This window comes from Xiphophorus couchianus, chromosome 2, assembly GCF_001444195.1.
Source record: "Xiphophorus couchianus chromosome 2, X_couchianus-1.0, whole genome shotgun sequence".
Classification (NCBI taxonomy): domain Eukaryota; kingdom Metazoa; phylum Chordata; class Actinopteri; order Cyprinodontiformes; family Poeciliidae; genus Xiphophorus; species Xiphophorus couchianus.
This window is the reverse complement of record NC_040229.1, coordinates 27710552-27952069: the sequence shown is the minus strand read 5'-3', so window position 1 is coordinate 27952069 and position 241518 is coordinate 27710552. Positions and strand designations below refer to the sequence as shown.

At 39.9% G+C, this 241518-nt stretch overlaps 5 protein-coding genes and 1 long non-coding RNA gene across 13 annotated transcripts; 3 read left to right on the top strand and 3 right to left on the bottom strand.

Annotated features, from left to right (window-relative positions):
* The first annotated feature begins 14438 nt into the window (after positions 1-14438).
* Positions 14439-45075, top strand: LOC114150675 (ethanolamine kinase 1). 3 transcript variants are annotated; one of them, XM_028027278.1, is made up of 8 exons: positions 14477-14926; positions 18265-18527; positions 19775-19927; positions 27395-27543; positions 27881-27964; positions 29951-30111; positions 35115-35188; positions 43642-45075. In XM_028027278.1, the coding sequence occupies exons 1-8, from the start codon at positions 14786-14788 to the stop codon at positions 43721-43723; spliced, it is 1107 nt and encodes a 368-aa protein (XP_027883079.1). In that variant the 5' UTR covers positions 14477-14785; the 3' UTR covers positions 43724-45075. The 3 variants fall into 3 exon arrangements, with proteins under 3 accessions (XP_027883086.1, XP_027883070.1, XP_027883079.1); XM_028027285.1 differs by lacking the exons at positions 35115-35188; positions 43642-45075 and adding an exon at positions 30220-30786 and having other exon boundaries at positions 14439-14926; positions 18322-18527; XM_028027269.1 differs by lacking the exons at positions 35115-35188; positions 43642-45075 and adding an exon at positions 30220-30786 and having other exon boundaries at positions 14451-14926.
* A 10208-nt stretch (positions 45076-55283) lies between these two features.
* On the bottom strand, positions 55284-200662 carry LOC114150585 (transcription factor SOX-6-like). 3 transcript variants are annotated; one of them, XM_028027109.1, is made up of 16 exons: positions 200139-200660; positions 178815-178885; positions 151244-151472; positions 147182-147392; positions 121742-121831; positions 112751-112923; positions 109006-109074; positions 94088-94208; positions 92176-92255; positions 80158-80304; positions 78407-78584; positions 76646-76842; positions 65923-66031; positions 64983-65153; positions 62236-62449; positions 55284-59062 (listed from the first exon to the last, which is right to left on the bottom strand). In XM_028027109.1, exons 3-16 carry the CDS (start codon positions 151469-151471, stop codon positions 58720-58722), a joined length of 2331 nt encoding a protein of 776 aa, XP_027882910.1. In that variant the 5' UTR covers position 151472; positions 178815-178885; positions 200139-200660; the 3' UTR covers positions 55284-58719. The 3 variants fall into 3 exon arrangements, with proteins under 3 accessions (XP_027882910.1, XP_027882888.1, XP_027882898.1); XM_028027087.1 differs by having other exon boundaries at positions 80158-80307; positions 200139-200659; XM_028027097.1 differs by lacking the exon at positions 178815-178885 and having other exon boundaries at positions 58720-59062; positions 80158-80307; positions 200139-200662.
* LOC114150841 (uncharacterized) lies at positions 126414-128324 on the bottom strand. The gene is made up of 2 exons (XR_003596844.1): positions 128025-128324; positions 126414-127016 (listed from the first exon to the last, which is right to left on the bottom strand). It is a non-coding gene; the product is annotated as an uncharacterized LOC114150841 (long non-coding RNA).
* plex9.2 (PML-like exon 9.2) lies at positions 198195-214553 on the top strand. Of its 4 annotated transcripts, XM_028027353.1 has the most exons (3): positions 209549-209583; positions 209690-209841; positions 211385-214553. In XM_028027353.1, exons 2-3 carry the CDS (start codon positions 209808-209810, stop codon positions 212014-212016), a joined length of 666 nt encoding a protein of 221 aa, XP_027883154.1. In that variant the 5' UTR covers positions 209549-209583; positions 209690-209807; the 3' UTR covers positions 212017-214553. The 4 variants fall into 4 exon arrangements, with proteins under 4 accessions (XP_027883155.1, XP_027883147.1, XP_027883138.1 ...); XM_028027354.1 differs by lacking the exons at positions 209549-209583; positions 209690-209841 and adding an exon at positions 198195-198417; XM_028027346.1 differs by having other exon boundaries at positions 209418-209841.
* mpi (mannose phosphate isomerase) lies at positions 214544-222712 on the bottom strand. Its single transcript, XM_028027256.1, has 8 exons — positions 222642-222712; positions 221337-221464; positions 220078-220278; positions 219610-219751; positions 219338-219517; positions 217797-217970; positions 217002-217210; positions 214544-216108 (listed from the first exon to the last, which is right to left on the bottom strand). Exons 1-8 carry the CDS (start codon positions 222655-222657, stop codon positions 215890-215892), a joined length of 1269 nt encoding a protein of 422 aa, XP_027883057.1. The 5' UTR covers positions 222658-222712; the 3' UTR covers positions 214544-215889.
* A 1173-nt stretch (positions 222713-223885) lies between these two features.
* Positions 223886-239373, top strand: scamp2 (secretory carrier membrane protein 2). The gene is made up of 9 exons (XM_028027308.1): positions 223886-224059; positions 228455-228529; positions 229124-229210; positions 232059-232170; positions 232944-233072; positions 233852-234011; positions 234536-234637; positions 236676-236796; positions 238240-239373. Exons 1-9 carry the CDS (start codon positions 224003-224005, stop codon positions 238387-238389), a joined length of 993 nt encoding a protein of 330 aa, XP_027883109.1. The 5' UTR covers positions 223886-224002; the 3' UTR covers positions 238390-239373.
* Positions 239374-241518: the final 2145 nt, after the last annotated feature.

The window sequence follows — 241518 nt, the reverse complement described above, 5'->3', positions numbered from 1 at the left end:
AGTAGATTTTAAAAAACAGCAGGCAGGTCACAGTCCTGCAAAAGGTAAAATAGGGTAAAAAAAAAAAAAAGAAAGAAAAAGTGGATTTGTAGTTATTATTATTTACTTTTGCAGAATAAAGTTCAAATATTGAGAATATAGTGGGTGTGGTGATGTAAAGGCCCATTAAACAACATTTTAAATTCAGACTAAAACTGAAGATTAAACGGGGGATTTTATGCCTCCTAGAACAGGTTGGGATATGTCTGTTGAGTTACACAAATTAAATTTATGACATTTGTTTTGCACAAAATATTTTTTAGATTATGTCAATTTTGTCTGCTGACTTCTGCCTATTTTCAGAATGAGCTGTTTAGGGCCTTGTTGCTTTAAATCCAAATAAGCTGCTACTGGCCACACCGCCTGACTCAACCTTTAATCTCACACTTGAAAATGGCTGTAAACAGATGTATAATAATACAACTGTTCATCTTTGAAAAGCAGAGGTAGAATCTCTTGCACAATCAACACAAATGCAGCACGTGGTTTCTGGATGGTAAGCCAACAGCAAAACACTTGTCTTTTTCAGCAGCCATTGTACAGTGAGTGCATGCAGCCGAGCTCAGGTTGGGTTGATGGGTAATAATCCTTTATTAGTCCCACAAGTGAGAAATTCAACATTGCAGCCAATACTCCGCAAATTTTAGTACTGGTCCAATTTGAAATTAGTTTCCACTTTTGTTTTTATTAGCTTACTTTGTGTTGTTATTGTGATTTTGTGATGCTGCCGACTGTGGGCTCTCGTTGCCGAGTAACTTTAAAAATCAACCCATAAAAGGCTCGATACGCTATTACTTCCGTAAACAATGCGCTGCTTTGTGACGTGAACGTTCTACTTCTGCGCATGCGGGTCGCTATCGGACGTAAACCATTCACACAGAAGTCTCGTTGCGGTGGGATTTTAATTCAGTAAGTATGAACGAACACACACACACACACACACACACACACACACACACACACACACACATAATAATAATAAATTCAGAAAAGAAAATCAGAATTGCGCATAAAGACCTGCTAAGTGAACGACAAAGTGAAGCCGCATCAGTTCCATTTCCCTCTCTGCTCCTTGCATGTTGATAACTTTCGGGTTGCTTTGTTGTAAAGGTATCAGGTGAATAAAAAGTTCTGCGCCCAACTCGAAGAGATATTGAACTGTGGAACAAGCTGAACCATCCAGCCTCCTCTCAACAAATTCATTTAAAAAAAAAAAGAAAGGAAAAAAAAACTTCTTTAAACTCACGAATGGCCTTGGACGTGATGCAGAAAGCAGCAGCAGCAAAGAGGCTATGTGGAAAACCTCGCGCTTTGTGTTGTCATCTCTTTGATTCTGTTTCTTCTCCATAAGGCTTCCTCTCCTCGGAGAGACAATTGAGGGTCCTCTTGCTTTTTTTTTTCTCACCTCAGGGCATAAGCTGAGCTTGGACTTGTTACACTCCCAACCTCGTATCGAGACAATTCAAATGCTCCGCGCGCGCGTGTGTGCGAGCGAGAGGAGAGGAGAGGAGAGCGCGCGCGTGCGAGTTGTCCAGCTGTACACGTGGGACCACGTTCAGTTCAGAGGCTTTTGTGATAGAATATGCTCCTGCCTCGCTTTGTTGAGAACCAATGAAATATGTATTGACGCAGAGGAGGACTAAACAGACAGCCTAAAAACACAGGTTCCTTTGATATTGTTTCGCCTTGACCATGACCACGAGGACCAAGGATTGCAGCTTTTGAGTTTCTCTCGGTTTTTGCGCTCCTGAACTTTCACTTTCCTCCCTTTCCGTCGTCTTTTGCACACATTGTACGTATCCGTCGTGGACCTCCTCCACGAGTGAAAAGGGCCAAAGTTACAAGGTGGCGACTGAATGGGGAAGAGAAAACAAACACCAACGAGGCTATAGCTGGTTTTTATTTTTACTTTACAGGAAGAAAAAAAAACCTCGGAGAATATCAACACAAGCCCTCTTGATAAAACGGATCAAATTAATTACTCGTGCATGAATAGGCATCGCCCTCTCCTCCGCCCCTAGAGTCAAACTTTCTGTCATCTTCTCAGCCTGGAAGAGTATATCAGAGACATTTTGTGGAAGAAAAGCATCTTAAGAGTTGGAATGCAGGAAGACACTTCTCCCTTTAAATCTCCCGGGGTTTGAATATTTTATGTGTCACATCTTCTTTGCCTTTTTTCTGGCCACTGTCTTGCTGTTTTTAATTGAGAGGGCTGAAAAATGACAGAAACTTTAGCACTTTGAAACGGCTTTCAGAATCATTTTTTTGTGTGAAACTCAGATTTGTGTGAAGAAAAGTTCCTTTGGCTGACAGGCCAAAAGTGACGCAACGTCCCGTTTCCATTGATTCCCGTTCTGACCTCCGTTTGGTCAGTTTACAGAATTCTGATCCGGGATCAAACCAAACTGATTCTGGGAGACCGTACAAAAGAATATTTGTCAAAATCAACTAAATGGCACAATTTTTTTTTTGGCCACAAGCTTTGCACTTTTAGAAAGCATCCATATAAATGTTCAAACTGGCCTCAAATTATATTTATGTCCGGACTTTAACTGGGCCATTCTGATAAATGAATATGAATTGATATGAAATATTTCATAGTAAGTCTGGCTGTTTGTTTAAACATATTTTACAGCCATCATTGATTGTGCTATCATTTTATAGCACAATCAAGTAACTGTTCAGTTATAAAAATGCTGCATATCTATCAAACACAACTTAAAAGAAGTTTGACTTTGTAATTTAATACCTTGAAATTGGACGTCTGTCTTTTTAAGAAACTCCTGCTCTTTTTGAAACTCTGCCTTCAGGCAGTCATCACAACAATGCTCCTCTATTAACCCTTTAACAAAGTTTTTTATTCCTTTGCACTGAGAAGGAGCTCATATAATGCACTCAGCAGTTCCACTAGGTGTTTGCTAATTGGTGCTGGCTAGTCTGAAGGAGCTGAGTGTGGGAGTCGCAAGTTAGAGCTGGTCTGTGAGGCAGAAACTTAGAAACTGCAGCTCAGAGGAGGAGCTGCATCTCGAAGGTGAGGGAATCAAGGCAACACTCAAGGTATGTTTTTGATGAGGGAATAACATTATAACATGACGTAAAGCTCAAAAAAGGATTTTTTTCCCTTTAATAATGCCCTGTAGACCCAATATAAAAAAGCCTGTATGTGTTGGGTATAGTTTTTATGAAAGGAAATATCTTTGTTAGTTTGCTACATTTAGCCAATTCTGGTTGCCTCTTGACTCGGAGATTAAAAATCAATGATCGCATTGGCCTCATATTAATCCTTATGCTTGTAATGATCTCATATTTTATGTGATGTTTAGCTTGTTTGCTAGGTGTTGATTTTGTTTTTTTTTTTAGCTACCAGCACTTTCAGATCTCATGGGTCTTTCCTGCTTAAATAGTAAACATACATTTTAAAAAGCCTTGCAATCAGAAAACCCAGAAATTCTGACCTGTTGGGAAAGAAAAAAACATAGATATAGTGTTCTGTCTGTTTTGTTTACCAGCTCACATTTTCCTACCTTATTTTTATTTCTCGTGATCATCTTTCTCTGAGTTAGGTACTTCACGCAACTCCAGACGGGCAGGCTTCACTAGTCATGTTTCTCCACATTCCACTGGTTATGAGGGTGCTTGTTCATATTGAATGGGAAAAAACCAGCGGTGTTGCTTTTTTTCTCCTTTATTTTAAATTCAGGAACTTAGAGTTGTTCAAATAGAAGCACTCAGAGCACAAAAAGACAACAAGCGTTTTGTTTCCACTCAACGTTACGACATTTTAAACCCAAACGCTCGACGTACTCGTATGTCTCATACTTGTCACGAGTTGTGATGTTTTTCTGTCCTCAACCAATGGACAGTTGTGTGACGCCAATAGCGTCACCCGAACCGTACAGTTGTCCTATCGTCCTACAAGAGGGACTAGGAATGGTGCACAAACAAACACACAAACATTTTAATTGAATAATTTTGGGTTTTAATTTGCTTAAATTAAAAGCCAAACAAATAACACAAAATATTCTTAACCCAACATCTAAAATAAAGCAAGTTGTTATTTTAACAGCAAACTATCAACTTAGCCTGTACGCAATCTACAGTTTTTAACATTTTTATTGCAACAACTTGCTTTTTTTCCCCTCAAATGAATTTTAAAATCTTATGCCCACAACACTAGTAAAATAATACAATTCACATATACACACACATTTCTCTCGCTGGTCCCATTGGCTTCCTTTCACACGTCGTCTTCATTAAGGTATTCCATTCCACCCCGGCCCCATTACCAGCCAAATACATTTAAACACACGGTCACACACACACACAGCGAAATTCCACTTTCCTCTCGCTGTCTAAGCATCTCAGAGGATTTGAGGGCAGATTGTTTCTCCTGCAGACGACCGAGCGGCTGAATTTTATTTATTATTTTTGTAGAGCTGCCCATAACTTTCAGCCAGTAGCGAACCGCCGGGCCGCGTGTGCAAACTGTCGGTGTCCGCAGTTATGACGGAACGCATCGTGTTACGGCCCAGCATCCATCGCCTTTGGGTTTTAAACGTCTGACAAGACCTAAGTGTGTTTGACACCGGTTTGGACTGGCAGCACTTTTGTCTAGTCTCTACGGTGTTTATATTTTGAGTGACATGTTAAGTCTGTTTTGTTTTTTTTCTTTTTAACTTTTTTGTAACTGCGGGAGAAAAGAAAGCGACAATTTCCAAAATGTTGACCGTGTGCTAAGTGAGTTTTTTATTTTTTTATTCCCTCCCTTTGGATTTTAGTTGCTTTCCCGAAGTGGCGAAGATTGCCTGTCGCCACTGGGCATTCTCGACTCGAAACACTGATTGGTTATCACTTCATGACAAATTATATACAGCGATGTTAATTAAGATTAATTAACCTTTAATTTCCTGTCTCATTTTTGGAAACGAGTAAATATTTAAAAGAGAAACAAATTTAACAACAAATATGTGGAAAGTTGAGTTTATTTTCACAAGCAACAGCCAAGCCTGATTACTGCCAGATCAGTACGAACAAGGAACTTAAATAATATGACAAGTTTTTTGTATTTCAGTGTTTATTGAACATTATAAATTACAAATAAATGGTAAACGTTCAAAAGACTGGGTAGTAGTATAAAGCTATTAAGTTCCTGAATTGTTTTAAGAATAAATTGTTGTCATGTCCCTTTTGTTATCCAAGGAAGACATAATTTTTAATGAGCAGTGATTGGAAAAAGAAGCTTTAGTAGTGAGGACGACATTTAAAGCGCCACGTTAATTATTGACAAAGAGGCTCTTATTTTGAAGAAAGAAAGGAAGTAGTTCTTTGGTTGCCATGTTGCATGAACAGAATCTGCTGGCTAACATAAACTGGAAGAGGTTCCCTCCAGCTTTAAGCTGTCTGTCTGTCTGACAGTGACAGACAAGATACAAACGATTTTGAAATACTGAGGTTACCACAACTAGCAAACTGCTACCTGCTAACATCGATAGATTCTGTCTGTAGCATACTATAAGCTATCTAACAGCTATTTTGTGTATCTTGGCTGCATTTAAATGTAATTCAGAATTTGAAAAGACTGGCCAAATCTGAAATCGACAATTCTACATTGGAAAGAAATCATTTAAACAATGTTTGAAGCTTAAGAAAACTTACAAGTGTATTCACACCAGGTCCGTTTAGTTCGCTTTAATCAAACTCTGATGTGGACCAAAATGGTTAACTCTGGTCTGCCTAAAAACCTAGATCTCGATTTGGGTGAAGTGAACTCTGGGCGGTTCAAATGCCAACCAGACTGGAGACTGGACCATTAGGAGAAATCCTACAAATGGTAAAATTTTATGCCACTCCATTGTTGTTTACATTTTGTTAAGAGAAAAATTGCACTTGGTGTCTTTTAGAAGTTTTTGTGTCATTTCCTTGCCACGGCGCTGCCACAGGTGGGGAGGTAAGCAGGATTTTCAATTGGTTTGGTTCATTTGACGAAGTGCAGTGTGAAAGCGAACCACACCAGCTGAAAATGTAACAAATGTTGCAACTTTTCCAATCAAACTGACACTACGGGACTATTAGTAAATCAGTTTGTGATTTGTCAAATATTTACCAGTTTTACCTGAAGATACTGCTAAAATCTCACGGGACTATTAGGCATAAAAACATCCTTAGTTTCATTCGGGAAAGCACATAAAGGATCATTTTTAATGTTGTTTTTTACTATTTGGACTACCTTAAAATACAACATCTTAAAATTGCAATGCACAAACAAAATGATCAATTAATTACAATTAATTTGTTTGTTTGTTTTTAAATCAGTTTGTGATTTGTCAAATATTTACCAGTTTTACCTGAAGATACTGCTAAAATCTCACCTCATTCTTATGAACATGTGTTGAATGTATTGTTACTAAGCTGTTAAAAGTTTTTTCCTATAGGTGAAAATGTCCATCTAACCAAAAGTAAAAAAAAACAAAAAAACAAGAAAAATAACCCCTGCATTTCTATTTCCTTTCTCTGTAACGTCCCAACATTCCCATCACGTCCCAAATCAGATAACATTTCCACTCAGTACTCAGCGCCTTTCATCTAGTCAATTTAACTTCAAATATGTCTTTATGTGGCTTCCTTTTCTGTTTGCGTCTCCCCTGCCCTGTGAAACACCTCCGAAGGATTTCATTTACCAGAGCAGAAGAAGAAATGCTTGCCCTCTCCGCTGGCTGCCAGGCGGAAAGCGCTGCTCAGCTCTGCTCACCCGTAAGTGTGGCAACATTACCATCTCCGCTTCAATTGCTCTCTGACACAGAGTGAGGTGGGTGTCGGGGTAAAGGGAGGATGTCTGCGCCCTAACAGCCCAACTGGGGAATTACTCAAACATGCTGTACAGTGAAATTGCCGTCCTCTATCCTAATAGGTTGCCGCGTTGCAGAGCTTTAAAACAAGATCCACTATCATTACTCGTTTAATTCCTTCTACTGGAGCGCGCTGCTTCGGATTTCGTCTTGACTTTCTCGTCGGCTGATCAAACAAAGCCCATTGAGCGTGAACAGGTACGGCGAATGTGTGGATGTTAACAAGACGGGGCACTTGACAGATGTTTTTTCAAATACAGCACAACGCCCACCCCCCTTCATCAAAAGAAACCCAACAGCAGCTCTGAGGGCAGAGCTGTGTGATTTTTCACTAGATGAAAGTGAATATGTAATTAACATGCTGTAATTGCTGGCAGTCTCGCTTTTTATTCCAAGATAAAGTGATGCGGCGCTCGCTCTAAAGCCAAGGTCAAGGGCCCAGCCTCCTGTTATACATATTTAATGGACAAAGACAAAATGTGACGGTGTGGCTTACGTCTTTACATGAAGCTGGATAGTATAATCCTCTTGCTAGTGGTTCAATAAATTACTGGCAAGTGCTGGTCAAAATGCATTATTCATCATTTTTCTATGCATCATCGTGGCTATTTAAGGCTGCTTTAAATCTGTAGAATAGCCGTTAACCAGAACAAAACCTACGTTGAGATAAAATGACCACCTTGTGTTTATAGAATAGAATAGAATAGAATTACTTTATTAATCCCAGCAGGGAAATTATTTCGCAATTACAGCAGCATAGAGACAAGACACACAACAACCACCACTGAGCTTGTTTTGAGCTTGTTTTAGTTTTTACTCAGTATTCAAAAACGCTGTTGAGAATTCTGAGTTAATATAAGTTACAACTACATTTAATTTCCCCTTCGGCACCAACAACCTATTATCTGTCTTCCACAGTTTTTTTAAAAAAAAAACAGTGATGGCAGTGATCTGTCGTCTGTCACTTGGTGCAAAACACCCCATACTTTTTAAACTTAATACAAAGAGTACATTGTGAAAGCAACTAAATCAATAAAAAAAAAGTTCCTATCAGAGCATCATGGCTTGGCTTGAAAACCATCATCAGTGCATCTCGCTCCGCTCCAAAGATATGAAGGCTTTGGAGCTTAGGGGCCCTTTTTGTTACTAAAAACACCAGCACCTCTAACAGCTTCTGTGTTGGATTTAATCTGGGACAAGGGAGTAGTTTAATTGGCCAGCCTAAAAACAATCAGTTACAGTATAATGGCAGTTTACTAGTTTGTATTTGTGAACAAACAGAGCTCAAACTAAGAGATTAAACTCATAGCATCAGATTGTTGCTATGGTAACTAAACAAAATGAATATTGTTCTTTGAACTTTTACATAGTAAACTTGCCAGATCCTTAAAATCTTACAAAGTGTTAAACAATTTACATTATTTTAATTTATGTATGCTGAAACCATCAAATCAAATTTAGCAGCATTGATAATCAATAAACAAATGTTACATTTATGTATTTGTGGTCTGTGTTTATGGCCCCTGAAGCCCCGGGGGCCTGATGGAGCTGCTGACTGAATTTGGATTAAACAGAAGTGCAAATAATTAATATTCATTTTAATTGTATTTTTTGAATTTGTTATTTTTAAGACTAGTTGTGGGTTTAAATAGCGTTTCACTGGTGATGTTTTCCAGTGACATACAATTACCCAGTAATATTTTTATATTTCCTGTCTACTTAACATCTTTTAACACAAAAACATGGTGGACCACCTCGGCGCCCCGACCAGCGGGCTTAGCAAGTCTCCTGAGGGAAACCCTGAAATTACATCAAAGTGCAGCAGAAGAAATTAAGTACAATACTTATTCCATTGGAAAGTGTCCCATCCACTCAGCTGATCTCTTGGTGACGATTAATTGCAGATACAAAGTATTTTCGAGGCTCTTGTAAATCAGCAGCACTTAGTCCCCCCAACCACTCGCCTCCTTTTGCCGAAGGCCGACGCCTGATTCCTACATGTCACCCTCTCTGCGTAATGAAGAGACGGCGGGCGTCACGTCTGTCCTCGGCTGTCCACGTCAGACGTGAGTTAGTGTTAAATGGACTAACTGCTGGCTTTGTCACCGGAGGCCCCGCCGGTGTCTCAAGCCCAGTGATTACTGCCGACCCAAACAAAAATGACGTTTGTCTGACAATAAAATTGGACACTAACCTGTCTGAAAGCTGTCTCTTATTTGCCTAGAACAAACGTTTGGCTTCGGGGAAACTGTTTGACACACTTTTCCCCTTGAATAAAGAGAGAAGGCGAAGTCATCCGTTGGCTCACGGTAATGGCCTCTCATTGTTGGCCGGTGAGGATGTGGCGCTATTCATACCGGTGGATGATTGAAAAGAAAATTGAATCTCTTTTGATGTGATAAATGTGTCTATTACTGCATTTGCACACAAAATGTCTGTGGAAATTATAGTGGGGAGGCATGGCTCAGAGGGAAAAATACATAGGGAAGGCATATTGGCTAGATTTTGATTGGAGCTGAAATATAAATATACTGTACTGGTAGTAAAATGAGTCCAAGCTCCCTGATTTTTTTTTTTCCACAGGAACTTCACAAATGAAAGGCCTTGAGAGCCTCAATTGTAAGACTATATAAAAAGGTTAAATGTCTACAAAGCGCTGCTGTCTCTCTTCTCCACGAAATGCTGTTTGATAAAGGACACCAACAGCTGTCTGCCATGCAATGAGAGACATTTAGCTGTTGTTTACTTTTTTTATTATTATTATTATTAATAATAATAATTTCAAGAACTCCTAAAGGACAAGAAAAGGACGAGAGTGGGGAAAAAAGGAGACGTGGTTTATAAAGAATTTCAAAGTGAAGGACAGAGTCGTTTAGATTTCACAGGCAGGTGACCAAGTACTCAGTACAGAGGAGTATTATGGCTGCACTATGAAAATGAAAAAAGTGAAATTGTGATATTACGAGAATAAAACTGTACAAGAAAAAAGCATTCTCTAAGTATTACAAGAGTAAAGTCATAGTACTACCATAGTCATAAAATTATGACTGTATTCTCACAATATTTATTTTATTCTTACATTATTACAACTTTATTTTTGTATTATTTCAACTGTATCCTCATAGCACTGTGAGTTCATTCGTTCATATTTCGATTTTATTGTCAGACGAGTTTATTCTTCTAATATATATACATATTTTTATTCTTAATATAACCGTAATGCTGCATCATAATATAGAGTAAAATTTCATTGGATTTCTCTCTGTGTGAACCGTCTGAACATTGGTTTTCATCTGTTAGTGATTTATTTGGACCATAAGCTTTTCTTCAGAGAAAGATTACATAACTAATACCTTCAGCGAACAAAACCAAAAACACCAAGGCGTGCCGTGTCTATAGAGAGTATTCACCCCCTGGGACTTTTTGCTGCTTTCACAAATCGATCATTATTAACAAAATGAGAAAAGAAAAACTACTTAAAAGTCTTGAGGTTTTCTGAAGGCCCTGATCTGAACTCTCCTAACAATTCGTGGTTTGTGCCATGAAGGTGACCGATTCTAATAAACTAGCAGAGAAGCCATCCAAAATGTCAATCCTGCACATCTAATTCTTGTTTCCAAAATTCTTTGACGACGTATGCCGTTTAGTCAATTCATTGGAAAAATTGGTTTCAAGGTTTAAGAAAAATAATTTTAAAAAAAGGAATATGGCATATATGGTCTTGATGAGTGGACGTCAGCATTTCTATCACGTATTGTTCCTTAAAGAGGCTTTGTTATTGTTTTTTAAAAATGTAAAATTGTTTTTTAAAGGAAATTTTTTGAAGGAAGTAATTGGAAGTAGTTTTCCTTGGATTGTTACACTTTCAATCAAATTATTTCGATCTTATTTGGTTTAACAGCTACTTAAATGCCAAGGTCATTTTCAGAGTTCAGGCTCTCTGTATTTGCTCATAGTAGTTCTCTATTGAACCTACAGAGGCAAAGCTCAGAAAACAAAACAAGCATCACATCATATTAAAACTCATCTCCTTGCAATAGATTAAAAAGAATGTTTTCATTTCATAATTCTTTAACATTGATGGTATGGAAATAATTAAAAACTTCTTTTTTTCTTCCATGTCAGTTTTCAATGCTAAAGCGCCGTTTGTTCCTTATTTGTGGCACAAAAACCTCATTAATCATCCAGTATTGTGTTTTGTGTATTTCTTTGATTGGAATTCCAAGTATCAATGATGCAATTAAAATTCCCTACCTTTTAATTTATCAAGTCTCTCTGCTAGAGATCTTGTGAAAGATGCACTTTGTTCTCTTTCATGTTCATGGTGTTGCTCTGGAACATCTGCAATAATCACTGGGAAGTATAGATTCGCTGTGGTAAGAATCCCACTCACTTCAATCACCCTCTCATTTTTGTAGCGCAGTACCTTTTGTCTATTTTCTTATAACTGTTGTTTTTAGGTTGTCAAAGTGCTAATACCCACGTAGACAGCGATGAAGGTGTCCATCTGAATGAGGTCAGGGTCATGAAGCAGTTAAAATGGCCAAAAACACACAGCTTGCAGCTACATGTAGGAGCTCCTCGGTGACAGAAAGGTCTCGCTTCACGCCTCTAACAAAAATGGCTGTGTCCATAATGTCTGTGCTTTCATCGACAGCCAATGAAAAAGCTAGATAGCTGCACATTTCTTCGGCCAGCGGTGTGGCTAAATTTCCGGCTATTTGCTCAACTTGGTCCGCGATGTCAATGGTCTGCCTTTTAGTTCTGCTGCAGTTTTTAGTTTTTCTTGGAGGCTAAATGTTGCGTACTTAGCTCCATGTTTGGTTTCAAAATGCTGACGTATGTTGTATTAACTGTCCCAGAGCACAAACCACCTACTGGTTTTTCACCTGGAAGTACAAGCAGATATTCGTTTCCCCATTGTTCATGAAACAATCTTCGTTGTGCATCGATTTTTCTTTTCCTGGATATGTTGAGGTTAGCTTGACGATGTCTCAGTTTTATTCATTGGGAAAATCAAAAATCGGCTTGAGGTGAAGCTGTTGCACTCTAGTGGCGAGAAGCCATGATGTCTTGTAATAATTGAAATGCACTATGGCAGATGTAGTTTACGGTCAATTCGTGCTTTAAACCTATTTTTAGTCAATCATGGTCCTACCAAACTGTGGGGTGGGGGCACATAAAGTGAGGTAGACGGGTCACATGTGGCTTACTGTACCCGTCATCTGTTCCCCATAATTCCTCCATTCAGCTGTGTTTGAGGAGACGCATTCACAGCAAATAACACACACACACACACACACCAAATCAAACCCTCCATTCTGACCCTTACATTTTTAATCAGCACACTCATCTCTCTTTTTAATACTCAACAACTTTGATGATGATACGACCTTTGATGGCAAGTGAATTTTATTTGGGTCTGGAAGCCTGCAAAGCATACGGCTCGAGACGATCAGCGCGTTCGTGACTTCTAGGCAATTACTGTAATGATGCAAAGTGGTAAACACTGGGCCAGCATGTAAATAATTTAACAGGCTGAAAACATGCTGCTCCAGTGTTTACCAAAATCCGTTTCAGCGCTTACAGACTGAACACGTTAGAACCTTTCATGGCATTGAGCTAAAAGGAGAGGTCATGCTTGAATTGCTTGATTGTATGATATTTAAATGTGACGGACAATAGCTCCAGCTTTTCTTTGAACTCTTCGCTCAGGCCAGGACAGCCAAACGTAATGCATCTGAAAAATGTTTAGAGAGCGAAAGTCTTTTAATTGGCCAGACTTTTCGTGTGTTTATAGACTTGTTTTAAATGGAGCTCGGTAAAATAAACTGTAAACAGAGTTTCTCATTGTTGGTGAAATTTTGGAATCAAGTGGCGTTACAAAGTGTCCATCAACGTTGTAGGAAAATCTCATGAGCCTTCATGAGAAAGGAAAAAACTTAATTCAGTTTCACAAACTTACTGTAGGATTTTCTCTAAATTAAGGCACAGAGGTAAAACATTTGTAGACTGATCTTAATGATTTATTTTTAAAAAATCTTTAGTTTTACATTAAATGTTTTTTATGCTCCACATTAACTCCGTAGGAAAAGGATTCTTAGCCCTTAAACTTTCCCACATGCCGTCACAAAGTCTGTAAGTTCAACAATAATATATAGGGTATTTTTAATTTTTTTACATTGAAGGCTTAATGTACATTTATATTGAATCCCTTTTATTCTGGTAATCTTACATAAAATCCAATTCAACTGTTGGCCTTCGGAGTTCATCTAGTTAAATGGAGTCCATCTGTGTGTATGTAAGTCCCAGTTTGTCCTGTAACGGCCTCAGGAGTTTGTAAGAGAAAATCAGTGAACAAAGCCTGGCCATTGCCTTCCACTTGATTCTCATTTCCCATCACCGGTCCTTGTGGGATTTCTCCCATTGAGCTGGATTTCTTGAGTAAAATTTAAACTGGGCCAATCAGCAAACAAAAGGAGAAGTAGTGAACTACGACGTCAATTTTCTGCGCTGTTTTAGAATTGTCACCGGGACGTAGTTTCAGCAACGGCAGCGGAGGAAGTGAACAAAACCGTTCAGTTCGTGCTGGCCACACTTCCAAATATTGAGCAGGTAAAGTCGAAGCAAGAACGAAGCAACTCTCATCAACACCCGCCTTGTTCGGCTCAGCGTATCTCTGTTTGCAGTGGGGGTTCATTGCTAACAGCACACGCAATTTCTGGAAATATTAGATTTGGGTAAAATCAGATCCAGTGGTTTAAAACTTCAACAGAGTCCACGCTCCAGGAAGCAGTCGATTCTTAATAGTGTTTGGTCCAAACCCTCTGGCCGAAGCAAAGCGTAGAACAAGAGGTGGTGTTTTTTACGTGGCTAGCTTACATGTCACAGCATGGTATCAGAATCAACTTTATTGGCCACGATTTCTTAGAAAAACAAGGAATTTAACTTTGGTTACAAATGTTTACAGCAGAATAGCGTGTGCATGTATGAGTATCTATATCAGCTTTTGTACAAAGAAGAAGAAAACAAAGGCACTTTGTGGAAGTGCAATGTGATTTCGTTTGTTTCGCAGCAGAGTAGTTGGGCTCAAACCAAATCAGGATCTTTGTTCACGCCCCGTGTTCATTCAACCCATCTGAGCTTACGCTGTTTCGCACAGGAGTATCTGCAAACAACATTTTACCTCTGTATGTTCCACGAATCACAGCACGCCCTGATTCATGCCCTGAAAATGTAGTTCGACAAATTCTTGGCTGATCCGAAGATGAACACTAAGGCATGACACGTTTTTCTGATTTTTCTTCGTATCTCTTTTAAACTATGTATTTGCTTCTTTAAGTTTATGTTCTATTTTATGTTGGTCTAACAAAAAAAAAATCAAACACAAAATACACAAACAAATGGAAAATAAGTGTGTCTTGTGATGAGAGAATATGTTAAATAAATTAAAGGGTATGACTACTTTTGCAAAGCACTTTCAATATTTCTTTTTTTCTTTCTTCCATCGATTACTATAATTTACGGGCTAAAGTTACTTTTTTCCTATTAAATTCCGGCTGCAACCTGCTGGTTCCTGCTGCTGAACTTGACCCCATTGGTAGTTAATAAGTAAGCTCCCACAGAATGGCTGAAGATGCCCACAGGAGCGTTGGCCTCTGCTGCTGGGTCACACAAATGATCTGTTTCACCGACTTCCAAGTGCCACAGATGGCTCCTCTGAACCGAGTAGAGGAGTTAAATGCGGAGTTCATTTAATGCAAACTGGAACAAAATCGAAAGCTATATCCAAAGTGGCTCAGGCAAACTTTTAAGCAGACGCCGTATCTGGACACATTCCAGCTGGTGACAGGGCAAAAGTTCTGAAGAAGTTACTGACGGGATTGTTTTCTCTGTCTGAAATGGACCCGGAACACGGAGGTTCTGGGGATCAGCTCCGCCATCTGGACGTTGCCGTTGATGAGCGTGAACCCCGGAGAGGAATCTTGGACCTTCTGAGCAAACTCCGTCCTGAGTGGAAGACACAGCACATTCAGATGAAGGTACGCCACTGGCCATATGGACTGATTTTAGTCTGTTTCCACTGGTCTCATGTGTGATTGTTGAGGTCAATCTTTTACTTTTTAACTCCAAGCTCAGGCACAGCTGACAGGAAGTGATGTAATTCTCCCTGACTTTGTTTACAACATTCAGATGGCCATATCTTGTTCTATGTGTTTGACAATGTTTGAAAACTTAGCATTCACGCTTTCAGACTCTAGAAATAACACAAAATGCCTCCGGGAAGACTTGTTTCCTGTTTTGTCGTGGCCATTTACAAATGTCTCGGTTGGGTTTTTTTGTGTATATTTGTACCTTTTTATTATATCATTTTGCATTCAAAGTGTTTTGAAATCAAATCACATGTCTGGTGGCAAAATCTTGTCTTTAAATTGACAAAAGCCTTAACTTTCCCTGACACCTTGTCAGAAATCACCGTTCAGAAAAAAGTCTGGAGAAAATCCAAGGTAACTGGACAACAAAGGCAGAATTTAGAAAGTTTTTGTGTGTGTGTGTGTGTGCGTTTTCAAAGCATCTATTGAGGACAAGAGAACCTCATTCTGGTCCCATGTGCAAACACAAGGTCCAATCTTTCAGAGAAATAGGGTTTATGTTTGTTAGGTGACTGCACATCGACTGTGTGACCTCTCAAACTACACCGGGTCCTGGAAAGTACACAGAGGAGTAGATGCTTCCCTCCAAAGCTCAGATCACACAAGTCACTTTAATGATGTATTGTACTCGTCCGGGTAAGGTCAGATGGTTCCTGCTGTCACACCTGTGCTTTGGCATGGGCTGTGTACAGTCTGTCACAGGTGCTTTTTCAATTGGCTTCCTCTTTAGTCGCTATTTTCCTGTTCAATAATCTTGTTTATCATCTGAAAGAGAAGGAAGACTTTTAACACAATGCTGTAGATCAACTTCAGATTCAATGATTTACACACTCCTTAAAGGATAGTTACAAAAATGCTATAAACGAATCAAGAAATGTGGGGGAAAAAAGCAATATTAAATAAGAACATTTTTACTTTCATTAGCTTGATACAAATGCACAAAGATTTAGACAATTACTTTCGGGGCGTAAATCGTATTTATCCATCCACTTATGATTCGTTGCAAATCTTTGTCGACATTCCACAAATGTCGACAAAACTATTTTCCAATTGCAGTGTTAGTAAGAAATTAAATTAAAATCATACATGAATAAGCTATAACTCAGCCATGGCATTAGCGCTCATTATCTATCATCCGTCAGAGGAGACGTCGGCGTCTTATTCAGACGTTGGAGCAACAAGTCGCTTGTACATGGGAGCGACTATGTTTTGGGGTATTTGTAGGCGTTGGTTATACAAAAGCTATAGACTAGCTTTTTTATAACCCTAACCCTATGGATTCAACACATTGGAGTGTTGAACACACAACTTTTTATGAACTGTTTTACATCCACAAACTCTGGAGGAACCAGTTGTACATTGTCCAAAAACCCCCCAAAACAAGCCGTCATCCTCCTATTACTTCCTATTGTCCCTTTGTCGTTTTCGCCAATAGTCAGTTTTTTTCTCGGGGTACTTTAGAATAGCATGCCCATTGTCTCTTAAGGGCACCACCTAAACATATTGCATCGCGTCAGTATGTTAATTGACCCGCTGCATCTCCCGACTTAGACGAGCTCATCATAGTTGCCTTACAGTTGATTGCGAATTGTTCCAGAGAAAGCTAAAGATCACAGCTCGAAGACAGCCGGTGTGTCTGAGTTCAAGGTCCAATTGTGGCCCTCAAATGCGCCCTTCTTTTCCCAGATTTGAAGGGCAGGTTTCACGCATCCTTCGTAGCCTACTGTTTCCCAAGATTCATTGTGGGATTAGGAGACGGGAGATAGAGTGGGCTAATTTTGGTTTACAGTTTTAAATGTAGGTGCACTAAAATTTAAGCTACAGTTTTACCAGTTTGTGTTGAGTGTCATCCCGGTTGCTAGGTGAAAGAGCATATGTCAAGGGCAGGAATAACTCAAATGGCTAGACTGTCCGGTCTTCTTGGTGGAAGAAGGACCTGGCCTACGTCGGCTGGGTAGGCAGGGTCATTCAAAGTATGTGACCCCTGAATTTGGAATCCCTACTCTCATCTTTAACTGTGGGCATACAATACCATCACACCTCATATTCTTGCTTCAAGCCTAAGGTCAGGGTTATAACCCTCCCTCATGTACAAAAACGCATATGGACTCAACAATCAAACTCTCCTGACTCTCTTAGCCACCCAACAAGGCAGATCTGTCCAACAGTCAGTTAAATTTCACACGGCTACTTCTCAGTGTGGTGTTTTGATCCTCCTCTCCAAATGTATTCTCATAATTATTTGACAAGTATCAATTTCAGTGAATCTGATGAAACAGAAGACAGTAGACTCAAGTCTGGCAGACAAAGAAAGCACAATTACAAATGTCAAAACCAGCCCTCCCTCCATTCACCATAAATAATAGATCCGATGTCAGGGTAGCCATGTTTGTTCAGTCTACCTAGATGAGAAACTGTGTCGTGTTCGTGTCCCTTTGGAGGCTCAGAAACACTTCAGGGACCGTGGTACAGAATGAGAATCTGCTGAATGACAATAAGGAGGCAAACAGTGGTCAATGTGGTATCTTTGTGTACACAAACAGGGCAGGACAGACTGTCCTGGACCACCACCGTGCTGTGAAGAGGACACCTGTGTGCATTCCTCTGCTTGCCTTTTTTTTACAAGTTTGGTTTAAACTTACTAATGTCTCTTTGCTAGAAAGTTGCATTTCTCACTAGGCTTGGAAACAAATTTGTTGCTTTCTCAATGTTTGTCTAGTTTTGTGTACAATGTTTCATTTGTATCTGTAGTTATTCTGGGTTAGTAGCCATATCATTTTAAATTATTTATGTTTCACATGACTTTCTTTTTACCTTTCCAGGGGGTCTTTTTGTGGGCTCTAGTGTCCCTTATATGACAGTAGGCTGACAGGAAACAGGGAAGGAGAGGGGGGAAGACATGCGGCAAATATCGCCGGGTCCGGGAGTCGAACCCGCAACGGCCGCGTCAAGGACTCAAGGCCTTAAAATATGGGTCATGCTAACCACTACGCCACCACAGCACGCCCACATGACTTTCTTTTTAACTTTTATAAATAGTTTTCTTAAAGGAGTCATACTAAAGTGTGACTTGTTGGTTAAAGTTCAAATTTAAGATTACAGCAGCATTGTGTAACCAAAAATAATGCAATGAATGAATTCAAACAATTGTTGACTGACCATTAATATCAGTTCTTTTAGATGCACAGATTTAAACAGTCAATTTCCTGAACCTTGTTGCCCCGCAGAAATTTACAGAAGGCATTACCAACCAGCTGATTGGCTGCTACGTGGGCTCTCTCCAGGAGCCCGGTTGTGTTCTGGTGCGACTTTACGGCAGAATGACGGAGCTCTACGTGAATCGCGATCGAGAGGTGGAGATGTTCCAGGTCTTCAATGCGCATGGCTGCGGGCCCGAGATATACTGCAGCTTCCAGAACGGCATCTGTTACGAGTTTGTCCGAGGAAATGTGCTGGAAGACGAGCTGCTGCGACAGCCGTCCATCTACAGGTTTTTGCTCTCACCCAGCAAAATCAGTCACTCTGCAGCTATACTCTCCACACAGATTATTTAAAAGAAAACAGGGTATCTCCTGGTTTTAGCAAGTCAAATTTAAGATTTTTTAAGACCTTTTTAATGCAAGTTTGAATTCAATTTAAGACTGAAAAATATAAATATAGGGGATGATTGGTGGATCCTGCCGGCTTGTCTGGGTTGGCAACAGAAGTGAGCCAATGGCAAAGACAAACACTGTCCAGCCAGCTGGTGATACATTTGTACATACCCACGATAGACACAAAAACAAGCTAGCAGTTAGCTACTGACCACCTCAAGTAAAAGGCTCTGACTCTAAGCAGCATCTGCATCCACATTCTTGACACACAGTTATTTAAAAGAAAGCAGCGTATCTGCAAGTTTCAACAAGTCAAATTTAAGACGTTTAATGCTAGCTTGAAAGAAATTTAAGACAAAAAGAGACATTTCCAGACACCCTGGAAACTGTTATTGTTTTCATATAAAAGATATTGGGCATTTTCAAAAAGATGAAATTATGAAAATAATGTATTGATACAGAGAAAACTCAAACGTTTGGCTAACAGAAAAGTCCTGCAAAAAAACAAAAGCATGGAAGATTAAGTAGTCCTGCCACGACAAAATTTAAGACCTGTGATTGACGTATTCAAGACCAACCTTAGACTTTTTAAATAGTTTTAAGACAATTTAAGGCCTTCTTTTTAAGCACACAAATTTAAGACTTTTAAGTCTTTTTTAATATAGAAAATAAACATTTGCAAAAAGATGAAATCACAAAATGAAGCTGTGCTCCTGAGGGACTTTTTGCTGGTTTTGCAGCTCACTTACTTGTCATGGTGAGCAATGTTGTTTATTCCTGGCTCGTTTTATTCATTATGTCCATTACAGGCTGACACCATTACTAACAGCACAACACAGTAGGCAGGAACTGAGCCAGGGAAGGCCGAACAGCCAGGGCCACAATAGACATCCGTTCCTGGTGCTTACCCAGAAAACCTTGCGTCCTCCCAGCTAAGATGGCTCAAGAACAAAAAACCAAGTGGATGAAAGGTCACATATGAATGGAGGCCCATTATTTTAAAAAGAAGAACAAGATAAGAATGCTAAATGGAAAGGGAGTTGTGTTTCTGCTCCGATAATGCTTGTTTGTGCAATAACAGCACTGGCCAGGGTCATCTGAGAAAATGTTTCTCTTTTTTTTAATCTTTTTCTTTTCTCTGCAGATTGATTGCAGCCGAGATGGGAAAAATCCACTCGATCCAGCCAAAACGTGGCCAGACGACAGAGCCTCAGCTCTGGGCGAAGATGTCTCATTTTCTGACTCTGGTGAAGAGCAGCATCACCAGGAATCCAGCTGAGCAGGCGTGCACTAAAAGGTAAAGAGTGAGCCGCGTAAAAATGACCCTGAACATAAAAAAAAACCCCATCATGAACATTGATATTCAAATTACTGTAGAAGAGTGGCTGTAGAATCTATCAAAACAAACTGTACAACATGTCAGGTGAGGTCATCCCTTGGAGCTACAAAGAAAGTTCACCAAGGTTGTACATTTCTAGACATATTAAAAACGGTTCGGTTTTTATCAGACAGGTGACTTGCCTTGAGAGCAAAACTGAAATTCCTTCAAAATGAAATACAGAGATAGAAAACGTTCCTGGTGTGGATTCATCTTTGTTTGGTTTCTCTGTGAATCACAACTGTTCAGTCAGGTGTGAAAACACCCTTATACCTTTTCACACCTGTTAGTCCGGTAGACTCGGTTCGATTGGGAACCAAAGTTGTAATATCTATTACATTTTCAGCTGGTGCAGTTCGGTTTCACGCTGCGCTGTTTCAAACGAATCAAACCCTTTGAAAAACCCGTTACCCTCCTCACCTGTGGTGGCGCTGCACCAAGGAAACAACATGAAAACCTTTGAAGAAGACACTGAACTTGAAGAAGACACAACTTCCATCTTCACAAAAACAAAAATGGTGTGGCGTCAGACTTTAGTGGTGGTAGGATTTCTCTTTTGTCTTTGGTAAAAGACCATGAGCCATTTCTCAAGCTAGCGCTGTATTTACCCAGAATGCTCTGCGCTGTAGTTCATTTCCTGCTTTTCAACCTAGCCTGGTACAAACCAGCCCCTAGTTCTACGCCTTGCACAGGGTCTATAATCTCTGCTATTGTGAAACGATTGCTTCCTGGACTTACGTCACCATTACCCAATTGTGTTCGTTGTTGTGAGGTACGCACCACAACAATGCTCCAGTTTGACGCTATGAAGCTTACCTGAAGTTGCCTGCATTGTAAGCAACTATCCTCCATTGCGAAAAGAATAAATGCCAAGTCGAATAAGACTGCTGTTATTGCTAAATCAATATTTGGAAGCATGACCAATATGGACTGAATATCTTCGTTCACTTCCTCCGCTGCCATTGTTAAAACTACAGGCAGACTACAATTCTAAAGCAACGCAGAAAATCCACTTCATCGTTCACGACGCCTCCTTCTGTTCGCTGATTGGCCCGGTTGAACGGAAGAAAGCCCAGACTGTCCGTGAAGCAAGATTTGAATGAAACTCAATTGTCTAGGAAAGCAATGGCCAGGCTAACTTCAACCAAACCGAGACTTGGGTTTCTAGGCAGACCACAGCTCGTTTTTTTTGTTCTTAATCAGAGTTTGATTGCGCATTCACACCTCCCCAAACAAACCGGACTTTCTAGGCAAACAAACTAGAGTTTGATTCGATCGGACTAAACAGGGCTGGTGTGTTTTAAGCAACAGCCTGCCTCAGTCGTTGATTCTTTCCAATCATTTCTTTGATAAAAACCAGTCTCAGCTTTTATCTTTAAGGAGTACTCTGTTCCTTCATCACATTCTCGCATATTCAGACCTGCTAACAGGTTTCCAATCAACAGTTGTCGGGGGAAAGTTTTTCCCCCTTTTTTCTGTCCTCCGGTTTTTCATTTTGCTGAGCCAAAATTGGTCAAACAGCTGAAGCGGGGGAGTGGCTCGTAATGGCAGTGGCTTTGCATTATCTCTGACAGAGGTCATGGAAGGCCCTCCAGACACTACAAAGAAACAGACCCATGAGCTTCCTGCTAAGCTCTCCCTTATCGGTCAAACGTTCAACCTTGTTTGTGTTTTCAGCGAGGGGGCCAGAAGTCCATGCAAACAAACACTGGGAGCGCATGGCTCTTCTTAGAAAGTGGGTAAGGTAGTTTACCCTAGTCTGGTAGTGGTAATACAACCGTTGAGCTGTTCAACTACAATATTTTATAATGTTATATTATATTTTATAGTATTTTATTGCTGATAATTTAAGGAAAAACCAACTCAATTAAGTTTGTAGCTGTAGTTTTCAGTCTCTTTTCAATCTACTAACCCTAAAAAAACACATGCAGTAAAGTTCCATCAGAGACTTGAGAATTCAGATTTGCAAACACTAAATCTATGACAGAATGTAAGCACTTTGCTTGTGCAGGGATTTTGGACCGTTGGCTGTTCAGAAACGATTGCCTCCAGGAGGCGCGGACTTTGTTGACGTTTTAAATTTTACACAACCGCTAACGTTTGGCCATGACGTCTGTAATGCGCCATTTCAATGAAGCCGGAAATTGCGTGAGCTCTAAACAACCTTGGGGGCGGGGAGTGGGGTCACAACATCTTCGACAATCTTCGACTCAATATTTGGCCAACACGAACTGAACAACTTTGTTCACTTCCTCCGCTGCTGTTGCTAAAACTACAGGAAGACTATAATTCTAAAACAGCTCAGAAAATCTACATCATTGTTCACAACTTCTTCCTCTGTTCGCTGATTTGTCCCGGTTGAAATTAAACCAGAGAAATCCATGTCAATGGGAGAAATCCCAGACGGAGCACTGAAGGGAGATGATAATTGCGTAGGAAGTGCAATGACCACGCTGAGGTAAAACAGGCTCTGGATGTGCAAAGCTGACAGAGACAAACCTCCAAGATCCACTAAAACAGCGGCGCCCCAGAAAGTTTACTTGGGGATACCAGTAAACCAGGCCAGTAAAACGTTTAGGAGAGCACAGCTAAAAATGATGGGATTATTGATTTATACATTAGGCTTTACATTTATGTCTTGATTGAAAAGAAATTTACTCTATGGCTTTCTATAACCAAAATTAGTCCAAGATTGTGGTGGCCCAAAGTTTGTCTTTGGGGCACCTCTGCTGTAATCACAGCAAATTGTGACCCTAAGTTTTTTATTTTTTTTACTCTTAATTAATCGGAGTTTGATTGCGCATTCACTTTGCAGGACTCTATTGCATAAAATCACAATATATTGCGTAGACTGGTCGCAATAAATCAATTAACCGCATAATAAATGAAAACAAACTCACTAATTTTCATTTGCATGATTTGTTCAGCAAACTTATTGTGACAGGCCTAATAATGCATTCATGTTTGAGGTTGTCATGTGGCAAAATATGAAAAAGTTTGAGGTTTGGATTCTAGTAGAGAGTTTTGGTCAACTTGAGTTTATCTAATACTTATTTAGTTTCCTCCAATTAAACACTGTTATGTTTTTCTCCAGTTTCTTTTCTGTCTGTTGCAGATCTTCAAACCAAATTCAATTGATTGAACGTCCTACAGAAAGGGTAGGGTCATGTGAGAGAGTATAAGCTGCACCGCACGTCGAGGCCCAATAGATGGTGCTGTGTCGTGACACATTTCTATGACTTCACGCAGTTGAAGCGCCGCTCGCCAGCAGAGACACTCGAACGATCTGAAGACGATGAATGATGAGGACGTAAACCCGAGGACAGTTGGGGAGGGAATTACAGCAAAAAAAGAACATTTAAGAAAATGAGATATTATTTATATACTGTAGGATCGTTTGCATTTAAAACCAGAGCGCGCCTGTTTGGATAATTACTGGCCTCTTCAGAGACGAAGATACGAGACAGAGGCCGAAACACAGCGAGGGAGATTGGGGGAAGAAAAAAAAAGGTTCTTAAAATTTGCATCAGAGAAACTTTTGGTACTCGAGAGTGTATCCAAGTGCAGATATGAATGTGGTCTTCAGATGAGTCGGTAAAAGGCAGAGGGAGCTGCAGGAAGAGGCTGCACCTGCAGAGGAGGTCTTCAGCTCTCAAGCCACCCGCTGTGTGAAGAGGGGGAGGAAGAGGAGGAGGAAGAGAGAGAAAGAGGCTGCAGCAGCTGCATGGTTCCGAGAGAGAAAGAAAGAGAGAGCAAAGAAAGAAAAGCGATGGAAAGCATGAGTGCAACCTCTTTCTCTCCCAAAAGGGCCCCCCTGCTGGGTCGCCCATTTGTGCTCCTGTACTCCTCATGGAAACCGCAAAAAAAAAGAAGAAGAGAGAAAAAATTAACAAAAAATCCGCAGTTCATGGCTCCTGTTTGAAATCGTATGTAAATAAGGCCCAGCCATAATGAAGCGCCAGAGGAGGAAATTCCACTAATTACTTTACAGAGGCTTGACAGGGAGCAGGAGGCGAACGCACTCGACGCGCTCGGCGTTTCATGAGCAGAGAAAAGGAGAGGAAAAAGATCTGATGGCAAGGCGTCAGGTCTCGCCCATTTAAAAAGTCGACGAGGGTCTTTTCATTTTGGTTTTTTTCCCCAATCCGACCGTTCGTGGGCGCTCCCGCGACAAAAAAAAAAAAAGTCACGTTGGTTTTGGGGGATGAGTTGAAAAGGAATCAGTGGTGATTCACTATTCAATTCATATTAGAGAGGATATGGATGAATTGTGCATGTTGCTCTGGGGCAGGGGGGAGAGAGACTGTTCTCACAAAGTCAAATTTTATAGGCAAGTAAATGTGATTAAGCACTCGATTCTGAACTTGGAGCTAATAAAAAGGAAGAACATTTTGATTAGTTTAGAGTCAGCTTTGAATAAAAGTATCTCTTGAAGTGTTTTGCAGCCTTTGGAGGAATTAAAACTGATATCAGGTTGATATAGTCAAAGCTGCAGTAGGCCTAACTTATTTTATATACTATATATATATATATATATATATATATATATATATATATATATATATGTCCTTTTTTACATATTTGTTAAAATTAATGATGTCATGACAGTTTGATATGAGACAGATAATCTGTCAATAGATCGATCTCTTGAACCTACTATACTTCCTGAGATACTGTTGCTCTCTGAAAAAATGAACGGCTCCCGACCAAAAACAACCAATCAGGGCCAGGAGCTGGATCTTAGTGCTGTCAATCTTCACTTACTCGCTGCTCAATGTGCTAATGGTGCAAATGCAACTTATCCACCATCATTGGTGGCTATGCTAACTAGCCTTAGCATCCACAAGCGGCTATGCTAGCTGCAGCATAGCACAGGGTGATTGACAACGCTAAGACCCGCCTCCTGGCTCTTATTGGTTGTTTCTAGTTAGGGCTGGGAGCAGCCGAGGAGGCCGACTGCTTTTCTTTTCACGGATTGTCTGATTCCATATTGTCGCGACATGATGACAGTTTCATCATGTCGTGCTGCTTTAAGTAAAACGAACAAACTAACAAAATCTGAAGTTGATAAAAATGGTAATTAAAGGGGAAAAACTGTAACTGAAACAATATTGTTTGTTTATAAAAACTACTAGCCTACAAGTGGACTGATGTGAAATCGTTTTTTTTTCTTTCCCGCAAATTACGACTCTAGCGTAAACCTGGTGGCACTCGAGCTCGTCCGCAAAAATGGCAACGGCAACAAAGTTGGGAGAAAACACCAGTCAGTTGGTTGTTCTGCCATAATTGAAAACCTTTTCTAAAAACGGTGTCTTCTGTTGAGTATACATTACCCCTGTGAATGTATACATATAATCACAATACAGTACTTTGACCTTTTTGAATTCTGCACCTAAAAATGCAGTATGAATAAACAAACGACAATAACTCATAGAAACTTAACTGAAACTAAACAATACTTAGCTAATACGAACTAACAAAAACTAGCAAATACGCCCTAAAATCTAACCGGATGAGTCGGACATAAAGTCATAACCAAATAAAACTGAACTATAACCCTGATCTGAACACAATATCGCTCTGACATTTCCTTCATCTCTGTCTAACAGGACGACTTATTTAGTATGTGTAGGTGGATTTGTATATAAAAAAAAGCAGAACCTCAGTGTCAGCATCATAAACAAAGTGAGGCTCTTTTCGCTTTTATTGCGTTCCTCGCAGGCCGCACTAAATCACGTCCGTAAGTGTGTATAATACCGCAAGAGTCTGTTTGTCCCCCTTTGGATAAATAGGTAGTGTTTAAATAACACTGCTAGGAGCTCCGTCTTGTCCAGGCAGACAGAGGGACGGCAAGGAAAATGAAAAAGGATCGGCTTGTGACGCTTTAAGAAGCTGCAGTGATCAACAGACGGGGAAGAAGACGGGATGTTTGACCTCTCGCCGAGTCGTGCTGGTTTACAAACACGTTGTTGAAGTGAAGAGTCGGAGACGTCAGGGCTGTGGTCCGATTTTCCGCCAGTTCCTCACCTCTGGGTTTAACGCCATTCCACAAATTCTTCCTAGAATTATCACCAGAGATATACTGTTCGCAATCTTCATATATCCAGTTTTTATTACAGATTTTAGCCGTTTTGTTTGTCTTTTGGAACTAAAAACGTGTGAACCAAACATGGTGAAGCTGCTTTAATTTTTTATGCTACAGCAATTTGGAACAAACTTCCAGAAAACTACAAAACTGCTGAAACATCGACTTCAGTTAAATCAAGGCTCCAAACCCACCTGTTTAGATCATTCATCACAAGCAGATGGATGAATCACATCTGCCTGTGATGTTGCATTGATCAATGTTTTTGAAATACATTTGCTTGATGATTTTAGATTTATGACCTGAACCCGACCCGAAATTTAGGCCGGGTTCAGGTCAAGCAGTAAAATCTTAATTAAAATATTCTGTCAAGTTTACTTTGGACTCTGGCCTATCATTGAAGTTAATTAGTTGGGTGGGATCATTATGCATATTGGCTTATTTGCTTGATGATTTTGATGATCACATTTGACAAACCGGAAGGTTTGTTGCTTCTGTCATAATTGGTGATGTTTTTAAGGTGTAAAGCATTTTGAACTGCCTCTGACTTGTGTAGAAGAAATAAGAACTTTTATATTTGGGTATTTCTTCCGCCTTAAATCATATTTTTCGGATTATAAGCCGCTACATTTTTTCCACGCTTTGAACCAAGCGGCTTACAGCCCGGTGCGGCTTTTCTGTGGATTTTTCTTCAACCACCAGGGGGCGCTTTAGCAGGAAGTGAATCATTGGAAATCAAAGAAGAAAGCGCTGATTTTCATTTAGGACAAGCACATGCTAGCAGCAGGCAGGACGGAGAAATGTTCTCACATCCTACTCAAACCTCAGGGGAACAAAATGTAACATTTTACCAAAAATAATAAGTTACCTCAGCTTTCTTTTAAAGAAAAAAAATAAATATATATATATATATATACTGTATGTATATATATGTATATATATATATATATATATATATAAAAGCATTAGATGTTTTTACTATGTTTAACAATTATCTTAATTGAATTACTTCAATAAACTGAATTAATTTTTAAGCTAATTGTGTATGTATATTGGGTTGTGCTGTAGAGGCGCCGGTGTTAAGCACAACCCACATAAGGAGGCCTTAGTCCTCGGCGCGGCCGTCACAGGTTCGATTCCGGGCCTGGCGACCTTTGCCGCATGTCTTCCCCTTCTCTCATTACCCACTTTCCTGTTGATTAACTATCAAATAAAAGCCACTAGAGCCAATAAAACCTTTTTTTTTAAAATTGTGTATGTTTATCATATTTTCATAGATCATGTGATTTATCCGGTTATAGCTCCTTGCCTCTTCGAGACGTGCCGAGCTACGAGGTTCTGTTGGAGGAGATGGAGTCGCTGAAGAGACATCTCTCCCAGACGGACTCGCCCACCGTCCTCTGCCACAACGACCTTCTCACAAAAAACATCATCTACAACTGTCAAGAAGGTGAGGAGACCCTCAGATGAGATAGCATGAGAAATTATACGTTTGTTGATTGTATGTTACTAACCCTTCCAGCATCAAAAATCACAAAAAAACCTCAACAAAACATCAAATCAAATGGAATTTATCCTCTACAACCACATTTTTGTAGCAATTTTTCTAGTTTTTCATTCGTCACACAATGTCTGCAAAGCTACTCGAAGTGCCTCCGGAGAGACGTACTGCTACTTTGACCCCTTTGCTTTGAGTAAAATACCACAGAGGTTGTCGGCTGTTAGTCCACATGGTTGAGCTGTTTGTCAGGTTGTCACGGTAACCCTTTCCTCTCCCCCCCCATCAGGGTCGGTGAAATTCATCGACTACGAGTATGCTGACTACAACTACCAGGCCTTTGACATCGGGAATCACTTCAACGAGTTTGCTGGTAGGTCTGAGTGGGTTTTTCCACACATTAGCACAATAACTGCACTCTGTGATTCACGCAGCGAACAACTCGCATGTACAGAATGTAACGTGTGAAATCATTTCCCGTCTGTTTCTGTCGGGGTTTTTTAGGAAACAGGTGGATTCAGTACGACTTTCAGTTTCTCTATTAGCCCCCTGAGATGTTCACCTTTCAGATTCTTTATTTGTGATGGTCAGAATGCATTTATTTTATTCTGTGTATTTTATACATGTTCATATAATAAAGCGTAGTCCAACCATTAAAAAAATGATTTTGGGTTGAAAGTTATAACCAGGTGGAAGGAAAACTGGCCAAAAATGTTTAAATGTGGGCTTGGTTCTGTGGCGAATGCTGAGATAGAATGTTAAAAAGTAAACTCGTAGAAGAATTTAGGTATTTCTTTTTATATATTTAAATATTTAATATTCTTTATTCGAGACTCTTCTCTGGTTGTAAGGCGCAGAGAGAACTGGAGCTCCTCTCCTGTCTCATCCAGTGCTGGCTACTAAATTTTCCTTTCAAAACACAGAAACGCTCTGAAAAACACAAAGAGTCACGTTGTGGAAACTAAAGGAGCATCATCCAATCATCCTAAACCTTCAGGCTCTACTGTAACAACAGATTAGTATCACCTTTTAATTTGAGTTAACTAGACAAAGAACTGAAAGCAAAATTATATCCTGCACTATAAGCGCTGCTAAGCAAACATTAAACGGTGAGGACATTCCCTTTTGCTTAAGTGTGTGAATTAGAATAAAGTAAAAACTGAGATGAAGGTTGACATTATGATGATGAAAATGTCATATTTTGGTATCAGCAGAAATAACTTTTAGCCTATTTGTTATGTCAGGCTGTACACTTCTGTTTACATTTTGTTGTGTGTTTATACCATGAAACCAGAGTATTTTTTCTCAAGATTATTATCCTGCAAACATCAACACATGCCTATTTTCAGTCACAGAGTAATTTATATGGAAACTCTTGTCTCACTTAAGTCATCCACTTTTTTTAATCCAGACAGTGGCACGCCCAGAATATTTTCACCCTGGTGCCCAGACCAGGGCAGTAACGTGCTACGTTTTGGGGAAATTGTAGTCGGCGATTTTACAGAAGAGCCAATCGATTCGACACGTTAAACTTTTAATGAACTGTGTGATGCTGTGGGAGCTCTGGATGGAGCCAGCTGCACATTGTCAGAAAAAAACAACAAAAACAAACCATCATCTTCCTACTTCCCACTTCCTGTCGCCTTCTTTGTCGTTTTTGCCAGTAGCAACATCTGGCTGTTGATCACGTGACTCATGTGATGTGAAAAGCCACGTCATCGTAGCACAAAAACTTTTTCTTGAAATTGCCGCATTTCCATTAAGTGAATTTATTTCGTAATTTTAATTGAATTTTTAATAGAATTTTATTTTGTTATGTTTAATGAAAAAGGCTACACCTAATATAGCCATTACATTTAGGTTTATTAACCTTGGCCAATGGGTGACTATGGTTAAAAAAATGTCACTTATTTCACATATATATATATATATACTGTATATATACTGTATATATATATATATAATCCCTTTTCCCCCACTAGGGGTCGCCACTGAATCCAGATACACTGCATCTACAGAAACGTGAGGAAAAGATTAAAGTATTTTTTGCAACATCTGTTCCCAGATTGCTCTCTGAATTGGACAACTTCTTTCAAACTGTTTGCTAAGTACAAATAGATAATCATTGCCTGTATGGTGACTTTATGTACGATGAATTATTTAAAGAATATATCCAGTTGTCTTCCACACATAATATGTGAAGTAAATGTCATTTTTAACCTATTTCAAAGTAAACGGGCTCCGTTGGAAGTCTGAAAACCTTCTAATTAAGCTGACAGTAACTTCAGCTTGTCGTGTGTGTGTGTGTGTGTGTGTGTGTGTGTGTGTGTGTGTGTGTGTGTGTGTGTTGTGTCCAAAGGTGTGACTGACGTCGACTACAGCCTGTACCCGAGCCAGGAGCTGCAGAGGGACTGGCTGACCGCCTACCTGGAGAGCTACAAGCGCAGCACGGGCCTCAACGTCACGGTTACGGACGAAGAAGTCACGAAGCTCTACGTTGAAGTCTGCAAATTCTCTCTTGTAAGTCAGAATTATAGCACAAGCTAAGCACGTTGTGAGACACGTTGGAGAAATTTTAAAAGTCATCTTCTGTTTTTTTTTTTTAAGTTTTCCTTTCCTTCTGTTTAGTTTATAGTTCTGGGCAAATTCACACAAAGAAGAGGAGGGGAAAAAAAAAAACACTCACATTATGAGATTAGTGCTCTCATTTCAGCAGCATCCAGATGTGCGCAGACCTCCGAGATGACGGAGAGGGCATCACCTCACCGCCGCATTCTGATAATTTACTTTTCCAGCAACAACCCCCCCGTTTCTCTCCCCCCCCAAACCTCCTAAAAGCAAAACCAAACCATCCTGTTTAAGCCACCGCCGCTCAAAACTATGATGGACTCCGTCCGAGTTGATTAGAAGCCACCGCAGGGGGAAAAATGAAAGGCGGCAGCCAAAATTATTTTTCTTATGACCACAATTTTCGTTCTTTGGTGGCTCAAGTGGTGCTGAGCTATCTGTCTGAAAGTGCTTCCACAGCTCCAACACAATATGCAGAATTGTCCAAGCAATTTAGAGAGAGAGAGAAGGGGGGGCGGGGGGTGAATTTCTCTTTAAATAGCCCAGAAGTGATGAGAAAGCATATTACTTTTTAAAATAACCCATGCTTTGGCCAAAAAATAAAAAAACAGAGAGGGAGAAATTAGAAGAAAAAAAAAGCAGGGAGTGGGGGGCTGAGGGGCTGAGGGGGTGAAATACGGCCTGGAATGGAGTGGGAGAAGTGATAACGTCTTGTTGATTGAATTCAGATTTTCGGTGACAGACCAAAGAGGTTTTTTTTTTGTCTGACTGGGGAGATTAGAGAAAAATTGTTCACTGACACGTAACAAGCCAAGTTTCCAACTGCACTCGTTTCGACGCTCCGTGTGTCAGGAATGACTGATGCCAAGCCTGCTGCATTAAAACGGGGAACCTCGGCGACGAGACGATAGCCCTGTTTTATGTTGTAAGTGTTGGCTTTGATTAATATGTAGCAAAGATGAAGTAGCTTTAGGTTATGTAATGTGTAGGGAAGAGATCCATCCAGTGTCATTCTCACTTCTCTCCACTCATGGAGTATTTGAACCATAAATTTCAAAAGAAATATTCACTGGCTTCTCAATTATGAAATTTAGGGAAGTAATTACGATTTCAGTATTTTTAAATGTTTTTATTTAACTGTTACTGATTTTTTTGTTTGTTTGTTTGAACAAGCTATTATTGTGTCTAAATTATGAATGAACAGCTTCACATTATAGTTCTTTAATATACTCTTTCTTTACTCGGAGGCTTCACTTTGGAGGATTACGATGTTTAGCACAATGTATACAGCAAATATAATATTAATGTAACTAATTATATGACATTGCCATGCAAACCAGAATTATTCATAGTCTTGAAAAGGCTGGAAATTGCTTTCATTGTTTTCCAGGTCTTGATAAGTATGAAAAAAAACAAAGAATGAGCATTGAAAGATTTTTTGACTTCTTTTCTTTCCATCTGCTAAAAAACCCCCAAAATAAATAAATGTGATCACCTTTTACATTTTAACATTTTGATGTAAATTAAACTTTACCTTTGGTTTGCTACATCACACCGTTATTTTTTATTTTATTTGATACTTCAGTATTTTGATTTTGCATATACTGACTGACTGCACACTAAAATAAAGCAAAAAATAATTTCATAGCCTGTTCAATCAACTCCCAGTTCTGTTAGTTAGGTTGAACTGGACTTAGGTAAAAAATATTTTTGAAAATATAATAAAAGTAGCAAAATTAAGAAACTGCACCTTAAAGACTGCATTTATCTCCTGGAGTGATAGAGTTTGATGAAAACAAAAAACAAAAACAGCTAAATGACCTGATACCGTGCTCTGGAAATTGGAACCTAATTTTAGCATCTTTGTGTTTCGAGACTTTTGAACCCGAAGTGTTTCAGAGCTGGTTCAGCGTCAAAGTTTTGTTCTCAAATGTCCAAAATGCTGTAAAAACTGAGGAAGATTATGCAATGAATGGAACAACAAGTCTATGTTGTCTATGTTTTTAATAAACATGCAAAACAAGTGTAAAAATAAATGACATCAATCTGTGTTCAGCCCCTTTTGCTCTGACACCCCTAAATAAAACCAAGACAACTGTTTTTTTTTTTTAGATTATTTGTTAAAAGAAAAAAAAGAAAGTAAACCTCAATCCACAATGATGCTCTATTTTGTGTTCGTCCCTGAAAATCTGGATAAAAACACATTTATTTAAATCAAATGAAAATTACAACATGTGAAAATTCAAGGGGTGTGAATACTTTTGCAAGTCACTTTATGTGAGTAAGTAAAGTCAGTAACATGTACACAATATGCAGCACCTATCAAAAGTCACAAACATGGAAACAAAAACATACAAAATGTAGCAGAATTCTGGTCTTTTTTTAAATTATTATTTTTTTTTTTTCAAACCGTTTAGCTCTGTTAGTTTTACCTCATTTGACAAATAGACTAAAATGCCAAAGCTGCGACACTGGCTGGGAAAAAAAAATAAAAAATCAAGCTGAACTGCATTGATTCAGCAGCAAAGCCTCAGCTGATAATATCATCCAGTGGGAGAAGCTGTGTGGCCGATTGCCAAAGATGTAAAAGGAGCGAAGCTTCCCGCGTTCACCTCCAGCGAAGACGCAGCAGGGCCCTCGCAGCTCGTCCTCTTCCTCTGCAGGGATCCCCTCCCCTGACCCCCCGCCCTTCGTCTGCCGCTCCTGTGTCGTCGCAGCTCGGGCCCGCCGCTCCGTGGTGTCGCTCTTTCCTCACGTCTCCGTCGTCCTTTTTTTTCTTCTTTTCTTCCCTCTCTCTCTCTCTCTCTCTCCTCCGACTCCCCTCGGCTCGGCGTTAGATTAACGCTCCTCCTAATGAAGAGCAGTTACTAATCATAGTGGAAGCGCGCGCTCAATCTTTCCCTCCCCAACTAAGGACGGAGATTAGAGATGAAAATCTGCCAGGTTTGGCGGGGCTGTGGGGGAAGCCAAGGGAAACCACACAATGCTCCACAAGCATTTCATTCCACCCTTTATTTGATTATCAAATAAAAATGTGATTATATCATTGGGCCGCAGAACAGAGGCCCCCGTCTGGATCTTATTAGGACGTGCCATTAGTGGCCTTACCATGAAGATTTACAATAAGGGTGGAGAACAACAGAAATTTATGGAGGCATGGAAGTCCGCAAGCCTAAGTGAGCAAGGCCATTAAGGAGGGAACTATTCAATACAGAGGGTTTGTCATTCTGACTGAGCGGCGCGCAACTGGCATGCAGCGGCAGCAGTTTTGGAAGCGGTTACAACCCGACAACTGGAGGTCACACAGTGTGTTTTTACAGCCCTTGCAGCATGGCACGAGGAGCTGTAACCAAACATTAAACTACAGCGCTGCAAAAATAAGCTTCAGTTTCACACTCTCTACTTCCTCAAAGCGAGTTCAGAGTCTTCCGCGTACGTTTTTTTTCCCTCCCTCGCGGTTGTTTAAGAAAAGATGCACATGTCTTGACGCCCACGTTGGCTCCCACCTATCGGAGGCGGCGGGATCCCGAGGAAGGGAGCCCTTGCAACCAAATGGGATCCATTTTTTTATTTTTTTTTAATCATCTTTTCCTTGAAGACGATTTGAATCTCCACAGAGAATCTGTAGACCCGTCGTATGTTATTGTTTACATCCGGAAATTTCACGTATGTGCACATTGCTGGTGGTCAGAAAGATTATTCTTTCCGTAGCGTCTCTGGTAGAACAATTCCATTAACCAAAGGAAACCTGGAGATGTAGGTATTATTAATTTATCGCCACAGGAAAGGGAAAGCAACGCAGACAAACAGTTGAGCAACAGCTCAGAACCACTCATATTGTTCTATGTTTTCACTCTGTATGTTGGCTACGCCATACACAGACCCGTTGCCATAGCAACTGATTGACAACTGCTCCGCTGGTGGGTAAATGCCAACATTTCGCACAGAAAAAGCAGAACATTCAATCGGTTACAGTATTGTGTTTTCAGGCTTGACGTTTATTTTGTGATTATTAGTAATTGATCGTCTCAACACAGCAGTGGTTGATTTGCGAATTTAAACACCTTCTCTGCTCATGATCTGTCGGAGAGTCGGTGTCTGGAACGCAACTGAAACATACCAAATTCTGCAGCACATCTACATGTTAAGGTTGTCAAAGTCAAGCTAGCGTAACAGACATACTTCCCTCTCCTTCACTACTTTTTTTTAAAGACTTTTCCTGATCTTATGATCTAGTTATTGTGGTGTTGACAGTTAAACGATGCGTACATTTAAGATGTAGTGCATTATGTTGACAACTCAACAGCTAAAACCAAAGCTAGTCACTGTTGGTAAACAGTTTTTTTGCCCTCCAGCAGGAAGATGGAAGGATCTTGCGCTTATCAATAAGGTATCTATTAGATCAGCATAGCCTTGTATAAGATTGTCACTCTATGAATATTTTGAATGACAGTAAGATAGTTTTATGGCGTAAGCGTTTCCAAAAGAGTTGAAAACAAGCAGGACCTAATTTATTTAATTTAATACAAGAACAGCAGAACAAAATAATACAATATGGTTATTATTATTACAGTTATAATAATGTGTTAATTGTTTTTATGACATGTTTTTAATAAGCAAAATACATGAAGACCTGCTTAGCTCTGCTGTAAATGTCCTTTACTTGTATAGGTCTTTTTCTAGTCCAGAGGACTTCTCTCAGTCATTCCCACTCTGATGGTGGTGAGCTACATTGTAGCCACAGCTGCTGCAGAATCTGCAGAATTTCAATACCAGCAACCCACCAGTTACAGGACAATTTCCATTGACAGTCTTTGTAGTTATTTAGTGAAGAATCGAGATAGAGCCACGAAAACGTTAGCGAGGCCTAAGCCTAACCAACCTTTGTTCGGTTAATAATTTTTACCGAGATGATTTGTGTTTTCCACAAATTGTTTCTCTTTCTCTTCCACCAGGCATCCAACTTCTTCTGGGGTCTTTGGGCCATCCTGCAGTCCCGATTCTCCTCTATCGACTTTGACTTCCAAAGGTTTGTACACATGGCGACGGGTCCTCACCGCTGAGGTCGCTGTAACAGAAACTCAACACAGCGATGATATCCTTCATTAACTGAAAGCATATTTCTTTTTCTCACTCTTGCGTAAAAGCAGAATGATATCCACATCTCCTCTTCTTGTCACTTCTCCTTGTAGACAAAATATTTACTTGGGGGAATTCTCTGCTTCTCGTCACTGTTGCGCCACACATCACGATAGGATGCAAGCCAAAGCTTTCATTAAGACTTTCAAAGGATGCCAGAGGTTAATTTCTTTTATTTTTAAATTTACAACAGCGTGCATTAGGGTTATTTATCTTAAACGAGTCCAGGAGACATTCCTCATCGCCTGACAGTAAAGTTCAGGAGGGCACGACGCTTCCCTCCACACCCCCACCTTCCACCCTGATGACTCGCTTTCCTCTGTGCCCCGCACCGGCAACAGTTGTGATCATGATCCTAATCACTATTGACATAAGGCACCCTCCCCTCTGTGTGGCTTTCTCTGGCCGCTTGCTAGATCAGCAACGGGGGCCCCCGCCACATTTCGATATGGGCCTCGGAGGAAATGTGATCCAGAGGGGCGCTGGGGCACAGAGGCGCTATTGTTTCCGTGCTGTCGACCCAGCCTCGCTATACGTCTTGCGTAGCCGTCTGCTACTTTAAGCCGCTGGCTGAGGTTGTCCTAAAGTGCATGTGGAGGGTTGGGTTACGTTTCTTTAACTGGAGGGGTTAAACTAAAATGAGCTCTAAGAGCAACGGTAACGACAGGGAACCAAGTCTGATCTTTGAAAGCGGGCAACTCCGCTAACCTCTGCCATCCCTTAATACATGCTCACAACCATTCAAATTCTTTGTGTCTGCTCAAAGTCATAATTCTTTATTTTAACAGGCTCAACAAAAAGAAACATTGACAGCCAGGGTTCTGCCGCCTCTCTGTTCTTTGTTTTCATTAGAAAAGAAACAATAAAATGAAAAACTCTGGGACAAAGAGCAACTGTTGTACTTGTAGCTAACAGATTTATTAGCTAAATGCAACACTTGCTCTGCATTTCTATTTCTATTTTGAAATGGCCCTCTTCATTTAAACGTGAACTTATGGGCGACTGCTCAGAGATGGTGAGCATGTTGCCAAAACAAATAAATAAATGTGAACTGACCAGCAGCAACATGCTAGCAGTTAGCTTTCAAGCTAATGTAGTTAATACCAAAAGTTAGATCTTAGTATAACCTCACACTCCACATTAGGTAAACAAAAAGGGCTCTGTCAGCACAATTAGACAGACGGGACACACCACCATGCACACACACACCTAGGGAGAGTTTAGAGAGACCAATTTACCTAACAGTCACGTTTTTTGGACTGTGGGAGGAAGCTGGAGAGAACCCACCATGCACAGGGAGAACATGCAAACTCCATGCAGAAAGACTGGGAATAAGGAATAAGGAAACCCAGGACCTTCTTGCTGCAAGGCAACAACTCTACTAACTGCGCCACTGTGCAGGCCTCAGTCTTTTACTGAAGGTTAAATAGACAGAAATAGAAAAAAAAACATGCACCGTTCAACAGCTATGTAGGCGCACAGGTTCATAGCATCTAAAACAGGGGTGTCAAACTCCAGTCTTCAAGGGCAACTGCAACTTTTAGATGAGCCTCTGCTGCACCACCTGAACAGAATAATTAGGTCATTAAGGCTCTGGAGAACTGATCTACACAAGGAGGAGGTCATTAAGTCATTTCATTCCAGTGTTTTGTACCACATCTAAAAACTGCAGGACAGCGGCCCTCGAGGACTGGAGTCTGACACCCCTGATCTAAAGTCAACCTGTCTCACTGCTGGAAAAAAAGTTATGGGTTTAAAAACTGAACTATGTAAAGTTTCCACAAATCCCCCCCAAAAATTTGACTAAAAGCAACCAAGAAAACGAGGCGATAAATGCATTTAGGGTCATTTTCAAATGAAACTTGTTCAGATTTAATCGGTTTCATTTCACTGCTAGCGTGTAGTAAACAACTTCCTTTAAGGAGAGACCTAAAAATAGACTTGAGCTCAGAGCGAGTAGAAGTTATTTTCGATGAATTAGAATATTTTTGAAAAGTTAATTCATTTCAACAGCTCACTTCACTGAGTGAAATGCGCTATGTAGATTAACTCCACACAGACTGTTGCTTTCAAGCTTTTATTTCTATTAATTACGACAACTTTCTGCTTTCAGCCGCCGAAAACTTGACATTTAAGATTAGATTACAGCAAACCAATAAAAACATTTTGATACAGAAACCTGGCTTTGATGAAAGGTATGGTTAATACCTGCTTAAGAGTTTTGACTTTTAAAAAGTCATTTTGGATCTGACAAAGGAGCCTCGTCACGCACATGCTAATTTATTAAATGTGCGCGTGCGCAGGCGTGTATTCGTGTGCGTAAGAAACTTTCCTCCCAGCTCTCTATCCCCATGAGTCAAATCTTTGCCGACTTCCCAACGAGTGACAGGCGTCACACAGGCCTTGTGCTCTAACCAGGTCCAGATGTGGATGTGACAATGGAGAGCCACAAGGGGAATGCGAACCCGCCCTCCTCCTACCGTCCTTATTTACTTTCCTCTCATGATTTTTATTCATGTGTTGAAAGTGTGTCTGCGAGTCGGCGGTTTCGATTTGTGGACGTCCTGGCAGGCCCAGCTGTTATTTGACAAAGACATTATTATGAGGAAATGAACAAGGAGGAGGCCCACTGTTTGGAGAAGTCGGGCTGCAAAATTGAAGGAATTGTGCACAAAAGCACATTGTGAAAGGGAATACCTGCGCTTCATGCAGGGGCTGACTCTTCCCCCGCCCCCACCTTTCTGCTACATAGAAAAATGTCTCAGTTTCATCTTTGATGATGATAAACACTGAGCACTCGAGTTTCACCTGTCGACCTTAATATAGTTAAGGATGACTGAAATCGTATGTGAAAACAGCTGGTCTTAAAGAAGTAGGTTCCAGTGTATCAGTGTATTAGAAATCAGTGTTCATGATGAAAATGATTAATGGGGAAGTACTTTGTATTTTCTAGGCACATACTGACATTTTATAGCACAATCAAGTAGCTGTTAATCATACATATACTATATATATATATATATATATTAAATATAGCTTGAAAAAAATTTGACTTCATAATTTAGCGCCTTGAATCTTGACTTTTGTCTCTTTAAGAAACTCCTACTCTCTCTGAAACTCCGCCTTCAGGAAGTCGTCACATTCAACTCCTTCAGACTAGGGGCAGCATTACAAAAAACAACTTTTTTGAGCTTTACATCATGTTATAAAGTTATTTCCTCATCAAATCCTACCTGGAGTGTTTAATTGATTCTTTCATGCATGCTTGAGGAATCCTTTAATCTAGCATGGCAATCATCCAGCTGTGCGAAACGAATGGGCGCGCCTAGCTCTGCCTTCGAGGACGAAGCTCCTCCTCTGAGCCCTCATTTGCGACTCCCCCACTCGGTTCCTTCAGACTAGCCAGCAGCAATTAGCAAACACCTGGTGGAACTGCACATCTGCTGAGCTCATTATAGGAGCTAGTTCTCAGTGAAGCTCTGGTAAAGACCTCGTTAAAGGGTTAATAGAAGAACGATGTTGTGATGACTTCCTGAAGGTGGAGTTTCAGAAAGGGCAGGAGTTTTTAAAGAGACAGAAGCCCAATTTCAAGGCATTAAATTACGAAGTCAAATTTCTTTTAAGTCATACAGCATTTTTATAACAGCTGAAGGTAACATAGTTTCTTGATTGTTCTATTAAATGGCACCATGTGCCTGGAAAACACATAATACCGCCTCTTTACAGCACATACCAATAATGACACCTCAGACCTGCCACACTAGACAAAGTCAACATGCTGACAGTAACCGGATAGTGCTTTGCGAGACAAGGCTCACTTTGACTAAAGTTGTTGTGGTGTTTTAATATCATGAGGTCTCATTGCACTCCAACACCTTGGTTGTTGCGTTTGTGTCTGAGCGAGAGAACTGTCAGTCATCTCGCGGGAGCCCGCCGCTCTCAACGGATTAAGCCTGTCCAGAAAAAAATGCCTTTGAAACCTCGCCAAACCAGAATGAGGGAAGTGAAAATTGCCTGCTGAGTTTTGCCAGGATAATACCAAAAAAAAATTGTTCTTCCTCCCAGTATTGTGGGCACATATTCGGCTGCACCAAAAGCATGTGTCTTTGTCATAATCTTGGTGTTGAAGGGTCTCCGATTGGAGTGGCAGGAACTACAAGGAGGAAATAATTCCACTAGCAGAAGACAACAGAAGACTCACTCTGAAACAATAATTAGAGATTGCTGTTTTACATAGAAAATGCAAGAAGGGCAGCAGAGTGATGGCACACAAGTATCTGAAAAGCATGTGTCTGAATTATCTTTTTTGTCTCACTAAAGCGGTAAGAGCGAGAAAACCGATTCGGCATTGAGGAGTTCAGTGAAAGCACTAATTAAAGGACCAACTCCTCTCCGCGCCTCCATTTTCTTTCGCTTTTCAAACTTCGCTTCATTTCAAAGGGGTATAGTATAATGGCCAAGGGCAACAGTGTACTCAGACATCAGATTTATCGAGACGCTCAAACACAGTGAGGTAGGAGCGAGCACTAAACCACTTTCATCATCACCGTTAAGCTGTCCTCTGAAGCTTTCAGACTCAGTACTTAATCCAACAAAGACCCGATGCGGTTTTATGATTCGCAACTTCTGCGAACAAAGACACCGTGCCGACCACGGGCTAGAAAACTCCCGCGTGAACTTTTTGTAAAACACACAATAAAGGACAACATTATTGTACATTACCTTGCAACTCACTTGGTAGATAACACTTTGCTTTTAGGGTTCATCCTTGCCTGTGTCTATCCGTGGTGACGGGTAAACAACATCTAGGCTGTAGGAACAAACAGTCTGAACATCACAAACAGAACAGAGACCTCGATCTTTATTCTTAAGAAAAGTATTTCATTTTTCTGTGTAGACAAAGCAGCTCATTTTCCCTTTAGATAAATACGCCTGGAGGCGTGTTTCTGAATTTCTGACATCACAATAACCTTTGAGTTTCTGGTTAACACAGTAGCTGCGTTTCCATTCACCAGATGACTGCGACATTTGCTTAACGGAAACACGCCACTTTAAAAAAAAACTCGTTTGTCAAAATGTTTTGGTGGTGGCGTTAGGTGGGTTTTCGGATGTATTGGTTTATTTCATAAAATTGCAAAAGAAGCACTTTTTTTCGTGCCACACAAATAAGGTGATCGGCAATCGGACGGACGATGCCACTAGCACAAACCACGAAGAAGATGACAGGAAGTAGTTGGAGGATCACGGTACGGCGTGGTTTTTCAACAACTTTTTGCATAAGTCAAATGGACAAACTTATTCATGGGTGATTTTAATTTCATTTCTTAATTCATGGAAACACCGCAATTTCACACCGAAATTGTGCTTTTTGTCGGCAATGTTGTGTGCATGTTTGTAATGGAAACGCAGCGAGTGTTAAAAATGGTTTTAGTATTTCCTCAGGCATTTTATAAAAAAGTCTTATATTACTAAACTAGACCTTGCCAAACATAGTCAAGAGATACTGTAAATGCAAAACCCAAGAAGGACACACATAACAAAAGTGGAAGGAGGGGGTGGCAGAAAATAAAAATAAAGGAAAAGACATTCATGACGTCCTACCTTTACTTCACAAAGCAACAATAGCATCCTTTAGTCTGTTTTTCTGATTAGAACAACAAATCTCTTCAACATCTGATGTGTTGAAAGGCACTGAATAAGAGTTTTAAAGAGGAGATTGAAATTAGGAAAAAAAAAATTCCCATCACAGCTAAAACAGTACGGAGTTGCAATGTCTTATTTTTGATTTTAGTATATAGATCCAATCTCTATACATGAGATTATCAGGCGACGTGTTAAATTGTTAATGGGTTCATCCACCTGCAGGAAAGGAAATCCATCCCACTTCCTTCTGACTTCATTACAACTACTCCAACTATTGTTCTTTCAGGATGAGATTTTTATTCCTTACTATTATCTATACTCAAGATTCTTATTTTGAAGTATGTGAGGAAGTAGTTCCTATGTTGTTTGGTTAGCATTAGCACTGAAGCTGTCCCACCACCGCCACTATGAGCAGCCACTTGGTTACCAAATAAAACGATTCAATCACAGAGTGGAAGACAAGATGCTCATTTTTAGAACTTTCTAACTAGCTAACATTTAGCAGCTAACATCTGTTGATATCATTTCGTTTAAAGCTGACCTAGTTAGCCACTTTCTAACTAGCTAACATTTAGCAGCTAACATCTGTTGATATCATTTCGTTTAAAGCTTACTTAGTTAGCCACTTTCTAACTAGCTAACATTTAGCAGCTAACATCTGTTGATATCATTTCGTTTAAAGCTTACTTAGTTAGCCACTTTCTAACTAGCTAACATTTAGCAGCTAACATCTGTTGATATCATTTCGTTTAAAGCTGACCTAGTTAGCCACTTTCTAACTAGCTAACATTTAGCAGCTAACATCTGTTGATATCATTTCGTTTAAAGCTGACCTAGTTAGCCACTTTCTAACTAGCTAACATTTAGCAGCTAACATCTGTTGATATCATTTTGTTTAAAGCTGACCTAGTTAGCCACTTTCTAACTAGCTAACATTTAGCAGCTAACATCTGTTGATATCATTTCGTTTAAAGCTGACCTAGTTAGCCACTTTCTAACTAGCTAACATTTAGCAGCTAACATCTGTTGATATCATTTCGTTTAAAGCTGACCTAGTTAGCCACTTTCTAACTAGCTAACATTTAGCAGCTAACATCTGTTGATATCATTTTGTTTAAAGCTGACCTAGTTAGCCACTTTCTAACTAGCTAACATTTAGCAGCTAACATCTGTTGATATCATTTCGTTTAAAGCTGACCTAGTTAGCCACTTTCTAACTAGCTAACATTTAGCAGCTAACATCTAATAACATCACTTAATTTAAAGCTGATCTTTTTTTGAGTTTTGACCCCAAACTTAAGGTCATTTGGCGCTGACTTTCAGCTAAACTAGAAGAAGCTACTCTGAATACTTGCTGCTTAATTAACACTTTTAATGTAGTTTAACAGCTATTCTTTTTCTTCCAAAAGTGTGACTTCACCTGAGAAGCATGTCATTATTGGATCATTTCAGGCTGTTGACGCCGTTCTCACAACAACCATATTCCTCAAAACACGTTTAAATCGAGAGATATTTGAACACGCAGATGATAATAAAATTTATTTAGCACCCAAATTTGTGGGATTATTGTTACTGGAATTTCTGACTGCTCCAAACCCTGATTTCAATAGAAATACGCCCACATGACACTGATACACTCAAGGTAAGTAACAGATACACAAGCTGAGTCTGGGCTTAATTACTGTACCTTTATGTCAGTGCTTTGATGAAATATTGTAACTATTTAAACATAATTTATTCCTGTGTGGAACTGAGCTTTGATTTAAGATTTACACTTCAAAACACTTCTGGAAAGTAAAAACTATTGCTAACAGAACAATTTTATTTAATTGTGTTAAAACTGAGCATTGAGGAACATTGAGGTTCAAAACAATACGTGACTTTGTTTCAACGGGAATAAAGTCACATAAAAACAAAGAAGAGATGTGGAAGACAATTTAATAAATACTTATTCCAAACGTTCTTTAGTTAAATGATCATATTTTTCAGTTTATTACTCATGGTCTCTAGTTTTAGGGAAAAGTGAATGATACTTATATGTAAGTATATGTAAGGCAATTTGCCCCTCACCAAACTTTTTTATAGCGTTTATGCGTCAAACTGAGAATTGTTATATAATCTATTAAAATACGCTGTAACTGGTCAAATAATATAAATATGTCTTTTCCCTTTGTAGTCTATTTTCATTGTATGTATTTTCTTCCTTTTACGTCCTTTTGAAGTTTGGATTTCTCCGTTGTGATGAAATGACAGAGATAATGTAAGAAATAACCAAAACAAAAATAAAGTCACAGTTTAGTAGTTTAGCAACAACGCTGTTCAAAGAGCTTTGAATTAAAAAAATCACTTTATGAAACAAGCATTTTGTCAAATGTCACAATTAAAATCATCTGGCGAGTTATATATTGATAATATATCAATCGGTATACTATATAATATAAAGGCAGCTCTAAACAGGTGGGTTTTCAGCCTAAATTTAAAGGAAGTCAGTGTTTCAGCAGTTTTGCGGTTTTCTGGAAGTTTGTTCCAGATTAATGGAGCATAGAAGGTGAGCGAGGTAGAACTGGGTCGATGTGCTCAATAAAAACAACGCAGATGCAAAAAAATGTTGAAACTGGTTAAAGATGTATTTCGAGTGTCATTCAAACCCAATCCAGTCACAATTTGTTTTCTACTTCCTGCTCTCTGTTTTGTCCCCAGGTACGCCATCGCTCGACTCAGCTACTACTTTGAGAAGAAAGAAGAATACTTCGAATTGACGCTGAGCCAGTTAACCAACTAGACTATTGAATTAAACCTCGAAGCGACCTCCCTCATCCGCTGTCATTTTTATCTTTCATTTAATTTTTTACAGGCTACGACACTCAAAAAAGCCGTTTCTGAAACGTAAACGTAAGGAGCCAGCCTGTAAAAGTGTTTCCTTTTGTTTGTTATTTCAGTCCATGGGGAGATTTAATGTGTTTTGCTATCGCCGTGATTTATTGAATATTTATTTTACCACAGTCACTATGCCGATAAGCCTGTTTGGCAAATTGAAACAAAGCTCATGCCAGAAAAGCATTAATTGTTCCCACAGCCAAGTTGCATGAAGCCACAAAAACTGAGCCTGATCATAAAAGCCATAAGAGGGTTATTTGTGGGCTTATTGAGCGTGTACCACAGTCCTGATGGAAAACAAGTTTTCATGTCAGCTTAGTCAAAGTTGGAAGTTATTGGGAAATCTTTCCGTTTCCTCAGAGCACACTGTAAAGCAGCTGTCGGCACCTTTTCCAGAGTTTCCCAGCTGTAGGTAGCGCAGCACTTCCTTTGAAATGAGTAGAGCATTGTTAAAGCGTTCAAATTGTCTTAACTCGCAGCTTAACAAACTGCTAATTTACCAGAAGGTAAACAAATCGGATACGAACTGAGCGCTTGAAATTCTTGTGAAACACCGAACGACACGGCAGCACAAGTCATTTGAGGTAGTTGCATCTTTGACGGTTTTTTATTTTATGTTTTATAGCCACTTCGAGAAGAGAAAGTCGCCGTGGTTGAGCTGATTCCTGTTTGCTGACAAGTTGGTATTCACACCACGAAAACTATAGCTTTCAAGAACTAGATTGATGCTACAATTATAGTCTTTTTTTTTTCTGTGTCAGAAAATGCTTATCATTATGTCTAGTGCCAGAAAATTAGCCCTAAAACATTGTTTTTATTGTTATGCTGTTATGACTCGCTCTGCATTTAGAAAAAACTGGGCAGCAGAGCATGAACCGGCTTGAGTCGTGAGTCATTCGGATAAATCACAGTTGATTTAAATCACAGTTGATTTATCCGAATGTCTCACATTCTCCATTTATTACAGAGAGCAACTTAGGGAGGATTCAAATATATTTATGCTAGGAAAAGTAATTAAAGAAAAAGTTAGCTAAAGTTGCAGAAATCTGTGTGTACTGCTTGCAAATTACATTTTTTTTTGTATTGTTTTCTTTCTCTGGTTTATGTTTTTGCTAGAAATACAATGTGATGCTAAAGTAACCAACTGCGTTCTAAAAGTTGATCATCCCTGTTTAAATGTCTTGGTTTTATTATTTTGTTTCAAAACGTTTTCCACCTGTAGCGTGATCTTTATTTAGAACGATGCAATTTTAAAAATAAGCCTCAGGATTTTATTTTTTCTAAAGGGTAATTTGGTACCATCCGCCTTCGGGAGGCTCCTGTCAGCTTGTCATCTGGACTTGGTTATATTTGGAACATCAATTTGCTTAACGGAAATACTTTTCGATAACAGGTTTTGGTGCTAGGTTGAGGTTTTATTTCTTTATTTTTTGGCCATATTCATATCTGCTAATTTCGCAAAACTGCAACGGAAACACTTTTTTTTCCCGCACAAGTCACAGGACTAGACGTTGCCACTGGCGCAAACCACGGAGAAGAAGCTAACAGGAAGTGGTTGGAGGAGGATCGCGAGTAATTTTAATTATGTTTCTTATTTAATGGAAGCATGTTGGATTTTATGCGACATTGGAGGAATAAAGACAAAGATCACGTTTGTAATGGAAATGCAGCTACTGTGAACTTCGTTTTCACCTCTTCCACAGGAACTTGACTGTTTTGGGTTAAGATTAGTTTGCATTTACAATTGCTCATATGTTCATCCACAAGGAAAACACGAAGAAACCTCTGGTAGTCTTCAAACCGGGGTCATCCTCTCTCAAACTAACAGATATTGTGGTTAGATAACTACAAGTTAAACATAATAACATAAGTAAACATAAATGAGCAACGTGATTAATAGGCTCAACACAGCCCACTTAGAGTTTCTTCCTCTGTTAATTTATGGCCCCAAGAGCTTCAGAAATGAAAAGCTGTGTTTTTGCCTGTGTTGAAAAGAGGCTTCCAGTGATCAAAGGTGCTGCAGTCGTATCTCATGTGGTTGGTGTGGCCACCGCAGCCACAGATCCTCCCCCAGGCAGAAACGACGGGGACACGTTCACAGGTGAAGCATGACCTTGTCTGCTATTAACGTTTTAGACACTTTATTTTTCCAGGAGTGGAAATGTTTACATTTAAGTAATGATTTAATTTACAGAGCACGACCTGACATTTATGGAGAAAGAGGTCGGCGCGTGATAAAGGGTACAAAACGTTGGAAAATTATACTAAAAACAAACCCGTGAAGCACTCTGGAGCTCCGTCCTAATAGAAAATGGAAACATGAGTAACATAATCGAAAAATATGTAAACAGGAGTGTTTAAGACATATCTAACATATCTTTTTTTATATATATATCTTTAAACCATTTAAATGCAGAGCTGTACTTACTATTACTTATTTGTTAAATGTGGCAGTAATCAGAGTACATCATAAACTCTGTAAAACTCCATTCAGCTTATTTATGTAGCACCAAATCACAAAAAAGGTCAAAATACATTACAAGGCAAGCAGATCAAACTGACATATACGTATTTAGCTAGTTCAGTCCCAGACAGATCAAATTTAAGCTACTCCAGCTATCTATGATGCAGTGCAGTGAAGACCAGTTTAGTATACAAACTAGTCAAAACGGGGAAGCCTCAGCCAATCGGATTAAATTGCTAACATCGAGTATGCATGTGGTAAAAGTAGCTGCGTTTCCATTGCAGATGTGCACAAAACTTGGTCAAGATTCCACGAAGGGTCGAAATCAACAACAACACAATTTCTCAATTGGAATGTTTCCAGGAAGCACCAAGTCATCGCTCATCCTTCACATGGTCAGACTGAGATCCCTCATTCATCCCTGCAGCTGATTGGCCATTGAACCCCTATTCTGCTTCACGAAGACCTCTACGTACCATTCTTAAAATCTTGAGTCATTGTAGCCAGTGACTCCGCAGACAGATGCTGACTTCTGCATGCTTGTGTTCATGAGCTGTCCCCCAACAGACCTACACTCACCTCAATTAAGGCCACTGAGCAAAGTGAAGATGATTTTCTGAGGTTTAAAACAAGCATTGGAATGGGGATGATGGGGATTTCAGGGACCGTTTGTGGCATTGGAGTTGGTGCCAGAAAGGCTAGGTCTGAGTAACAAACTGCTGATCTGATGGGATTTTCACCACAGTCATCTCTAGTTTACAGAGAAGGGTCCAAAATATTGAAAATACCCAATCAGCTGCTGTTGGGCATCAAGAAGAAGACAAACAGTGGCTTGATGACCATTACAATCAAGAATACAATCTCTGGATACACGACAGGCCAAACCCTGAAGCAGACGGGCTACAGCAGCAGAATACCTCACTGGTTGCCATTAGCAGTCGGAAGCAAATTGGGAAAAACGTAATCCGCCTGAGTCTGCATCTCAGCTGCAGTATTCTGATGACGGGGCAAGAATTTGACAGAAAACACACCAAAGCATGGATCCGTCCTGCTTTGTATCAACAGCTTAGGGTGGTGGTAGTGGTGTAAAGGTGTAGGGGGATTTCCTTAGCACCCTTTGGCCCAGTTATGCCTGAAACTTTCAAAAACTCCAGGACTACAATATGATCAGAGGAAGCTGAGTCATAGCTGCTGAGTGTTGACTAGTGAACAGTTCCTTCGAACGGTGGGAATAGTCAGAACTGTTCCTTGGGTTTTTTAAATGACTTTACTTGGTAATGGACGATGCTCTGCTTTCAGGTCAGCAGCTATTGTTATTTTTATTTAATTCAAAAAATTTTAATAAATAAATACAATTATAGAAATGGATTAATTATTTTTAACAATGCAGAAAATTATTATATTTTTGTTTGTATTAAAAGCAACTAAAGCCTATTTTCCTTTAATTGTGCTTCTAAATCACAAATAGCCTTAAATGTTATTAATGCACAAAACACTTGAGAACAACTTCTTTGTTTTATTATTTCTTTGAGTTTGACATTATAGGAAAGCTTAGAATCTGTAAATAACTCAAAATGCCAAAGTAGACCAGTTCATGGCTTTCTCATTTCTTTAGAATGAACAAAGAAAACAACAATACGTGAGTTAAGAGACCGATATTTTTATTTCGGCTTGCATCATATATATATATATATATATATATATATATATATATATATATATATATATATATATATATATATAGTGTAACGATAGTGTAACGATTCTGTGTTTTAGTTCTGGGGTTCATACGGTTATTTGTATTTGCTATAAGTTGCAATGTGATCCTTTTTGTTATATGTAGTGTTATGGGCTTCCCCTGTCTGACTCTGCTGGCTCCCTCTCACATGTGATAGGCCCGTCATGTGGGCGGGGGATCGGTGGAGCCGGAGTACCAGGACCGGAAGTGGGGGAGAGTTCAGGGGAGAGTTAGCAGTGAAGCTAACAGTTGAGTTTGCCCGTTTGTTAGAGGCGTGAGCTGCAGCCTCAGAAATAGCAGCTTGTACTTATTTCTAATAAACCCTGTTGGCGGGACTACATCTGCAGTGTTGGCGTCATTACAATATATATATATATATATATATATATATATATATATATATATATATATATATATTGACCTGGACGGAACAGTTTGTCTTTCTGACCCGTTGGCCTTTTAGTTGGTCTTTGAGGAAATAACGTCTTCATGTTTTAGCTGAACAACAATTCATTTCCATGTAAAGCAAAACGAAGCACGCGCCACTTTCCAACGCGAACGTGACGGCCTCTCCTTCTTCCGGGCTGGACTGTTTCTTCTTGTGAACGAAGCACAAAGGGGGAATGGGCATTGTTGAATTCTTAGAAAGAATCATGATGGGTCAAATGAAGCGACAACCGGGAACAATGACGTTCTTTACCCTCTCATGGTCACGCACAGTTTCCACTCATCAAGGCTGCCGCCGTGTCTTTGAGTCAAACAATCCAGCTGCTTTTCATCCTGGCATTTTTCGTTTAACATATAATATTTAATTAGCAGGACTAATGCGCTTACAAAGACCCAAGGACTTTGCCTGAAAAAAAGAGAAAATTGTCCTTTGTCCGTCGCCTATTTTGTCGAGAAAGTGCTGTAGATTTTTTATTTTTTTTCATTTCTAATTGCATTATAAAATAAGTATATGCCGCTATGCAGCGCTTCAAAGACAAGGAAACCCAGAAAATGTCAAAGCAATTTCCTTCATTTTTCTTTTTTTTTCTTCCCCAACACAATCTTTTTTTATTCAGGTAATTTTGATGAGCTGTTTGAATATTGTTGAATAGCTCCCCAAGGATGCTGACCCTTTGGTATGTGAATAAAACCTGTTGCAGGTTTGCCATTGTCCGCTCGGTAAAAATGAAAACACCAACCTATATTAAAGGTGAGTGTTTGCTTTATGTAAAGACAAATTTTGATTTTTATGCCTGTAACAAAAATAAATAAATTACAATTATTACCAGAAAGGTTTTTGTGAAACAAGCTAAAATGATTTTCTTAATCACTTCATGTTTGACAAACCCATTAGTGCGGCTAGAACCTGATTTAATGTGTTTTTCCTCATTAATTTGCAGATTGTTCTACATTTACCTGTAGATCAATGTGTAGATTGATGTGCAAAGAAAAACTCTTCCCAAAATCAACAAACTTGCAGACAAACCCGAGCATGCTCTACAACAACAGCGTCTTCAGTCAGAGGTTCATTTGGAGTTGCCGTGATGCAGACCTCTACAGGAGATCCTTCAGCACAACCTACGACTATTGGAAGAAACTTCGATGATATGAATCACAACAACATTTAGCAATTTCAAATTGAGTATTTTAAAATGTGAATTTGACCTGAATTTGAAGTTAAGTCAAATATTACAGGGGAATAAAATCTGGCAACACGTATGTTTTTCTTATATTTCCATACGACCTGGAAGATAATTTAAATCCCTGACATGTTAAAAGTGATGCTCATTCAGTGACTGTCACTTTCTTACTTTTAGATCAGTTTCCAGAATTTCTTGCATTTTCTCCAATAAATCATAAAAGCAACATTTATCACTTTTGAATTTTCTATATCCTATCCTGTCTATATCCTTTGAGGGGCCAATATAATGTGTTTTCTAGCTTCACAGAATCATTTTAAAAAACAAATGTCCAGTAACTGTTACCTTCAATTGTTATAAAATTGGTATATATATATATATATATATATATATATATATATATATATATATACAATATGTATGCATATTATTATAAAATATGACTTAAAAGAGATTTGATTTGGTAATATGGCACCTTGAAATTGGGTTTCTGTCTCTTTAAGAAACTTCTGCTCTTTCTGAAACTCCGCCTTCAGGAAGAAATCACAACATTGGTCCTTTGAATTTTTTTTTTAACATTATTAAAGAGTTTCACTGAGAAGTAGCTCTTACAATAATGTGCAGTCCCACATTGTTGTGGAACTGCTAATTGCTGCTGGCTAGTCTGAAGGAGCTCAGTGGGGGAGTAGTGGGGAGGAAGCTTGGAAAGTTGTAGCTCCAAGGAGGAGCTTTGTCCTCGAAGGCAGAGCTAGGTCCACCCAGGCATTTTGCACACTTGAATGGTTGCCATGGAGATGAAATGATTTCTCAAACAGGCATTAAAGAATCAAAGCAACAATGAGGGAATAAAATCAGAACATGGTGTACGGTTCAAAACAGTAGATTTTACATAATGCTGCCCCTTTAATCCATGGGCAGCGTGAGCGCTCACCTGCTTGGCTTCATGTTTCTCGCATCAAATAAAACAGGAGTGACGTAACGGTGACAACAATGACATTGGTGGCACCACGCTGCAGTGTGGCTGAAGCACAGAGTGATGGAGGATTCTAGCCAACTTTTTACCTTCACTGTCAGCCGAACAGAGACAAAGTGTGAGGCCAATTAAACTCATCTGGACTGACGAGCATGAATGCTGAAGCACCACAAACCCAAAGTAGTCCGCACCATGGCCGCTCCGCTTTGATGCCCCTTCAACACATCTGAAGAAGAGGGGCATGAAGGGAGCCGTCTTTTGTGTTTACAATTTACAATTCTCTTGATCTACACGGCCGACTGCTAAGGAGAGGTAAACGAAGAGAGAAAAGAAAGGATGTGGTTCCCCCTCGCTCTTCAGTGTGGATTTTAAGAATCAAAACGTGGGTTTTTGCCTCGAGGCCCCCGTCCAGCCGGCTTTCATGAAGAAAGGTGTCATTATACCTCATCATCCCCACACATGGCAGAGCCACGAGAAAGGAAGGTAAATTCAAAGTGTGTATAATCACTGAGCTGAAAGAAATATTTACCATCACAGGCTGGCCAGGTAATTATTGTGATTATTAATATTTGCCCCATTTTTTGTCAATGTCAGAGCTCCTCAGAGTTTATCAGGGAGATTTCTGAAAACTCAACTGATTCACAATAATGGAGAAACCTCTACATGTTGGAAACTGGAAAGAATTACTTCAACATTTGTTATATTTTCACCTGGAACGGTTTGCCTTCACACTGCACTCTGTCAAACACACGAAACTAATAGAAAAACCTGTTCCCACTTTCGCCTGTGGGGGCGCCGCACCCAGAACCACTGAAGGAAACGAAAACTTCAGAAGACATAAGCGTAACTTCCTCCTTCGCAAAAGTGGCGTCAGATTTTAGCGGCTGCAGGATTTTTTTTAAGTCTCTGGTAAAAGACGAGTCGTTTCTTAGACTTTTGTTTGCATTTACCCAGAGTGGACCTTACCACAGGGGCCGCTTTTCATTGGCTGATGCCCATTCTACGTGGTCACGTGCGTGACTGTCTCACAAACACACTTAGCTTCCTGTTAGCTAAGTACAGCATAATGTTAGAACTGATACAACTTCTACACCTTGAAGCCTGTCTGCTACACAGTCTTACGTTAGCTAAACAGATCAATATGCAATGTGTCTGTATCTGACATACACTAAAGATTTTATTTTAGCAGAAAAGGCTTTGGACTAAACTGTTACTCATGTTAGCCACGTTAGCACCAAGTACAGTGTATCAGGCCTTGGCACACTCAAACATCTGCCAACAAACCACAGGAATCACCCAGTGGTTTCAAAAGTAACCTACAAAACGATGAATGCCCGACTTACCCAGCCTTGCAAGAACAATAGGCATCAGTGATCTTGTCCGCAGCTATATTGATGTAGAGGGTGTGTGGATCTGCCGTTTTCCTCATCGAGCGAAAGCATTTTGCTGTGACGTGCTCAATGTTGGAGGCATTGCGTGGCTCAAACACCTTGATCTCATCCAAAAAAGATGACATGAACGTCTTAGTTTAGAAATGATGCACTAATCGAGTCAGAAATACACTGCAGAGAATCAGCCGAAGTGGAAGACGCCATGTTTACATAGAAACAACGCGCCGCGAGGCGAGGCTTTGTTTGAGAGACTTGTGGCCACCAGGTCGGTTGTGGGCAGAGCTTGGTAAGGTCCATGCCCTGCGCTGTAGTCTGCTTCCTACCTTTGGAGCCTTTTCCGGTCCACTTGGATCCACATACACATTCGAACCGCACCAGAGTTCACTTCACCCAAACCGAGACCCAAGTTTGGAAGCGGACCAGAGGCGAGTCACGCGTCCCCAAACGAACCGGAGTTCGATTAAAGTGGACTGAACAGAGCTGGTTTGGATGCAGTCTGAAGTGTTATAAAAGAGCTGCACTGTTTTTTTCCTTAAAGCAGGTTAAATATAGCACAGATGCACCCAGACTCGCACTAGTCAGGTGTGAGTTGAAGAAACCAGGGTGCAAAAGGCAACATGGGAACACAAGCAGGTTTCCAGCTAGAAATAGCATCCCAGTGACTGTTTTCCAAGGTAAGCCTAGTATAACTCCCTTTCCTTTAGTCTAATGTTCCTCTTTCACTGACCAGAAACACGCAACTTTTTTTTTTTTAGCAAGTTCGTTAAATCTTTATACGTACTTTGAGTGTTTTACGTCCCAAACCAACCTAAGAATTGGGTAAAAATAAACTGCGTGAAACTTTTTTTTGTTTCTGTGTTGCCTGTTTTTACACCCAGGCAGAACATAGACAAACCCCAGTGTTGAATATTATAAACCATGTTTTCCTTTTTTTAACTTTCTTTGTTAGCTCATTGCCCCCCCCAACTCCCCCTCGCCCCTCCTTTATTAACATAATCAGTCACAGACGACGGATATACAGAGGCTTTAAAAAGTTCAAAACCAGTTAAATTGACCCTTAAGCCATTCCTATGAGTTAAACTTCTTTTAACAACATGCCAAAAAAAGTGCTCTAGTGACAAGACTGTTCAGTATGGTGCTGATTTCCATTTCAGCCACTTCACACTTGGCTCCGGTGGAGAGCTGGAGGTCACGGTCCGATGGAGCCAACAAAACCACATCATCTGCAAAAAAAGGGAGAAAAAGAAAGTGGAACCCGAACCGGAGGCCACTAAAACGGATCCCCTCAACACTTTTGCTGCGCCTCAAAATTCTGTCCGTAAAGATCATGAACAGAATCGGCGACAAAGGGACGACCTTTGGCAGAGTCCAACTCTCAGCAGAACCGGGTCCGACTCACTGCTGGCAGAGTGGAGCCGGGAGCTTCAGACTGATCACCACGGTGACCGTTTGATAAATGAAACAAAAGGTTTTCATTTAAACCGGATGCTGCAAATAACCAATTAGAGGAACAATAAAGGGAAAAACTTGCTCAAAACACTTCATGGTTTAATTTCCTGTTTCAAAATAAAAGATTTCCCTGCTAGTTTTATTTAGCACTAATTCACAAAACAAGTTATCCCAGCTTTAAAAACAAAAATGTTCTTTCAATTATGGCAAGACATGTTTGCTATAAATTGTTCAGAAAAAGTGTTGAAAATGGCAAAATTATATGTAAAAATACTTTAAAAAGAGAATTTATTTGGGTTTATTTAAAATGCTCCATCAATAAGATCATAAACTATCAATAATTATTACTGCGAATGTTCCACGTGGAAGAAAATGGAAAATTTCTGATCTCTGGTCAACAAACAAAAAAGCAAAATAAAATATATCAACCTAAAATATCAGCAACTCCTGCCATGAATTTTAAATATCAGCCACAGAAAATCCTGCATGTGGCAACATCAGACAAAATATGAACAATTGTGCATGTCTGTGTTTTTTTTTCTTTTTTTTTTAAGAAACAGGTACCTTCAGTTTAGGTAAAAAAAGAAAAATACATAACCCGTTATTTTATTTTTTTGTTGTAAAAGCTGGGAACTTGTCACTGAAGAGTCAACCATTTCTCACAAGATCTTTATTTTTCTAACTTATTGCTGTGAACAGTAAACAGTTCTGTGGTTTTCAGCGCTATGGCAACTTTTATTATTTTAACTTTGCCATAAAACAAAGAAAAGGAGCATGGAGATGAAACAAAAATTAGACACAGCTTGACATTGTTAAGCATTTAAAAATGTTTGTGTTTTTTATACTATTGACCTTATGGCTTTTTTTTAAATGGGAAATTACTTAGTTTTTCCAACTTTTTTCACTTTATTTTGAAAACATTTCATAGTTTTTTTTCTGTTTATCTGATTCGACGATGCAAAGACAATAAAACTACGCATTCGTTTTGTTTCTCACCAGGACTTTTAATAACTCGGTTGATTTAAAGTGACTTTCTTTTAAGTTAAATAAAAAAGTTTTTTTCCCCATAAAGTTAAGAAAGTTGGAACAAGAGCAGGCGTAGGTTTCCGTGACGATGCCTTTGCTGCATACCAAAGTTTATCATGTTACAAACTACATTGTCAAGTATTGAAGTGTTTAAACCTTTCCATCAACACACACACACACACACACAATCTGTCAACTTGCAAAAAGTTTAAGAAAATGAAAAGGAAATGTAAATTATGATGACTTTGTTAATGAGATGAACATGGCAACGGTACAAGAATGATTTCAAACACTCCTCCCAACTCAGTTATGGCACACACACACACACACACACCCAACCTTATACAAAGGAGTGCAACAAACTTGTCGGCGCCCCTCGAAGGGTGACGCTGCAGTTGATTTGGGAATTACAATTAGATTTATTATGTGGTCGCATGTGGCTGAGTTCTCCGTTTGTGTCGCTGGATTGGCTGCAGCGAGCGCCGGCGCCGTGGCGTTTACACCGCAGCTCAGTCAGAGTGTGTAGCGTTACCTCACTCGCGCACACACAGCAGAACAATAGGCCACATTTACTGTAATGGGCCACCAAAAATATAAAGGCTGAGGGGAACAGTCAGGCTTTGGGAACAGAAAGCCTTGTGTTGGAAATTATTAGATCCTTGGAAGAAGAAAAAAAAAAAGCGAGCTCCATTTAGCGCAATGGAAATAGACATTTGTAAAGAACTACCTGTCCCACTGCTTTCACACACACACCCACACACACACACACACACAGCAAATAACACTTCAACGTTAATCTGAAGTCTTTTCTTTTTTTATTCATATATATTTTTGTTTTCAGATTGTCTCTCTCACCAAGTTGTACTGACACTTTTTAGAGCCAAAGCAGGCTAATAAATACAATGAAATGTTAAAACGCACAATTGAAATTTCAAATACAATACTCATCACAAAAAAAAAAAAGAAGAAAAAAACAAAAATAAAAATGTGTGTGACCGTGAAAACGCGTGCTCTGCCTCCGCAGGTCACGACTAACAAGAGCATGAGGTTACTTTTTTTTCTTTCTTGTTTTTCAAAAGAGACCGGAGGCGGCGTGGCCCGTTCAGAGCTGCGAGAAACAAAGTTCGCTTAAATAAATGAAACAATAATAATCACTTTTAAAAATGCATTGAAAGAAATGGCAATTTTAATGGAGCCTGGCAACACCGAGGCCCCCCTCAAAAAAAAACTGATTTTATTTGACTAATTTGTAATGTTTTAAATCAAACAATAACTTCACATTAGTCAATAAAAAATAAAAAAACAGGAAAAGTACATCAGAATTAATATCCAGTGCTTAATATGTGTATGATGCTAACAGAAATGTAACAGGAGCTAAAGACAATGTTCAGTCCTAATAAATACAGATGGAAATAGTTGCAAGGAGAAATTTTGTCATGAAGCAGAAAATTAAAAAAATGTTTAAAAAGCACCCAGGGTACCAGATTTTTTAAATAAAAAAAAAGATTTGACATATGAGTGAGCACAAATGTTTTTTCCCCTCAGCATCATTATGCATCAAATGGTGAAGCTCTAATTTTCAACTATGCGAAAATACAACAGGTCATCTTTTTAAAACAACCGACCTGTTTAGTTTTGCCTTTAAATGTGCGAGTTTTCAGATAATTTTCACATTATTCTAAGAGGAAGATTATAGTAAACAAGCTAGGAGGCATTTTAGGACAAATTGAAAACACAAAACCCACAATAATCACATCTCTGAAGCGGCTCTCCCACCTTTCGTCTGAATCTGAGTAAGAAGAGCTTCAGACGTCCTTCCAGGACTCAGCAATTCTTAAAGGGGCAGGTCATGATTTTTGAAGTGAGGTTCTGTTGAAAGGCGACCCAAAAATGTTTTGGATAAATCCAGATTAGTTGAACCAGAAAGTTGAACCTAAAGTCTAGTCCGAGAGGAGACTGAAAAATATGAACTTTTACTGTCTTAAAACAAAAACAATCTTAAAAACAGTTCATGTCAATTTACAGATAAACTAAACTGTAATTACGTTTCCACTGGATGCATATTTACAGTGATTACTTGAAGCTCGGAGGCGGAGGGAAGAACAATATTCGTTTCCTAAGAGAAACGTATAACGCACGCGTGTGTCACAGAAACTAACTCATTGCAAACTATATTTAATGTTAATATTTTGGTAAAATAGCTCTCACTCAAACTGCTAAAACACCTTTAATTTTTCGGAGTATGAATATCACATCAGACAGCGACTTTGAGCAGGACCGTTTCACATGTTCCACTCTTTCTATATGTTTCACACAGGAACATAATCAGTAGCGCACGACCTCCGACCTCTTTTTTTCCCCCATTTAAACATCCGTCATCTACTTTCTTAAAAAAAACGAAACAGTGCAGTTTATGATAGAGATGCACCTTGATGCAGATTTTCTTTTTTTTATTATTTATAAACGTTCAGATGTATAATTTGATTTTTTAAAAATTAGATAATATTGTAATGTATAGTCTCAAGATAATTGTAAATCAGCTACTAAAATCCTTATGGATGAATTTATAGAGCAATAGTTTGTAAAATAACATTTGGCTACATTGTAAGACGTTTTGAGACCTGACTTAAAACCATAAGAGTCCGTTTTATGTTCGGCTCTCGGACAAGCTGGAACGTTCTGCCTCAAACTCCAACTAATCTGGATTTACAGTAAATAAGAGTCACGTAATTCAGGTAAAATGTCAAGTGTTTCCAAGGATTTACCAAAACATCACTTCAGAAATGATTAATTTAAGGTGTAAAAAATAAATACATTTTTAAAAACAAAGCTAAAAAGTACCTCTGTCGTTAGCCTGATTTAAAGGGCCGGTCATAAGTGCTGATGCAGCACTACGCTAAGCTTCGAGCGAACTGCTTTGGCGTGAAGGAACTAAGAGCAACGTGGTTCATGAAAGCACCAGTGCAGCTGGAAATAAAATGAGCTACTCTGCTACGATGTGTCTGGAAGTGAAGCGGCTTCGACACGATGCGATGCGTTCGTGTGACTCAGGGGGGGGAAAGCGTGACGAAGACGTGTCCTCCCTGAGCTCTGACTGCGACTGGATCAGGAGGGGAACCAGCATTTTACTTAATAACAAACAAACAAAAGAAAAAAGAACAATGTATCACACCAGATAGAAAAAACGTGATTGTATAAGACTTTTTTTTTCTTCGTTTTTTTTGCAGCATTGGAAATTAAGACTACAACATCCAGGGACAATGTGAATGTTTGGCACATCTGAAGAAAACTGTACAATGTATGGGTTTTTCCTTCCTTAATAATAATAATAATAATAATAATAATAATAATAATAATAATAATAAGGGATTTAACTCCCTATATTTCAATGACAGTCTGAAAAATCCTATCTATGGAACAGATTAAAGTCCTACTTTTATGGAAACAAAGAAAAAAAAAACGACATTCACAAGCTGGCACATCATACCTGAGCTGGGATATTTCTTAAAAAAAAAAAAAAAACTAACAGTAATGCAATATAAGCAGTTTGTAAGGGGGCGGGGGAAAGGCTTAGCACTATGTTGAAAGTAAGGTAAGACTAAGAAGGTAACACAAATCAGAATTTATATGAAAAACTTTCGAAATTTCAAGTTCCGACAGTCCAGAGTTTGTCCAGGCAGTGAGGCCTGTCAGAGATCGATGGAACAGAAAACCAAACGGGGTCACGAAAAGTCAAATACGTCATAATAGTCAAACTAACACACTCTTTTACACATTTAAGACCAAATAGCTGTCAAAGAGCATTTTGTGATGCGTGAAAAAAAAAACAAAAACATGCATGCTCTCTACAAACCACACCGCGTTGTGATGCGTTTGCTGCTCATCTGTTCATTGTCTCGCTCGCTCTCTCGCTCTCTCTCCTCTTGCTCCTTTAACGATTGTCGGAGTGTAGGAAACTGCAGCTCCATGTCAGCTCAAAGTCTGAATGATTGTTGAGGTCGTGTTCGTGGGACACCTTCTCCCTCCTCGGCCCGTTTCTCTTCAACGGGGCGCCTGTCAAGACACTGTTCTACAAGTCTTCCAGCTCTTGCCTGGGCATGCTCGGTGAAAAGTCTTCCCGGATGACCTCCGCCATGAACTTTGTTCCCAGAGTTCGTCTCTCTGGACGTAAAGGGAGTCGTTGTTTTTTGTCACGTTTTTGTTTTACTCGTCACCCCGCCCCCAGATCGTGGTCAGTTGGCGCTGACCACTTCCCGCGTCTCGTGTTCGCTGCTATAGTCCGATTTGGGCTCGTCCTCAAAGTCCTCGTACATGTCCATGTCGTCGTCTCCGTTTGCGGGGTCACCGGGGAGATCCATGGCGCCGACGCCCGTACCGTTGCTGCCGCCGCCGGGCTCGGACTTCACCCCGTACGTGCTCTGGATGACGGGGATGTTGGGCTCGGGGCTGGCTGACGTGCTCGAGCAGTCCGAGGTCAGGTGCGGGGAGGGCGTCGCCGTTGTCGCCATGGTGATAGCGCCAGGGTAAACTCCAACGCCTCCTGAGCTGTTGCCCAGAGAAATCTGGGGTTGAGGCCTGAGGTTTGAAAAAATGAAAATAAAGGGAGAGAAAGACGACCCATGTTAAATTCTGGCGAACTACAACGCACAACTTCAAGCACATACAGTATCTCCCCATTGTGGATTCTACGTGAGATTTAAATCAAGACTACAATAAAAATCTGTATGTATCCAGGTCAAAAACACATACATCCTATTTCAGTTCAAAACTAGCATCTTTACAGAGTTCTTGAATCATTTCTATTAAACAGAATGAGATTCACTCAATGGCTTCACGAAGTTCACTTCTGGAGGTTCCCCACTGTAAACTAATGAACTAAACTTGTTTATAATTGCCATAGCAACCTTTCACAGACAGAGACATTTACTCCTCTAGGGCCAGCTGTCTTTCCTACTTAACTTTTTGCTAACAAACAGCCCTTCCTACAGTACAACTCGTCAGCCTTTATCAACGTAAGTCACCATTTGAGACATAAATTGTTTTCGAATGTTAAAATTACACCCTAAAAGTGAAAGAGAACATGTGTTTTGCTTTCATTTGTTTAGTTTTTTTTGTGCTTGTTTTGCTGTAACTGTAAGCGCAGTAATCTGGTCACTCACAGATTTTGGCTACATCAGCTAAAAATGGACTGGAACAATATACATTTGGGGAGTTATAACAAAGAGAAAATGTAATTTGTCTGCACTGAAGAACTGAATGACTAGAGTTATTTTATTTATTTGTATCTTTTGTTCCATGTGTTGGTACATAAAAGCTGAAACCAGCATGCTAACAGGCTAGCCAAACAGAACATACAGTAGTTGCTGCTCTAACATTTCCTAACATTTTGGCAGGGCTCTTGCTAACCTCTCTGGGGTACATGTATTCTCGTAAACTGAATGCAAATCACAGTCAATTATGACAGGAGAAGGTGAGTTTACTGTTCTTTAGAAAGAGTAATTCAAAACCCAGATGGATATAAAACTTTAACATGAAGAAGTTAATGGTAGTTTTAGAGGAAATTGGGATGTTTTTCTAAAAATTCTTGAATGTGAACCTGCTGTTGGGATTAAAAGAAAAGAAAAACACACTTGAGTGTGAAGCTTGTCTTCTGGACCAGTGTGCCGCTAGCACGGAGCGCTAGCTGTAAGTGGAAGGATGAGCTAGTTAGCCTGCAGGCATACAAGTGGGATGAGGGTAAACATTGTTTAAACAGGCCCCCAAACGCACCACATGAAGCGGGAAAGTCGTTTCTCACCCAACATGCCTTTGCCCGCCCTCGTTGCCACATTAAGACGCCGCTGGTTTAGCTGTGTGGACTGTGCCATGAGTTAGCGGCGCGGCTCTAACTGAAAGTCCAGGCCTCGGTGGAGCCTGAGCGTTTTTTCATATACATTACTTGACCACACACACAGAAAATGTGGCACTCAGCCTGTGACGTCTGCCCCGCTCTCTTTCCCCTCTCAAACATCTGCTTACATTTCATATTCCACTCTGTCTGTCTGTCTCTGGTTTCGCTGCCCGCAAGCACCCGCCATTGTCCTGATTTAATAAATGACAAGCTATTAAAAATCGCTCCCGATTAAAGCCGCGGCCTCTGGTAGATCCATCTCAAGCTCAGACCACTCAGATGGCTTTAAACACGTCCGCGACTGGTTCCCATTAAAGACAATGCCACTGTTCCCCCTCCTACCCCCCTACCTTTCTGGTCTGACTATTCTCTTAAAAATATAATGTTCTTAAGCAAATGCCTGAATTATTTCGCAGATGGAGCCACAGTGGGCTCCAGACCTTCCATCAGGGCTCCAAGTGCAGCACACATGAGAGAATAAAGCCTCAAATAAAGTAATCAGTTGTCATCGACACATTTTGTGGAATAGCACAAAAACTGATCTGAGGAAAGAGAAAATATTCTATTTGTTGATCATTCATTTTTGCCTTCTTGTATTACAATAACAAAAATAAAATTAAACACCTTGAGATGGCAACATTTTGCACATAAAAAACATAATCAAAACAATAACATACAAAAATAACCAAAGTGCATAACATAAAGTATTTTGCCTAAAATAAATACTCAAAGTTTAGGGTTAGAATACTAATGTTTTAAAAAATTAAATCCTTCTTTTTTAAAATAAAAAAATCTGGATTTAAGTCTTCACAGGCTGCATGGAGTATAGAGGAACATGATGCTGCCCCTCCCCTGCTTGTTTCTGCACACTCCTGATTTTTCACTTTCCCGTCATCAGAGACAAAATTGTCTGTCAGGGGAAAAATGTAACGATGCGAAAACTAATGGAAAATCACACATCGCTCATTAGAACGGTAACAGTAGTTAGCATGCTAGCAACGACGTTTAATGTAAAGGAGCAGAAAGCAGGCAGCATGACAAACAAAAACAAAAACTTAAGCATTTTGAAAGTAAATTTCAGTTGAAACATAGTAAATAGTTTATATCTGCCCTGCAATAGACTCTTTATGCCTTCATTTAATATAAAACACAGATCAGTTGGTCCACAGGCTGAAGCTAGAGGCTAGCCTGAAAAAGAGCCAAGATCAAACGACACTTCTGCCATCTTAAAATAATTCTAATCAAAAATGTCGTAGGTTTTGTAAATGCTATTAATAATGTCACATTGGAATTGAAATGCTTCTAATCTCTCTTTGGAAGTTAAAAGTCTGCCGCTCTCCGGCTAGCCTTTAGCTTCAGCTTCCTGGACTGGACAATTAGCCTGCGCTACTAAACGAAGGCTACACGAGAGTTAGAATTTCTAAAAGAAACTCTCTCTCCAAAGTCTCCAAACTATCACTTAAAAAGTTAAAAACATTTGATGACATTTAAAATATTACGATTATTCAATAATAATAATAATTTTAGAAGCAGTACGAATAAATTTCAGTCAAATGAAATTATGTTACAACATTTGTAATTTTAGCTAAGGTTGTTGCACTGACAATCTCAGACCACACTTTTTATTTACAGTAAATATGTGCAGCATTTTGTTACTCTAAGATCTTAACAGACCAGCGTTTTGAGCTACTTTTAGTATGGCGAGTGCTTTATAAATAAAACTGATTGATCGAATAGATCCCTGAAATGGGATTTTCTCGTCATTTTTGCGATTACGAGCACAAGAGAGGAATGACGTGTCGACCGCAGTGGAGAAACGGGCTCAGAAAGCCCAGAGTGAAACCACAGCCACACTCACCCCACAAAGAACTGCCTCATCTCCTGACGCCGCGAGCGCATCAGCTGCTTGTACTCCCCGATGCGCAGCTTCTTGCCGTCGATGATGCAGGTCCTCTTGGGCCGCGGCTTGTACTTGTAGTTGGGATATTTCTCCAGGTGGATCTTGCTGAGGCGGGCCTGCTCCTCATAGTACGGCTGCTTCTCCTGATTGGTCATGGCTTTCCAGCGAGAACCTGAAACAGAGCGTTGGAATTTTGGTCTTTTCTTTCTTGCAACGACAACTTGAAACATGCAATTTATGTAGAAATCAACCATATAAGAGAGTGAAAGAATAACACATTTAAAAACATGTATATTTGTAATCTATACTTCGGCTTTCCTGTTGTTTTTTTTTTTTTTTATATAAGAACAAAACAAATCTTGAACATTTTGGACTTTTGAAACTTAAACATTTCCACAAATTTTTCTACTAGTCGAACATTTGTTAGAAAGAAGCATAGAAATTTTGAGATTAATGTTTGAAATTTTTAGAAAAAAATGAAACGTGGAAATTTCTGAGTTTGAAGAGGAAAACATGCGAGAAAAAACGTAGAAGTTTTGCGATTGATCTCAGAAATTGTCTAGAAAAAAACTTCAAAATTTCTGAGTTTTTTTCTTGCAAGTTTTCCACTTTTGAAGCTCATACATTTCCTTGTTTTTCTAAAAAAAAATTATGCCTCAAAATGTCTTAGTTTTTTGGCAGAAATGTACTCTTCCTTGTTTTCTACCTAGAATAGTCCTAATACTTCGTCATATTAACCTGACAACCACCATCAGGTATTAGAGGCTGTTTAATACCTGGAGTGGATTCCTGTCTGCTCCCTCTTCGCCCAGGAAGAATGATACATTGTGTACTTCTACTGTTTCCTGGTAAAGAGGACCTTCCGAACAAGTGGACGAGGCCATTACGGCGAGAAGGCAGCACATCTGTGAAGCACTTTGCTTATACACACTCAGCCTCGCTTGTCTGTTTATCGAGTTTCATCACAAACTTTCCTTGTACTTTTGTGACACAGGAAACACAGGGGAGTTTGTCTCGAGCCTGCCACCCACCTTCTCCCCAAAAAGCCCAGCTGTGTTTTTGTGTTGGAAGGACATGCTCTGTATACGTACGGTCGTATACACGTACACAATTTCCTTTTTTTTCTCTCTCTCTCGGAGTCTTGTTACACAAGCATAATAACGGCCGACAGGACTTATTCCCAGTTTTCTTCACTGAAATAATGACGCCTGTTAATCAAAACCAAGTCAACACCGCAGAACCTCTGGAGGAAAAAAAAGCGGTCCGTTCACTCAGGAGCAGCATTTACGTTCTGCTGGCTCCCGACCCTGCGTTGGTCATCGGCGGTCTTAGGAATGCTTCGAGGAACAGCCGTTACGCTCAGCGCGGCGTGAATGGATATCTGTGTGGAGGAGGTCAGAATCCACAAGGATTTCAACTGAATGCATCCATCACACGAGTCAAGGTGGCACAGTGGAGCTCTGTGTGTGCCGCGTTCCTGGCCTGAAAAACACATTAGTGCCTCTCATAATCTGCAGCTTGTTGGTAAGGAACCCTGTGAACTGTGAAATACAGAGGGAGGGTAAGTTAATGAGAGCGGCGGGGAAAAAAAGGAGACAAGTTACTTTATCTTGGGATGGGAGGGAGGATATCTTGGGTTGAGTTAGCAGAAAAGTTGTTCCTAGGAATTAAACCTGTGTTGTTGTTTTTATTTTATTTTATTCCGTTTTGCAAAGCTATGACCTGCTAGAATGAAGCATCTTTAGACAGTCTTTAAAGCAAACAAAACAATGGCCGATCTCACATGTATTTAGCATTCTACGTTAGTAATTAGCATAATTAGCATAAACAGCTAGCGTTACAAAAATAGTGCTTATTGTTTGGAACAACGCCCAGACAATGTATACTGATAATGTGCGTCAGCCGAGTAGAACACCGACAATTATGTCATCTGTCGCTTATGTAGCTGCGTTTCCATTACAGATGTGCGCAAATCTTTGTCAGTATTCCATTAAAGTTGAAAAAATACAATGTCGCAATTACGGTGTTTCCGTCAAATAAGAAACAATTAATAGCACAATTCAATTAGTTTGTTCACGCAACAAGTCATTAAAGAACAAGGCGAGCCACAACTTCCCGTCGTCTTATTCTTCCTCGTCCTAGTGCCAAAACTTATCAACAAACAATAGTGTCTGTCGAAATTGACGTCCATCCATCCATTTTCTAACACCCTTGTCCCTAGTGGGGTCGGGAGCTGCTGGTGCTTATATCCAGCGAACGTTTCGGGCGAGAAGCGGGGGTCACCTTGGACAGGTCACCAGTCTGTCGCAGGGCAACACAGAGACAGACAGGACAAACCGAAATTGACGTGTTCCCATTAAATACATTTATTTTCAAAATGATCAAATTGAGTAAATACACAGACAATGACAGCGATGCATCTGTTTAGGGCAGGAAATAACTACTGAACTAATAAACCATTTTTATTTTGTTTGACGTTAAGGTCTCATTGGTAGACCGTTGCCTTTTCCAATCTGGAATTGGGCATTGCTTGACACTGTGCCGCCTTCCTTGATGCATTCCTTAACCGTTTGTTTAAGGAAACGCGTTTGAAACTTTGACACTGGTTTTAGCTGTTGCTGTGGAGGAGTTCATACTTTAGTTCGCCAGCAAACTTGAGTGTAATAAACATTCTTTGTCCAAAGTGGAGAAGTCAAGATTCTCACCCAGGATCTTGCTAATGTTGGAGTTGTGCATGTCGGGGAAAGTCTGCAGGATCTTCCTCCTTTCGTCTTTAGCCCAAACCATGAAGGCGTTCATGGGCCTCTTGATGTGGGGCTCGCTGCTGTTCCTGCCTCGTGCCTCTCTGAACACTCGTGCCTCTGTGATATTATTCCCTAAGAGATGACAAACAAAGACATTTGCTTTATACTTGTTAAGATTCATTTCCCAACTTTCCATCAGAAAAAAACAAAGTCTGACAAAGAACTTAACCCTGTGCTTGTTGGGTTGAGGAGTACAACAAAAGTCTAGTGAGGTGTTTCTGGGATGCCCTGCACTTCTTGACATGAACGCTGCACGCTGTAGTCGGTTTGCTCCTGACTGATACTATCTCAGTCCCCAGGCTCCTGTGTTTATCCTCTGCCTCTAAACTAAATCATGATGAGTACTCCTCAGCTTCTCATCTTGTGTAAACACTGGTGCTTTATGAGAAACAGGTGGGTTGAGGTCAGAGTGATCCAAGGCAATATCCAAGGAGAATATTTTATGCTGCGTGGAATGCTTGGAACATTAGGTACTCAGATGTCATTTCTCATCATTTCTAGGCATCATTAAGGCCGGACTGCCTTAAGCTCCGTCCGGCTTTGGTTTTGCACACTGAAGACAAATAGCACACTTTAACAGCTAATATCATCTAAATGTTTCAAAGACACCAGACACCGGCGTACTTCACTGAGGTCCTGGAGCCAACTAAACTGGAGTAGGTTACCTATATCTGTACCAACACTTGTTGATCTACGTTTGAAACATCTGTCAATGATTTTGAGTTGCCTGGATTATTACAAATCTCATCAGAAAAAAGAGAGAAAAAAAACAGATAACATGCAGCAAAGAAAGGAAAAGTTTGGTTCAAAAGTGGAGTGGAGGTCCAACTGAGGCACCCACCATCCAGATCCTCTGGTCTTGTCAGGTCGATGACTCGATGGACCATCTTCCCTGTGTCCTCCCCAAGCTTCCCCAGATGCTGGCTGAGAGTCTCGTAGTGAAGCCGCTCCTGCAACAAAGGAAAACCTGTATAAACTTCAGGGCTTCCCCCAATGTATTATGAGCCTGGCGGGCTGCCAGGCTTTATTTGCCACCCCACCAGGTTAAGCCTTGTTTGTTTATTTTAAATAGGGTTTTTTATAACGTGACGTCACATGCGCAAGATTCCGACCTCCAGCGTTCTGTTGGAAGGTAAAAAGCTGCTCATAGACGATGACTATCATTGGTTTCAGCTTAAGGAACGCTGTGCTTTGCAATTACGTGTCAACTAATTGTCAACACTATGACAGCTAGATAACAAGGTTCAAGAGTACCACATTTCACAGGTCATAAAAAAAATTATTGAATAAAAATAGAGAGGGAGAGGAAAGTAGGTTAGTTATGCTTGCTTGACTTTGACAACCTTTACTTGTAGATTTGCTGCAGAATTCAGTGTGTTTCAGTTCAGTAAAAAAACGGTGACCCACACATCAACTCTAACAGATCATCAGTAGAGCAGGTGGTTGAATTAGTTAATCAACCACCTCTGTGTTCAGACTATCACTTGCTAACAATCGCAAAGTAGACATCCAGCCTGAAGACATAACACTGCAACGGACTAAATGTTCCGTTCTTTGTGAGGGAAATGTTTGATAGGTTTTGGTGCTAAATCCTGACAAATTAGTGTGGCTGTTGTCAGTCAGTTTCCATGGCAATCGGTTTGTGTGTAGCGTAGTGAGAAAAAAAGAATAGCAGTGGTTTTGAATTGTTCACCAATGATTTCCCTGCACTGCACTAAATTAATAACACCTAAATCTCCAGGTTTCATTTCGTTAACATTCCATTCAAATCATTTTGATCTATATGGCTCATATCTCTTTCCCCCAGGAATCTGTGTGTGAAAAATCAATGTATATTTTGAGACGAGATGGATTAAGAGATAGCTTTTTTCTGTATGTACTCGAGTCTCTTAAGTATCTGGTGGTGGACACGGTTCATCTGATACCCATGCATATATGTACAGATCTGCTTAGCTTCACACACACCCTGCAGAGGAGAGAGAACCCCCAGCACAGATGACGACAGAGGAGCCACCTGCTCTCACAGCGCGTGCAGCTGCATTGCTTACTAAGCTGCAGTTGACTGAACTTTCTTCTAGGGTTTATTTGTAGAATTTAAAGATGTGATGATACGTCCAGATGATGCCAAACAATTGGTGCGTGGGGCTTGGGGGGAAATATATATTTTTTAAAACTAACATTTTGTGAAAACGCAGAATTTGAAGAAAATACGATCAAATGCAGTCAAGGTTATTGAAAAGTGGAATAAAATAGCACATTAGGTTTGCCCCAATAGCTCAGAAGTAAATCCCAACTATCCAGTTCAAAGCTAACGGTTAGCCAGTTGCAGTATCCTCACAATGCTTACAAAATGTATTTTGTATTTCAGAAAGGTTAATATATCATATATTTTTCCTTTGTAGGGAGCCGTTTATATAGAAAATGCATTTGTGGGTGGAGCAGCAGAGTATATAAAGGTTGTACCCATGAAAACTTATCAAGTCGAATTACCAAGTCGACCTGCTTGGTCACACACTGCTGTGAGATGGCATCACATCCTTTGACTAGCCTTTATCACGCCTTTGGTTGCATCCAGACCCGTCATGTTTAGTCCTTTTAGTTTGGGGATGTGTGAATGCGCAGTCAAGCTCCGATGCAGACTGCAAAAGCGAACCCTGGCCTGCCTACAGACTTGCGTCTCCGTTCGGTTGAAGTGAACTCTGGTGCGGTTCGAATGTATATGTAAACGCTTGGCGGACCAGAGACCGCTCCAAAAGCAGCAAGCGGACTAAAGCGCAGGGCATTCAATACAACCTAAACAAACGTGTAAGACTAGAACTAGAGGGAGAAATGGCTTGTGATCTTTTGCCAAAGACAAAAGACAAATCCTGCAAAGGCTAAAATCTGATGCCACTCCACTTTTGTTCACATTCTGTTAATAAGGAAGTTGCGTTAAGTGTCTCTTTCAAAGGTTTTTGGGTTGTTTTGTTCAGCTGCTCATGCTACAGCGCCACCACAGGGGCTCAACAAGTTTTTCTAAATGTTTAGTCCATTTGACAGAGTGCAGTGTGTCAGTGAACTTCACCAGCTGAAAATGTAACTAATGTTGCAACTTTGGTCCCCAATTTGAATAGAGTCTACCAAACTATCAAAAATACTTAGTCGTGATATTGTGGCCAAATCACTTTGAAATATGTCTATGAAAAATAATTGAGCAACAGCATAGGATATATTATCAAGGAGAATTGTTATAGGAAAAGAAAAACATTGAGCAAAAGCAAATTTCTTTTGTGTTCAGTTTAGAAAATATTTAAAATATTGTTCAGAAGATCTTGTGGCAAAATATCTTGTTAGCACCTCCCAGCTCTGCACCTTGTCTACAGCCAATCACCTACTTGGCTGTAGACTAAATAGCTGATATTCAAAAATCATCAAACATCAGCCTAAATCATCGTCTGGTTGATGCATTAGCTTGAGGCCCGACTAATCCTTTGTGTTCTTCATCTTCCCATTATCGCATGCTTGCTCTAATTTGGCAAATCTTCCTGCCACTCCACTTTTATAGGCAATCTCTGAGCGGCTCGTCTTCGGTTGCCTCTTGGCTAAAATTATCGCAAAGTGCGTCCGAACACATCAAACCCCTTCACACAGCTACCGCACATCCTACACTCTTCCCTTCTTTTCCCTTTCTTCTTCTCTCTTCTTCTCTCCCCTTGCCTCTCTCCTCCCTCCCTCTTAGCTCCTGTTCTTTTTCTGGTGACAGAGGCATTTTGTTTGACGCAAAGAATGGTTGCCGGGTGAAGTCATGCCGCGGTAGCTGCTGGCAGAGTTGGTGGAACTTAGGGCCCACCAAATGTGTGCGTGTGTGTGTGTGTGTGTGTGTGTGTGTTTATAGATGAGGAGTTGGTGCAGGCCAATGTCAGCACTACAGCAGGGCTGTAATCAGGCCTACCACAGAACATGTGCCTGGGCAGTGCCACGCTCACCGCAGGAAGCAACCTCCTAACAAAGGACTAAAGAAAAGAGAAAAAGAGAGGGAGGGAGCGACGGAGTGAGATAAAGTAAGGAATGGAAAACCAGCTTAAAGAAGAATAATAGCCACTCAAGTCCCGAGTGCCTCCCGAGAACCTCCCGTTCAGGCTCATGCCTTGCCAAAGGACGGCCTGTGGAAGGCCGCATCGGCTGATGCCTCTTTCTGAAGATGTGGCGAGAGAAATCTTGGCAATCCGTCCGTAAGGGCTGGATGTCAAATGTTCTATAGTTCGCAATGTTTAAACAGGTTAAACAGTTTGGAAAGATGACTCTGCGGCAAACAGGAGGAAACCAACGGAAAAGTCAGAGAAAAAAGAAGTTGGGGTTTTGCTAAATGGACCAAGACATCATCAGCAGAGTTTGGGAAGATTCAACGGGATAGATTAACGACAGGCCCCCGGGTCGACGATTCTTTAGATATTCCCTTTGCGGTCGCTCTCCTTTTTCGGTCTTCTTTAAAGTCCCTTTGTGGCAAATGCAGTAAGGATCTGTCTTCCCTTTGTTTAGCTGAGATTTAAATAGTTTTGGCCGGCGCGTTTGCTGGTTTCTGACTGGATTGTTGCCCTTTTTTTGGAGTACGGTAATAGATGTCTCTCATTATAGTACGTGTATACACAGAAACGAAAGAGGAAAGTGGTCGAGAAGAAGTGCAAGACTCGCTTTGAAAATGTTAATCTGTTAAAAAAAAAAGACAAATACCAGCAGCTGATGCGGCCGTCTCAACTCTTCACTGAGTCTCTGTGTAATTCTAAATTTAAGAGTGGCTCGACGCTTTTTGTTCTGCTCGGTTTCTTCTCTTTTTGTCGTTTTGCATCCCGCCACCGTTGCCAAGGCAACGCTCCAAACTTTGCAGTGTTTTTTTTCCCCTTCTTCTTCTTTTAATTCATACTGTATTGAGCTCATTACCACAGTTACAACTTGCTTTCTGCCAGCACAGCCTCCCTCCAGCTGACCCACAACCGTTTACTGTCTCCTCCAGGACCAATCAAGTTTTGGCAACCTCCTAAGGCCCCCCCTTTCTTTTCTTTCTCCATTTTCCTTCTTCAGATTTTCTTCAGCTGACAGAGTTGTCAGTCAATCCTACTCCGTCTTTTTCACCTCCCTTTATTCTCTCTTTTTTCCCCACAACTTCTCCAATTCAAGGCCCTTTGTTCCCACCTACCCGCCCCTCGAGGTCAATTTTCCTAATAAGAAAACACTCAAAAGGCTATTTGAAGGTTCCACTTTCATTTTTTTTAAATATATTGCTTCAGCATATATCATTCAGACATCATTTGAAGAAAAATTATGGTTGTTACCCTTTTTAATCAGGACTCCTAGTTTCATTGGGCATGCTTCCTAAAAAAGAAGAACCAAGTCTCTTGTTCTCCTCGGTCTAGACCTTTCCTGCTCAACAGTGCGAGTGTACTGACCAACGCTAACATTGGACAAACAAAAGACTTTCTGTGGAATGGGCCATATTAAATTAAAGAGCCCAAAATTTATGCTTCCTGTATACTGCAAAATTTGTACATATATTGCGATCGGTCCTTGAAAAGCCGACGTAAAGGGAATTTGAAAGTAACTTTAATGGCCGTAAATGAAACACTGGAGGTGGAACAACATCTACGCTCTGTTGGCAGTGAAATTTCTCTTAATATGGCAAACAGTTATAGTAAAAAAAAAAAAGAACACCCTCTGTTAACTGTGTGATTTTTATGTATCTTGACACCCCTAGTCTTTACAAGGTCATAAAATCAAATTTCAATTAAAAAAACAAACCTGAATGGAAAAATCCACCCAATGCACTGAAGTGCAGACGTGGGAGTAAATGTAGGAACATTATTTAAACGACTGCTGATCAAGTGAACTCATTTAATTCATAATAAGAAGGACTTTTGGCAGTTTTTCCTAATTTGGGTCATTAAGTAATGTGGTAGCATTAGCAAAACTCTTATAGAAGCAATTATCTGCAGCCCAAATTCTGAAAGGGTTAAAATGACATTTAGAAACAATTCAAAGTCCAAAATTCAATCGTGAAAAAGATCACTCACAGGAGGAAAATATTTGAGACAATTGTCAATCTTCCCTGAAGCTATTACTACAATACATTTACCTAAGAGATCAGTCTTAGACTCTTCAGGCATGGTAAACGTCAAAGTACAGTACATTCACAAGTGTGGTTTGTTAAAAAAAGAGTTGCCAGGAGAAAAAAAAGAAAATTTTTAGGTGCACCTAACTTTGATTAATTAAACCATGAACTGCTCTACATAGCAAAGTACCTCAACAAGGATGTCCAGCTCCACTCCTCAAGAGTCAACATCCTACAAGGTTTGTACGTCTCTGCTCCAACTCCTCTCATCAATCCTACAGAGGCCTGGTAACTGATTCAGGTGAGACCTGTTGCCATGGTATCGACCTTCCACACCACTCAGGTCTTCTGGTTTTAGCTTACTCTGCATCCCCAGAACCAGAACCAAACATGGGGTATCAGCATTCAGCTTCTATGCTCCACTAATCTGGAACAAACTTCCAGAAAACAGCAAAACTGCCGAAACACCGATTTCCTTTAAATCGAGGATGAAAAGACGCCTGTTTAGAATCACCTTTGGTAATAAGAACTGGAACATTTATCAAAATATTTGACGTATATTTGAAGGCTTTTCGTGATGGCGTTTGATCGAATGTAATGTTTATCGCTTGTCTCATAATTAGCTACTGCATTATGTTTTTACTTTGAACTGCCTTGTTGCTAAAAGCATTGAAGCAAAATTCCAATGAACCATATTTATGAGATTATCAGTCGAGCTGTGAGCGAGAAAACAGATGCATTTATGTCCTTTCTCAACCGATTTACAAATTTAAACCACTTTTGCTTTTGGATCCAGTCTGCTGGTGTTCAGCCAGATACACATCATACCAAGAACACCAATTCATTACGCAGGACCGACTGTGCACTGATTCCCCCGCATGCCTCTTTGTTCTTATGTTGTAACGTGACAAACGACCGCGTCCAGTTTGTCATCACGTAACAAGCGAGCAGTTTAAACGCTTCAGTCTTTCAGATGCTTAACAGGGCTTATTGAGTGCTTTGTGACTGTTGAGATAAAAATGAGCACGCACGCTCTTTTTCTTTCTCTTTTGCATATACGTGTGTGCACCCACACAGTCAAGCACAGCGACTATTTCTGTGAGCTCTGGCAGCCGCAGGCCAGCTGGAAGCAACGTAAGCGTAAGGTGATACTCAACAATGCCACTAACTGGCCGGGCCTGTAGTCTGCACACCAGCTATAATGACATTAACATGGCCAAGGCCAGCGCAGAGCCAGGACACACACACACACACACGCACACACACACACAGATAGAGGGCTCGGATCACTTTTTACGTCTCAGAGAAATGCCTATGGGACTAAAATACACACACAACAAAACAAACACAAACGCCGTCCGGCGACTCGGGTTTGAGCCGAGTCAGCTGGAGCAATGAATAGCTCAGCGCTCAACGCCGAAGGTATCGGTTTCAGCTTCTGCCCCTTTTCCTCAATAAAACCCAAATCCACTGTCAGTGCGGCCTCATAAAACAAAAGGACCGAGCCTTAAAATATTCAAGGGGAGTCGGAAACTTATTCTGCGAACAGACAGCAAAGGGAGGTCCAAGGTAAAGAGAGAATGGCGCTCTTCTTGCCTCCCGAAGGTGGAAGCGTTGAGTCACACTCTTGGGTCTCTCCGGCAAGTTCCATCCATGAATTGTTTAAGACAGAGCGAAGTCTTTGGGGAGTTTGGGGGAAAAAGGAGAAGAAGAAGAAAAACATTGACACCAACAGAATTGTTTGTCCAATTTTTTTTGTTTTGTTTTTGTCAAGAGTTGATGCATTTACATTTGAGAAGAAAAACGGCCCGAGTGCCTGTTGTTAGGTGCCGAACAACAACATGACAACAAGCGCCGACGGAAACAATCACTAAAACTTTCCCAGTGAGCTTTTTATTTGTAGGCGGGCAGCTGTAAACTAAATAACTGCATTGCTTTGGTTTTTGTTTCCTATAAAGTTGGAAAATGTCGAGTTTCAACGACTTGCAGCGGTCCTCGCCCACCTTAACGTGTGACTGTTTCTGACTTTTACTGTAAGCAAAAAAAAGAAAAAAGAGAGAAAAGAAATCGCTTTGATGCACAAACTCATCTCCGTGGTACTTTCTGCTGGACCTGCAGCAGACAAGTCACATTAAACTTTTATAAGGAATTTATCTGCAGCTGTTATATAATTTATACTTATGAGTTTTTCAGTGTTTACTGGTATAATGACTCATAAAGAAAAACCCACTCGGGAGCAAAAGTTGTGTATGGCGCTGGATTTTCCTCTTCTTCTTCACCAGATTTCGGATGTTTTTCTTCATAAAGATGAAGATTCAAAAACAGCCCATCCTTAGAGCGCACCAATCATGACCTACTTGGGGGTTGAAGAGGGTTCAAAGTCTCCACCCCTAAAATATTTATGACTTCCTCTCCTCCCCTTTTATCTGCTTGGTTTTGAGCAACATGGGATCAATTGCACAGGAGAGTCAGTGTAATCGCCTTATCCCCCCTTGTTTTTTTTCCCCCCTGGAATGTCTGATCCTAAGAATCCATGATTGGCTGATCAGACTGATTGAAGATCAGGAATGTAAATGTAAATTTCTCCTGTGGATATGAGATCTCAGTACAAAGACTCTAGCTTGGTCACCCCGAAGGACAGAAATGAGCAGAAGACACGGAAGAGAAATGTCTCTGGTGACCGAACTGGACGATTGGTATAATTTTGCTCTTGAATATTTGCAGGCCTGTGAGAAATTCAACAACTGTATGTTTCCTGATCAGCAAACATATCATACGTAAGCATGAGCAGGTCCTGCAAATAACAACACTTTGAAATATGAATATATCTCATGTACCTGTTTACATCTGTCACTGCCATGATTTTTACTGACTTAATGCGTGAACAAGCATGAAAACACAAGATTTCTTAGTCAATGGAAACACTGCAATTGCGAACTTGTTCTCTTTCACCATTGGCAGGATACCGACTTGCTCACACTTGAAACAGAAACGCAGAGAGTGCCTCTGTGCCAGTTGATAAACCCTAAATTGACTCAAAACTGGGAGGCCAAAATCATTATTAGCTGGTAAAAACTGGAGATCGGTATATTGCTACAATATTCTGATTTGAACATCTCTAGAGGAGGAGAATTTGTCTCTGAAACACGCCCTGTAGTTGGTCCAAAATGCCCCAACCAGGCCGAACACCCACAGACAGACACACAAATGAACACAGGCTAATGTTAACATGATCTATCAAAAACCGAGGGGGAAAAAAAAGCCCCACTCACATAGTCAGGGCAAGCTCACAAATATACACACACTAACACGCCAAAACCATCACTTGTCATTGGCCCAGCTGCTCTCGCTTCAAAGCTCTTGGCTTCTGGGTGGCCGGAGAGACGAGAGGAGAAAAAGAGAAGTTCTTAAGAGCAGCAGCAGCCCGAGCCAAATGACACCAAATATCATCCATGAATATTCCTCAGACCGAGGCACTGTCTGAGGAGAAACCCCGCACACTCAGCCAAGGTAATACAAAAGAAAAATGCGCCACAGGAATGAATCGGCTTCAGAACCACGGAGGTGCGTGTCGCCGTTTCTCTAAGAAAGTGTATATTTTGGGGCAACAGAGACAGAAACCAATGCTTTAGGGGGAGAAATGGAGAATCCTTTCAGCAGGTCGAAGCTGGTACATTAGTATTATGTGTAATGTCTTTTAAACTGGCCAAAAATGCTTCCTAACACTTGGTAACATATGGCTCTCTGCACACTGGCTTGGGCTGAGAAAGGCCGCATGCAACTTGATTTTTGGGTGACTGTTCCAGAGACGTTTGGTGTTTTACCTTGGGCTGGATTAAAAAGACTGGGTTCATCAGGTTTCTTCATTACTTGATGGTACAGTATAGATAGTAGTAGATAGCTGTAGCATAGATATGTCTAAGATGTGCTAACAACTGGACGTCATATCCAGGACTGGATCCCAGTTACGTCCCAGTTACATGACTGCAATGTTTACAGTTATGGTCAATGACTGCCAACATTGCATTGTTGCTGATTCCAAATGGATTGGCCTAAACATTTCAGAAAACTGTGGATTTAATGGGATTTTCCTCAACATTCTCACAGGTTTACAGAACATTGTCTGAAACAAGAAACTGTCCAGTCAGCAGTAGTTTTGTGAGCAAAAATACCTTCTTAATTTTAAAGATCAGACTGTTTACAGCAGGGCAACAGCAGCTCAAATTTAGTAGCTACTCATAACAACCATACCATGCAGAATACCATCAATGAATGAAAGACATATCATACCTAGAACCTTGGGTGTTACTCTGCTAAGAACAGGAACTTGAGGCTACAATTCACACAGGCTCAACAAAACTGAACAACAGCAAATTGGGAAAACGTCGCCTTGTCTCAACACCTAATTTCAGTTGTGACTTTTATAGGTCAAAGCCATAACTTTATGTTACTAAGGGATGGCATCCTGCCTTGAATAAAGGGTTCAGACTGGTGGTGTTGGCATAATCCAGTGGGAGATAGCTTCTTCTTACACTTTTGGATGATTGGTAACAACTAAAAGTGGCTGAAAGCGACTAAGGTTTAATGACAGAGCAGTCATATTGTAATGGGAAGTTTATAGGGTCGATTCCAGTCACCTGTCGACATGCCCATTGGCAAGCAATTTAACCCCAAATTGCCTAATGACCTTATTATTGGTTTATATGTATGTGCGAGTTTGAGTGTGAATGGGTGGAAGTTGGTTTAGTGTAAAGTACTTTTACTAGTCAGTATGACTGGAAAGGCACTGTGTACACTTATTCCATTTACCATTTACAACATTTAGGAATGTATATGCAGGAATACCACAGTCTACCACAGTAATATAGATGACCATGACCTACTATACACATAATCTGATGGCTCACAACACTCACATCATCTCAAACATTGTCATGTTTCTTGAACATGACAATGTCTCTTTAAAAACTTTCTGAAACTTCAAGAAGTCATCACAACATGGCTCCTCTATTAACCCTTTAACATTTTACCAGCATTGCACTGAGAAGTAGCTCCTATAATGAGCTCAGATGTGCAATTCCACCAGGTGTTTGCTAATTGCTGCCAGCTAGTCTGAAGGGGCTGAGTGGGAGGGCTGCTCTGTATTTCAAAAGCTCAGAAGCTTGGAAATTGGAGCTCAGAGGAGGAGCTGTGCCTCTTAGGCGGGGCTAGGTCCACCCAGACGTTTTGTCCAGCTTAATGGTTGCCATGGGAGATTAAAGGATTTCTCAAACATGCATGAAAGAGCCAAAGCAACACTCCAGGTATGTTTTTGATGAGGGAATAACATAACATGATGTACAGTTAAAAAATGTTGATTTTGCATAATACTGCTCCTTTAAGGTTTGGTATTATTGAACAGATTACACCTTACTGACTCCTATAAAACCCATTGGTGAAAAGAGTGGGCACGTCCTAACTTGTACACACACGTCCCTCTAACCTTGTTGCTGTTGTTGAGGTTCATGCTGCTGAGTGCGGACAGCTTGGCCTCCAGACTCTGGTGGCCCGGCTGCTGCTGCTGATGGAGGAGCTGCTCCCTCTGGATCTGCTCCCTCATGCTCCGCGCCTCCTGGATGGCTTTCATAACCGCGTCTTGGTCCCCAAACAACGCTGTCGAGCTAAGGCTGGACAAGATGTCTGCACACGGACACAGTAGAAGGAGGAGAACGGTTGAAAGCTTGAACAGCGACACACTTGATTTGCGCACAAGAACGTTACATAAAATTGCATCTTCAGATTCTAAATCACAAAATTCAGTTTACAAAAGAAAAGTAGAAAAGTGGAATTGGGATGTTAGATAACTGGTAGAAAATGTCCTTCTTGTCTTGTCACAGAGCCTGGTTTGACCTTCACAGCAGAAACACAATCTCACCAAGTATTTTTGGTCTAGTTTCTAGTGCAAATATCTCTCTACACTTGAAATAAGACTAAACTAACTTATTAGGAACTTTCCAGCACCGTACAAGACTGTTCTATGTGAGTAACTCCTTAGTATTGATGAAAAAGTTCCAGTTCCACTGACAGATATTTTCCACTTATAACATGGGGGAAATGTCTTGTTTAAAGTGAAATAATCTGCTTGTGGAGTTAGCAGATTATTACTTATTCAGTAATGTTAAGGAATTGTATATCTTGCTGAAAAGTTACTTCTAAGTCCCTTTTGACTTCTTTCAAATGTACAAAGATGTTTGCTCTTGAAACCAGAAATACTGGGGGGTTCAACGTTGATTTCAAAATTGTGGACAACCTAATTTTTTTATTAATTAGTTTAGGTAAAGTAGAGAATATTTTAACACTTAAATACCCAAGATCAGATTTTTGGACTCGCATCACGGCCCGCACGTGTTGTTTTCCGGTTTCCGGAACTGAGGCGTACCTCCCTCCCTCCCTCTTTGCTTGTTTGTGCGCCACACTCCTCACTTTTGAAGCCCCACACGCGCACTTGAGGAATTAAAAGAAGTAAAAATAAATAAATAAAAGAAAAGGATGTAAAGTTTCCGTTTCCCTCCTCGTTTAATTAGCACACGCGTAAAGGAGGCACCGTACGCTTGGGTGGCCGCTAAAAACGGGCGAAAAATAACTTTTGCAGAGAACACAAGCGTCTCGTCCTCAAAGCCACAATAGAGAAGCCGGTGAAATTGTTTTCTGAGGTGGAGGGTGAGGAGTGGGGAGCAGGGGGAGTGGTATAATGAGAGGCTTTAGATTGGCCTTAATAACAGATAGCAGAGGTAGGGGCATAAAAGGTCTAGCGCGGGCAGACAATAATGCGAGGAAGCTCTTAAAAACCAAATAACGTGTGCTGGGTTTCACTGCTTCCGCTGCCAGGTTTTCATTGGGGCTAAATACAGGGCTTTGGACTCCTGTAAAACACAAACACTCACTCAGATTTTACACACACACACGCAGAGGTCTCCTGGTGGGGTTGAGGTGTCTGCAGTTGTTCGGGCACACGCGGCGCAGCACAGTGTGTCTGTGGGTGGCAGGGAGGAGCGAAGCGTCTGGCTGCGTGATGTTTTTGTTTTTCCATTTAAAGGGACTCTTCTTTTTTTTTCTCACAAGGTAGCGAGGACGTGTGTGTTGGAGGGGGGGCCGGATGTACGACGTAGACGTGGGGAAGCACGTTTTTACACACGACGTGACTTTGGGCTGAGAGCAGCAGGTTCAACGGGGTTCGGTCCGGCGGGGTGTTTCTGCCACCTACCCAGGGAGGCGTTTCGGCCCATGCTGGGGATGGGGCTCGGGATGCGACCCTTGCCCAGGCCACCTGGGCTGGTCTTGTTTCCGGGCAGCAGGCTCTGCGTGGGCGACGTCGGAGAGCGATACGGCTCGGTCATCTTCGGTCTGGCGGAGAGGTTCAATGGCTGTGTGGATCCTTCTTCCTGTCCGGAAAAGAGAGGAGATGTCAGGGGTGTAAACACGCGATCTGCTCAACAGACCCGCTGGGACTTGATATGCGATTCATGTGACAAGATGAGATTTTAGAAATGTTCCACAGAAAACTGAAGGCATAAAGGCCAGATATTTTTGTATATTCCTGTTTGCACTTTCTGACTAGGGATTGCACCGATCCACTTTTTTCACTTCTGATACCGATATCTTTCATTTAAAATTGGCCAAAATAACTAAAATAAAGTCACGATAATACAAAATTAAAGTAAAAATAATACAAGAATATAGTCAAAATATTACGACTTTATTTTGATAATATTACGACATCACTGACATTTTACAACTTTATTCTCATAGGCCGTTATTCTCGTATTATTCTGGCTTCATTCTCGTACAACTTTGTTCTTGTAATACTGACTTTTTAATGTTATAATATGACTTTATTTTCTTTTCTTTTTTTTCAACTTTATTCTCGTACGCCTTTATTCTTGTAATCTTATTACTTTATTTTCATGATTTTAGTTTTTTAATTTTAGATTTTTCTCTTAGCATGGCTGTAATACTCCAGCAGAGGGTAGCTGTTTTCTTCTTAATAAACTAAGTCTTGAAACTAACTTTAGTATTTACTCCAGTAGTCCGTGACAGAAAGATCTGTTGGATGGTCTGAGACATTGTTTCAAAAACAAGCCAAAAAAACAAACAAAAAAAAAAGACAGAATTATTCTGTACAGAACTATGTCAACACAGAACAAATCAATTCTTGTAACTATACATTAGCAAAAAAACAAAAACACACGTGCCCACCATCGGTGTCTGTGTTTATATTTTCGGTTTGGCTGCGAACGCGTTGCAAACACGGATCCAATATGCAGCCGACAAAGTGTTGAGGAAAGGAGTTTAGGATGAGCCATGTCGTGGAAAAACAGCGAGGGGGTTTAATGTGGGTGGGGGGTATTGCATGCACAGTAAAGGTTACAGAGGGTGGGGCACTGCACCACTGTTTGAGTGCGGCCAGCTCTGACGCCGGCCTATTGTGACGCCGGCTGCAGCTGTGCCCCGCAAACACATGTGGTTTCCATTACCGCCTGGTTGTTGAGTAAAGATGAGGCGCACGCTCTCTCCAGTGAAGAGGTCTGGGCTCCTGCCAAACAGCAGCCAGCGCCAGTGTCCTGTGTGCGTGCGTGGGCGTGTGTGTGCGTGTGTGTCAGAGCGCAACTTTTAAATAAGCTGCCACTAATTGAGGGTGAAGAGCACTGGGCCGTGCACAGATCATCGTTTCAACATCTTCCAAATTTCCAGCCTCTCACTTTTTTATTTTATTTTTTTACTTTGCGCTAATCGTCAAGACTTAAGTGTTTTCCCATAGCGCACATTCACTCTTTCCTTTTGTGTTATTACGTTGCCTGTTGCGCGCATTAAGACGCCGTTTTTAACTCTGCGTTTATTAATTACAGGGGAACAAGTATGAACCGCTGGCTCGGTCGGTCCGTCTTCTAATAATCGTACACGACTCCGGCTCATACGTCTCTCCCGATCGTTAACGCAATTGGATTTTTCACGCACCTTAATCTGAGTCACGGGGCTGGACGCTCGCTTCTCGCTCTTGAGGTTGGAGGGTGAAAGCGGACCGGAGGAGTTGGGAGCCTGCGGGAGGGGCGCCATCTTGGCTCCCGGCGAGATCTGCATGCTTGCCAGCTGTGCGGCGTACAGCTGCTGCAAAAAGAGGAAAAACCAGAAAAACCAACAGCTTATTAACATTGTTCGCCAGCAGCTCGTCAGTGGCTTTCCTCTTTCATCCTTTCTTCTACTTCCATATACACACACACATGCACACACACACACACCCCCACACGCACCCTTGGTCCTATTTTTTGTAGCATATCTTTGGTCCTTTCTGGAGGTTTTTTGTTTTGCACCACAGTGGATCCACTTATGCATGCTTACCGCTACAATGCCATGCAAAAGCATTTATGCACTCCAAACTTTTTCATTTCTTTTAACCACCAGCTTCATTCCACCTTATTGGGGTTTTTATGTGATTTATGCAACACAAAGTTGTGTATACTTGTAGCCTGGGTGTTGCCTTCATACACAATTTCGCTGGTTTCTCATCGCCCTCCAGTGACCTGTCTGTAATTTCCCCCATTGACTTGGATTCTTCTGGTAAAATTTCAACCGGTCCAATCAATGAACAAAAGGAGAAGTTGTGTACGATGATTTTCTGAGCTGTTTTAGAATTGCAGTCTGTTTTAGCATTGGCAGTGGAGGAAGTGAACAAAGCCGTTCAGTTAATGTCGGCCAGGCTTCCAAAACATTGAATTAACATCAACGTCCATCTGGTTCAGCTCAGCACTTTGGAGTGGAGGATGGTTGTTTACAGTGTAGGTATTTTCCGGTAAGCCTCATATCGTCCAACTGGCTTATTGTTAACGTCACAGTCAAACATTAGCAATTGGCTAATGGTTAAAACTTAAGACTCCATGCCTCTGTTGAAGGCATCCATTAGCTAGAGCTAACAACCAATAGCGGGCTCATTAACTCATTAAGTCTAGCTAACTGTTAGCTCTATTTAGAACAGTTTCTCAGTAGCCGAGGGTCCAAACCCTCTGTACGAAATGAAGTGTATAACAAGGGGCTGGTTTGTGCTTGTAAAGTGAAACAGTTCCATCTTTCCCTTGTCAGCAGAATATATGGGTTCATTTCTTCACTTCAAGTATTTAGATAAGAGCAGTCACAGTTAGTTTTTGCCAAACCCCAGTTACATCTTTTGCAAATTTTCCCACAAAAAAACCTGAAAACTGAACAATAAAAAAGTAAAAGCCTTGGAACACATTAGCCTTTGGTTTGGACAATCTAAAAGAAAAAGGAGAAGGAAGAGAAGAAGAAAGAAAAATAGAGCTGACTTTCCATCCAAGGTACTTAGCAAAAATCAAAGAGCCAAATACTCGGCCCACCGTCCAGGGTCTTCTAAATCAAAGCTTGCTGGCCAGACAAACCGCTGCCCGAAACCACTGTCAACTCCTGTCTGAACGCATTGGAGTGTGAGTGCCGGAGTATCAAAGAGCCTCTCCTCAAGAAAACCACCCAGACGTGGCTGGCCTTCACTAGATTCCCCTCACTTATTCCTTTTTCTGCTTTCCTCTCCCCTCTGCGTTACTCTCACCTCATCTATACTCTCCCCTCCTTTTCCTCTAAATATCTGTTTAAAATCCACCCAGTTCCCTTTTGATGTCCCCCTCTGCCTCTCTCCACTTGTCTTCTGACTCTCAGTTTTTGTCCGGAAATAATTTTTTATATCGTCTTCCCCAGATCTCCATCGTTGGTTAGTTTTTATTTTTACTGTCTGGCCCTCTATAACCTCGACTGGCCCCCGGTGTTGTGAGATCTGATTTCCCTGCAGTCAAAACTGCGTGGCCTCACAGGAACCGAGATCCAAGAGCAAAAGAAAGCAAAAAAAAACAACATTCGAACGAAGACGGAGAGCGAAGGACGGAGGGTCTCGCGCGGCAGACACTCAGGACCACCGTCACTACGCCGCCAAGGCACAAAGCTCAGCGGTCGGGACAAGAGAAGCTGGCTGGCTGCCTTTCCACTTTTCTCCGAGCGATATTAAACACAAACAGAAGGGGCCTCACTGCTGAAACAAAGCCCTGATGTCACGCTGCTTATTTTCCTTGGAAGCTACCAGAAGCACACGGGCCAGCGCCTCGGCGATACGAGATCCCCCTTTCCAATGGTTGGCGGTGAGGCCTCGCGCGTCAATCAAGCCGACCGCAGAGTTACTTACGCCGGTGCCTGATACCCTTACAGCCATAAAGGGAGCAGAGGGGCTCGGCACAGACACCTGAATCTTTTGGGGGTAGAGCACACATTTGGGAATCCCCCCCCACACACAAACCCCTTTGTCTGCACATACGCATGCCTTCTGCGTATTTTCTCCACCCTACACCATTGTGCTTGAAGCAGCGGTTCTGTCAACAACCAAAGGACAGACGTCTTGAATGAACAACAAGGCTCACGATAAAAGCTTTACTTTTTTTTCTTCCAAGACGTTCAGCAATTGATTGTTGACTTGCTAATGTGCAGCGTAAACAACCCAAACTGAAGCTCTTGCTGCACAATCAACCCCAAGGGAAGACAATGAAGCCATTTCCTAAATTACAAATTGACGAAGAGGGTCTTAAACTGCGCTCTGTCTGTCCAAACTACCTGACTAGCCTTTGGAACAAAGTGCTTATTTCACTAAAATGTCTCATTGTTGACCCTCCTCCATTATCTGTTCATGTTTCGCTTACTTTAGTGCAAGTATATTGAAAAAAAAGGTGAAGTCTGACAGCAACCGTTTTCTCTTGTCAGAACAGAGCGGAAGATCCCTTTAGCTGGCCTCTTTCAGTATCAAGCTGCTGCTGTTCTCTGGAGAACACAAAACAAATGAGGTTTTGTCTTTTTTAGGTTTACAAGGAAGAAACTGACTGACTGTCAACTCACTCAGAAAAGAGTGGATAGATATTAATTGAGTAGATTGATTTTCCGCTTAAAGACTTAAGAGATGTGAAACATTAGATTTCTGAAATGTATGAGCTAATGTTAATATTGATTTTCTCAGCATTTTTCGACATCATTATTAATTTTTTTGCATTAATAAACATGGTTATTTTTATTTTTAAACACTACATAAACATTTGTTTATACATTTATATTGAATTAAAAGCCCCAGTAGTGTGCCCTTGCTCCGAAAAGTAAGCCACTGACCCTCCCAGCTAAAATCCTCTGGGTCTGCTAACAACTCTGCCGCCACCACGTTAAACAACGTCACCAGCGAAGGACGAAGCCCTTTAGACCAGACCAGTATGTGATCAGTATGTGCAGGAAGTGACCTCGTGGGACAAAATGGTCTTTCTCGCCTTTTTTCTGCCGTGGCCCCAGACGCCGGACGAGAAAATGACCGAGCACAGACACAGAGGGAGATGTCATATGATTTCAACAAGTATGTCTGCTAAGCAACTGTATTTCCCTCACATTAACCGTGCACAAAGGGGGCCTTTCTTCGGCAGAAATCCACTGTTTGTGAAGGGGTCCTGCTTTGAGGCTTCAGAAACAATTGGGCAGAACAAGTTCCCACGGCAGCAGCACAAGATTCGCGCGTTCAAAAAACTGTTGCTTCAGGTCGCGGCCGGTCAAGCTCTGCATGCGCAGCTTTGGTCGAATATCTCAAAAAACAGTCGTTCGAATTAGTTTTTTAGTAAAAAAAAAAAGAGAGAAAAATTTTATATACAAAGCTATAGCTTTTAAACTTTTCTTGTCATAGTAAAGAAATGAGCAATCTAGCCGATTCACAATTAATGCCTTGAAATAGCATTGGACAATAATTCAATTCATTTATCGTATTTTCCGGACTATAAGTCACACTTTTTTAATAGTCAGGTCCGGCTTGTGTAAAATAACGGTTTGGTCTACTGACAAAACTTTTTGGGCTTCGAGCTAATATTATTCTGCTTTCTATCTAAATTTCATTTATTAACTGTCTAATCTCTTTAGTGATTTCACACATTCAGCTGAATTTACTAATGAACATTAAACAAGCATCCAGAATCACTTCTAGAAACCCGGCTCGGTCTCGCTCGGCCACCCAGACACTCGGAGGTAGGAACTGTTTACCAGGAACTTTTGGAGGGAGTTTTATTAATCAGTATTAAAATAAATGTTACATCGTTTACGTACTGGTGTACAAATAAATACTACCACAGCTCAACATTTCCAGATTTTTTATTTTTCTCCAGAAACTTGGTGGTGCTGCCGGTATGGTTAATGCTTCACTTAGACATGACTGTCAGGCTTTGCTTAAATTTGTGAAGGTCGCACATTGGACTCCTCTTTAAAGTGGTTATAGTGCAGCTTAACAGAGTGAGTAGCCAGAGCCGATCACAAGTTTGTGGCTAGAACATTAAAAAACAGTAAAAGCTGCCTTCATAAACTATTTATTAGCAGTTCTGACAGTGTGTATCTCATTAAATAAGAGGCACACTTTGTACTGTACAATTCCTAATTGTGAACATATTCCTTTAAGAGTTCGAACGCGTAAAAAGGAACGAAACACGTTTTTATCGGCTCGTTTTGCTGACAGTAGTTATCGGCACAACAATTAGCAAATCCTACTGGTGTTCCGACTCGCGTCGAGAACGCGCTCTGTTTGGGTCGCTCCCAAATCTGATCTCTGACTTCCGAGACGAACCGAGCAGAGCATAGAAACCACAACAGGTTAAAGGACTTGGAGAAATGAGAATTATGTCCAACCGGTTCACAATGAGACTGGGAATTGGAAACACACTGATCTACAGAACCAAACTCGTTAACCAAGCCGTGAACCACGCCTTATGAAGTAGGAAGTGGCACGCTGCTTTAAAAGGCTAATGAAGAGGTTCCCCAAATGGAAATGAGGGGCTTTCTAGTCAACACAGCTTAATGACTTGAGCAAGATCTCAGTTTTCTCAAAGTGACTGTCGTGTTAACAAACAGCAGCTTGTGCAAGTCCCAACCGACAGCCCGACTCAAGGGTTGCATGAAAACCGTCCTTTTGGTAGCAAATAAAAAAAAGGAGTTCATTAATGTATGCAAATGCACACAGTGCGCCATATGTCTCCCTTCTCCTACAACACACAGTCGCTGTTTTAGAAACATTCTCTCTTTTTTTGATGCATTTTTACTGATTGCACCATTGCATTTGGCCTCGCACCACGTTTTCACAGGAGTGAGCAGCATGTTAACAGGGAATCGGTGTTACAACGTTTTCTGACACTGGCACGCCTCTGTAACTAAAACTTCCAATGATAGTCACGGTGAAAAGAAAGTACACCCGTCGTAAAATTCTAAGGTTTTTCTACATTTTAGGACGTAATTAAAATGGTCCTTTCTGTACCTGGTTCTAGAATTGTTGACATCCAACCCCAAGAAGGGATGCAACGGATTTCATGTTTTAATCATTAAACAAAGACAAGGCAAATTTAGGGACGCTGTGTGTGGAAAGACTAACTGCAACCTCTCTGCTTTCACAGAATTTATGAGGGCAACAGAGCGTAATTCAACAATGACCTGACGACGGCAACTGTTTTTGTTGCCATCTCAGAATTTCTTTTCTCAGAAATGGAAAACATTTCAATAATGTAATAATAATAATAATACAGCTGCCAATCCTACCAGAAGATGATGTTTCTGAAAAATCAAACCTTGTAAAAACTCAAGAGAAAAAACTCAAATCTCTAGAGGCCTTTCAACCACCAAGCACAGTGATGGACGGTTGATGATTTGGGCTCGTCTGGGCACTTTGCAGTCAACGAGCTGATTGCAAACGCCTCACTATAACAAAGTCTTAGGGTGTCAAATGTGAGGTGATCCATGAAACGGCTGAAGCCTGTTCGACACTGAGACAATCACAGGGAAACTGACACGGGGGGAGATACAAAAAGGTCAGGGATCGAACCCCAGATGAGGAATAAAAGTCTTTAAAAATGGGATGGCCACATTGCCACTACGCCGCACATCGCCACCATCAGTTTTATTAGGTTCTGATACATAAACACTAGAACTGATAATTGAAAAAGCAAGAATAAAAATAAAGTAGCACCTTAAATATGAGCTTTAGAGAGAAATAAATTCTGATTTTGAGAAAAAAAGGGAAGAATACTGAGATTAAAGTCATAATTCTGTCAGAAATAAAGTCAGAAATGTTATAACCACAGCATGATGTACAAATGTTATTCTCTATATTTTTCAATTTGTTGTAAAGTAAAAAAACAAAACATTTCTGTCATGATGAACAAGTACAGGCTTATTGTCAAAGTCTTATCATGATCACTTTTAGCAAAAGCGTTACTGTATAAACGATGTCCAAACACGCTGGAAGCCACTGCCTGCTTCTCTCTCCCTCTCCCTGTGTGTTACTCCCTCTTACACACACACGCAAAATCCCCCAACAATCACCGTTTATTCCATCCTCAACTCTTCCCCGCGCTCCTCGCCTTTCTTCCTTTTTTCCCGGTTTCTGCCGACGGCCTGATGAGAAGCTTCCTCTCTCATTCAGGTTCCTCGCCGCCTCTCGTCCTCCGCAAGCGTCTTGAATGTGAGCGACATTTGCGCCTCTGACATCACGCGCCCTCTTTACCTCTCGCGCGCCGTGCGGCTCCCTTTGATCGTTTCAAAGCCAGGAGTGGGAGGCAGGAGGGCTCCGACACCCCCGCGGCGAAGCGCGGCGCTTTGCTAAGTCAATAGCGGCTAATGAGTTCTCCGATAAACGAGAACCACAATGCAAATTGAATAAAGTGAGATAAGGATGACATCTAAAAAGCCATGCTACGGTAATGAGTGACATGATGAAGCTGTATTGTTGGTGAGTGAAATAAAAAAAGCCTTTTTCTTAAGGGTTTTTGTCCTTCCTGGGTAGGTAGAGCAGGAAGGGTGGTGGGCTTGTTTTGTCAAGATCTCAACCGCCTTCAGAGAGCAGATCTGTGTTTTTTTCTTCTTCTATTCCCTATTTTCCATTTTGCATAATCTTTTAGCTTTGCAAACATGTTGTATGATAACTATTAGGGATAAGTGCTATTTTCAAACCGCAGGTGTCAGGGAGCCATTAAATAAATGTGATGAATTGCCGGGGCCAGGTGTTGTGCTGGTGGGGAGGAATTCCTCCGTCATTCATCATAACGGCTTTTGTCTGATACAGTTGACAGGCAGCGAATAAGGAGGCTAACCTGTTAGCGTCAGTCCACCCAGCTCTATCTTCAAACGCCGTGTCATGCTATTTTAAAGAGCTACTGGAACGCCATTAAGCGTCAAAAGAAAACACGAGGGAAGCTGGAACGTACGCCAATCAACGCATGCTGGGTGCCCTCCAGCTCCCGATTGTACTTTCCACTTAAAAGAAAAAAAAAAAGTTTCTAAGTACTTCAGGAACATATCGAGCAGAGCACAGGCGACCAAGCTAGCATATTGTACAGAGAACAGAGTGGTGTTGCATTCTTAAGCTTCCTTTGGTCAACCTGTTAACCATGCTGTCGTTATGAATGTTAATCTTCAAATAAATCCCACGGTCCTCTTTCATAATTATATCCAACACTATGAAATCTTGGCTCTTGAGTTGAACAATAGCCTGGGCCTTCAAGTGTCATGCTATGCAGACGATGGGATTGTGTTCTCGCTGAGTTAGGAATACAGACACAGTTTCATTAGCCCCCGTTGATAAAGATGTGGAAAATGCATTCAGATGTATTCCTCCTATCGCTTGACTTCACAATAGAAAAAATAAAATCCTCCCTTTAATTTGAGTATATTGCTTCATATACCGTATTTTTCGGACTATAAGCCGCTACTTTTCTCCCACACTTTGAACCATGTGGCTTACAGCCGGGTGCGGCTTCTCTGTGGATTTTTCTTCAGCCACCAGGGGGTGCTTTAGCAGGAAGTGAATCATTGGAAGTCAAAATTGGAAATCAAAGAAGAAAGCGCTGATTTTCATTTAGAACAAGCACATGCTAGCAGCAGGCAGGACGGAGAAATTTCTTCAAATCTATACCCCCTCATCATGGAAACGACATGAAGAAGTTCATATGATGCTACTTTTAAGTTGAGGCTGGCAGGACAGATCGATATCTGCTGCTGGATTCGGAGTGAACAAATCCGTGGTTCGGCGTTGGAGACGCATGACTGCGTCCTTAATAGCAGATTTATTTAGAACTTCTGCTGTCCTTGTGGAAAACAGAGAGCGGCGGAGATACCAGCGGCTTATATATGTACATTTCCATTGTTTTTAGAAAACTTTGTGGGTGCGGCTTATAGTGAGGTGCGCTCTGTAATGCCGAAAATACGGTATACAGGTGAAGTCAGATGTTTACACACACCGCATAAAAAATATTAAGTTTTATTTCTCACTGTCTGATATTACCGTAAGCAACATTTCTCATGTTTTAGGTCAATTAAACTTACCACAATTATTTATATTTTAAAGAACGAATGTTGGAGATTTATTTAATAATGCCTTCAAAATCAGACGTTTCCTCAGTATTTGGTTGCCTTGCCTTTGAACTATACGAGCTTCTGACAATAGTTTGCTGGAGTTGTTGCCCATTTCACCTAACAGACCTGGAGTAAATGAGGTTTAACAAATCAGGTTTGATTTAATAAATCAGGTTTATGCGCCGCTTCGCTGGCTCACACCTTTACAGATCTGAGGTCAGGGCTTTGTGATGGCCACACCAAAACACAGACTTTGTTATTCAAAGTTCTCTTCCTGATAACTTGGCTGATATTTTTTGACTTTCCAATCATGTCAAACCTGAAAGCAGAGCACCTTAAAGTACATCCACAGGCGAGCTGCCATTTAACTCAAAAGTGTCAGTTAACCTATCAGGGGTTTCCAAAGCCGTGACATCATCATCTGGGCTTTTCCTCGTTGTTTAAAGAGACAGTCACCATGCTTTATGTAAACATTTTATGTTGAAGACCTTCATAAACAAATCTCTGGCATATTCTTTCGCTCAATACTGTCAAATTTAGCAAATGGAAATACTCTTGGCAATTCTTTTTTTTTTTTTAATAAAAGCAACAGAGAATGTATTATGTTAAAAAAAAGCCATAATTTGAGAAATGGGTGTGTAGGTTGGGTACAGAAATACTGGCTAAAGCACACTCTGTCAATGTTGCAAAAATGGCTCATAAATGAGGTAAGTGAGGGCAAAAGTATTTGTTTCTGTAAAGAATACGAAATATCATAACTGGTTTGGGCCTCTGTGTTGGAGGACTATTCATAATATAAGCCTTCAAAAATAAAATTACTGGGAATAAAGGACCAGATGGACACTAACTGACAGTTATACAGAAGCAATATTGAAAAAAAAGCCACATTTACTCTTGGTAATTCTAACGGAGCTCAAACAAGAGACGTTTGCTCCGATTTAACTTCAGACCGTGAGAGAACCAAGTGTATTCAGTGTAAGTAAACGTCTGGTTTCAACTGTATATATGTGGAGTTTGCAGCTTTTTGGCAACAATGATGAATATGGGGAAAGCACCTAAGTCCCACTGTCACATATGGTGGAGGATGATGTGTTGAAGAGTGTGTGTGTGAAAGACAGGTTCTTTAAAACTTTAAAACAGTAAACAGACACTCAGTCGCCATCGGGCGTTTTAACAGTATAACAATCCAAATCAACACAGAAATGGTTTCGCCAGAAACAAACTCAACCTCCTGCTTCTCCATCTCGGCGTCCAGCGGAGTGAGCTGAGCAGAAGGAAGCATAATGGAAACCCAGGGCTCTAGCTCATCCACAGAGAGCCTGCATTTATTTGCACCATACTGTACCCTTCCATCTTGCATCAGCTTTTTTACATTTTGCGGTGTGAAATTATTCTATCTACTGTTGTACAAGATGTTGTTAAATTTAATTTATTTTGTGCCGTTCTACACATCCTTTCCAACAACATTGTCCCTGAAGGCAACACAAAGTTTTTCTCTAAACCACAGAACACAAGGTCTTTGGTGCCGTGCCCTCTTCACCTCAGGACAAGGGTAACATGAACCTGAGTTTTATTTAGTTTATTCTCTTCCAGTCCTTCCTATCCAAAATATTGTTTAACAGCTGGTTTGAGGTCATTGCTGAAGGTTGAAACAATACAAAAACACAACCTTTAAACTTAGTTTTCCAAAACTGTACTTCACATAGATGATGAATAAGGTGTCAGGATTGGAAGAAGTTCAGTCGTGTGTATAACACCAATTCTATGTCGTCTGCACAAAAGATTTTAAACAAACATATACCACAGAAAGAAAAAATTATTTTTTATTGTTCCAAAATAATATAACATTTTGATTAGTACAGTGATTTAGATTCACAAATTTAGATATCCTGAACAGACAACTTGTCGAAACAAAATTCCTGCAATTTTTTTTTTAGCAAAATCGAATCTCTGATGCTAAATACGTCATAGTGCAACACATACTGGGGTCAACTCACCACACCGTGGAATTCAAGTTCCAATCACGTCCTTCACCACATGTGAATAAAATGCAAACATTTCTAAAAGAACGAATCAGAATGGCCAAGATTTCACTTAAATGCCCTCCTAAACCTTGTGAAAGCTTTCTCAGAAGAGCTGAAGCTGCTGTATTTGCGAAGTTTAGGTCAACATTTAATGGACTGAGAAAAGGTTATCACTCCAGTTACTATGTGTGAAAGCAAATTCTTCTGCCAATAATAAAATTTCTAAAAGCATTGGTTGATGAGATGTGAATACAACAATAAAACAAATCTGCCATTTCTCTGGGAGACCCGTCTGTTGACGAGATGAAGATGACTGAGAAAAGTCCATTCTATGGCATCTTACCAAACAATACGGCAACAAGTCTCAGCAGTACTGACACCTCACACCGAACTTCCTACACGCTTACAATTAAAATCAATTTGGTTCAAGGTCACTTGCTTCTGCCTCAGTCCATATAGTGCATGTAAATCTATAACTCAGGAACAACACTGAATGCGTCTCCGCCCTGCTCTGCTGCTCACTTCACCGACAGACCAGTGCCTTTCCTGGCCACCCATATATAGGATATATATAGAGGTATATAGATAAGCTTATTTATTAGTAATACAGCAAGTATTTGAGCAAATACTAGCTGTCCTGGTGAATTAATTTGAAAATGCAGACGCTGTGCTCACGTGTTTCCCAGTTGGAACAATGGGATTTTTAAAGATTGACTCTGCACTTGCTTTGGTGTCTGGCAAAAAATGGGATTGGTTTTAAATCAACAGCAGAACATGTTTTTAATTATTTTTCCCTCATTTTTATTGATTCCCAAGGAAGTAAATTTTACAAAACAAATACAATGTCATATTGCAAATTTCAATACTGAAGAAGGAAAGAAAAGCGTCATGATAAATAAAACAACTCTATTTCCCAGGGAAAGATTACAAAGTTCAAAATACAAAATAGTACAATGTGAAATAAATTTCAAAATATTAATCAAATAATAAGAAATACAAATAAATAAATAAAACTTCACAAACTAAAATCATAACGTTAAATAGTGATAAAATGCATTATCAGGGTGGTTTTATCAAGCTTGGTCTCTAAAACTAAACTCAGACCTTCTGAGTTTTACACCCTGTTTTTCCAAAAAAATAACCTTAATTGTTTGGTTTTGTGATTGAAAAAGGCTGTAATGTTTTTCAATTTTATAAATGTCAAACATTATATCCACTCCCTCATCTAGCTTGGTTGCTTTGTCCTGTGATAACCACTTTTCTTTTCGATTGCTCAGCAGATATAGTAACAAAAAAAAGTTTTTGATTGTTTTTAGACGCATTCGACTTTGACAGACGCTTTTTATTGCCAGCTGAAAAAAAATGCTTCCAAGTTAATTCAACCATATCTCACTCAATCACCAGAGTCCATGCTCTTATCTGTCACCACTCTATTAATAAGAGTTTCTTTGTGCAACTTTACATGAAGCCTTGCTTTATGTAGATTAAAAATGTTTTCAAACAGTTTGACGAGGTTTTGGTTCAATGGAGTGTCAAGGCGTCGCCCTCTTACCTGCAGCTGTAGCGGGCTGAGTCCAGAGGCCGCCGCGGCTGCCATTGTTGACGGAATGAACTGCATTGGGTAATTCTCACCTGGTGAACAACCAGAGACGACGCGTGTTAACAGAGAGAGGTGGGGGCAGAGTTCAGCACAAGAACAAACCTGCTCTTTACCTTCAGACCCGAATCGTTCTCTCCGTCTCGCTGCTTTGTCTCCTTCCCCACGCTCATGTTTTTATACATAAACACAAAGGGTCGGGAGCGCTTTATTCAGAGGTTAATAAGACTCACTGTCTGCACACATAAGTGCTCGAGACCGGGCTGAGCGGAGCTCGCTCAATGGGATGCACTCACCAGCTCATAAGCGAGTGCCATGTATAAACCCCTACTGTTTGTCCTTAAAAGGCTTTTCATGTCCAGGTCTTTGTTGAAAAGAGATCGAAGCAAAGAAAAAAAAAAAACCCGGAGTGCACAATGACGGCTTTTAACGCCTTTTTGACGCCTTTAAAAAGTGTTTTACTACTTTTTCTTTCTGTTTGCAGCCTTGCGTCCGACTGGACGCAGACTGTACCGATATGAACCGCGGAGGCTCGCCGCTAACCTGCGTCAGGCGAGCGCCCGGAGGAATGTATGGGAGAGAGGAATGCGAAGGACGAGGGAGACGCAAAGAAAGCAGGTGGCGCGTGGGATCCTGCAAAAACAAGACTGCAAATTGCGCGTGACTTTGCGCGAGGGTGTGGCCGCAGACGTGCTGCGGAGGTAGAGCTGGGGAGAGAGATGTGCTGCGACACGCTGCGTGTGTGCGTTCCTTCGTAGAGTCGTTCTCACGTTTAGGTGGTCAGCATGAGCCACGGATAAATACTGCAACAGCAGCAAAAGTGTTCTCTGAACAACTTCACATTTTGTCACAATCCACCGCAAACTTCGACGGGATTTGGTCGGGTTTTATTTCAAACACAAAATCAAAGCAAATATAACTGTGAAGTGGAAGAAAACTGATATATATAGTTGTAAAAGTTTTGAAAATAAGTCTGAGACGCGTGGTATCTAACTGCATGCAACTTTCCCGAACTAATGTTGTGTGCAACCATCTGCATCTATCTGGTAGCGTATGTCTGTGCTAGCGTTGCACATCTAGCAACTGAAATGTTTGCCTGGTTTTCTTCACAAATTAGATCAAAAATGCCATCTGGATTTGGCAAGGCAAACATCTTCTGTCTATCTCTCTGTCTGTCCGTCCGCCTGTCTATCTAGATAGTTAGCTACTGGACTAGCTATCCATCTATATATCCATTCATCTATCTAATAACATTGACGTTAGACAGAAACACACGGCTACTTATCACCAGCTCATCACCAGAACCCAAGCCACTAAAGGCCTGTTTGGGGGCAATTCTTCTGAAACTTTGAGGCCTGCTTTCTCACTGATTGTTTTTGCACAGTGCCAACATTGAAACAGCCACATCTCCCTCATTTAAAAAAAAAAATTATTCTGTGTTTGACATCATTAAAAAGTTTAGAATCCACATCTTCAGAATCAGTAAGTAACTCAAGACGCCCCCCCCCGATGAAGCTTGTTCCTGATTTTGTCGTGGCCAGTTACAAATGTGCAGTAGGTGGATGCGGTTGGGGTGACGGCGTGGGTGTGTGTGTGTGTGTGTGTGTGTGAAATTCCATGTTGCAGATGTGCAGAGCGACTGACAAGCTCTGCGGTTGCCACGGAAAGAGATGTTCCAGTCCGCTCTGTGTCCAAACGCATTGATCCTGAAGTGAACAAGCGGCGCTTGTAAATCTCTCCGCTCATTTCCACAACATTCCTTACCTGACACACCTCATTACTGTCAACTAGAATCTGTGTGGGGGTGGGCGTGTGTGTGTGTTGGAGGGTGAGGGGTGTAAGGGAGGGGAGGTGCACATAAATATACCTGGCTTGTAGGACATGCCGGGCGGGAAGAGGAAGCCTTGCTGTGCGACGGCGGCGGCAGCCAGAGAGCGCTGGTCGTGTGGGAACAGGGGGATCATCAGAGGAGGCATGTGACCCTGGACCTGAGGGGGAGTCGGACCAAGAGGGAGAGGCTGAGGCCAAAGCGTGAAAAAAGGAACTGAAAACACGTTTACGAGTACCTCCGACGCCCCCGAGAATACGTGATTAAAGGCCACAAACAGTTGCTACCAACTTAAACAGTTTCACTGGAGATTTTGTTCCATTTTCTGCAACTTAATTTTACTCCAGCACATTTCAGATAGAAACCCTAAAAGTATACATGGCTTGTAATTTTGTTTTCGCCAGTTTAGTCTCTACTGACCCAATAAGAAAATTTTCAATTTAAAGCGTTGCAAAACGGTGATGTTTTAGTAAAAAGGCTCTGTTTCAAAAGAATTCACCATTTATTGGAGAAGCAGAATCTGCTGCAATTACAAACAACTTTAACCTAGTAGCTTTTTAAATGTGGCGTACCCCAAGGCTGTGTTTGGGCCCGTGTCTTTTTTTTGCTAAACACATACACCTTGGACAGATGACAGACAAATACAAGAAAATGTCCCGTTACTTTTATGCAGATGCAAATACAGTTCTTCACACCGTCAGATTTACTTCAGGGTAAAAGTGAAATTACAAACTGGTTAAAAAAAAGTCGCTCCATCCAACTGGACTTTAAGATGACTGAATGCCTGATTACCACACCAGGCTTTCAAATACTGACTTTAAAAAAAATAGCTGTCGTTTAACAGGATTACAGTATTACGGAAATATTTCTGAACTAAGACGGTTGGTGTTGAAGCAGGAAGCTCGTGATAGTTAATGAAGCAATTGCAATCGCTTCATTACAGTTTTCATATGCATCAACAAAAAACATCCGCGATAAACTTCAGCTGGTCCAAATCTCTGCAGTAAAACGTCAAACTGGAACCAACAGAAGATCTCACCTCCGTTCCTTCATGGTCAAGCTTTTTCTTCCATGTCTACCTCAAACTCCACCCACAGAACGTCACTCACACTTCCAAGAGCAAGATATAAAAAACATCTATGGGCTAACCCTCCTCTGTCTTCATGTACTCGACTTCAGACAGCTGAAGACATTTTTAATGAAACAAGTTTTTCCTGAAGAACTTATTTTTATTCTACTAATTGTCTTTTCATTTAGGTTTTAGCTCTATCTTTGTGAACCACTTAATGATTCATTACTTAATCTGATTAGTGAAAGCTTTTAAGAGTCCTACATATATCAGACTAAATAAAGACTTCACTACATTTTGTGCCTAATAAATATTTTCAAAGCAGGCTTCGTACCTGGAATTAATTAGCTTTATAGGTCTGTTTTGGTGCTTTTAGTTTTGGAGAAAGTCTTATGCATGAAAAAATAAATAAAAATAGAAAGAAAAAGCTCCAATGCAGGGGGGAAAAAATGAAAATTCAAAACAAACAATTAAAGACATCAAGATGAGAAATTTATATATATATATATATATATATATATATATATATATATATATATATATATATATATATATATATATATATATATATATATATATTATTTTACTGGAGATATATATATATCTTTACTTATTGTATTCTTTACAAAAAGTTAAGAATATCAATCAATGATACGTCGTGTAGAAATGCTCGAGACTTAAAAAGCTGAATGAAGACTTCAGGAAACCAAGCAGTAAATGAAGTCGTACGTTCTTGAGGGACGAGTGTAAAAGTGTTGAACAAAATGCCTGAACAACAACGGAGGCCGTGAAGAAGCTGCCTTTCATGTCGGCTTGAAAGACTTTTAAAAACTGCTTGTTTGCCTGAGTTACTGCGCCGACGGCTCCGACTGAAGGCAGCGTATCAAAGATGACCCTGCGGGAGTCTATTAGGGTTAAACCAACAGTCTGTACTTTCCCCTCCATCTCTTGCCCTTTATCTCATCCTGTTCTCTTTTCATTCATTTTTGTCTGACTTGTAAAAAAAAAAAAAAAAGAAGAAGAAACAAAAAGGCGCCTTTCGTGCCTCTTGTTCTTTTTACTTACCCATCTCGTTTGTGAGTTTTTCACCTGAAAATGTTCAACAACAGCCTAAAGGCTGAAAGTAATAAAATGTTAACTAGGAATACCTTAGATATGAGCTGAGGAGGAGTTTTATATATATATTTATATAGGTTTAAAATAACATTTAAAAATGCAAGCTAAATGCTATTACATATAGACAATCAGTTTTTATTCTACTTTTACAGTCGTCACACTAATAATGATCTAACATTTTTCTGCTTTAGGCTGCCGTTGGGGAAACTTGTTAACTTGTTTACTGTAAATTTAATGTTTATCAGCTGGTGTTGCTTTCAAACAGCTAAAATACTATGACACACTTAAATGCCTCTCTGCATCCCAAAATCCAATAAAATCCAGTTTGTTACTCCTGTAAGGTTAAAATCCACAGCCATGACAACACTGGGATGAGGCAAGACAATTACAAATGATGCTAATGGTAGCGTCATTTGTAATTGATGCTATCAAATTTTTAGGATCAATTTGTATCATTTGCATACATAGAGTAGTAAATGATACTACTCTATCATTTACATAGTTACATGGAGTAGCTTAGGAATGATAAAACATCTATTGTTGACATCTTTTTGGCGGGAGGGGGGGTTGCAAATAAAAATCTGCCTCAGGCCCCAAAAAAGCTTGTTCCAGCCCTGCAGTTTTTTTTTTTTTTCCTGTCACATTTTATTATTTTCAAACTAAGCATTTTGTGCTTTTGCTGCAACATGGTTAAGTCCTTTAAAAAAAAAAATGAATTAAACATTGTCCTCAGTGTATTTAACCCTCTATTTGTCTCTTTTACTACAATTCACCCAAAGCCCCTCCCCCCAAGGCCCCACTGACCCATCGGGGCCCTTCATAATGATCAACCGATCCCCAGACCTCTGCCGCGCCGCTGCGTTGGTAAAACAGGACGACTTCCCCCTCTGTGTGCAGTAGGGAGGTTTAAACAGCATGACTAAACACAGACGCTCTGCTCTGAGCCTTCTGAAGAGCCAGAATTATCATCTTATTAATAATTAGATCAACAGAAAAGTAATTGGACTTTAAATTAATAATGCAAACACTTCTATATCTATAAATGCATACATATATGTCCTTTTGATCTGTGAGCTAACCGAATACCCCATATTTATAGATGATCAGTTTGTTGACACTACTGCAAAAAATATGAATCTTTTCTGAATAAAAATGCTGAAATAAATACGGCCTGAATTTGAGTATATTTATTCATATGAGGGAATTTTTTCTTTCATAATGAAAACTGCTCTCTTCTCTTCAGGTACAATGACCCCGTTGGGTCACTATATTGACCCAACGGGAAGTTTACAGATAGACCAAGTCGATGTCTTGGTGTTCCAAGGCGAGTGAAAACACACCCACAGCATCACACATCCCCTACCTTACTGAAGGCTGGGGGTTGGGAAGCTTTTTTCACTAGTGCAGTTTTTGTTGTACCCCAAACACACCGTCTGATCAAAATCCACATTTCAGTTAGATTAGAAGTGACATATAAGGAGAATATTTCTCTGCAATAGTATTGATGAATATTGACCCAAAAAAAAAAAAAAAAGTTGACTATGAATTATAAATTCTTCTCTTTTTGTCTCATCAATGAAGAGAAATGTCTGGCTGCTAGAGTTCGTTCAGTTATTGGTCAAATATTTCTCACTGACATAATAATCAGCCTGAATAGAAACAACAGGCTGGATGTTATCTGACATTTTCAGTGTTACATTAAGCTACTGCGGCAAACTAAGATTATTTTAAGGCTTTTTACAAAATTTGATCAGAGGCTTCCACAGAGTTTCCTCTTTCTGCTTAGTGATAATGCATTTAAGAGACTAAGGCAGCAACAATTGATTATTTTAGTATCAATCAGTCTGACGATTAATTTATCAGTCAGTGCAGAAATTGTCACATTTTGCAAATTTTACTTTAAGATCTTTACGCCTTTATTGTACAATATACAAGAAAGACATTAAAAGATGGAAACAATCAATTTGATTCCTTTTTAAAATAAGAAAATAAACATTTTATTTTCCTAAAATGCAATAACACGGCATTCCTTTAGTGAATTTGAACCGAGGAACATTAAAAAAATGCAAACATAAAACACACTGACAGACAGAGGAGTTTTAATGTTAAATACAAAATGCATATATATTTTTGTACAGTTTGGATGAATTACTGAAGATGAAGATGTTGTTCTTTTCAGCAAACTGCCTTTTTTTGAGTTTGCATATTCCAGTTAATTATTAATCGATTAGTAAATGAGTTGTTAATTATTTCAATAATTGATTTGTCACAATTAACCTGATTAATCACTAGTTAATTGGATTAATCACAAATAATCCAAATAATCGTGATTTATCAAGTTAATTGATTAATTGGATTATTCACGATTAATACAATTAATCGTTTCAGCGCTACAGGAGACCAGTTTTGATCAAGGATTTTACTCCACATCATCAGGCTTGTAGAAAGCAGACCCTGTCATGCTTATTACATCCAAACATTATTCGTTTTTTTCTCTATTTTAATTACATATGGAAAAACGCATGCTTAGCGAAAAGAAACATTTTACCAAAAGTCTGTCTATTACATGCTTGCTGCTGCTCGTCTTAATAAGCTACAGTTACAGATTTTTAACGTGACTTCACGTGTTTATCAGCTGACTGGCTTTTCGGACCGAGTCGTTCACATCACCCTAAAGAAGATCGATATCGATTGAGGCACCAAGCATGCACACTGGTGGCTGATGCACCGTTGGGACACTTCTACACACACATACTGTATGTACAAACGCTCCCATAAAGATAAGAAGTCTGATGTCTCATGACATGCCGAGGCGAGAAGGAAAAACGAGTCCGAATGGCTAAAAACACCCCCCAAAAAAGAAGAAGAGGAGGAAAGGAGTGTGTGTGTGGTGTGTGTGTGTGTTGTGTGGGTTCTTTTGGAGTAGGACAAAATGCTCCCATTCATTGTGCTCCTCTGGGAACACTGGGACTGACTGGGGCAGCTTCTCCAACGCAAACACACAAAGATCTCCTTTTACTGAGGGGAGGGGCAGGGAGGGGGGGTGCTACTGGATGAATGGTTGGGGGGGAGGGTGGGGGCGGCGGTGGGCCCCCCTCTGCTTAGCCCCTAAGAAAACACAGAGTCCCCTTCCTCTAACTGCCCACCAGACGCACACCGACATACACACCTAGGCAGCGTGGAGCATGTGTACACACTCAGAATTAATGGGGCTGTTGTTGGAAGGCACCGGGCCGCGCGGGGCGGGCGGCTGCAGAGGGCGACGAGTGTGTACGCGCCGCGTCTTTATGTCGACGTGATCGAGGAAGAAAAATACGGTGTTGTCTGGCAGGTACCGACTGTGACACCTGACCCGGTCCATCGCTCAGACTGAGGCCAGGCTACGTAAACCTGCAAGGAAATCATCGCCAATGCAAACAAAACAAAAAAAAACGTGACTGACAGGCGACCCCGTGGGGGCAGGAGGCAGATAACGGCACGGTTTCTTTTACAGGTCAAACGTATGCGCGCGGGCGACGTAAACTCACAGGTTTGATCAGGATATTTTGTGGTACGTTTGTGATAACGATAAGAGCAACGATAACAACTGTTTGCTACATGGTTTTTTTTTAGGTAACTGCATTCATGTCCCTACAAACACATACTGCTCTTGATAGCGTTCCCATTTGTAATGTGTTTCTTCAGGATACCAGTCACGTAAAGAAGTGTGATTTGTTTCAGTAAGATGCAGACGGTAACTGTATTTTCAAATGTATTGGCATTTTGTCAAGCATTTATTGAACAAAATCTGGGAAAAAATAGCAAAACCATCAATCCTGACAATAATGACAGTCTTGGGGTGTTTTAAACTTTATTAATGGGAATTTACTGTGATGCTAAATCAAAATTTCTATCATGCTAAGTAGTTTATTGTGGCAAATGACACAATAGACGCCCACCCATAGTTAAAAGCTGTCAAAGTTCTACTTTCTACTGAAGTTTTGCTTTTTATAGGACATATTTATGATCCCAGCGAGCTTTGGACTAACAGAGCTCTGCCCTGTTTACTGTAGGCTTGGTTTGGTCAAGCTCCCCTTCTCCTGTTGCTGCACACTGCCAGTCAGCTGGCCAAAAGAAGGCTCTTACATTAACAAGGAAGATTAAGTCCACTGCTTCGAAGTATTTCAGACACTTCAGATTTGTGGATTTTTTTAAAAAACACCACTGTTTTATGTTATCAGTACACATTTTTAATTTCCTGCACAATACTCTGATATCCTGAACCTTTTTAGCCAGTTCAAACTGAAAATGTCTCTAACTTTATATTTAGCAGGCATTCACCATCTGCTCCTTCATAAGAGACCATTGTTAAGTTTGAGCCCAATATCCATTTTACTAAGCTAAAGTTAGGCTTGTTTTGGCGAACGGCTGTACCGGTCCCTCCCCGTCCGCCAGGATATTTCCCAAAACACTTGAAGACCTGTAAACGCAGAGTGTAACCTTCAACGGCCACAAACAGCAGCTTACTCCAGTCTTGATGAACTTTTAACAGAGCCAAGTGGCAGCAGCTCCAGTAGACTGGTACAGATCAATCTACAGCATCAAGCAATTGCTAAATTTAGCTTAGCAACACGGATGCTGTTTGGCTAAGAAAACAGTAATGAACATGACGGCAGTCTCGTGAAAGGATAAACCATGGATATATGTCTACAGATGAGCCTGGAGGATTTTCAGTGTTAGTTGTTTTACATTTGTATCATTTGTTCAAGCTAGCTATCATTTGGAAGGCTAACTAGGAACGTACTAGGTTTTCTACAAACTTGTGCTGATGTGACATCTTTCTACAAGATGCCACATCTCTTCAAAACAATCGGTTGGATTTGTTTTGAAGACAAACAGTTCCAACTATTTCTTAAAACGTCTGTGCCGCTTCTGTAAAGAGAACAACAAAAAGACATTCTATAGCACTAGAAAGCTAGTGATAAATTTAATGTGTTTTCCTCAGTAACTTTGCTCAAGTATGCAAATTTATATAACTGTAAATAAACATTACATATCACAAAGAAGAAGAAAAATAATTCTACAGCAGCTTGCAGACAAAGCAAGCTAAGGTTTTCAGTTTTAGCCAGAGCTTTAGTTCATTCCCTGAGACAAAAACTGTCGTCCTGTTCTGCTGATAAGACTGAGTGCTGCTGCACTGTCTGCAAATGACTTGCAGCTTCTTTGGTGTTTTGACTTGTTTTCGCAGATCCAAACTAACATGTTACAACACTTGTTCTGCAAGGTAAAATTATAGGTTTTGTCAAAGTTATTTGGTGACATGGAAGAAAAGGAAAACAAGTGAAAATCTACTGCTGAAAAGCTAAAGCTCTACATTGGTTTCAATTGCATCATGGATGGATTCAGGCTAAGTGAATTAAGGAGACAGTAGTCAAAAATATGCTTAAATCTGACATAATATTTGGATGTTATTTACTACATTTTTTAACACAAACATCTTATTTCCACTTATTAAAGAGGCAAACCTTTAGGAATCATAAGACAATCTGACATCTGATAATCTCAGATACCTTTGGGCGAACTTCCTGGTATTCACTGAAGTTACATAAACAAACTTTCCTACAATTATTTGTTGACAAAGGGACACAAAGTGTCCCCAAGATGGGCACGGCTTCACAAAAGGTCAGTGGGAAATTCCCCCGAGCAAATGTACGATGGAGTATTAGGGCCATGTCGACAGAAAAGAACATTTTTGCCAAAAAACTCAGAAATTTTGAGATTAATCTCAGAAATTTTCTAGAAAAAACATGAAGATTTCTGAGTTTGAAAAGTTGAAAATTTGGTTAAAAAAAAACAAAAAATCTTAAATTTTGAAATTAATCTCAGAAATTTTCTAGAAAAAACTTTGAATTTTCAGAGTTTTAAAAGTCTAAAATTGTAACTTTTCGAGTTTCAGCAGTCGAAGTTTTCTGACTTTTGAAACTCAGAAATGTCCATGTTCTCTTCTAGGAAATTTCTGAGATTAATCTCAAAAATCCTGATTTTTTTTTCAAGCAAATCTTTGACTTTCTAAACTCAGAAATTGTCATATTTGTTCAAATTAAATTCTGAGATTAAAACTTCCTGACTTTTTTCCAGCAATGTTTTTCACTTTTAAATCTGAGAAATGTTCCTGCTTTTTTCTAGAAAATGTGGGTTTTTTGGCAGAAATTTGCACCTTTTTCTACCTACAATGCCCCTAATATGCCGTCATACAACTGTCACATTAGTCCTAACAAAAAAGAAAATCTTGTTCTGTGTATTTTACACTGTTGTAAGATCTTTTTTTTTTATTATCTTGTTCTAAGTTTAATAAACATCTGCATATAAAAGTTTTATTCCATGACTACAGCGGCTGAACTCGGTTGCCAATGTGAGCCTTACAGTCGTTCAGGCTGGAAGCGTGTGCTGACTTAGAAGCTGCCTCTTCATCTAACAGCCTCTTAGCTCCTCAAGAGTTCTTGTGCGTGTTTGTGAGCGAGTGGATTGCTGTGCTTGTGCTTGTCTGCTGCCCTGACGGCAGAAGAGCTATTGGCTCCGATTCAGACAGTAAAAACGGCTGAATTACAGAGGGCGATGCGCTATCAGGACTAATAAAATAGCCAATCATTTAGTCCTCGTAGACTGCTGTTTAGAGTTTGGCACACAGAATATCGCTCATCTTGATCAATCGCTACGTCAACAGCCAAACAGAAGGGGTTGGAATATTATTAAAAATAAATGAATAAAAAAAAAAACACAGGACACGAGACGAAAAATAAAAACAGGAGACGAGAAACCCAAAGTTGGAAAAGACGGAGGAGGGCGGGTGAAGGAGGAGACAGAGGAGTTATAAATGAAGAACAGAGAGGAGGAGGAGTGCGGCTTTGCAGTCATTAATTAGCCCGTTAGCTAGGGCCCGGGCGGTGCGGTTAGGGCCTGCGTCTTTGTGGGCCTGAAGGAAATGGGCCACATATGAGAGCCATTATAGGAACTGACTTAACAAAGACACATGCCTGTCAGCCACCAGGCTGGGCTGGGCCACTCGGCTCATACAGCACACACAAAGGGCCCCGCCACCGCTACGAGCGCGTGTGTGTACGTTGTTTGTGCTAGAGCAAGGCATGAACTGTCCACATGTGCGTGATTACGCGTTAACGCCAATTGTCTCTTCTTGGCGTAGCGCTGAAAACAAATACGCACGTGATTTCCTCTGTTCTGTTCTGGCTTACTTCCATTTTTCAGCTCATCAAGCTAATTTTAACTCCAGACAAAAGATAAGGTGAGTAAATGCGAAGGCGCACCTGATCTAAGGGTTAGAAACTGACGGCTGAACAGTCTGCAGGGTTTTTGGCTGCAGAGAAGAATTCGTAGTTTCATCGATAAGGACAAAACGTCAAGGTCACCGGCAAACTACCACCGCCATGGTTCACTGTTCTGACTGATATTTTCTTGATTGACAAGAATCATCAGGCAGCAGGATATTTAGACAAAAGTCTTGAGTGATCATCGATATCTGAGGTGAGCCTTTGTGTTTTTGGTCATTCAGCCCTTTACGCCTTGGAACGCCGTTTCGCTCAATCTCTTTCTTCATGTCGAGTCGTCAATGCTAGCTGCGTTTCCATTACAAATTGGAGCAAAACTTTGATATTCCTCTAACGTAAAAAACCCCCCAAAACAAACAAAAAAACCCCACAATTTCGGAATTGCGGTGTTTAAATGAAATAACAAGCACAATCAAAATCACGTGAATACGTTTGTTCATGACTCAATATCACGCGCCATCATCCTCATGCCCCTTCCTGTCGTCTTCTTCAAATTTTTGGCCAGTTGACCACATGACTCGTGTGACGAGAAAAAATTGTTTCCACTGAAACACGCTGCTTTTGGTACAGCCGAAAAACCACCTAAAAATACTGGAGTTTATCTTGTTTCTAACTGCCGTGTTTCCATTAAGCAAATTGATTTTCGTCATTCCAAATTGTGCAATTTTAAGGTCAATGGAAACGCAGCTAATGACCTTAAGTGAAACACCTGGTGTCTGTAGTGCTTTGGATGTTCTGTTGTGATCTCCTTTGTAACTCTTCCCAGACTGATAGGTGTCAATAACCGGGTTTCCGTCAATGATTTTTTTTATGTGCATTTTTAAGTATTCCGTTAGAAAAGGTTGATATAAACTGTACAATTTGAAGTAACAATCTCACTTTTACGAAAAAGATTTCACGTCTGATAAAGGTGGGTTTTGGCTTTGCGAAAAAGAGCTAATGCGCTAACAGGGTGGGAAGCATTTGCAGAATAAATTCTGAGCTCAGATTTTTTTTGAGCCGTTTTTTCTCTGCGTCTCCGGACAGCGGGTAACATCGCCAACGCCAACTCGACCAAAAGCAGCACAGTCCTAAAAACCTCTCTCCGCTTTTTGTAGATGTCTGGTTCAGGCTGGTTTGCTAATTCTACTTCTCGATCGTTACAGTCGTGCAAAGGGTCAAAATCTGGCAAAATTAGGCTTTTCGTAGCATGGCTGATTCGCTCCAAACCAGAAGATGGAAATATTTTCTCTCTTTTTTCCTTTTTTTATGACATTTTAAAAGTTTGCTCAAAATTTGCATCACAATTTGATATAAACATAGCTAATGACGCGATTAGTCATCTTTCTTAGTTTTTTTGGATCGGGCTCCGATATGTTGTATGTTTAGCCAACTTCGTGTTGTTGGACGAGTCCTGTGTAATTATTTTTTACTTCCAGCCTGGATGTGGTTGATTAGACTAAACCAAAAAAATTAGGCCAAGTAAAATTAATTTATATTTTACCCAAGCAGGTCATTACTATTTTAAAACCAGTTTTAATACTCGTTTTAAAAAAATAATGTTGGTTTTGGATTGCTTTTTACCATTATCAGATGAAATCATTTGTGAAATGCAACTAACCATTACTTCAGTAATCGATTAATCTATCGATTATTCTCATGATTAATCAATCGGTTAACAAAAAAACGGACACATTCTGCAGATTTTCTATTAATCTGTCTAAGCCTTTTCTATACAATATTAGAAATATAATAAAAGCTGGAAATAAACAAATAAATACATTTCTCTACTAAAAACAAAATTGACATTTTATTGCTTAAAATGCAATGACGTAACATTCTTTTAGTGAATGTGGCCCAGGGGAATATACATATATATATATAAACTTTTTTATATATATTTATGTTATATTGTTCAGTTTTGGAAAAATGACTGCTTTGAATATGTTTTTTTTTCAGCAAGTATCATTTGTTTTAGTCTACATACTGCAGTCAATGATTAATCGATTGCTAAATTAGTTGACGATTATGTCATGAATTGATTAATCACAATCACAATTAATCGTTTCAGCCCTGATTTATACGTTTACTAATGTTATTTTTTCTTATATTAGATGTTATTTGATGATCTGAAACATTTAGATGTCCTAAAAAAAAACCCAGCAGACTCTATAAGGAGGTAAGTGATTTTTCCTGAGTCTTGCATTTGTTCGCTCCTCTGTGTGTTCACGTTTTGTAAGTATATCTAGCAGAATGAGGCCTTCGGAAGCATTTCTTTAACCCCTGCTTGTCTCCTGCTGGCTTTCTGAACCATTTAAAACCACATGACAGGAAACCTAGGACACTTTGAACTCCGCTCCCGCCCCACCTCACAACCTCCCCTGCAACACAAACCACCACATTAGCTGACAAACACATTCACACCATCCAGGGAACGGAAGCAAGAAAACAGGAAAATATACCATAAAAAAACAGAACAAACAAACAAACAAAAAGAAAGCGTTCCAGCATTTTCCAAACTTCTCTTGATCTGTAACATGTCAAAGTTCCCAATGACAAAAACTAAATAAAAATAAAAAAACTCCCTGTAAGCGCTGTTGCTGGGTTAGTTTCATTATGCAGGAGACTTTGAGCGAGCGCTCCAAAATGTTCTACTTTGCGTTGATCTATTATTCGCAGCATCTGGACAAGATTTAGCTATGTTCTGAATTGAGATGTGAAGGGGCGGCGGGGCCGAGGCCGACTCTCTCTCTCCGCTGAAACAGTAGCATTCGGTCAGCTCCTCTGAGCATTGGCCTGAGTGAAGCTCAGGTCTGGAACTGATAAGTGGAAACAGACCGCCGCCGTGCTGCCTGTGTGTTTAAGGCCCAACACACATCCGACACAGCGTAAACAGCCCGTACCCCAGCGACTAAACCCTGGAGCTTAGCCATAATAACTCTACACCTCCGTACAGTAGACCCGCCATATGCTTCTCGCTAAGTCGGGCTCGCTGTGCCAAGACGGGGCTATTGTTCTTTAAATAAACGACAAAAAGTTGCTGTAACCCCGCCGTGGGGGGTTAGGACGGGTGGAGGGATTTATTGCTAAGTGGCTTTTAAAATGAAAACAAATGATTTCTCCTGGCGTTCTGGAATGTTCTACGGAGAGAGAGACAGAGAGAGTTGTGGAAGCGAGTTGAAAAAAAATAAAATAAAACGAGCGCAAAGCGACAGCTACACAGCTGATGCTCCTGAAGGCCCCACGCAATAACGAGGCGCTCCGGAGAGCTATTTTCCGCACGTCCCTTCATCCTCAAAACCAAACATGACACAGTATCCGCTGCCTCACAGCGTGGAAGAGGATCCGAGCGGCAGACGGGGGGGGTTTATGGTCTCGCTCCCTCTCCCCCCGAGGGGCTAAGAATCCTAATGAAGTCCGATCGCAGCTTTATTAAGATCCAACGGTGGGGTCTCGCAGTAAAAAAAAAAAGAAAAAACTTAGAGTGCGGGGATGGGGGGAAAACAACCCCTCATTAACTCTATCACTCCTCCAGAGAGGCAGGGAGACGTGACGGGGGGTAAAACATGGCACATCGCAGCGCTGAGCGTGCTCGGGTTTGGCTCCAGAGGTGATTTAATTTAGTCTGAGCACTAAAAAAAAAAAAAGAGTAAAAAATAAATAAGCTGATCAAACGTGGAGCTAAATTCCCACGTGGCTATTAGCCACAGTGTGCAAATTTGACAGCACTTGGCTCACAGTCGGGGGTCATTTTTGGTGCGAAGTCTGGATGTGTGTGCAGCGGTTTGGAACGGAAGAGCGTCAGGTGGCTGAAACGAAAAAGATACGACTTCGAACCAAGAGAGAAGGCGATACGAGGAACACGGCTGATAAAAGTTACGAGAAAAGCTGCGATTTGATCAGAAAATATGGTGAGGGAAAAAAAAGTTATATAAAAAAAAGGGAGTGTTTTACATGCTAATATGTAAGGAGAAACACATGCTGTAGAAAAGTCGAGTGAGGGGAGGGGAAAACAAAACGCAGGCAGGAGGTTTGGGAATTCTGGAATATTGATCTTGGAGCAATCGATGCAAAAAGTAACGATGGAGCCGTAAGCAGGGCAATTACTGTATCACCAGTGGGCCAAAATGTGTGTGCATCTCTACCAGCAAGAGATCTACAGACAGACATTGTTTTTAGTTTTTTCTGTATGAAGGCTGGATGACCAAGGTGGACATGAGTTTCTTAAAGGGCCAGCATTATGTTTTCCAGCTATTTCACAGCACAATCAAGTAAGTTACGTTACCTTCAGTTGTATGTTGTTTATATCAAATATGACTTCAATGAAATTTGACTTCATAATTTAATGCCTTGAAATTGGGTCTCTCCCTTTAAAAGCTCACACTTTTTCTGAAACTCCACCTCCAGGAAGTCATCACAACGTGGCTTTAGTAATGTTTTATATATAATGAGCTCAGCATGTACTCAGTTCCACCAGGTGTTTGCTAATTGCTGCTGGCTAGTCTGAAGGAGCTGAAGGGAGGAGTCGCAGGGGAAGAGCTCCTCTGTGAGGCAGGAGCTCAAGTAAACTCAGGCATTTTGAATGGTTGCCATGGGAGACTAAAGGATTTCTGAAACATGCATGAAAGAATCAATGCAATACTCCAAGTATGTTTTTGACAAGGGAATAACATTATAACTTGATATAAAGCTCTACATGCTCCACAAAGAAGCAGAGTAATTTATTCTTTGACTGAAGGTGGAAAGAATAAAGCATTTACTGGCCAATACTTGTGACACACCAACTTCATGCAGAACTCCTGTGATTTCTTCATAGTTCCCTCCCACTGCTGCATTGGTCAGTGCACAGGTACCACTTTATTTTTCTGAATTGGGGAATTATAAGAAAAAAGTCTGGCCCACAATATATATACAGGAAAAAACTGCTGGTCTTAACTTGACGTACACTAATCAATTGTCTTCCCCTCTGGTTTTGAAAAAATAATCTACTTTGCTCGATCGATTCCTATCATTAACATTAACTATATCAAATTTTCAGAAGAAGAAGCTCCTGAGCATGGCTGACGCAGTGCTAGGTTAAAGATTCTCTACAAACAGTGACCTTTTTGTCGTGCATCTCCTCTCTATCATCACTTTCTTCCATTTAAATTTTAATTAAAACAGAGTCAAGGTAAAGCAAGACAGACACAGAATAACCCAACTAAAAATGGCTTCACTCCAGTCATACATCCTAATCTAATCTAATTCTGCCACTGTTTTGAGTAACCTCTGCAATCACAGATGGAGCTTTTTAAAAATATGTATTTTTGGTGACGTTCAAATTGAGTATAAAATCTCAGTTTTGCAAAATATCTGTTTGGACATGGCTTGCAACAAGGGAAGGACAAAAATAACATCAATAACAAAATAAGAGTGAAAGATGTGAGCAGAAACATTTTTTAAAAAATGAACAAATGCGTCTCCCGACTAACCTGAATCTGTTGCTGGAGAATGTTGATCTTGTGCTGCTGCTGCAAAAGCTGCTGCTGTTGTCTGGCAATCTGCACACACACAATAACAACAAAAATTATGTTATTTCTGACAACTTGTCATTGAAAGAGCTTATTTCCGAATTTTATATGATCCGGTAAAATAAAAAACAAAGAAAAAAAACTGAAATATCTCAATGTTTCTCATGTGATATCTATATCTGCACTATCCAGCTGATATCAGCATTTTAAATTGTCTGTTGAAGTAAGTTTAACTAAATATTATGAGCAAAAATATGAAAATGAGCAATTTCAGCTCGACACCCTGTTGTATGTGTATTTTGAAGCTATCAGTTAGCTGGCCTAGCAAACGACTACATTAGCATTGAAAAGTCGACCCAATAAATCATTTGGTTCCTCTGTGGTAAGAAGAAATAAAGGCAGCAATAAAAAGATTAAAAAAACCACTTTGTAAACAATGTCAGAATTTCACTACTGGCTAACAACTGGCTAACCATTAGCCTGCTGAAGTTAGCATCTGCTTCTTTGATACTAGAACAAATTTTCAATGATGAAGTATGGAATATGGTCTTTTTGGGAACATTTGGGTCGTCGGTAGAAAATGGCAGATGAAAATAATTATCTGTTGCTAACTGGCTAGCAGTTAGCCAGTTGCTAACCTTAAGGGCTGTTTTACTACATTTTAGGTCAATGTTTAGAATTTGATGATTTCTACTTCATAAATCCAAAGTTGTCGTACTGATTAAACTTGGATTGAATTATTCTATACTTATCACAGATTGATTATATTTCGTGTATTTGTGAAATCAAAAGAAAAAAAAAGAAGAAGAATCTCATATTGTCTTGAGAGCTACAGTAACTGCTAACTGTAAAAGATGCAAAAATAAAAAAAGTTATATAAAGCTGTGGCTCACCTGAAAAGAAAAAAAAAGAGATAGGAAAAAAGCATGTCGGTCATGAAGTCCATATCTGGTGGATGTCAGATCGCTATGTTTAAGCTACTTGACCATGTGAGGTCGACGATACGTGCAACATCTATCTGGTGAAAGTGTGGCTCATGAAGACATCTCAAGTTACAACGAAGCTTTGAGACTGACATGTTTACAACACCTTGAAAACATTTGGACCCCTCTTACACACACTTAAACACAAGCAGCCGTCATCTTCATTAACGTGAGATTGTCAAACGCTTTTCCTCTGGTTAAAGGCTCGAGTGTTGTCCAGTGATGGCTGGCAGGGACCTGCCAGTTGTAAAAACTCAAGACTCCTTAAAGGAGGGAACTTGTCGTTCGACTACCTCCACCCATTTTGAGCAAAAAAGAAAAAAGAAAAAAAAAGGAAAACAGCTGCTTCTCTCTCCTTTTTCTTTTTCTTGAGGAATCGTTTAGTATATTTATTCCGAAACATAATTACAGGCTTCTGAATGGGAGGCGGCGCCCCATTTGCACACATGTCATATTTCATTAAAAGCAGATTTTTCTGGGGTTTGTCTGTAGGGCATTATCCTATCAAGTCTCAACAGCCAAATGACTTGCTGATATTGGAATCTGTCTTTCTTTTCACTCTCCCCATTTCGCCTGCTCCTTTGTAATGCTCTGAAAGGTGGTATGTGTTTTGATGGGAGGTGTGGACGTGTCCAAACAGAGCCTGTCGTATGCCAGCCCACGGTGACATGTCGACGAACAGCCAAAAACAAAGAGGAGCAGCGCACCTAAAACACCTCTCTGCTTGTGTTTGCTCTTTCAAATGTTTAGTCATTGACCTGAAGACTCACATCTGGATTAACACACTGCAGCTAAAAGTTTTAAAGTCAGCAAAAAAAAAAAAAACAGAACAAAAAAAAAAATCCATAAAGAATGTGTACGTACACAAAAAAACAACAAGAAAGTACACTTAAGGGTATTGGCGGACGACGTGAAGATTACCAAGGCGTGATTGGGAGTTTTATAGACTTACTTAATAATGTGAAGAAACCCAGCAATTCCTTAAGCCTGACCACATAAACAACTTTTTAATAGGAGCGCATTAAACTTAAGTAAGACTAATTTTGCTAATTACACGTAGCAGTACCAGAAAACAAAGCAGAGATCAAATATAATGAGGATAAAATGTCGGAAGAAGAAAACAGGTTTTCTCTTTGGGAAATCCTCACCAGAGGAAAAGTCATTTTAGGAAAGCAGAAGATTTCCTAAACCTAGAAGAGTTTTTGCCTCCAATAATGCAACTAGTCCATACCAGTCGGTCTTTCAATACGTGTGTTGGAAGTGCCTTCATTAATACTGCCTGCTTGGTTTCCTTTGTCAATAGTCACATTCATTTCTAAATGAATGTATTCCTTGATGGTGATTTGAACTACTGACTTGGACTCGACTTGCAAAAACAATTCATTCAGATTCGACTTAGACTTACGTCTACTGCACATTATGGCTTAGATTGGGACGAAAAGCATCAATTATAGGCCTTAGCCCTAAGTAAACCTGACATATTATTTTAATTAAGCTTTTGCAACTTTTGTTAGTAGACCATTGTTTGAGTGAGAGGTGTAATTTCTCCCGTTTTTTGCTTTAAACATCTTTTGGCTCCCTTTTGTCACTTGTTTTAACCACAAGGTGAGTCAAGAGCAAATCATCTGGGATGTGCGACTGATAGGAGCGGAGCAGGGCAGAGGTGCGTGTGTTTCATTGTGCAGCTGTACTTGTTAAAGTCCAATGAACATCCGCACCTTAATTTCTGTCTTTCCTCAACAGAGTAAGCTGCCTACTCCCATCTTTAAACTACAATAAGTAGATTATCGTAGTCTACTTATCGTCAAAATATCTAATTTCGCTTTTCTGTGCTGTATATATTGTAGGATTATTAAACGCACCACAAAAACCTGAGTCCCATCTGAGCGTCGAGCAAATAATTTCGCACTGATCTGGCCCAAATTTCAGTTCAATCTAAGCTGTAGTTCACATGGAAAGATTTTAAAAGACCAAATTTGAGTTCAGAATAAACAAACATGGCCGACCGGGAAGCAATGTTGACAGTTTGAGGACTATTTCTAACAGAGATCAAACAATACAAAGAGGTTTCCGACATCCACCAGACTTTCTGGTCCGTCACAGCAGTTGTTTTACCTTTTTTTTTAGAACTCCCTCCATGTGTTCGTCACATCGCTTTCCAACTGACTACATGTCACATTCAACAGGCTGCGTTCTCATTTACCCTCGAGGGACACCGCACGTGCTTCGATATCAGGCCAAGACAATCCAACATGTTGAATATCAAAGAATTTTAGATTGGAGCAGCTCAAACATCCTTCTGAGCGGACCAGGTCACTCTTAAAACACTACACAGGAATATCTTAAGATTATCTTCAGAACTGTCCCGATAATCGGGGCTCGCAGTTGGTCTCTTGAGCAGAACCCACGTGGGTTCCTTGAAACCCATTTTGAGCCTTGGGATCCATCAGACCTAACGAAATCCAAATGGCGTTCACATACACATGTGGGCTGGATTTGGATTTGTTTGGCTCTGCTGGTCTAAAGCAAAACTGATTTTTATTATCTACCTTGGTACATCTACAAACACTTCTCGTTTGAAAGTATCCATACTTTCAAACTGGTCTATTCTATTTAAAATACAAGGTACTTGACATGAACAGGTGTATTTGACATCGTCTGAGTGGAGCTAGTTGGACCGTTCAGTGGTGTTGCCCACCAGCACCTGTCCAGACCGTTCATACCTGCTCCTGCTGCTGCCTGGCCAACTCCATCTGCTGTCTCTGCTTCTCTAGCTGTGAGGCGGCCATCTTCTTTTGCTCGTCGTGGGCGGCCAGCAGCTGCTCCCGCAGACTAATCAGCTGACCGATCATGGTGGACAGCTGGCGCTCCTTTTCCTCGAGCGACTCGGGCGTACCTGGAGACATATTTGTAAATCAACTTATTTTTACTCTGAGGCCATTAAACGAAACCCAATAACAACGACGGTCACTAAGATCACATCGAAATTACCGGAGAATGAAAAACACGTGGAAATTTATTCCGACTAATCAAAAAGGAAAAGTTGACAGCCAGATGGTAACATTATTAAGAAATTCTCCAGAGTCAGAAGTTCTTTAGGGCGCTTCTTTTTCTCCAAAGTGTCACAATGGAAGCACTCCTTTCACAGATACCAGAAACAAAAAAAAAATCAAAACAACTTGTTTGGCCCCTTGAAAAATGCTCATACCTCAATTCCCATAAATCTTCTGACTTGTTGTTACATCTCACTACTTATTATCTTCCGTCTTGTCCCTACACGCCATCAACCAGTGTCTGCTCACAAGAACAATAAAATTAGATTGAGTTCACCTTTTGAAAGTGGGTTGATGTTAAAGACTTTTGTCGGGTTTATGATTTAGGCATTCTTGAGAGGTTTGTGGGCCGACACCAGAAACATTCCAGCGTTTACTCCGCAGTCATAATATTTCACACGGTAGCAAAGACGAGACGGTGTTGCTAACGTTTGCCTTTTAATTAACAAAGGAACAGAACATTTCAATAGAGCACGAAGGAATTCTTCTCTCTATGCCCTTGTGTCTTTCATAATGCTTTACCTGACTTATTAATACCAATTCTGGCCAACAGTAAGTGGGACTATTTTGTGGTGTAAAAGCTTGGTGATGCAAATCAAAACCTGCTGGTGGGATGCCAGGGAGAGTGGGGGAGTGGGTGGGGGAAAAGTGTAAATAAAAAACTGGAAAAACCCACTTACTTTATTTGTAAGGATTAACTGACAACCACTCTCTTTGAGAAGGGACAACAGCTCTTTAGCTCGGTTGAAAGAAGCTGGAAAGTTGAACCAAACCATATCTCACTACTCAATCATTTCTCAGCAAACAATCAAACCACTGTACAACCACAAACATCCTCATCCGTCAGCAGCAGAGGAGTCGACAATACGCTGCAGCCCTAAACTCAGTCACAGCAAGTCCAGCTCTAAACCCAACAGGTCCGTGGAAATTACCAAGAAAAAGTAAACCAACGAAGAAGAGGAAGAAAATATCTGTACTCATACAATAGCATGTGTTCTCCAACCGCTGCGATAACGTTAAATGGCGTCCTGCATGTTTGACACTTATTGTTGACTTCATTGACTGCTATGGTCAGGCATTACAGATGAGGAAGCTGTGGTGTTAACATAAGAAGGCGAAGTGGAAGCAGCATCATGTCTGCCTAGTGGAATGAAACAAAAGGAAGTTGAACTGGAGGTCCATTAATCATCCTGTGCATGCCTTAATTCATCACATAAAGAAAAAATTTAATCATTTTTACATTTATTATTTTCAAAATAAACAAAAGAGGATGACAGGTGATGCATCTGTAGCCTGAATGGTAAGAAAAGCAGCCTCGATATTTGTGTGGTCGTGTCATTAAAGCACATTTTTCTAACTTTGTCTGCAGCAACAAGTTCTAGAGCTCAGATGCAGCTTCATTCATTTTGATTGACTGCATGTGTGTGAGTGTGTGTGTGTATTGGTACGTAAATCTTGCACACGGACTGAAGTTTATCATGTTCAGAAGTTCTTGTCCTTGTGTGTGGAGGCGTGCGCACGCATGTGTGTGTGTGTGTAAGGTCTTGCCTTGGGGCCATGTAGGGAGACTGTAGGGTGGCCCCCAACACTACCTGCATACTAACAAAGTCTCCATTGTGGTCTTGTCAGGCCACTATTGTACCCCAGACTGTCCTCCAACACACACACACACACACACACACACACACACACACACACACACACACACACACACAAGCAGAGAAATTACCCCTCAGCAGCCCTGACTCAAAGACAACATTCGTCTTTTCTCGTCTCTTTTTAAGTTTTCATTTTCTTTTTGATTCTTCCTTAAAGTCCTGCACATTGCAGTTACCTCCAAGTTCAGATTCTCCCTAAAGCCTCGTCTTTCTTCCCTTTGTTTGCTGTTGTGATTTACCCCACTCTCCTTGAGTTTTCTCACTTCCACCTTTTCCACATTTGTGCCTCATTTCATTCTCTAGTTTCTGTTAGACTTTAGTCTTAGTTCACTTAGTTCAGAGTTTTTTATGTCATTTATAGATTTCAAGCCTTCTGCTTTTTTCCTGCTCCTTTCTTGCATTTTATCTTCTGTCATTAACACCTTCCTCTCTTTCTCCTGCTCCTCCCTTTCTAACTCTTCATCACCCATCTAACCCTTCTACTGTTCTCACCGCTCCTTTCTGGCTGGATTTTCACCGATGGATGCTTTATAACCATATAATCAGACACACACACCCAAAAAAAATAGACTTCTTTTGTGTTTCCCCACATGTTTTGTTTTGTTTTTTCTGCAAAAAGTGAAACCCTATTGTGTAATCTCAACAACTGCGATTACGGCGCCATGATTCATCTTTGCGGATTACGGGCTGCGCATTCCAGACGTGCTGCTGTGCGTTCCTTCGACGCTTTCTGGCACCGGCGACCTTCGGAGATATTTCCGTTTCCCATCCGTCAGGATTATTCCCGACGTCTGCTGAGGTCACGGGCCAAAACAGAAAAGCCATTAGCTGTTTTCTCGCTCAGTTTGGGCGATGTGGATGTTCCGCGTCTTAGCCAGAACTCCTGTGTCCTCTGTGGGTTTTTTTACTGTTACGTTTAGTTTCGGTTTAAAACGAACCCCGACTCATTTTAAACCTCACATACGCAAATCTATCTATGTATAATTAAAAATATCCTCACAATAAGTCCACATTATTGATCATAATGAAGCAACATCGCCAGGTATATTTTTAGGCGGCATCTTTCATGGTTATATTTGTTTAAGAAGTCAATTGCTGGGGTCTGTGTTAGTCGAAACTGATCGTTTTTAATCAAATACCATGTATCGACGAAATAAAGATTTGCAATTCATAAACCATTTTTGCTTCTAAATGATTGAACAAATAAAACATACGAACTCAAATACAACAATATTTATCTGATATTTTTCTGTTTCAGGAAGCCCTGATGGTTCATCATCCTATACAAATGTGGATTATGGACGCTGACGTTAGCATCTGTGCTGCTGCTGCTGCTACATGTGTAGCACCGAGATGCTATTTTAGCTTTGAATAGCTTCGCTGAAAGGCTAACTCCTTTTAGTACAACTTGGACATAGCACAGCATGGGATTTGGTGAAGGTACGAAGTAATTTGCAGCTACGCTAATACTACCAAATGTTTCAACAAGTTTGAGACAATTATAGACACTTTGGCTTAATTGTTGTAGACAGAGGAGGCGGGAATGTTATATACCAAAGCAGCATCACCAGGCCATTGAAATGACAAGGTATGTAAACATAATATGATGATGGTAAAAGGATTATGTAATGACTTGTTCATGTTTATCTTTTTAACTTAAACTTGAAGATTTGACAAAGGACAATTATTTTTGTCTTTCCTTAAGATACGTATCCATTAGTGCAAAACATAGTTACAATTACTAAACAACACCCAATCTTCTTACTCAATTAGTGTACTTGTAAACACATTATAAATCTACAGTGTTGTGCTTTTTGAAAGTGACCAGCACAGACAGCCTGTTGTAAGGAACCAATAAAAAAAGCCCCTCCTACCGTTTACTAGCTTCCACAAAAGCTGCAATTCAATTCAGTTCAATTGTATTCGTTCCCAGTGGACAATTAAAAATGTGCAAGGAGCAGACAAAACCAGATACATAACCACATAAAATAACTTAAGAAATACAAACACAAAAAAATGAATAAGTACATGAGTTGTGTTGATGTTGAATACAGAAGTTTTGTCCTAGTGTTCCTTTTGGTACCAGCACTGCCTTGAAGTTTCTGACTCCGTTTACTTTTTAACACAGAACTTCGTGTGCCACTGCTCAGATAGACAGACAGATCTTTGGAAAAAAAAAAAAAAACAAACAAACTCTGAGGCTGGGATTTGGGGGGTTTTCTAAAAAAATACAAAAAAAAAAAAAAAAAAAAGGGATCGAGACTAACCCAAGACCAGCTGTATTAACAATGTCAGCTTGGTAAGACATCATGCGGTAATGTTATTGTGTAACAATAAGAACTGATAAGAACTAATCATATGTAGTGTAAAGTTTTCTTCATATAAAGGACATCCTGAAAGGAGCTCCCTTCTTTTCTCCTCTAGCAGAAGCTGAGACATTTTCAAGGAGACAACCAAATAGATTTAATGTTTTTTTTTTCATCTCACTTATGCGTTAAAATCGCATCAGTCGATATTTTTAACCTCGATCTGTAGGCTGCGAGGATGTAACATCTAATCTGAAAATATTCTGGTTGCCGTTGACGTCAGTTCGCCCCTGCGGACAGACAGACAGACGGTAACATATGTTTTCATGGGAAAAATAAAAAATAACGGCGAAAACATAAGATAGTGGATTAGACACTTGAATGTGAATATGATTATTGCAGCCAGATGTGCCAGCTCATGCATCTACTAACATTATAATGAGACACTTTCGATCCATCTGTTCTTTTGCTTTACAAACTGAGCTTTGGTGAAAGATTTAAATGTAAATGCTGGAAAATAATTTAAGAAAAGAAAAAATACCGAGAGGCTTAAAAGATGGAAAGAAAACAGTGTGGATTATTAGGAAAGATTTTACACGATTTTGTTCCTCATTCCTTTTTCTTGCATCAAAATAATTCAAATTTATGTTTAGCACAGATAAAACCTCCTACTTCTTGTTTTTCTGACAAATGAACGTTTGAACATCGAGGTGCACTGATTGTCGGAGAGCGGAATCTGCCGATTTTTGAAAACTTTGACCTCTAACAGCTTCAATTTCTTTCCTTTTCTGGCATAATCCTGGGAAAATAACTATCAAAACTTCATATTCTGCAGGTCAGACCTAAAACAAAACAGAAACTGGTACCAGCCAGGAAAAATACATAAAACCTGTCAAATATTGCAGCCAAAAAGCATGATCGGACAAGATTACGGAGCTTCATGAGAGACGCAGGAACAACCTACAACCTCTAAAATCTGATGCCACTCCATTTTTATGAAGAAGGAAGTTGCGCTCAGTGTTTTCTTCAGAGGTTTTTGTGTCGTTTCCTTCAGTAGCTTGAAGTGCAGCGCCGCCACAGGCAAGGAGGGGAAAAGGCTTTTCAAAGAGTTTGTTTGGTTTGACCCAGTGCAGCGTGAAAGCGAACTGCAGTAGCTGAAAATGTAACAAACGTCCCAACTTTAGTCCCCAATCCAGCCGAGTCTATCGGACTATCAGGCGTGAAAACACCCTGAAAGCTTTGAGGGGAAACATCACAACTAACCCCTCAAGACACTGAATATTTGTCTTCTACACATTTTCCACCAGACGTTTCGAATAAAAGACACATTTACTAACGCGCGCACACACTGCGAGAACTAATGAATTAACCAGGGTCATCGGTTTTCTTCACCCTCAAAATAACTGTGACTTTACAAGCTAGTTCAGGTTGTTGTGTCAGGAGGCACTAAGCAACAGTTGTGTTTGCGTATTTAGGTCAGCCAGACCGACACGAAGAAATAAGCCGTTCCGCTGTAATCAGGGTGTTCCTTTTCAGTCGGGCGGGGGGGAACGGAGACATCTGTGAGCCTGTGTGCTCCGTGATGGAGGCCGTTCCTTCGCCCAAGCGTCCATCTCAGTGTGGAGCAGAAGACAAGCTTTTAGGAAACTTAAGCTAGGTACTTTGAATGACGTTAAGAGACAAATAGGTTTGACTTTTCCTTCCAGTGTCCATCAGTATTTCCACACCGAGGGTCTCAGCGGTGGCCACTGACTAATACTGTTTGTTGCATAATTGTATTAAGCATCCCTAAACGCAGGTTTAGAGGCGAGACAGCAGACTGGGTGTGTTGCCGCTTGTCATTTCAGCTTCTGTAATTTCCAGAAGCACGACTCGACAGGAAGGCTTCTTTTCGAGTTAGCAGGCTTGTAACAGATGTCCAATTATTACTTTGCAAAAGGTGCTTACGGATGTGAAAGCAGTCTCTTTTTCTTCTCCTAGGGTAATTGGAGATGGAGTTGGCCACAATTAAGAGAAGGAGGGGGGAGGCTTAGAGAGGCTGAGGGGGGAGAGCAGATTTCTGGGTTGAAATGAAACTCAATGTCTGGGCTGTTCTGCTGCAGAAGACTCTGTAGTTGATTTTTCCACAGAGGAAATTCTTGCCATTTCAACAGGGGACGATCACAAACAGTCTCTCTCTCTTTCTCTCACTGAGAGCACAGCCATTAATGACGAACGTTAGAGCGCGCGAGCAGGATCCGCCGAATCATCCGAGACAGAAAACCTCACTCTGTCTGACTCCTCATCAGGTTTTCCAACAACGTTAGGAGTGCAGAAACTGCTGTGTGACTTGCAAAATTCATAAAAGTACAGTATGTGTTTGCTTACTGCTTAAAGAAGGTTATGTGTTACCTTCAGTTTCTATAAAAAATATGTTTTTATTAAATATTACTTTGAATAAATTTAATTAATTAATTTAATGCCTTGAAATTGGGCCTCTGTCTCTTTAAAAACTCCTGCTCTTTCTGACACTCTGCCTTCAGGAAGTCATCACAACATGGCTCCTCTATTAACCCTTGAAAGTTTTTTTTACCAGCGTTTCACGAGAAGGAGCTCGTATAATGAGCTCAGCTAATTGCTGCTGGCTAGTTTGAAGGAGCTGAGTGGGGAACGGCTGCTCTGTGAGACCGAAGTTTGGAAACGGCAGCTCAGAGGAGGAGCTTGGTCCTCGAAGGCGGGGCTAGATCCACCCAGGCGATGTACACATCTGAATGGTTGCCATGGAGATTAAAGGATTTCTCAAACATACATGAAAGAATCAAAGGAACACTCCAAAACTTCTCCTGATACAACTGCAGTAACTTAGTCACACCTTTCCATCTATGTCAACATTTTTCCACTTACTTGAGGTCATTGTCAATCGGGAAGGCCTCAGTGATACACTGAGATAACATATTTTTGGAAAGTTTGGTCATCGTTATGTCATCTTTCTTTTTTTGATGCACCAGTCCCTCCTGCAGCAAAACAGGAACACAGCTCGATGCTGCCACTCCCATACTTCACGGTTGGGATGAATTTTTCAGGCCCAATTTTTTCTCCACATGTAACATAAAATGTTACAAGCAGTTTATTGGTACATAAATACATATGCAGATGTTTCTCTTTAAACATTATTCATATGCTACTATGACACATTTATTTTATATATTTTAAGTAAAAATAAATTGTAATGCGATAAATCGCTTTTATTTATTTACTTTTTAACAACAAATCTCCCAAGCCGGAACCTTTGTACTCGCATGTTTCTGGTACGGCTGTAATTCTGACACACAATCAACAGCAATGGATGACAAAGTCAGTTCTCTTGGTGCGCTGAGGGTTAACTTTTGGTTCAAAAATCCATCTGATGGGACATTTCTAAAAAAGTTCATTTTCAAAGAAGTTACATAAGTGTTCAGGGATTCCTGAAACAGAAAAATAATATATAGAAAATGATAAGTATTGTTCTATTTGACCAAATATCCAATAATTTAAAAGCAAAAAGGGTTTTGAATTGAAAACGTTTATTTTGTCAACGTATAGTTTTCGATTAAAAAGCGATTCATTTCCACTGATTAATAACAGACCTTGAAATTGAACTCGATTCAAAACTTCAATCCCCACTTTTAAGACAAAGAGAGCAACAGAGAGAGAGATTGTCTGTTTACATTTACCAGGCAAAGTGAGGCGGTGACACAGAGACGCACGTTGTCGTGTGATGAAATGCTGACAAGCATTTGATTTTCTCAAGCTGCAGCTGCCAAATCAAACTGCAGAAGAAGAATCCGGCCGTAGCATCGCTATTTTTACATCTGAATACCAGATTCAGCTCGAGAGTACTTTTGTCGCTGCGATTTATAGCTTCATCAAGGCTATTTGCTGATGCGGACAGAAAGCCGGGGCTCGTCTCGCCTCTCCCCTCCAACCCAACCCTTAATCAGAGATACAATTATAACCCGTAGGTAGGCCAGGAGGGCGTTTACGCTCCTGCTTTCATATGTTCAAAGTGCATTCACGCACTCAGGAGATAAGCATAGCATTTTTAGTCAATTCCTATGGAAAATAGCTCTGTTTTTTATTATTTGTGTGTTTTTATTTATTTTTTTGCTCATGCTGATTGATTGTATTATGACACTGCTTGTGTTTGGATGAGCCCAAGGAGAAAAGTAGAACTTCAGATGTGGCCGGTTTGAAAAGATTTGTAGTTTTCCTGTCAGACTTTTTTGAATAAACAATAATTTCCATGCTCAAGTCAAAAAACTAGTGCAGAAATAAACAATATTTAAAATGGCAAGAACATAAAGAACACAAAGTGTAGACCGAAGCCTCGTTTTTTTAATATCAAAATCAAAGCAGCAGAATCTTTCCTGTATATTTTCTAAAACGTGTCTCCAACAAATTCCACGTTTCACTGCATTTCTAGACAAACTCGTAAAAGAAACCATAATGTAACCTTATTGCATTCCTTTAGCAAATTATTTTATTTCTTTAAAAAGATTTCAAGTTTTAAGGCCACACAACATTTCTTCCACACCCGAATCCCTCTAACTGAAGAACAATTGTTTTTACTATTCGTCCTGACCTTTTAGTTTTTCTTAAAAAACATCCCTCTGAGTTTTGTGCCAACGGAAGCAGCTGCGTTCAGTAACAGTTCGGATCTCGAACGTTTGTGTTCTCACCTTTGACCTCCCCCAGCAGCTCGCCGGCGTTGAGGCCTTCGACGTGATCCTTCCAGTCCTTGGAAAGTAACCTCACCATGCAGGACGGTTCTGCAAAATAACATAAATGAAACGTTACGTTAATGAGTCTTCAATGGTTCTGGAAGTCAAATATTTAAAATCACATTTTATTTATATAGCACGTTACGACAGTGAGTGCCGCACAGAAGTGCTCTCCATTTTAGCTCCGGGATAAAAATGAAGAAAGAAACTAAAACAAAATCAAGTAACAACATTAGTGGAAACATAAAAATGACAAAATACTACAAGGTACTAAAAGCAATTCTAAATCAATGCCTCTTTAGCTTAGCTTAGCAATTTTAAATGTTATTTACAACAGAAGTTTGCATTTCGGTGTTATTATTTCATAGTAAAATCGTGCGCCAATCAAGCACCTGGTTCGTGGATTCAATAAAAAAAAAAAAACAACTAAGAACACAACAGCTGGCGTGAAAGAAAAGAAAGTCGGACGGGAGGAGAACCCGGCAGAGAGAAGATATTGTTTTTCGTATCTGTGAGGACTTGTTAGATTCCAGAATATCCTCCAGCTTCTTCTCCAAAAACTTAAAAAAAGAAAAGAAAAAAAGCAGCAGCCATCCAGCTGACCGATATGACAATGTGCGCATTATACAGAGACGGGCTCTTATTTGCGGCCGTCTTCTTCTCTCACATTGTGTCTCATAGCCTGGGGATAACAGACGGCGCGGGACACGTGGTCGGACGTGGTCATGGGATTCATAAGGTCCCATTTGTTCGACGGGAATCCTGCTGTGAACTTCACTCCAACAATGGGAACTTTTTTCGATTTATCCCCCAGAGAGGCCGGAGGAGGCAGAGGGAGGCGCTGGTCGGGACTTGAGAGAGTAGGAGCGTCACGGTTGTGGATAAAGTCATGAAGAAGGAAATGCACATTGATTGAAGGATGTGCATCAGAAGGATGTGGCTTTCTAAAAATACATGTCAAAGTTAGCGCCACGTAAACCAGTTTGACGACATCATATCCACAGAGACACGTTGCATGTTGCTGTTTACGTTTGGAAACTTTGTGCACGACGCAACATATGGGAATTATGTTATTTCTATGCTGCCATACTGTTGTCTTTTGTAGTTCATTTAAGAAAACACATGTGTTTGCCTGTTTTGTTCTGTATTTTATTATGATTATAAGTTGAATCACCAAATTATGCAGTGAAATCAAATAATTTTTAAACAAATGTGTCGGTATTGGCGATGCTAGCCTTGTACTGACTTGGTATTGAGTTGATACCAAGTCATCCATATGGATCATAAAAACTGTGCATTTCTATTCAGTCTCAATACTTTGTACAACCACCTTCCAAATCTATCTACCAGCTTTGCATAGCTGTGCCCACAGCATGATGCGGCGACCACCGTGTTTAAACCAGTGTGTGATTGCTTCAGAGCTAGCTTACAGCTCCGTGTGGCATAAAACACGCAGGCCAAAATGTTTTGGTTTTGTCTGATCAGAGAACCTAGTTCCACATGTTTGCTGTGTGCCCTGCAGATCAGACCTCTCATTGCTTTCTTTCAACAATGGCCTTCCTGTCACAACTCTCCCGTCTGACTGTCAGCAGACAAAGATGGATTGAACGTTGGGAACATTGTTTTGCGATCTTAACTCTGTTGTGTTTCTTGGTCTTCATGATGCCGTTTGCCTTCGTTAAACAGCCGGATTTGCGCTGAGATATAAACTAGAATACAGTTGATTGCATTTGATTTTCTTTACGATTATTAGACTGAAGATGAAGGAATACAAATTAACCACTAATTTAGAAATCTTAGTTTTGTAAAAAAAAAAAAAAAAAAATCCAGTAAAGAAAGCATTTGTGTTCAGCTGAATTTAGTTTGATATCCCAAAAGTTGCAGCCTTCAGAAGTCACGTTATGGTAGAGTTAATCTGTGAGTCATTATTTTGGCCTACAGTGAACTCCTGGTTTTCACGTGGGGTTAGTTAGCACAACCATTCAGGACAAGATAAAATCCGCACATACTTGAGAACCCTTTAAAAACGCTTAGAACTGATTTTTTTTTACACATCAAATACCAAATATACCTAAAAACTGATTAATATGCAAAGAGCAAACCATCTTAGCACTACCACTGAAGAAACTAACATCTGCTAAGGAAAATGAACGACGCTCCTCTGTTAGCTGTTTTGCAAACTTTAGCCAATCACGTTTCATTTTACTTAGATGTTTCAGCTTCCTCAGTAATTTTTTAAAATATCTTTTGGATATTCTCTTTTAAAAAAACTTGTGAAAAGGTGGCTTTTCCATGAATAATTTCATGTTCCTCAGAAAAATCTGCAAATAGATAAACTGGCAAATACCAAACCGTTTCCAGGCAAGGGGTCCACTTGTATGTGTCAAACCGTGACAGGGAGAAATAGCACAAAGAAATCATTACCACTGTGAAACATGGCAGTGGCAGCACTATACTGCAGGGTTGAACTTCATTAGTAGGAATAGGGAAGATGGTCAGCGCACAAATAAAGGGCAAAATATGAAGAAAACACAATTATTTTCCTACTATTTTACCATCATGTACTAGTTTGTGTTGGTCTGTCACACACAATCTAAATTAAGTACTCAGATGTCGGTTGGTGTAGTTAGAAAAGAAATGAGGGCAGGATTCACCGGGTGTGAATACTATTGCAAGGCTCAGCATGATGAGAGCCTCCTGCATGTAGAGCTGCTTGACGCACTTTTCAGCTTGTGAGTTTGTGTGCAAACAGTGGTTTTCGTGCCAGCGTATGCGCTACAGATGGTGTCAGAGCCACGCAGGGCTCTGTGCCAAAGCCTCAGCAGCCCGTGGATGTCAAAGATACACACACACACACACAACCCCAAACCTCCAACACACCTTAACTCTGACGGTGTTCTGTGACAAGAGCGTCTGGGTGTCATCTGACAGATGAAAATACTGTGTGTGAAACAGACACCGTGCTAACATGCGGCGCAGCAAACCGCTCTGCAGCGTAATGGTTTTAGAACACGGCTGATTTCGTGTGGGTGTGTGTGTGTGTTTGTGTTTGTGTGTTATGTACCCCCTCTGTTCAATTAAATGTCTCAGCAGTGTGGTGGTATTCTTTAATCAGTGCATGCTCTGTGGGTGTGTGTGTGTCTCCTGTCCTCCTGGCTGGCTCGCCACCTCATGTTTGGACATATGTTGAGTTTTATTTCACAGAGACATCAATCCTGCTGGCCAGCTGTTAGTACAGCTGCTGTCTCTGTTCTTCTCTCGCTCTCCTCTATTCCCCCCATCTCTCTACTCAGTGTATTCCCGCTTCTCGCCCTTATTATTATTATAATTATTATCATTTCTAACACAGTCCATTGCAAAAAATCTTCACACCAGTTGATCTTTTTCACATTTTGGCCATGTTACAAATTCAAACTCAAATGTTTTCCACTCGAGTTTTTTTTCCGTATACCAAAGCGATGTTTTGAAGTGGAAGGAAAACTACACTATTCTGTCCAGTTTATTCTGTCCCTGCTGAATGAAAGCATCCCCGCACCATAATGCTGCCAACATGGGGGTGGCCAACACAGATAACGTTTTACGCGCAGGCCAAAAAATAAACATACCATACTTTCTTTCTTTTCTTTAACCTTTTTATTGAAAGTTATGGATGTTAGCTGGTATAGTGCATGAAATAATGATAAAACCCTTTGAGGTTTGTTGTTTTTCTGTCTTAAATTCTTTTTTCATTTTTTGGTGTTTTATTTTCTCCCTTCTTTTTATCTTTCCTTCTGTGCTTCTTTTGCCCCCATTACCTCCTTAATTGCATTAATTTCTTCCAATAACTTCTTTCTGCTGTCAATTCCATCCATCTATCACTTCAGTGAGAACTCTGGAAATATGCGTTTAGACAATTATGGGATTTTGACACAAAACGTGTAGGAATCCTGATGAACAGAATTGCTCTCTCTTGCTGGACAAAAAAGGTACATAAAAATAGAGAAAGTTGTTCAAAAGCAGGAATTTTGAACACCTTTCATCATGTATCTTTAATCACAAATCTGTTCTTTTTCTCTCTTTCTTTCTCCTCTCAGTGTTTCGTTCTTCATTTCCCTCTTTCCCTCTTTGTCTCTGCGTCACGATGCTGTGGGGTCTGCAGCTGAAGTCACAGGCCCCGACATAAATTTGGAAGTGCAAAGTGTAGCTGTCAGCTTCCATTTACCGGCACTCAGCGGCGAAGTGAAGACACAGAGACCTTTTTTTTCCCTTTATTTTATTTCTTTTTTTTGGCGTTCCTGGGTGTGTTCTATGAATGTTCGCTAAAACACGGGGTCTCTGTTGACTTTAGCATTAACTCATTCTTCAGATGAATGTTTTTTTTTCTTTACTTTGGTATTTTATGGCAAAGTACTGAGCCCTGAGTTTCTGAGTTGCACTGCAGTTTATTACAGTGTGTGACCCAATCGTCACAGGAGAGCAACGGAGAATGGAAGAATGTGAACATTTTTTATTGTTTTATTTTTTATTATTTTTAAGGAAAATTCAAAACAATCCAGGGCCTCGGAAAGTCTTGACCCACTCAGAGATAACTTTTTTTCTTTCATTAATCAAAATTTAAAATCAAATTTAAAAACTTGAGTAAAGCAGTCCATTCAGGTGATTATTTTATTTATTAAGGAAGTAATAGGTTCTCCAAGCCAAACCTATGAGATAAAGTAAAAACTCTATTTGTTAAATTATGAATTAACTGTGATTACCTGCATTTTCTAGAATCAAGAAATCATTTAAACAGAACCTGTCTGACAACCTGAAGTAGGCTAAAGATTGTGTAAGCTTAAAACCACCCTGTTCCAGTTCGAACGGATTAGAAACACAGTCTTACAGAGTTTGTTTCATTAAAAAATTTTTTAAAAATAAACCACTGAAGTGAAAGCGGGAAATTAAAACCAGAGAAGGCGACTCTTTCAGAAGAAGCCTGAGGCAGACTGTGTGTTCGTTGGCAGCAGTTGTTCGGGACTGTTGATTCTTGCCCGGCGTGCGGCAAACACACAAACAGGGAAACACACAGGGAGTTGCCCAACATCCAAAACGCTGCGTGATGGCAGGTTGGCGCGGAGACAGGTGATAAAATGATGTGTACCCAAAACACTTGGCAGCGGCCTGGCTGCCTCGCTCCTGATTTACTGCGTCTCTGCTGCTTCACGTGCCTTCATTAGCCTTTGTCTTCCCTCGATCCACGGCAGCTGCTGATGGACTAAAGAAGCAGGACAGGGTCACATGCTAGCAATGTGAATTTTCTGTTACAAGAAGTAACATAATGGCTGAAAATGGTAGAAAATTTTTACAACTAAATAACTCAAATGTTATTTTGGCAGAGGTTGGTTTTAAGTAGTTATGCGAAAGTTTTTGGTGAAGATTTAAAGTCCTTTTAAGCTGAAAAGGAGTGGCAGTGCAACAAGTCGAGTTTCCCTACTGGCAGAGCAAGACGGGATACGAAGCACAGGGTAAAATACCAAAAAAATCAAATACAATCACTGAAAATTTGCAATCCTGAATGTCCGGTAGAGACTCGGTTTGTTTGGAGACCGAAGTTGCAACATTTGTTGCATTTTCAGTTGCTGTGGTTCGCTTTCAAACTGCATTGAGTCAAACTAAACAAACTCTTTGAAAAACCTGTAATCCCCTCGCCTGCGGGGGCGCTGCACCAAGAACTACAGAAAGAAACAACATAAAAACTTCTGAACAAGACAATGAGCGCAACTTTCTTTTTTACGAAATGTAAACAAAGATGGAGTAGCATTATATTTGATCATTTGTGGGAATTTTCTTTTGTCGTTAGTAAATCTCCACGAGTCATTTCTTACGCTAGCAAGAGACTCCCACGTTTCTTTTGGTTGTGTTTACCCACAATGCCCTGCTTTACAGTTTGCTTCCTGCTTTTGGTGTTCACATAGACATTCGAACGTGCAAGAGTTAACTTCAGCCAAACAGAGACCGAGGATTTCAGGTGAACCAGAGTTTGATTGCCCATTCACACCACCCCAAATGAACCGGACTTTCTTGACAACCGAACTACATTTCGATTAAAGCGGCCCAAATAGGGCGGGTGTAATTGCATCCTAAGTAACAATAATTATGCAGCAGTAGGAATAATTGTTGCTTTCTATTCTAATTTTGTTTTTTGTCACACTATTCTATTTTTATTCAAGGCTATCAGAATGTTTCAATCTCTACTTCTCTCCTCATCATTTTCCATCCTTACCTCCTCAACCCCTTCGCCCCAGCTCTCTTTCCTTCTGTTCCCGAGCCATCCATCTTCTGCATTTCTCCTCCTCTTGATAGAGAGGTCTGCGTTCAGACGTTGTGGAATCTTTATCCCCCCGCTGGCCTTCCCCTACCTCCCAATCTAAACAGCTCTTGAACCTTGACTCGTTCATGGCGACAGATCAGAGAGCCATCTAGGGTAAAACATCTCCTTTTCATTTATCTCTTCCTCTTCTTCCTCCGTCCCCTGATGCGGGGCTGTTTATCGGTGTGACGTGTGTAAGTTGTGTGTCGGAGTACACACGGTTGACTTATGCAGATGCTTCTCTGAGTTACAGGTTGCAGTTTCCCATTTAAAAGCGCTCATAAATTGCGCTGAGATTCTTTTGTGATGGGGACGCCTGTTACAAAAATGCACACTGGCGTCTTTTGGTCGCCTGATGAGAAAACACATCTGTCCCACTGCAGTACTAGACAGTGACTCCAAGAATCAGCATTTGACGTAAATATATGCAGTTTGGCAGATTAACCTGTCTGGTTTATATGTATGAGGATCATTCTTGTTATATTAATTGCTCCACTTAACAGCAAGGTGGCCTCGTTTTCCTGGAAATACCTCATATTTTTGTTACAGTGGTGGACACACTTCCACTAATCCACTAACAGGGGCTAATTTTCCGCTCTGTTGCCAACTCTTCATCAAGAAAAGTAGTTACTGGCTGTGTTAGAAGTTGCTGGATGATGTCATTGCCTAGTTTTTATATTTTTCATTGTCAAAAGTTGCTAGAGGCGTCTGAAAAGTTGCTAAATATATCAGCAAAGTTGCTAAGTTGGCCACAGTGACTTTTGTTTAGCGCTTTAGCTCTTTTGCTAACTTTGAAAACGTTTAGCGCACTTAGCTTCTTGCTATATTCATTTTATGAATTCCAAAGCGTTACTTTACTTGGCCGTTTTGTAAAGTTTCAGTTATAGTAAAGTTGGACATTTGTGCCAAAGTTTTCTTCAAGTAGTTAGGCGTTTATGTTCATGCTCTTATTTTGAAGCGGACAGAGACTGCTTACACAACAATTTGAGTCTTTTTTTTCCAGTAACTTCACCTCAAGCAAGAAACATTCAGGAACAAAATAAAACACGGACAGAAGAAAACAAGATACGATCACAAATACAATATCTAAGGGCAATATAGATCATGTAAATTATTATTATTATTATTTTTATTTTCATGTAAATTATTATACCTAAATCAACTTAGTGCTAGAGGGTTGTAGTCCTTCAAGGGCAGATATAATGTAAATCAAAATTAAGGCTAGCTTCTGCTAAATTCTGTGTTGGTGTAGCCCTTTAGCATTAGCTTTTGTTTCTGTAGTGCTCTAGCTTTAGTGGAACTAATGTTTATTATTAGTTCTTTACGGTTAGCGCAATTAGCTTTCTAGTTAGCGGCTCCCACCACTGTATATTGATATGCTGAATCACCAGCAGTAATACCTGTAGCGCACACAAGGTTTCTCTGCTACATTGTGCAGCTGTCTCCCCTCTTTGTTTATGTTTTGCCCCCGTATAATTCAGACCCTTGCATCAGCTTATTTATATTGATCATAATCCCTCTGTAAACATGTTAGACTTTAATGAGCTCAGTGAAGGAGTTGTGCTCTGCTGGAGGACGGCATCCCATGACCGCACAGTGGGCCCGTACGTACAAACTCAACATTAAGCCATTCACAATGGAGCATGTGCAGTAATGAGTGCCTATAGCTCCTTTTGTCAGGATGAGGGCACCACAAATGAGCTATTGTCTGAGTTAACCATTCTAAATCAGGCAAGCCCTCAGGGGCATGTTTTCCACACAGAGCCCAAGAATGTCTCTTTTCTTTTTTTCTTCTTTATGTGTGCGGGTGCGCGTGTGGGTGTGTGTGTGTGTGTGTGTGTGTGTGTGTGTGTTTGTTTGTAATACCTTGTGGGGACGATTTTCCCGACACATACAACGTTGTGGGGACCCACTGCTCCTTATGGGGACCGAAGCATGGTTCCCAGAAGGAACGCTGTTTATGGATCAGGGGTCAGATTTAGGATTAAGGTGTGAATTGAGTTTTGGTTGGATTAGGGTAAGGGCAAGGTTTAGGCTGTAGAAATGAATAGAAGTCAATTGAAAGTCCCCACAAAGAGCCATGCAAACATGTGGGTGTGTGTGTATGTGTGTGTGTGTGTGTTGGAGGGGCAGGGGAATTTTGTGTGGCATGCAGACCTCCTTTATTCGTTTACACACTCTCACCAAACAGTTTGCTTTCCTTCGCTGTCCAGGACAAACATTGATAATGACACCAAATCGGTTGGCATTTGTGGTGAAGATGACTAAGAAACCTTAAATAAATTAAAATAAATCTTTTTATTGCGGGGCTGTCATCTTACCTTGAATTCTTTATAAATTTGAGGTAACATTCATTCATTTGAGGACATGATTACTGAGTCTCAAAGGAATCCGTTAACAATGACTGTAACTGAAGCATCTTTAAAGGTGAACTTTGACCTGTTAACTGTAACCCTGAAAATGCTGACATGTAAGTCAATGGGTCCATGAGGACACCGGCATTGTCATGACAGTTACAAACAAGTGGTACAAACCAGCTGCTTCATCTACGTTTTGCAGTCTGGACCCTCGGATATAGAGAAATCATTACTTATTGAAGGTGTGGACTCTGTTGAAGTTTTAAAAGTCACCCAATCGCTAATGTTTAGCCGTAATGTATGTAATACGCTATTTCAACACTACGAAGTAACCGGAAATTGCCTGCAGTAAACAACTGTCTCCCACAGTGAAGAGAGAAGTGCCGGTCCGAACGAGGCGGCTGTTGATGTTAACTCAATATTTGGAAGTGTAGCTAACATGTTTGGCTACATTCACTTGTCTTTGTTCACTTCCTCCGCTGTCATTGCTAAAACTACAGCCAGACTACAATTCTACAACAGCGCAGAAAAACGCTATTGTTCACAATCTGTTCGCTGATTGGCCCAGGAGAAAATCTACCAAAGGGAATCCAACTCAATGGGAGAAAGTCCAGGCGAAGAACTTTAGAGAAATGAGGAAAGCAACGGCCAGGTGGATTAGCAGTGTTTGCTAACAACTGATGGTATCATCCAGAACACACGATGGAGTATCATCTCTGCTTCCTGAATACTGAGCTATTAGCAAATAATGGCAGTCATGAGAATATAACACAAGAAAAGTCTTCAGTCAGAGGCCTCTTCAGGTTCACTGCAAGACTGACTGCTACAGGGCTGACTTTGAAGATAACTTGGATGACATTTCATTGCCCTTTAGGATTAATAAAGTATTTTTAATTGAATTGAATAAAAATTATGGCTGTCTGGATATTGTGAAGTTATAGTGTTGCAGGTATTGTTAAATTAGCTGTACTTTGTAAACAAAAAAAATAGGCTACGGTATGACAAATATATAGACCTGGACATTATTTGTCAATTTATAAAATAAAGTATAAAAGTAAACAAATGTATTTTAACAACAGTGTATATTATGGACTAAGATTAAATTAAGATACTTCAGGACAGAGAGGCTCAAAGCAATGGATCCACAGATTCCAAAGATGAAATCCTCATTCTCTCTGCTGAGATAAAACAAGAAGCCTGGACTAAATAATAAATCTCATTATACGCAGAATTTCTTTTTTTTGGTTTCCCTGGAAAGAAATGACGCAGCATCTCCAGCTAATCTCATCAAGCCCAGAGGTGGAGAACAATAAAGACTCGGCTGAGTCGGCTGGTGAGCCGCAGCCGGCCGAAGGGTCTGTTCTACTTGAGTTGAAGTAAATAAAAGTGTTAAAAGCTAAACATCTTTTTAATGGTTAGCAACAGAGCCTTAAAATCCTATTGTGGAACGACAAAATACAATTAACCCCACTTTGCCCCCTGTGAGTAGACGAAGGAATGCTGTTTGAGCGCGTTTCAGGCTGGAACAAAAATATTCACCGAAGTTCATTCCTATTTTCCTTCAGACTCATTTCATGTTTGATAAAAAAAAATTAGTGACATGTTTATATTTTTTTTAAAATGCTTTTTGGTTTTATTTTACATCAGAAGAGGAATGTGGCATTAAAAAAATGTGAGATTTTTTTTAAAAGTCAGAGATTTTTTCAGTGGCCCGTCTTTAACAAAGCCGATTTCTACCTCTGACAAAGTTTTAATATTTTTTTACTGATTCTTTCTAATAAAAAAGGCTAAATGCATAATATAAAAACATATATTTTAATGATAATTATCAGATAGCAAAATGTTATGGAATCAATTACCATACGAAAAACAAGACTAGTCAAAATACTTTGACTTTTTAAAATTTGTACAAATTTTTCTTGTACCAGGCTTTAAATGGTTAAATTGTAAAGTGAAATTTTTCATATAAAAAAAACAAAAACATAATATAAATTAAGAAATATAAAAAAGAAAACAAGAAATTTAATCCTAAACACACTATAAAACCTGCAATCAATTTTTGGCTGCGTGAAAGCTGACAAGACTTACACCCCTCGTACCATATTGCCTCTTTCTTAAACTGAAAACACCAGTTCAAGACCCGAGCTTCTGGTTCCACTTTAGGCTTGATACATGAAACCCTCTCTCAGCGCACACACTCACACACACCCCGACACACCGAGACATATCTGCGCAGACATGCAGACACAGGAAAACGTGTGGTTTTGACACAATAGAAACATTGTTTTGGCTCGGCTGGACGTGTGACTTGAATGGCGGTGGAGAGGGTCAGGGGTCAAACCTCTGAGGACTGACAGTGAGTCTGGACTGAGTCAATAAAAAAGAGCTGAACGATGAAAAGCTGCACATTTTATCTTTATCTACCATCATAGCTGGTATGATCAGCAAGGAGCTGCAGAGAACAGGCGTGTATAAAAATCAGGTCATCATCAGCGTAATGGCTGATATGAAAGTCATTAACTTGTGACGCATCAGTTTAGATAAAGTTAATAAAGGTTTGAAAAACTGTGTCATGTTGGTAAAGATTCACAAAACGTGAAGCCACAGTGTGAGGAAAGCGCAGTGCTAAAGTAAACTGGTGTTTAGCCTGTGGCTAAAGCAAGATAGCATCTGATAAAAATCAAAACTCAGTGCAGATCATGTTTATTTGCACCTACACCATCGTGCTGCTATTAATACAGTTCCAAAAATCAAAAACACTTTATTAATCCCAAAGAGAAATTAAATGTTGCAACACAATTTTACTATAGCTAAATGCTTCAAATTCAGAGAACTGGTCGCCATATTTAGACATTTACTTAATTAAATATAAAAAAGTGAAAAGATAAAAGCAATTCCTGCAATAAATATACAATTTAATGCAGTACTATAACCTCGAAGTACTATAATGGGTAAATAAACAGAAAAACAGTAAATCCCAGATAGCTAAATTATTGGTACACCTACAATATGAATAGTTCATTCAACTGTCTATTGGCAAAAAGATAGATAGCTCTTCATCTTCTCCTTAAACATTTTACAAAGTTTTAGCAGCCAGGAAGAGGAATCTTTGTTTTTTTACAGTCTCTCTACATAACTCAGAATCCTGAGTCTCCTCTTATGAATTTTCTCTCCAGTTTGCCACACAGACTTTCTTTTGGGTTTAAGTCCAAACTCACAGGTTTTAGTCACATAATATCAATGTCAATTTTAGTCCCATCTGACTAAAACATTTGTGCTAGTAGGACAGCGACAGCTTTTACTGGCATCTCTGACCAACCAACCAATTGGTTGTTCTAATGATTAGTGTCTAATGGTTATGGAGAGTAGATGTCATTCGGGCATCTTAATTAAAGTTCCAGTTGTTCAAAACTTTTAACCTACTGCTCTGTGTAAAATGGCAGATTTAGAAAAGTTTGTTTCTTTGTAGCCATTTCACAGCTAGATCAACAAACTGAACCCTCCAGTTTTTTTTGTCTTTCCTATTTTAATCAGTGGAAAATAGAAATTTCATGTCATATTTATTCCTCAGGAAAAATAAAAAGTAAAGCTAAAAAGTTCATAGAAACTCTGATCAAGTTTTAGAAACATTTGCTACACATAAAAACAATGCTTTAGCTACCTAAAGGAAATTTTAAAGGCTGCTGATAACTTTAACTGGTTGTTAACGACAATTAAGTTAACAACCAGTCGACCAAATAACGACAATTATTTCCTCTATGTAAAATCCTCCACATTTTTCCCACACTAAGTAAACGTACAGGTACTAAAAGATGAGAGTATATGCTGCTAAAATAAAACCATGAAAACTAATCATGAAGAAATATGACACATACCAAAAACCAATGTGCAGAAAGTGCAGCTCCAACATAAACTCTGCGTTAGCCTGCGGCTAAAGCAGATGATGTAAGTCTATTTGCAGTTCTATGGTCTCTTTGCTGTATCGAATGTTAACGTAAAAGAGATTCTGAATAAGCTTCAAGCAAATTAATATGCAAATAAGTGACTATATTTTATACATTCACAGATGTTTCAATACTTGAAATGAATAGTTTCATGCAAAGGTTTTCTCGTTTTTGTAAAATTAGCTGAGTTTCTTTAAAAAAAAGAAAATTGGGAGAGGCTGTTCAGTCAGAGTGCATCATACCGAATAAATCTGATTTCCACTTGTAAACCACTAGAAAGTAAACAATCATCTTCGAACCTTCTTCTTTTCTTGCCTTAAACATGATTCTTGCTGCGACCTTGCAGGTTTCTCTTCATTATTCTCGCATTAATTTGGCATTCACCAAATTACGGAGCAATTTAGACTTTAACTGATATCCTTGCGGGAGGGAGAGGGGGGGGGAAAACAGAAAAAGAAAAGCAAAGCTTGATAAAAATCACGATTTAATCTGATTTTTTTGGACGCGGTACAAAGCTGTTCCAACAAACCACATTACTGCTGCACCATATGCTGGCTGGCCTGCAGCCAAGCAGAGCAGCAGAGGTCTACCCCACCGACTACGCAGTCGAGACCCGCAGGCTGTGGGTGATCATTAGCTAGGAAAGCCCTATCAATTACAACGTGATAGATTGAAAGCAACTTCCAACGAGTCTGGGGAGGAGAGAGAGAGTGTCAGTTAGCAGAGAGGAAGAGAGCTGAGCACTCCAGGATATCTGGAATCTCTGCTCCAACTCCAAATCTGTTTTGTCCCCCTCATAAATCTGCCAGGTAAGGGCTAATTTCAGAAGTTTTATTATACAAACGTCCATGAACAACACACACTGGGAAAAGCTCTTCCTGCAAACAATCACAGCTCACGCTGCCAATCCTGTAGAGGAAGGCAAACATGGTGCCACAGCCAAGGCTTTGTCAATTACCCAATGAGATTAGCTCTTGGGGTTGACCGTGCTTGCTGTTAAGCTGTCATCGCAACTCCCTGTCACACACACACGCTGATTGGGCATACAGAAGGAGCGCAAGGCTCAAGGTGCTTGCAGAGGTTCCACGTTAGGTCACGAACTGGAGTTTCTCCTGCAGCTTAGCCAGGCAAAGAAAATCTGCAGATGATTTAATCTGGAAACACAGCTAGCGGGCTAACAGTTGGATAGGTACAAGCAAGCTGCTTATATCTATTTAGCTAATAACAAAACTTTTAAAAAATTATTATTCTGAGCAAAAACAAATTTTGGGTTTGTTTTGCACCTCACCTAGATGCTTGTACTTAAATCAGCTGGCTTGTACATTTAGCTAAGGGCAAGCTAGCTAATAACACTAGTTTAAAAAAATAACAATCCTGATAAAAAACAGGTTTTATGTCTGCTCTGCAGCTCAGCTAGCTAAAGGGAGCTTAATACATACACATGCCACACTATGGAGAAGTTTGGTTGCAAAAAGAATTTGAAAATCATGTATCACTTTTCTTTCCTCCTCACACTTACCTGCTGCTTTCTCTTGGTCTGTCACCTGAAATCACAATGGGTTACAGGCACCACAAACAGCCTGTTTGATTTGTAACCAGGATAAATCTTGACAGGTTCTAGCGGTGTGAATACTTTTCTAGAGTTGGTGCGATTTTTCCCCCCCAGCATTGGTGATGCAGTTCCCTTTGGATATCCTCATCCGATACCGTACTGAGGAGGTCGTACAACGTGCACCATGGCTGGAGTGGCGTCAGCGGCAGACATGTTGAAACGAGCTCTGGGCAGTCTGGAAGGACAAAGCGAGACCTGGCCGAAGGTCTTTATTGTGTCAGAGAAACACGGTCAGAAGTAGGCCTGGCCTCGCTCTGACCCCGTCGCCCAGCTGGAGGAGGCGTAATATGGGTGAACGGGTGACCCGCTTTGGAACCGGCCTCCTCTCCAGACAGAGCAGGCTCCTCTGAACTGCACAGTGTACAGACTTTATGCCTAAGGGGCCAAAAGTTACGTATTGTGATTTTTTGTTTTGTTTTGTTTATTGTGATTTTTTGTTTTGTTCTACTTGCTCAACAATAAATAAAATCTTTATAAAATCTTTATATTAATAAAGATTCAAAACAAAAAGGACTTCTGGCTGTTGCAGTATTAAAACAAAAACAGACAATTTCTGATTTTTTGGGGTTGTTTTCAATTGTTTTCTAGTTTGTTGGTCAAATCTTTACCATCCTTGACTTGTGCACCGATTGCAGTTTTCTGACCGATCAACTGTCTTTAAAAAGCCTGACTTGCCGATCCCGATTATGCCCAAGTTTAAGGACATCGGGGGCCCGTCTTTCTCTCACAAATATTTTAAAAAATCTGTGTAAAAGGTCTTTGCTTTTTATTGCTAGAGGGATAGCAATAATTAAGCTAAAGATGATTTTGTTAAAAAAAAAAGTATTTCCCTCATTGCATCAATTGCATCTCGTTTATGTTTTCAGGAAAAATATAAAAAGAAAAAGAAAATAATTTTTTTTTTTTTTTAAAGCCGGTTTGCAAGAGTCTCTGTTGCTGTGAGCATTTCACTGGAGGAGCAGATTTATTCCTAAAAGATAAGTTTATAGAAGATAGACATATCTTCTATAGTTTATGCACCAATCACACCGCGTTGCCTCGCGCGCTGCAACAGCTGGATTAAGTTCACCTCTTCGCGGATCGCGCCTCGTTTCACTCAAACTGGACACAGGCTGACCTGTATGGATATTTACATCAACCCCCTGTGAGGAGTTATGTTTCTTTCCAGAGTTTTTGATCAAGGTAGGAGTTTAAACCCCACCGCGTTAGCTCTGGTTGCGCAGCTTGTAGTCGCGCTTTCAGAGATGCACGTTGAGGAGCAGTGAGAATGATTTATCTTTGAGAACAAAGAATTATATGCGGACTTTGCAGCTCAACACGCTGCTCAGCACCCGGCTCTGTGTGCGCTGATAAAGTGTATGTGTTCCCGATCGGCCAGAGCGTTGGTGGTTACCGAACCAGCGCTAGCCTCATCATTCAGGTTCAGCCCGGTGAGGAGCTTTCCTCGTAGTCACGCATCACGCTGGTTTTATATTATTTTATTATTATTTTTAGCATTTTTTTTCCGGTTACACAATGCAATAAACCATATCAAATGCTTTGTCCACGTAGCCAGAGTTAATATGCACGGCTGCGCAGAGATTTGAGAAACTCGTCCCATAAACTGGACCAACCAAAATAGTTTGTGTGGCCCCTTGTTTAAAACTCAACAGACACAAAATGGGAAAAAAGGCACATTTGCAGGGTTAATTTAAATCTCCGTTAGTTGCACATCTGCAGTGCAGCGGCTTTAACTCATCATGCAGGGCCTGTACAAGGTTGTATGAGGTCTTGAGCAGAATCTGATTTAGGGGCCCCTCTTGCTGCTAAACTCATCAGCGCCTCTAACAGCTTCGTAGATTTAGTGAAATCCGGGAGAGGTGGAGTAGTTTAATTCGCCAACCTAAAAACAATCAGTTACAATCGCAGTTTACTAGTTTGTATTTGTGAACAAACGGAGCTCAAACTCAAAGATTAAACTCACAGCATCAGATTGTTGCTATGGTAACAAAACAATCTAACTATGAATATTGTTCTTTGAACTTTTACATAGTAAACTTGCCAGATCCTTAAAATCTTACATATAAATGTCAAACAATTTAAAATCTTTTAATTTATGTATTCTGACACCATTAAATCAAATTTAGCAGCTTTGATAATCAATAAACAAATGTTACATTTATGTATCTGTGGTCTGTGTGAAAATATTAGCATTTATGGGCCCCTGAAGCCCCGGGGGCCTGATGGAGCTGCTGACTGAACTTGGATTAAACAGAAGTGCAAATAATTAATATTAATTTAATTGTATTTTTTCATTTGTTATTTTTAAGACTAGTTGTGGGTCTAAATAGCGTTTCACTGGCGATGTTTTTCAGTAACATACAATTACCCAGTAATATTTTTACATTTCCTGTCTACTTAACATCTTTTAATACAAAAACACGGTGGACCGCCTCGGCGCCCCGACCACCGGGCTTAGTAAGTCTCCTGAGGGAAACCCTGAAATGACTGAAAGCTGCAACACAAACAAGCACTCATCTTTTATTCAAATTACGACCTCATCTTAAACGTGTTATTTTAATCTACTCTTCCCGTCAGGCCGCCTTCGTCATCGCAAACCCGAACAAACGTGGACAACGGACAAACCGAGCCAGAATCTCACGGCTTATTTTAGGTTGATGTCGGACTCATCTGGGCCGAACAGATAACAGGAGTTTTATACTTAACGCTTAATTATAAGGCGTCGCAAGTTAGAGCTCCCGCACGAATGACTCCATCGAGACAGTCATGATGACTTATGAAGAAGAGTTGGGTTTGTTCGATCCCGAAAGCGGCGTCGTGATAACCACTAATCCCAGACTGGATGCCTGGTTCCATATGGTGGGAGGGGCGCCTTGCAAATGTTTTGGGGCCTTGATGGAATGAGCGAGAAGTGGTGTGTGTGTGTGTGTGTTTCTTGCTTTTATATTTTCAAACTACTAAATATTCAACTAATAAAGGGGCGTATGAATCAGCCTTGAATGCAGTGAAATAAATATGATTTCAGAAATGATGCCTATTCTTCTGTTTAGGCATCCGACTCAGCAGAGAGTGTGTTTGGCTGGCACGAAACGACACGCCTTCCGTTTAGTCAAGGTTCAACGCTTTTGTCTGGAATAAACAGAAGTGTTGTTGTTGGATTTCTGTCAAATAGAAAGGAAAAAAAAAGTCTCCTTGTATAACGAAGACAAACGCTCCGTCTATCGCGCCCTGGCAACATATAGTTTGCAAAAGATCAGAATCACAACCGCAAACGCTCATGGGACTCGTAGGGAGTTTACGTGATGGATTAACACTAGCGTACGTCTGATCCATGTCTTAAAGTTGCAGTATGAGACTTTAATTAATTTTTTTTTTTTTTTACCTATTTGTTAAAACTGCTACCATGTCGAGACAATGTAACATAAGACAGATAATCTATGAAAAGATCAATCTCCTCCACTTCCTCCAAACAAATGAATGAGGTATAAGAAGAATATAACACTTACAAGAAGAAAAAACCAGAGATGTTAATTTAAAAAGTACAAAATTCACATACATGAATTGTTTTGAAAGCCTCCTCACGCTGTCCTTGCGACACACGGTGGGTTTCAATATGTCTGAAATTAGCGCTTTAGCATTAGCTTCCACTAAGTACCATGCAGGTATTGCGTTTTAGCATTTTCTCCTTTTTGCCAATGTTGTGTGTCAATATGTCTAGAGTTAACGCTTTAGCACTGGTTTCCACTAAGTACCATGTTGGTTAAACCATTTCAGCATTTTTTTTTGTCAATGTGTGTCAACATGTCTGACATTAGCGCTTTAGCATTAACTTCCAATAGGCTTCATGATGCTATAGCGCCTCAGCGATTTTTTTCTTTTTGCCGATATTGTGCGTCAACATTTCTGACATTAGTGCTTTACCATTAGCTTCCACTAAGTACCACGTTATATAAGTACCATATAGCATTTCAACATCAACTATTGTTCATGATTTGTGCTTTACGGTTAGTGCAGCTAACCTTTTAGCTAGTGGTGCCCACCACTGCCTAATAACTTTTTCCCTGACCTGTCGGCTGTGTACCTAGGTCTTTGTTATTCAGTTTTGTTCACTAATGTTCTCTAACAAACCTCTGAAGCCTTCAAAGACCCAGCAGATTAATACTGAGTTTAAATCACATACAAGAAGACTCTACTTACTGATTAGGTGACTTCTGAATGTAATTAGTTGTCCTGGACTTAATCAGATTAAAGCAGGCTCAATAAAAATGTCTCTCACATAAAATCACAATAAAATTTGTTGAAATTTGTGGTGGTAACAGGATCAAATGTAAAAGAAATTCAATGGGCGGGAATACTTCTGCAGATATATTGCTGAACTCAGAAATAAGTCTCCCTGTTACCTCAGCTCAGCTGCAGTTGAGCCCCGTCTCGTTTGCAAATGAAACAAACTGTGCAGTGATTCAGCCCCGCTCTGCTTTTAAGCAGGGATTAGTGTGATTTTAAGTGTCTGCCAGGCGCCGGAGCCGCGTTAGGCCCATTAGATGGCTGACTAAGTTGGCATAGGGGCACGCTACCCGTGCCAGGCCCCCGTTAGCAGCAGGTTGGCTCTATTGAGGAGCAACAATGCAGATAATCATAATTCGCTCATCAAACGCGGGAAGGGGAGCCTGATTGCACACTTCAACGGGTTTGAAGTTAGTCGGCTGGAATCCCAGAGTGCTTCGACTTGGCGTTCTGCTTTTACAGGAAACAGAACCAACAGGAAACTTATGACGACAGGTTATTGTTTGGCTTCTTTCTCTTCAATGTGTTTCCCACTCTCTTCAGCTTCTTACATTAGTAGCTGCGTTTCCATTACAAATTTTTGTCTGTGTTCTAATAAAGTCAAAAAAATACAATTGTGGTGTTTCCACTAAGTAAGAAATGAAATTAAAATCACACATGAATAAGCTTGCTCACACAATAAGTCATAAAAATAATGGCAGTGAAAAACAGTTACATGAGACATATTCATATTTCAGCCATGGTGCTAGCGCTCATCCTTTATCAGCCAATCAGAGGAGACGTCTGCGTCTTATTCAGGCATTGGAGCAACAAGCTCCGCCTACTGGGGAGCAGTTATGAATGTGATGTTTTAGAGAAACTGAAATTGCAGATTTTACAGAAGAGTTATGGATTCAAACATCTTTTTATGACCTGTGTGAAGCGGTGGGAGCTCTGGTGGAACCAGCTGATCATTGTGCGAAACAACCCAAAACAAACCATCCTCCTCCTACTACTTCCTGTTGTTTTCTTCCTCATTTTTTAGATCAATCTGGCTGTTGATCTAGTGACTCGTGCGATGTGAAAAAACAGGGATTAGTGTGATTTTAAGGGTCTGCCAGGCACCAGTGCTGCGTTAGGCCCTTTAGATGGCTGACTAAGTTGGCATAGTCAGCCAATTATTGTGGTAATTTGTAGACAGTAACTTGTAGAATTACTTCTACTGTCATTTGCAGTTTTGCGAAATGACATCAATCACCTCATCCTAGACCAAAACTTTAGTTTTTTCAAAATCTGAGTGTTTCCACGAAGCAAATTTTGTTGTCATAATTTCAATTTGTACAATTTCATGCTTAAGGGAAAAATGCATTTCTGTTCCCTCCGTACGCCTTTCTGTTTTACTTTTTCCCCTTTTCTCTGCTGACGTTACCTCGTCCCGGCCTTGAGCATTCTTCATTCGAAAAACAAACAAACAAACAAACAAAACCAGCCTAACAGTCTAATATGTGCTAAGTGCTTTAGCAGCGCAGAGAAAGGCTTTTGTGCTCGGCGCGCCTTTGTGTCCAAACCATCGGGGTAACGCAGCCGCGACTCGACATAAATACAAAATTGTCGAGAAAAGCCCCTCTTTTGGCTCGCGTGTTGTGAAAGCCCAGGTGAAAAGGGAGGATTTTCAGCAACCAGCTGTGTGGTAACACAACTACCTGACACTGTCTTGAAGAGTTCTCGATAAAGCTTTTAAAGGCTGAGGCTGCACTTGTGCTAAGAAAAGGAGAGAGAGGGAAAAGAAATAAATCTTTTAGAACTTACAGCGAGGCCATGTCTATTTATTAGAACTGTCATGGGCACTTAGGGTTCCTCTGAGTAGTGGGGCTGCTAACAGCGTGCCGACATGGGGTTAAGCGACATGTTCTGCTGCTGTTGCTGCGGAGCGCACTGAGATCAGCCATGCTCCCTAATAGAGTCCATTCTATCTGATCGTACAGTAAACAGAACCAGAGCGAGTCCGGGTTGAGGAAAGAGTCACAAGAGCTCTGTTGGGGGAGGGGGGGGCGTCACCGTTCTGATACTAAACGGGTTCCTAACCTCTGAGGCGTCAGAGGAAGATCATTTAAGAAAAAAATCATCTTTAATTCCTGCCTTAACAGGATGGTCCCTATTCACCGGGGCGACCTTGCGCTCCTGTGCATTTTCAACAAATTAAAAACAAATCCGACAGATTGTGAATTTGCAACACCCCCGTTTGTCGCCGGCACAACAAGAGCTTTGATTTAGGATGGGAGCGAGGTCGGCGTGCGGGAGAGAAATTCCATAAAGTAAAAAGGCTGCTGAAGATTGAAGGGTTGAAGACAAGAGAAGGAAGTCTCTAATCAGGTGAAAATGGGAAGAAAAAAAAAAACATGGCAGACAGAGAAAGGTGCAATTAAAGTAGCCTATTCAAACATTCAAAAAAGAGAGAGAGAGAAAAAAACATCAGAAACAGAGAAAATTTTAAAAAAGTCTGATGCTTTAATCCTCATCAGTTGTGAAAGCCACAGAAGGAGAGCTCACTTAATGAAGCATTCAGCCTCAGACATCGATGGATCGACTCGCTTCATTTTGGCGAAGCTCATTAGGTGAGAAAAAAAAACAGAAAAAGAAAAAAGAAGCAGAAGTGCCCGTCAATCAGTACACAGCAAATCCAGAGTGGAACGCATTTCCACGGCAAACAGCTGAACAATGCGCCTTCAAGGATCACAGCAATTTACGGGAACATTTTAGGAGGCCCCGTTCACACACGCTGACACCGTACGGTGAGGCGGGCCAAGAGGCGCCGCCATCACACATCGCTTCTCCTGTTTGATTTCACCGAAATGTTCAAGATCTTTTACTCTGCGGCAGCAAAGAAAATGACTAATACAATGCTGCCGTGCAGGTAGGACTATATGACATAAAAAAGTAAAACAAAATTGCTGATTGATCTCTGACAAAGATTGCACATCACAAGATTTTCCCCGTCTATGCAAAATTTATGTCCATCAAATTGCGAGCTGGTAGTTGGTCAAGTTATTCGTCAAGTAAAAATTTTGGAAGTTCTGTGATTCGTTTAAGGAAAAGAATGGAGCGAGGGGGGAAATGACATTTTTTGTAATTTGACCTGCTGATCATCAGAGTCCTTGAAAACCAAACTTGAGCTGATTTGCTGATTCCACAGAAGTGGAAAACGCCCATTTAAATGGATCAGTAGGAGACTCATGGAATATTAAACTGCAGTTAAAAATCCCACAGTCAAACAAAAATGTACATAATCTAAACATATTAAGAAAATTATTTCTACTACTGATCAAATACTAATATATTTATATATTTGTATATTTCCTGTATGATGATATCCTTAAAATTAACATACTATTTTTAGTACATAAGTTCAGATAAAAATGCTGTAGCACACCTTCTAAATTCAGTAATAGCTTCAAGTGCTTTTATTCCATATTTCTCTTAAAGGAACAGGGACAGCAGTAAATAACTCTCCTCAGGTCTATATGTAGTGTAAATCCAGATTTGTTGGTCCTGGAGGCTGAAACTAATAGTCAAAGCGGAGCTGAGATCAAAGTGGACTTCCTCCATCTTAAAAAAAGTTAAATCTCAAAAAGGTCAGAGTGATTTATGGCAGTGCTAGCTTATTAACATTTAAACTATCATCACCTTTTGTTTGATAGCTGCTGAACAGAGAAGTGAATGATCATTGACACAGGAAGTGGAGGTGGTGTGCCACCAAAGAGCTTCCAGTGTCAAACAGAGAGTCATATAAAGCATTCTGATTTGTTTTTAGCCTCCGGATAGCTGCTAGCTTCAGCCTCGGGTTATAATGAATTTTGATTAATACTAAATGAAAACACCAAGAGATTTATCTGCTGCAGGTAACTTACCTACTTAACTACCCCTTTAATAAAAACAGCAAAACTATTATAAGCTGATATTAGCGGTGCAGTAAGTTGGGCTAACTGTTCAGCTAGCTAGCTTGGCAGTGCGTAGCAGTCCTTCTGCTAACAGTTTCCCAGCTGTTGTTGTTTTACCTTAGTGTCGATTCTAAGAGTGCTCTTTTAGTTTCCTCACAATGACCACCCTTGTCTTTCATGACTGGAAACTATTTTTTAAATTTTTCTTCCTAATGAGGTAAAAGTGTAGCAGTGGCCTACTTTAAGCTAGCTGGTAGGCATTGAGAAGCAACAAGTGAGGAAGGCACAGCACTGCGTTCTTCCATGCTCCACCCTGTTTTAATTACATTAATTATCGGGCTAAAAGCTGCTTCATGCTAGTTAATTACTAAGTAAATTATTAAGGAGAAGACGTGAAGAAATGTTTGTGTTGGCGCTTATTGAAACAAAGCAGTCTCACCTTTTAACTTATATCACTTTAGATTAGAGGAGGGAAATGTCAAAACACCTTTTGAACCCCCCAACAGACACACACTGTTTCCTTTTAAGCAGGATCCTGTGAGGCAGATAAGAAACACAGCTACCTGCCTTTCAACTCAAGGCACCATTCACTGTACTACGCCTCTGGCTGTCCCGTTCTAGCCAACTTTACTGTATCAATAACACAGTAAAACCTCTAAATGAGGGAGATCAAGAGCTCCTGTGATATCATCACGATTACTATCTGCACATAACAGTAAAGAGGGGTGTTTGACGGGTTTAGATCTGGCTCGCTTTGGGGAGGGAAAGGGCGAGCCGAGGCATGCCGGGAGGCCTCGGAGAGAAAGGGAAACCTGTGTTTTCACTGACTGAAACTGTGATCTGACAGTCGAGGGATAAGCCACTTGTAATTTAAGATGTTCAAAGATCTTCTGAAGAGGAAAGGGAAAACAAAATAAGCATGGACGACATGGCTGGTCTCACTCTGTAAGCAACAGGGGGGAGAAGATAGAAAACATCTTGTCTATGAAATATGAGGCATTAAAGTAATTTAATTGAAGGTTTTGTTCAGACAGTTTTAGCTGTTATTATTGTGAAAAAATCCTACTGTAACTGTCACTAATTTCCCCCAGTATTATACGAGTGGCTATATTTTGCAGTCAAAATACTTAAGACTTAAGAGTCATAATTAAACCTGCAAACTTTATTTGTATATTTCCATTTGCTTAGTGATTGTCCAAACAAAAATTACCAACAGACATGACTGATGAGTGCAGACTATTTTCTTACTTTGACCTTTCATTGACCCAAGATTTACTTTAAAGGAAATCCATATATGGAGATAATTGAATAAAAGGACTTGGCCCATATAAATTCAAACTACGGTGTAACTATGTGAAAGGATTTTTAATCCATAAAGACAATGTGACTTTGTGATGGTTTCAGTCATGATAAACAGAAAATACACATTTTTAGCTGTAGTTTTATGTATCAAGTAATAATTAGAAGAAAATAGTTATATGAAATGAGTAAATGAATGAAAAAATTATAAGTGTACAGAATCATTATTTGTTGAATAAAAATTAAGCCAAAACAAAATGTGTAGAGATACAACAAGCGGTTTTAATAATTATCATTGAAAAAATCTATGTCATAGCCACATCATGGAAATTAAAAGTTTCATATGAAGACTTTGTCACAAGAGTTTTGAAGAAGTTTTAGTTTTTACTACACGCAAAAGGAAACAACAGAAGTAGATCTCTGCCTCCAGCTTCCTGTCGGCTAATGCTGAGTAAGCTAACTTTTATTCAGACGTTTGTGATTTTTTTTTAATGACCTGCTCTACTTGTTTGCTTGTTTTCCAATTTCTTAGAAAAATTCACACCATGGAAAAGTGATAGATTTATGAAGTTTTAGTTTTTACTACACGCAGAAGGAAACAACAGAAGTAGTTCTCTGCCTCTAGCTTCCTTGTTCGGCTAATGCTAAGTAAGCTAACTTTATCAAAGAGTTTGTGATTTTCAAAATGACCTGGTCTATCTGTTTATTTATTTATTTTTTTCTAATTTCTCTGTTGTTGTTGTATAATATTTAGACCCAGAGCTTTCCACTTGACAAGACTGTCAAAATAACACAAGGCATTTTGCCTGAAGCTTTTTGGCAAGTTTCTACTTTGTCAGAACTTCCTGAGTAAGAACTTCCTACAAACCTTCCTGCAAATATTCTTCCCTATCAAGTTAAAACACGCGAGTCTCGATGCTTATTGTGCATTCCTCTGTGACTTCATTTTTTTAATAAAGAACAAAAGTTGTCAAATCTGTCAGTATTATTATTACCACAACTGCTAATGATATCTACATGTATGTTCATTGCGTAATGGTCAGTGAATCAATTTAAACCTTTAACAGTCCTTTTAGAATTTTTATACATTTTAACAAATCTGATAATATTGCTAACTGTGAATTTGTTCACAATAGTCATGATACCCAATGAGTCTGTAGAACCACCCTTTGCAATAATAATTTGTAGTGGCTTTTTTTCTGTATGACTTCATCAATTTCTCTCACATAATGGTGGAACTGCTTTGTGTTTTTGACGCTTTTTTAGGTCTGGTTTGAATTATTTCACAACCTGGGAAAGACAAAAAACTTTGGCAATGTCTTTATACCAAAAATCTTGGGATTAAAATTGTACTTCCTTTTAGTCTAACTGGATCTATTTATTGATAGATTTAGATTATAAAACATCTAGGCCAATAAATCTTCACACACAGCCTAAGCCGAGCAGAAGTGTTTCTCTCAGACTTCGAAAAGCCATCGTCCAAAGCAAGACAACAAGAGAGGTTGTCAAGTGAAAGACTTGTTACAGTGTGTAGTATCCAGGTCTGAGCAGAAAGAAATGCAACACTAAAAAGAGGGAGCTGTCTCCTGTGTTCCCTGAATACAGAGATGAAAAACCACGCACACACATTTTCAACTAGCTGAAGACTTTCTCTCACCGTCTTGTTCCGACTTGGTCAGCTCTACGAGCTTCTTCTGTTTCAGTGTGTCAACCACGTCTGCCAGACTTCCTTTACGCCGCTCGGGAGTCCCGAAGGCGAGGCCGATCACCGACTCCCCTCGATCCCTGGAACACTCCTCCGGCTTGGAAGGAGAGGTAGAGTTAGTCCGGTAAGGGTAGCCAGAGCAGCCTTTGCTGCTATCATTGTCCTGAGAAGAGATAGACAACGAGCGTTTAAACTTCAGCACCACAAATGAATGAAAAAGATCTGCAGAATGGACCTTTTTAAAAGGGCAAGACTTTCGGTAGAAAACAAGAAGACTGAACAAACCACAGAACAGTTCCTATTTTATCCCTTGGGCATGTCTGTCACGAAACACGCCGGATTTGTCAAACGAGCTTGGCCGTCTCAGACGCAAGTGTCTACACAAAGGGTGACCAACTTCAGAGCAATCTGAAATTTTTAATGCTCCCTACAACTTGACAATGTTGGTTTGTGTGGTAAAAGTTTGAACACTGCCGGTCTATACATTTCCCAGGGAATTGTATAGACTGCACTGCTATGCTAACATAGGTAGCAAATGCTAGTTAACTATTCTAGAATAATTAGCCAATGCTAGCTAACTATACTAGCAGTATTATGCCAGGATTGTTAGCTAATTAACCAATGATGGCTAACTATGCTAGCTTAATAATGCTAGCAGAGTTAGTAGAAAACAAAGTTGGTTTATTGTATAACAGTTCTTTCAGCTAAAAATTGGTCTCACCAGATCAAAGTTTTATATTTCCACAAATGAATGAGTAATGTTTATGTATCTGAAAACGGTCTATGCAGACATCTTATTCATTTTTACCACAGCCACATCATTATGCAGTATGTGCATAAAGTATTTTTTTTTAGCTTTAGGTGATGTTGGAATGGCCTTACTGGATCGGTACTTTTATGTTTAGGATTGCATTTTATTTCTGGCGGAACCTGACATTGATCTACCTGCCACCAGGAACGCTGTGGTCCGACCCAGTTCTATATTTTATAACACCTTCTTTTAGCGTGTGTGTCATAATGTGACTGAAAATAAGATGTCAAAGCCAAGGATAAGGCCTTTTCAGCCAGAGGAGTGTGAACGCACCAAGACATGAGAATATGTCAGACTCTCAGAGAACAACGCCAGCTGTCTGAAATTTTTGTAAAGGATGAACTCTGTAGTAGTTAACTCGTTTGAAATATATTTGCAAGATTTTTATTTTGAGAATGAAAGGGCGGATTGCTTTTATTACATGCAGAGAGACGACAGGTTCAGTCATATAAAGACGTCTGAAGTGATTCAGATTTTATGGTTACCTCAAGTGGATACTTAAGATTTGGTCATTATTAGACCTCAACGGTTCAGCGTGAAACTTTTTCTTTTTCTTCAGAAAGTTGACTAATTCTTGTCTTAAGTGCAAAAGCTACCTGTCCGCTGCCTATTGAACACTTTTAGTGTTTTCCTCCGTTGGTATAAAGTGTCTAGAATTATCAAGAAGATAATCCCCTCAACATGAGCACATTGTCCCAAACAACAGACACTTGAGCACAGGTGTCCCAACACCGGAGCTATTTCAGGATGCTTTCTCCGCCCCCTTAGAGAGTGAGGGGATCTCCGAGAACCTTTGGAGGCTTATGTTTCAAAGACAACAGGCTTTGCTGAACACCAGGATCTTAAGACGTCCTTGAAATGGCTCCAACAAGGGGCCCCTGTTGTGCACTTTGTCTTTAAGCAGGAGATACCTCTGTAATGAAGATTGGGGGCAAATGGAGGGAGCCGGGGCGGGGGGGGGTAGTGTGTCACTTGTAGACTGTTCAAGAGCGATTATTTTCTGCGTGCAAAGGAACGGTGGGGGAAGATCTAAATGATCTGACGCAAGTCAATGACAAGACAGAGGTTTTACAGGGTCTTGCAAAACGGTTTCAACACTTTGAGCTTTTTTTTTTATGTAACCACAACTTTGGATTCAAGACTTTGTCACCCTTTGAAGGCCATGTAAGAAACACAGTAAACAGGTAGCAGGTGCTCTGTTTAAATGGGAAGGAAAGGTAGTTTTTTTTTGTTTTTGTCTAAAATGCTGCGTATGACAGATATCCGTCACTGGTGATGGCGCCGAACACACCACACCCAGGGAACACACAAGACAGGTCAATGATGACGCTCTTGACTCAGCATCCCCACCAAAAAACTCACAGCACAACCAAGTAACTATGTTACCTTCAGTTGTTATAAAAATGCTGTATATATCAAATATGACTTAAAAGAAGTTTGACATCGATATTTAACGACTTGAAAGTGGGTATCTGTCTCTTGAAGAAACTCTGCTCTTTCTGAAACTCCGCCTTCAGGCAGTCATCACAACATGGCTCCTCTATTAACCCTTTAACAACGTTTTTACCAGTGTTTCACTGAGAAGCAGCTACTATAACGAGCTCAGCTGATGCGCAATTCCCACTGTTGTTTGCTAATTGCTCCTAGCTAGTCTGAAGGAGTTGGGTGGGGGAGCCATACGGCAAGGGGAGGCAGGAGGGCTTGGAAACTGCAGCTCCAAGGAGGAGCGTCTCGTGTTCTGCACAGTTGAATGGTTGCCAGGAGGATTAAAGGATTTCTCAAACATGAAACATGAAAACTTGAAAGAATCAAAGCAACATTCCAGGTTTGTTTGTATAACATGATGAAAAGCTCCAAAAAATAAATTATCCACCATAAACCTGCAAAACCGTTTTTATGTTTTGGATCTACAAAAAACAACAATTCTCTTTCCAACAAACAATATGACTACAGTACTCAATTTTTTCAGCTTCATTTATTGTTGAATAGGTAAAACAAAATGTGTAAAAATCATATTTTGTTTTTCTTTTTTATTGCTTTTCCCCTCATTTCTTTTGGTTCATGTGACAGAAAAAGTTTGGACACCCCTGCTCTATTACATCCAATCTGACTGAGTTTGAACTGTTTTGAAAAAATAATCAGTCTCTAGATGCAAAAATATTACATGCTACTCTTTGAAATGTATTTTTGCACAAAAAACAAAATGTTTTATTGTTCTTCCCCATTACAACAAGGAATTACTTTTTGTTGGTCTGTCACATCATCAAACACACTTAAAGTTAGCGGCTGTAAAGTTTCAAAAAGTGGTGCTGGATTTTGCAACTGAATCACTGACTTTATGGAGTCAAAATTTCCTTTTTGCTACAACTTTGTTATGTTTATGGGACAAAATTCCCCTTTTGAACTGACTTGTTTAAAACTTCCGAGTATTCAGGAACATGTTTGCCTTGAGGCAGCTTTAAACCTTGATGCTAAAGCAAAAAAACAAATCAAAGTTTCAGCATAAATCCGCAATGCTTAAAGTTCGGACACGATTGCTAAAAATGGCCGAATATGAAATGAAATCTTAAATATCCTCATCATTAAAGATGATGTTTTAATACAGGGCAATCTACATTACGGCTGTATAGTTCTGCATTGGAATAGCGAAGTGTGTTTGACTACAAGGACAGACCGAAAGAAATCTCTTTCCAAGAACTTTCCTAAACTCAGAAGCTCAAGCGAATCCTGCTTCATCTGCTGGGAACCGAGAGAACCTAAAGCCGAGCAACACGTACACACACACAACCACGCACACGCACATCCACCTGAGAACACACTGCGGAGATGAGAAAATTCTGGGGGTATAACCCTCCAGAGGAGGACCCTCACAGGGCAGCCTGCAGCACCGCCTGCAGCAAACAGACCAGAAACAACTGCTGCTGTGTGAAAGTGTGTGTTCACTCCGGGTCAGTGTATATATATGGATTTAAAAAGGCGCACGCAAGAGTGCACAATCATCATTATGCATGAGAATTTGCAGACCCAGTGCACTCCAGCATGTACTCCATGAGTGTTTTATGAGCTGCGTGGCCCCGAGTGTGTTCACTGTGTACACACACACGGCAACCGCATAATATTTCACAGAGCTGAGCTATAGCGACGCATCTCTGGCGTAAGGTAACGGTCCGGTTCTCAGCAGCCAAGCGTGATCGACGGCTCACCATCACGGCCGTCTCCCACTCGATGATGTCGGCCGGCGTTTTCTTCCCGGCGAGCGGGGGCTCGTCCGGGCAGGGCCGGTCGCGTGGCGGGGTCGTGCCGGGGACCGTCTCCGTCAGGCCGTCCCGCTCGTCTCCGGCCCAGGCCGCGTTGTTATCCTGATCCGTGGCGTCCGCCTCCTCGGATGGCGGTGGGTGGAAAGGAGGCGTTGCTCGCATGGAAGACATCATTCTGTTGAAAACAAAGATGAAGAAAATGAAAGAGGTTGATTCCGACAGTGAATGTGAGAACTTAAAAACTCCAAGTAAAACACACTTTCTCTTCCTACTCAGGTACACCGTTTGCTAAAAAAAATCCCAAAAATATTTCAGAGCAGTAATTAAGCAGGGTAGGCAGTAAATAGGACTGAAACGAATAATTGTTTAGTCGTGATTAATCATTTATTGAAATAATCGGCAACTAACTTAGTAATTGGTAAATCATTCACTGCAGTACACAGACACAAAAAAGGCCATGTGATTAAAAAAACATATTCAGAGCGGTAATTGAGCTGAGTAATCAATGAATAAGGCTGTAATGATTAATTGTGATTAATTGAATACTGAAATAATCGCCAACTAATTTAGTAATTGATAAATCGATTACTAGAGTATACCGACTCAAAAAAGGTCCTTGACTGAAACAAAACCAATATATTCAGAGCGGTAACTCAGCCGAAACTGTACAAAATATATATACATTTTGAATTGAACATAAAAACACCTTTCTCTGTCCATATTTACCCAAAATTCCTCAAGTGGGATCAATTTTATATTCCCCTGATTCAAATTCACTAAAGGAATGCTGTGTTACTGCATGTTAGGCAATAAAACGCTTATTTTTCTAATTTAAAAAAGGAATTGAGTTATTAGTTTATTTTTACATTTTTTAGTGTATTTCTAATATTGTATAGGAAAGGTATAAGTTGTTCAATGAAAATGCTGCCGAATGTGTACATTTTTTATGCAATTAATTTCCAGAATAATTGATAGATTTATCGATTACTAAAATAATCGTTAGTTGCATTCCTAGTTTTAAATAATCAAAACAATAACTGACAATGCATGCATACAAACTAAAGCAGTCTGGTTGGGTCCGATTTTGCTTCTCCGACTAAAAATGGCAAAACGCACAGGCGGGTTGTCAACATCAGTGTTCCGTAAATCACAGTGAGCTTTCCGTCTGAAATAGGGAACCCCCTGGGTGCCCTAAAACGTGAGCATGACCTTGTGTTAAAAAAGTACGAGCAGGTTGGCACTCTGTGTGAGTGGGGGGCGTGAAGGAGGGTGAACAATATTCAATTTACAGCTGACTAAAGACTTGCATAATAGAATAAACCTGATTGTGAAAGAAAAAGGACGGGTGGTTGAGGGAGTAGAAGTTCCCGCCACAAATCAAAGAGAGGTTAATTGGAGAGTGAAGGTAAACTGTACAGGATTGCTATCTGGGCATGACTCCTGTTCAGGGACTTTTTGGACCATAATGTTCTGTCTGTGTCGCTTTTTACTGCCTCTTTTGGAGCGCGCCAGGCAATGACTGCAACACAGATTAAATTAGAGGAGGGCCATAGGTGTTATGCCATGAAAAGTGAAACTTGCTCAACTCTGACATGAAGAAGTTTGAGAACCCTTAGCAGAGTATCAAGGCAATGAGATACTGTACATCTGTGTTGTAGCCTAAAAACAAACTGTACCGCTTCTGACCTGTTGCTTCAGTGACATTTTATGTCATTTGTTCTACAAATTCATCATGTTCAAGTTAAAGGTTTGCGTGTAGCTCAAAAAACAAAATCAGTTTTGGTTTCATCCAACATGTCGCTGAGTTGCCTACATGGGTGAAGGCAAACTCCAAACAGGACTTCGTATGACTTTCTTCAGTAGGAACTTTCTGGTTGCCAACATCTATAAAGGTCTCATTTTTAGAGTGAACACTTATAATGGGTGAAAGGAATCCACATTCAGGTGAAAACATTATCTAGGCAGTTATGAGTCAAGCATGTGTCTGTAAATGCATCTGTTAGACTTCGGATAAATATGCTTCAGTCAGGGCAACATCTTCTCCTGAGTATTTTATGTTGTCACAAATTGTCTCTTGGTAAAAATGTATCAAAGATTATAAAGGAAAACAGTCAAAGGATTATGTTGAGAAGTTCCAATCTTGTGCTCCAACAATATGGGAAATATGACGCAAATTGTTCTTCTCCCGGTTTAGTCCACTTTCAGTGAAATCTTTAGCGAATGTCCAGTTTGCTTGGTGAGGTGTGAATACACAACTGCATTTTTGAAGTGGACCAAAAAAAAAAGCCAACTCTGATCCGCCTACAAACCTAGATCTCGTTCCGGTTGAAGTGAAATTTGGTGCAGGTCAAACACAAATGTGAACGCCAAACACCCTATAGCGCAGGGCATTCTGGGTAAATGCAACCAAAACAAATTTGCAAGTCTAGTGCTAGCAGGAGAAATGACTCCTGGTCTACTGCCAAAGACAAAAGAGAAATCCTACAACCACTAAAATCTAATTCCATACCATTTTGTTTTCATTTTATGAAGAAGGAGGTAGTACTTATATCTTCTTCATAGTTTTTTTGTGTCGTTTCCTTCAGGGGTTCTTGGTGCAGTGCCACCACAGGCGAGGAGGAGAATAGGTTGCTTAACCGACTCGCAGTCTTAAGAGGTGGGTCCCATTAGACTCCATGAGTTTTTTACTGTGTGCATTGACCCCGCATGCGCTTTTATGAGGTTTTTTGTGTGTGTGGTTTTGGGAACTGACTGTCTGACGGGACAATCCCCCGCTTCCCTTCTTGTGACATTTGCCGAACTCCTCTTGAGCAACACGTTAAGACCGTTAGAGTGCTGAAAATGTAAATAAATGTAGAAATGTTTAATCTGCTGTCCTGATGGCCAGACTATCAAGTCTGAAGCCAGTTTTAAAAAATCTAGTTTAAGAACAAAAATTTAAATTTAATTCACTTGTACTGTCCTTGGTTTTATTGTAGTAGTTTTATTTCAAACTTGCCACAAGTGTCATCTTCCTTGCACACAGAGGGCAATTGAAAGCTTAGGCACAAGCAATCTTAATCTCCACATGCTGATATGACCTGAGCTATTAAGTCGGAAAACCAGCAACAACTAACACTAATCCCTGATCAACTCACGGACTTGGTGCTGCAGCGATGAGAGAGCGCTGGGGAGCCGAGGAAGGAGAAGACAGAAGACCGCCTATATTTAGCTGACAATATTGCTGCTGCTGTGTTTATGAGGGAGCGTCAGTTTTGGTTTCTTGGAACCGGAGTCTCATATGGCCAGGAATGCCCAGGCTCTCAACCCGCTGCCACTGATAGAGTTTCACCAAGCAGGGACCATTAGTTTGTTGGTAAGCACGCCGTAAGTCCTGTTGTGACTGCCTGGAGCAGGAAGATGTTGTACTTCTTAATCTGACCATCAAGTAAATTACCTGTTAACTTCTTTGTTTACCCAACACCACCAGTGATGGATTTTTTGTGGACTGGATGTTTCGGACTATTTAATTAGTCTTTCTCAGTTAAACTTGGCTTATTAAATTTTCATATAGATTGCAACAAAACGTTACATACTGTATGTGTGATTGGCTCTCTGCCCAGGGTGCCCTTATTTCGGGCAGCACAAGAAAAAGCAATCTGTCAGAATGACTTTATTTTTTTAATCAAAGCTGAAATGCTCGTTGTTTTTAAGAACTCTGGACTGCATGTTTCTATTTTTATTTATATCTAGTTCTTGTCTTAAACAATTATTTATGAAACAGTTTAAGATTCAAGAACTATTTAATCTTTTTTTTTTTGGCATGAGGATCCTCTGGCATGTGTCTCTGTGTTGTTGTTAAATAATAACTAAAGGGATAAAAAAAACCACATAATAATAATAATAATAATAATATAAGTGACAGTATTTCTTACAGAATAAGAAACACATAAAACAACCTTAAACTCTTTATATTTTTACATGTACTCAATGTTGACATTTTTGGCTTTGCAAGATATTTTTTAAATGAAATGAGATGTTAAAGGTCCTTCATGTTACTTGTAGGGCTGTTGCAATAAGCAAAAAATCAATTAATCGCATAATAAAATAAAACAAGCTTGTTTATTTCAGTTTGCGTGACTTATTGTTTTTCTCTTTTCACTCTTTCTTTCTACCAAAAACTGGATGAGAAAAGTCTTCAGTCGGTTTTATTTGGTCTCAACTAGCCCCTTTTTTGAAGGACAATTTTATTTATAGAGACTTCATAATTCTTTTTTTTTTTTTGTTGCTTCTGTTGCTTCATTTATTCTGGTTATTTAAAGTGTCTTCCAGTTCCACTGTTAAATTAATTAAAGTTTATTGATCTTTGAGAATGTGTTCTTGCATGAATATGCCATTACCATTAAATTACTTGAAAATGGTGTCTAAACAACAATGTTGTCGTCTATTGCAATAATTTCTGGGACAATTGATAGTCCAGCAAAATTTTCTATGGCGACAGGCCTAGATACTCGGATTGGTATTTCAAGTTTGAGAAGCACAACAGGAAAAAGTAGTTTGACCCAAAGCAGTTTTCCTACGTGGAAATTACAGGGTACCTTTATTCTGAAGTAGATTTCTACTTTCTACCTACAATGTTATAATAAGATTACCTGCAGAGTTACCTATAGAGCACAAGGTACTAAAGACAAACTGAAGATGAGCTTTTAAAAGCCTTTACTGGGGTAAATATAGGCGTAAACACACTTTTGGTACCCTGTAGATAACTTTTCAGCTATGTACAAGTACCATGTACCGGTAGGTACATTCATAGGTTCCCCCAAGAGTGAACTGAGTGTAACCCATAAATTCCCCCTTAAATATATTGTATATAACCTTGTAAGAGCACTCAAGGGTACAATGCTAAAAAACATACTGTAGGTACCATGTAAATATCCTGTAGATACTTTATAGGTTCACTGTGAGCGCCTCATAAGCACCTGGTAAGTGCAGTGACAGGAGACTGAACACAGAGCAGTGATATGTACTACTTTTGAATTGAAAAGTATCAAACATGACGTGGTATGACTTCATCAAGTTGTGCCTTATCATCAACCAAGAACTAAAGGTTAACACTAAACCTTCTGTTTGAAAAAAAAACGTGTTGAACATCTTTCCTGACCCCAATTGGGTTGAATGGAGAAATGTCATCTTTGTAGACAGGGTGTGTTTTTTTGTTGTTGTTGTTTTTTAAAAAAACAAGCAATTAAAGAAACTAGAACAAGAATCAAGAAGAAGACATTAATGGCAGAATGACTTTGGGTAACTAGTCACATAAAAACAAATTCTTGATATGACTACTCTTCTATTGCTCCCACTTGTTGTTTTAGAGTATGATGATTCAACTTCTGCCCCTTTGCCGGTTGCCTTAGAAGATTTTACAGCCCTTAGCCTGGAGGAAAACTTGACAAAAATAAGTGGCAATAGTGGACAGTTAGCAGTAACTCAGAATCCCTTTGTGAGTGGAAGAGAAACGAAAACCAGGGTCGGCATTTGGCAGGAGAGCGTTTGTTCAGATCTGGCCTGGAACCTGGCGACTTGGGAAGGAACAATCAGGCATTGTGGAGTGTGTGGACGGAGAGGGACCTGTGACAGATGAGAGTGGAAGAGAGAGGGCCCCCTCTAAGAAAAACAGCACACAAAGCACCATTCACAGGCCAGGTCCTTCTGCCACTTGTGGAGCGAGAGAAGGGCTCCGTCAAAGGCCTCCAACCGGACCAATTGGGTGTAAAATCCCAGCTGGATACAACGGAGGAAGTGGGAAAAAGAGACGGAGAATAAGAGGAGGGCAGAAAAAAAACAAGAGGACTTGGGGAAATTGTTTGTCTTTTGGACAGTTCAAGCAAGAAAATAAAGGAAAAGAGAGCATTCTGATGGTTTCACTGGAAACAAAGAGACTCTATGGCAACGCAATCTAAACCCCCTGAGAAAGACAAAATCATGAGTGCATGCTTATAAAACTTTAAGAAATCCAGAAAGTAAAACATTTATCAGTTGTCCATATTCAAAGGAAAGAAATATTTACAAGACTCGAGAGTCTTGAGAAACTCTGAGGTTTCCTCAGCTGTCCATGACAACATAGGCAAAGTGACAGAGCCACAAATTAAGTCAAGTAAGATCAAATCTTTTCAATTAAAAGTGGAATAGAACAAATCGACAGGTAAGACCCAAGTTCTAGGAAAATTTGAAAAGGTACGATTTCAGAACCACAATAAGTATTTCCAAGAAGACCTACTAAGCCCAGTGGTAGAGGCGGTAGGGCAGTCCACCAGCAGCTCCACTGTGTTAAAAGTTACAAAAATTCGGAGGTGCAAATAACATAATTTGGTAATAATAGTGCATGAGGCCAACGGATAGCTGTAGGGATGGCGCAATTAGTGCGCACATCTCACAACCAGTAAATTCAACACGTCAACTGATACTCCAGTAATTTATTGGTACATTTCTTAAGAGTTTAAAGTCAGCTTTTCAATTATTTTCGAAAACGGAAAAATTACAGAGTTTCTTGCGTCATCATCAGTGCAATTGTAGGCAATCAGAAAAGTATGAATGAGATGCTAACAGGTATAGTTGCAGTTTAATTAAATATAGGATAAAAAAAAGAGCCACTGATCCTGCTTTTAAACTCAGTTTTTTTTTTCTGGACTCTCATTAGATGGTTGCATGGCGCTGCAAACAGTCAAAGGTCAGACATGTGGAATGTGAGCACACACACGCTGCCCTGTTTTCTCCAAGAGATTCCCTTGTCCCTGCTCTTTTCTGCTAAAAATAGATAAACCCAATTGCAGGGCCATTCACCCCCGAAATCGGCCCGTTTTCATGGCTGCCGTTTTCGCAAGAAAGGCAGTTTTCTGACTTTGCCGTCAGAGACAACTCTGCGGTTCTGTGGTACCTACAAACAGCCTTCCCCCATTTCAAAGCTCGTGCCGCTTATCGCCAACGACCGCAGGTATTCGCTTGACCTTCCCGTGACTCAGGTGAAACAATAAGGAGAGGTAAACAGAGGGGCGGATGCTGCGCGCGATTGTCAGCTCATGTAACTAGCTACATCAATCAGCTGTCAGAGTCAAATCCTTCCGCTGCTCTCAGGTACACACAAGTCACTGCGAGACTCTGGAAGTAATTCATGGATTTACCTTGTTAGAAGCTTCTTACAACCAAGGGGTAACGGTCAAGGCAAGGTGCGGAGTACAACCGATTTGTTTATTTTTTTAAGATTTCAGTGCTATTTTTTCTTTTTGGTTTTAAAACATTTGACATGATGATAAGACTTTGACTAGATTTTATGTTTTTATCAACAGCATCAGTGGTGTGAACTGCATCGCCTTCGTGATCCCATGAGTAGGACTTTTTCTCTCCTTGTGGATTGTCGAGACAGCGGAGGGGGGAGTCTAGAGTGAAGTGCTGGATCAGAAACAGAGTCTTTGCTATTCTTTATATTCTTTAAAGCTGCAGTATGTAACTTTTGTGACAAAATGTTTTTCACAAATTTTGTGATAAAATCATTATCAGTTAATAATTTTGCAGTCTGCCCTGCAACAGACTGGCGACCTGTCCAGGGTGACCCGGCCTCTCGCCTGGAACATAGCTGGAGGTAGACAGCAGCACCTCCTGATCCCTTAAGGACAAGGTTGTTAGAAAATGAATGGATGGATGGATGTTAAAATTATCATTGCCGTGACAGTATGAAATAGATAATGTGGGAAAAAAAATGAAGATACCCTGCCTGCCTCCTCCCAGTACTCCCAGTGCCAACTGCAGAAATACACCACTCTGTCAGAAACGACCAATCAGAGCCAGGAGGAGGGTCTTAGCATTGTCAATCACTCGTGTACGTGTCCCTCATATAATTCCCATTCCCCCCCAGCTCTCTGCTTGCTCCTGGTTCACCACAACATAACCTATGATATGTTAGAATTACTAGGATTTTGTATCAATCATTTTCAATGTCAATATTCACCAATCTCTAGATTTTTATGTTATTTTATTTTTATGTGAAAATATTTATTTCAAGGCTGGATCACACACGTACCTCTTCTATCCATGTGTACTGAACTGCACCCCTAATTCAACCCCTCACCATTTTGTAACCTAAACTGTGGAGATAAATAATGACAAAAATGTTCAAAACTCCTTTCCAATTTCATTTAATTGCCTTTTTTTTCTAAAGATTTGATATTGTTTTTTTATTGATTTGGGTTGTGAATCCCTTTTTGGACCAGTTGACTCTTATGAAATCTGACGGAACACAACGCCTGATTTCCTCAAGAAAGTTATAAGCATAAAGTAAATAATGAACAGATGACAGAGAAATAAGTTGATATATTCCAAAACAAAGTTTTTATATGTTACCAATGTACCACTGGAAGGCTGTAATGAATAAAAGTAAAAGCTAAAAAAATAGCAAGTATTTGTTTATTTTTGTCTACAGGTGTGAGCTGAACAAAATATCAGAGCATAGTGATAAAATGTGATAAACTGTCCAAGGGCTGAACTGACCAAGTTGAGTTGAGAATAATAATAATAATAATAAGAAGAAGAAGAAATGTACTAGATATTTAAAATTTTGTGTCGAAACACCGTGTTCCTATGATGTATTAATAATCTAAATCTTCACAAGAGCACTCCTTCTATCACAAGAGTTTACCGAATATTTTAGCGTTCCAAAATAAACCAGAACATCATCCCTCATCAGGGGACAACTGCTGCGAACACAGAATCCGTCTCCATTAGGCTTGTTAATGGAAATATCAATCAAAGCCAATGATAGGACCCTCATAAAGTGATGAATGTGTCGTTTGTACAGCGGCCACAGACCCGCAGCTTCTGTGCATTTGGGCCTCTGTGTTCAGGGTCCGTAGCGTGATGCTAAGCAAAAAAAAAAACAAAAATAAACCCCCCACAGACCCCCAGAAATCTAGAAGTGGTCGCAGCGACCAACACCCTCACTTGTGCTTGTTATTTTTCCTGGCTCGTGAACACACCCGTAACTTACACAAATACAGTACACATATACATTTATCTGCTCCGTGGCAACCATACAGACCCAGCCACTGAAGAAGCCATTGAGGACCAAAGTCAACACACGCAGCGGCTCAGAAAGGGACCGTTTGTTTTCCCCTCCCCTCCAACCTCACATTAGGTAGGAATTATGAACATTTTGTTTCTGAATCATAGGCTTCCTCAGTATACCAGAAACAGCTAGCTTTATTGTGAGAGAACGTCAACATCTGAACGAATTAGTTAGAAATAGACCTGAAAAATAACAAATACAGCAGGCATTCTCCATTTTAACGAGCAGAAGTGAAAACTAGACTGTAACCCATTCACTTCTCTGCAATCTTTTTGTTTCCATCTGTTTTATTCCTACCTCCATCCCTCTCTCAGACACACTGAACACGTTGTAGAGGTGTGTACCATAAGGATCTCATGGAGTCTTACACCCAACTTGAAGGACCTCTTGACCTCTATGGGGATGGACGTGAAGTACCAATAAGCCCATTACACAACTTTTAAGCCTTGCTGTGCTGGAACCACACCAGGCTCCTTCCAAAGTTATTGGTACTCTGGATAAATATGTGTAAAGGCTCTACAGGAGCAGCATTATGTGCAATCAAGTAATTATGTTACGTTCAGTTGTTATAAAAATGCTACATATATCAAATACGACTTAAAGGAATAGATTATTGACTTCATAATCAAACACCTTGAAATTGGGCCTCTGCCTCTTTAAAAACTCTTTCTGAAACTACACCTTCAAGAAGCCATCATAACATGGCTCCTCTATTAACCCTTTAGCAACATTTTTACCAGCGCTGTCCTGAGAAGTAGCTCCTATAATGAGCTCAGTTCCACCAGGTGCTAATTGCTGCTGGCTAGTCTTAAGAAGCTGAGTGGGCGAGTTGAAGGAGAGGGGTGTTCTGAACCAGGAGCTTGGAAACTGCAGCTCAGAGGAGGAGCTGCATCTTGAAGGCAGAGCTAGGTTCACTTTTGCGCGGCTGAATTGTTGCTATGGGAGATTAAAAAATTTCTCAGATACACATACACAAATAATTCTGTGCCATTTTTAAATGAAAAAATACAAATTTTATTGCTAAAATCAAATAACATGGCATTCCTCATTAGTACCAAAGGAAGCATCTGCAGATAAAAAGCACCTCAAACATCAACATGTGAAAAGCTCCTCGCTTTCTTCTTGACTTATAAATACAGTGAGGCTGATAATCTGATTATTATTTTTGATTTAACAATTAAAAGTTTGATAGCAAAAGGTGTTTAATAAGAGACTTTTTATTTCATTTTTTTTACAGAATCTGAAGCTAAAACTGTCAGCTGAGGAGTTTTTGGGAGTACACATTTACAGATAAAGGCATTGTTTTAATCTAAAATGCAAAATGTATATATTTTTGTATAATTTTATTTACAAGGCTGAGTGTGGTGTTGTTTCATACCTTACCTATTTTTCATATAAGAAAAAGCAACAATCTACAACAAACAGAGCTCAATTTCTTTTCGGCGTTTTTTCAGACATCTTTCTGAATGGAGTCGTATCTGCTGAGGGTTCTTTATATTTGTTGGAGGCAAGTATAAATCCTGTTAAGTGAGATATAAAAATGGCACAAAGTTGGAGGTCGATGTGGTTAAAAATACCTTACAAACTAATTTTCAATGTCTTCCAAATAAAGTCTTCTAAATATGGAAAGTACAACACAAAGTTTAGGATATTGTTTGTAGATTTTTGCTTGCTTATTATTTTTAAAACAAGGTAATTCTGATAGATTTTATCTTTCAGATCTACAATGATTTATAGCTCCATTTTCTATGGAAGCCAGGCTTTAAACAAAAAATTATAATTTCTAATTAAAAACGAATAAAAAATATTTGTGACCCTCAGTCAGTTTCAACTTGACAGTTTTGGCTCATACGGTAAAACATTTGGACAACACTTGATTCATGTATTAACTACTTTCAAAGGCAGGAAGATGCTAATTGGTTTTAGCATGAATTTCCTTACATCTCCCTGGAAAAACTAACAGCTTCAAGAGGCCGAACGGCATCCAGCGGCGTTCAGGTTGGAATGAATCTAGAAGATAAAAAAAATCAAACCAAACAGGAGGTGGATTTTTAAGGGGGTTCAGGTTTCCAGCGTATCGTTGACAGTGACGTCTATTTCGAGGTGACTTCAGTGTTAGAAAGTTATCAAAAGAAGCTGGCGGCCCTGCGACAGCTGCGCTCACACATGACTGATCCCATTTGCCCCGAGGCTGGCAGCAGAGGGAAAGTGAGGTTTAGTAAGTCATTACAGGACTCCAGGGGTCTCCCCGAAAGCCGAGGACAATCATCAGACAGCCGCGTTTGACATTCTTACGAGGTAATTCGCCGCGTTCGTCCATCCCTGATATTTATAATGTACTAGATGTTCACTCGAGACGACGTTTTGGCACGGAAGAGCCAAAACTCTGATTACGACGGGTCCTGAGGACGGTAAAGCTACATGTAAATTACCGGTTTTATTTATTAGTTCGATTCTGCGCACATTCAAACAGCAAAAGAATTAACTTTTCATTTGCAGTGTCATTTCTTTTTAACTGAATTTTTTTTTTTTAAATGGATTCAGAAATTCCACGACAGACTGCAGGAGAAAGCCATTTTAAAGTTTAATGCAAACAAAAGAGAATCAAACAAGAAGCTCTGGATCGTATCATCGTCTGCCGTGGCGTCCAAACAGGTGGCTTTTAGAGCACCCAGGAGGCGTGAATGCCCGCTTAATCCCAGATTAAGACTGACAAGGCGTTTCGCTGCGTGGCCTCGTTGTAATCCCTGTTGCCTCTCTATCCTCTGACAATGAGCTTTGTTCCCCTATCTGAGAAAGAGGATTTCCTCGGCTTTGTTAGCGTGAAGTGACTGCATTATTCAAAGGTCGGCCACTTTCGTGGGCCAGCCACGGAAACATGTATTCGCTCAATTATTGACGTTTGTGAATGCGTAAAGAGTACAGATGGTCGTAACGAGCCGTCCCGCGGAAGTCCAGCCGAGACTTCCGTTCGTGTCTCATTGGCGGCGTACGTCTCCGTCTGCCAGGAGGGGGAATGGAGACGGTGGAAATGTAATTACTTCAGCATTCTGACACTTTTACCCAAAAGATTTCTGAGCAAAGCGTCAACAGGGTACAAGTCTAGTACTTTTGAGATTCATCTGAGAATATTGTCTTCATTCAAAGAAAACCTAAGAGAGATTTAAGGTGAGCTGTTCAGCTTCCTGTCTGGTGAATGTTAGGGTGTTTCCACACCCAATTGTCTGGAAACACCCTAACACATCTGATCGTCCAGGAGACTCGATTCGATTGGCGACCAAAGTTCAAACATTTGTTACAATTTTACCGCTGGGTGTTCACATATGGGTTCAAACCGCACCAGAATTTACTCCGACCAAAACGAGGACAAGACTTTAAGGTATACCAGCGTTTGCTTTTTTGGTCCGCATCAAAGTAAATGTAACCTTAGACTGATACAGTTTAACATTTGTCCAGTGATTATGGTGGCATGGTAATTGCTTTTCTGCTTTTCCTTTTAAGGCCAACATATAATCAAGCAATGAACTGAACAGAAATGACGACACTTCTGTTCAGTTCAACAGTGTTGTCACTTGCGTGGCTAAAAACTAACCAACTTTATACATTTCTGCTTTCAATGTAAGTAACAAAAAAAAAAATCCCACGGCAATATTACTGCTGTAACATTGGCAATATCAGCTACCGTCAATCCCAATTCCCACTCCACTCTTTTCCAATTTTCCAAACAACACACCCAACATGCTGAATATCTTATTGAGATGCAAAGTGTGACATTTGGAATACAACAGTAAATAATTATTGCATTCCTAGCAGTCCATTTTCAGATTGATATTACTGATATCATTGAAACTCACACCCAGAGGCTGCGTCTCAGTCTTTAGAAAGCGTTCGGTACAATCTCTAAGCAGTTTATAGTGAGTTAAGTTGTGAAGTCAGAAGAAGGGTAAAATCCTGAAGAGATTTATTATTAGTTCATACTTGCTGAGAAAATAACAGATGAATAAAGTAAGTAAATCAGTTCAGTGTTCTCTCCCAGTCTTGTGCTGAGGCTCTTCACTCAGCACAAGGTATCCATTGTTTTTGAGGATGATATGTATTGTTCATGACACACAAGCTCCAACTTCAACCTGTTTTCACAAGCCAGCCAATAGCTAAATGTATTACAGTAACAACTTAAATCAATCATCCACATTTGGATTTTAACCGGGACCCAAATAAATTGGTCATTCCTGGAAGTCTGGGATTCATACTTTTGATTTATTAAAGACACAGACCTTAAATTTTTCCTCTGACCATGCTACGGTATGTTAATTAAGTTCCCCTTCCAAAAACCAACCAACCGGCCAGACGTTAATGCAGCCAGGAACAACAAACTACAGTCAGCTTAGAGAAGATTAATCTGTGGAGGTTGGTATCCTATAAAGTGACTTTGGCATACAGGGAAAATATTACATTTATTGGAAAAGTGTTTAGAGAAGTAAGAAACATTCAGTTAATAAAATGTAGGAAAGAATTCTTCTGGCTGCACAAGTGTTAATTTTGTGGGTGTCTCTACAGTGAATGAATGCATGTGCTAATAACGTAGAACCTTAAATTATTATTATTTTTATTAGGTCGTTGACTTGATGGGGTTGATATAATATCCTGAACTTGAAGTGAGTCAGTGTATGTTTTCAGTAAACTTCGGGGAAATAGGAAAAAAAGAAAAAAGAAAAGAAATTTAGTAAGGAGAAGTGTAACAAGACCTTGTGCAACAACATTTTCATCAAAATTTGTCTTTAACTGCCAGAGCTCGGAAATAAATTCAGGATCAGTATCTTGTTTAGAAACCTTCTGGTTTTAATAAGATGAGTTTCATACCTAATAAGAAAGATACTAGTTATAACGACACATAGAAATATGTTCTTCTGACAAGTTACAACTTCTCAAAATTCTCACTCCGTTTCTACTAGATAACACTCAAACATCCCATGAGCGTTTTACTGTTATGGCGGTCCTTGTTTAAATGTCAAACATGCTTTGGTTTTAGCAAGATACAAAACTCGTCATCACAAGTTTTATGAGTCGTTAAAATGGCAATGTTTCTTGTTATAACGAGTTTTATATCTCATTACAATGAGAAAGTTTCTCATTGTAACAAGGTGCTGCTCCTGAATTTATTTCCTAACTCTGGCAGGTAAATGTTTCTGTACTGTTAGCATGTTCGTTTTTCTGGTGAACAAATGGATATCGTTATGTGCCCCACATATATAAGTTACTGATATAAGCATAATCATTCTGTAACTACATTTAACACTTTATTTGGCACACAAGAATGTAGTTCTTCAGTTGCCCTGTTGTGTTGATAAGAGTTGGCTAATAAAAACTGCTTTCGGGCTAGCTAACAGCACTCAGTTACATAAGAATTCAAGAAACCCTAGCTAACTTGAAAAGCAATTCTGTAGCTACATTTTAGGCACTTAGCAAAAAGAATCCATGATGTCTGAAGACGAAGAAACCAGCTAAAGACAAGATTAATGTCAAACCATAATGTTAAACAAGGGAGCCTCAGCAGTGGACTATTATCTCCTGTATACTTAAAGGAATGTATGCAGATATGTATCTAAGAGGGTGTTTGTTGTATTGGTTATATGGCAGGTATATCTGTGAAAAACACAATAAAAATATTGTTGGAAAAAAAAAGAATCCATGACAGGCTGACAGGCAACATACAATTAACTTCTAAGCAGTGTGAAAATACTGTGACATGAGCTGCTGACGCTAAAATGACAAAACTAAAGAACTGTGCAGGTGAATTTTATTTTTGTCTAGACTGCATTTGATCTTTTCTCGTTGGAAATTTAAAATACTATAAGACAACAAACATGAGCTGAGCAACAATTCTTTAAAACACGAAACCTCCATAATCCCATATAAACATCAGTTAAACGTGCAGAACATTATTTTACATTATTTTTGTGACGTTTGGGAAACACTTAACTTGTGAAATGGAAAAATTAGAATTTCTTGTTTTCTAAAAATACCGCCGAAGCTTCATCATCTCACCAGAACCCAAAGTCAGGAGCTGGATGCATCGTACACACGTAGCAACAAGAGCAGTTAATAAAATTTTTTTTAAAACACAGAATCAAATGAGACACAATTCACTTGCTGGTTTACCACGTCAGATTTCATGAAAACAACTTTCAATGACCTAGGTGCTTTGTTTCAATGTCCAACAACAACTAGATCAACAAGTTAGAGTTGACAAAATGGGTATTACCAGTCTAACATTCAGCATATTTGTTTAAATTAAAATCAAACAGTACTAATGAGGTGAAAGGAAAAAGGTTTCAACATATTTCTCTGTGCTGAAGTAGAACAATGTTCGACCTGAAATAACCATTTGAAAATATGTCCACGCTTATTCAATGTGTGGAGAGTCAGTAATTAATTAGAACGTTCGATTTAACTGAATAAAGGAAAAATAGACCCAAAAATTTCACAAATCTTTGTGGAGAAACTATTTCTATCCATTTCTCCTGCTGCCTCGCATCTCTTCGTGGCAGATTCTCATCCGCTCCTTTTACCCGTTTCTCTCTCCGTCTCAACACCGGGCTTGTCGGCTTAATCACAATTAAGGGTTTCATTAGTTATGGCTGATTTATTAAGACCCAGAGCTTATCTCCGGGCCTTTCGGCCATATATTAACCGACTACAAGAGCTCATACATAGTTATGAGGCGTGTTGTTTACTGTATGGCATAAAGAGATCATAAGTCAATAGATATTAATTATTGAGTAAGGCTCCAGAGGTTAAAGTAATTGTATCCAGATGATATATCTTCTCCCTTTGTGTATTTTGAGCGCGTATTTAAATGTGTACCTTCTAATAACGACAAATTGGCAACAGCGTGTTAAGTCTGTCTCTATTATCAGCACGTGATGCAACGTTTGGAAGGGAGCCAGTCATTTTGGAGTCCCATCCCAGGGATTTGAGCAAACATGCTCCGGAGGTGCTTGTCCTCTTCAACACAAGCACATAAATTAGGCCTGCGCTCATTTCAGAGTTCCTTCAGTCCCTCCATGTCTGCAGAGTATAACATGGTTTTCCCTCGTAAATCACAGCCTATTTATCGCACTTCATATCAGATGCTGCCAGCAAACAGACAACTGAGATAAGGTGGTACACACACACTGTATTTTCTGTATTTTTTCTCTTTCTCTCTCTTGTTCAGCCTGCCCTGAAACAGCAATTAACAGCTTTTTAACTCCAAATTGCCCCCCAAATCCTCCCCAAACACTGGGCCTGGCTCCAAAAATCACTTGTTTGTCTTTTTCCTCCTCTCCTTTGCTTCGCCTCTATCTGACCGACAAACTCGCAAGCCAGCTGCTTATCCCATGGCACCTTATGGTCCGGATCACTGAACTATAGGAAGAATTCAGGATTAGTCAGCTTTTGAACAGGTGAGCCTTAGCATGTTTACACCTGTTTACTGTAGCTGCAGTTTTCTTTAACTGTAAAATTGCGCAAATTGAAATTACAAAAATGAATTAGCTTAATAGAAGCTACGACAATGAGGCGGGTTTTCAGCCGTATCGAAACATTTTTTCCGCATTTTTCGAGCCACTTGATCAACAGCTAGATGTTACTATTGGCAAAAACGGCGAAGAAGATGACAGGAAGTGGTAGGGGGATGAGAGTTGTTTTTTTTTTTTTTTTTTTCGGACAATGTCCAGCTGGCTCCTCCAGAGTTCTCACAGCATCGCACAGTTCATAAAAAGTTGTGTGTCATTGAATCCATAGCTCTTGAAATGACAGACTACAATTTCCCCAAAACGCCACATACAGTACATAGCCCTCATGCTTAGAACATTTGCAGAATATAGACAAAGATTCATGCACATTTGTAAAAGAAACTAAAAAATAAAATAAAATAAAAAAACAATTATCAAAAGTGATTCACAAATTATATTCAATGAAAGAGCTAACTCGTAAAATAAAAAAAAATAAAAAAATCACACATCAAGTTTGTGCTTTGTCAGACAACAACAACGCACACTGTAATCACAGGTAATTGTTCACGCACACGTGTTTTCCCACATCCACTTTCCTGCGGCTCCTGCTGAATGACTAATTGGGGGTGACAGAGAACAAAGGAGCAGATTAGGAGACTGAGCCTGTGACACACCGCCACAGGTCAGGAGCGGGTTTAGTCTCTGTGATTATGGATGGGCAGAAGTCACCGAGGGACACAACCAGAGCCGACTCCTCTACACCATGCTGAGCAGCCTATTCCAGGCCCTGTAGGTCGGCGCTGCGCTCGTGGTTCTACGTAAAACTTTAAAGACCTCAACATGCCACGGAGCTCGATTGGCAGCCGAAATTTACAGGTCATGTAAAGAAAAAAAAAGAAAAAGAAAAAAGCTCTTTGGTGAGAGTAAGCAACCGTCTGACCAGAATGAGTAAATAAATTAAACTCTGATGAAAACCACACACATAAAGTGCATTTATGAAACTTTGAAAGGGGGCGTTTCAAATTGAAACGTTGCCTTCAAGATTACCTTTCTGGAACAATCTAAGCGTGTCTTAGATTGTTCCCGTGAATCTATAGATGTTGGTATGTTTGCAGAGAATATAAAAACTCCCCTCTCAGCTGGTCATTTTTTTTCCCTCCAGAGAAAAGAAAACCAGTGTGCTCTTGGTTTTAGGCTTCTTTATCGGCGCGCCGTCTAATTGCTCGGCTTGATTCTGAAGCTAACCAGGAGCGATGTCATCCCTCTGCGATCGCCACAATGGGCCTCATTGGATTAAGTTCGAGCAGGCTTTGTTAAAAGCTGGCGCAAATCTAATCAAGGAAGAGACCTCGATTATGCTAGCATGTACTTAAATGATCAGATCACTAAAAACAGAGGAGGGGGGTTGGTTGGTGTTGGAATGCAATCAGCGGCTGTTAAAGGCCGGTTCGTTCTGGCTGATGGCGGCTTTAAAACGAGATCCAGGATTTTTACAGTAATGAGGAGGCTGTAATTACGAGAAAAGAGGAGGTAGTAAGTACCTTTTTCTTGCATGATCAGGTAAATATTGTTCCCAAAATAGGGTGTTTCATGTGATTTTTAAAGATCTGGACCAGTACTTTACTCTTCCTTAACACTCTGACATCAAATGCTGTCTGGGTGATTCAGAGACTAACGGTGGATACATCCGCTAACACAAACCACAGCAACATCGCTGACATTATACTACTACAAACGTTAGTTACGTTTCCATTGACCATATAATTGTGGAATTTGACATTTAGAAAATAAATCTGCTTAAAGGAAACGCTGCAATTTTGAAAAAACTAGTTCTTTTGATAAAACGTTTTGGCGCCGGGATGAGGTGTTTATTATTATTTCTGGTCATATTGAAATGAATTTATTTTTGCAAAACCGCAGTGGAAACACCGTTTTCGCATCACATGAGACAACAGACATTTGTTGCCACTGGTCGAATCACCAAGAAGACGACAGGAAGAGATTGTAGAATGATGGTGCAGCATGTTTTTGGATGACTTGAACATACTTAGTCACGTGTGATTTTAATTGTGTTTCTTAGTTAGTGGAAACAACGTAATGGCAAAATTGTGTTGTTTTTTTTTATTAGCAGGATACATTTCATTTGAAGTGAGTGGCTGGTAACTCGACATGACTGGTCTAACAAGAACAACATAGTAGTATCTGGATGCTTCGTCTAATGATATTGAAATGATGAAGTCCAACACAAGGCAGAAAAACATCTCACTGACTGTGGTTAAAGACTAAAAAGAAAGACAGCAATTATATGTACTTTAAAAATCATATCTTAAAATCCACATATTCTTTTCAATAAATCAAAATCTTTCCAAGTCAAACATCTCATCATTTGGACCTAAATGAGGTGTTCAAAATTGTATTCATTAAAAGTATTTTAATAAGTAGCTTTATTTATTGGGAGAAAAAAACTAAAAATGTGTCTAGTCAGTGGCTCTTTGATCTACTAAATCATCTTCAGCAAACATTTTAGCCGTCGACAACTGACTGCAATCCACCTGAGCCAACGTGTACAACGCTCCAGTATTTCTCAGGGTCGAGCTACGCATTAAAACGATGCTGGTGATCGTGTTTCAGCTTGATACATCTTATATGAGCATGTTCAATTCTGACATAAATGAACAAATTAGAGCGAGGGAGCCGGGGAGCAAAGAGGCTTAAACGAAGCGTTAAGATGAGCCTAACAGCTGGTGAGGACGCCTCTTCCAGCTACAGCATGTTGAAGAATGTAGAAAAGGTGAAGAGGCATATTGTTTGCTCTCCATTATATGCTGGATCACTGCGGCCCAAGGGCCAGGTGGCATTCTCTGAAGCCCCTGATGGAACAGCTGAGACTGACCCTGCCCTCTGACCTCCTTGAACCATGACAGGAAGCAATTATCCGGAATGTCCACGAGTGCGGCGGCATTCCTCCACGGGAGGCCTGAGGTCTGAGCAGATAACAGTTGTCGTCGATGAAGAAAATGAAACAAGAGCTCATAAATTCATCACGTTCACACGCATATTCACAAGCTGGGTCGAACTTTTTCTTCTTTTTTTTTTACGGCCCACTCTGACATGAATAAAGAAAAAAATTCACATAAAACCTTTAAAACTTGTTATGCGTTTATGATCAAACAGCAGGTGAAAAACAGTAAGTTAATCAGTCCCTCCAGGAAGCTGCGACTTTGCCACAAATATGACCAATCACCTTAACGTTTTCCATGTTTTCTGACTAGTTCCTCCATCTCTAGTATGTCATATTAAGCTTGTTAATATAGAATACAAATGTTATTGTTACCCATTTTATATTGCTTGCTCATTAGTTGATGCCAGGAACAAACCCAATCCTCTTAAATTTCTATACAGAAGTTGCATTTCTATTGACAATATAATTATGCAATTTGACATTCCGTCAATAAATTTGCTCAATGAAAACAGAAATTTTTTTGAAAAAACTCTTGTTTTTTGATAAAAAGTAGTTTTTTTTGGCTGTATCAAAATCGGTTCATTTCGCAAAACTGCAACAGAAACATTTGTCCGGATCACACGAATCACATGATCAACACCTGGATGTTGCTGCTGGCAAAAACCACAAAGAAGACGACAACAGGAAGTAATTGGAGGATGATTCCGTGGGATGTTTTTTAACGTCTTATTGCATGAACAAAATAACGCACTTATGGTTTTAATTATATTTTGTATTTTTGGAAACACAGCAATTGCAAAATTGTGTGGGTGGGGTTTCGACCTTAGTGGAATATTGACAGCATTTGAGCATATTTGTAATGGAAACGCAGCCAGTGTTACTTTACACATATTTAAAAGAAATCTTTATTATGTGCAGCAATTTAAACCTTTTTCATCAAAAAAGAATAAAGCTTTAAAAAATTGCAACTTTGACCGCAAAGTTTTGAAAAAGGTGCCACAAAAAAAAAATCAGTAATCTCAGGTCACAACAATCACAATAAAGCATCGCAACATCCAGGATTGACTGGTTAATTACCAAAACAGGATCCTCACTTTGAGATTTAATTGCAATTGAAGCAGGCATCATCGAAAAAGTGACTTCTTTGTAGAAATGCTTCCAATTACCTCTTGATAATGGAAAATTGTACCACAAACTAGATTCTGCTGTGTGAAAGGACCTGACTCACATAGGGCCTGCAGTGGAGCTACTCAGCAGATCGGACCACCTAGACAGAGCTGTGAATGTGCGCAAACATTAGAAGGAAAGACGGAAAGCGCGTATGCTTTTGAGAGAAAACGCTCAAAAAGGTTAAAATATCGATCTGTTCCAAAGCTCCGCTCGCTTTGCACCTTTTATTTTCCGACTTGTCCCGCTCATCCGAACCTCGCATTACCTCACCAGAGGAGGATCTGCCCAAAGCCGCAGTAGTCTCAGAACAGACAAAAGGCGCTCATCTCCAGGAAGCCGCTGCCGCTGCCTGCGGTTTTGGCGAGGAGAGCAGAGGGAGAGAAGCGGAGAAGGGGGGAAAAAGTGACTCAGCCCCACGGCTTCTCTTCTCGTCTCTGCCGACTCCGGGATAAACAGAGGTAGGAGAGCGCAGGGGGAGATAATATTTAGAGCAGACCTCGTTTCAAGGGCAATAGAAGAGAGAAAGTGGGTATGAGCTTGGGTGGTTTGGAAGCCGCGAGGGTTGATCTATACTGTTACTGGCAGAGGGCCTCGCACCACTGGCTCCTGTGTGAGCGAAGAGGTACTGCCGCCGGGCCCAGCACGGCCCTGCCCAGCCCTGATCGGACCCGGCCTCCCTCGCCACTGCAGCTCCACTGGCCTCTTAAGTGAACCAGATGGGCCTCAGATGAGATACTGATGTGGCATGAGAGAGCAAAACACCAGCATGCATGTAAGGATACACACAAATAAGCTGGTACCGACACAGCCTGACAAACCACCAAATCCATAACACAAAACATATAATCTGCTGCTTCGCCACAGCACGTCACCGAACTTCAGAACTACCCCCACCGCATCCCCAAACTTACTAAATAATTAAAAAAAGAAAACTTAATGGTATCTGCTGTAGAACTAAATATATAACTCACAAACGTGGTTTATTTTTTTTCCATTTGTACCGGTTATACACACTCAATATCTGCTTGGGTTTGGGGCTTTAAATATCTTTAACTTTTCAACTTTCTTAGGGTGGAACAATTACACAACTTACAACTTTAATGGCTTTTGAAAGCAAGAGTTGGATGCACAAATTTGAGTTAATTGTGGATTTTGTATAATCCACACAGGTTTAAAATGACACTTAGCAGCTCAAATGTATAAATCCAAAACCTCAAGAAGATTTGGACAAATGTTCCTCAGCAAGTTGCAAAGAAACTACACACTGAAGTTATTATCTTTATTACAGCTACAACTACTTATCAGGCTTCAATCTGGGCGTAGTGATGGACTCAGGCCCGAACATTCAAAGACATATAAAGTCGGTTACAAAATCAGACTTCTATCACATGAAAAACTTTTTCAGGATTAAAGGACTAATGACCCAGCAAGACCTAGACAATAGCATCCATGAGTTTATCATTAGTCACGCTGATAACTTCAACAGTGTCCTCACAGGTCTGCCGAAAAAACAAAAAAATCTGCAGATGATCCAAAACGGTGCTGGATCTGGTTCTGCATCCCCAGAACCAAACGTGGTTCTGGTTCTTGTTTGGTTCACCCATTTCTATAAAGACTTTACTCATCTGACCCAACCTATCACTTATGACAAAAAGAAATTGATTAGGATGTTCAAAATTCACCCAGGAACTATGATGACTAAAGTCAGGGAATTTTAAGAAGTAGTTCAAAGTCAAAATTTGAGACAGCAGGGAAGCGTACAGAAAGAGCCAACTGCGGAGGAATTATACCAGGGATGAAGAAGATCACAAGTTTCAAGCACAAGAACATTTGGACAGATGAAACTCTAGATAGAGCAAATGTACTAAATTCATTCTTCAACAGATTTAGTTCAGGAACAAGCTCAACAGCCTACTCTCCTGTCCCCATCCAAACAGACATCCCATCCTCCTCTGACTCCCAGCTTTCCTGTCACACCTCAGAAGTTTTATTTTCCACCTCTGTCATGGACTCTTCTGGTTCCACAGATTTGTCTTCAACCAAATCAGGAGATGCTGCTGCTCCCTTTGCCTCCACTCGACATCTTTCTGTATCTAGTCAGATGACTAAGCCATTGGAGAGACTGAAGCGGAACAAGGCTGCATGTCAGCGCCAAAGTCCTATGCAACACCTCTTCAACCTTAGTTTGACCCAAGAGAAGGTTTGGTTATTATGGAAGACTTCCTGCCTGGTTCCATTACCAAAGGAAACTCACCCATCACTGATTAATGACTACAGACCCGTTGCCCTGACATCCCATATTATGAAGGTCCTGAAGTTAGAGTTGAAGATGCCATTATACACCTGCTTCAACAAACTCACTGTCATCTGGACAAAGCAGGCAGCACTGAGAGGATCATGTTCTTTGATTTTTCCACTGCATTTAACACAATTCAGCCTGATCTGCTTTGTGAGAAACTCCAGAAGACACAGGTGGAGTCCTCACCAATCACCTGGATCTATGACTACCTCACAAACAGACCACAGTTTGTGAGACTGAAGGACAGTGCGTCTAACCAGGTGGTCAGCAACACAAGAGCACCACAGGGCACTGCACGCTCACCATTCCTTTTCACTCTCTACACTTCAGGTTTCCAGCACAAGTCTGACTTCTGTCATCTACAGAAATACTCGGATGACTCTGCAGTTGTCGGTTGTATCAGAGATGCACAAGAGGCTGAGTACAGAAAGCTGGTGGACCGCTTTGTGTCATGGTGTGGGAACAATCACCTCATCTTGAATGTAAACAAAGATTGTAGATTACAGGAGAAATAGGGTTAAATCAAACACCATTTCCATCACGGGAGAAGAAGAAGAGGTGGATGAATATTATAAATACCTTGGAGTTCATAGGGACAACAGACTGGACTGGAGACTCAACAGTGACATCATCTAAAAGAAGCAACAGAACAGGTTGTACTTCTTAAGGAAGCTTGTTGAGTGTCATCGCTTTTGCCGTCATCTGATTGGGCAGCAGCATCACAACCAGAGACTTAACTCAACGACCTAATAAAGAAGGCTGGTTCTGTTTTGGTTTTGTTCCAGGGACGACTGTGGAACCTCTAGAGATGACGAAGCAAAGGATTTAATGTAAAAATGAAGAACATTACGGATAACCGCTAGCATCCTCTTCATGAGACTGTCATACAACAACAGTGTCTTCAGTCAGAGGCTTCATCAAAAATACCTGTAATACAGACTGCTACAGGAGGAGGTCACACAGCCATTAGAATCAACAATAACTCCTTTGAAGAAAATTTTGCAATATGAGTTACATTTCATTTTTTTCTGGGATTAACAATGTATTTTTGAATTTAATTATTATAAACTCGAAGACGGTTGAACAAAATTACTAAAATGATAGCATTCATCATTCATAATGAGTGTATGTAAACTGACTGGCCATGTGAAACCTAGCTGGCCTGAAAATGACAGTAAACACACAGCTAACTGCAGAGAAACAACACTAAATTGTGTTACATTACTAATTGGAGCAAAGTGAAGTTCACATACAAAGATGAAGCAGAAAGAAAGAAAAACAAGGAAATTGTTTTGGGGAAGCCAAACAGGCAACCTCAGTGAGTTCATTAGCTTATTAACTAATTAGCTTTCAAGCTATCTCAACAACCGCTAGCTATCTGTTTATGTTTTTAACTCCTCACACATGTGCCATTAGTTCAGTTAGTTAAATAAGGGCTCTGATTTTACAAGCATCAGCTGGTTTCTACAGATTTTCGGAATTAGGACGATTCTCGTATTGAAATCCAGGTCAGTAAATACAAAGCTACTGATCCATTTAAGAAGCATTTAGCCTTAGATCGGGATTTGATCTTATTTTTCTTTTTCATCATTAAACCTCCTTTTGAGACACAAATTAAGCTCTGACTCTCCACCGTCTGAAGATAAGCACATTGTGAACTTGCTTCAGATTTTATGAAGTGACGAATACCACAGTAAGTGCGGTCTCTAATTGTGCTAATTCTCCATCGCGTGGCACCGTTTTTTTTTCCATTTCAAACACCCCCAAAACAAAGACACCATAAATTGTTTCTGTCACAACATCAAGACTGTAATTTTGTTAGGAGAATTCACTCCCTCCTCTAACCTGTTTTTTATGGTATGAAAATGTGATTACTGTTCTAACAGTAATCACATTTTTTTAAAAAAGGCATGTTAGTACAATTTCAAGTTTGCTAGAAGAACTGATGCAGTTAAGTGAGATTGATAGAATTAAGTTACTTTGTTCTGCAGTTTTTCATGTTTTCCCAGAATTTTAAATGCAGGTTTTCTTCAAGTTCAAGCTCTTAAAGCCATAGTGTGTAGTGACACTGCAGCTTTAAGAGCCGAAATTTGTAGTGTGTAGTGACACTACACACTACAAATATATTTTTTTACATATTTGTTAAAACTGTCACTATGTTGTGACATTATGGTATGAGACAGATAATCTGTGAAAAAACAGCTTTTCTGCCTTTGCCCAGTGCTAACTAGAAACAACCAATCAGAGTCAGAGGGCGTGTCTTTACGCTGCCAATCACTCTCCGTGTGTTGTTCACCCACCCCTCCTCCCCTGCTCTGCTGGAGCTAGCAGAGTTGTTTCTCCACCATTAGCACATTTAGCAGCGAGTACATGAGGATGACTGACAGTGCTAAGACCCACCTCCTGGATCTGATTGGTTGGTTTTGGTCAGGAGCGGTGCATTTCTTTAGATAGCAACAGTAGCTCAGGGAGGAGATGGAGAAAATAATATGTCTCAAAACATACTGACAACATGGTGACAGTTTGAACAAATGTGGACAAAACAATTTTTATAAAAGTTACATACTGCAGCTTTAAGTACTAACCTCTCAAAGATTTTACGACATTGACACCCATGTTTTGAACAGAGATCGGGTGTTGGGGGTGAGATTTAAGAGGGAAACTAATACATTTCTCTACCCAGTTACTCTGATTCATCCCAAGATGTCCCAAACCAGAAGAAATACACTTTTCCCTAAAAAAAATCCTGAGTCTCCTCCTGGTAGAAAAACCTTCAGGGCAAGGTATCCTACTCAAACACCCAAACTGACTCCTTTTCAGAGCAGCAACTCTTCACCCCATCTCTAAAGGAGCACTCAAATACTCCACCGAAGACTCTGAACACTGCCTAAAGACTGTAGACGGAAGCTATACCAGCAATTCATAGACAACTGCTTCTCATTTTTGACGTTCAGCTCATAGAAACAAACAAGAACAAATGTGACGCACCAAATAAGTCACGTCCTTTTGCACAGGCATGAACTGTTCATCTAGTCAGTCAGTTGGCTGTAGTTTTAGGGTGTAAAAGATTTTATGCCTCAATAGTCTGGTCCAATCTCCAGATCTTGCAACCCCAGATTATGAGACTACATAGATGGCAAATTCTCTTTGAAGATGAGCCTCCCTCTAAAGCAGCAGAATTCAAGGTAGTATTGCACCCGGATATTTGCTGCCCTCCGATTCTGAGATGCCAGGAAGAATCAAACAGAACACTTGCTGACCTAGCCGTGACACGACTCAAGGGCCACCAGAGAGTGCCTTAATAAGTATTCTTAAACACGGAGGGGGATTAGCCAGATGGCCAGATCACTCTTTCCTCCAACCTCTCCCCATCAGAAGATTTCCAGTGTTCCCCGACCCTGCTGAAACCGTCGGGATTGGCTTCATTTAGGCTAGTGTTACCGACAGCACTATTTGACTCCAGATATAATCTTTATTGCTTACAGAGAGAAAGTCCATTAAAAGGCAAACTGTAGGGTCCCAGTGCTGAAAGGTTCCTGGAGTGATGCCTGCGAGAGCCTTTAAAAAAAAAAAAAAGACCCCTTTCTTCACTAAAGCGAAAGCAGCTATTGAGGGCGCTCAGAGGAGAACACTGCTCAAAGTGGCGCGCTACATTCGCTGTGAGACAAATCAATAGCGTTTAGTATGAGACAGTGGCCGTAGTGGTGGGAGGGGACAAAAACTGCAGAGGACATGCACGGGTGTGCTAAGGTTTTGTTAAATGGACTACAAATTGTTCACTGCAGCAGGAGACTTTATTGACTTCCATTTAGTGTAGTTTCTTTGTTTGTGTTAGGATAGGCCCATGGGCTAAACAAAACATGTTCATTACATCTTTGCACAAAATGATTCTTAGATAATGAAATTTTAGTCTGCTCAGTTCAACTTTGAGCTCCTTTCCAAATGAAGTTTCAGGTTTCATTCGGGGCTTCAGCTTCTCAACGTTTACACTCGCACGTCAAAACTGTACATCTGTACATCTTTGAAAAGCAGACGTGGAGCCTCATGCACAACAAACAAAAATACAGTAAGTGGTTTCTGAAAGATAAGTCAACAACAACAACAACAAAAAACACACTTGTCTTTTCTAGCACAAAAACAAATGCGTCCCTTTTAAGAAGGTAAGTGAGAAAAGGTCCAAAAAAAGTCAAGAGTAAAGACAGACATTGTATTAACTATCATTAATTTCCGCTGCTCCATTTGTAAAACATATCTTCCATTACATTAAGAACAAGCTGTGCTCCTCACAAGGAACATCAGTCTTGAGAAAGTTAGTGACTATGCCAGAAAAGATCCTAAACACGCACACACAGAGACACAAAAGCTGCACTAAAAAATCTGACTTGAAAGAACATAGCCAAAATCATTTGGAAATTGAAAGCTTGTCCAAAGTACCAAACAGTGTCACGGAAAAGCTGGGAAGGAAGATGGACAGAGGAAACAGTTTGGGGAGAACTTACAGAGATAAGAGACTTTCAGCTCCAACACCCTCGTCTCACTTGTGGTCGACTTTAAAACGCATGAACGTTGCCTGAAAAACAGAGAAAACGGCATTTTAACGCAGTGACTCAAGCGTCACACATCAAAAGGTCTGTCCTTTGTCATCACAGAGTTCCCTCGCAGGGTATGCATTCACCTAAATGATGACGAAGGAAAGCCATGAGATTCTACACACTAGCCATTATTTCACACTGGTGACCTACAAACTGAGCTCTGATAAAGTCTACAAACTCAAAAGTGGAAAAACTTTCAGCCCACCTGAGGCCTTTGCGGTCGATGTTCAAGACCGAACAGAGGACCAGTGTGAAGTTCACAGCGGAGCAAAGAGAGGATCAGTGTGTTTCCTTCACATCGCTTTCATTGAACAAACAGCATCACATACTTTTATACCACGCAAGGTCTAACAAACAACGGGATTTTTGTACGCCCCTTTGAAGTTGTAAGAAATTGGCCGCAATCCTTCTTAACGCCGTAAGCGATGCCTGATGTTTACCTTTAAGAACAAATTCCAGTGAAAGTAAGTTAAAAAATAAAAGGTCTCGTTCGGACAGCTCTCTGTTCTTCAGCGGCCCGGCCTGAACAAACCACTTTGATTGGGTGGTTTGATCTGGCGTCGGCCTCAATTTGGTCTCGCACGCTCACGCCGCAAGCAGGCGGTCACAGAAAACAAATAACATCAAAGAGGTCAAAACAGCCAACAAGGTTCTTTGAAAGCACCGCGACACGGAACGGGCGGCCGTGGCAGAGAAGAGTGATCCCAAATTGAAGAAGGATGGAAGATAGCCTTAATTGATAGTGGGAGGTCAGTAATTTAAGAAATACAGAGGTGAACAAGATAACGAGGAACTTCATGTAGTGGAAAAAAGAAAGCAATACTTGCTCCAACAGAACTTGGCATCATGACGGCTCCTAAATGCGGCATCTAAGCTGTGCAAAAAGGGCAATACAAACGCCTTTGATTCCAAAATTTGAGGCTAATTGAGAACAATAAAGAAAAAAGCAAACTCTGGGCATGTATGATCTTTTATTCATGTCCATAGTCGACCAAATGATTTTTTCTTGCATTTTTTTTCTCTCAGGGCACTATTAAGCGTGCACAAAGAAGCAGATAATAATGATAAATCATCTGCAAAAAAAACCCAATATATACCCAAGTCTGCAACACACAAGTTTAAGACACAGCTCCTTTTTGTTTATGTCCGACTGAATTCAAAGATTCAAAAGTCTCTTGCAATCGGCTGACTTTGGGACGGATTAGCCAGATCCCAGTTCACACTCCGCAGCTCCCGCTGACCCGTCTGAACACGTTTCATGCGACTGCTGAACCAGTTCCTCTCTTTCCCCTCCATTTCACGCCCGCTCGTCTGCAGATAGCAGGTCCAACACCTGGGGAATGCTGGGTAATCAGAGAGACAGCTGGCTGCCTCAAAACATACATACCTGGTTAATAATAATTCAATGGAAGCTTGTGTAATAGCCAAATGTTTGAGCATTTAAGTATAAACTTGGATCCATAAAAACTGTCAGTACTTGGGTACGAGCTGCAGGTAAGGAGAAGTATCAGCGGGGGTTTAAGTTTTAGGGTTTGTGACTTTAGGTTCTTTGTCAATTTTTGGGATGTGCATGAAAAATGGACGAAGGTTTCAATGGTGTTTTCACACCTGATAGTTTGGTAGATTTGGTTAGGATGGGGACCAAAGTTGCAACATTTATTATATTTGATATTGGTGCGGTTCGGTTTCACACTGCACTGTGTCAATGGAACCAAAAACCTTTGAGCAACCTGTTCCCCTGCACATCTCTAGTGGCGCTGCACCAATAACCCTTGCAGGAAATGACACAAAAAACCTCAGCAGAAAACACTGAATGCAACTTCCTTCTTCAAAAAATGTAAACACTACACTTCTGGTTGTGTTTAAACCAGAATTCCCTGTCCACTTCCTGGTTTTGGTACTCTTGGCTTTCACATACGCATTTGAGACTTCACTATGACCTAACAGAGACGTAGGTTTATAGGCGGACCAGAGTTCATTTGTGCATTCACACCTCCCCAAACGAACCAGACTATAAAAAGTTTACTTTAAGCATCTTGTTATGAGGTCATTTTAAGTTTATCAGGTTATGCATTCAAGGATACAAGTACACTCATCTATGTACAATAATAGTGTACTAGGTATACACTTGTGGTTTACATTTTAGTTTAATTAAGTATATTTAAAGTATGCCACAAGTATGCTTATGAAAGGAATTAGAACTTGATTAATAAAGTCAAGTCAAATGTTTCCATGTTTCTGGTGTGTAGAGGTAATGAAACTCAGCACACATACTACTTACTGTAAACTTTTAAACTCCATAAGCAATCTTGAACATGCAAGTTTATAACAGATAATACATCAAGACAAATGTGTGAAGTGAAAAACTTACTCTGCCATAGTAAATGTAGCATGAGTCAATGGCTTAACCTCATTCTGTACTTGGATCAAGACATTATACTATTCTTAAACTTATCAAGTAAACTTAACTTCAAGTAAACTGCCTCATTTTAAGCATAAATTAAGTATGCTTGTAGTACACTAGAATGAACTGCTTTTTGCTAAGGGTGGGTAAAAACTGGTAACAATGTAGAACAGAGAATCGTCTTTTAGAAAGGCCACGATGTGACGTGGTGGGATGACAGATGGTACAGGTGAGGTGACGATAAACTGTTGTTTGTTCACAGCAGGGTCTGCACCCGAACAATGAATGCACACAGTGAAACAACCAAATATGCATAGCCCCAAATGTCATCCTGTTGCAGCTGTCAGGGCCACTTGTGCAGATGGAGACACTCTGGGGTAAGAACAATGGAACTCTATCAGACAGAAGCTATCTCAATAAGCGCGCCGCAGCATGCGACTCGGCGCTGCCACGTTCAGCATTTCCAAATAATCATATGGCCAATTAAACCAAAATGAGCTTCACTTGACCCATAAATGATGAGCTTATAGCATGTGCCGTCTCTCAGATGGCCGCTGGTAGCGTCGAACATCAAATATTATTTAGCTCAGTTTTTTTTTCTTTTTCTCTTTCTGTCTCTCTCCCTCTCTCTGAGGGGGCCCGTAAGCAAGCAACACACTTCCAATAAACGGTTACACATTTCACACCATGAAACTGTCTTTTATTGCACAGGCTTCTGATTTTTTTTTTTACTTTCTTTTTTTTTAACCAAACCTCATACCCCGCCAACTTTGAAGACATTAGCGTTTCGCAAAAATGAGTTTCTAAAATGTATTATTTTCCAACAGAGACATTTTGGAGACAATTTGCGCTGCACATCTATCAGTTGCTTATTTGATTTCTTGTTTGTTTCAGTTCTTGAAGAGTAACAGCCTAAATGCCAAGGACATATTGGTAAAGAAATAGCTCATAAACTTGTTTTAAGAGAACCCGGAGGAAAAAAAAAATTATTTACTGCGGTTCTGCACCAACAAATCAAACCCAATCTTTCCGCCAATAAACTTTATACTTCTGTCAATTCACCAGAAATTCAAACTGGGAGTGGCGACCACAAGGATTTTTAACGCTATCAGAGGCTTTTTGGTTGTTTTTGTTTTTTTGATTGGGTGTTGGTACTGTTGGTCAAGTTTTGCTGCTGATAGGGGGCTAAAAGCCCAGATACAACCACTACACACCCTTATAGGTCACATTAGGGCATAAAATTTGATTCTGACACCTGTTGAAGACTTTGTTCACTGGTGCTGATTAAAAAAATCTGAACACAAACCAAAGAGTGCAAGAATGTAGGAGCAAAATTGCTTCCTGGGAAAGATATCTAGGAGTTATATGCAGATTTTACAAGTATGAATGAGGAAATGTTAATACAGTGTTTTGTTTTTGTTTACTTCCTCTTGGTCAGTTCTGTTAACTAGCTGAACAAGCTAGCTAGTGTAGCTAAAAGCTAGGGACTGTCACTACTGAGCTAAACGCGTTAATTTTAACGTTACCAGTCCATTTTTTTGCATACTAAAATCTTGAGCCGAAATTTTTGTGTTTGGCACACTCGTAAATCTGACACACAAGCAACGTCCACAAACAGCGATGGAACTGGGGTTTCGATCTTGCTTCAAAACACAATCTCATGGCAGACTGGAAAAGGAGAAGCCTAAAATAGCACCACAAAGCTAACCGTCCATCCATCCATCCATTTTCTGTTCACCCTTGTCCCTAATGGGGTCGGGAGGGTTGCTGGTGCCTCTCCAGCTACGTTCCAGGCGGGAGGCGGGGTACACCCTGGACAGGTCGCCAGTCTGTCGCAGGGCAACACAGAGACATACAGGACAAACAACCATGCACACACACACTCACACCTAGGGAGAATTTAGAGAAACCAATTGACCCGACAGTCAAGTTTTTGGACTATGGGAGGAAGCCGGAGTACCCGGAGAGAACCCACGCATGCACAGGGAGAACACGCAAACTCCATGCAGAAAGACCCCGGCCGGGAATCGAACCCAGGACCTTCTTGCTGCAAGGCAACAGTACTACCAACTGCGCCACTGTGCAGCCCAAAGCTAACCGTATTGCAGCAAAAAAGACAGCCCTACAATGAATGTCAGCATCCACAGTCCACATTTATAAAACATCTTTTTTTTCAAAGATGTTACATGACGAGATGTGATATAAAACACCAAAAGACCTAATTTAACTGTCACTCTGTTGTATGAGCACAGCAGCCTTACTGGTGACCCAACTCGCTGCTCTCCAAGTTTCCACGTCATAATTCCAGCTGTAGCAGAACAAAGAAGTCATCATAATGTCCGATCACGCAGACGGTGAAATAGTGGCCCTGCTGCCAACTTGTCTTAGCTGGAGTTAAAAATGAAAACTTTTGAAATTGCTTCACGTCTAAATCTTGGTTTGGCAAACAATCTGACTGTCATTGCGGCTCCATGGCACTACTGAAAACGTGAAGTTTTTGATTTCAGTGAGTTCCTTTCTGGTCAGATAAAGGATAAGCAAGCTACATCAGTTGACATACTGTATGTGTTAACAGAAAGTGTGTTTAACGTCCCGTCTGAGGGACGCTCAAAATACAATAGTAAAAAAAAAAGCTTACCATCACAAGTTTTCATTTAAATTGACATTTTAAGCTTGCTAATTGTTTTATCGTCAAGAAATGAGTCAGACCATAATGTCTCCTGATTACATCCAGTAAAAAAAAAAAAGACCTTGTTGAAAGTATGAAAGAGGCTTGTTCAAACTGCTATAGAGGGCTTTTAAACAGAGGGATCAGACGAGAGGGAGTTTGAATGAATGAAACACTTTTACTTTCCCTTCGCAAACAACCGGGGCGGCGAAGAGGGGAGGGATGGACACTGCGGAAGCTGAAGTGACAATATGTATTCTCTCCCAAGTTGCTGTGAACATAAAATATTGCTAAAGCGAAGGGTGGAAACGGGATGAGGGGTGAGAGGGACGAAAGGGGCAAGTGGCGGCACATACATCTAAACCTCACGACTCCACTCGCTACCCTTAAGAGATTACATTCTGCTGCTCGCCATTGTCCGACTCCTTCAAGACAAAGCCTGTTCCACTGTATAAACAGCACGCCTTGGAAAAGATTGTAAAAACAAGAGGTGAATGTCAAAGGCAAAAAAAGTGAATAGGATCTCTCCCTTCTTTTGTCGAACGAGTGAGGTATGCACAAACACATCACTGCGTGACAGAGAAGAAAGGAAGGCCTTGTGAAGGAAGGCGCTGGAAAAAAGTTGGAGCGTCTTTGCGATGAAAAGGCCAATACCGTGAGAAGTTGCCTGCCTGACTCTTGGGCCTATAGAAAAAAAGAAGAAGTAGAATAAAACTCCATAAGTATTGAAATTAAAGACCTCCAGAAATATGAGAGGGGTGGTGGGGGGGGGTATTTTGTTCGAGACAAACACGAGGAACGACGAAACGATGACCTACGGCTGCCAAGAAAGGTTGCAAAGCGGCGTGGGGGCCAGTCTGTGAAAAAAATAAATAAATAAATAAAAAGAGTGCAGAGAAAAATAAGACAACGGGTACAAACGAACATCTTCGCTCAGATACGGCGAATTGAAATCAGAGGCAAGGAAGAAGCACCGACTCTCTCGCTTAGCTTTTCCGGGGTCGAAAGTCAACCCGGTCGCAACCCCAACAAGGCTTCAACTGTCGGGGGGCAATTAATAAGGGGGGACCTCGCTCCCCTCCGCGCCTTCCTCCACGTCCCATTCTTTAATTTACAAGGCCAGCGCCAGCCTGTAATTAATTGCTGCGTGCATAAATGTAAATGAGTCCACTGGGGGATGCCGAAGGAAGGAGAAAAAAAAAAAAAAAAACGGCTGTCAGGCCAATATTCCAGCGGGGAGCAATTTGCGAGAGAGGGAAATGATTTAGAGGACGGAGCACAAATCTGCTGCTCGGTGAAACACGGAGAGGCCGAACACGAGGGGAGACTTGTTGAGATGAAGAAGGTGGTCGGCACGAATGATTTAAAAAGGACAACTGGAAAAGAAAAAAAACATGTACACCGCTGATAAATATCACTTGTTTTATTTAAGACTTCTTTTTTCTTACTTTTGTCTTTCAGCCCCAATGTCTGAACACGACTTATTCTTTGTTAAATCCAACAGATGTTTCTGCTGCCATTTCTAATTCCTCCGCATCACTCTGCGTCCACAGTGATATATTTTTTGACGTTCATATTTCACTACGCTATGACGTTGAGTTTGACGCAATCAATTCTTATGAAGCCGGGATTTTCTCGTTTCTTTACACTCGCTGCTTTTCCAAGTCCTGTCAGTGGAAAATTCACAACTAAACAAAAGGAAAATCTGAGAAAAATGCACCGATTTGAAATCAAAATTGAGTCCCTCAGCATGTTTGGCTGGCAGTGACCTTTTTCTGTTCTTATTTTGTTACTATGTTTCCAGAGATTTTAATAGATATTCAAAGAAGAATTCATTCACTAAGCAAATAAGACATTCCCAGTAAAATTAGCTGGTTAGAAGACAACAAATTGCAGGTAGGCATGTGAAAAAAGTCTTTAATATGCTTCTAGCATTTTCAAATGATTAAAATCGACGTGATTTTTTTTTTTTTTATTTCCTTTTGCTTGCTTCAAATAAATAAACATTTTTTTAAGAAAACGCAAATCCCTCTTGCTTCGCCCTTTAATGTCTCACCTTGTCCTCCAGTAAGTTGTGGAGTTTCACTGCTCCAAAAGAATATGGAAGAAAAAAAAAATCAAAGAGTGGCACGCCACAGAAATGTGTAATCGTTCAGTGTGACTACAATAGCGGCTGTCATTCATAAATTCCAGCCACAAAAAGCCACCTCTTCACTCTGTTTGTACAGAGCGGGAACAAACAGGTACGGAAACCACTGTGACTTGAGATGTAAAGAACGCACATGTGAAGTCCTCAAGGTAGGGAGGTTGGAGCAGCGACACCTAAACACACACGCATACACACACAGCACCAATCACAATAGTGTCTTTATGGAATAAGCTGCTTTTCACCAAAGTGCTTTACAAAGGTAAATGAGATTTTTTTTTTGTTTTCCTATAGCGGGCCTCCAGCAATAACAACTGACATCACAGACTGGTCTAAATATGTTCCCTTACTTAACAGGGGAGACCCGGTATGAGCTTCTTGAGATCGAGCGGCATGCTGAGGCGGCAGTTTTTTCTCTCCCCCCTTTCCTGCACCGGCAGGAACCACGGACTTCGAACACGGTGGCAGAGGGCCATTTTATTTGGCTACACACCAGCCGTAAGCTGAGACGGATGAATTACCTCTTAAAGAACCGTCGAGGGACCGACCCGATTCCAACGTTAAACCGTTGTAGACTCAACGACGTAACTGTTTTTCTCCTTAATATGGAGCCTGACCTGCTCAAGACAAAACATCCCCTTATCATGATCTTATCATTATCATCATGATGCCAGTTATATTTTAAGGTGAGGACGGTAATAGTATATTGCCACCACACTGTTAAAAAAAAATCTCTCTCTATATATATATACATATATATCATACACACAAGATCGGTTTCAGAAAAGTTTTCATTCACACAAACCAGAACAAATACACCCCTGAGTGTTGTTTTAAACACTCCAAACACGTAGGGGGCAGTGGAGCGCAAAGCTAAAACCTTTGCCAGCCAATCAGACTGCTTCAAAACAACGTTTAACTTCCTGTTTAACTGAGATCCTTTAAAATACCATGTTCGAAAATAAAGTTGATAAAATATCAAGCAAGACGATGGATACATTGGTGCATTATTTGTCACAGACTGTAAATGCATAGATGTAAATCAGAGATGTAAATGCAGAGATGTAAATCTCCGTTTTCCCATGTACACGCAAACACAGAGTTTTCTCAAATCTCTACTTTGGTTGGAGTTTTCATAAATAATCGTTTTTAGCCCAAACGTATATAAAAACAAAAATGCTTCCTTTGTCCCAGGTATCCAGTTACGTGTGGACTACGCCTAAACTACACACAGGTGGACACTGTTTATTAATTAGGTTGTTCAGGATTTCATTTAGGGGCATCAGAGTAGTGTCAGGCTGAATTCAAATGTATTCACCTGTGATGAATATTTCCTCCGACTTCACAATGATGCACTATTAATTTTAAGAAGTTTTGAATATCGTCTTCATGAGACTTTCATACAACAGAGACTTCAGTCAGAGGCTGGAACAGAGACTGCTGCAGGAGATTCTTCGTCCCTACAGCCATCAGCATCTACAACAACTCTGAAGAATCTTGACTAATATGAGTTACATTTAATTTCTCTTTGGGATCAATAAAGTGATAGACAAACGCAGCAAAATCACAATAACTACAGTCTACAACTCACATGAGACTATGTGAAACGCTCACACCCAAGTGTACTTTTGTCAGTGAGACGTTGCGGGGTAAATGTCAGAAGGCCGAAACCTGAGGTCCGAGTCCAGTCAGCTGGACACTCGAGCCAGTGGCACCCCCTCCCTCATCACAGAGTGACAAACATGGCCGTTCTGCACTGTGCCACATGTAAAGTAAGCAGGACGGTGTGGGGGGGGGTGAGGTGTGTGTTCTGTCAGCGGCATCTCAGGACACACGGCACAAATCCGATGTGCGGCTCTCATAGCGTCGCGCTGCTGCTACGTTTCTACTCTGGGCCCACCTCGCTTTTATTTCCTCCACATCTGCCTTTTCTCCCTCGCCACCGATCATAACGATGACATCGACTAGAGGCCGCTTTATGGCCAAGACGCCATGGCGACGCCCCGCGTGGACAAGCTGGCGGACGACCAATTGTATCAGGGCTTCTGCTGGGCGGGCGGGGGCCGTGTCATCCCCGGCCGTCTCCACTTCACCACAGGATCGTTTCTGAGGACTCGCACCGAAAATACAGCGACCACGCCCTACTACGCCGAACCACTGTCAACGGACGGTTAGCCAGGCTTCTTCTGACAGCCCTGTGACCCATCTGGGTCGTTTACGGCTGGTTTGCTTTGGAACTTTAAACCTGCCAGATGCGTCTGCACTCATGCAAAGTTACAGAACAATTACAAATTGCCTTGCTGATGCTAGAGTACTATTTAATTAATCAAACGGCCTAAAGAAGAAGAGGAAGCAGTTGGTTGAAGTGGTGAACTGCTTGTAGCAAAACATCTAAAGATTACATTTTGAAATGCTTTTTGCTAAGTGGTTTCATAGAAAGACATGACACCGGCTCATCCTTTGAGTCAGATCAGAGGTTTACAAGGATACAAGGACAATTAGCTTCTGGGAAACTAAACAGAAAAAATAAATGAGGGATGGCCTAAGACTTTTGTTCAGAGCTAAATACTTGCCGTATTATTGCTGATTTCTGGGAGGAGAAAGTAAACATTGTTTATGAAAACAATCAATTTTATCTTAGCATGTTTTTTTGAAGTTCATTCCAGCAATCAGTAAACAGCACCATGGAGCCGGTTCTGATCTCGCTACGGAACTGCTTCACTGGAAATAAAAATGGGAAATAAAACAACCCTGTTCTGATGCCGTCAGGGTGAGCAGAAGGTTGAAGGTTTTCAGCATGTAGAGAGTTTTAGACAACAGGAAGTGACATGTTGAGTTTTGGGGCAATGTGGCTTTGCATTTTATGCCAAATGTCTCTGGATGCTTTTAAAAGGTTTTCTTGGATTTTCTTTCCTTTTTTTTTTTTTTTTTTTTTTTTACATTTTGTCATATTACAACCAAAAAATTTATTTTACTGAAATTTTATGCCAAAATATCATTGTTTTTTTTGGGGGGGGGGGTTGTTTTTTTTACAAATGCAAGTCTGAAATATGATATATATATATTTCCACTTATTCCCATTGACTCTGATACCCCTTATTTTTTAAAATAATAATTAAAACTGATTACAAAAATATAATCAGTTACTAAAACTTAAAACATTAAATTTTGAAATTTCAAAATTTAAGTTGACTGAGGCTTTATGGTCAGAAATTTTAAGTAAACTAAATAAGTGGAAGATTGCCTCGTGGAGTGGGGCTTTTTCCCAATCCACCATGCTTTTCCTGTATTGACCCAGCTAAAGCACAGCGTCCAAATGATTCCAGAAAAGCTCAGCAGGACAGAAAGGCTTTCTGTTGAAAAGAATGGATTTACTATGGCTTGGAAGTTTAAATGACCTTAAACATCAAGTATCCCTGCAGACTTTAAACGCAACAGCTGCTACAGTATCTGATTCACGGGTATTATCACCTCAGATCAGCTTATAAAGTGCTCATCGAGAGCTAGAGCAAATAATTTCTATTGTTTGTTTTAACCTACAGGGCGTGCCACAGGGGTGGGGTTGATATATCGTGACAATACAGATGCAAGCGGCCTGGCTGACTAAGAAAAGAGAGCTGGTGTATCTTCAACACTTTTAGTCAATTGTGAAAACTTTCAGGTGTCCATATTCTCTTCTCTATCGAACCCCACCCGTTTGTTTTTTTAACAACGCCACATTATCCGCGAGATGTTTGCTAACGCCCACTTTTCAATATTGACAAGACGCATTACGTAATTTAAGAACTGCTGTGGCCACAGAGTCTTTTCAAACCGTTTAAATCATTTCTGATACATTTTGAGAAATATCTTGAACATAAATCATAATTTTTTCTCAAGGTGATCGGGCATAATCTTGTTTTATTTTCCCCACCCCAAACAATGTCCTTCGTAAGCACAAAGTTATGTTTTTTATTTCTGAACAATAAAAAACATGTTGACTCAGACTGAATAAGACAATACAGACACACGGGTCACATGATATTTCAGACTAAAACAAGCAGCGGTACAAGAGCTTGTGTTGTCCATTTAGTTATTTAAATACCTCAAATCATCCAGTTGTTGTCCATTTTTTAAAGCTAATGCTGTTAGCTTTCACGCTAATGTCTGTGTAGCTGCTTATTGGTTGTAAAAAAGCCATATCTAATTGAGCTTAGAGCTTAAATTACGACTATCTGAATGATTTTAGGGCGACTCGGCAAGAAAAGGAAGAAAGAGGTGTTAAAAAAAAACGTCCTCGTATTTCTGTAAATTCACCAGGAGGAGAGCGGTCGCTTAAGGATCCGTCACCGCCGCTGCTGCGTTTGCAGTCCACAGCTGCTGACTGACAACGAAAGGCTCCCTGGAGCAGTTGTGTCAGTCACCTGGTCACTTTCTAGTCTTGGTAGAAATTAAAATAAAGAAACAAATAAAAGAGTCAGCCCCGTGATTGACTGGAGTCAAACAGGCTGACCACAGCACTTTAGGCCTGCAATTTATGATGTTAATATTCGGGAAGTGACGGACTCTTTTTTTTTTTTCTACGACTCCATCGTTCATGTTTAGTTCTGGTATTTGCCTCTGCTGAAGATTACAATCCTTTTATACATTAGATACAATCTCTTTCAATGATAGAATTGCACACTTCATCAATTCTAGGATTTTATGCAACAAAAAGAACCCAAAAAATGGGCAGTAGCCCAGGGCGCCACGTTTTAGGGAACCCTAAAAAAACTGTTTTAAAATTTTTGCATGTTTTACAAACACTGCACCTCATATTAAAGTCACAAAATCAATTTAAATTTTTTTATTTTTTTTATTAATTTAATCTACACTCATATTTGAAAATTAGCATCTTTTTGGGACCAACATTGATCCGTCTGCCAGATGTTTTAGGATATTTTCACACTTGGCTGCTGCAGTTCGCTTTCACGACATCAAACCCTTTTAACCGCCTGTTCACCTCCTCAAAAGGGCTGCACCAAGAACCACTGAAGGAAACGCCATGGAACCTCTGAAAAAGGCAACTTCCTTTTTCAGAGGAAGTTGCCTCTGAAAACTAAATACTTGCTGTAGTATTTAGGCAAGTACTACGGCCTAAATACTTCACGAAATGTAAACAAAGTTGGAGAATCGTCAGATTTTAGCGGTTGTAGAATTTCTGTTTTTTCTTTGGCAAAAGGCCAAAAGCCATTTCTCCCGCTGGCAGTAAACATGCATGTTTGTATTGGTTGTATTTACCCAGAATTCCCTGCGCTATAGTTGGCTTCCTGCTTTAGGAGCGGTCTGCGGTTCGCTTGGCACTGAAATATGCATTTGAATCGCGCCAGAGTTCACTGCAACAGAACCGAGAGCTAGGTCTGTAGGCGGACCAGAGTTCGATTATGTGTTCACACCGCCCCAAACGAACCAGACTTGCTAGGCAAACAAACTGGAATTTTATGAAAGTGGAATAAACTCTATACCAACCATCCAACAATTCATACCAGCTAATGTAATGATCTCTAATTTGGAAAAAAATAATAAGATATTTCCTCTGTGATCCAGCCCAGGGGCCCTTATTCTTCTAGATCCGGCCCTGCATGGGAGTAAAGGACACACAGCAGAGCCAGAATTCTGCTCTTTTAGATGAACTTAAGCAAAGAAGCAATAGATTAGATTTGCATGTGTAAGCAGTGATGAGTAGGAACTTATCAAGGTAATCACTTCTAAATGCAACATTTGAGAATTAAAGAAGGATCAGATTTTTTTATTTTTTTTTTCAAAACGCTTCATGAGTGTTTGGTGAAAAAAAAATAGGTGAAATTATGGTAAAATGTACTATTCACACAGATAGAAATGTCATTATTTTTTTATCATTGAAAGGAACTGATTGCATTTTTAAAATCTGTTGAGCAAATATGTACTTTTTTTATGCATTTATGTCTGCTATAAATGGCTTTCTTTTTTTTCTTCAAAAACTACAAAATAGAGAATGTAAGCTAAATTATGTTTCCACTGTTTTAAGTGCTATATGAGGAATTCATCAGCATTTAGAAATGTCATTCAATAGTCCTCCATCACATTTTCACTTCTAATACAGAAAGGAATCATTTAAAAATATTTAGCACAAACACAGATCCCTTTGTTGTTTTTTGCAAAGAATTGTCTCTTTGTCTAAAAGCGCTTAAACCAAATTAGAGGAATTTTCCTTTGTCCTGCTACTTCAGTTATTGGGTTAGTTTCTCCGGCACCAAACAGGAGAAACCAACCTAGATCTCTGCGCTGCACATCGGTGCAGAGCAAGAGGAGTTTTTCCACTCCGAGCTGCAGGATCCTTTAGTGCCGAGTGAAAATCTACTGGAGCACAAAAACGGCATTGTAAACAAATGATTCCAGATTATTGCAAAATTAGAAAATGAAATGAACCGGTTTGTGCTAAAAGCAGTCTTGATTTCCCTCTGATTTTAAAATGCACAGATGTGGTTATGAACAGTCCAACGCTGCGGCACTGTGGTTCTTAAACATCCTCAGCCATTTTCAGAAGAAAGTTTAGCAGATATGAAACAAACTGACTATTTATGTGGAGATTATTTTACATCTGAAGTTGGATCTGGGAACCAAATCAAGCCCAATTTAACGGAATACTAGAGAATGTTGTGTTATCTTTTTTCCACCTTCAGCCAAATGGTAACGCTGCAGACGCCTATTATCTTTGATTCCACAGGTGGTCAGCCTCTTCTATTTCACTCATCTTCCCTTCCTGCAGAAGAAAAACTAATTTGACAGTTTAGAAACATTCCAGCTTCTGAAAAACGCGACCGATAACGGCGTGAAAAATAAAAGGGCTCCCGTTATCGTTTCTGTGACGGTAACTGTGTTTTGAAACTGCAGATAGCAAGCAGAGAACAGCATGATTTCATTAAGCTGCTAATATTAGCCTGTTAGCAGGGATGGACACAGACACTAGAGCACCCACTCCTTTTTCCTGTGGACAAAAAAATAGTGCCCTTCTGAATTTTTTTTTTTTTTTTCCCACACTATCTGCGTTTCCATTGACCAAATGATTGCACAATTTACCATTTCAAAAATAAATTTGATTAATGGAGACAAGGCAATTTTGGATGAGGTGGGGTTTTTTTGTTGTATCAAAATTGGTTTATTTCGCAAAACTGCAATAGAAACACTTTTTTATGAGTCACGTGATCAACAACCAGATGGTGCCGCTGGCGCAAACCACGAAGAAGAAGACGACAGCAAGTAGTTGGAGGATGATACGAGTCATGTTTTCAAATGACTTATTGTGTGAACAAACTTATTTACATGTTGTTATTTAATGGAGACACTGCAATTGTGAAATTGTGTTTTTTCGACAATAGCGCAATATTGACAAAGTTTTGCACACATTTGTAATGTACACAAAGGGAGTGTGTGGCCAAAGCTACCATTTCTAGAATTAAAAGTCTAGATTACCAGTGCTCCACATATTTGTAATTCTGCTCAACATCATTTTTCTCATTTCTCAAAGGTTTGTAGTTAATCTCATGAATCTTAGCTCTCAAATAATTTCTGTCATATTACATCATCTACAAGCAGAATTATAGCCAATTCTTTAAATGTCCATATTCTGCATTGCTATATTTCACACGGCTACATCAGCCATGTGCCAAACAAGGTGCCCTTTAATTCCACATGAGCACCTGGCCCCCAAAATGTCTGTGTACGCCCCTGCCTGTTTTTCTTGTCGTACTCTATATTCTCCTCCGAAAAGCTCCAACTAAATTGTTCACTCTACATTTCTACAATCGTCGCTACAACAAAATAATAATAAATTCTATGTATAGTAGGAATGAACCAATCAATTTTTTTTCAATTCCTATATTGATACAGATATTTGAGGTTATCAATATCAGCCGATGTTGAATTGATACAGAGAAACGGAGCTGAACTGACAAAATATTTCTTTCCTTTTTTTTAAACACGGACATAAATGCACTGAATTGCACATTTATTTGGTGACTCTGCACTGTGTGCTGTATTTAAGTACAACACACTTAAATACACCAAGAGCTTCACAAGCTCAGTCATACATGTAAAAACAAATTTCATCTGTTCAGTCAGTGCAGTTAGGAGTAGAACAGCCAATGAAAATAAATATTAAAGAAACTGAAACATAAAAAAAAAAAATGTTTAAATAAACTGCAACAAAGCTTCTTTCAAATGGTTCAGAAATGCAATTAGGAATTCTAAATATAAAAGTCATAAATAATCAAGCATGACGTCACTCAGAGCACAAAGCATAGAATTGGACTGACTAGATCTGCCCCATGGATCGGCCACATCTTCATCAACGATGTCTGACATAGAATTTTTTCAATATTCGGACTGATACAGATATTAATATCGCATATCTAATATATCTCTAATACACAGCACTGATTTTTGGTTGTTGTTTTTTTTTTTTTTAAAGATTAATCAAAAATGTTTCAGGAGATCCTGTTCGCTTTAAATTTTGCACGGATGGCATGAAAACATGCCAATTTTACTCATGGTTCTCAAATTTTGCTGTTGGCTGACGTCAACGATGCATTTATTGCACGCACACACACACACACACACACACACACCCCTTTACCCAAGGAAGAGGGGAAGGAAGGTCAAAGGTGAAAGACGGATGAACAAGTGTGAGACAAGCGAGGAACTCAAAAGTGTTTCATTCTTTGGACTCGGGACAGTAGGGAGGAGGCAGGTGCTGCAAAAATAAATTCACAACCAAAACACACCAAAATAAAAAGAGAAGAAGTGTGGGGGAAGAGAGGGGTTTTGGGGCCTAAATGTGTCTTTTTTTTTTTTTTCCCCCCTCCACCATGGAGGGGGAAAAAAAGCGGGGCATGGAGCAGTGTGTCCGCGTAGAGGGACGTCACGCGTTCCTCCGTCAACGAAGAAAACACAAAAGACGTGAAAGTCCTCACACACACCTACAACGGCTTTTGTGGTTGAAAAAAAACAACAAAAAAAGCACAGACGGGGGTATCCGCCAGCGTGCTCCGAGCGCTCGTTCTCCGGGGGCCCCCGGAGCCTTCTTCTTCTTCTTCTTCAGCAGCAGCACTGCAATTTGGGTGTGCCGTTGGGGCCGGAGATAAGTATAGGCTGACTAATATGCACTTTAGGATCCCGGGGAAGAAATACTTAGGGCTAAATGTTTAATTTGTGTTTGTACAACACATGTCCAATTTCTGAGAGGGCTGGGGTGTGTGTGGAGGGTAAGTGGGGGGGCCGGTGTCTCTCTCAAAGAGCCCCGACAACAAATAATTAAGGCTCTCCGGATCGAGGCCACAGGCTTAAAGCGATGAAGTTGAATGACATCTTCGGCAAAAAAAAAAAGAAGAAAAAGAAAGAAAAAAACATCTGGAAGCGCTTAAACCCGCAACACGGTGCAGCTGGATGGAGGGAGGAGAAATAAAACGACAAAAACGACTCATCGAGTCAGGTAGTCTCCATCGCGGCGATACGGGGGCGGAGGAGGGGAGTGGGGCGGTCTCTCGCTCTTCCTCCCCGACCGCAACCCGAGAGCCGCTCTGCGTTCCAACGGATCATTCCGGCGAAATGAAATCCATTCAGAAAAAAACAAAACAAAGCAACAACACTTTTTTGTTGTTTTTGGGGGGGGGGTTTCACGCCGGAGCAAATGAATCCCGTTCCTGAACATTTCTGGCCGATTTAAAGGTGGCTCCATGTGCGTTTCCAGGCTGTCACAACGGGAGATCGTGAATCAGGAAATGCAGTGTGAAATCAGACCTGGTGATGAAACGAAGGCCCGGAGACTGAGATGTTATCTTCAAAAATCCTTTTTGTTTGAAAGGATTTCAATACAAAAAGGAAACTAAGTAAATCATTAAGATCTTAGAAACATTTGAAAGCAACAAATCAGGCATTTTAACGTCAAATCTCTTCCAAATGTTTTTGTTTTTTAATTTGCATTTGATAACTTATTGAGCTTCACAAGTCCCATACGAATCCCCTTATGGAAACTTTCTGGATGTAGCCCTCTACAGCAGGAAGGCATTTTTTTCATGATTCATTTATGTTTAGACTGAGAGTGACGCATCTTTGGAAATGAGATATCATTTAGAAATATAGAAAACAAGTTATTTAGACTCACACTGAGTTGTATTAAACTCAAAAGTTTTAACCCTGAAACCGTTAAAAAAAAAAAAGAAAGAAAGTCAATTTTGGTTCTTCAATATGAAATATATCTGCAGTCACATTCATTTAGTAAGACGTTCCCTTTAAAACCAGCCTTTCAACAGGCATTAAACATTAAACATACTTTTTATTAAGATCATACTTCTGTTTATAAAAACAGCTTATTTTAATTGGTTGATGTAATATTGAAATTTTTAAAGTCAATAGAAAATTGTCATAATTAATAATAAGAGTCTTTCAAACATTCGTCTATCTGGAGTTAATCTATATAATGTGCTTCAATTGGTGATAAAGGTTTCTGGAATAAATGAACTTTTGAGTAATATTTGATTTGATACAATCAGCTATTATTTATCAATTGACACAATTGATTGAATGAGATTTTTATTACTATGCCATAATAAATAAATAAATTAGTAGATCAGTGAACAGTGTTTAAATCATACTTAAAAATCTCATATTCATAGAAAAAGAAATCCTGCTTATAGGACAGTTCTGCTCATCCACCTTTATCATCGCGTTTATCATATCGTTCATTACTTATCGCGATAAATTCATGATAAGATCATTTTCATTTACCGCTTTCACAATAAATTCAAATTAACGATCTTCAAATACCCCAAAACGGCCTGCATTGTTATTTTTATAGCTTTCTCCACTGTTTGTTGAATGAAAGCATCAATAAATTTCAATACATTTAAAAATATATGATTAGATTCAGTTACTGTGTGGAGTTTAATAGTGACACAAATCACTTCTTTGGGTGACAGTTGTCCTAAAGAAACATATTATTAGTATTTGAGTGTCTATGATTGCTGTTCTCCTTAAGAAGTAGTAAAGATAATAGTTATCGCCATCACAAGAATACCACAAAATATCATGACACACAGTAATGTATAAGATCCATAACAGCGCCGGATTCAGGAAAATTATGGCCACTGGGCAGGAGCCACTTTTGGTGCCCTATCTCAGAAAAAATAAAAAATAAAAGCATCATCTTTTACTCATGCAGAGTACAGATGATTAGGTAGGCCTTAGACAACTGTAGGTACAAATTGGTTAGTTTAAAATGTCTGTATGAGTCAAAAAATAAGATAATTTTCAAATATTTGAGTATAGCTTATATTAATAAAATGCCATTTTAAATTAATTAAAACAAATACCCCATGACTTTAACATGAGGTGCAATGTTTGTAAATGCACATACAAATTATGTACCTCCCCCCCCCCCAATAATTGCCGCCCTGGGCTACTGCCCCTAATAACCCTTTTCTAAAGTCAGTCTCAGGTCATGACTCAGTTCTGGATCGTTTCGTGTTGAATTCCTGCAAAGGCGCTCTGGAGGAGCTGCAGGGGACCCCCTGGCCGGAGGCCCCTGATGTATGTTCAACAGCCTTTCAATGGACCACACAGGCCTGATCACTTGTTGGTTCCCACAGAGGAGGAAGAAGAGTGGCGGTGGAGGCAGTAAAGGGGCAGATGGGGGAGGTGGGGGGGACAGCAGGTCTCCCCCCTCGGAACAATGTGCTGAATCGGCAGCCTATATATAAGTCTGCCATTTGGACGCTCTAATGCCACTTTACCTTATGAGGGAAGTTCAGCCTGCAGCACCTGCTGCAAACAAAATGCCATAGGAGAGTGGGTCAGATTGTTTTTCACAGACACTCTCACTTACAACAGAGGTGTGCATGCTGGAGGGTGCAGGGGGGGTGGAGGGTGGACTCAGTGGGACGGAGCAGGAGGGTGGGTATCTATAAATTGTTCTACCAGAGTCCAAACAATTAAACAACTTGTTGGGAATGGTGATTTACTGCGACAGCGAGGGGGGCAGGCCTGAACAGGGCAGCAGTAGGGAGGAGGAGGAGGTGGGGGGTGGGCAATTACAAGTCTGAATAGAAGAAGAAGAGAAAAAAAAAGGGGGGGTAGAGGGCGGTTTGATGCGCACGAAATGAAAAGAAAAGAAAGGATGAGCTGGAAGCATTCAGCAGGTAAATCCTGGGAAATGGAGCATTCTCACCCAACTTCCACAAGTGATTAAAACTGCCGGGATGAGGAGTCAGTGACATGGCTGTCCGGACCTGCGTTTTGGGTTTTTTGTTTTTCTAAAAACTCATTGTTGTCTTTCATGCGTGAGCTCCCTCTCTCTTTCTCCTTCTCTCTCTTTCGCTCTGTTACTCTGAAAGCTTCTTATCTGCGGGCGGCCAGAGGCTTATCTCGGAGGTGTAGCGCCTCCGAACACGGGGAACACCCTCCAAGTGCCTTTATCGCGCATTTTCCACCGCCACGCCGTGCGCCTTGTCCTCCCATACCCCCCTGGCCCCCCCACACCGTCCTGTCCCATCATCCTTACAGTGAACTCCAGGGACCAAAGCCTCTTCCTCCTCCTCCTCCTCTTTGTCCTCCTCACGGGAGCCGGGCTGAAAGCCGGACGATCATGGGATTAGAAGCTCAAGTTCAAACTGTCGGATTTCAGCCGTGAACACCCATTGTGGGGTTTTTTTGTTTTTTTTTTGCTTTTCTTTCTGATCACCTCAAGAGTTAAAACCGGTAAAAAAATTTTAACTGAGAGACGATAAAAAACGCGCGTGGTCAAACCTGCGTGACCTACCGCAAGATGGAAAGCCTTCGTTTCTCTCTGTGTATTCCAGACGATTTAGAAAGTTTTCATAAAGCAAGGATAAGAATACGAATACATGACATACTGCAATAAATAAATACAAACACACACTCTAGCTTACATTTTATATGTCTTCATAAACCGTTCTTTTTGTGTGTTTTTCCCCCAAACAAACTATATATATATATATATATATATATATATATATATATATATATATATTCTTTTTATTGAATTAGTTTCTAAGATTTTCAAATAAGCTGCTGTTATATGGGGGGGGTGACATTTGATTTTTAATGTATCCTTAAGGAGATTTTTCTTGAGCGTTTTGTGTCCAAAGTCACTAGAATCAGTCTGAGCTTGTGCCAAAAGAAGTAGTCCGAAATGCCTAAATGAACGCAAATCTGATCTTTAGTTATTTTTATAGTAATAATAATAATCATCATAATAATGATGATGACAATAAGTCGCAGCAGATGAAATCGTTTTGTCCTCCTGCAACAAATGTTGTGATGGAATTTAGACAGCACTGCAGCTCATTTATTTCTGCTTCTAATAAATAATAAGCAAAAAAAAATAAATACAATAAAATTTTTTAAAAAAAACTAAAGCGTTTGTTGGTGTTTGTAGTCGCAGCTGAGCTTGAAAATGAACTCCCCAGCTGCCAACCTTTAATTCGGGCTGCTGTTCGGTGAGTTTCTGCTCCTATCTGTGCGGTTTGGATCCTGCTTTTATTATGCGATTGTTTCTGTTTAAGAGTTCGCGGACTGGAATGAAAAGTCACGCAAATGAACACCCTGCTGTTTTTATTACTAGTGTTATTATTAAAATAATAATAATAATAATAAAATTTAAAAAAAGGAGAACGCGTTTTAAACTTAATCGTGAGACGTTTTCTTTTACGACGAAAAGTTTTGAGAGTTGAAGAAAGCTGATAAAAACTGCGGTCTCGTGCCTAAAGTGAAACTTTTGAGTCGCTTTTTTTTTTTTTTTCCTTTTTTCTCCCCACATTTTGTTTTTTTCTTTTGCTCTTATTTTTGTGCAGGGTATTGTTGGGATTTTAAGCGGCGCGATGCAGCCCGAATTTGCAGCTGTTGTCGCTGTTTCTTTTTCTTGTCTTTTCTAAAAAACAAAAAGCCGAGCAGCCAACGGGACCGGGACCGGACCGGGACCAGACTGGACGCCTCTCTTACCTGGGACTCACTTCTTCTTCTTCCACGTGCGCCGCGCACCCTCTCGCGAAAGAGAGAGAGCAGAAACAAAAACAAAACTTCGGAGGACTCGTCGGCGTGGGTTGAAGATGATGATGATGATGATGATGATGATGATGAGGAGGAGCCGGCGGGCAGGAGAAGAAGCAAAGTGGCTGGGGAGTTCAGTTCGGGCTGTCTTCTGATCCCGGGCGTAAAGTCACCATCTCTGGACTTTTGGTGTAAACTCCCTCTGGTTGCGCTGCGCCGAGGAGGAGAAGAAGAGAAGAAGAAGAGTGCGGTGTCAAGGAGAGTTTCTGCGGCGCTGTCAGGAGTGACGCTCCGCCCCGGGAGCTGCCAGGTTTTTAATTTACACAGTGACTACAATAATAATAATAATAATAATAGTAGTAATTTTAAAAAATAATTTAAAAAAAATAAAGAAGAGTATTTATAGGGTTATTTCCCGTCCGGCACTATGTGGAGGCTTCAGTGAGAGTGCAGGGCAATGTTGGGTAAAGAGGCAGCCGTAGGCTAACCCCTCCTCCCCCTCCCACTTCCTTTCTCACACCCTCTCTCTCTCTCTCTCTCTCTCTCTCTCTTCATCCAGACCTGCCCGTTAGTTTCACGGTCTTCCAAGAAATTTACCTGCAACTGCAGACAACAGTGGGAGTCGGTGGTTTTCTCCCACTTCGACCGCTCTATTTATTGTTTCTTTACATTTCTTCTTCGTCTTTTAGAGATTCAGCGTGTGGCTGCGTGTAACAAGCCCTACCTGTGTCCATCATTTTGTCTTAAAGCTCACAAAATAATATTTTTATTATTATTTTTGTCAAGAATTAAAAAAAAGATTTAAAAAATGTAAAAAAAAAAAAAAAAAAAAGAAGAAAGAAATCACGCCATTATGTTCCGCCTGTGAAATAATTGATGTGGTAAACTGGCTCATCGCTGATCACTTATAATAAGAACAGAACCGTTTTAAAAATCCAAATGGGGATTCAGTGTAGTCTACAAAAAAAAAAAAAGTAATTATAAGTAATAAAAACTCATCATCCCGATTATGTGTGGACACTTACTGTTTTTCAGTCTGTCAAAAAAAAGAAGAAAAAGCGTCGAAACAATTAACTGCTCGCGCTGCTGAAATGAAGTTTGAGCGTCCTGTCAGCGGCACGAGCGTCAGCTGCTCCTTAGCTATTAGATTTACTCTGGCGCCACCTTTCGCCAGGTTTTAGTCGTGCAGTGATGAAACGCCACATCTTCCAACAGTTGCTTTTACAGGCTATTTTGGAATGATTTTAATCAGCATACCGCGGCAGAAATGTACTTATTAAGCTTGACAAATAAACGTGCCGAAGTGAATTTGTGAAATTCCAAGTACTGAGCTCATTTAGCTTACATGATTCGTCACGCCATGTTAAAAAGTAACTAAAACCAATAACTTGTCTATGATTAAAGCATAAAAAATACCTGAAATAGTAAAAGAAAACAAGGAACGATTTAAGATTCCAACAAGGTGGTGTGTAAACCGTTTGCTACTTCAAAGTTAAGAAGCTAAACTTGCTAGCACGTTTGACGTTAGCATTAGTCTTGCCGCTATTATAAAATAACAGCTTAGCCTATGCAGATAGGGGAAAAATGTTCTGCCTGTGCTTTGTTTGTCCTATTAAGACATAAAAACAAGTCAAATGAAGCTCAAGAGACATCACTAATCCATGAATCTGATCATTTTGTCATGTTCAACCATGTTAAGTAATGTGCATAACAGTTAAGACAAAACAATACAGGTGTAGTGAGTGAAAAGCCTGCATTACTGAATGATCTATAAAACCATATCCAGATCATTCTGTCAAATTTTTAAAGTCCTGATTGAGTTTTGCAGTGTCAACCAGGTAATCTCTGTAGTCACATGTGGGGAAACTAAACAACAAAAAAAAGACATAAAAGTTAATTCTAGTAACTTAAGATTTCTTTAAAAGTAAATAAATAAATGAAATAAAAACTGAACAGTGGGTCAAATTTTAGGCTATTGTTGTACACTTCATTTCAACACCCTTCTGATCTGGATTACTCTCTCATCAATTCAATCCATTCGTAGAAAGTTAGCGACTCTGCACTGTCCAGTTTCCCTGAAAATAGTGGCAGTTTCTTGTCCTGCTGCACTTACAGTTTCTGTAGCTCCTGAAGACGTTGAGGGTCTTTCCGAGTCCGAGCCCGCTGCTGTCAAAAGCCGCCAGCTGCCGTTCCAGATCTTTTATTCGCTGCGACATGGCCTGCTTATCGAGCTCATCCCTGGCTCCAGCGTCACTGGATACGTCCATATTTATGCCTCTTGTCACCAGCGGAAACTCTCGACCCTGCTGCCTTTGCTGTCCTTTACAACTTAAACCATACAATAATAAATTAAAAAGAAAAAAAAAGGTCACTTGTTCGCCAAACACCAAATGTTACGACTCTGTCAAGCCGAAGGGTAATAAACAGCAACCAGAATAAAGTTCACAATATATGTTGTTACGTAAATATGGGGATTTCCCGTTAATTTCATCCATTCGTTGTCAATCTGATAACATTCGACCAGAATTCAAACACCACTTCAGGCGGACAAACCCGCATAAAACACTACAATTGTTCACTGCAAATTTATAATGCACTTGATTCACTGCAGAATGATTTACATGCAATCCAAACAAAAGATCACACTCCAAACAGGATCAAGTCTCAGATATTTAAGATTAACAGCCATATGGAAGGTGTGTATTCAGAAAAGTGACCCAAAGACGAGACGGAGGACAAAATAAACACAAAATAAATGGAAAATTGTTAACCTGCCCTCACATACAGTAGTGGAAGACAAACAATTCAAACCCTGGGTGGACTAACAAAAATAAAGAAAATCAAGCTCTAAAGGACAGCAGGAAGCAGTGATAAAACTGTAAAAACAAAAATACAAAATTATGCTTATGAAATCACTTCAATCTAAGACAAATTAAAAACACTCCTGTTAAATGTGAAACCCTTGAACCTTGTTATCTATGGCATATGTCATAGTGTTGAATTAACACCAAAACATTGCATCCTTTTGTTCAGATTCTTTGCGTGATTGTGGTATTTTCCTGACCACCAACATTCCTGACTGTATGGAGACAGCAATGGCGCACGATAATTCGCGTAATGTCCAATCCGGTAATATTCATATATATCAATGCTGATGCCTTGATATATGTCAAGGCAGCAGCTTCTCTCGCCCTTGCCACTATTTAGGAGTAAGTGTCAGGTTACGTTGTGTCGCATTCAATTTTGCAGGAAAAGAAGAGATTCATACTCTTAATGTCCGATTTGCTATAACTATTTTTTGAATTCATAGTCGCCAGCTGGGGTGGAAAGGCTCTCTAGATTCGCCTCTGCCCGTATTCAACTTCTCTGAAATTGTTCAGCCTGGGTCTGGGATGTGTGTCTTCCCACTCAAATCTGTATTTTTGCCAGAGGTTTTGCTTCTAAGGACGGTTAAGTATCGGGTGGAAATTTTAAAAAGACGCGGGCTGATAGCAGCTCACCGCGGCTGCGCCGTGTCCGTCTCTAGGCAACCGTAACGGGAGGGGTGGGGGAGAGGGGGTCCTTTGTAGATCCCGCCAAAGCAACTTAGCTGACCTTAATATTTCCTGTTTTATTTTGGTCAATTTTATTTACACGTATTATTGAGATGTGTGTGATAAGCGTGTCTCTCAGATGTTTATAGAAAAAAAGGAACAAATCGTGTCCTGTATCGGTTCAATACAACTACAGTCTCCTGTCATTTTAGGCTAGTTTAAGCTAACTTGAATATTTACAACCCTCCTGTTGATACACTGACATTACTTACCTGCTGTCTTTCAACCGCTTTGAAAAGCTTTTCTTTAGCCCTCCCCCTCTTCCGTTTTCTGTTTTGTTCCTCAGAGGGTTTTTTTCTGCCGTACCATCTGTAGCTCGTTGTTGACGAGTCCACTACTCCCATTCAAATAAAAAAAAAATTTTTTTTTAATAGAACTACCAAAGATTCCCAAAATGGGAATCTTCGTCCAGGTACCAGAGAGGGGCCAGTTTGGCCCTGTCCCTAGAGCTACCAAAGAGGGGCCAGTTTGGCCCTCCAAGAGAGGGTGTGAAGAGGCGCCTTTGTTATGTAAATAAGGCCATTACTATCCTGTTCCAAGGACAATCAGCGTGAAAGTTGATGTAGTGAGTTTGGCTCTCCTCCCCCCCTGCTCATCTACAGGGATGCTAATTGCTAATGCTTTTTCTGTGCAATCCTTTCTGTGGTATCGGCTGCTTCAACCCAAATGCAGTATATTTCAAGTCCCATGCATAGTTTCTCTTTGCATGGTAATTCTTACAACAAATCCTGATGTTGTTTTCTAAGTTTTGTCCCTCTAGTATCTTGTCTTGACTCTCAATTTTCTTTTTTAAACAACATGTTAACCAGTTTAATAGCAGATGCGCTCTAAAACTTTGTATATTTTGCATCCTTTGTTTACGGCTTTTTTTTGTGCAAACTTTACAACAAAATTAAATGTCTTTTCTTAGTGGTTAAATTATCAGCTAATAAACTGTTCATGATCTACTGCATACGTTTTGTTAGGTCAGTTGTTAACCTAACAAGCAACAACAACTGCACCATTTAATTGATTTTAAATGTGTACTGTAGGCAGAAATGTCTGTCCACTAGCCTATATTAATTATTTAGGGTTTATTATTATTATTTATTATTTACAACTGCTAAAATCTGACGTGACTCTGTTTTTGTTTACATGTCATGATAATCATTACATTCAAAATTGTAACATCTGTTACATTTTAAGTTGATAAGATATGCTTTCACACTGCATTGTGTTAAACAAATGAAACCCCATTAGCAACTTGTTTATCCTCTTGCCTGTGAAAATGCTGCACTAAGAATCACTGAAGGAAATGACAGAACAAAATCTGAACAAGACACTAAGCACAACTTGATTCTTAAAAATGTAAGCAAAAGTGGGGTGGCCTCAGATTTTAGCTGTTGTTGGATGTTTATTTTGTCTTTGGGTAAATGTGAAAAAACAAACACTGTTCAACAAAATCTGCTCAGCATGAGTTGGGGATGAGGCATCAAACTATGGAGAATGTTGTTTTTCACACAAGTACCCTCTGCTGTAGTGCGTTTCCTGCTTTTGGAGCGGTCTCAGGACCACTTGGCATTCACGTATACATTCAAACCGCACTACAGTTCACTTCAGCTGAACCGAGACCTAGGCTTTTAGGAGGACCAGAGTTCACTTCTTTGGTCCGCATTAGAGTTTGAGTACACATTCACACCTCCCTAAATCAACCAAATTTTCTAGGCAAATGAAAAAGAGTATTAACGTGGGCTAAAGAGGGCTGGTGTGAATTTACCCCAATTCTCCTGAAACTTTGGGAACCTGTGGCAGATGTGTGCAAATCCACTCTCAATATCTTGTACATCACATGCCAATGTGTTATAAGTGGGAAAGGAAATGCAATTTTTTTCAACTTGTGGAGAAGATGAGCTATCTTATGCTGAAGATTGCTGTGTATTTTATCCAATTCACTTGTGAAAAAAAAATCACAAATGCATTGAACAAAGATACATTTCAAACATTTTTCATGTACAATATCAGTAAATACAAAGTTACACAGAAGCAGCACAGCGGTGTGGTAATTACCAATGTCTCCTTGGAAAAAAGATCTCCAGTTTGAATCGTAGCCTTGGATTTATTCTGTAGAGTTTGCGTTCTCTCGTGCCCTAGTGTTTGGACTTCCTCTAGCAGTGCTAAAGCATAAATATTAATAATATTCAAAATACCTTGTTTTAGTACATCTAAGTAGCCATCTTGGTGTGTTTCTGTGTTAGCCCTGTGTTGAACTTTAAATTCTCCCTAAGATACATTCTGCCTATCATCGACAGATAACTGTATCCAGTTTTTGGGCCTGAATAAGATGTAAGCTGGTACAGTAAAAATGTCAGAAGAACATTTCTGAATTGCTTGGGTAAAGGTATTGGTCTCTGTAACTCAATTCCGTCAGGGTTGATAAAAATGTAAATGCAATAAAGAACCTTGGATTTGATGAAAATGTTTACATTAAACACTTTGGTGAGCACACTCGAGTCTATGAAACACAAAATTCTGCCTTTTTCACATGCAAATGGTAAAAATTGAGTAAAAAATCTTAAAAATAAATTATCTTCTATTCCATTTACATAATTATCCACTGAAATGTTTTAAAATTAAGAGAAACAGTGCAATTGCACGTCTGTTTGCAGTCATTTTTATATGTATAAAATGTGAGCATACGCCTAAATGTTGAATTGGGGAGTGGGGAGAAGGTGACTTTAACTGCTGTGTATTGAGCGTGAAAGTTGATGTAGTGAGTTTGGCTCTCCTCCCCCCTGCTCATCTACATGGATGCTAATTAGACCATTCAGAGTCATCAGTTTGGCCACATTTGGATGCTAATAACCCAGTTTGGCCCTCTCTCGGTAGCTCTAGGAAGATACCCAATTTGGCCCCTCTTGGTAGAGATAGGAATTTCTCAAAATCCTGGTAGTCCTAGTGTTTTAAACGCGCTTCAGCGCGTTCTTACGGTACGGAGCCCCCTAGGGGACATGTGGATTGTTTTTTTCTTTTGCGTTCCCTCGCAATACTGTACTGGTCAGTTATGCAGCATAATTGAATACTGTAAGCCTTTCTTACGGTGGGCGCCGTACCTTCTGCTTTAATATAAGGTTATGTGAGGTTTTTCCATGAATGTTAGAATCTTTTTGTGAAATATCTGAAGTTTTATATCTTTCTTTAGGATAGAAAGGCACCACAAACCTACGATATAAACAGAAACCTTCCATAAGTAGGAAAGAAATAAAAATACATCCTAATTTGGATTATTTCTGAGTTATTATCGCGGGTAATAAATCATCTGACAGTTTTGATTGTGTCTCTGTTGTGTTCGTAGTCTGAGTGGTTTAAAGGGCTTTCAGTGCCGCTCCATCTTCGCCTTAACAGACATAAACATGCAGTAATAAATCGATTTTCAATCAGTGTTTTGCACCAAACAGTTAATAATAATAAACAAGTTTTCACTGAGTCTCTTTAAGAGCCATATGAATGAAATAAGTAATTATTGATATGACAGGAGCACGAGGCTTTGACACTTAAGTGTGTCGACGTGGGAGTGACGTCACCAGGTATGAATGGGAAGGATACTGGCTTTGTGTGTATTAGGAAGCGGGTGAGCGGGGCGGTCAGTCCTTGCAAAGTTTGGAGCCTGATCATCAAAATGGAATAAATCGATAATTGTGACAGAACAAAGAAAAGGTTTGGAGTTGATTGATACACAGACAGATGAGATTCCCCGAGTTAACCCAGTGAGGCCCTCTACCATCATTAGTTTGTCGTGTTTTTAATAATAAAAACTTGTTAATAGTAAAAACTGTTTGGTGCAAAACACTGAGACAAATTTCTTCTTGTTCTAAATCTTTATTGAAGTTCAAAACAAAAGAAGGTACACATTGTACAACAGCTGAAAATCTGCAGAATTTAACTTACACAATAACATACGAAATTAATAACTGCTTGCTTTGTGGTTATGTCCAGAGCAGGTCACAGTCATCAATTTAGGTGAAGTCAGTTGGCGTATGAAAGAAAATAATGTAATATCTCATAATGAGCAGTAGCCCACACTCTGGATAACCTAAAAAATAATTTTTAATATCTCGAAAACCAAAGCTGCACAAACGACCATTTTAACGGCACAAACCTGCACTAACGTAGCCCAGTTTGGTTTTTTGGGGGCAACATGGGGGGATGGTGAACTCTGGATGACCTAAAAAATAATTTTTAATATTTCCGAAACCAAAGCTGCACAAACGGAGCACTAACCACTCAGACTATTTGCTGAACTTTTTGACGTGGGTGGGTGTCAGCTTCACTCAGCTGAGGGAGCGTGAAGTAGCGGAGGGGCGTCTAATCAGTGCCGTTCCTCTGTTATTGATCATTTCATACATCCACAAACAGCTGTTAAGTACAGAAAGTACCAACTAGAAAAAAATTCCCCACAAAGTCTTTGTGCTCCCTCTAGAGCAGCGCCGTTATGTGTTGCATACAGCGCATACCCACTTTTTGCTACTGCAGACAAATTGTTTGCACAAAATATCGGCATTGCCAATACCAGCTTTAATTTTACTAAGTATTGGATCGGAAAGAAAATCAATGGTATCATATATCACTATTATGAAGTGCAAAATATGACCATTCGACTATTAAATATCTTGTCTTTGTAGTGTTGAATTGAATAGAGGTTGAAAAGTGTTTGCGGATCTTTGTATTCTGTTTTCGCTTGTTTTGTGCAATCGCCCAACTTCATTGGAATTGGGTTTGTAGTTTGATCAGTTTTATATTCAAAACAAAAATATTTGGGAAGTATTTTTGTTTTTTCATAATGTGTAGTTATCTGTTTGTATGTGTTTTTAACTTCTGGTCTGGTTATTTTTGGTCTGTGTGATGACATCATTTTAAAGTATTAAATAAGATGTTGCTCAGTTAATATATTTTTTACTAAACACACTTTTACTCTTCCTTCCAGAATTTCTTTTTTCTTTTACTTGAATACAAATAGGTTGAAGTATTGCTACTCTTGAGTCTAATTTTTAGGTACTCTGCCCACTTTTGCAAATATGCTGATGTTATCATTCTAATTATTCTTTCTGATAACAGGAAAATCAGGTAGGTCAAAAGCAGCATAATAAATTCACGACAGTTTTTTCTTTCTTTCAATGAAGTCATTAAAACTGAATCAACAAAGAATGAGTTTAAAGGTGTACATCTGTATGTGAACGGTACTAGGTTTATTTATTTATTTATATTTATCTTACACAAGATGCAAGTTTTGAACAGATTTTTTTTAGTCTATTCATATTTTACCTAAAAGGTGACAAATCATGCATCTAATGGTGTACAAATATGTAAACAGAAAGGTTTCTTATGTTCATTTATACTGCACAGGATGAAATGTTCTGAAATTCTTTTTTTATCATTGATATTTTTGCCTGAAAGCAAATTAAATTGTGTTAAATTGCGTATGGGTTATTGAAGAAGTCTTATTAACTTATTTTCACTTAAATTATCCAGGATATGTCACATTGATGTAGGCTGAAGATGTTTAAACTTTTTTTTATCATTGTTATTTTCATTCATATTTTACTACTTTGTAGTACAAAAAAAATACAAAGTATTTTACTACAGCAATACTCTAAGACAAACGTAAAAAAGATTTTTATTTGTAATCTGCCGGAAGTTTAATAACAAGGGCTTTATTTTGAAAACCTTTCCGTTTCCGGGTGCGAAATTTAAAAGAAAAACAAAAAAAAAAAAAAAACACGGACGGGGAATGTAGCCTGTCGCTGTTAGAACTGCGTTTCCCGACTACAGTAAGGCTTTAATTCAACCCTTTTCAGCAGCTAAATGTCGGAGCAGCGGTCAGGTTTATATTTAGTAATGAATGTCTTTACTTTGGTCTCCGCGTGATGCAACCAGAAACAGACGAAGAGGAAAACTTCAAGCAACATCCGCTAGTTTTCTTCGACCTGGAGACTACAGGCCTGGGTACGATAACTTATTGTAATAATGGATTAAATGGTAAAGATCAAGTTGTATGCACACAACCCGTAGCGGTAGCGTCACACAAAGTAAGTCTTCCTGAGATACTAAGCTCAGACTTCCTGGTTCTTCTTTAATCGTTTAAAAATGACCAAAAAGACGAGAAAATGTCTGTAAAAAGTGACACTTCTCCGGGATAATTGGCACCTAATAGGTTTATGAAGTAGGAAAACTAGCTGTGAAGTTGTGTGACTCTTTCAGTCGCCTGCAGGGTAAATCCTTTAGGATGTTTTTTTTATTATTATTATTTATTTCCTTTATTTAACCAGGTAAACCCCGTTGAAATCTAGAGCTCATTTTCAAGAGGGACCTGGATGTGTTACGAAGAATTAATCTGCCCGAACAACATTGAAGCAGAAGGTCTGATTTTTAACTTTACTGCTGTCAGAATCAGCTTTATTTATTTAGCTAAACGAAGACAATTCATAAAGTTAAGTTCCTTGTAAGCAGGGAACTTAACTTTATGAATCGTCTTCATTTAGCTTTGCTCAAATAAAGACAAGTAAAATAACATTTTAAAAAGGCGGTGTAAAAAATAACTTTCGCTTTTTAGTAAATATATATATATATATATATATACAGTGTTTTACAAAACATGAAAACAAGCTCCCTTGTAGCTTGAATTAACTGACATGTCTTGGAGGCCTAAAAAGCCCAGTTTCCTTTCAAATAGCTTCTTACATTTCTGACGTTTTCTGTTTTAACCCTTAAACTAAATTTTAACAGAAAAACACAAAAGCCTGAAGAAGCCAAAGCCAAAGTCAAAACGTTGCTAGCAAAGCTAAGGAAATGACAAATAAAGCAAAGAAAAAGACGAAAGCAATGAGCACAAATTAGTTGGAAGTAAGGGGGGGGCGGGGGAAACAAAGGTGTACCTAATCTAATTTAATTTAATTTATCCTATCTATCCATTTATTTTTATAATGTACGGGTCGCCAAAGGGCAAGAAGGCCAAAGCACTTCCTTCCTTCAACAGTGAAGGGTTTCTCAGTTCCCTAACCTTGTTACGATAAGTAATAAAGAAGTTGGGGCAGCAATGGATGGAAATGGTTACATGAAATATATCCAGAATTCAACCGTGGTGCTGGCGCTCATCATCTATCAGCCATAAGCGAAGACATTGGTGTCTCATTCAGGCGATGGCGCGATAAGCCCCTTAGACTTGGGAGCAGCTATGTATGTGCCGTTTTGGGGAAATTGTAGTCTGCGATTTTGACAGAAGATCTATGTATGAACTGTTTCACAGTAAGAACACAAAACACATCATCCTCCTCCTACTGCTTCCGTCAGCCATTGTTTTTGTCGTTTCGCCAGTACTAACATCCGATTGTTGATCACGTGACTCGTGTGATGTGAAACGTTTCAATATAACATTATTGTTTTTAATGGGCCAAAAAAAACGACTACACGTTATCAAAAAACGTGAGTCTTTTCGATATTGCCATGTTTCCATTAAGCAAATGTATTTCCATAATTTTAATTGCCGCAGTTTTCTGGTTAATGGAATCGCAGCTTTCTAATCCAGAGCAAATGATGCCATGCCCTGACCTCTGCATGCTTTCTAATGTCCAGGTCAACACTGCGAGATCATCCAACTGGCCGCAGTAAGCGGCGGCCACTCGCTCAACCTGTATGTCGTCCCCCGCTGTCGCATTGAGCGAGGAGCGGCCAGAGTCACGGGCTTCAAGGTCCGCGGACAGAGACTCTACCTAGATCGTCGCCTCGTCTTCACCAACACCCTCAGAGAGGTCGTGGTCTCCTTCATCGCTTTCCTTCGAATGCTTGGTCGACCCCTTGTTGTCGGCCATAACATCCGAAACTTCGACTGCCCCCTGCTGGCGCGGGCTCTCGACGAGCTGGACCTGAGAGCGCAGTTTGAGGGTTCAGTTTCGGGTTGCGTGGACACTCTTCCTCTGACTCGGGAGCTGCTGAGGGATTGTGGCCTGCAGAGCTTTGGCCAGGAGAACCTTGTCAGGGAGCTGCTGGGGATAAACTACAAGGCCCATGATGCTTTGGAGGACGTGAGAGCATTAAAGACTCTCTATGGCTTCCTTCAGCCGACAACAGAAGTTGTCCGCAGGCATATGTTCACTTTGGGTACTATGGACAGCAGACCAACTGTACCATGGAACAAAAGGACAAAAAGGACGTCGCCGTCTGCTGGAGAATTTCAGACAAACGGGGAAAGTAAAGAAACGACATAACGGAGAAGCCGATACACGTCAACATACAAACATATAAAACTTAGACAAAACATAGGTGATCTGAAACGCTAACTGAAAGTGGGACAGTTTTCATGAATAGTGTAATTGTTGAATAGATTCCCTCACGTCCGGTTGTTTTCCTTTGAAATCTGACACCTAAATAGGTCACACTTTGACGTTCAGTCAGCAGCTCGTGCAGAATCGGCATTATCTACCTGACGTTTTATTTGTGACGAGAAGTTTTTCTTAAACCTAGAGATAAAATAAACCTGAAGTACAGGAGAGAATTTCAAGTGGTAGCGTGGATTTTTGAGCAGCAGATGCATTCAAACCTTTTAACAGGCACAGCTTTTTAATCTTAGAAGGTGATGAGTTCAATCCATATTAGGGCTGCACGATATTAGACAATATTCTGATGACGATGACTTGATGTGGCATCTTTACAGGAAAATACTAATGCGGGAGCACGGCTGGAAAGGGGGTAAAAAACGGTAGTTTCCCAGCCAAAATGGGAGACTTGATATGTATGCACCACAGGAAGTGAAGTCTGCATTGGCCATGTCTCCAGATATTGAATAAATATCAACATCCGTCTTGTTTGGTTAGCTTCATAGCATCGAACTGGCGCAGTGCAATTTGCCAAAAATGGCTTAAAATAATTTCTAGTCATAATTTTCTGTATTTAACAGCTGTTTGTGCATGTGTAAATGATAAGTACACCTCAGAAAGTACAAAGCTGTGCTCTTGAACATACATCATGGCCAAGTGTTTGGGATTGGGTAACATTTAAAACTTCAACAGAGTCTGCGCTTCCAGCAAGCAGTCGTTTTTCAATAGCTGAACATCCAGGCCCTCTGTACGAAGCTAATAGCATATAACAAGGGGCTGGTTTTACCAGGCTACCCTTCCTCTGCTTGTATGTTTAGTCTCTTTGTTCTACTTGAAGGTGAACCTCCAACATGGCTTCCAGGAAACTATAAACAGGATTTTTTTTTTTTCGAATTCTCTCTATACGGGTCGTTTGTCTTAGCTCGTTAGCCTTAGCCTCTCCTCCAGACTCCTAATACGGGCAGTTTGGTTGTTTATCTGAATTATGGTTTCCTAGCCGGTGAGTTTATGTCTCGGTATACGAGAAAAGTAGCGAGAACGTCATTGTTTCAAGAAAGCTGCCGAGAAGTCCTGTTTACAACAAATTCAAGTGTTTTGAATGCATTTGTAAAACAAAATTTGAAAACCATTAACCGCTTTCCTTCCCCTTCAGATATTCAACACTCAATGTTTGTGGTTTTAATGTGACAAAAATATGAAAGACATTTTATTAGTGGAGGTAAAAGTAAAATATAGAGCCCAAATGGGTTTTTCAGTAGCATATCAAGACTTTATTAAACCACTTCACATTCATAGTTTCTGCATTCCCATACAACGGTCAACAAAACTACTAGAGGCTAACTGGAATCCAAGACATTTTTTTCCCCACACAGCTGCTCCGACAGAAACATTGCACAGCCCTCAATCTACAGTGTTCAAAACAGAGAGGCGTCTTCAGACAAGATCAGTAACAGAGGCAACTTCAAAAATATACAAGAACTGTTGATGAAACGATTATGTCGTTAGAATTACAGAACATAAGACGGTAAAACGTTTATAGGAGAAACACTGACATGAGGTAGTCCCATCCTTCTCTTATTTCAGTAACAAAGAGCTGAGACATGAGAGCAGCTAAGTAGAGACGTGTTTAACAAAAGACCTGCATGTAGAAGCAGCTTTATTTATTCAGAGAAGTGATTTTTTTTTTTATTGGGAGGTAGGCAGGATGACAGCATTCATGTTGAAATACTCGTTTTGGGTTTTCCCTTCAAGCAATTTGAATTTCCAAATTTTTCCCCACATGATCCGACTTCCATAAACTCAACAACTTACTCCAAAGTGAAGCAGTTTTCAGACTGAACTTTGCGTGAAAGATGGATAGAAGTTGAGGCTGTCTTTGAATGATCTCATCTTATTCTTGAGATGACTAAATTAATACTGCACATAAATGGGTAATTGTGGTTTATCAACGTCAAGTCCTTCGGTGTTGCTGCCATGACACCTGGGGATTATAACCGTAATGGATTGACCAGCAAGGGAAAATTCTCACCGAATCAGCTCAAAATACTGAGATTATTGAATAATAATTAAAATATATATATATGTTTTAATTTTGAAATGGTGAGCTAATTACTCTGTTCGAACAAGAGTAAATGCTCAAGGTTTCGTTGACGAGAAATTCATGTAAAATCAAGGGTATTCTTAAAGTAATTTAGACTACAGGCATGTTTCTATCCAATTCTGATGCAAAAACTTTTAAATTTCGACAAAAAAGGAAATGCAAATTAGGCCTGTTTCCACCTTCTGGTTTAAAGCAAATCTATCTGGGCACGTCAAGCCTTGATGGAAATGCGGCTTATGGTAACACCAAAAAAAGAAGCTCTTTGTAATCTAGTCAGATGATGAATACTTCAATATAAAATTGGTTAGAAATTGTTCTAAAAAAAAAATAGCTCTACATTTTGTCATCTCAAGGATAATGAGAAATGACTCTTCTAGATGGTAAAATGTAGGACATTCTGGGTCCCAAACTCATAGAAAACTGGACTTATTTTGACTTGGAAAACCAAAAGTGTGGAATTTTGAGATGGAAAACATAAAGGAACCTCGTCTTGTATTGAGTTACTTAAAGACTGGCAAACTCGGCAACCCCCTCAGGCATGCAGCGTTTTGTTGTACGAGCACAGACACTGCATATTTAGTCAAACCAAACAAGACGCGAAAATTCAAAACACACATGCCTTGTAGGATGGAGACAGCTTGGGGCCAACGTCTTGTCCAACCCTGTAGCTATTTGTTTTATATTCAGTCACTGTTCAAATATTAGGACATTTCCAAAAACGTATGCATGCAATGTTAGTGGTAAAAAGCATCACAACCGGCAGGTTCGGCTTCACTTCCACTGGCGGGTCAGCCTGGATACCGGCAGAAAACCGGCCAGTCAGATGGGCGACAGCTCTCGATTCAGCATGCACAGGAATCGCATTGTTGTTATCGCGCTACGTCATCTTAGACTGTCATTACAACGTTTATAGATCAGGTTAAAAAAAAAATAAAAAGGAGAGACTTTCTGGAAACTCATCATCAGTGATCCCCGAGAAGAAAACTAGTTGCTCAGTGATTGTAGTACCTCACAGGACCAGTAGGTGGTGTAAACGTTTTGTAATGCAACAATACCTGATGATAAAACTGTTGTTTTCTGGCTGTTACAGGATTTTTAGTTAATTAAACCTTTGTAGGAGGAAATGATGCTCAAACATATTTAAAATGAGTCTTTTTTTTTATCTGAGCACATCAAGGAGCAGATGTAACCTGATTGCCTTTAATGTCAAGAAAAAAAAAGATTTTATAAACGGGAACTGAATGAAGTTTTGGAAACGTTTAAAAACCTTCCAGTGGCTAATTTATTAGAAATATTTAAAACGGTACAAGTGTTCTGTTTGAGCCTGCTTCATCAAATTAAATGTCCAGCACCGATACAGAACTTGGGTTGTGCACAATTTCTTTATTTATAAGCTGCGTCAACACTATTAGTTAAAGATGACTATTACCCTGCAGGATGATCCTGGATTTGTAAGAAACACCGTCAGAATCCTCAGAGCAGTCTGCTGGGGGCTTACGGTTAAAAAAGGAGCAACAGACTCAGTAAGAAAAACCAGACCAGAGGAAAACCCTCTTTAAGTTCTTAATACCACCTACCAAGTAGTGAACACCAGAAATCCGAGGCCCAATTCAGAACGAAGAACTTCCTAAGAGACGGTGGCGGCATTAGGTGCTCGGTAGGAGCTACAGGAGGCTGCAGGCTCGGAACAGGGTCATCCCTGACTGCGACATGACGTGCAGAGACACGCTCTCGTTGGCCGAGACGAACAGGACGCCTCCCCGCGTCATGGTGACGTCGGAGAAGGCCGCGGCAGAGGTCGCAGTGGCGTCGCCTTCGATGACCAGCAAGATGCTGGCGCTGTCAACTGAGGCAACAGTGTAGTCCTTCACCGAGGCTGGCACCTACAGACCGGTAGAGACGCCCCGATTAGAGGGTAGTCACTGTGTTTGGGTGATTCTGTACAAATGAGGGGAGTTTCATCAGCCTCCCTGTATTAAGTTCACATTTTGCAAATTAAACTCGCACCATACACAAGCCAATGCACACCAAGTGCTAATAAGTTTCTTAAAAAAAAGAGCCAGACATTGGATAAAAAGCAGAGAAAACAAAATACCTTTATGTAAATTGTGAAGCTATTAAACCATTTCGGTTTATTCAGTTGCTATTGCTCAAATTAATTATTTCACTCCTTGTGTAGAGAAAAAGAACATTGTAATCAAAGTCCAAATCTAAATCCAATTGCAAATTTGTATCAAGACCTGAATAAATGTTGCAAACCTCCCCTTTCACCTTGCAATTAGCTACCAGTTTGTTCTGTTATGTTTCTCCTAACAATCAAATAAATTGCAGTGAAGTTTGTGGTTTTAGAATCATTAAATGCCAGAAGGTTGGAAATATGGTGTATTATTTCTTTAAAAAAAAAATTAAAACAAGAATGTGAGAAGAGGAAGATGAACAGTCGTCACCTACTTCAAAATTAGAGAATAATTATGAAAAAGTAGAATATAAACATCTAACTACTTCAATAATTCTTAACAGACGAGAACAAAAACCTCAATATGGACATCAAATTTTATTCAACTGAAAGTAAAGCAGCCAAATAAATTGATCAGAAAAATAACTTGGAGGAAGCTAACTGGGCTAAATGTTTTCAAAGTTAGCAAAAATGCTATCATGCTAAGTGAAAAATCAGCTCTGTTATGAGCAGATCAGCACCTCAGAATATGCTCACTCACCACTCTTATGTGAGTCACAACACAACAGGATTAAAAAGAAAAAAAAACAAACTTCCAACCTGTATCTTCATGACCGTGAAGTCTGGCACCGGGGGGTCATACAGGGTCACACAGGGGTCCGCGGGGTCCGAGACACACGGGAAGATTTTGGAGGAGGCAGACGCCGGCTTGTAGTTCAACATCTCACACAGCGTGTTTACGTCGATGTATTTACGCGTCAGCCCAGCTCTGACGGTGTTGTCTGAGCAGGCCATGCACTCGATGCAATCTAGAAGGACGGAGAACCAGAAAAACAGATCAGGTTGGCAGAGTGGCAGACCTTCAAATGCAACATCGACTCCTAGATAGCCTGGCATTTAACTGGACAAACACTAATGGGCTCTGCATGATCGAGTCGAACTGACAAAATCCGTACTCATTGATGCGGATGAGAATCGTGTCACTTTGTTCTCCGCCTCATGTCGTCCACCCCTTCTTGTCACAAACCCCCGGCGAAAAGTTCTTATATAATGTTTCCATTATATAAGAATCACAATTAAAACACCTAAGTTTGTTGACGCAATAAATCGTTATGCCTCGCCATCGTCCTCCCACTTCCTGTCGTCTTCTTTGTCGTTTTCTTCAACAATTTTGTGAATTTCACTGATGTGTTACAATACAAATACAGCCTCACTTTTCAGTTTTTCATTCGCACAACATTTGGAAATCCATCCATCGCTTTCCTTTCACTTCACCATTATGGGCTATTGATCCGCATAAAATCCCGATGATGAAATGAGCAAAGGTTAAAGAGGTAAGAAAACACACTGATAAACGGCACATACAGTATATGGAAACGGAAAGCTCTCTCTGACCTCCATAGATATACGCGTGAGGCTCATTGGCCCCCAGGAACATGGCCTGGCCTGGCTCCAGGACCACATAGTTCAGGAAGTATATGGAGAAGCAGCCGATGTCTCCTGGGTATTGGGAATGTAGGCGGAGCAACAGGTCGCCGTTGCTGCTTGATGTGTCCTTCCCTGCTGCACCTATGGACAAACAGCCATGTTCAGGAGAATAAGGGTTGCTTTTTCTAAATGCAGTTAATAACACTGTTTGCTGGAGATTTGGGTACGGTGAAGAACTACATGGTGACCCCAAGTGGTGCAAACAGGTTAGTCTGCCTTTCTCGAGTCATCATCAACCTGTGTGAAATGATTTTGCTTGGATAAATCCATTTTTGCTTGGTTCCTGGTGAACATTCACACTAGCTGTTGAAAGAAACATAATTTCGCAGTTGTGTTGTTTCCATTATTAAAATCACAATTAAAACACGTTAAGTTTGTTGATGCAATAAAACATTATGCCGCGCCATCGTCCTCCTACTTCCTGTCTTCGTCTTTGTCGTTTCTGGCAGTAGTAGCATCAGGTCGCTGACCATGTGACTCGTGTGATGCCAAAATAAGTGTTTCAATTGCAGTTTTGCAAAATACACTAATTTCTATACAACCAAAAACATTCCAGCTCAAATACTTTTCATTTAAAAACTTGAGTTTTTTCAACTTTGACACGTTTCCATTAAGCAAATTTATTTTTATGCTTCCAATTTGCACAGTTTGATGGACAATGCCTCCAACAGACTGGCGACCTGTCGAGGGTGTACCCAAAACACCTCTATGGAGATAGGCAACCAGCACCCCTCCGGACCCCAATAGGATAAGAGTGTAAAGAAAATGGATGGATGATGGACAATGGAAATGCTGCTACTATGTATAGAGCGAACAATCTGACATATTAGATGCAAATCCCCCCAGTATGTAGTGTACCCTCCAATTCATTTGGAAGATGTGAATGCACAATCAAATTCTGATACGGACAAAAAACGCAAACTCTGGCCAGCCTACAAACCTAGGTCTTAGTTTGGTGAAAATGAACTCTGGCACAGTCTGAATTCAAATGTGAACGCAAAGCAGACCGGAGACCGCTCCAATAGCAGGAAGTGAACTACAATGTACGGGATTCTGGGTAAATACAACCAAAACAAGAGCGCCAGGCTAATGCTTGCAGGGGAAATACCTCACTTTTTTTTTTTTTACCAACGACAAAATTTGACACTACTCAATTTTTGTTTACATTTTATGAAGAAGGAAATTGGGCTAAGTGTCCTCTTCAGAGGTTTTCATGTTGTTTCCTCCAGTAGTTCTTGGTGCAGCGCCACCGCAGGTGAGGAGGGGAACCAAACATTGGTTTGGTTTGTTTTACAGTGCCGTGTATAAAGCGAACCTCACCAGCTGAAAATGCAACAAGTGTTGAAACTTTGGTCCCCCAATGGACCAACTCTACCACACATCCTAAAACATTTTAAAAGAGCTTGAAGGGTTCATTTAGTTTGGAATTCCGCTGATGGCGTCCTCACCTTCCTGCGTGACTCTTTTAACCAGCTCGTTCAGCTCGTCCACAAACACCTTCTTCTCACAGCTCATCATTTTTGTGAAGCACTTCTTCAAGGCCCGTCCGGTCCGAACCTCATCTCCGACACTGCTCCGTAGCTCTTCTGCTGCATCCCGGCCAACGAGAGCATGAAACTCTGGGACAGCTGAAGGATAAACACACACAAAGAGTTATGGATTCACCGTAAGTGGAACGTTTACGTCCAGTTTCTTTTGTTCTTGTTATTTAGGGACTCACCTTGAAGGAAGCCCAGGATCTCGTCCACTGGTCTGAAGCCACAAAGCCCCTGGAAGCGCGTGAGAGCGATTGCCATTTCTGGTTTGTGGTTGTTGTCTGGATAGTGCTCTGGAAACTGAGCATGTAGGGTGGCAGCTAGCTCCTAAGTTAACCAAAAAAAAAAATCGTAGTAAAGTAAGAAATTTAATCATACATTTAACTACATTGGGTCAGAGACTTTAAAACACAGTTTTAAACTTCCTTTCTTAATCCCTTATGAAATGCTGATCACACCTCAAATGCTGTGTGTTTGCTGAACTCCTGAAATCCTTCTGGTCTGAATTTCATCAGGTCTGTTTACATACAGAAGTTGGCCTGACACAAAAGTCTGTTCCAGCAAGCCGCAGTCTGGACTGATATAAAGTGATCCATGCTAAATGTAACCGAGGTCAGCCTGAAAACTGGATGTGTGCCTGCCTGCGCACTCACCTTGTTGGGGTGGGCCTGTATGGACAAAGCCGTATTGACCGACAGGACTTTGAAGAGGAACGGCAGCTGACCCTGGAAGGCGTCTTTCACCTTGGAGCCCAGGCAGGCGGGGTAGTGGGCTATCCACTGGCCCAAGGTGGTCTGGGCGATCCTGTTGTCCTTGATCTGAGCATCGCCTTTGGGGTGGGCACCCATCCACAGCTGGAGTGAACATTAGTAACTATAATGTTGTAAAGGAATGCTAAAAAACAGAGATTCATACGTTTTGCAGTGGTGACCCTAAGGGGTGGGCACATGGGGGCCATGGCCACTCCTGGAAACGTTCTGGACACCCCAGAGAGGGTGAGACAGTCTTTGGGAATGCATTTCAGATTTAAAAGTGATTTTTATTTTGTGTAAGCAGCAAATTCCAGAAAGAAAACTCCTATAAATTAAAGTGAATTTCAAAATGCTAAATGATGTGATCTAAAATGATTGATAGCCAGCAAGTTGACTCGGGTAGGAACATAGACAAACTGTCAATTATAATTCAGCACAGGGGTGGGCATTTATCTTATCGTTTGTAACTTACCCTGATGAATTTCTTATCATAATAATATTTTCGTGTTAGTTTTACTATTCTATTTGCTCCACTGTTTTTTCATTAAAAAAAACATTTTTAAAACATACCAATAAATTTTAAAATATAATTAAATGCACATGTCACACTTCTTTATGCGAGTGGTCTCCTAAAGAAGTGTATCTCACATGATGTGTTTCTCAAGATCAGTATTTGTGTTTACGGCTGTGACTGCTGTACCATGCACTCACTCCCATACAGTTACCTAAAAAAAAGAAGCAATAAATAGTTCTTATCGTCACTTTTACCGTTATCGCAATAGTGCTACAAAATATCATGATAAAACTTTAACTCTGTAGACATGAAAACTAACCCGGACAGGAACAGTGTGGTCTGTAGAAGGTGGAAATGTCACCACATGAACTAATGACCTTGTCAACACACCCTGCAGAGCAGCGGGAGCTAAATAAAGACCTCTGAATGGCACAAGGAAAAGCAGCTGTTCTACCAACACACTCAGGGAACAACAACACATTTTCTAAGTGTCAGTGCCAAATTGCAAGTGATATTCCTCACATTGAAATGAAAACCCGTGTATTTGCCAGCAAGACAGTTAATTAAAATATGGGTTTTTAAAAAAAAAAAAAATTAAATTTTGTTTACATAAAAACATTTCCTTTTTCCATTAAGCCCTTCTTACCTCTGCATAGGGTTTGTCCCCCTCTATGACTGCCAGGGGGTCTCCGCCAACCACCAGTTTGGCCACCTCACTGTCCAGCCCAATCTTTCCCCATGCATAGATTTGAACTGCACAGGTCAGGGGGAACACTGAGGAGAGAACATCGTCTATTTTACTCTAAAGTCCAATATTTATTGGTTCTATCTGAGACTAAAAGGCCAAACACTTCTAGCAGCTAAAGAACCCACTTTCGTTAGCTTTTTCAATTATGTTATTGGTTTGTACAAATGCTGCAAGGCAATAACATATTTGAGATGCTGGGTGCACTTTCATAGCCCTCAATATTCAAGTCTGATGTACATTTTTTTAAAGATTGAAGTGCTAAATCTAGCAGTGAAAATATAATTAAATGCAGTTACTGTGTGCATTTTAGTGCACACAGTAACTGTGCACTACTGTTATTTTGTGTAATAACACTGATGAAACAAACGAGGAAGGAAATATGTATCAGTATAATCACTGCAATGTTCAGTAATACTTGTAGTGTTGTACATGTTTTCCTCAGTTAGTGCAAATCCAAACTGCTTCTGGTGTTTATTTTAAATTTCTTTTAACAAGTTTTCTACTCATTTTAACCATAGATTTAAACAAATATTTTTGAGCTTTCTTTATACTTTAGGTTCCTAAAATTATTTCATTTCTACATTACCATTCTTTACAGGAGTGGGCATTAAAAAAAAACTAAGTTTCATCATTTCCAGCTCCTCTTTCGACGTTTCTTTAGTTTTTAACCTCTCTAACGTCATGTGTTACACTTAAGCTAAATCGTACCAACAAAACAAGAAACAAATACCAAAATTATTTTTTGACAATTAATTGGCAACAAGAAGGCAACGTTTCTAATATCGACTGGATTCCATAAGCTGATGTTCTCCTTCCGCTGATCAAGAGAACTGATTTAACGGGGGTACGTAAGTCGATAAAACACCGAGCAGTAATAAATGGGGTCTTTGAGAGGCGCGAGCATGTCTCAGATTTACGTCGCGTCGCTAAATGTCCCCAACACACCCGGTTCACAATATGGAGCCGCGATATCTATTATTGTGTTTTTGTTTAAGTGCTACCAGACTCGGTTTCACACAGGAGTATGTCTGCCTGCCTTACGATAAAACACAAAACGCCGACTTAACAAAATGACGCACGTTAAATGACACAACCCGCCTTCAGTATTGCGTGGTTTAAAAACAGACACAGCAACCTCAACATAAATATAGAAAAGCGATGATTTGAAGCAGATTTGATTTGAATGAGGACAATCCACCTCACCTCTTACTTCCTCCATGGCTGCGACGTCGAGAGGCAGCACGTTGCTGACGTCACCTCTCAATGACCGCCTCCGTGGCTTATTTATTTATTTATTTATTTCTTCTTGGCGTTATTACACTTTATTTGGTTCTTATTTGTTAAAATGACAACTTGTACATTCTCCCTGCATTTAATATAATTAATGGATTTTTTTCTTATTAGAGTCAGTTATGTTGACACGCACTTACATAGTATATGTTGATAAATAAAATATTAGGGGGGGGGGGGGGGGGGGGGGGGGGGAGTAATAAAAGAAATTGGGGAAAATTCAAGTTGTTAAAAGCGTCTGAGCCACTGGTCCACTACTTTCACGTACTTTCGACATTGAATTCAATGTTGTCTCTTTTTTGGTAAAGAGACAACAGTTATAAATATATAAAAGTTAGGTGTTTCTTGATTAAGCTTGTACTAAAATCCTGTGCCCCCAACTGATCGTTGCTATGAAAACTATCTACACCAATAGAGAAAAGGAAGACTTTAAGGCAGAAATTGTGATAATCAATAAGACGCAATTCACAACACAATGTTTCTAGCACATAATTATATTGTTTACGCAAAGATTAAAACATTTCTTCAAGATTTACTTTGGTCATATTTTGATAAAAGCAAGCTGCTCCATAAATCTGTTCAGATCCTATTTATGCGTGAACAGTACGGTATGTCAAGGATGGTAATAAAAGAAATAGTGGCTCCTCTTCGTGTAATATTTTGCATATATATAAAGTTTCTCTGGGCTTACTTTTCAATTTGCTTGTTCAATAAATAAAGCCATATTGGAATCTACGGCATGTCATTTTGTGGTGAGACTTGAAACAGTTTTAGTGACACATGGTGGCCGAAATTTTAAGTCTTTATCATTTTTGCTTAAATTTCTACTTCGTATTTTTCAAGTATGTTTCCTTTCATCGGAATAAGACTGATCAGCGTCATCTTTGTAAGGTTTACATATTTATTAGGAAATCTAAAAGTCAGGCAAATCAAAATTGTGTAAATAATCCTCCATTTTACCGTAATACTAGTCACTGGTGCACACTCGAAAGATAAACAAATGTTCTTTATTTCTGAAGAGTTGAACAAATATTTATGACAATAAAGAACTGCACTTATTTTTCTTTATCATGCAATACAGTTTTACATACAGCTTTTAAGGAGGCGCACTTATGACACATGACGCGGGACACGTCATTGTGCCGAAATCTCAGTGCGCCTGCGCGTTCAAGTTCATTCGAGGAAGTGGCTAGGACGGGCAGATTCTGAAGCGACAGAGAAGAGTTTGTTGTTTACTTTTTCCCAGAGGATAAACGCCTCGTCGTTCTTCCAAAATGTCGGAGTTTGACGTCAACCCCTTCGCGGAACCCAGCAACATTAACCCATTCAATGTAAGTGAGCGGTTTAATTGTTTGTTGCTAGACGAAGTGCTGTCGGGGGGCTGTTGCAGGGAGCTCTTTCGTTACAAGGCTGCCAGCACGCCAGGAAACGCAACTGTAGCTGGGCGGGTGACGGGGGGAGGGACGTATTTCCCCGCTTCTGGAAAGCCATTGGCCAACCCCGCAGGATTGACAGTGGCTTAGCCAATCAGCGCGGTACGTCGCCGGAGAAGGCGGTTTACTCTCAGAGTTGACTTTCAGGAAGTTAAAGTGTAGTCAACCGAGAATGTGTGTCAGGCTATTTTAAAATTCGTTGCCACTATAACTCTTTAGTTTCAAGTCGAATTCTATAAATATTTGCAGCTTTAACACGAATTACGTTTTGTTTTTTTTTTTTCATTTTGAAATGTATTAATTATCAGCCTCATTTGCTCCATGAAGTGAGTTTCTAGCAAACAGGATGTAACATGCAGGTTAATTCACTACTCAAAAAATAATATTTAAATGTTGGTATATTTGTGTAGAATTAAACAGGTTGTCTATAAACTCTCTCCAGATGTTCTGAATTGTATTATTACCTGTTGATCAGAAGTAGATCAATAAACCCATCAGTGTTAACCAAAGGAAGAGTTTTTTTTGTGTATGGAAGTGTACTTATCACAGGAAACCAGTCCAATAACACCATTTATTATTAATGTAACTTTTTAATAACAGTGTAAAGCTTTTTTTCCCCCATTGCTTATGCCATGTAAAGAAGTCTTTTAAAGGGAACTGGTGATTGAATATTGCATTGTTTAGACTGCTAGCAACATAAATGATTAACCAGGGAGTCAGGCTTGGTCCTGACATTGTGAACTCCCCAATTTATGTTGCATGTGTTCCACGTTCTAATGCATATTCTACATTCTGTAGGGATTGTGAGACCAGTAAAAAAAAAAAGGTTTCTTGCGTTGCTTTGTAGGCGTTGGACTCCACAGACATTTTGGCTACACAGGGGTTGCCATGATACATGGTGCTATTAGGTAAAATCACACTCATTTTTCAGATTTCACTGACTACCTTTAACAACCAGCTTCTTCTCGTTTTGTGGTAAGGTTTTATTTGAGTTCACGGTTGGTATATATATATATGTAGGGATGTACGAATTAATCATCCAGGGTCTTAGTAGACCAGCTGCGATTGGTCAGCAGTAGTTGAAATGGGGAAGAATAAGGTTCTTTTTCCCCCTATGTACCAAACCTGAAAACTTCCCATATTGTTGGCCTTTAAGCACATCAACGAACAGCATGCACAATTTTCACCAGTCATCGCAACTTTTCCGCAAATCTCACAGAAAATACTATGGTGATTGGTATTTCCTTCTTTTCTGACCAGTCACTGCAACTCGGCTGAATTTTGACAAGTCCCGATATTTATTTAACTTCCTGTTTCAGGACGCCTCTCGAAAGCCGAGTCTGCAAAATAAAAACACGTGTGACGCTAAACCAGAGATGTTCAAAGTGTGGCCCTCAGACCATTTTCAGGCCTCTGGAGGATTTTGTTTGGCCACTCGGTCCACGATCACAGATAAAACCCAAGACGATAAACCCCGAAAAATGTTTTCGAACGTTTTAATGCAGCAACTCTGTGAGATGCATACAGATTCCTTTTCTGCAAACGTCAGACTATTTTTACTTTATTAAAATATTGTCTGTGTAATATATTAGTTAGTAATATGTTCAGAAAAAAAAGGGAACAAATTTGGCCCTAATTGCAAAAAGTTTGGATGCCACTGCGCTAACGTGACAAATACTGAACTCTTCTTTTCCACTTTGACAACTCCTCAGAACACGATTTTATGTGTCAGTCATCTCAAGAAGATAATGTAATTTACACTTTAAATATTAACTTTTATTTTTAAAAAACCTAAAAATAAAGCAAAAGAAAAAAAGCAGAACCTTGTTGAAAAAGCTACCATAGAATCCGTCGTTTTAGGCCGCAGCAATCACATAAACACATCACAACATCCAGGAGGCTCTGCTTCATTTTCTTTCTTTTTTTGTCTGTTTTTCAGGGAGGAGGCGGTTAAGTTCAGTTTCTGTTATCTTCCACATCAATTTTCCTCCTCAGAAATGTGTGAAAAATGACTAAATCACAAGACAAAGCCGACACGTCACTAACTGGCCATGTGACTGTAAGCATGAGCTCACAGCTCGCTGCAGCTGACACACCTGTAAACATTCCCATCGGGAACGGGAGCAGTTCGTCCCTCCCTCCATGTGTGTGGAACGTCATGCAGATGGGAGTGTGGCAAAAGGGAAAAAAAAAAAAAAAAACAACGCAACATTGTTTGGCTTCTTTTTGTTTTTAGAGTGAGCCTATCGTTTTTGGACCAAGGCGTCCATGTGAAATGATCCCAACATGGATTAAATGAAAAAATATGTAGCAATTCCAGAATAATGCGAATTCAAGCCGAGAGCTAACAAATTAAGGTCAAAGTTTTCAAGCTTTCACCAGTAAACAAAAGTTAAAGTATAAAATGATTCCCAAAACTAGAGTCAATAACTTATATTGTGTAAACGCTGTACTTTAGAGCCGTTATCAACAGTGTTAACTGTGTTAAATAGTATTGAAGTAGAAAGAAAAAAGAAACTGGGCATGCTCTTGTTGTGTGATTACAGGGCTCAGACGGAAACGGTGAGGTGAAAACTGTAGCCAATCCTCTTTAAATGAGGACTAATGTGAGGCATGTGAAAACAACAACAACAAAAACTCGCCACAAACTGCAAAGACTGCAACTTTACTGGATGCTAAAATACATAAACCTCTCCTTGAACGAGACGGGCTGATATCCAAACATCCCCGCACCAGGAAGCAGGGATGGTTTTGATAATGCTTATAATCAGGGAGCGGCTGTTCCCAGTTCAGCACTACAGTAGGATATCTCTGTTATTTACGTCTTTATGCTGTAAACCTACAGCAGTCGAGCGATGGTGGAATGACATGACTAGTTTTAGGCTTTAAGGGACAGGAATGTGGATTTTCTCGGATGAAATGTTAATGGAAGACAATATAAAAGCATAAAATAGCTTGTATGTACCAGCTCAGTAATTCTGTTACCTACGCCGGCCGCTGTTTATTCAGCCGCTTCTCCACCCATCCACAAACGCAGGTCACCGCTGACATCACAGCCGGCCCTCCACTTTATGGATGCCATAAAGTGTGACGCTGCCGTCGTAACATGACTGGATTCAAGCCTGGTGCCCCGCCAGGCTGATCATACACTGATCATACCCCGACTCAGACTAATGGCTCCATCATCAACATGTCATAGTGTGAGTTTCAAGGGTGTGACTAACTGAGAGTGCTAAGAACATTTAAACTCCCCAACTCCCCCAGAATACCAGAGGTCAAGGGGTCACCGCAGAAAGATTCTTCTCATGAATAATTTTGGATCCATAATGTGCTATGAGATCATCACAGGATGTGATCTTGAATTTAAAAAAAAACCCAGGTTTCCATCAAATGATTTTTGTCATTTAAAACAGAAAATCAAATAATTATTTTGAGAGCTGACAAATGATATTATTTTATAATAGGACATAATTTGTAGATTTAATACATACACATAAGCAAAATATCAGTAAGCCACCACTTCATAGTAAGGCTGTTGTAAGCTTTTGTTTTAATTGATTGATTTATTTTGACAATTAATCTAGTAATCGAATAAAAACATTGTCCAGTACTGTGGTGGCAACTTAAGCTAGTAGTAAAATGCTAGTAAAAACAATTAAGTTCTTTTTTCCTTTTTTTTGAATAAGAAAATATTTAATCTCTTATTTTGCAATACAACTCAAATGTCACTTTAGTCTCCAGTTTGAATTATGGGGGGGGGGAATGAAGCGCAAAAACAAAACATTTCACATTGACTTAAAGAATGCAACAAAAATAATTAACAAAAACCTTTAGTTTGTTTTTTATATATAAAGTTTTTGTGTTTGTTCCAGAAATGTCACCAAATTCAAACTTAAACGATGAAAGTTTTCTCCAACTCAGACGAAGGGCCTTTCGGCCCTTTTGTTTTGCGTTTGGCCAACCCTGAGACAAAAGCCATTTAATGATTACTGATACTTCTGCCAAAGCTAATGATTGACCTGAGCCTCCGCAGGTTCAGGCTACAACAGCAAGAGGCTCTGATGGTCACAAATAGAAATCAATCTGCCATTTGGTGTTTTTATCCCCTCTAGATTAGATGTAAAAATATATTGTTCTTTTTCATCTTTTTGGCCTCATGCTTTCAGTTTGGTTTCACCTTGTTCTGGTCAAGCCCGCCCTAGTCGGATCTATTTGGTGATTGCACAGCACAGTGATCGGTTTTGTGTCTTTGTCGTTGATGCGCAGTGACGTTTCTCTTCTTGTTTTTTTCAGGATCCTTCAGTCACTCAGGTGACAAACTCCAGCATTGAACCGGTCGACCAGTACAACCCCTTCCCCCCGTCCGATGTAAGACATCTTTTCTTTCTTTTTTTTTTAGTTTTGTTAAGTTTTCTTTTTGTTTGTTTGTTTTTTTTTCAATGTCCCCTGAAAGTTAAGAGTAGATGACTGTCAGTAAAAATGTGGTAACAATGCGATTATTGCTCCTCCTCCATTTTGATTGCTTCGTATCCAAATTCTGTTCATCATTCACTGTAAGGAAATGTGTCTTGATGACTGTAGAATTAATGAGAAATAGAATGTAACATGAAGTTTCTCTTAAAATTGCATACATTAAAAATAATTTATACATGAGATGTTGTAGGATTTAAATTCTATAATTCCTGAAAATACTCTCCAGCCTTCTGGAACCCGAAAGAATATAAATCGCTGATCCGTTTCACATTTCTCTGCGTTTTTGTTCAGATTATTTTTCAACATTCTGTGTCTTATTTTTTTAATTTTGCTTGACTTTGCGTTTCCTCATCATTCAGTAAAAATGAGCTGCTCTCTTCTTCCTTCTCTTCTCTGCTTCTTTCTTATATTTGCCTTCATTTTCCTTCTATGCATCAGCTGTTTATATTTTTTCATCTGATTTTTATTTCTTCTTTTTTTTTCTGTCAGGACTTTGCCGGCGCCCAGACCACCCCGGCCTCCACCTCCCCCTACCAGCCGGCCGTGTTGCAGCCGTCCACAGAACCCAGTCCACAGGTGGGGACACGTTGTCGCGTTAGTCGGAGCTTGCTGACTTCCCTCGGTCCTGTTCCTGTTCACGTGTCGTCCACAGTTTATTAACACTCTAATTGTTTCTGTGCAGCTGCTTCAGCGTTATCACAAACCAAAGCCACTCCAAAACAAACACCGGAGACAATTAAGTGAATAGAGAGAACATGGTGTTGCAAAACAATAATGGTGAGATGATGTCAACAATGTCTCACCTTATCATCACAAACTTCACATGTTGCTTGTCACATGTGCAGGTTACAATTCAAGTAAACCTTAGTTTACCAAGGTAATGGTTTGTAAACCAAAGTTTACAAAAGATTGTTTATAAAAGTTTGTAAATCCGTTGTAAAGGTTTGTAAGGGTTTAAAAAACCTTTACAAACAAAGTAAAGGTTGTGTGTTAGTATAATATTACTCTGGTAAACACAGTAACGTTTTGTAAACCTTTTCTTTGGTTTACAAAGTAAAGGTTCGTAAACCTTCACTAATGTTTGTAAATTAAAGGTTTGTAAACCTTTGCAAACCCTTTCTTTGGTTTATAAACATTAGTAACTGTTGGTGTAATTTTACAAACCTTTACTTTAGTTTGTAAAAGTTTGCAACCATTACAAACCAAAGAGCCATTTTAAATGTTCTTTTTTTTTTTTAATAAATATCTACTATCGAAGATATATGGTCATTTTTAAAGAACCAAAATTTTATTTCTGTTTTTAGGTTTTAGAACAAACAAACCAAAAATGTTTTTTAAAAACATGGGAACAGTGGAATGTTGTTGGTGAAAAATGATTTAAACAAAAAAGCCCTTCCAATGTAATGATAAATAATAGAACAAAACTGATTTCTGTTTTTCCCTAAATGAACAAAGAAAAAATACGATTATAATTTGAGAAAAAAATCAAAACCATCTTATTTTTTAAGCTACAACACAAAGATAAAATTAAATAAAAAGGGAATCTAAAAGTAAAGTACCAATCTTACCACACTGTTATCGATCCAATACAGATACTGATTTGGTATATTGATATGTTGGATCAATCCGATTACCAGAAGTCGCACTAGACTTTTTTGTTCTCCGTCATCGTGACGGGCAGTATTAAAATAAATTGGTCATATACTATTCTTACCCGTCAATTTATAATCATATTAACATACAGTAAGTTATTTATGTTTGTTTTGCGGTTTAGTTAATATTCACCTAGTTGAACCGTCAATCCAGATCTCATCGCACATAAAGCAGATAAAAGCATCTAACTTTTTCTCTGAAGTGACACAAACCACTGACTGTGACCCCAATAACTTAAAATAAATTAAATTAAACGAATCCACTTAAATTACAAGGACTTCACCCGCTGTGGTCTGAGCGCACAGTGCCTCACAAATTCCTCCTGGTCGCATCCATAGAGAAATCAGCGCTGGTTCATCAGTCAGTTGGCTCCGTCTGATCCAAACCGATCAATTGAACCCTTAAAGTTTTTACCCCATGCACGGTCCGGGCGTTGCGCTTTTACCAGGATTTTATTTATTTTTTGCGTGGTTTCGCGTCTCCGAAACGGACAGGTGTTAACGTCTGCCGCGCTTCTGAGCGCCGCTCTCCCTCTGGGTGCGGGAGGGCAACGTCTTCCAGCTCCACTTGTTGAAACCGCAGGGTGAGTTAAGTTTAATTCTTCGCAGGGTGAGTTAAGTTTAATTCTTCGCAGGGTGAGTTAAGTTTAATTCTTCGCAGGGTGAGTTAAGTTTAATTCTTCGCAGGGTGAGTTAAGTTTAATTCTTCGCAGGGTGAGTTAAGTTTAATTCTTCGCAGCGTGAGTTAAGTTTAATTCTTCGCAGGGTGAGTTAAGTTTAATTCTTCGCAGGGTGAGTTAAGTTTAATTCTTCGCAGGGTGAGTTAAGTTTAATTCTTCGCAGGGTGAGTTAAGTTTAATTCTTCGCAGGGTGAGTTAAGTTTAATTCTTCGCAGGGTGAGTTAAGTTTAATTCTTCGCAGCGTGAGTTAAGTTTAATTCTTCGCAGGGTGAGTTAAGTTTAATTCTTCGCAGCGGCGAAGCCGCGTCCGCATTGGCTGTGCAGCGCACTGCGTATGTATCGGTCTAATTAACTTCTGCACTTTTATTTATTTCCTCAAGATAAACTGTTGGCTCCTCTGTTTAGTCTATAAATGGATTAAGACAACATTGCATTCTCTTTAGTTTTCTCTGGTCTGTAACGGAAACTGGAATTAAACGCGCCATTTCTACCAAAGGTTTGAAATGCGCCTCTGAACCGTACGCTCCAAAGCTTCCTGTCCATAACTCTTCAACACGCTGTCAGCTCCTGGTCAGGAAGACGCATTTAGTTCAGAGTCCATGAGATGATATTCAGGAAGGATTTTTTTTATTGATTGGTTTTTAGTTGTGTCTGTATTGTCCTCTCATGTGCACCAGTCAAGGTGTCAATTATAACCTGTCAAATGAAGGATGGGCTTCAAATGTTCCCGTTGTTTAAAAAACCAAAACAACAGTCCGTTACCTCTGCCGCCTACCAAGATGTGCTGTCTTTAGTTGTCTTTGGTTTCATTTTTCAGTTCTTCTCTCTGACTAAGTCGGTTCTGAATCATCACACAAGTCTGAATGACAAGTCGATCATCCGTTTCACATTGTTGCTTGTAAAACCTCCTGTTTGCACCAGATGCATGTGAAATTTCACACACAAGCTGCAAAAACCCTAAATTATCACCAAAATCCACTTTCCTTTTTGCCTCTTGTCGTGTTTGTAGAGTCAAGATTTTAACCCCCTCTGTATTTTCTTTCTTTCTTTCTTTGTTCTTTTCTTCTTTCTCTCTCTCTCCATTTCCTCCAGGCGTCCGCCACCGCAGCTCAGGCCAACCTGCTGAGGCAGCAAGAGGAGCTGGAGAGGAAAGCAGCCGAACTGGACCGCAGGGAGCAGGAGCTGCAGAACCGGGCCCCCACAGGTCCGTACAGACACAGCCTCCCCACAGCAGCATTGCAAGCGGCGCAGTTTTACCGAGACAGGAAGACGTTGTGCAGCGTCTGCATTCTGCTGCAGAGAGGATGCTTGAGATATCTGTCACACCTGAGCTCAGGATACGAAGAGCTGCTCTCTGAGCGGCGTCATGAAGTTCCCACTTAGACATAAGGAACGGAATAAATAATCCACCCGTTTCAAGACGACGGCGTATTAGGGTCATCGTAGATCTAAAAAGAGAAAAGAAAAGGGAGAAATTTTCTGCAAAAAAGAAAAAAAGATTTCTGGAAAAGTCTTGCAAGTTTTAGTTTCCAAATGAAAAAAATGTTAGATTTTTGGAAATAAAAATAAATCTCAAAGTTTCAATTTTTTTTTCTTTTGCCTGAAATATTCTCCTCCTTTTTCTTTTTCAGCCCTATCACTCTGTCATAGTCACCACTATTGCATGTCTGTTGTCTTAATGCTCACCTGTATTATATTAGTTTTTCTGTACAAAGCTTTTTTGGGTTTACCAATCTTAAGGTGTCTAAAATATGTCCTACATGCATGTGAAGTGTTTAAATGGGTTTTTAAAAAAGGCTGTCAGGAGCAGGGATGGGTAGAGGAGCATAAAAATTGTCCTCTAGTGACAGCAGCAGTACTTCAGCATATTTTTGCTCCAGTAAAAGTAAAAAAGTATTTGGTACAAAGGCAACCCAGTGCAGCTTTGTGTTCAGTAGCCCATCTGCTGGTTAGATTGACTTTATTCTGTGTCGACAGGTAAAGAGAACAACTGGCCTCCGTTTCCCAAGTTCTTCCCCATCACACCTTGTTTCTATCAGGACTTCTCAGAGGAAATCCCTGCCGAGTACCAGAGAGTCTGCAAAATGATGTACTACCTCTGGATGTGTAAGTGTTTTATGTTTTTATTAAAGGTGGGGCTCGATTAGTTAATTTTAGGGTCTGTAATAAAGTAAACCCATTTTAATCGTAGAAATCGACAAAAATAAGCAACGTTTTCGATTCCAAACCCCTTTTTGATGCTAAATTGTTGAATGAATAGACGTGTGAGCTCAACAGCAAAGATATTTAGTGTTTTTAATCTATTATTTAGGTTGTCCAACCATCAGATTGGCTCAAAGTGTTATTATACTCATTCAGCTTCAAAGTTTTTCACTCCTGGAACTAATTTTAAAAACTGCGTCTTTAGAAATGTGCACTGTGGACGCTGACATTAGCATTGGGGACGTGTGCTGCTGCCACATTGAGATGCTATTCTAAGCTAATAAGCTAACTCCTTTTAGCACACGTTACACTCAACAAAAGTCTTTCCCAGCATCCAATCAGGTCATTTTTTTGAAGCATAAATGAACGTCCAGTGAGCCAAGAGAAGCGACTTTGTCGTCCATCGCTGTCGTTGGCGGATGTCGCTTGTGCGTCAGATTTACAGGCGCATTAGAAACGGAATACAAAAGTTCTGGTTTACAAGAAAAGAAAAAAGCATTGCGTAAAAAAATTGTATGTGTTAAAATCAATGCAGTTAATGAATTGAAATTAACACATAAAAGTCCCTTATGTGTGTGGAGTCACTCATTGTAGAAATCTGTCCTGCCGTGTTGATGCTCATGGTTAACATTGAATGTTTTACGCGTTCGTTGTTTGCTCACCTTGCTGCCTGTTTCCTTCAGTCAACTGTGTGACTCTGTTCCTCAACCTGCTGGCGTGTCTGGCTTACTTCATCGATGACCCGAATCATGGCATGGACTTCGGCTTCTCCATCCTCTGGCTCGTTCTCTTCACGCCCTGCTCCTTCATCTGCTGGTACCGGCCAGTCTACAAGGCCTTCAGGTAAGCTTGACCACTGGCACGCGAGACCCCGAGGTTATCATCAACAATCAGCAACGCAGAAGAACGGCAGAATTCTTCAGACTGTCTCGCCAGGAGGTCACAGACTTCCAACATGTTGGAGAATCAAACCATAATCTCTCTGTCGCAGATGTAAACTTAAAAAGTATTAAATTCGTGTATCATAAATGAAGATCCCAAAATGTCTTTAATTCATGTAACTTCAAGACTTTTAGTATTATATTCATCTATCTTAAATGAAGTTCATTAATCACAAATCTCATTTTTTTTGTCGTGGCAGGACTATTTAATCTTTTATGTGTAGTTTTTTTTTTTTTTCCCTTGCAGAATTTTTCTCTCTGGCAAACATTAGAATTTTTCGTGTAAAATTTTTGGGGTCCTTCTAGGCTACATTCCTGTATTTTGCTCATATAACAAGTAAAATAATGTGTCTTAATTTGTTTTCTGAACGCAAAGCACTAAGATTTAAGATAACTGTTTTTGTTTTTTGTCTTCTCGTTGTCTAGGAACGACAGCTCCTTCAACTTCTTCTTCTTCTTCTTTGTGTTCTTCTGCCATGTGATCATCGTCATCATCCAGGCTGTGGGCATCCCCTACTGGGGAAACAGGTGAGGAACCGCGAAAACCGCAGTTATAGTCAGATGAAACTGATGAAACATTTTCATGGCTGCTGCCTGACAGTCGTGTTCAGGCTAAATTAAATTACTAATTTAGCTTTACAAACATGACTTTCATGAAAACTGAAATGTTTCATTCTCATTCTGACAAAATAAAAGCCAATAAAAGTTGGATCTTTTTGAAATTAGGTGAATGTTTTTGTATAAGTCACTGAAATGAATTGCTGCTAAAATGATTAGTCGTGATTAATTGGTTGGTGAATTAATCGTCAACTAATTTATTAAACGATTAATCGTTAACTGATTAAAGACTTAAGAACAACAAACTCAGAGCAGTAATGAAGCCAAAACTGTCCAGTTTGACAAAAAATGTCCACATTTTGCATTTAAGATAAAAAACCTTTTTTGTCTGTAAACACTCTCTACCCAGAACTCCTCTCGGTAATTTTAGCTTCACCCGGTTCAAATTCTGTAAATAAAATCTTCTATTGAGCACATTTTGCTGTCAGTTATTAAAAACCTGTTAGCTCTACATTTTATTGACATTACGTGAAGCAGAAAGAGCCGAGCGTTTCACATGTTGATGTTCAGAGTTCTTTAGCTGCAGGGGCCTCCTTCCCTACAAACGATTAATCGTTACCTAAAGGAATGCTGTTATTTCTGTTTTAGGCAATAAAATGTTTATTTTCTCATCTAAACAAGGAATTTAATTATTTATTTACATCTCTGTGTATTTTTAATTTTGTACAAAAAAAAAAGGCTTAACTGAAAAACCTGCAGAATTTTAAAAATCCGATTAATTGATTAATCGATAAAATAACTGATACAACAATCAAGTACCAAAATAGTCTGAAACGAATACAGATGATATTCTGACCGAACACCGCAGCTGTTGAGATTCTCTCATTTGTTTATTCCAACATCTGCCAGGTTTATGAAGTTTTTAAAAAATAAATTGTCATCAACTTTACTGTCTTTGTGTGGTTTTTTTTCTTAGCAATTTAAGATTTCACCAAATGTTCAGAAGACAAGAGTAATAGTTTTGCTTTTAATACACATATTCACACAGGTTCATATAACTCAAATGTATAAAATCAAATAATGTTTAATTGCTGCATTAACCATGTTTTAATGGTTTTCTGACTAACTCCAGTTCACTCATTTGTCCCTCCTCGTCGTCTTCTCCCTCCTCTTCCTCACCTTGTTGTTTTATGTTTTCTGACAGACTCTTTTCTTTCTTCAGTCTCTGTGTCTCCTGGTAACCCTGTAAGTTTCTGCTGCTTTGTACGTTTTCTCTATTTTTGAGAGTTTTTGTTGGATCTATATTGTGGCGTAAAAACCTGGGACATATTTGGATTCTGGACCGAATTGATTCTTCCTTCTCCTATTCCAAACTGGATATGAAAGTTTTGTTTCTTATGTATGAGGGGTTTTTTCTGACATTTTCTCTTGTTTTCACTGTAAATCAGTTCAGTTTGCTTTACTTTATTTTGGCAAATTATCAACATTACAAAAAGAAAACGAAATATTACTTTACAAACCCATAATTGACCAAAATTGCTTCCCTACATCTTTGTCCTTAGTCTGTTTTAATGATGTCTGTCAAACGTCCTAGTCTTTCATTTTGACATGTAGATTGTATTTCTGTCACTATAGCCTGCATTGTGCACACCAGGTTGACTAATTGGATACATTTTCAAGGTTTTTCACTTGAAATTAACTCTAAAAAAACATCCAACATTTTGATTTAACCTTTTTATGTTTCTCTACTTCTAATGTCTTAAAATCTGATTAAATTGATGGTGGTTGTTTTACTTTTTTGCATAATTTTTTGTGAGGTAATTGCAGCTTTAAAATTTTATATATATATATATATATATATATATATATATATATATATACACAGAGTATATACACAGTATATGTTTAGTATAAATGTTTAGTATATGTACTGCTTGTTGATGTTTCTGTGCTAAAAGTGAAGCTGTCACTTAAGACATAACAGCCGTTGTTTGTTTGGTTGATCCAGCGGTTGGATTTCTGCCTTCACTGAGATCGGCAACGGCAAAAAGGCGGTGGGAGGCATCATGATGATCGTGGCCTGCCTCTTCACGATCGGGGCCGTGATGTCCGTCGTCCTGCTGAAGATGGTAAGAGCTCGGTTTATTTTGGACAGTTCTGCTTTACCGTTTCAGCAATATTTTCTTTGAACATTCCAACTGTCCGACTATTACGTGCAACGTGATAGTCGGATGAAATGCGTCATGACCGTTCAGGCTGCACACGCTTTGAACACGTAACCGATTTAGTACCGCATATGGGCTTGGCTCAAATCGGATTTTTTGGAGGGGGTCAACAGATCAGAGTTGGGCCGTTCAGCCTGCCAGGAAACAGTCGGATATTGGTCGCATACGGGGGAAAAAAAAAAAAAAATTGCATTTGTGTCGTATTTGCTGTTTTTTGTTTCATTTCTTCCCATTGTTGAACAACTTCCAGTCAGGTGAAAAGAACTAGGCCACCATACGATAACCGCATGTTTTTGGAACATATTTGGAGAGGCGCAGATTTAATATCACTTTTTTCAACATGGAGAAACTCAACAAAACAAAGCAACAAAAAAAATACCAGAAATTTTTTTTTCCAAAAGACTGAATACGATTTATTCTGACAAACATTGGTGAACAAACAGCATCATGAAAAAGTTGTGAAAAGATTGAACAGATTTCCATGGTGGTTTCTATGGAAACATTAGCTTTGTCAGTAGCTGAAATCTCCGTCCCTCAACACAAACATTCCCCGCTGCCTTGCGCCGCAGATTGGAGGTAGGGACGGGCGATACTGACTTAGAATTTTATCGTGATATTGTCCAGTGCTAACGCAATAAATGATGACTAAATCAACTATTTAATTTTTTCAGGCATCTGTATGGCTGGGACTGCAATCCACAGCCTTCATCGCTCCACAAACAAATTCTGTTCTTATTTGAACCTTCAAGACACCAGTTAAACTGCACATAGAGACTGTACTTAATTGCATATTTCAAATTTACTCCATCCATCCATTTTCTGTGCACCCTTGTCCCTAATGGGGTCGGGAGGGTTGCTGGTGCCTATCTCCAGCTACGTTCCAGGCGGGAGGCGGGGTACACCCTGGACAGGTCGCCAGTCTGTCGCAGGGCAACACAAAGACATACAGGACAAACAACCATTCACACACAAACACACACCTAGGGAGAATTTAGAGAAACCAATTAACCTAACAGTCATGTTTTTGGACTGTGGGAGGAAGCCAGAGTACCCGGAGAGAACCCACGCATGCACAGGGAGAACATGCAAACTCCATGCAGAAAGACCCCGGCCGGGAATTGAACCCAGGACCTTTTCAAATTTCAAATTTCAAATTTACTGATATATATATAAAAAAAAATTTCATGAAAACGATACATCAAATATCTTATCATGGCAAGAAACATTTCACGATAAACGATACAACCAATGGGGAGTCTGAGGAAATGATTCGATGCAGGTTTTCTGTTGTGTAGCTACATAATTAATGTTGTACCTCCAGTTAAGCCGTCCCTCTCACATCCTCAGGTCCACAGCCTGTACCGCCGCACCGGGGCCAGTTTCCAGAAGGCCCAGCAGGAGTTCTCCCAGGGCGTGGTCACCAGCAAGGGCTTCCAGACGGCAGCCACCGGAGCAGCGTCCGCTGCCGCCCGCGGAACCTTCCAGGGAAACAACTAAAAGGCCGATTGAGCCTCAAATCAACGCTCACCGTATTTTCTGGTTTCTACGTCTGCAGCCGAGTGACGACGTCCAGCTGTGTGTGGGTATGTGTGCGGGCGAGAAGAGCAGCTGAGGGGAAAGTCACTCATCAAATGAAAACTAGAAAGGAAGACACAAAAGAAGATTAACAATGTCCATTTCAGCATGTCTCTGCTTTGTATATGTTGTTTCAATGCCTTTTCTGACAATGCTCGTGTGTGTGTGTGTGTGTGTGTGTGTGTGTGTGTGAGTCAGGCCGGTTCTGTGTGGGAGCAGGGTGAATATAACTGAGATGAAGTGTTTTGTCTTGTCATTGATCTAACTTGTGTTTTGTCTCAGAATCTGCAGAATTATGGAAAATAAGTCGTGTTTTGTTGTATTTGCTTCAACATGGACATTACTGTACATATTGATTTTGAATCGGTCGGCAAACTCGCTCTGCTCTGTGGGGGTTTTACATGAATGTAACTTGGCAACAGAAAGCAGAGTTGCCAGAGCCTTGACGTAGTTTCAGACTCTAATGCGATTTATTTTTTTAACTTTAGGATTGATTTTTCCGATTATGTTTATTAATTTTTAAGCATCATTTCACCATTTTTTTGAAGCAACTTTGGCTGGATTATAGAAAAGTATGAAATATTCCCAGCTGCACTGACAGCAGCTCATACAGTCCGCTGTACATTTCTCACATTTCCTAGATTAAAAAGCATGTGTGTGTGTTATTTAATGTAGTGTTTAAAAACCTCAATTGAGATGTAACTTTTGTACGTATTTTATTTTTCTAAATATTTGCAGATTTCTAATTGTTTTTTTCTTCCACTAAACGAGTGGCTGATACAAGATTTGATTTTTCGTCATTTTGTTCGACATGGATGAATTGTTCTGGGAAAACACAACTCGGTCCCTTTTGTATTTCAATAGTACATATTGTCTCTAATAAAAATGCTTTGCTCTCATTTAAAATTGAGGTTTTGTTTAAATTGCTTTCCAAAAGTATTCATGCCATATTTTTTTTCACATAACATTATAACTGAAAAATTTCTATGAAGACCAGGAAAGTACGAGTAAATAATAGGAAGCTATATAATACCCCGCTTTTAGAATTTGCCACAAGTTTATCTGTCTACTTTTTTAAACTTTATATCATGTTATAAATTTTTTGTAGTAGTAGTCATTTAGCGGCGTTTCATACATAGGCTGTTGACGTAGAGTTCCCGCCTCACAGAGCGCATGTCCCACGCGCCTCCATGCTAGCATTAGCAGCAATTAGCTCACCATACCAGTTGTTAACTCAGGGAGGAGCATTGCTGTGGTCAAAGAGGAGAAGCTTTTTTAAAGAAGCAGCCAATTCAGATGTGAAGTCAAATTTCTTTTATTTCGATGCAAAGTTTGTGCTACAAAATGGCTCTTCGTGCCTGGAAATGTAATAGTACAACATACCGGGGCCATTGCACATAGGGGGGAAAAAAGAGGAGTAAATTTTCACCAAACATTTTCAGAATGATCTCAGAAATATTCTACAAAAAAGTTGGAAATTTCTGAGATTCAAAAGTCAAACATTTTCTTAGTTGAAAATCAATTTCTGTGATTAATCTAAAGATTTTTCAGTATTTTCGAGCAAATCTTTGACTTTTCAAACTCAGCATTTTTTTTCTAGAAGATTTCTGAGATTAATTGAGAGTTTACTCTTCCATTTTTTATTATTATTATTATCTACAACGACCCAAATATGACGTTGTATAATCCCCACTCTTTAAAGCAGAGTTGGGTTATGAGATAATATCCAAAGCCTCATTTTACCCTAAGTGCATACAGTATATTACCATAATGGTCATCCACCGAGAAACGGATCAGAGCATCATGTTTAACCGTGTTGCTGTAACTCAGAATATTTCCAACACTTTTTGTTCATTGCCAGAGCTTTGTGACCTCGGTGTCTGCTGTGAGTCTGTGGAGGAATATCAATTTAACCAGACCTGCCACCTCAGCTCTCTGTCTGTCATTCCGGCCTGTACACTCCTATTTTTTTCTTGCATGTCAGACACAACCATCACTCAGACTGCTCAGCTTTCTGAGCAGAAAGGCATTTCCCCCCCTATTGATAGATAATTATTGATTAATTGCAGCTTGCAGACAACCCTGCAATATAAAAACGTTTATTAGTTAACTCTGAAGTTTCTCAATACGGCTTTAGAAAGGAGTCCTTCTCCTTTCAAGTCTTTTCGAGTCTTTTTAAAGGGATATTTGACCAAAACATTTCTAAGTTTTAGACATCTAAAAATTCCTGAGAAAAAAAAATAAATATGTATATATCAAAATGTTCACAAAAAGTTCCGTGTTTCTCAACACTACAAAATGTTTGTAAATTATTTTTTCACAACACGAATTTCAAAATTTTTGATGACAATTTGTCCAAAAAAACCATTTCTTTTTTCTAGAAAAAAAAAATCTTTTGAGAAAAAGAAAAAGTTTTTTTTGGAACAAAAACTCTAAGTTTCTGAAAGCTTAGATCATTTTTGTAAAAAAAGAAAAAAAATTTCTATATTTCAGAAGATGAAAATCTCAGTATCTCAGATATTTTTCAGAAACAAATTTTGATTAAAAAAAAGTTTCTGACAACTTAAGGAATTTTGGCACAAAAAACTTTTTTTTAGAATTTTTATTTTATTTTTATTTATTTTTGTTTTTACAAATTTCAGGAAAATAAATGTATTTTGACAAGAAAATGTCCTACTTTCTCAAAACCTAGAAATTTGTTTTGCAGATTTTGTTTTTTACATACATTTTCTAAGTTTTAGATGTTTAAAACTTGCTTCAAAAATCTCAGAATACGTTTTTGAAAAAAATGAAGTATTTCAGAAAAAAAAATGTTTTTATGAATTTATTAGATCAATCTAAGAATTTGAGAGCTTTTTGTGGCGGAACTTGTCCCTTTTTTGTACAATGGCCTTAATGGTGGCCACCAGAGGTCGCTGTATGCTGTGGTGAATCAGCGCTAACCCACAGATGTGCTGTAGTTACATCATCTAAACAGGGATGCCCAAAGTCGGTCCTCTTTGGCCGGCATCCTGCATGGTTTAGTTCCCTCCCTGCTGGTAGTAACAACCT

Bases quoted from the DNA above. Each gene is read 5' to 3' on its own strand.
- LOC114150675 (XM_028027269.1), top strand. From the start codon at position 14,786: ATGGACCCGGAACACGGAGGTTCTGGGGATCAGCTCCGCCATCTGGAC. The intron at 27,544-27,880 runs GTGAGGAGACCC...CCCCCCCATCAG, and splicing joins CATCTACAACTGTCAAGAAG to GGTCGGTGAAATTCATCGAC. The intron at 30,112-30,219 runs GTAAGTCAGAAT...CCTTCTGTTTAG, and splicing joins AAGTCTGCAAATTCTCTCTT to TTTATAGTTCTGGGCAAATT.
- LOC114150585 (XM_028027097.1), bottom strand. From the start codon at position 151,471: ATGATGTCTTCCATGCGAGCAACGCCTCCTTTCCACCCACCGCCATCC. The intron at 147,393-151,243 runs GTGAGCCGTCGA...ATCTCTTCTCAG, and splicing joins AGTGGGAGACGGCCGTGATG to GACAATGATAGCAGCAAAGG. The intron at 78,585-80,157 runs GTGCGTGAAAAA...TTTTCCGGACAG, and splicing joins GCCCCGTGACTCAGATTAAG to GAAGAAGGATCCACACAGCC.
- scamp2 (XM_028027308.1), top strand. From the start codon at position 224,003: ATGTCGGAGTTTGACGTCAACCCCTTCGCGGAACCCAGCAACATTAAC. The intron at 224,060-228,454 runs GTAAGTGAGCGG...TGTTTTTTTCAG, and splicing joins GCAACATTAACCCATTCAAT to GATCCTTCAGTCACTCAGGT. The intron at 234,638-236,675 runs GTGAGGAACCGC...TGGTTGATCCAG, and splicing joins ATCCCCTACTGGGGAAACAG to CGGTTGGATTTCTGCCTTCA.
- mpi (XM_028027256.1), bottom strand. The intron at 219,752-220,077 runs GTGAGTGCGCAG...TGGTTAACTTAG, and splicing joins TACAGGCCCACCCCAACAAG to GAGCTAGCTGCCACCCTACA. The intron at 217,211-217,796 runs GTCAGAGAGAGC...CCGTCCTTCTAG, and splicing joins TCACGCGTATATCTATGGAG to ATTGCATCGAGTGCATGGCC.
- plex9.2 (XM_028027337.1), top strand. From the start codon at position 209,680: ATGCAACCAGAAACAGACGAAGAGGAAAACTTCAAGCAACATCCGCTA. The intron at 209,759-211,384 runs GTACGATAACTT...TCTAATGTCCAG, and splicing joins CCTGGAGACTACAGGCCTGG to GTCAACACTGCGAGATCATC.